The sequence below is a fragment of the Prinia subflava genome, chromosome Z, assembly GCF_021018805.1.
Source record: "Prinia subflava isolate CZ2003 ecotype Zambia chromosome Z, Cam_Psub_1.2, whole genome shotgun sequence".
Classification (NCBI taxonomy): domain Eukaryota; kingdom Metazoa; phylum Chordata; class Aves; order Passeriformes; family Cisticolidae; genus Prinia; species Prinia subflava.
The window spans coordinates 9,374,609-9,662,057 of record NC_086283.1 but is presented as its reverse complement, the minus strand read 5'-3'; the positions used below and the strand labels follow the sequence as shown (position 1 = coordinate 9,662,057).

The 287,449-nt window shown below is 39.1% G+C and overlaps 2 protein-coding genes and 1 long non-coding RNA gene across 8 annotated transcripts; 2 read left to right on the top strand and 1 right to left on the bottom strand.

Annotated features, from left to right (window-relative positions):
• Positions 1–68,550: 68,550 nt before the first annotated feature.
• Positions 68,551–212,644, top strand: BANK1 (B cell scaffold protein with ankyrin repeats 1). Of its 4 annotated transcripts, none has more exons than XR_010083531.1 (16): positions 68,551–68,899; positions 87,985–88,383; positions 96,020–96,085; positions 107,418–107,566; positions 108,668–108,806; positions 111,345–111,487; positions 119,054–119,174; positions 127,244–127,440; positions 187,786–187,882; positions 189,382–189,726; positions 192,544–192,831; positions 202,162–202,230; positions 203,346–203,530; positions 205,502–205,571; positions 210,097–210,146; positions 212,049–212,644. XR_010083531.1 is itself a non-coding variant. In XM_063423158.1 (15 exons), exons 1-14 carry the CDS (start codon positions 68,887–68,889, stop codon positions 205,559–205,561), a joined length of 2,274 nt encoding a protein of 757 aa, XP_063279228.1. In that variant the 5' UTR covers positions 68,551–68,886; the 3' UTR covers positions 205,562–205,571; positions 212,049–212,644. The 4 variants fall into 4 exon arrangements, 1 of the variants encoding a protein (XP_063279228.1); XR_010083529.1 differs by having other exon boundaries at positions 119,051–119,174; XR_010083530.1 differs by having other exon boundaries at positions 119,051–119,174; positions 210,097–210,156.
• Positions 212,645–243,301: 30,657 nt separating this feature from the next.
• On the bottom strand, positions 243,302–268,149 carry SLC39A8 (solute carrier family 39 member 8). Of its 2 annotated transcripts, none has more exons than XM_063423563.1 (8): positions 267,509–268,149; positions 260,685–260,853; positions 256,325–256,494; positions 255,741–255,863; positions 254,411–254,578; positions 247,844–248,051; positions 247,145–247,329; positions 243,302–244,409 (listed from the first exon to the last, which is right to left on the bottom strand). In XM_063423563.1, the coding sequence occupies exons 1-8, from the start codon at positions 267,743–267,745 to the stop codon at positions 244,263–244,265; spliced, it is 1,407 nt and encodes a 468-aa protein (XP_063279633.1). In that variant the 5' UTR covers positions 267,746–268,149; the 3' UTR covers positions 243,302–244,262. The 2 variants fall into 2 exon arrangements, with proteins under 2 accessions (XP_063279633.1, XP_063279635.1); XM_063423565.1 differs by having other exon boundaries at positions 267,618–267,899.
• Positions 268,150–268,277: 128 nt separating this feature from the next.
• LOC134564630 (uncharacterized) lies at positions 268,278–281,079 on the top strand. 2 transcript variants are annotated; one of them, XR_010083587.1, is made up of 4 exons: positions 268,278–269,496; positions 271,401–271,496; positions 272,767–272,863; positions 279,192–281,079. It is a non-coding gene; the product is annotated as an uncharacterized LOC134564630 (long non-coding RNA). The 2 variants fall into 2 exon arrangements; XR_010083588.1 differs by lacking the exon at positions 279,192–281,079 and adding an exon at positions 274,038–274,481.
• The last annotated feature ends 6,370 nt before the right edge of the window (positions 281,080–287,449 follow it).

Below are 287,449 nucleotides of genomic sequence, written 5' to 3'. Positions count from 1 at the left end.
AAGACTTAAACTCTTTTTTGGTTTTAATTTTTTTAGAACCAAGCTTCTAACATCAAAATTATGCTGTATTAAATATATTACTGATCATTGGGTTAAATGCTGCAAGTAGTTTTGCCAGATCTGAGCAAAGAGGTGACAGTGGGACATTCTCTGCAGGGTACAGGAGGGATTATGTTGATTACAGTCTGAGGAAGAACCAAATCAATCCCTCTGTCACTTCTGGTACTACTTACTTAGCACTGTTCTTCTAGTTACCGTAAGAAGTCATACAGACAAGTAATAATGCAGAATTCTCAGTCCAGCAGGGAAAGGTTCCCTCATAGGGAATCTGTGCACTGATGACAATGATTTACCATGATATAAGGGTTTTATAAATCTAAAATGTAATTGCCAATCTGGAGAAAATCACCAGATAAATGGCATGCCTTCCACATCAGAGCAGCACAGGGAACACTGGTAGTTTATTCTCGTTGCTACAGCATCACAGTACCTTGTTACATAGAGCGACTGAGAAATGCTCTGAAATTCTGGTGGACAAAAAGCCTTGTCAATGCTGTGCAATACAACCTTCAACTCTGAACACTCCTTGAAAAGTATGCTTACAACTGTGTTTGCAATCAAACCGAATAAAGAATTGTGCTGGGCTTAATCCCTTGCCTCTGGCCTGAATTAATCTATAGCGTATAGTTACCAATCACAGCATTGATTTTCTCCCATGGATTTCTAATATAATGTATCTTCAGACTCTCAGGCACAGTATCAGACAGAATTTCACTCTAGTCTGTTCATTGGCATGTTGTTGAAATCAGGAAATATAAGCCTAAGCTTGAAGAAATACTATGGTGCCAGAAGTGCAGTAAAAAGCTTTGTATACAAAAAAAAAAAAAAAACCAACCCTTACAAACAAGGCATATAAATTGGGCACTAAATGAGTTATAGTCACTTTAACCCATTTAATGATTAATGGCCATGAAAAACTGATGTAAGTACATATATTTATCATTTTCTGGGTTCATGTTAAATCTTGAAGCTGGGGGAATGTGTACTTAATAAAGTTATCCAGAGTTACTTCTGGAGTTTCAAGGAAGGTCAGCCATGCATTAAAATGTACAATTCTGAGGAATTAACGTCCGCATTTAAACATGTACACTTACTAAAAATTGACCTTCCAGGAAATAATTACTTAAATAGCTTCTGTACACCCTGCATGCAATATTTAGCTTGTAGCATACATTTTCATTCGGTGAACATTTAATTTTCTGTAACTAAATTAAGGAGCAGGAAGCAGAAGCCCCACAAATGAAAAAAATGTTTCCCTTCAGTTTTTCTGTCATTGCTCATTCTAAAGCCCACTACCTACTACTATCTACTGCCAAGTCATTGAATACCTACTTCAGTTTATTTTTAAAGAGTTCACTAAGCAGCAAATGGACTTCACCTTAGAAATGGGGAAAAATATACCATCCACTCTAGCCACATTGTTGCAGCACTAGAAAATATATCCATTCCTAGTGGTTCACCGTCACAGGAAGGAATTCTGAAGTCCTTCCTGGATCAGAAGTGATGACAAAACTACCCCAGTTTATAGCACAACTTTAATTATCATAGTGTCCACAGAAAATTTGGTATTTAGTCCCAATTTAGGGGGGAATTGGTAATCTGAGTTGGGGTTTCCTCACACAGGTCTCAATTTGAGAAGATTTCCTTTAGAACTGCAAGTATCTGGCTGTTAGTTAAGGAAAGAGTTACTTTGACAGGACAGTCTCTTCAGCTCATCACAAATGCCAGTGCATAGGCAAAATGAGAATTCAGGTGCTGGCATGAATGAGTCCCATCAGATGGTAAAAGCCAAGAAAATGCCATGGAAAATTAACAGTTTTTAACTGCTATGAGCAGCTTACATTATGGAAAACACAAAGTTCAAGAAAAAGGAACACAAAGGTTGCCCTGCTATTCACTCTTTGCCAGTGGCCATTAGCACTTATCTAAGGAAGAAACATGAGATGAACAGCAATTCTTTTAAACATTCGACCATCTTCCTAACCATATTCCTAAACTGAAACATAAACACCTTCCCAAGCTGAAAACTGCATCTGAAAAACCTTGTAGGAGCCACTGAATGACCTCTCCTCCACAGAAATTCAAATCTTTGCTTTGGCATTCTTAGTTCTTTGTCTTCATAATGCCATGGATTAACAGGCTGCAAGAGTCAACACTATGTTGCCTGCACAACTGCCTCCTTTTTGTTTATTTTGAAGTCACATCATAGTGTGAGTGTGGAAGAAGCCTTATACTGTAAGAAATAGTGAGTAATCCCTGCCTACATGCTTTCTCTGAACCATCTATCATTTAACAGGCCTATGTCATACCTCCCTTAGTCACCTCTTTTTCATAATAAAGGCAACCATGCCACAGCTGTTAATGAGGTTGGTTTTCCCCCTTTTTCCCATGTCACGTCAATATATTTCTAACTGAGAGAAAATGTCCAAGAGAATCGAGATAATGTTTGTAAACTCAAGCCGTGCTCCTTCCCTACCCTGCTTCTTGCAAAATAAAGTCATACCTCTATGCTATCTTCCAAATAAATCATAACTTGCATAACACTCCATAAATAACCTCATTAGTCCTTTAGATTTTGGAATTGTAGCAAAATGTCTTTTTATCAAGGCCTAGAGAAGTCAAAGAAGTTTGTGTGTGATTCAGGTGTGAGCCAGGTGTGCACAATCGCATTTCACAGCAGGGCAGTTATTACAGAAGAATCTGTGGTCAAGGAATTCTGGCAAAGCATCTGAGTGCATTGGTCTGTCTCATGGTCTGCAGGTAAAAAAGAGAAGTCAGTCATTGCATTTGGGAGAAGGGTGATTTTTTCTCCTAAATTTTAACACTAAATTTATGTAACTAAAGCAATAGTAGTTTATGTTTCTATACATATTTCAAGAAAGATTTTAAAATACTGCCACCAAGAGCTTCACACCCCAGAGTTGCTTAACTCCTACTAGAGCCAGCAAGATCTATGCAGCAAAACCATCATCACAGCAAGGAAAGTTGCACATGAACACTTTTTAAATCTTTGTTTTTAGGCCATTATAATCTCTCCATATTAGGAGATAATAATTGTCATCATTTCTTAATTACATTTTGGAACTTCAATCAGTCCCTGATTCTCTGCCTCCCTGTTCTTTCTTGATGCTACTTCGTCCCAAATATGTCAGCCTTTGTATAAATAGACTAAAATCTCCCTCTCTCTTGTTGGGACCAGAGTATTTCCTGGCTTCCAGGTGCACAAGGGCAAGGTGTGTGTGTTCAGACTCACACCCTCTTCCCAGCCCTTTGCACCTGACTCCCTGCAGAGCAAACCTACATGCAGTTGGCAGGCAGGAGCTGAAAGGAACTCGGTGACAGAGGCAGGACTGCAAGGTGTGTCGTGGAAGCTGCCCTGCTCCAACACAGCCAGAGATAGGCAGTGATAGCAGAACTGAAAGTATGTGGTCGAATCTTAAGAGATACTAAGGCGGATTTTGCCATCACCCTCTCCAAATTGTAAATAATTATTTTCCTTTTTTTCTTGGAAGATGCACAAGTACTATAAACAAGCACTGAATAGCAGTGTAACATAAGGCATCTTCTCGTTTTTTTGTTTTTTTCCTTGTCTTATAAAAAATGTTAAGTCCTTTGGGAAAATGTCTTGCAATGCTATAGACTCAGATTCCATGATCAGTTGAGGAAAAGGTTTGTAAAAATGATGTGATTCTATGCTTTATTAACAAGTAATTTCATAAGAAACAAAATTATTATTTATTTGTATATTCTTTTGAATTTAACACATTGCATAAACCTAAGAGCACTACTAATGGCGTTTTCATGCCTCACCAGTATTCCAGAGTACACTGGAATTCCTGTTCTACTTCCTAAAACCATTCCAATATCTTGATGTGGACATTTTGTTGAAAACAACAGTTAGTAAACCAAATGCTCACCTGACAGGAGTGTAACTTTGGTTCTGCAGATCAGACTTACAGGGATACATTTTCAGTCAGGCATTCTCAAAGTACGACTACTGGAAGTGTTTCACCTGGGTTTCTAATGTTTTATGTGTAAATGCTTGGTTATGGATAGGAAGAGCTCAGCAAAAAGCTCCAGGGAACAGAGGCCCACTTTTCACAACAGGTTTAGCACTCAAATGCTTAGAAGAGTGTGACACTTTGCCACAGAAAGCACACAAGTGAGTTGTTGAGAGTGATGAGAAGAAAAGACATTGAAATTTTTATCTCAAGGTTTAAACTAATTGCTTTATTTTGTCAATGTTTTCTGCCCAATCACTGCATTGTGTCATCAGGTTGGGCATCAGAATGGACTTGAATATAGTATTGATCCATATTTTTCTGGTGGTCTACATTGTTGTAATCCAGATGGGTAACTAGGGAAGTAATTTTTCAATCAAATATGTGCTGAATCTGGTTCTGTGCCACAAAACAAATCAGGCTAAATACTTAAATATCCAATTAGTTAATTATGAGGAAGAAATAATTGTGCCAGGGAAATCAAAATTAAAGCCTTTTGACATTTTGCACACAATTGTAACTCTTGGAATAAGGGTTGTGCCTGTGCATGGTCACTCACAGCCTCTTGTATTGATGGGGCAAGTACATTTCATTAGGTTTTTGAATTTCAGTAGCTTGTGAAGTACCTTACAGTTCCTAGGGATGCCCAAGACTGTAGTAAGAACTGGCAGCTTAATCAGCTGTCATGTTACAGGCCTTTGTTATGTCTATCATGAATACGTGCCCATTAAAACCCCGGATCATACTGTGTAGGAGATTTCTTACATACACCTTTATGCCTAATTTAAAATTACATTCCCATGTATTTTCATCGAAGGCAAAATGTTTCACTGTGTTTCATATGATAAGCCTGAAATCTGTAAGTGGATTTTTCTTGCACGCATATAAGAGGTGCATTAGGCCAGTTTTGTACTGAAAATGTGTGTTTCCTCTGAATGTTACCAAAAGATTAAACAGTGCTTAGTTTGAACAGTGAAGCAGAAAAACTGTGTAATTATTCTAGGGAAATTTCAACATAAATAGGCAATACCCAATAGCAGTGTAAGTGAGGTTATTTATAGATGGATATTGTGCTATGCAGATAGGCTGTGATGAGACAGTAATACAGCAAATTCTCAGTTCAATGTATTTGATAAAGTTGTTCATACTCTCTATTTTCAATGGAAAACTTTCCAGTCCCTCTTTGGAGCATTTCTTTATTGTATTTTCATTTGTATTAGTATGTACTGATCTACACCTTCAGTTGCTTTTTAATGTACAAAAATAAATGATTTTATTAGATTGGAAAGCTTTTTTTTTTTTTTTTCCTGCATAGAGTGCCTTCTGTTTCCAAATCTGTGGGTTTTGTTTTTGTTTTGTTTCATTTTGTTTTGTTATTCTGGAGGATGGAGGTTTCCAAACAGAAACTTATGAGGAGAGAAAGAAACCTTTCCAGGTATGATATAAAAAAGGAACCTTTTCCAGCACTGATAGAGCCCTGCATTCCATTTTTTTAAACACTTGTTCATGGAGTTGCTCCTCTAATAACCTTTAATTTTTCTGATTGCAGTACCTCTAAATATGAACATTGAAAACATGAGTAAAAGGTGCTCGAGATAGAAAGGTTGGCTTAAAAAACATAACAATTCTTGAACTTTGGAGGGGTTTTTCAATATTTGTATTGGACCAGTTAATTATACATCTACACAGATGCAAAACACTTGTAGGTGAAGTGCAGGTTTGGGAAGAGTGTGTGTGTTATGACGACTGGATCGTTTCTGAGAGCTGCAAAGCAGGGTAAGGGGAGAGGCAAGGAGGGGTGATGGGAGAAGAGGAAATAAGAAAGGGAAAATACATAACATGGCATTGAAGACTAATGAATAGAAATGTATACGATATATGTTTTAATATTCTGAGTTGTTGATATATTTCAATGATGACAGAATTATTGATGGCATCTCCAGGTTTTTGGCACTGAGAGTGTTTTCCTAAACTTTTATCTTATTTTGCTTGATATTATTCTTGTTACTCAAGTGAGCAAGTCCAGCCTTTTAAAAATGTAAGCTGGATAAAAGACTCATTTGGGGTTTTTTTGTGAATCTCTGTGAGAAGCAGCTGTACTTAGCTATGCAGGGGTATTTTCATACCATAGAGGCAAGATGGCACATTAGTTCTAGTAGTGTTAAATGATCCTTGCTAAAAAAAGTTCCATATGAGAAAAATGAAACCATGAACTTTTTTTAACAACATGACAAAATTCTTCAAGTTGTAGGAATAGGTCTGTTCTGTGGTTTTGGTGAGTTTTTTTGGTTTTTTTTATTTTTCCCTTACTGTTTGTTTAGTCCTAGATTATTTTTACACTAAGAAACCTCAGAAAGCTATGTAGAATCTGTTGCATTCATGGTGTCTGGTCTAAAAGCATTCATCTATAAATATCAGAGGATTATGGGTTACAGTAGGCAAGTTTCAGAGCTGCTTAAATAAACATGTTGCATTTGTTTACTAAAATAACATAACAAAGCAGACCATATCAACTTCCATGAACTTATAGCTGATTAAAACCAAACTTTATATATTTATGTAACAGTTTGGGTTATATCTCTAAGAGCATATATTTTGTACAGTGCTGGAGTAGGGTTGTATTTAACTCCATGTAATTTTTAGAGCTAAACGTAGAGGTTTCAGAAAAGGCTGGTTTGAAAGTACTGGAGAATGATGTTCGCCAGGTGGGCACAACCAGCTGCACAGACAACATCTGTAGAAGGACCATGGTTAGACTAAGACTGAAAGTTTGCCATCCAAAATCCCTCTTGCTGAGGCTGACAATAAGGCACCTACGTTAGCAGTGCAAATGGGTTTCATGCGTGCAGTTTTCTGCAGAAGTTCACTCATTTTCTAACATTTTCTAAAAAGCCAAAACCGATTAATACATGGAGCATGCTTCTGGCATTTTGTCTCCAGACTCCTTATCCTTACTCCCACTGTCATCATTTTTCTCAGACTTCTTTAAAAAAAAAGGCTGACTGCAGAGTCCTCAATGGTAAACCCAGCACGATTTCCACATGGCAAGAAAGTTAGAGGAACACTCCTCCACAGACGAGGAACGGGGTGAGCTTCCATGATGGATCGAATGCAATGCACATGAATCACCTCAAGACTGCTGTTGCTGCAGCAGTACCTGCTTTGGCTTTTCCATACACTGACATTTGCAGAGCCTTCTTCTGCTCTGTGCAGGCGGGAGTCACCTGATAAAACTTCTCCTAAAATTACACTCAGGTTTTCTTCACAATGTAGAAATTAAAAGCCTGTCTTTATTCACAACAAGAGCTCACATAGATTATGCACTAGTTCAGTAATGCTCATTCAGGCACATTCAGCTCACATATGCAAGAAGATAAATGTAAGCACTCTGGTTTTGCTGTGGATATGGAAAGGGAAAATGAGATTCGTTGTTAATACACATCTTTCTGAAAAGACATCGGGCATCAGAATGACAAAGTGGACATAGAAAAGGAGGGTGGTTTCTCCTCATGCTTCCTCTGTCTCCATGTGTTTCTTATCATATCATCATTTCTCTCATTTATTGACAAATGACAGCTACATTGGCTTTTTAAAATATTTCCTCAAAGACCATCTTTGCGAAAGTCAAGAGTAAACTCATTATTTAAATCTCTTGGATGTGGTGAGAATGTTATCATATGGAAACTAGAAACCAAAATGCTTATGGGGTGACCAATGGAAGGATGAAAGGACATTCTAAACTCCCTAAGTCCATTGGAAATACAATTTACTTTGGAGCTTTCAGGCTATTTACAATGATATTTTCCCAAATTTTTTGTCAGTTTCTGTGATAAAGGCTTTTATTGCAGAAGAACAGTTCTTGCATCTCTCTTCCTCTCCAAAGGGCTTCATTCTAGAAATTCTCTTACCAGTTTTGCCCATTGTCTCCCTCCTTAGTAGAAGGAGAAATAGAAACTTCTAAATTGATTATACAGCCATAAACCTCCTTAATTATGATCTATATCTCTTTCTCTTTTTATTTTCCACCTGGTCCATTTATTTGAATTAATTTGAACTCCTGAATATTATCCACTTAGGAAACTCAACCTGTCCTCTTGGTATTCATTTCAGCCTAATGCTCCATAGTTCGTGTCAGTCACTTTGCTGCAGGGATTAGATGACCTCTTATATCTCCATGATATTTTTGAATTCTTTCTCTTAGACTATCACCTCAGCCTAATTTAAGTGCAGTGGAGTACTGGACTTCCTATTTATACTGTAGATGCATCAGATTAATTTAGTGGCTACTTCCCAAATAACACAAGGTTAACATTTCCCAAATATTACCAAAGCTAGAATGCCTCTACAGAAAACAATAGAAGCAAAGTTAAAAGTAAGATTCTGGAACTTGTTTAAAACCACACACACAAACATGCGCTCATATATCCCTTGCTGACATATGTGTGTATGTGCTACAAAATGAGTAATTTCAGTGTTTTTCATTTATATGTCTTGTCTGATGTGACATGCCTCATAATTTTGCTGTGTTATACTTCACCATTTGTCTTACGTTTGTGGAGATGCCACATTGTAGGAGGTGTAAAAAAGTACCTAAGGCAAAAGGGCTCCAAAAAAAAAGGGTGAATCAACCAACAAATGAAAGTAAGCCAGCCAACTAAATCAAAAATCTACTTTATTCCATCCTTCTTTACTTTCCCACTGCCTTCTTTCAAACCACAGGCTGTGCTCCAGCTCTGAGAATGTTTCCAAAACTCTGAATTCTCAAAGCATCAGCACGATTCGAAACGGACTGGTACATGGGGATAATCACACAGCCTGTCTCCAAGGCTAATTACCAGAACACAGTGGTGCACAGTATGGGTTTGTTATTCTTGGCTCTAAATGTGCCAGATTCACCTGTTAACAGCTTTGCATTAGCATCACTGGCCTGCAAGCTTGTGCATACGAGATGCATGTGCAGGAGTGGGTGTGTGACCCAAAACCCTGAGAGACAGACACTCAGCTGGGACTGAAAGGCCACCCCACACAGCCACAGGATGCATCCAGCAGCATGATCCCCACACAGGAGGCACATGGAATGTTCACCTCCATGGCCAGCTCCCCCCTGCATGGTGGGATGAACACAGCTCCAGCATGTGTTCTTCACTCTCTGCTTTCAAGATCAACCTTTCACATTATTTCAGTCCATTGCTTGATGTTGAGACCATATCCTTGGGCACCTAATAGCTAATAATCAGGCTTTTTAATTGGTAAAGGAAAAGATTAATCATCAGACCTTAAAACAACTGTTTCTTTAAAACATGCCCAAAACGGGTTCTTCTGTGCTAGTGGCCGGCTTGCATTTGCAAAAGCCTGTGACTCCCTCCCTCATTTTATGAGCAAAGCAGACAGCACTGTGTAGCAATAGTTCAGGCTCATTGAGAGCTTTCAGGATAGATAAAAGATTTCTTACTTCCCTTTGTCAAAAAGCATCAATATGTGCAAAATAAAAGGTAGGTAATGAGGGGAACCTAGTAGGAGCAGAAAGCTTGTACAACCCCTTCATTCAGCACTCCTGCTGCGGTTACAGGCTGGCTATCTCCAGTTGTGTGTGATACTGACAAGTTAAGGAGGATAATGCAAATGATGCAAAAATATTTAGAGAAGAGCCATGAGAATTCTTAAAGGATTATAAAATGTCCTACATCAGTGAAGAACTAAAAGCTTGGTCTATTTAGCTGACAGTAGAAAAGGTTAAGAAGCAATTTAACCCCTCTCTGTGAGTAATAACATGAGAAGTAAAAGGCCATTTGGATTAGTTGACATGAGTTTAACAGGAGAAAAGGGGCAGATGGACTGGTCTAGATGTGGAATAAAGTTGTCTTTCTGCAGGTGATGATAACTAAGTACTGGAACAAATTGTGAAGGGCTGTAGTAATTCTCCACAGCTGGTAGTTTTTGAGGAAGGAGCTGAAGAGAAGTATTTTGGAAGGAAGACAAACTGGAATCTCTGTGACAGCTTATAATACTGTAATCTTCAGAATGCTATATTTACTCTAAAGAATCAACTAGACCTTTGTATAACTCTTTATTTAGATGCCTCCTGTGAGTCAGGTCCTGTTAACTCACAGGCTTCCTGACTTTAGATGGTGTTCCAACAGTCAAGAAAAAGGAATACTGCTGTAGAGTTGTCTGAAATTTTTTTCATCCTATTTATTTAGGTCAATAAAGGCAACATACCTGAGGTATTGATCATGGGTCCCATTTTTATTGAAGTGTTTCCCAGTGGCTGCATGTATGCACACAGCATTAGCATGTGTAAGTCTAGCTCATTAATTAAATAAAATCCTGAATTTTTTGAAGTGCTTCTGCAAGCATCAGTATTTCTGTATATACCTTACATATAAGACAAGATAATTAACAGTATCATGTCTAAACACAGACTAAAAAGACAATGCAAAAGGCTAGCACACCCCTGAAGTAGAGAAGCACCTCTGATTTTGTGTTTCAGTTTGCACTTTTCATAAGGAGGAAATTTAGTAATTTCTGCATGGTTATGTAGGATGCCTTTCTTAGCATTTCTGAGGTTTTTGCTATGTGATGCCTTCCTAGAACTGCTTAATGACTGATAAATTACTTTTTGTAGCTTTTGATTCCATTATTATTTTATCAAGCCTTTCGCCAATAAAAGGTTCTTAAACAGAATTTATAGTCCAATTTAGCATTACTGTATCTCATTATATCTTCTAATCAAAATGTACTGGCAGTATTTTGGTTAGTGCTATTTTCTAAAAAATAAAACCCATTTTCTAAGAACACTGGACATCTGAAGAGTCCAGAAGCATCTCTTGTGGTCAGAACATCTACAAGAAAAAGAAGTATCTCAGCATAAGATGTGTAACTGTGGGGGAGAAAGCTTTTTCACTCAACCCCTTCTTTCTCCAAAACTGTAAGGATACAGCAAAGGGAATGCAGTCCTCTGCAAATTATTTAATAGGCTCACAAGTAGAACAGTAAAAACATTAGCATTCAAATGAATAGCTTTTGAATGCACTTGCCATTGCTGTCCTTATTTTGACACCAAGATACCAAACATTTTAAGTCTCTTCCTCACTTAAAGCTATTTGAATTTTGTATGTGCACTGCCATAGTAGTCTTCTTAATAAAAAGAAAACTCTTGATAAAAGGCATTAAAGCTCTAAAGAAAGCAGCAGCAGTGAGCACTGCCTTCATTCTGTCACAGGAAACAGCTGGTAGCTGGCTTTTACTGAGAGCTGCTAAGGTTGATTGCCATGTCCAGCAGTAAGGATACAGCCGGCAGAGACCAGCAGGGCATGGGGATTTCCAACAGGATAGGACTGAAACTCAGCTGTATGGCAATGATCCAAACATACATAGCTGTCGCACATGTGCGTGCTCTCGGTGTCCAGGACGCACAGCGGCAAGGGGACGCGACACTTCCCCCCTGGGGGGTTTGTGGCTCTCCACTTGGGACTCCGATGCTCTCAGTGGTCGCTTTCTGGGGCGCAGAGATGAGGCAGAGAACGAGATGGATTCTTGGGGTGAACTCAGGACGTTATTGAAGGTATCGACAACTGAAAAGTGAAGCTCTAACAACTAAACTGCAAGCACTAAAAGCTCCAGGAACCACAAGCAGGGCTCTGGCAGTGGGTTTTATAAAAGGGGTGGCACAAAGCAAACAACCAATGAGGGTACACTCGGGGAACACTTCTAAGGCGGGGAATACAGAACTAAATCCAATGGGGATAATGAAGGGAGGGGAACAATACAGGACAGCAAATGATATATCAAGCAGGGGGAGATTGGCAGGGAAGGATCTAGAAACAGGGGCAGAAATACAGGGGATTGACAACTGGGAAAGGAGGGAATTACGGAAGGGATAAATGCTTGAGGGCCAATGGGGAGACTTCTAGGGAGTGGCCAGCTGATAGGCAAAGGAATTGAGACATAAAAGTATGCATATCAATTAAGGTACAGAACCTAAGAATAGAACAAAGTGATATAAGTGAAGGACTGTGCTTGTCTCTAGGAATGGGGGAGGGCAGGTTCAGAGGAGACAAACTTCATATCTAATACACAAATGAAATAAAAGGCTGGCCAAGAAACACAAACTAAAACACACACCACCACACATAGCAGCTCCAATTTGAGTGTTTCAGTTTGAGCTAAAAGGCAAATTAGAGCCCTGCTGGAGCCCAGTTTGAACTTCCAAAGGGTTGAAAGGCGTTTTCAGTTCATTTTCTTTTCAGAAAAAAATGTAGTTACTGATCTATTCCATTGCCTTACAAAATGTGTCTACTTCCACTCAAAAGGATATAGTGGAAGATCGTATTACCCCTTATGACTAGCTGATATAAAAGAATCTACTGGACACCTGCAGGAATTAGAAAGTTCTTTTTACTGGAAAGTTAGCTGTAAATTAGCTCTTTCATGCTAGCCAACAACAATTTAGTTTGTGGAGAGGTTGTTTAAACACTTTAAACCTTTTCTCCTCAGTACACACTGGAATGTTGATACTATATTCAGCTAATATGTGCTTTTCTGTATTGAGTGTTCCCTCATATTTCATAAAACAAAAAAGTTTTACACACTTGGATGTGCTGATTTGATCCACCTAAGCTTTTGAAAATCTACTCAAGCTTCCTCTGGCATTCAAGATTGATACATTTTATGACAGCAAGTCACATCCACCTCTTTCCTTAGCCAGACAGAAATCATTTCCAAGGAAATAGTGAGTGAGACATGGTCCTTCTGGTCCAGCTGCCACAATTCTTGGTACAGTAGATTCTTGACAATGAATCAGGTAACAGAGTTCTTGTAAAAGAATATTCTCAGAGGGAACATAAGGTAATTTTATACTACCTGAACCTATACTACCTGGACACAAAACAGAACCCTAGCAGAACTGAACAAGTCAAAATCCTTATAAAGGACAAATACCTCAGTACAATATTAGCTATTGCTCTTTACCTGCTCTCTTGTTGACCAATTTTCCACAGATGCTTCTGTCATCCGTACACACCTTTGAAAAAGGTTCGGCTCATGAATATGAGCATATGAACCATCTCAGAAACACATCACAGTCATGCAGGAAACACTGTACACTTACACTCCTTGGATTGTCTTGCAGTCTTCATGGAATTTTGTCCAAGGTGCAGACACATGTGAAAACCACATGCAGTTGTGTTACCATGTCAGTCCACACAAGCTCTTCTTTCTATGCAGAACTAATCCCACACACCATATATTCATACTCATTTGCACAGATCCCAACAACTATGCATAGTAAGTTGTATAGACACTCCTGTGCAGGAATTTCATAAATGTGCAGCATGTACTGCCATCTGTTAAGATTTACCCATGGTTTATACTGGCAATCAACCTTTACTTTCAGAAATATAACTTTCTAGGCAGAAATCAGTTTCTAAGGTCAGGACTGAGCAAACTTGAAGTCACTGAATATAAAATGCTTTGCTAAAGAAAAATGTACCTTAATCAGATACTGAAAAACAATGAAGAAAGGCTTTCAAAGCAACCATAGTGGGTTAGTTTGATTTAAAGAACAAATCATTCCATGTATATGAGGAGATAAATTTCAAGTTTTCATTTCTCTAGTAGTCTTGTCTCTGCATACAAATCAGTAGCAACTGATATTACTAAAACGTTCATATCCAAAATTCAACACTGTTTTCATCATTAAGCAGGACTTCTCAGACCTGGTCTAATTCCAGACAATAATAATAAAACAAGACTCTTGCTTAATATCATGAGGAATTTCAATTCTTGGAGAAAAAAACCCCAACAATCCCCACAAAAAACTTAACAGGCATATTATCATATATTAAGAAGAATATAAATAATTAAAGAAATATAAAGAAAATAAAGAATTAAACAAGGAAGATCATTCCCCTTCATTTTAATACATTCTATATAACATACACATATTGTCCACAGTCTGAGAATCAAGACAGAGTAAGCAACCAAAAATTTCCCAAGCAAGCCTTGTCAACAGAACATATTATGAAAAACTTTGGCTTCTCAAGAAGGATCTTGTTTTATATTATTATTTCAATAATAAGCTTTCTTCTGGCATTCATTTTCATGTCTCCTCTCTGAAGCTATCCTCTTTTTTTCTACTGAATTTAAAGCATTATCTTCTTTAGCAAAGGATTTGTGGTAAGAGGTAGGTGAAATATGTATTTACTCAAAAGAGGAAAAATAGATACTCTAGTATTTTATTAGAACCATAGAACCCGTAAAGTTATCTTTCGAGATAAACTTTTGACTTATTAAAAATCAAAAGTAGAATAGAATGAAGAGAAATCCTAATTTATATGTGGTGGGTTAATGGCAAATGCTACCAACAAACTTTTCCGATGAAGGTAAATTGAATCATTGCTTAAGACCCTCAGAGAGGTTGTATCTGCAACAAGAGATTTGCTACAGAGATGGATCTAACAAGGGAGACAAATTCCTCTAATCTAGTTATTGTGGGGTAAACCAGGAGAAAACACAGGCAAATATTTGATGATCTCTGCAGTAGTCATGTTTTGTCAAGGACTGAGGGGCATAATAAATTATGCTTCCTGTTAAAATTGTTTAGGACTCAGTGACTATGAGAATTTTTAGAAGATTCAAACCTAGGAACCTTGAATTCATTTCAGGGCAAATGAGAGACTTTCTGTTCATCACAGTACACTAAGAGTGTCTGGGACTTCATAGAGTACTTATAAAAGGTGAGGTTTAAACTCTATTTCAAGAAGGAAAGGCTGTAAGAACAGCCAAAAGCATCTGAAAAATAATTTTGCATAGTGTCATGCACAGAATTGTGTGATGTAATGGAGAGGGTATGTGGTGCAAAGAATCTTCAATGGATATCTCTCCTAGAGCTCTTCTTTAACCTGGAGGAAGCACAAATAAGATAAAGATAGGCTTCTCATACTGAGTCACAAAATATTTCTGGAAGCTGAATTGACTGGAGAAGGTTCTGCATGGAAAATCCCAGGTGTCAAGAGCAGTGGATCTGCTCATACATATTCTCATATAAATATCATACTGAAAACATAACTACAGACTATGATGTGGAGGAGGGGTTAATTATTCAGGCTTTAAATCCTTCTGTAGAGGCCAGGCTGAGAGGGATGATTATTCCAAAGGTAATCTGGTAGCTCTCCCAGGATGCATATGTACATTGAGACATTGGTTCAACATAATTATGAATTTCAAGTCTATTTTCGAAAGTTGACTGCCTTTCTTTTGCTGTTGAACTTTCTTGGTACTTTCCTGCTATTTGCATACTGTAAAAGATTTTTTCACAAAACCAAAGGGAGAACGAACAGTCAACTCATACGCTCCATCATCTGTCCTTGTTGTCCCTGTACTATTATGTTTTATTTGTCTACCCATTCCTACAAAGTTCCACTTAGGTCTCTTGAGTAAAACCAGATAGGAAAAAAGGTGCAAAGGGGATGATGGGAATGACACAGAGTTGTCTTTCTGTTTTGTTTTTTTTCTGGTGGCTAGAAAGCCAGGGTAAGAATTGCTGAAAGTTGTCCCAATTGTTTTATTGATGGGAATGCTTCTTGTCTCTGAAAGAATTTGCTCTTTCATCACAGAAGACATGAGGCTACGTAGGAGAGGATGTGGGCCATTAAACTGAATTCTAGTTCTAGATAACTGTAGCTAAATACAGAGTGTCTAAAAGAAAATATTATATATATATTTGTGTGTATATATGCACATATATGCTGACATGTTCTTCCTGCTATCTTTGCTTTAGCTCTACCTGAAATAACATGAAAAATATAAGTCACAAAGATCCTTTTCCCCTGGAATATGCAGGCAGAAGTATGCAAAAGGAAGCAGGAGCTCAGGGTCCCCACCAGCACACTGCCTGGAGTTTTATTGCTGCAAAAGGATGTGGCCCCTTCCACACCCCACAGCTTGACACAACCACCACTACAGAACACCAACACTCTTGTACCTTGCCCAGTATTCAACCTCCCCTAAGGGCTGCCCACACATTGCCCAAACATGGCTCAAGTCGTGCACAGCACACACAGGACTGGTTTGGAAGCTCATCTTCACAAATCAAACAAACAAACAAACAAAAGTTATAGAGATTCACAAGCACTGTAGCTGTATGGCATGCTAGCAATAAAAATTCTAACTGATTCACAAACCAATTTAATCAGTAAATAGCTGCTGGGAGTTCTTTCCACAGATAAGTATTGCTATCTTTTTCATGCACATACACAGTGCAATATTCCAGCCTATTATTTCTTATTTAAATCATTTACCTATTCCCAGCACATAGCAAATCTTTTTTTCTATTTTCTATCCATGAATTTCACAGCAGATTGGAGAATCAGGACAGCCAGATCTGATGCACAAATCTTTTATATCTTCCAAAATGGCTGATTAAACTTGGTCCATAAAAATTTCAAACAGCAGAAGGTATCATTAAACTGTACATTAGGTAGTTTATACGATGTACACACATTAACAATACCTGGAACTGTGTATTCTGAATTGTGAAATAGTCTCTGATGAACAAACACTAAATACAGATGTGATATATATTATACCTAAACCTACTTATAAGAAAAGTCTGGACATCTGTTTGAATACATCTCACTTTCCTCCTGACCTTTTTTTTTCTAGTGCTAGAGAAGTTAAGCTTGTTGGTTTTTAATTTGTCTCTGAAACATGAACTTACTTTATTAGAAACAGAAATAAATTTAGTGTTACAGAGATTATGTTTAGCTTTGCAATTCTTGCATTAATTCATTCTTAAAACTAATCACATGGTGACATAGTTTAATTTTCTGAAGAAGCTTGATCTCCTATTAGCATGTACAGTGACTTCATGCGTTGTTGCCTGAAGCTAAACTGCTGCCTTGGTAGCAAAAAATGAAGTACAGAAGCCCCCTAGGCCAGAAGAACTAAAGCACTTAGTGCTGCATCCTGTGTACTTCAGTTTTGCTGTTGCATATTAACGTGTACAGTCCAAATCAGATAATAACAAATGATGACCTCCACGCTCGGGCATTTGATTGTAACGCCTACACCTCAAGAAGATGCAAACTGCTAGCAGAAACCTTAACATGAAAACCAGACTATACAAAATAGACATAAAAGATGAGATCAAATACCAACATAATATAAAAGTGCAACTTACAACCTAATGTGATTTCTGAGTATTTGTAGCTCAAAGAAGATGAAAACACTGTTACAAACACACAGCTTCTGTACCTACAGCAAAAGATGATGTTTGTGGGTGACCTCTACTAAGAACACCAACTTGTACTGTGCCTGGATGGTGAGGTACAGGCCCACTCTTCGTGGTCTTGATTAATGTACATCAGAGACAGTAATACTGTCATGTTAAAGAATACGTCTCATGGATTTACACTAGCCCAGGATATTTCACTGTGCCATATCAGCAAAGAGGCCAACTCTGTGTAACAGTGGCATGATTTCCTAATGTATGCTCTGTAAAAGTGGCATTGAAGGTGTTACTGAACTGCAAAGAATAGAAGCACATAAACATAGATTATCACTGCCATCCTTGTTTATACTACTTGTGCTTCAGCTATTTTATTCCTTTTATTTTTATTCCATTCCATTTCAGTGAATTAAATAGTTGTCTTTTTGTATGGTTAGAGCAGTGTATTCGTTTATGTTCAGCTCACCTTTCCATCTTTGAACAAATACACAGTGACCCAAATACACACATTTACACAGGATTTTATGGAGAGCAGATACACAATCCTGGAAGCGTTCATTCAAAGCTCTTCATTTAATCTACTTTGGGGGCAGAGGGAGGGAGAGACAACATGTGCCTCTGCATACAGTGAATTGAATTGCTTTCATTGACTCAGGTTACTCTGGGCACTGCTCATTCTAATGCAGCCTTATTAAATGCAGGGAAGTCTGCTACAGTGAAGTCTGAGGGAAATGAAATACTGTTGAAATGCTACACTTCAGATATCTATCTCAGATGCTGTCTTTGAAGCATGACATGTAAGAGAAACAGTGTTTAACTTGCTCTGGGAGTGCATCTTAAAGAAGTCTTCTGCTGTCTAATTACAGTGAGTCAAGTCCATTTAAGCTAGAAAGTTCATTAATATTTAAAGCATGCACTACACCGTGAGTACAGCGTACTTCCTGACACTCCTATAAAACCTGGTGCTCTTGGGAAACTGATAGCTCACAGAGTTGTTAATGGGTGAGACCCTTCGCCTCTTGATCACTGGTCTGAATTCTGTTTAATCTGGAAGCAGCAAATAGCTGTCAGTGGCCGATAGTGTTTATTAATTAATTTGGTAAATAGTCTTAGTTTAGACGGAAGTAGGAAACCATCCCAATCTAAAAAGTCTTTGCCTAACTTCCTTGTCTCTTACTCATGAAATCATCTGTGATGTGTCTGGATCACCATGGCACAGAAAACTACAGTCCTCCAAGAGACTGGACAGGCAAAATATCAGTGGCCTTACAGCTTCATCACAGCTTGCCGAGGTGACAAAATGACTATGTCGCTCACTGGGTACACAAAAGGTGCAATACAGAGCTACATCTGACTACAGGTCAGATTACAAACTCTCCCTTCTTCCTGAAGACACTCCTGAGTGCTGGGAAGAAAAACTCTCCTTTAGGAATGAGTAACACCAAGTTACAGGACTTGCTTTAGGAGCTGTGTAGGGTGCTTCTGGAAAACATGAAGGCGTTTTTGCCTGACTACCCAATTTGCTAGCAATGAAGTTTTCCTCTAAAACATGGGTTTAGTAAAGCTGGTTATAAAATCCTATTTTTTTTTCCTCAGTTTGGCAGATACACAGTCCAGATATGGCTCCCAATCATCTCTTTCCTTAGCATATGGGATTTCCAAATGTATTAGGGAAGAAACATCCTGGAGGGGTAACAGAGGTGGGATTCCTCTTACCTGACAGGCCAATGCAAAGACTCTGTTTCTCCTTCTATTCCCCCTCTTTCCTTTTCATGATGGACCTGTGTTAATTTAACCAAAAAAAAAAAAAAAAGTATAAATTACATAAGAAGAATAAGCTGAATCAGACAAGTAAAATCAAATGATTCCCACTGTCTTTCTAATGCAGATCATTCTATTGTTCACCCTTCAGCTTGGTTAAAGCACTTTCCTACTGTGTTGAGTGAATACATTCTTGTGACATCCAAGACAATGATCATTATTTAATGAAAGAGCACTATCTCCAGGGGAAAAGACTGAACTTTGACTGGAAGTAAATCGACTTGTCCATCTGTTGGTGTCTACCTCTTCCATTCTGAAGACAGAGACTTCCTTGGGCTGCATCTGAAGTGATGTGTGGGTATGCCCCCTGATGTTCTCAGGTATCCTGTAATCATACACTCTAGAGACAAGCTTAGCACAGACCAGGATTTCTGTTCATTACCATACGCCAAGATTTCCACCTAGTAGAAATCAAGGCACCAAGGAGTGGAAAATTTTAAAGAATATTGAGTCTTCCCCATTATGAAGCTGGGATGTGGCTGATAGGAGTACACACATATATAATCTAGTCTCCAAAAATGAACAGCAAGTATTTTTTGTGTCTTTTTCTGTTAACCTGGTAGAGTTTTAAGTACTGGGGAGGAAATGCTGACTCCACTGGAGACTATGATGAACCTTGCATTGACTTAAGCAAGAAAAGCACATTAATTTGGTAACAGCATAGTTTAGCTTCTCACTCTTCTAGAAGTTTTTCCTGGTTTGTCTCTGATCTACAAGGAGGGCACAGTTAACACCACCCACAGCTCTGCAGTCCCCAAATCAAAATATTTTGCTTCTGTTTTCTGACATTATCTTACTGTAGTTAAGTCTAGCAGCTGTCTGCTCAGAGACACAGAATAAGTGTGATAGAATGTAAAACGTTGCTAAGACTTATATGACAACTTTGGTGATATATACTGGTTCTCACCTTTTCTTAATTACAGGATTAGTGGAAAGAATCATTCCTCACCTAATTTTACTGCCCCTTCATTTGCCATATGCAACTAGTTACAAAAATCTGCTCATTAACTGTGGCCCAGCATCAAGATGATTCCACAGGGATCTGAGACTGATGTTAATGACTATTTTTAATTATTTTGATATGAGATGGAAATTGTTGCAAACAAACTCAAGAACCTCCAAGCTGAGAAAGGATGGCAAATTATTTAAGTATAAGAATAAAGTGCATCACAGTGAATGAATAAGAGAGCCAGACACAATGACTGAGGCAAAACATGGGGAGTAGCTGACATATCAATAGGAGATGGAGTATTCCAGCCGGGTTGGTGGCTTCTATTCCTCAAGTATGGTTTGTAAAAAATCAGGAAAAATTCAGGTGTGTAAGGGAGGCTTCCTGATCATTATCTGCTGCCTAAAAATGGTTCTGAATTAGATATGTGCTATTGTTATGCCTGTACCTGTGGACCAAGTGTCTAAACAGAGAATGGATTTCAGCACATTACTGTTTATCTTATTGAATTGTTAGCAAGCTGTCTGGTTTGAATTTGGTCCACAGGAATTCGTGCTCCCCCAGACAATGACACAGAATGGCTCAGCACTAGGACAAGGTCCATTTTCCTTAAGTAGCAAGGACAAATTATACCAGGAGAAGACCTTAGTTGTATTGTTAAAAGTTCTACCAGAGCCCAGACTTTATGATGTTTACTAGCATAAAGAGATGCAGCCCACATGTTTGCATTGTGGCATGCCTTTGGAGATAAACTGCTTATGCAGCAAATCTATCCATATCTCCTCTTTGTAAAATAAAGTTGTTGTTGTGTCTTTGAAGGAGAAACAGGTATTTTACCAAAATACTGACAGAATAGTTCAGACCATACAGACAATAGCCTCATTACATATGTCATAAGAGCTGCAGAAACCAGCTCTGAAGAAGCATATTGGTGCCTGAAGCAGGGTGGATGTTTCCCCAGCCAGGAAACATTATCTGAGACATAGATGTCTTTTCGCATTTAATGATTCCTTCTGAACATATATTTGTAGCTTTAACAATAATGATAGAGCTGTTTCTGAAGTCTCAGCCAAAAAGACCATATTGCTAAGGTGTGTCATTCCCAGTCATGACAGGGCATATGTGAAGCACCACAGTGAAAAACGTGGGCAGTCCCTGGTTTAAATGTAAATGGCCAGAGTCTGGTGCCCATTGTGCTATCCCCAGGGGAGGAACAGGCCTCCCTCCTTCCTGCTTCATCTCCACAAAGCCAGAATATTTACCTTGCTGTCCAAGTTGCTGACCTTCAGGTTGCCGTTCTCTAAAAGATGAGAGACACAGTTCATGTTGAGTTAACAAGTTTCTGGTTGTGAGACATGCATTATTTTGATGACAGGTTCTTTTGTAATGCATAGGATGTCTAAACCATGCAATGGGCAATGGTTTTACATTTTTTTTATGCTAGTATGTTTAAAAGGTTTATTTTTCTTGTCAAATTTAGCTATCCTTTCAAAAGAGCAAACACTTCTTGATAGGACAGTAGACATACTTATAAGAAACTCCAAACCATTTCCTTCACCCACTCCCCTTTTTAGATCATCTTTCACATGGGAACAGCTTCCCTCCTCCTCATCCACCTCCTCCTCCAAAAAAATTTCTGACATCTGTTCCTTTACCTCTCTTGCAGCCACTATTCCCTCATCATTTTCCTTCTATTTTATGGGATTCACTTGTGCACTTCAACTCTATGCTCTTTGGGGTATAAGCTGTTATATGTGTTGCACTTCTAACCCTTTGAACAGCATTACAGACATTTACAGCACAATATAAATGATAATGCAGTTAGACTGGAAAGGCAATTCCCTAGTTAACACCTCCCACATGCAGTGATTAAGTACTAGGCTCAAAAGCGTGCAGCAAACCCAGTGCAGATACATTTCTAGAAAGAGACTGCAAATTCCTAACTCCAGATGGTCTGCAGTTGGTGAATAATTACATGGATTGTTTGGTGCTTCACTGATCAATCATGACAGCAACAAGGAGAAAAAGCATGTCTGGGTAAAGGAAAATGTCCTTTGGAAAAATCCTAAGTTATCATTTTGTGCATTTGATCTGCTCAACGCTGTCTTTTTTTCCCTTTTGTGCTATTATGCTGTTTTAATTTTTCAAGAATAAATCCAGAAAAAGCAGTTGTTGATGGTTTTTTCACCTATAAAATACACAAGAGAGTAGTCTGAACAGCATCAACATGACTGCTGCATTGTATTTAAAAGACTGAAAAATCATAAGTGGGAGAGGAAGGGGGCAGAGAATTAATATCCTGCATTACATTCTGGAGACCATAAAGCCTTCTCCAACTATTTCTGTAATATCTGCATGAAAGCTGTAATTTAGTATGTAGAAAACAAGGACCAAAAGGGAGAATTTCATCTGCAGATTTCTTTCTCACAGCATGAAAACAGTTTGATTAAAAAAAAAGTCATTATCTAAATCAAACCATAAGCAATGAACATCAGCCCTGAGATGGGCTCAGTTGGTTAGAGCAGAGTGCTAATAAATAGTGCCAAGGTGATGGGTGCTATCCCCATATGGGCCATTCACTCAAGAGCTGGATTTGATGATTCTTGTCAAACCCTTCCAACTATTCTGTGTAAAAATTCCATGATTCTGTGAACATGGGATCAGCTTCAACTGAAACACATAGAACAAACTCCAACACTGTCTTCACTACACACCACTCAGTTTAATTTGGTCTCTCTGTGCATCAAAAGAACAGAAAGAGCACAATTAAATGCATAAAAGAAATGGTGGATGAAGGTACTGCAGGACTCAGAAGTAGAATTGGTGGTTTGAGGGTTTTACTTTGAGGCGGAGGGTGTGCACAGAAAAAAGTAGTACAAAACCCAGTTTATCCTGACTAAGTCTGTGAGTTCAGATATCTTTGTGGTTTCTTGAATTTATGTATAGTATTTAAGTCTAGGAAATGCAATGCATGGCAGTAGACATAAAAAAATGTAATGAGCATGATAAACTGTGTGACTGTAGCTAAAAGCTTGGACATAAGAGCAGCAGAGCTCAGAGATGTGCTGTATTTCAATCTGTCTAGATTTTCCATCAAAGTAAAACTAGGGTTTATTTTTTCAGCTGGTTGTTTGGGTTGTTCGGGGGTTTTTTGTATTACTGGAGACATGGCTCAGAAAAATACAAGTGGGCAGTATAAAAAGGCTGTGAAAGCAGTGAGGTAAAAAGAACAGAATAACTGTATTTCAGAGATCTGAAAGTACATAAGATTTATCGATATTAAGGGTAACTACTGTATGCCTCCTAGTACTACTCCATTAGAGTCATGTAGCACATAACTAACCTGATCTTCTCAGGGAGGACAGTTGCCAAAAGGTGGATACTGCACCTGATGACATTAATACTTCCTTCCAGTACCAGCTTAAGTAATTTGGAATAAGATCTATACAAATTATGTGCAGACATTGCTTGTGGCAGTGCTTTTGCTGTTTTAGAAAATAGACCTGGAACACAGGCTAAGCTATCAAAGTATTGATCCATGTACAATGGGAAGAAAATTAGCTGAAGAATAAGCTTTTATCTGCTTTGCTTCTCTTCCTTCACTGTCTTGGAGCTAAAAATAAGCTTTTTTGGAAGAGAGCTTCAAGATCATTTGCCCAACCATCGGCCAGCACCCACATAATCACCCCTAACCCATATCCCCAAGTGCCACATCCACACATCTCTTAACACTTCCAAAGATGGTGACTCCACCACCTCTCTGGGAAATTTATTCCAATGCTTAACCACTCTTTCAGTGAAAAAAATTTCCTAGTATATAATCTGAACCTCCTCTGGCACAATAAGACAATTTTCTCTCATCCTTTCACTTGAGACACAGCAGAAGAGACTGACCCCACCTGGCCACAACCTCCTTTTGTGTTGTTGTACACAGCAATGAGATTCCCTGAGCCTCCTTTTCTCCAGGCTAAACAATCCCAGCTCTCTCAGCCATTCCTATTTTCACCAGTTGAATCTTGTACTTTAATAAATGTTCCTAAGATTTCTCATGCTTTTTTCTGTGAGAAGATACAGCTGAATTGGAATTCTGCCTGCACTTCCTTTTGAACACCTTTGTGGTTGGATGTATAAGTTTCCAAGTAACTGAACCTTATCTATTTCTTCTGCAGCTGATCACTAGGTAAGGTTTGCTTGCATCCTCTCTTTGGTCAGTATAGAGATAGTTCATTCCCTCCCACATTAACGTCCTTAATGTGGTTACCACTCGTGGGTTTCACTAACTCCAGCATTTGCTGCTGGTTATCTAGGACTGCAGCTTGCCTCGTTATCTCATTGGCACATCTGACTTGTTTCCTGGTGTGGGACAGGGAGGGGGTGGGGGGTGGCAGTGAAGGGGACATGGCATTTCTTTTTAGTCAGCGCTTCTCTCAAAGAAAATCCTCTATTCACTTTGAAAAAGTCTGGGCAGCATATGTTATTGTTCACATGCTGTCTTATGAAATGGTTGCTTGCTGCTGTTCACAGATGTTCAGAGCACAGTCCTGACTTACCAGGATGTGTTTACTGATAGCTTGTGCTTGGCAGTTTTGTTTCATAGCCCATTTGGGTTAACTGACTGCTCCTTCATGCCAATGCAACCAATCTCTTTTACACAGACATCACACAGATTTTTCTGTGTCTGGATAAGAAGCAATGGGCTGCTGAATATCCATATTTTGACATTCTAAAAGCCAAAAACTGATCTTCTGACTCAGGGTGTTCTTTGCTTGTTGCATATTCACCCTTCAGCATTGCTTGGCTCTTACTCATTGTGCCACAGCCATCTACACAAATATCTTGGACATTCAGCTTAGGTGTTAAATGAAAAAGGAATGAACATGAAGGCAAGAAAGTTCAACCAGATGCCCCTTTCAGTAAACAAAGATGAAAAGTCATTTCCCATTACTTGTTTAGGCGAGCGAAACATCTGACAGCCAAACTTCCACGGTTAGGTCCCCAGTTGCAAGGGTGATATCTTTGCTTCATTTTTAATTAATGTCTCTTCAAGCTGTTGATAGAATTCATCAACTGCATCTTTGTCATCTGCTATCGTAGGAGTGTTAATCTGTATGATCGACATATTGATTGGATTTGCTAGAAAAAGAACCATAATGATTTTATTGCTGATTGAATTACATCCAAGCATTTACTTTGATCTCCACTTAGATGTGACAAACACTGTGCAAGTTTCTTCTTATTTTCCTGAACTTAAGCAGCAGCCCAAGTAGCCGTTCATCATCCTAGAATGGCACCTACAATTCCACTGCAGCACTGATTCTGTATTCACCTACTTCATATTTTTCCAATTCTTTTGGCATAATAATGTGCTTTTTCTCCCTCCATGCATTTCGTGTCCTTACATTAACACTTAGTATGCAGAATAATCTTCAGGCATTAACTTCCTAGAGTTTTGGTAGAGCCAAAAATATTCTCTATGGCCAAATACTCTATTTGAACCTCTTCTGACCTGTAGTGTCTTGCATTCCAGCATGGGAGAAAGAGGACACATCTGCTGTCCATTGCTTAGCCATGTCTTTTGCTAAGCCATCAACCTCTCCACTTGTCATCTACCTAATCATGCATGTCTCCTGAAGTTTTTCAATTTACTTGTACCATGTTCAGCATTTGGAGTTTGCCTACTCTGCTCAGCCTGCAAGTAACGAACTCCTCATCTGGAGTCAGGTTCCTTGGTGAATATTTAATCCACAAAAAAGACCAATGAAAGACCAATGGAAGTACAAAATGGATAGAAATGTGTTTGGTAACTGATGGAGATGGTCACAGAAGTTGGAGGAAATGCAGAACATTTGAAAACCAGAGAGAGAGTTTCAGTATTGAACAGGTTGACTTTAAGGAATACACATGGCAAATGTTCCTTACCTGTAAGCTTCATCTTCAGGACTTTTCTCCTACTCAATTTTAAATTAATTTATTCTTCCTTCAGATACCTGTGTATATGACCTTACAGAAGAAACAGAGGGGTGTCAATACTTTCAGTCCAGTCTGTAACTTCTTCCATTAATCTCTCTTCATAAGAACAAGAAACAAATGAATAGCAGGGTCAAAGGCTGGCTTTTATTGATCATTCTGAGGTGTTGTTTGGAGACAGTGCCTGCTTTCTTGTCTGTTTATCTGAACCCATTAGAGTTTGTCTCTTAAGGATCTGTTGACTCTTAGCTGTGATGTTTTAGGACATTATATATACGACCAAAAAAAAAAATTCCTGTGACTGAGTCCACGCACTGATCTGACTGTTCGTCACGTATGTCAAGATCTGCAGCTGCCTAGAGGCTCTCCCTATGACCATAGAAACCTTTAAATGATGACAAAATAATTGCAAAATTAATTTGAACCTGTTGCTGGCATTTGAAGTAGTATTTGTTTCGTCTGTTCTTCTCCGATTATTAAAGTACTTCTCTTCAGATTAGCCCTGCAATTGATTTAAATATACTCTTTTTCTTGGAATGACTGCACATGAGATTTGAAAATAAAAAATTGCTTCATCTAACCTTTTCTCAGATGAATTTCATAGATTTAAGTAGCCACATGTTCAAACTGCTTATAATGATATCCTGGTACTCTGGAAATATGTTTTCAATATGTACAACATAAATCCTTAACCTTTACCTCATTTATGAAATGTAGACAAGAACTACTTTTTTTCCTTCTAATTTTTGCATTATAGACAGTAAATACAGTTTTTGTAGATAGATACCTGTAGTTACAACAAATCATTATAATTCTAATTAACAGAAATTAAAATATGACAGTGATGTATTTAATTTCAGATGCACTTCATTCTTTTCAGGGTCTACAGACTTCTAACAGCAGTATCAGAATAATCAATAGGAAATAAACAGAGATTAAAAAATTACTAATGAGGATCAGTGGAGAACTTGAAGAAACTCCTTGGCAGAAGGAGAGTTGACAACTTTCTCTTTGCCCATAACTATTGCAGCTTGTATCTTGTTTATGGAAAGTAAGGAAAGATCTTTGCCTCTGAGGTTCTACTTTGACTTGCTCTTAATGAAACCATGTTGGCTGTCACCAATCACCTCCTTATTTTTCATGTGTCTTAGCACACATTCCAGAAAGATTTGCTCCCGGATCTTTCTGGGCACCAGGTCAGACTGACTGGCCTGTAATTCCCCAGGTCTTTCCTTTCTCCCTTATGCAAAATGGGGGTTATGTTTCCCCTTTTCCAGTTGGTGGGAACTTCACCAGACTGATACAACTTTTCTAGTATGATTTCATCAGGTCCCATGGACTTGATGTACCCTTGGTTACATCAAGTTACATGAATAAATCCTCTGATTTATTCATCCTTATCTTTAGGAAAATTTTTAGGAAGACACTTTTTCTCCTGATGTCTAAACCCTGCTTACTACAATTTAAGCCTGTTACTTTTGTTTTATCCATCATGAATTCTGAAATATTGTCCTTCTTTTGCAGCAAGTCACTAAGCATTTGAAGAATGTCAGTGATTCTCTACTCTTTTCACCTCAAGCCTGAGCATTATTTCAACAGTTCAGGTGTGTAAACTTCGCAAAGTTTCAGAAATCTCTCATCTGGGTGACACACCACTTACATACCCTTGCGAAAGGGAGTGTTCAATCCTACAAAGCCATTGTTAATACCAGCCATTGTGCTTCTAGGAACAGGATTGTTGCAATTGCCAGCTTTCACCAGCAAACTTCTCAGTAGTCTTTTCATTAACAGCTTCAGCTAGAAAAGGATGTTTTTGTATTTAAAATCAGCCAGCTCAGCTGTTTACCACTGATATGCAACACGGACAAATGGCCAGGTGCCAAAACACTACATAAACGTGAGATTATATTTTTAACATTTACCTAAGCAAAAAACCCCAGAAAAAATATCCAGGTACTACTAAGTACCAGTTTCTGGAAGCTCTGCAGGAAATATACATATTGAGGTCTTTTAAAAAAACATAAGGGCTTGTGGGGATAGCAAGTTCAGAACAACGCTTCCCTGTGTTGAAGTGGGGTGGAGAATAAGAAAACTGAAACATGCTAACTGCTTCCTAAATACTGACAAAAGATTTTCACATGGATTTTCCATGTGAACAATCTTGAGGTTCAATTTACATTCGCTCTGTCTCTAAAAGTCAATGACACCTCCACAGAAGAAAAAAGAATTTTGGTGGACAATTTATGCTTTCACTCATGAAATGTACCTTGTTTCAGGAGAACACAAACTGTTGAGAGGAAAGTATGGTCCAATGTAAAACAGTAAATATAGGCACTGATAACAAGAGAACTGCCTGGTAGACCGGGAGGCTTCCTGATAGCTCAGCAGAGTTGTGTTCCTCTGTGCTTTGTGTGAGTGAGGATCCTTCCCGTCTCAACCTCCAGGGATAACTGATCTTTCAAGATGAGAATTCTGAATAATAAGCAGTGTGCTCAAATAGAAGGGAAGGAGGAGCACAAGAGGGAAATGATTCATTGAGGTTACTGAAGTAGAAGAATAACCTATTCATGTGCAAGGTCATCTGTTGTTCTGTGTCATTGTGCTAATGAATCACCGTTTGTTTATACACTGGGAGTAGCACCTTACCAGTACAGAGAGGAAACAGAGACTATTTGTAACAGGGATTATGCCAGTAATTTTAGTGAAAACTTCTAATTTCAAAACACCTGACAGAAGAAAGAGCTGTATTCATACCTAAACCTGCAGAGACTTCCCCACTTCTTTGGACTGTGTGCAATTTAAACATATTTCTCTTAGTGCCAGATCTGTGGCCAACTAATGTGAAGCAGAATTTGACAGTGCAGACACTGACAAATTATGAAATGCCAAAAGTACAAACTAGGGAGTACAATGTTTGTGCTTCTTCTACAGCTAGAGTATTCATTAGTGGTTTAGAGGAGAAATGGAAAGGTTGTGACAGGGAATAACTTTACTGGCAATATGACTAATTTATGCTTTAATTTCCCCTCTAAACATCTTAAGGAACGTAACCTCAACTATAAGCCATTTATTCCAATAACTCTTAATTTGTGTATTGGGGAATTTTATGTTCACATATTGCCAAAGAATCTGAACAGAGAGAATCTCTAAGCCTAAATTCCCAAGAAGTGATCTCTTGGTTTGACTAGACCAGTTACTGCTCTCTGAAATCTCTACTGTTTCTGAGTTGGTCTGTGGATATGAAAATGGATGAGGAATATGTGCCTGTATTTTTTACAATTGTTCTGAAACCTGGAAGGGGATCACTTGCATACTTCATGCAGCACAATCATGGGGTCTCCAACTCTATCTCGCTTCCTGATGTGCAGTAATGCAAGATTCAACAACACATTCCTTCATACCTCCACTGATTGTCAGAGAAAAAAAATCCAAATACCCAGGAAACAACCTCTGTACAAGTTATCACACCCCTGTGAAAACCAAACAAGACATAAACCTGATCCTGCAGCAGTGCTTCAGCTTTCAGTGCCAGATCTATGAGCAGTGGGGAATGAACTCCTGAAGAGGGCACAGAGGAGAGACAGGAATCAGACACTCTTCACTTACCACTCTGCAGAGCCACACACCTCTGGAAAGAGCCTGGCACCTTCCATCTGCCTGTACCTGACTGCGCCACAGGTCTTCAGGCCTGCTAGTTGTTACAAGGAATCAGGGTTATGCTACTGCATAGGTTTGCTTATGAACTGTAAGCCCTAGATTTGATTCATTATTTCTCCCTATGAATCCTTCAGAAACAAGAAGGGAGAGAACTCCCAAGATCCTGTGTGGCGGTGCGTGTTTTTTGGGTTATGAACTTGTTTAGATCTTTTATGAGTATTTGGTTGATGAAAGTGAGATGAGGACCTTCTGAGAGACTGAGCAAGTGAATTAAAAGGATTGTGCTAAGATGGCTGACGGACAGACGAGAGAGAAGACTCTGGAAGGACTGTTTGGAGCAGTAGCTGAGGGCGCTGACAGAAAGATTAAGGAAGAGAGAAACTGAGACAGGGAAAGTAGAGAAGGACTCTAGAGTGGTTTACTATTGTGGGTGGAAAATAGACACGTGGAAATGTTAAGTAGGAAAGTTTATTATATATATTGCGTTTGTACGGGTTTTAGTACTGTATATTTTCCCTTCTTTTTCCCCCCTCCTCCCTAATTGATATTCAGACTCCCTGCTGAGTTACATACAGCCAGTTCTATTTTGAGTACATCAGTTAGCTGTCAATCCCCCTTCCCACCTTTGGTTTTCCCCTCCCAGCATCTCCTGGTTGGTTATGAATCCCCAACTCCTCCCCTGTGCTCCCCGGAGATAGCATGTGATTTGTTCCTAGAAAAGGAGACGCCCCTTTCCCCTCCCCTATCCAAGTCCCTTAAAAGTTGATGCACAGGCATTGTTCGGGGTCCAGAGCGTTTGGTTCCTGTTGGTGTTAATAAACCTGTTCCTGCTTTCACTGAATCTGGATCCTCTCTTCTTCGCTTCTGCACATTTGGAAGGGCCTTGAAAAGAGACCAAAATCTCTCTCGTTGGGCAAAGAACCCAAAGGGATCAACCCTGCTCAGCCTGCTGCAGGTTGACCCTGCTTAGCACTGTCGAGGTGCACGAGCTGACACGGCGGAAAGCGACAGGCTTTCGAGGCACCGCAACAGTGAGTGGCGCCCAGACGTGGGCCATCGAAGAGAGATTTTTGGACTCTCCGGAGTTCATTAATCTCTTCCCCGTTGGACCTCGTTCGGACTGGAGGCATCCGCACCAGGCGCGGACGCCTTGAACTGGATCCGGGGCAGCCCCACCGCCACGAGTTGGAGCAGGCCCTCGGGCAGCGCTCCTCGTGGGATCCGGAGGCAGCCTCGTCAGACACACTCCTGGTGAGGTCTTCGGAGCGCAGAAGCTTTCCCCAAGGTTTACGGTAGGCACTCGCCATCGGGGGCACGGATTTGCCCTCTCCCCTGACCACAGGGAGAGGCTCATTTGGGTACCCGCGCGGGGGCTGAGGGACAGACGCTTTTGTCGGGGTCCTCAGTTACTTGGTCGTGCTCAGGTGGTTCTTTCGTTCTTTCTGTTAGTGTTTATTTTGTTTCGTAGTTCCCTGACAGGCAGGGAAAAGGCGTGTTTTGGGGGCGAAAGCCGCGCGCTGTCAGAATTGTGTGGTGCTAGAGAGTGCGTTGGGGGGCAGCGTTTAAGCCGCGGTTGTTTATATTTTGCTTTATATTCTGTTATTCAAGCCTTGGGAAGGTGTGGTGAAACACATCTGCGCAATGGGTGCCGCGCTTACCACCACACAGAAGGGAGTTTATTATTTTTGTGCCAAGTTATTAGTAGAAAATAAGGTTTCGTTCAAGAAAAGAGTTTTAAAACAATTGGTAAGATGGCTTTTTCTCACGTACAGCAACACTTCTGAAGATATGGTAAAAAACCCACGGTTTTGGGCTGCGGTAGAAAGGAAAGCACTGAATTCAGATTTAAAAGACCCCCAAAATTTTATGTTCTTAATTGTAAAATTTAAAAATATTGCAGAAGAATTCGAAGCCCAGAAAAAGCCATCTCGCCCTCCAACCCCGGTTTCCCGTCCCCCCAGTCCTAGCCCCTTTACCCTCAGGCAAGGGATCCTGAGGCGAGCCGCAGACTTCAAGCCTGCCAGCTCGGGCTCACCTCAGAATTCTCGAACCCCTAGCCTCAGCAGTCTTGTCCGGACTGCTGAGGATTCTGCGGGCTGCCCTGGACAAGCAGCTCGCAGACGTTGCCCTATTCCCTGTTCTCCTAGTTCGAAGCCCCGTGTTCGGTTCAGTTTGTGTGAGCCAGAGGTGTTACAAAATGGCACCGACAGCTCACAAAATGGCGACAGTTCGCGCCATTTACCTACCCCTCTTTCTTGTCCCCCTCCTCCTAAGCTCAACCCCTTCATTAATCCTGTCCCCTCCCACCAGCCCAACCCCTTTCACACTTGGGCCCCTCCCACGGGCAACCCCTTTGCCCCTCCTCCGGTGCCACCCATTGCTCCTCCCCAGATCCCTCCCACTTACCCCGGGTCTCCTCCCTCGGAATTTTCTTATGATCCTCCCCCTTCCCACGAAGTTGCTCCTCCCACTCCCTCCTGTCGGCCCGCCTCGGGGGCGGAGCCAAGCCCTTCTCCCCGCCCAGGAAGGAAGCCATCTTTTAGCGGATTTTCCCACGCTACCTCTTCCGGTTCCCACGCTCGAGAACCGGAAGACAACAGTGGGGAAAACGCAGAAATGTGCCCAACAGCTGCGCCAGTTACATACCGCAGGACTCGCGGAGGTGACGCCAAACCGAATTGGCAGCCATTTAACCAAAATTTGATTAGAGATTTATGCAAAGCGCACAATGAATTTGGCAGGGAGAGTCCCTATTTCCGCGGCCTCCTTCAGGCAGATTTGGCCAATGCGACAACTATTCCTGCAGACCTAAAACAAATATTCTCTTGTTTAATGACTAATGCAGAATTTGAATTATGGCTTGCAGCTTTTAAGCAAGCACTGCAGGAAGAGTTGCCTCATTTGCCACTCCCAGCAATAGATGAGGGAGGGAATCCCCTCTCCATCGAGTTGCTGGGGGGAGAGGGACCTTACCAGTCCCCAGAGATCCAGGCGGCCTTGATTCCGGGAGCAGTCCTCCCAAAAATAAAAGACCTTGCTTGCAGAGCCTTTTTTACCCTTCAGCCGCGCGCTCCTCTGCCTCCGTTTACCATCATTAGGCAAGGGGAAGAAGAGCCATTCATAGATTTTGTAGATAAGCTTTCGCGTGCTCTCGAAATCCAAGTTAAAGATGGGGAAGCCAGAAAACGAATCTTAGAAGAAATAGTATTTGTGAATTCAAATAATGTATGCCGTCAGGCAATTCTGAGTCTCCCCCCAGATCCACCCAGGACTCTCCAGACCATGCTACAAGTGTGCCAGCAAAAAGTTCCGTTCCTTCTTCAGCAAACACCCACTGTGACTAAACCACAGCAGAAGAAGGTGCACGTAGCAGAAAGTAGCACGCCGCCACGACCGTCTATCAGAAAGCCAATGACGCAGAGACCATCATTTCGAGAAACAGGGTGTCTCATTTGCGGTGACAAAAGACATTTTGTTAAGAACTGTCCGCACAATGCACTGGCGCAAGCAAGGAATCAACAAGGGGCCTCAGAGCAAAATCAAAAAAACTAGGGGGGGAGTGCGGGCCCGCCCGGCGCGATGACCCCAACAGGGCGGGTCAAGAACATCAAGCAGCAGTCGCTTTCAGGGGTCACTGGGACTTGGTAACACATACTAACTGGCTTGTACCTCACTCTGAGAAGAGTGAAAACATACCGGATGTGACAACAGTCTCCTTTTCTGATCCTTTCAGGCTCCGATTGGTCCACTCGATCCATTTCACAGACGGGTCCTGGCAATATACTGACGTTGAACTGACTGACTCTAGAGACTGGCCATTGGGATTACAAGGTAAGTTCATGGTAGTCGGAGACTGCAAGCTGACTCCGCATGAGATAGAGATATTCCCCGGGACCATTGAGACCGATCTCAGGGGAATACGGATTTGGCTGCGCTCGATTCACCCCCCGACATTCTTCCCATCAGGGCAGGTAGTGGCACTAGCCATTCAAATCACTGACCCTAGATTGCATGAAAATGACCGAAGCGAAAGGGACAGCGCCACCGTGTGCACTGTGCACAGAGTTACAACACAGAAACCTATCATCCAGTGCACAATGTCAATAGGGGATGAGTCAGTGAACAAAGGACTACTATTTGACACGGGTGCAGATGTGACGATCGTTCCCACTCGGGAGTGGCCGTCACATTGGGCTTTGGAAGACGCGCCCGCGAGCATTTCTGGAGTTGGGGGTTTTCAATCGGCGAAAAGGTCTAAGAGCATGGTCAAATTTACGGGGCCAAAAGGGCAATTAGCCTATGTACGCCCTTTTGTTTGCAAGTATGAGCGGCCCCTGCTTGGACGAGACCTCATGCAACAGTGGGGAGTCACAATTAGCATACCTGACCCTCCACAGGTTTTTTGCCTAGCGGTCACTGAGGAGCGCCCGATCCTCAAACTTAATTGGAAAACTGATTCTCCGGTCTGGATCGATCAGTGGCCGCTACCGAAGAATAAATTAAAGGCGCTCGAGGAGCTCGTGGCAGAGCAGCTCCAGAAGGGGAACTTGGCGGAAACCAACTCCCCCTGGAACTCGCCCGTTTTTGTCATTCAAAAGAGTGACAAAAAACGTTGGCGCCTCCTCCACGACCTTCGCAAAATTAACGAAGTCATTGAAGACATGGGGTCCCTCCAACCAGGGATGCCGTCCCCTTCCATGCTCCCCCGAAATTGGCAATTGGCTGTCATTGACATCAAAGATTGTTTTTTCCAAATTCCCCTCCATCCAGATGACGCGCCGCGTTTCGCCTTCTCTGTTCCCACAATCAACAGAGAAGCCCCGAGGAAGAGATATCACTGGAGGGTTCTTCCCCAAGGAATGAAGAACTCCCCAGTGATGTGCCAGTTGTATGTCTCTTCCTTGCTGCACCCAGTGCGCGCAGCCGCGGAGGAGGGTATCATCCATCATTACATGGATGATATCCTCATTTGCGCTCCGACAACCGATGAACTTGAACGATTGCTCACCCAAGTAACAGATTTGTTAGTCGTTGCAGGGTTCGAGCTTCAAGAAGAGAAGATTCAACGGATGCCCCCTTGGAAATACCTGGGCCTCGAGATCGGGAGAAGGACAATTGTCCCCCAAAAATTGGAAATCCGGACATCAGTCCGGACCCTTGCGGATGCCCATCGTCTCTGCGGGGAATTAAACTGGATAAGGCCCTGGCTGGGTCTTTCAACGGAAGACCTAGCACCCCTTTTCAATTTATTGAAGGGGGGAGAGGAGCTCTGTTCTCCTAGGGCGCTTACCACAGAGGCAAAGGAGGCGCTCGAGAAAGTCCAACAGGCGTTGACATCGCGCCAGGCACATCGTTATGACCCTAACTTACCTTTTCAGTTTATCATCTTGGGTAAGTTGCCACACCTGTACGGGGTCACTTTTCAGTGGGACTCACATGGCACACCACACACAAAGGGCCAGGGCAGAGGAGATCCACTTCTTATTATAGAATGGGTCTTTCTCAGCCATCAACGGCCCAAGAGATTGACAAAGCCGCAGGAGGTGATGGCTGAGTTAATTCGCAAGGCGCGGTCCCGCGTCTGCGAATTGGCCGGTTGTGACTTCGCGTTCATTCACATTCCTATAAAATTGACATCGGGCCAACTAACCAAACCAATGATAGAGAACCTGCTCCAAACAAATGAAGCATTACAGTTTGCCTTGGATTCTTTTACGGGCCAAATTTCGATTCATAGGCCGGCCCATAAATTATTCAATTCGGATATAGACTTTAAATTGGCTTTGAAGAATGTCCGGAGTTCAGTTCCTCTCAAAGCTCTGACTGTTTTCACGGACGCGTCCGGAGGGTCCCACAGGTCAGTAATGACCTGGGAGGACCCCGAAACTCAGCAGTGGGACGCTGATGTTGAGATCGTTGAGGGATCACCTCAAGTTGCTGAGTTGGCCGCTGTCGTCAGGGCATTCGAGAGGTTCCCCGGACCCGTAAACATCGTAACCGACTCCGCGTACGTTGCGGGGGTAGTCTCCAGGGCAGATCAGGCAATCCTCCAGCAGGTCTCTAACGAGAGGCTCTATGAGCAGCTCTCGAAACTGATCAAACTAGTGTCCCACCGAGAGCAACCTTATTATGTGATGCACACGAGGTCACATACCGATTTGCCAGGCTTCGTGGCTGAGGGCAACAGAAGAGCAGACGCTCTAGCTGCCCCGGCAACAGAAGCCCCGCTACCGGATGTATTTAATCAAGCGCAGCTCAGCCATGCCCTCTTTCACCAAAATGCACCAGGCCTAGTGCGGCAATTCCATATCACACGTCAACAAGCGAAAGCAATTGTGGCAGCATGTCCCTCCTGCCAGTCCCACTGTGTGCCGACACTGCACGCCGGGGTCAATCCTCGTGGCCTGGGGAGCTGCGAGATTTGGCAGACAGACGTTACACATGTAGCCCAATTTGGGAAACTCAGGTATGTGCACGTGTCAGTGGATACTTTCTCGGGTGTAACCTATGCCTCTGCCCACGCAGGGGAGAAGGCCTCTCATGTAATTCAACACCTTATTCAGGCCTTCTCTTTCATGGGCATCCCCAAGGAGGTTAAAACGGATAATGGGCCAGCGTATACCTCCAAGGAATTTGAAGCTTTCCTGCAGCGATGGGGAGCAAGTCATAAAACTGGCATCCCTTACTCCCCCACGGGTCAAGCGATTGTGGAGAGAACCCATCAGAATATAAAAAGGGTTTTCTCACAGCAGAGGCCAGTCCTGAAGGCGGAAAATCCGGCAGTCAGATTGGCAAGAGCTCTTTATGTCATAAATTTCTTAAATTGCTCATTTGAGCACCCCAATCCGCCTGTAGTCAGACACTTCAACAGCAGAAAGGACTGGACCATCGAGGAACGCACCCCTTGGGTAATGTATAAAACACCCGAAACTGGAAAGGTAGAAGGGCCACGGAGGCTTTTGACGTGGGGGCGCGGGTATGCCTGCGTCCTCACCGATGTCGGGCCAAAGTGGATTCCCTCAAAATGGGTAAAACCCTATATTGAAAAAAGGGTCAGAAAGGAGGACAACGAGAAGCCACAGGTCGCGTCAGCAGCCCTCCGCCGAAAGCGGCGGAGTCCCAGTGACCCAGACAAGAGAGCAAGCTCCCAGTGGGAAGAAATACCCTCTCAATTTGAGTTTTGCTTTGCTGATGATTTGTTTTTATAAAGCCTGTTTCAGGTTAATCTAACCGCCCCAGCTATGAGAGTCGTTTCCGGAACCATCACGCTCGCCAGTCTCTTCGTCCTGATCCAGGCTTGGATTGTCCCCCAGCCCCGGGAAAACGTGTGGGCCGTACTAGCTAAGTCACTTGGCCAAGACCACATTTGTTTAAGTCAAACAGGTGCTTCCAATCCCTTGGCGTCCTGCCTCGTGGGGATCCCATTTAAAGATCGTGAAATGCCCAAGATGCTCTTAGGTTATGCTCAAAGACTTAGGCAAGAAGCCGCGAAAATGGAGTATAACCTAAAGCACGACCGTTATATAATTGCGTGGTACAATTATTTTTTACGTCTCCCCAGATTAGAAAATGAGCCCCAAGAGCTTGAGCTTCTAGGCTCTGCTAAAGCTGCATCTTGTTTTCACATCCGCAATGATCGAATTCTGAGCCACCACCGTCATTTTACTTCCTCCAAAGCCCACTTCAATACGCATTGGTGCAATGCAGTATCTTATAGTTATCCTCCAGCTCCCTACCCAAAATCTGCGCAAGTCCTTGCCCATCCCCGTCTCCTTCCCAAGGGAACGTTTTTGATTTGTGGAGACCACGCATGGGCAGGTATCCCCTCTCATTTTTCCGGAGGCCCGTGCACCTTTGGGACCCTCGGATTGTTCTCACCCAACAAAACACAAATTTTAGATTGGGTTAAACAAAATTATACAAATGGTGCACACCCATTGACGCACTCCAGAAAGAAGAGAGAGGACTACTCTCTCAAAAAATTGGCAGAAGATTGCGACGACGAAATTATTCATTGGAGCCGATCTAAAGGAGTCGCAATCACGGTCTTTGCACCGTGGGTCGCAATTGCAAAAACCCTCGGAGAATTAGGTCATCTAGAATGTTGGGTAGCCAAACAATCCCGTTTTACTTCTAGGGCCCTATCAAACCTCCTGAAAGATGAAGAAATCACGAGGCAGGCAACTCTTCAAAATCGTGCAGCCATCGATTACCTCTTGCTCTTACATGGGCACTCCTGTGAGGAATTCGATGGCTTGTGCTGTTTTAATTTAACATCTAGAGCCAAAGGGACACGGGAAGCGATCAAGCACTTAGAAGACATGGTGGGGCAAATCCGCCAAGAGACAGGAGATTAGATCAGCAATTTATTCAAAGGCTGGGGCGTGTCAGGGTAGGCCACTTCGGTTATCAAAACTATTTTGTTAATCATGTTTGTTGTTCTAGTCGCAGTTGTGGGGTTCGGAATCATCAGGAGAATGTTGTCAAATTTAATTTCCACCTCCATGTCTCCCAAAAAACACGAAGTCCACCAAGTTGAAGTAGCAGAAGAATTTGAAGATGCTGAGGGATGCCGTGCTGATGAAGATGACTTGGCAGCTGAACTTGAAATTGCTATAGAAGAAGTTCAGAGCCTGCCCAGAGAAAGATGGCCTACTCAGCAGCCATGGTTTGCCGAGACTTATCCGAGGTCTGAGTACCGGGTAGATCCTCAGCAGTTCGGACACTGGAGATAAGATTGCTGCATCTTAATTAAAAGAAAAGGGGGAGATGTGGCGGTGCGTGTTTTTTGGGTTATGAACTTGTTTAGATCTTTTATGAGTATTTGGTTGATGAAAGTGAGATGAGGACCTTCTGAGAGACTGAGCAAGTGAATTAAAAGGATTGTGCTAAGATGGCTGACGGACAGACGAGAGAGAAGACTCTGGAAGGACTGTTTGGAGCAGTAGCTGAGGGCGCTGACAGAAAGATTAAGGAAGAGAGAAACTGAGACAGGGAAAGTAGAGAAGGACTCTAGAGTGGTTTACTATTGTGGGTGGAAAATAGACACGTGGAAATGTTAAGTAGGAAAGTTTATTATATATATTGCGTTTGTACGGGTTTTAGTACTGTATATTTTCCCTTCTTTTTCCCCCCTCCTCCCTAATTGATATTCAGACTCCCTGCTGAGTTACATACAGCCAGTTCTATTTTGAGTACATCAGTTAGCTGTCAATCCCCCTTCCCGCCTTTGGTTTTCCCCTCCCAGCATCTCCTGGTTGGTTATGAATCCCCAACTCCTCCCCTGTGCTCCCCGGAGATAGCATGTGATTTGTTCCTAGAAAAGGAGACGCCCCTTTCCCCTCCCCTATCCAAGTCCCTTAAAAGTTGATGCACAGGCATTGTTCGGGGTCCAGAGCGTTTGGTTCCTGTTGGTGTTAATAAACCTGTTCCTGCTTTCACTGAATCTGGATCCTCTCTTCTTCGCTTCTGCACATTTGGAAGGGCCTTGAAAAGAGACCAAAATCTCTCTCGTTGGGCAAAGAACCCGAAGGGATCAACCCTGCTCAGCCTGCTGCAGGTTGACCCTGCTTAGCACTGTCGAGGTGCACGAGCTGGCACGGCGGAAAGCGACAGGCTTTCGAGGCACCGCAACAATCCTGGTGATCATGTCAAACATCCAGTTTGAGAAGAGCCAATGAACAAGGAATAAAAATGCCACCCAGAATTGATACACAGGTAAATATATCTATACATCCATAAAACTACAGTTCTTTTTCTAAATTTGAAAAGAGAAAGAGTATGGTTTAGGGAACGGTAGAAATAAAGATAATGAGTGAGGTAAAAGACATGAAAAATATTTTAATTTTAAGTTCAGGGGAGAAACCAAGAAGAATTTTGAACAGTTCTACAGTAGAAAAATAGTTAAATTATTACAATTCAACCCTTTCCCTAGTTGTAAATTTGTTAGAAGAAAATCATGACATTTTCATAGATTTTTTCCCTTAAAATTTTATGGGATGTTATCTGGTATGCACTTTGTGAATAAATAGTAGACAAGCAATTGTGCTTATTGCTTAAGGTTTTGAGGCTTAAATATATTTACTACTTCATGATTTTATAAACTTACTTATAGAACTTTCACTTAAGTTTAAACACCTGCTTTACTCTGTTATAATTATGGGCTACTAACTGATAAATAGCTCAAAGAAACTTTGCCTTCCTTTTATTTTTGGTTTCCCTGTTAGACTGTCTATCCCGTAAGGTGACTGCAAAAATAAATTCAAATGTAAAGGAAGGAATCCACTATCATATCTTCATCTTCTTCAAGATGGGCAAGAAAATAGAAAAGATAGTATAACACAAGTAAACTTACCTGGATAAAAACTGAGTTATTGATAAAGATGTGGAACAACAGGGCAAAACTCTTAGGGCTTGATAAGTCAACTCTGCACAACACCATTAGAAAATTTAAGAGGAAGAATAGGTAAGGCTCAAAGAATATTCTACAAGGAGGAAGGAGTCTTCCCCTCTTTGCAGAAATTCCAAGGGACTATTCAAAATCTTGGCTATTTAGTCTCCTACTTCTTCTCAGTATCTACTTAATTGTAAATGTACTAGGTTTTACTATTAGCATGGCTTGGGCTAGTCACAAAAAATAAACCCTATTTTATCTTTTGAATACTAGAAGATGTTGCTAATTCTTGCAACTGCAGTTGAACCTTGACATTTCACATTAGACTGTATATGTTAAACACATTAAAGAACAGTTCATTAAGTAAGTCCATCAAATGAGGTAATGAAAAAACATAAAGAAAAATGAGAAAAATACAGGGATGGTCTTTCTCCTAGTCTCTGAACTCATAAGCTGGTAGAGAGGGCTGGACTTCTTTTGAGGCAGACATTTCCACAATCTTCCTGTCAGGTCAATGAGAACATGAAAAAATTAAGTCTGTACTAAAAACAATAGGAAGTGACAGAGGATGTTTTCAAGCCTGACTCCTTCTCATCTCTACAGAGGATTAACTAAAATTACCCCCAGCATAGGTTTTTCCTTTAGTAATTTGTGCTCTCCTAAGCTTTTTCAGGCATGTTGAAGGTGTTAACACAGCCCCAGAGACATTAACAGAAGCAATTTAGACAGAATGTCAAATATAGATATGGTCTATATTAGGCATACACAACAGTATGCACCTTAGAGCTCTTTGTAGACTACAGGAAGTAGCAGAAAGATTAGGGCATCATCACAAACAAAAAATGACTATTCCAACATACAGTGGGCCACAGACATTACCTATAGATGTGTTGATTTCTCTCAGTCATTCTTATAGAACACCATGGGCACACATAGTACCCCTTCAGGTAACAGTGTTTGACCTTTCCTTGATCTGTGTGATATAAGGCAGATATCAGGGTACTTATTAGGATGTGTATCCAAGTTTTATAAAGGACTGAGGGTTCACTGAACAAATTCTACCATTAAGTGTCCTAGAGTAATGCACATCTAAAAGTCACTGAACTGCAAGATAATCATGTTTAGTAGGCCAGTGAAGCATAAATACACACATTGTTAAAATTAGTCCTTTTAATGGGACAAGGAAATATGCAGCTCTTATAAGAACTCATCCACTGATTTGAATAAAAAGATCTGTTTAAATGTAACTCAATGAAAATGGTTATCTTGAATTTCAGTGTATTCCAGTGTAATTCTATTAAAGAGCTGAATTCTACATTTTCCCCCTACTAGGGATGTTAATCAGTTCCTTGATGTGATATTAGTTGCATTTAACCTGAAAGGAGATGGATTCAGTCATGCATATGTGACTAACCCTGTTAAAACATCAACAGCAGAACTGAAAATCTCCCATCTAGATATTAACTGCACTACACAAGTAACAAAAGCAATGGTTTGAGATTCAGAGCCCTAAAATGTCAATAATCACATTGAGTCTATGACAAAAAAAAAACAGCAAGGGCAAAGGGTCACACTTAACATGTATTAAGTGGAAAGGATGGGGAAGGAAAGAGAAAATCCAAAATACCCTTTCCTTAATACAGTTTAGCCTATACTGTAAAGGTTTTCAAGAAGTAGAGCTGTTTATTCATAAAAAGTGGCAATTAAGCAAAAAAACCCCAGAAATTAATAGGTGTTCATTTTACCAGGTATGGTACAGGCTTAGATTTTGGAATCAAGGCAGAGGACTTAGACCTCTGCCCTGTCAAAAGCCTTTGATTTGTTTTGACACAAGGGAGACTATGACAAGGGGTTAACCGTGCCTCTTTATTTTAAAGAGGATAACTTTGATTTCATTGACTGATGGAATACAGCTGATACCACTGGATACCGGTGAACTTAATACCACTATTTCTTTCTGCCCTAATGTCTTCTTGATTATGCAGAGCAGAAAATGTTTTCTAAAGAAAGCAGAGCAGAGTGCATTTCCCACAGAGATCCAGTATTTCCCAGGTGCTTTTGGTTTGTATGTACTAAAAGGAAAGAGGTTCTGTTTCTTCTATTTGGTTGATTTAGTCATGTTTCCCAAAGACTAGAGCAAGGTTTAAGGATCAATATAAAGATGCACATTAGATGTGACTGGATATCCATTCTTCCCTTCTAGCCTCTAGCTGTCCGTCAAGAAAGGTATAGAACCCTTGCCAGTTTTGTGATATAATGAGCATCCATCCAAATATACAAAATGGCACAAGATGCCTTGGTTTCATACCTACAGATAGATGAATTACATCAGCTTGAGGAATTTGAACTGGTTTTCTGTGATGGCAAACTGGATCTGTTAAATTCAGATCAAATGAGGTGGATCACATACATGAGTGCTCATTCCTTTTTCAGTGAAATTGTGGCTGAACTAGAATGTTTTCCAGAAGAACTCTTTTTCCTCTCTTTTCTTTAGAACCTGTTCTTACAACAACAAAAGGTTGTTACAGAGGCCAAATATTTGTCCTGAGGGCATTACAGAAGGCTGACCTATCTTTTTCTGAAAACACTCTGAAACACATGCTCTCACTTCACTCCATCAGTGAGTTTTTTCTCTCTTCATGTCATGGCAACTTGGGACACCCTGGGCAGGTTTTTAAGGTTTGGGGTGTTTGCTGCTGTTTTGGGGTTTGATGGTTGTTTTTTTTTTTAAAGATCAGTACTAAGATTTTAGTTTTCATTGTGTTTGAACACACTGGAAAACAGAAGGCCAAATCAACATCCCAGGGAATCTGCTTATTGATAAATAATCCATCTTCTGGATGTGGCGTGAGTTACTGAGGTTTTACAGTTTAATGCTGTGATAGTATAATCATATAATCAATGCCCCAGCCTAGGAATTAAAAGCACATTGATTGGTACTTTGTTTGAAAGAATTAGCTTAGAAGAGAGGAGATAGTATTATTCACTATTCCTAATAGCTCCCTACCAATCCTGTGTATCCAAAGTCATAAACTTTGAATACACAGCCTCTCACCTGAGAAGTGAAGCAGCACAAGAGACCTCCAATCTGTTTGCTATAGCCTGCCCTCAGACAATTTCTAATTAGAGAGTGTGTAGATTGTTTCATTCTAGTTTAATATTTTAATCCATAAACTCACTAAATCTTTAAAGTAAGAGAATTCTGCCTGAGCTATTTAATCAGTAGCTGAGATGAATAAAAACTAAGAGTGGGTAATAAATCTCTTATTTAAATAATTCCATATTATCTCTCTTTCTGGATGAATATTCAATATTCCAGTTTACCCAAATACATTACTTGGAATTCTTTAGGATTACTATCTCCCAGATTGTTTCACAGTGTTACTGTAAGACAGTTTTCTTTAATTACAACAAAATACTGACTTACACTGCTATGGGAAAATTAATGCGTTAGGCCTTGTATTTCCTTACCCTTAAACCCTGGCCATGGTTTTTGGTAGACAACACTGGTCTGTTTTGAGCACCAAGGGTTGTGTTGTTTGAGGTTTAAAGGAAATGGAAAATTGTACCTCCCAGATCACACTCTTTGGCTCAGATAATCAACTTGCATCAACCTGAGCTGAACCTCCAACAGGAACTTTGCTTTTGCCTCCAGAGCAACCATAGCTGCAAAAGCCAGCAGGATCCCCACTGGAGATCACTAGGCTCAGTATCTGTTTTCTACCAGATATATATATCATCTGATTATATACTGTAAAACATGTAAGAGAACAAGAAAAAACCTTCTTCTGGAGGCATAGTTGCTGAAGAAATCACCTTCTCTCTGTATTCAGTACCTCAATAACCCTTTAGGTCCAATAAAAAAAAATAAATGTCATTTTGCCTGGGAACATTCATAGCATTAATGATAGTTTTCATGTCTTGCACCTCCAAGAAAACTGCTTTTTCCTTACAGGTTGTACTGGTTGATAAGACTATTTTCTGTCTGCCATTTCATCCCCACACTCTTGAACACAGACATAAAGCAAACATACACAGGCTAGTGCCATGTGTTCACATATTCATACAAGTTTGCTTCATGAGGGCAAACTGAGGAGTTTGTTTTAGCTATTACACCAGAAAGGCTCTTACACCTGTAAGAGCCAGTGAGCTGAGTAAGAAAAGTAGAAGCAGCAGAAGTAATTTGACAGACAAAAATTGGAACCAATCTCCCTAAAAAACTTCTTGCAGCCTGATAGACCCTGTTTTAAACGTCTTCTTTTTACTGCTGGTCTCAGCAACTCTGGAATGTTATCATTTTAAAAACAGTAACCTTTCCTCTAGCCTCTGCAGTCTCAAGTGTTTTAAATTGCAGTGAACAAAATAGGTCAGGTTCAAGCTCACAAGAAGATATCATACCTCTGGAAACTTCCAAATGCTTGTATCTGCAGCACTCTTCAGCTTGAGTGAATCCACTGCAGGACTGCAGATCTGTTTTGCATCTCCTTCCTTCATGAGCCTAACTGTATCTTCCCATAAATTTAAATTTTATCTTTGTGTTATAATAGAATTCAGGTATATATTTTAACTTATTTCCTATTCTTTAACACTACATAAGCACTATTGTGTTTATTTCAAACAGCTGCTGTTACTAAGTTGTTGAAGCCCACAGATCTTCCTAAATCTTCCTAATATTGCAGATTTTAAGCAACTTCTGTCAGAAAATACTGCATCATCAGAATATGATGTATTTATAATCATGTAGCAATGAATGAAGACTTTAAAAACCATGCTTAAGGATTGTTGTCCTGATTTTTGCAGACTGCAATTATTTCTCAGGTTAAATTGCCATGAATTTCCCTGTTAGGTTTAACACCATTTCTTCTTTGTTATTATAAACAGTTGCATTATCATGTCATGCCCTGTCCCAAACATATATTTTGGAAATTATTCTGGAAAAAAGCACACCAAAATTTCATCCTGAACACAGAGATCAAGAACAAGATGAGTGCAAGCTGAAATAATTTGATTTACAGTAATAACAGACTGGAACTGCCCACTAGTTGTTTTCAATACAAATCATTATAGATAACAATCATCAGTTATGCAACTTCAGATGAAGCCCATTTTTCCTGATATATAATACAGACACAAATGACCAAAATGCATGATGAATTTGGTAATTAAAACAGTGACAAAATTCCAAAAGGACTACTTTCTGAAGTTTGTTATAATACCAGTTGGCAGGAGCTTAATAATTAACGTAAATTACAATATAATTTTATCACTTTGCAGAAAGGATATTTTTTAATTGTTCTCCTTTAATAAAAGAACACACACAAAAAAGAGTCCTCCCTTAGTTCAGTTTAGTCTTACTTAATAGTCTTACTCCTATTTGTGAAACATTAACCAAGATATTTAAAGTTATGTACAAGGAACGACTCCTTTCTGTTCCTTCCAAAATGAAATTGTGCACTGCATGCTGGCCCCTCTAACATTATCGAGGGTTTGTACGTAGGATGTCTGCAGTGCATGGAGAGAACACAGCAACAAGGCCTAATGGGCTGCCTGTTACCCAGCTGTCTCTTTACATTCTGTGTGTGCTGCAGTGAGGGCTCTGTGCCTTCAGCCATTCAGGAACTGCCCAGCTGTGGAAAAAACAAAGCACAAAAAAAAATTTGCCTCAGCAAATTAATCTTGCAAATTTCATTTTGCCAAACAGAGCAAGAAGACAAGGCAACCAAGACCTAGCTAGGCTGCAGTTTTAATTATCTTCACAAACCTGGAATTGTAACCACTAATTCTGACCAAGAATTACACTGAATGACTAACTGTAATGAATGTGATTATTCTGCTATAACCTGGACCTTTCACAATGTTTCTGCCTATCTCAAAGGCTGTACTTAATTTATGTGTTTGGGAAACTTGTAGGAATACCTTCATGACAGCCATGAGAGAGAGAATTCCATTCCACGTCTCCCTAGGCAGGGGTGGTCTTTTCCCATACTTCATCTAGCAGGAAAATGGCACCTCTTCCCAACCTCCCATACTATCCACATTCCAGTTTGCATCATCACCTCCTCAGCATAACTTGACACAGAATCCTTTGCCAGGGCTTGGATTCCTCAGCAAAAACCTCCAAAGCATTCTACAACTTCAGCCAATAAAACACCTCATTCCTTTCTCTAAAAAATTCCCAGCATGATCCCAAGGAGAAGAAGTAAGAAAAAGCTGCCACTGCAAGATAACACTTAGATACCCAGGCTCACAAACCCCCTCCTTGCACACAAGAGACCTCAGCATTACTAGCTGGCAGTATTTCCTCTTAGTGTTTGCAGATTCATGATGTGGTTGAGCGTACCCAGGAAGGCATCCTTTATTACAAAAAGGCTTTTTTTCCTTGCCAGCTCATGTTGCTGTTGCATAAGCTGTGAGCAGTCCTAAAGATTTATACATTAACACAAAATGTCAGATCTTTGGTTTTATTTCTTCATTAGAGAACTCATCTATACCACTTCATTATACCACTTCAGAAACTCTGTTTTGTCCTTACTTTTTCATTTGTTCTCTGGAGGAAACTATTTGCTCCCTGTGGGATAATTCTCTGTGCAATTTATTTGGCCTGCAAGATGAGCATGCTCCATAGACTACCCCTTGCAGGATAACACCCCTTTAGCATGCATCTTGCCTAAAAGCTACACAACTCTTCCAAGTTACCTTGCTTTTTCTTTTTTCTCTCCTGATCTAATGCTCTTCTAGGTGTCTTTTTAAAGTACTCTTGATAAATTACTTGCTAATTCAGTGATCCAATTGCTGACAGGGAAAGAGGTGCTTTTCTGGCTAGCTTACCAAATACTAATCTTGCACATACACTACAATTTTGAGCTGTGAGCCAAGATATCTGCTGACAGGTGGTAACTCCTCCAGAATCTGCTCTCCTGTGACCTGCTGAGTTGTTTTCTTGGCTTATTCACTTATTCCCTGAAGAAAGAAATGGGATCCCTCATAACTCTTGTTTGTTAGCCTGGCTCATGTGTTCTCTGACTTTGGCCAGGAATCATGTGGTTGGAGGATTTATATGAAGTGGAAAAGTTGTGATTCCAGCAATAATTCCACATGACCTATCAGCTGTGATTTATAGGTCCCTACAACGACTTAAAAATATGTTGAATGGTTATATTCTTTCAGTCAGTGCTTGGCATTTGGAAGCAATGCTTTTTCAGGTGATGCAAGAATGCCTTCAGACCTGTGCAGTGCAGAAAACTATTTTTGATGGTAATTATTCATTTCTGTAAGTTGTGCACTGTAAGACTACCACAACAAGTCCTGGAAAAGAGCTATCTGCATGATATTTCTGCTTAAATTTTTGTGTTTAATTAACATTACTCTAAGTACATAGCTTAAAATAATACATTCCTAGGGCACATCATTCATAAAATACTTTTTCAGCATTCCCTCCCACCTTGGTCTCACTGTGTGTTGGAAATTTGGAGGTGGTCTCCTACATTCCTGAGCACCTAGACAGCTTGTCAGATGCCTCCCTCTCCTAAGAATGAGCTGATCACTACACTCTTGATAGCTGACTGCTTTCTGCATGTCCTCTCACCTTCAAAATACAGCACGAGGAAGAGACTATGGAGCAAACTTAATCCTGCAGCACTCAAATGCCCCATTCTGCAGTTTTATGTTAAACCTTTATGAAACTATACAGAATTCTGAGTAGGACTAGAATGCACAGCTGCCTCTCCCTTCCCTTTAATAAACAGTGCTCTACCTGTTAGGTGTCACCTTTTCCTTCCTGTCATACAATGTTAATTCAGTGAAGAATACAGTAGAGGGCAAAGCAAACAAGCAGTAGAACACTCTGACAGCAATTATTTTTGGTAAATCATGTAAGTCTGGAGCTGCCACACAGCAAGTCTCAGAAATACCCTCAGCCTAATGCTTAACCAAGCATTCTCTTTCCCATGCCAGTCCAGAGGCCATGCAGGAGTCAGGAGTGCTTCTCCCTGCGCCAGTTACAGCAACCAACTGGTGCTGCTATGCTGCTGGGAAAATAGTATTGGAGCAGCACACCATAGCATTTATATCCCCTTCTCATGCCTGTTCTTCTGTCCTGTAAAAAACCATATTCCTAACCAATCACAACATTACAGTCAGGAAAATATTTTTTTCATAATGCAACATAAACCACAAAAATCCAATCTTCTAATAAAATTATAATTACTTTCACTTTCTCATGCTCTTCTGTTAATCCACACAAACATACAGAGAAGTGCTCATCTCTTTCAGCTCTACTACAGATGACAAATTCATGCAGTAGTGAGGGTGCTCTGTCTTCCAGATTTTCAGTGCCTAACATGGACTTTTCAAAAGATCAAAACAATTAAAAAAGAAGTGAGCATATGAAACAAGCTTCAAAAAAACAGCTCCTGCTGTTCCTGGCAGTTTTGATGTGATTTCTCCTGCTCTCTTTATACATCTGTGTTCACAGAATGAAGAACTACAGCCACACACAGGGTTTTCTTAAGAAAAGTTTCAACATAGTGTAGATAAGAGTTTTCTGTCTGTATAAATTACATACAGGGGTTTTTTTAATCTCCACTGAGAATTACTTTTATATTAGATTATCAAAGAAGATATGCCTGCTCTATGTGGACTCTGATTTGAATTTGATTTGTGTTGCAAGAGTAGTAAATTAAGTTACTGCATCTAGCAGAGCTGGAACTGATAGCATTCACTCTCATAAACTCTCATAAAATTATGAATTAGATATAGTCCTTCACAGAGATCTCTCTTCCTCTGCTAGCATGTGGAAGAGACTTCAAGATGTATTGGAAATGTTCCTTTTTGAATTGATTAAGCTCTGTAAACCATATTCAGATTCCTTGAGGTTGTGTCAAGCCAGCTCATTAATTTATGAAATGAAACTTTTGTGGACCTAGGAGTTACAAACAGAAGCTCAGGTGGACCCTGGCTAAGGTTTTTCTGGAGTTCACTCTCAGTTTTTTTAAACATTTTAAATATAGAGATAATTATATTTGCTTTTACTTAACCTAACAGCCTTTAAAATGCCAGGGGAATTCTATTATTGCAAAGTTTGGGATCTATCCAGAAGTTGCTGAAATTGGTGGAAATCATCTGAATTCTTTTGACATGCAGATCAGATTTCACGTGGGTATAGAAACATGTTGATGGATGTCACAGAAGATGATCTTTTGCCACACAGAGCTGTTGTCTCCTTTGTTTTAAGGGAAGGAGGAGATCAAATATTTTTTTTTATTTTAAATACACCTGGACACACTGGGCCATACTGGCTTCATAGATTCATTTTTCCAAAATAGTCCGAGAACCAACCAGAGATCTTTTAACATGCTGGGAAAAAAAAATTTCTCAGCTAACATACACTAAAAGCTCTGGCAATGTTCAGAACCCATCCTTAGTCATGCTTAAGTATTAATCAAGAATTTTAAAAACATTATAGAATTTTAAAAACACTATAGGTCTAGGTCTTCTTTTTTTATGATTCTTTGTGCTTCAAAATAGAGTTTAGGAGCAAAGCAAAATTCCCATAAAAACAAACATAGACACATTACAGAAACACTGCAGCATGTAGAGAGTCAAAATATCATATATTCTCTTTCAGTTTTGTTATGTTCCCCTCTAGAGTTTATTCTAAAGAATGATTTGTAAAACCCTTAGGACTCTTCAGTCTGGTTTATGGTCAATTCATACCTGATGGATTCACCGCAATCAGAATTTTGGCATCATTTCACCAGTGAACACTCTGAAGTTGTACCAGTGTACACCAAAGTAAAACCTGCTTTCGGATCACTTGTGATACAAAGTAACCAATTGACAGTGGACGCCCTATACTAGATAATTGTGAAAAGAGGCGATTGCTGCTTGCTTTGGTGAGGGGGTTTAGTGTTTGTCTGTTTGTTTGCTGTTGCTTTTCCAGAAGACAGTGACAGGAGGAAAAGATGGTTATAATGGCAAAGGTAGCCGAGTTGTCCTCATACTCACAAAACTGCAGTCACTCTGCAGTGCTGTGCCAACTTGCAGGCTCAGGGCTGCTGATCATGTGTGGCAGGCAACCACTGGGGTGAATTCCACTGAATATGGGCAAAAGTCATATATTTTGTGCTGCTCTGAAGGAGCTAAAGCCAGTGCAGTGCCTGAGTCCAGTTTGCAGTGTCTGAGTGCGGGTGTCTCCTGACAGTCCTGTCATCTCCCTCCACGGCAGGCTGAGCATCCTCTCCCAGAAGTGACTTGTTCCACTGGCTGTGCTGTCTACAGGAAAGGCAGCACCAGTCTATGCTTCAGAGGACACTGGACTAACATCATCATTTCTGGGGAAATTAAAAAATTAGCAATAAAAAACTCACTACACAATACCTTTCACTAGGTTAAATTTCTTTTCTTGGACAATGGACTCCTGAAATATTTTTGGTAAAATTACATACTCCTTGATCTTAGGACTGAATTTCCTTTCTGTTACAATTGCCAATACGACATTTATAGCTAATAACTAAATATTTGTTGATACAATCCAGTATGGTAGAAGGTTTGAAACATTACCCTACTACATACAAAGAGTGAAAGTAAATCACTGTAGGAAAAATAGTGGGATATTATGTAGTTCTGAAAACATGAAGGGAGGTGATGTTTTATCTTTTATGTTCTGAAAATGTTATATAAGAGCATGATTTACTTTTGATGAAGACCACTGATATTAATAGACACTGAATTACCCTAAAAACACAATAAAAGAAGTGGTTCATTATTTAGATTCAGACTTTGAACTCTGCTGTTAAAACTTACATAACACAAAATACAAAGAACAGAATGTTAGAAAAATGTGCTGTAGAAATGAAAGCATTCGAGATGTCTTGAGAGCTTTATTCTGGTCAGTATCACCATGCCTAGCTTTATAAATCATGTGCTGCAAACTGAACAAGTGAGGACTCTGCCTGGATCCCACTCGCAGTCTATCCCAAGCAGGAAAGAAGGAAAAGGGCTGTGTGTGGTCCACACAGCTGCCATTCAGAGGAAAGGACAAACACTCAAATGTGCTGATATGGAGTCTAAATGACAAAACTCACTAAACTTTCCAGCTCTGCAAAGCATAATAACAAATGTAAAAGAAATATGGGCAGCACCAGCAATGGAAATGTGGGTCAGTAGCAATATGGTTGTATTATTCTCAGCCCTCATGTAAGTGCCTGATGATAAAAACTGATAAAATTAACTTTATTGGTCTTGCAATCTTTGGAAGGACATAACCATGCTTGGTTTGCTGGATTACAGCTAAGACACCAAAATATTATTCAATAAAATAGGAGTCTTTACTTAGACACTCTTAGACTATCACAACAAATTTATATTTATTATATTTATGTTTCATTATATGTAATTTTTTTGTATTTGTATGTTTATATAAATTTAGATTGTTAACGACAGCCCCCACAAATAAAAAGCCAACTCTAGGAACTACCTACTTTTTAAAATTCTCGGTTCGACCTCCCTATTGCAGACGGTTTCTCGGCTGGCCAGAGGCCGTGGGCCACCAGAGGGAGCCTGCACAACTTCACAAACTGCACAGGCACAGGGACAGTGACAAAAAGAGAACCGGCTGAGTTGTTCCTGTAGATCCTGAAGAGGACAACTGAAGTCGTCCCAGGTTCCACTGGGCATTATTTTGCTGCTTCAGTGTGGAAAAGCTGTTCAAAGTGAATGAAGATAGTGAGAAAAGTTGCAGTAGTCATGTAGAAAAGGAGACAACAAACAAATAACTATTTCAACTTTATATAAAATTAGTAAAACAGGAAAAGAATAATTTATAATATTAATTCCATTCCATTCCTATTTCTGTTCTGTCAGTGTAGGGCCTAATCTGCCTACACTGGAAGAGACTTCAGAAAAGAAATTCTCTGACTTTTTATAGGCACAGTGTGGGTAGAATGAATAAAAACCAAAGCGATGGACTATGTACTTATAATTGACCAAATATTTGATATTGCTTCAAAGTTGTCTTTATGAAAGAAAAAATACTTTTAATTATTCTAAAAATAAGAAAACTGAACACCTTAATAATACATTTACAACTTTCATCATCCACTAATTAGTGGATGCTTTTTTGATGAAGATTTTTCCTTTGAATACCTTGCATTTACAGTCATAGCACTCTAAATGCATTCAGTAATTTCTTTTCAGGCAGCCCTGTGAAATACCAGGTTGATGTTTATGAAAGTGATAAGATTTATGGAGTGCTCTTTCAGAACAAATTAGAAATTTCCTGTGATGACTTTATTGGAAAAAGATCAAAGAAACATCTCTCTAATAGTATTGGTGGTTGTTATGATGGTAACTGTGTACTTTCCTGCAGAACATGAGAATGAAGAAACATGAAAAGGGAAGTGACGAAAGGGGGCAAGCGATGAAGGGTGAAGGGAAATGATGGCAGAAGGTCACTGAGCGGAAAATATGTGCAGTGTTAAAAGAGGAAACAGAAAGGACAATGTGTACGTGAGATGTCTGCCTCCTGAATTTAACCTATTACACAACATCCACCAGTGAAACTATTGGTGGCTGCTAACACCTGACAAGAGAGGCCTGTAGTCTTCTTGAATTGTGACTGGACAGCCAATGCAACCATTCTTTGGTCTGTAGCAGAACAGTATGAATCGATGGGCATGTATTCCCTCCCTGCATGCCAGACAGCAACTAAGCTCATTAGGGGTCTGCACCCAGGCTATGATTTCTTCTCAACCCAGTAACTGTTGGATGCATGGTAAAAGTCAAAAGATAAATGTCTCGAGTCTGACAATTAGTAGGAACAAAAGAGCTATCCTACGGTCAAGTGGCTTCACTCACCCTTGACTCCAGCTACTCCTAGACTGCCATAAAATGTGTTTGCTTACTCTATTTTATAAGTCCTCAAGACCTTTATGTATCTTTCCCAGTGTTACCCTATGCTATAAATGCCTCGGATAATTGGAAAAATAGCTGCAGGCTGTAAAAAGTTAAAAGGTTCCTCCACCTCGGAAGAAATAGTCATTATGATTGGGCCAGTTTTCAAACTAAAAGTTTCAGTCTGTTGGGAAACTATAATTTCAAGCATATTTCTTCCATTTCCCACTAGCTATAACATCAAATATTGGCAGAATGAGTACTAATAGGTTTCAATTTAAAAAAAGGTTCAATAATGTCTCATCTTGACCACAGAACATCCCTTGTGCCATGACTAGAACAGCCTCAGTTTAATTGTCTCTGCAACACTGCCAATTTGTTGCATTATTGGAAAATAGTCATAGTATTCAGTATTTTTTTCTTATGGGTCAAATACTGCAGTCCATAAAGTCCAGGAGAATCATAGTTTTCACTTCTCAAGAAACTGAAGCTTTTGCATGGTGCAGTTCTGACTTACCTCTAAGAGCATCCAGGATTGGAGAAGAAAGAAATTAGGAAGACTCAGACAGACATTGCATAGTTTTAAGTTTTGTGTGGTTCTTCTGGGCCAGGCACAAGTTGAGGGCTTCCTCTCTGCCTGTTTGATTTTCTGATGATTTCCATTCTTCGTTGTTGGAGGTGGTAGTGCTCTACTGACATATTTTACCCAAAGCAATCCAGGATTTGGAGCCTCTGAGGGGTGGCAAACACCACACAATTTATTATATTTTTTGCATCTCACTCTTCTGTTGGACATTTCAAGTGGCCATGTTACTAAAAAACCTTACAGAAAACAAAGAATGCTTTTCACTGAGCATTTGAGTTGCTGCATTGGAAGATCTTGCATTGCTCAGATCAAAAGATTTGACTCAGACAAATCAGTGGTATCTTTGATTCCTATTTTCCTAATCCAAGTAATAAAAGAACTTTGAAGGCATTAAAGAAGGTATTTTAAGGGCCCCAAGCCACACGAACTCAAGCCTGTCTATTTGAGATCTGACATCATGAGACATTTAGAGTGAGACACTTATATCTCTTCACACAGTTGATGCTTCTTTGCACATTTAGTGTATTTTACAGTGTCCTTCTATTCTCTCCCTTGTACTAAAACACTGATGTGTTGTTTCACTGTGTCCCATCTAACATACAACATAAATGGTGCTCTGTACCCACCTGCTGTGCTACAGCAATCAACCCATTTTAATAAAGAGCAGAAATTTACAAACAGGAAAAAGTTAATTTAGGTTAATTTAAAAACTTAACTGCTTGGAGACTAATTTTTTTGTTTTGTTTGTTTGTTTGGTTGGTTGGTTGTTGTTGTTGTTTTGTTTCCTGCGATGTTTAAATGGTCAGATTATCTCCTAAGACTTGCACTATTTCACATTACAAATTGTATTGGTGGCTCTGGACTCAGGTTGGAATTTGGAACTCTCTAAGTTTGAGAGAGTTTTCAAGTTTAAACCTTTCACACCACTTGTAACCTAAGTATTTCAGTGTACTGGTATGTTTTGATATCAAATTGTATATGCATGTATTTTTAATATTTATACAAGAATGTCTGACTGAGATGAAATGTTTTGTTGATATTTTGCTGCTGGGACCTATTACAACATATTAATAATGGGAAATGTCTGCTGTACTTAAAAAAGAAAGGCTTTTCCCTTACAGTTTAACTGAAATGGAAAGGAGACAGAATATGGTCCTCACTGAGTAAGGAGGCAACTCAGCAAAGGAGATGCAAGCGTGTGCTTCATAAAGGTATCACTTTTCTTTCCAAATATAAAGTAACAGCTTTGGATGTGGGAAGGAGTGCTGTGTCTATTCATTTAAAAATATGGCCAATATTTATAGCATTCATATTTTCTCATTTTTAGATCTCTACTTAAACATAATTGTCTACCATATGCATAATTCTAACTGCCTAACCCAAAATTATTTTCCTCTTCAATTTTTAGAGGATAAACAGAAGAGGCACACAAAATCATTATGTGTAACCAAACATCCTGTGTGCCTATATGTACAGTACATCTATGCAGTATCAACAGATCTACATAAATCTATGTATATGGTGTTGACACTTTATGAGAAACAAAATAAATACATAAAGCTACTTAGAAAGGGCTTGATTCAAACACCAAAACACCTCTGCTGTATTTCAGTTTTGAGCCCTGATTTTATTTAATCAAAGATACAAGGGTCTACCATACTTTACAGGTATTGTGCAAACATGAGTTGTTCAGATACAAAATAGCTAAGACGCGTGGTGTGACATAATTTTAGATGGCAAGAAATGCACCAAATTATTAGTGAGCAGCATAGAAATTAAAGCATAATAAATGGCTGCCACTAAAAGTATTATTCTACAACCATCATATATCCTACACAATTTTTTCAGAAATTTTTTAAAGTGTGTATAAATAAATGTATATGTATATGTATATGTATATGTATATGTATATGTATATGTATATGTATATGTATATGTGTACATGCATGTGGATAAGCATTTTTATACGTACATAAACATACATTTTTATATTCTGACATTTAAGTTTTCATCCTTTTGAATACATTTATGTCATGTTATGATGTCAGTGGACTTGATTAACTACAGAGATTTCAAAAGTAAAGAAAAGAGACAGTCGAGAAATAGAGTGATCAATAAAGCAAAATTCCAGAAAGAAAATCTGTCTGGAATACACGTATGCCATTGTTTTTAGGTTTACCATTACCTGGCTTTTTAAAGCTAAATCTTTCATTTCTAATTGCTTTAGTCAAACACCAGGAAAAACACATTGCACCATAGTTTCCACCTATAATGTCTACCTCAACAATAATTACTATTCTTCTCTTAAAATAGCACTGGCTACAACCACAGCCAAAATCTATATGACTAAATGGCTCCTCAATATGCACCATAATCCTAATTCTAGAGATAAAATCCTGGCTTTGAGGATTTCAAATACACAATATTGCATACAGTTGCTGAGCATTGTGTCTCATCTTCCACATTCTGCACAAGCATAACAGGTGAAAGGGCTCAGAGGAACAATTGTTATTTTTCTCCATCATAAATGTCAGCAACTGACTGTTTTCATTGTGTAGCTTTTATTGCATTACTTGCTTGGTGTGCAATAATCCCGACGAGCCATGATGCTGGAGTTTCACATCCATGAGCCACTTTCACGCAGCCCACACATCATTCAGCATCCTGTTGCCACAATAGTTATTTCCAAAAAACCCGTTTTGAAACAGTATATTTAAAAGGCAAAGCCTATAGAACTGCCCCATGCTAACAGAAAACCAGCAGAATTTATTCTGGAGCAAGGGAACATGACAGGAAAGTCAGCATTGCCTGAGTCCTTTGATTTTGTATCTGCATGTCCATCATAAAACTGCACATGCGACAGAAAACAGCATAAATTGCTTATAGGACGGGTGGGTGAGAAATACGGCTCCAGTAAAAGATTATACATACATGTATATACTCCTGCATGAAGGAACTGATAAAAAAAGGTATGATGTATTACTGATAAGGGAGCAAAAGGAATGTTTATTGTTCCCTGAAGCACAGAAAAGCAGGAAGGAAAGGTACTTTAAGTCTGTATTTGACTTCTGTACATCCAGTCCAGCACATTGTCCCTGACAGTAGTTAGCATCAGAATTTTGAAATAAAAGTGACTGATACCATCCATTGTCTAGATCTAAAGTTGTGTCCTAAGTTCAGTATCCCAGATTCTATGTAATTTTCAAAGTTTTTGTTTCTAAGTACTATAACTTCAGATGTGTTTCCATCAGTTTTCAGATCTGCATAATTTTTGACCTTGATGCCACTCTAGCTAGAAGCTGCATGAAAAGTATTTAATGAAAGTCATTTTGCTGACCTATGACTCAGAGGGGTAGCTCTGAATCACTGTGCCTCTGAGGGTTACTCACGGAGTATGACAAGGACAGCTTCTGGCAACACAGGCATCCCAGAATCTGGAAATAGAAAAAGCTCAGATGTTTCCTCTGCCGTACAGTGCCACATCCTTTTTCACTCTGACGTAGCCCCTGCCCTCATCCCTGAGCTGGTCATACACTCATGCCCTGGTGCACCACAGCTTGCTCTGACCCTGCACGCAGCAACTCCTTGCCATGCTTGGGCTAGGCCAACATTGGCAGCTACCACTTACCAGTTTCTCTAAAAGGCATCAGAAGGAGGCAGCAGTTACGAAAGAGTAAAAAAGGCAAAGGGGAGCAGAGTAGTGAGGGATGGAGGCAACTATTGTGCTTCATCTTTGGAAGCTTTGGAAATCCTACAGGCTTTGCCTGGTTGGGGTCCCCCTGCTGTCAGCCACTGCAAAGCAGCGAAATGTTCGTCCATTGTGGGTCAAAGTTAAAAGTCCATCCAAGCAGCATTACAGGGTGATCACATTGTTCTGATTGTGCTGACTGCAAGGGCAGCCCGCCATCACCATAAACAACAGACACTGCTGAATCAGCTCCTTCTCTGAGGAAAATGAAGCTAAGAAACCTATAAATCCCAGCAGCTACTCCACTACAGTCCAAGAGAATTGCAAAAACTTTCTCCCCCAGCTCCTTCCTTCCATTTTCATTTAGTCAGCAATGAAATGCAGGGAGCTTATCATCAGAAAATAACTCATTCAAATATTAACATGAGGGCTGTTTGGAAGCTGGGCTCTGATTCATAAACAAGGTGTCTGCATTTAAGGAAGGCATTCATAAGGCAGCTACTTCCAAGCACAGAAGTATTCAATGGGGGGGGAAATTGTTTGGGTCATGAGCAAACGGCACCTATTTTACCTTCTTATCACTAAAAGAAAATAAATGATTGTTACTCTTACTGCCTGAAATGAGTAATAATTAGACACCAATTCTAACTTATTATGTATGTACATTGGGAAGTTGAGTCTTGCTGTGATAATTCCCCTGGATCTTTGGAAATTTTGCTCAGTGACAAGATCTGGTCTGTGTGACAATAAACACCTCAGATCTGTACAGGTTCTTAAGGTGTCTGTTCCTCAGAGAATGATTTCTCCTCCCAGTGCATAAACGATAGGATGAACGAAGCTCTCATTCTAGTCTGGGTTTTGTGTCTTGTATTTATCTTCATTTGTATTGCCTGACTTTTGCATGATTTATAGCCCAGCTGTGCAACTGTCCCAGCATGAAGCATTTTGTCACTAAAAATGAAAAACTACATGAACATGTATTACAGTAGCAGTTACAACTGATCCATAGAATGTAAACACAAAACCATCTGTAGTTCTCCATGTCAAACTAGTTAAAAAATAAAGTACAGAATTGGGCAGACATACTCTGATTGCTGTTAAATTTGTGATTGTAAACATATGCCAGATATTAGCTTTTATTCAATTCTGCCTTACACAACAAAGGCTATTTGTTCAAATTCAAGGTTCTAGCACATCCTCAGATTACAAGAAACAAGCAATGGACATTCTCCATGTTCACTCTTTAGTGTGGGTCTCCATCACTAGCCAACATCTCAAGAGCCTATGATAGGCTGTTTCCACTTTAATTTAAAAGGAATTGATGCTAACTAGGGCTTGTTGTGATTATGTGTTTTGTTATGTATCTCTTTGGTTTTATTCTAGAAGCTTACCTATTAGGAATATCGGGCAATTTGGAGCATCTTCATCAGTTGCACCTCTAAACCTGTAATTCAGAAGTACTCTAACAGGCAACTATGACACCCATCAAAAACATTAAAATCTGTTGCAAAGAGAGGGAATGGGAAGACGGAGTGAAGGACAGAAAGACATATTTCCTAGTGCAAATTGCGTCATGTGGGAAATTACATAATTTAGGCTGAGCATGAGACAAATATTTCTTCATATTATTTTTGAGTGTTCAAAGGAACATAAAACATCACCGTCATTCTTGCTTATGCCTTCTCTTCATAAAGCAGAGCGCCTGCTATCCACTCTAACAGGAGAAGGTTCTGGCCTTTTTGTGTACCAAAATGCTACCCATAAACAAAATGGCAGCATTTTATTGCATTCTGCCTGGGTTATATAGTCCTCTACACTAAAATATGTTCTCCAGTGGCCTAGATATCAGGGTGTAGATGAAGATCTTCAGTTTTTAATTAATAATACATAGTGCAGAATCTGAAAGGCTATCTATAATTTATGTATCAGTGTCTCAAAAGCAGTCATTCATACATTATATATTCAGACAGAAAATTATCTTGCTTTTATTTTCCAATAAAAAATGTAAGATGTTACTATGTACCCTCCAAAATGGAACAGTGCTACCCAGAGCTTTATAACTCTCAAAAATGCCAGTTTCCACTGGGTTCTCTTTGCTACAAGAGGCTAAAGGTGCAAAAGCATTACTCACCAAGCATTTCTCCCTCTCTTCTATTGGGGCTTTTAAAAATGATCAGGCCACTTCTTGGATAAGTGCTAATTTACCCACAGAGTACATAGAAGGACAGATAATGTGAGAAAAATAAGTTTATCAAAATGGAAGGGTATTATTTAACAATAAGAGGTTTCCAAGCTGGACTTTAGAAAAACCGATTATGGTAATATACCACAAGAGTTCTATAAAATAGAGGGCCAAAAAAAAATTTTAGAAATACAAATATATGCAAAGCTATTGCATATAAAGCATGTTGAATATTAACAGTAATTCTCATCATGCTGTCCTATTTTCCAAGCATCCACCTACTTATGGGCACTTCAAAAAGGAAAAATAAAAAAATGCATACTATACATGCCAAATGTGCAACTCTTAAAATTTACTTTCAGTGCTCTATTTTTTCCCTATCTCTAGCAAGCTGCAAAGCTAAAAAAATTCTGTATTTTCTCCCTCTTTCTATCAAGCCACAAAGCCTAAAGTACTGATATCAGGGTACATGGTGCAAAGAAGGTCAGTCTCAGACACCTCAGTCTTTGCACTTTTGTGTGCAAAACAATGTAGACAAGATGCCAGCAGGATCCAACGAGCCCTCTCTCCCACCTCAGGTGCTGGAGAAGTCATTTCTGGGAGGCTGGAAGTTCTAGCAGTGTGACAGACCATCTGGACTCTTTCTTTCCAAGACAGAGGGAAATGACTCATATTTACAATTGCTTTGCTGCAGCTCCACCAGGATGGATGTAGCACCAACAAAAGTAGAAATACTTTTTTCAGACTCACCCCTTTTCCATGTCCTAGAGTTGTTAAAAACTGTTAGCTTTTTCCCCCTCCAAAGTACTGAAAACAATCCAGCCTCAACAGAGAATCAGAGTGACTGAAATAAGAAATATTTTCCAGTATCATAAAGGCAAGGAGATGATAAACCAATTAATATTTGTGATACATCTGGACATGGGATGATTTTTATGTAGTGAGATTGTGAGGTAGGAGATCAGAATTCAAAAGACAACTTTCAGCAAAGTGAGAAAAGGAGTATCAACCCACACAGAATGGAGGTATAAAATGACCTTTTTTAAAATGTGGATTGAAAGTTACAGTCAGAACTTTATTACCTTAGACTTATATTATTTTGGAGAAAACAAAACAAACAGTTCAGCATGACCTACAAGCAAACAATCTAGAAGAGAAACATAAATCCTTTGGGTTCATACACTTCACTTTCTTTATGAAGTCATAGAATGGTTTGGGATGAAAGAGCCCTGGAAGATCATATTATTCCATGCTGTGGGCATGGACACCTTCCTCTAGACCAGATTGTTTGAAACCCCATCCAACCTGGCCTGGGAAATCCTAACACCCAGACAGAACATTTTGAAGATTAGAAGGAAAAGATTACAATTGGGCAGGAAGAGTCCTACTGTGACCCAAAATGTCACCATCAGCAAGACAATGTGACCTTGAGAAGACATTGCTTTTTCTTATTTTGAAAACATGCTGGAAGGGACAGTCCATTTCCAGTGACTTGTGGCACATAAACTGCTAGAGCTATTGATGGATTTAAGGTGGGTACTATGGCCTCCATTGGTATGGGAACACACATTTTTTTCACTACTCCAGAGCTACAGGCAATGAAAGTAATTTTGGCAGCAGGAAGGTGTGAAAAAGTAAGTCTGAATGGTTGCAGAGCACCATTAAACATCCAGAATACACGATTTGGACTGAAGACAGTACAGCTCAATTTTTAAATGCCAGCTTAGCCTATTCAGCTGCATGTAGTTTGGCTGCTGAGTTGTCCAGGAACTTATTAGATGATTATTAATTACAAGCTAACAGTAATGGATTGAGCAAGGAGGCCCTGCTGGTTTGGTGTTGAAGAGTCTTGAGACCAGCTTGAACAAACTGTCTCAAATCACAAACATCACAATTCCAAGAAAGGTACTCCTGAGGCAAACAGCAGCAGGGATGTGCAGGCACTGAGATGGAAGTGAGAGTCAGAAGTGTCAAGCAGAAGAAACCAAAGACCTGGTAACAGCTCTTCCAGCAATAAAGCATCTTTTGCTGAGCAGGCATGACAATACATTGTCTAAAGATGTGTATGACTGAGAGTCAATCAATTTATACTGGAAAAGACCAGTTATACTTTTTCACAGTGGCGATTTCTTGCATTCCTCTCTAAGGTGATGACCTTTCCCTTGGGTTGGGACGCCCCTCAAGGCTAACTCTCGAGGCTGAGCAAAGAGATTTGTCCGCAGTCATTGGTATAGGTTGGTACCATCAATCTCTACTTGATAAGCTAGCTCTGATAATATTGATGAAGTAAAAAGTACACTATATTAGTTTTATTATGCAGTTAATAATTCTAATTCCAACCTTTTGTTCTTTTGACCTTCTGTCCTTTTGCTTTTTATTATTTTCCAATTTTAGCTTTATTCTCTTCATTTTTACCAAACAATTATCATTAACAATCTGAATAAAGCACTCAATTCATATTGAATACTTGGTTTGCCATCATTAATCCTGAAGGAGGACAAAACCATATAAAGCTTTAATTACACTTCTACAATCCTTTAGCCAAAAACTTTGCCTGAAGCTCCCATTCAGTTCCCTGACCTGACACTATTTAGCTGACTATTTGTGCAGGATGCACACGTGTGTACAGCAACAGTACAGACAGGAGTATGGAATCAACACTGCCAGGCAGATATGCCAGCACACCTGGCAAATCTGGGCCAGTGACCACATTTCAAGAGCAATCCTATGCAAAAGCTTCTAAACAGTCTCTATCCATATGATTCAGTGCCGTGACTCTAGGAAAGACATCGACAGCATCACCAGTGAAGTGCACTGCAGAGTCTGTACCAAATGATTTTTTGGGGATAGAAGACATCAGCTACGCCCCAATTTTTTCTTCACCAAGTTTTTCTGTTCTAATATTTTAAAGACCCATTCCATGTACCTTCATTAGCATCATTCCTGTTCTCAAATCCTTCCCCAGTTTTGGGTTTCCTTACAAGCAAGTCTGATCTTTTAAGTCTGGCTCGGTAATCTCAGTTTCCTCTTTGAGTTGTCTCATTTCTTTTTTCCAATTCTTTGTTTAAGAACTGACTTCAGTTTCTTCAGATTTGTAAAGTCAGGAGGAGGAAAAAAGAAGCAGAGAGAAGAAAAATCTTCTTTATCACGTTTACCAGCCATTCTAAAAAATATCTTATAAGAAGGCCTATGGAACTTCAAGCTCTCTGGCTCAGGCAACTATGAAAAAGAATTCCATTTCAGCAAGTAGTCAACTGCAGAAAAACAGCAATGCAATATATGCTGAAATTGCTTCTGCAATAGGAATTGTTGGATTTTGTAATTAATTGATAAGTGAAATATTGGCAAATTAGACTGTAATTTCAGCCAAGTTCTCTTAGGTCACATGGTCTATTTTGTCTGTTCTGCCAAGACTGAGCTGTTCATTTTGAAGTGTTTTCCACAACCTGTTTTTGAGTAAATCCAATTAAAAGAGTAAGATCATTTCAGTGAAATATTCTTTATCATTCATTTGCCACGTGACAAGTTGTCTTTGAAAACTACCGAAAAATACTTAAACTTTGTGCTATTAGAAAACATTCCTTAATAAACATGTTATTTTTTTTCGTATTGTTTCAGTTGTCTCTGAAAATTTCTTACTGGATTTCTTACTTGAAGAATAATGACTATAATCTGGACTAAATGAATTCTATAGTCAATGGTTAAGGTATGAGCATTACTGAACTAAGAGGCAGAGGCTGTAAATCAACATTGTTTTAACAAACCATTACATTACCATAATTACACTTTGAAAACTAACAAATAGTTCTCCACAAATAAAATGTCAGGACTACATAATATTGTATCGCTACTGGGAAGAAATAGATCACCTTAGTCTCTCAGGCACAGATGATCAAGAGCTGAGGGCTGACTATAAGTCAGGAACTATATATCACATTTGCTCTGGTTTCATTATTGGATATTTTTCTCTGCATTCCCAAACATCAAAGTCAATACCTTGTTGGTTTTAGATCTCCACATGCTGCTACCATCCCATTAAGTCATCTTACATTAGTCCTTTGCTGTTTGCCACTTGTTATTTTTCAAGAATGCAATTCAAGCATTGCCTTCCTCTATCTTCCAGACCATTTGTAATTGTTAACTTTAGAGATGAGACAGGCTTTAACTCTGGTGTGGCTCAAGCAGTCACTACTTTGCTGGAAATATTGACAAATATTTTACTAACTTGAAAAAAAATTACAATATGAGAAAATAAGGAGACAGAGTAATGCACAGGAAGGTATGTCCATGGACCTTGAGGAAAGTGAAGAGGGAATGAACCTGACTAGCACCAGCCAAGAGTACAGCCCAAAGACAGTGAATGATGTAGATGTAACAAATCCAGTACATATGCATCCGGTGATGCTTCCAGTGGAGTGGAGAAACACACTGCTATTGGGTGTCTGAACTGACCTCAAGAAATATGTATTGACTTCCTGGTCATTCCTTTGTTTGTGGGCTGCATGTGTCAAGACAAACCAGCAGTTCATTTACAACCAAACTCTACTTATAGTCCATAAATCACTCTGTTGTCAACTTAATCAATTAAATCTACATTTTTTTTCTAACATCCCGCTGAGTACTGCATCAAGTTATTTATGAGTGGTGTAGTTCTCCAACACACATTTTCAAATAGAGGTATAAAACAACCCTGATGGCAGACATTAAAAATTCATATTTACCAACATTTATTGTAAGACATACAAGACACATCAGGTATTACCTCTTCAAGTGTGTCAAAGCATCTTGCTATATGGCATTATATTGGAGAATTGACTTTCTTATGTTGTAAACAGCATTTGAACTGGTTTCTAACCATAACATGATTAATTCAGTTTATTACCACTGAAGGCTTAAGTGTGGCAAACCCAATATACGGATTTTTGTTACGCAGAATCTTGAGGATTAATGTGCCTTGTACATGCATGCCAAAGCTTAAATCATAGTAACAGTTAATTGGACATGAAATTATATTCCATAGATGGGGGGAGGGGGGAAAGGATGAATTTATTTCTGCTCGCTGTTGTACCTGTAAAAAACTTCAAAAAAAACCCCACACATGTATAATGTATCTAAAGTTTTTTCAAAACTACCTAACACTGTTGTGACCACCAAAGATGCTAGGGGAGGAAACAGCTTTTTTTATACATACAAGAATGAAATTAAAGAATGACACAAATCTTTTTCATGACATACTGGCAGTGCTTTTATATTCCAGGCCATCTATTTTATATTCTCTTATGCTTCATGTGCATCATTAACCAATTTAATCATAATGGTACTACAGAAATATTTGTCTCATTTGACCCATTTTTTTCTTAACTGAGAATGTTACTGTGTACAGTAACATTTTCTCTTAGAATCATTTTCTGTTCTAGATCTGCTTTATTTTAGTGCATGTAAACTTAAATAACAAAAAGAAGGTCTCAAATACAATTTTCTTGCTTTCTTGAAAACTATCATACAAGCTATTTATTCTTTTCTATATCTCCTTAAGTCTTAACCAATATTTAGAAATAATCATGTACTTAGTTTTTCCTTTTTTCCACTAGAAAAAGAAGAGTGGACACTCAGCTAACTTCATGTTAACTCTTGCAGTAACATCGAACATCAAAATGCAGTATCTGTGTGCATAGGCAGAAAAATTAAGATCAGCATGAATCTAAAATACATGTAAACTCCGCTAAAATACAAAACCTATCATCTGACATGCAGTATTTCCAACTGATTATGTTAGCGGTCATAGCAATATTATCAGAGCAATTTTATCTGTATTGTCGTATAACCTAGCAATATTGTCAGTGGATTTTACAACGAAACCTACAAGTAAAATTAAGTTAGTAATGAACAGTGAATAAAGCTTTCAAAACCCTTTCAAGCTCCTTAGCAGAAAAAAAGGCTTTTCAAACCTTAGCAGATCTGTGGAAAACAAATATGTAAGATGTGTAGGAAGTTATACTGGCAACGTATTCAAAGTTACTTATATCCAAAAGAAAAGCCAGTATTCCAACAATAGCAGAATGTTCACAAAGGGAAAAACAAAAGCAGTATTAGAAAAGAAATTAGTTTTGACAAGAGCAATGAGAATCCAAAGCTAAAAAGCATTACAGAAGTATGTAATTGTCCTCAAATTAGTGTCACGAATCTAGGATATTTGAAAGTAAGCTTATATTTCAAGTAAATTTATTAAAATTGAAACTTAAATTTCATTCTGAGGACAGCCAGACAACTTAAACACAACACTGATATCACTCCCAAGTTTTTCATTCCCCATGTTTTTCATGATTTAACATGGATTTTTTGTTTCTTTTCCCTCTAATACAGCACTGCTTCATGCCACTCGCTGAGGTTGCTTAATAATTTAAGTAGTTTTTCCTTGCCTAGAAACAGTGAGTGTTCTTACACCTCCAGCATGAATTATAAATTCTGTGGCTTTATGATACGTATAAAGTGCAATCATTAGGAGATTGAAGAACTGGGGAAACCTAGTTCTCCTGCTGGAATTGTAGAGAGGACCTCAACCTCTGACAGACCCCACAGGAAACTTAATTTGTAAGTAAGAGTCTGCTGACACTGGCAGTAATATCTAGTCATTTGCAGACATTGCACCAGAGAAAATCTTCTGGGCTGGGCTGGTAAAGCAGTATAAATTGATGGCAATAACCCTGCAGTTAGAGAATTGAGCTGTTTTGCTCTAAGAAATAATACTGCTGGTTGTAGGCCTCAGTATACCTAACACTGTCTTGAGCTGCAAATAGCTGGAGACCAGCAGGGTGCTCACCACTCCCATGGTTGTTCTCACCGTTGTCCTGGACAGGCCAGTATCACTGTCCCAAAAGCTGTGATGGCAGTACCACAGCTCAGGAAAAACCCGTGTTCAAGAGTAAACTAGTTGAGCTCAGTAGCAAAGGCTCTGTTGGGTCCAACTAAAAGCCCAGGCTCAGCAGACTCAGCCTCAACATCAGCAGGGAGAGGTGAAAGTGCACCCACCATGATGAGAGACCTGCATTACACCAAGTAATCCTTTAAGACCGCCACAATCCTCACCAAGTCTTATCCTCCCTTAAACTGGGATCTAACACAACTCTTGCCCTACTTCAATCTCCATCTTCTCAGCAACCTGTCCCAGATTGTCTCCTTCCAGCCTTACATGCATCATCCTACACGTAGCACCTTGCCCACCAGAGGAGAGCACAGGTTTTGCTGGCCACTGCAGGCCTCCGGGCATGCCATGCGCACTGATCAATGCCTCAGCAAGGCCTCCACGTAGAGCAGGGCCTCCCACTTTTGGATTCTGCTGAAGGCTTTTCTTTCGTTGACTAGTAGAAGACTCCCTGTTGTTTGGTTTAAAATCTGAGTACAGCAAGTCGTGTTCTTCCTTTTAGGACTCATTTCCACAGTGTTTTCAAAATGTAAACAATTAGGCTATCACAATCCATTTTGTTCCTCATCTGGATACCCAGGACAACCCTCTAATTTTGTTTTGTTTTTACTGGAATGAGAGTTCCAAGTTCCATTTTAGTTATTTTTACATTCAAATACATTTGTATTTTAATGATTGCTTTTCTTCTTATGAATTCCTGTTTCCACAGTGAAGATCCTCCCAGTTCAGAACGCTCAATCACACCAACCACATTATGTAACCCATCTTTTAGGAAGCAGCAATTATTATTGCCATGAAAAAATAGTCACATGCAGTGTTTCTAATGTTTTATCATTAACATATTTCATACTCCATCATAAGATATCTCATTCATGCTTATCCTGCTCACAGTTCAAGACTGCTGATACTGTAGTGCCACACCCCTTGCACCCAAAAATACAGTACTGGAATGAAATATTGTCCAGAAACCCATCATTTAAATTAATAAAGTCTGAAGGTAAAAAATGAACAGCAAGGAACAATGGAAGGCATTCCAGGCTCTCTTCCTGATGCCCATGTACCCTGACATGACTGGATTTAGTCCAGATTTTCACAGTGTCTGTGTAGCTAGATGTTTCCTCTGTGTGGTAGGCCAGACCAAGTCAGAAATTTACCAAAACCACCCACATGTTAGCAGAAGTGACTGAAAATAACCTCTGAAACATAAGAATAATAATAAAAAAGTATCTACCTATGTAATGATAGAATAAGGAACAGCTCAGAGGATTCAGTTTTTCAAGTAATTCAGCTGAACACAGTCCTGGCAGTGTGCAAGTCTTTACAGAAGTAGTTCCCTGAAGTCCCCAGTAGACTGAAGTCCAGCCTCCTGCAATTTCTGGTTTGTAGTTGATTGTCAACAGTGATGGTTTTGTCACACTAAGACACCTATAAACTATAGATAGACATCTATAGACTTCCTCTATGTGAATTTTCCTTCTTCTAATACTACTTGAATTCATTCTGCAGCCTTTCCTTCAGTTCAGGAAGAGCCTCTTTATTTTGGACACCTGCACTCTTGAAACTGATACTTAGCAAATTCACATTTGAGATCTTTAAAACCTTTGTCATGTTTCACTAAAATCAGCTCCAAAGCATTAAAGTTCTGGTAGAGAAGGTGAAACACAGGAGTTTGACTGGGCAAGAAACACATATCCACGCACAAAGTGGTTTGAAAAGGTTTGCTTCCTTTGGAAACTTCTTTGAGAAGGCTTTCAGTTTTTCTGTAATTCTTTTTGTGGGGAAACTCTGGCTTTTTGTGGTGGGTCTGGCCTTTATTTAGTACTTGGAAGAAGCCACCTTGACTGATGTTTCCTGACTAAATTTGGTCACCAGTGCATCAGTGAGCTGAAGCCTTTGCAATCTCTCTCATGGGCTGATAGTTTCGATTTTTGTTTTTAGTTTTTGTTTTACTCTTCACCACTCCAAAAAATAAATACATGGCATAATATCATGGAGGTGCTAATCTTACCACACCCGAACACTTGATCGCTGGGGGACACCTCCCTGGTTCCTTCTGTCCCTGAGGGGTTTTTCTCCACAGGATGAGTGTGAAAGAAAACCAAACCCCATCACTCTTGCACAGCTGGAAAAGCTCCACTCCCTCCCCGTTTTCTCCCCACACCCAGACCACCTCGACAGCAGAGGGCTCTTTCCGCGGGTGGAGGGGCCATGCCGTGTGTGTGTGTGTGTGTGGTGTGTGTGTCTGTGTGTGTATGTGTGCGTGTTCAGGGGAGGAGATGGCTGGGCCCAGGGGGCAGCCGAGCCCCGCCACAGCCGGGGAGGGCTCCGCGCTTCCGTCCCGGCGGCGGCGGCCCGGACAGAGCCCCGGGGAGGGGACAGCGCCCTGGGGCCGGGACAGAGCCCTGGGACGGGACAGCGCCCTGAGGCCGGGACAACGCCCTGAGGCCGGGACAACGCCCTGAGGCCGTGACAGCGCCGTGGGGCCGGGACAGCGCCCTGGGAGGGGACTGTGGTGGCCAGGACAGCGCAAGCAGCGGAGCCATGAGCCCGGCAGGTGGGTGCGGGGCGGGCTGCGAGGGCGGGAGGCTCCCGCACGGTGTTGTGTCCCGGTGCGGTGTGGGGGAGCGGAGACCCTGCCCTTGAAAGCAGCCCTCGAGTGATAGCGGCGTTTAATGCATCTCTTAGGGTCTCGCAGTACCAACGCTGTTTTGCTGAAGAGGAGAAGATGTGGCACAGAAAAGTTAGGAAATTAAAAGACTAGAAATTGTACAATGTTAATTCGGTCCTACATGTGTATCCACTTCGCGATAGTCTTAATTGGCTAATCACGTATTGTGTCATTGCAGGCGCTCAGCTCTCCGTATGGGATCCAGCCTGTAGCACTCAGCAAAACTGCACTAGATTTTACACAGGAATATTAACTCTTTGTTTATGTTTTTATTGGTTTTTATTGCATTATCTGGGTGCCTCAAAACTGCTACTGTGTTTTTTGTTACTTCCTTGGTAATGTTGGAACACATTATCCCATTGACTGGTGGAAAATTTTGATAAAAAGTTAAAATTACATACAAAGCCCTCATGTAAATCAGAGGCAGCCCTTAATCTGAACCAGCAACTTGTGAGTCCATGTCCCTGTGCACAGTCTTCCCAGTCGTGTTCCCTTATTCACAGAAATATTGTCTATTTACTGCTTCCATGTCTCTTTGCAAGGCTCAGCAACACTTAAATCAAGCCAGTGACTGCCAAGCTGAGCAGTCTCAATAAACTCAATAACAAGGAAATGAAAGACATGTAGCCAGACCAGAGGTTTGATTAACTTGCTTGTGGGGAGCTCAGCTTTATTTTTGTGATTCCGTTATTAGGTGGGACAATACTTTATCCTCATTTTCTGAATGAGGAGTCAAGAAAGAAAAGTCTGAGGCCTGAGTGCAAAGGTGACATTGTTTTTCTGTTCTGATTCATCATTTTCACCTACTGCTTTGGATGTCAAGACTGGGTTTTTAGCAAGTAGCTTATATTTTGTATCATTTTATAACATCCGAGTAACTACATTAGTCATTAGTTATCAAGTGTAGCTTTGTAGTGACGTTAGCCTTGCAAGCCATCTTTACCTACTACTCTCATTATACACATAAAAACACTAGGGAAGAAAGGCAAGGTGACTTTTCCAGCTGCTTAGCACTAAGTTAGTTGTAGATAAAATATCAAAAGTCAGTACTGCTTTGTCTTCTACCTAGGGCTAGTGGTGAAATGGGTATGATTATATTACTTTTCTATCTAGAACCAGCTTCCAGCATTGCAAGCTTCTTTAAAGAAGTCACATATATAAGCAAAACTAAATTTAATAGCATTTCCAAATGTGCATATGCTATCCCAATTATTAGGCAAACTGATATTTGTGGATGTGAACAGTTGGCAAGGCAGTATTCTGATAATCACAGAAGTATGCTCAGTTATCATTCCCTATCAATGAAAGGATACAACTGACCTGAGGGATATAGTTTAGAGTCTGGATCTTGGTTAATAAAGGCAATCAAATCCTGAGTATGCATGTGAAATAGCTGGAGTGATTGCTGAGTAAATATGTAAGAACACCAGAGAGGGATGGTTGCTTTCCCGGCTGCTCACAGCCGGTTCCACACACTGGCAGGGGAACAAGTAACAGTAGGCTCAGCCAGCATGCTCTGGTATCATTTGCCTCTGTCATTTTTTCATGTATTTCTCTGCCTAAACCTCATCCACCTGCGACCTCCACACACAAACCTCTCTCCTGCAGGTTTGCCACAGCATCAAACCTTCCTTTTATGGAAAGAGGTCTGTTGTGTACAGAGGTCAGTTCTCTTCTGATGGAACAGCATCTGTGAAGTACTGAAGTTGCTTCAGGTGGGTTGCCCAAGGCCTAGCCTAGCTCAAATATGAAGGCTGTTTGGGATGCTTTCAAATGCTTTGGGGTGGGAGAGACAGGCTTGTCACTTGTCAGGATTCTGTAGAAGACCCTAACCTAGACAAACTTTATGCAAATTCCATTAAAGCTGCTGATTTGGCTAGTAGAGATAGAATATCTGTAATGCATGATCTTTGATGATATCTTCTTTCATTTGAGACAAGACACACTGACAGGATAACTTCATTGCTATGCTGTGTTGGAGTCATCACTCCTCTCCACACTCAGGAATGTAATTATCTTCATTGAGATCTTTTGTTGTGTGTCCTTTATTTACACAGTGTACATTTCTGTGTCTTCAACTGTTTCTGGGTCAATGTTTGTGTAAGTGGTATTCTGGGAGGGAATCTAGACAGTGAACAGACACAAGTAATACTTGATTTTTGTTTTTTTCTCAAGAATTAGGGAGTGCTTGAATTTTTAGTAGTCAGTAATTTTTCAGCTCCTCAACTTCTAGGGAATAAAGAGTTCCCAGACAATGACTTGATTCAAAATTCAAGAGGTCTAGTGGAGGAGTTTTGAAGCAGATTCAGTAATAACATAATAATATTAATCTTAATATTCATATTCAATATTAATTATTAAGTATTATTAATACAATTAATAATATATTAGTAAATTGAGTATCAAAGAAGCCAAAACTGAAGTACCTCAAAGCTATCACTTGCCTTCAGAAGTTTTGGGAAGCTTATTCAGATTCAAAAGTTGATCCTAGCAAGCTTGTGTTCCTTATGCTGATCTTCTCCCATTTCTCTTCTGTTGCAAGCAGCAGTTACTGAAGTTTGCATAGAAGCAATTGACCACCCACATTTGAAAAACTGTGTCACTGTTATCACTGATGTTGTGATAAAGGTGAAAGAAAACAGCATTCTCAATTTCTTAAAAGAAGAACATTTGTGCCCAGGGACCCAAAACCTACAGTGTGACTCATTCCCTGTCTGTATATCTCTTGAAGCTGGTCTTTGAGGATTTGATTAGTTTATATGCTCCTTTATTTACTTGTAGGTAATAAAGAATGTTTTATCTCCTCTAACAAGCTTAAGCACCCAATGCAAACAGCAGCAATAGCTTGTGATGTAATTATATTGCCAAGGGAGGTACAGTGATTTCTGACTATTGTTAAAAAAATAAAATTGTCCTGACCTTTTTTATAAATCAAAATCAGACTACTGCAATGTGAACTGTGATAAAAAAACCTTATGTTTTATTAAATGTAAACAAAAGTAATGATTTCAGAATGGTATTGCAAATGGGTTTTTGCAGCTACTGTGAAGTAAGGAAAGGAGTCACAAAGACCAAGATTTCCTTTTAAACTGGAATCTATTTCATGTAATGATAGTGATGTTCATTTAGTGTTTATTGGCTCCCTGCATTGTAAAAAAGCAAGGGTTTGTATGAAGTCACAGTCTATAATTTATGCTATCACAGGCCTGACAGTTAAAGAAAATTGGTCATACCATCCCCATCATTACTTTGTTTTTCAACGCTGCTGGGAGCTTTTGTGTGCAGTAAGGTAAGAAGAGTCTTGCACATTTGAAATTGAGACAGCTCAAGCAGAGGTACAGTCAAGTTTGGAAAGTACCTGTTTGCATTCAGATCACATGCTTAACAGCTTGAAAGAACTTGAAATTTCACACAGGTGTTTATAAATAGTTGCAGTCTGTGGCTAATGTTTACTGCTGTTGCTTCTGTGAAAGAAACAGAGAATTCATGTTAGACCATGAAGCTGAAATGCAATGCCTTTGTCAAGTTTTATAATTTTTTCTCTGTACCTGCTGGTAAACTTACTTCAAGTGAGTTGCTTAATCTTGCAGGTTTTCATAGCTGAAAAAAAATAGGTCTTTCTGCTGGAGTGTAGCACAGCTTCTGTCCAGTGCTACAAACTTGGGTTGCCTTTCTGGGGAAACCAACATCAGAAGAGAGGCTTTCCAGATTGCCAGAGTTTTGCCCTGACACGAATTAAAGGTGCAACTGAATAGAGCAGCTGTATCTAAGAGCTAACACGTCATCCTAGATCCCCTACTCTAGACATGCATAGAAGAGTTTCTTACAGGAAATAATGTCAGATTAAAAGATAAATAACCCCCTGTCCCCAAACCTGACTGAGAGCCTGTCACATACAGTTCAAATGATGCCTAAATGTGCTATATCCTCCACATTTCTCAGCATTGGGGACATGAATATGTTGTGTCTCTCAAACAAGGTAAGGTATTTTCCAATCAAAATGTAATAAAGAAATTATATTTTCACTCATTATTTATTGTTATACTTGTTTCCAATTAAACAGAAAAAACAAAACCAAAACCCAAAAAGAAATATTAAATTTTTTTAGTTGTTTTCTCTACAGCGTGAGTTTTAATAAATAATTCAAGTTTGTTTACTGTAATCAGTAAAAAGTAGTGTTTGTCTGTTTGTTTTTAATATCAGATTAGATGTACAATTGAAATAGTTAGCATTATTTGTTTTCTAGTGGAAAATATTAAAAATTCTAGAGGCTTTGGGAAAATGGAACAATGACTAGAATGATATCTATGAATTAAACTTTTAAGAAATATGGTAATATATGGTAAACACATTTTCATACAGTGTACCCTTCTGGTTTTCATAATTTTCATTTATTAGTGAAACATTTATAGTTTAAATTGCTGAATGGAAAAAAATTATGCTATGCCTGGAATTAATTGAACATGGACAATTTTTTAGTCATTTGAAGACTGAAAATAAAAGCCTTCATGTTAAGCAGTGCGGTGTCCTCTGTAAAAATGAAAGGCTAAACACAGTACAGGCTTCAAAGCAGTTTAATGCTAGTATGATAGTGAGCACTAAGTGAAAACAGGCAGTACTTTAATCAGAAGCCGCAAGTGTGGTATTCCTCTGATTTATTAAAATCTGTGATTGAAAAGACAACTTGGGAAACTGCTTTTTGTTAAATTGTAATATGCATGGTGATAGAAATAAATTTCTTAAATTAACAAAATTGTATTAATGGCAGCAACCAGATATCTTCTGAGTTTGATTAGGTTCCCTTTAAAGATATGAAATACTGTGGAAAACTAGTAAATATGCACTATTCAGTATAAACCCCTTCAAGAAGAAGAGATTTTCTTAGGGAATTCTGTTACTAAGATTTTTTGGCAATGTTTGCAGTAGCAGTCCTGTAATTCAGTTGTGATTGAAGTGTGTAGTGGTGGCCAGGAGTGTGCACTTGGGCTGATGTACAAAAAACTCCTGAGAAGGCAGTCAGTGTATCTCATGTTGTACAAGCAGACTGTGTCTACCTCAAACAACTTGTTCTCATTGTAAACTCAGTTTGGAGGAGTTTTTTTCCTCAGTTTTTAAGAGGAAAAATACCCCATCCTCTGAAAAATGACTCCTTGATCATTGTTTTTCAATTGCTTTTTGTTTGAGGGAACTGAAATAAACAATCCATGTGAGTTATAGTCTTCATTCAAGTTTACTTCAAAGTGAGGGTGGTAAGAGCCCACACTCAGCGGGAGCAGGGGCTGGAGAAGTGGCAGAGTGGGCCTTTCCAGGAATTGGTTAGAAAGGCATCTCAGGTATATAAAAGATATGAAAGAGGGGATGAAGGAAAGGTAAAGGTACAGGCAAGGATAATGGCACATTTTTTACAGCCCTCGACGGGAAAAAGTGCAGAGACCAAAGGGAAGGCGGCAGCCATCAGAAAAGAGATTGGGAAGGAATCAATAAGCCCTTTGTAAAAAAGAACGTTAGAAATGGATTGTTAGGGGTGTCAGGATCTGCTGTTGTACTGGGGGTTCACCACACTGGAGCCGATGCTGAATTAAGAAGTGTGTTTCCTAGTGGACGTGGGAACTTATCTATCTAATTTGAACTTCATGCCAAAGGGGGAAAAAATTTTAAAATGTTCTTTTGATAAAGTGGGAAAGATGAGCAGGTGCATGTTATTCAACCATTATTGGTGAATATGTGTGTGTTTTATCTTCAGAGCTGCCTTTGCCTATTCCCTTCAAACACATTGTACAGGGTTGGGAGAGGCCAGGAAGGGTGAGACATGTTGCCCCACAAGTTTGCTTGTGTCCACTAAGTTGTTTTATACTTTCTCTCTGTGTAACAATATTCATTGCTTCGGGCGTTTTCTAACCCAGTTTAAGACTCTCTACTGACTGGGTGCAGCAAAATTGAAGGGCTGCCATGAGCCAGATGCATTCTCTGGCTTGCTCAGATCCTGATGCTGAGGAGCCAGCTCCATGAGAAGAATATGAGTGGAGGGACCAGGCTGGGAGGGAAGCTGTGGGAGAATCTTCACACATGGGTTCACGTGGCTTCACATCCCTGCCCCAGCCAGCCTGGTTGTGATGTGCTGCTGTGGGGTGCTGCAGGCTGCTCCCCCATGAGAACTGAGGGTGCAAAACATCAGAGGTTCTTGAGGTCACAGGCGTTACTTGAGGTCATTTGTGCTGACTTGAGGTCACTGGATTTACTGGTAGGGATCACTTGAGGTCATTTGGGCTGACTTGGACAGGAAGCCCCCTTAGCACAGACACTGCCTTTGGCCTCTGCTGTTCATAACCTCCAACCAGGATTACAGGGACAGCAGACAGGACAGCTGGACTCATCATACTCAAATCAAGGTCTTTAACTCCCTGGCAATTTGGACTTCTCAGGAAGAAGAAAAGGATGGGAGACCTCAGCTATCAGTGGCCACAGCAAGGAGCTCTAGTGATTCATTGAGTAATATGAACTATCACTGTCTACTTTATTCCCTCTATTTACTTGCCACTGCTGGTGCAGGGACCAGAGGTGGAAAAGTCGGGAGGGGCTGTTTCAAGTGTTCCTGGTTGTTAGAAAGGGTTAAGTTAATAATAACTGGGGTTTGTAAAGAAAAAATGAGAAATAAGAAAAGGAGGGATTGAGAGGAAAGCTCACATCTTTGCAAACAATTTGATGGGTGAAGGTATAGGTGTTAATGTCTTTGAAATGTTAACGTCTTAATGTCTCTCTCTTAATGCAACCAACTCTGGGCAACAGGTTGGTTGCAGAGCTCAGCCTGGCTCCTGAAATTGTGTAGGCAGTGATCTACACAAGCCTGAACTTCTGAGCTTTGGGGTAAGGTAGTAGATTCAAGAGGGCATATGTGGTAGGCGGTTTGGGAAAGGCTGTGCCTTCCTGGTATCTTAGCCAATGGGAAAAGGAAGAGGGCAACATGCGGCCAGAAGTTTAGGATAAAAGGAGCCTATGTACTGCGAAGCCTCCACAGGTGTGTGCCCCAGTGGAATGTCTCATTTTATTCATTTATTTGAATAAAGTTGACTCCTCTGTCTCCCTTTCAGATGTAAACCTCTGGCATTTGTGGATTTTCCTGACAAAAGCAAAGCCTTCAAGTAAGCCAGACAGAACCCAATATCTTTACAAGTGTCTAAATGATTCTGGCTTTGGCCAGAAAGTAAACTCTAGCAGCTTAATCTTGCATTTACTAGCTAAAGGTAATTTGCATTTCAAATTCATCTGAATCTTTAATATTTTTAAAGGTAGGCTGAGAGGTAGTTTTCTCTTTTTTAAAAGAAAACTTTATAAAGATTTAATCAAATAATAGAAGTGGTCTTGCTTGGAAAGGATGTTCTGTAGTATCTGGAAAATCTAATAAAAATGCACAAAACTCAATATACTTTTTTTCCTTCACCCCCTGAGATGTCTACTTTTAGATATTTCACTGAGTCTCCTGTTGCTGTAGACTTCCTACCTGTAAACGTAGAAAGCTAATAATTCCCCAGCCTGGTGTGTCTCAGAATAACTCTATTTAATCAACAAAGCCTTGTTGCTGTGCACTATTGAAGAAAATTTTGCCAGTGTTTTTAATCAAAACTTTAGGGTTCTTATGCATGCATTCTGGTTTCATAACACAGTAATCTTATCATTAAAACTTGCAAATGTGTTTCTCTCCCTTATCAATTCTGTTCCCTGTTCAAGACTAGCTATTTTAGAGGAGGCCAAATCTAATTTGGCCTAGAATAAAATAGTCTGTAATGCTGTAATGATTAAATTGAGGAAAATGTATTTTCAGTGAAAGTTTAGACCAGATTCTACATTTAGCAGTTTGGAAACAGAAGAATTTTCTGCTTAAAGGGTACATTCAGGACAGTTTCATTTTAATTTTCTGCTAGCGTTCTTGCCAAGCTATTGTCAGTTGGTTTTCCTAACAGAGTTTAAAAACAGCTGTGTTTCATTGGCAAACTTACAGCCTGTATTTCAACACTGATGCTTATAGAATTCATTAAAATGGCAATCCATGGTTCTATATCTTAGCTTCCAAATATATAATGTATACCATTTTTGTACTCCCACATTATTTTAAGTCCATGCTCATTTTGAATGACTTGTATAATAATGAATAACATTCATTTTGAACACAACCATGCCTTAAACAGCATACTTAAAAGGCAGAACTGTCCTTTCAAACTGTGACATCTCATCCATTCGATGTAACATTTTGGAGACTTCTGTGAAAAGTTAGTCCTTTTTATCAGAAATTAAGGGTTGAACATTAACTTAAAATACTTAAAATATAATAAAAGCCAATTACATTATTTTATTTCTCTCACCATACTTATGCCACAGGTGAGCATTGTAACATTTGAATTTCCAAACATACATGCTCTCCCCTAAACAGTCTGTTTTGCTTAATAAGTGAAAAAGTTTTCACTCTTTGTAACGAAAAGCAAATCCAGTACTGAATGAATCAGTTCTGAATCTAAATCTTTATTAAAGCAGTAGAAGTCTTTAGAAGAATGTTTCCAAACTTAAGTTCCTCTGTTTTTATGGGTTTTTATTTCTTACTGAAAGATCAGAATGATGAGAACTCTCTCAAGAGGTTCTCTGTCATTTTTTGAAATTGGCTCTTGAATCTGATGTTTTGTTTGTGGATATTTCCCTTCTTGGTCTATTACTAAAATCTGGATTCCTGAATTTTATGTCATCATAAGCATTTAATTTAAAAAATTTTTCATTTTTTTATGGTCCTGATTAGTCAGTCCAGGTACCTGTAAGAGCATTAAACACTGCAGGAGCATATGGCACTGCAGTGTGTACCAGCTATAGATCAGTAGAAGTGGCTATGTTCGAAAGTGCCTCTTGAGGCACCTGCTTTGGCATAAGCGTGCCTGAGAGAGTGGGAGCTCAGCTTCATGCTCATGTTAGTTTACTCTAGCACTGAGTGGATGTGGTCAGGGAGCGCTCAGAGCACTTTGTTTCCTAATGCTGCAAGGCTACTTCACCATTGGTAAGTCGTGTTCCCTACTAAACAGGATGTACAGAGCTCAGGGCTTAAGGGTCATGCAGGGTGCAGTGAGGAGAGTTTATTTTAGACTTGCTCTAGTCTGGTCCTGTGGCCTTCACAGGCAGTGCACATGAGCTATGATTCTAAATATTTGAGGTATTTGTGCAGTTACAATATTAATCTGCAGTCAATGGAAAATGGAGCATGGGCAGAATAAACTCCAGAAGAAGAAAATTAAAGCTGCACGTTGTGTTTCATACTTTTACCAAATATGCAAATAGTTATTGTTGAGCAGCTGGCACTTGGTAGCGTGTTAAACTGTGGGATTCTGAGGAGTCTTACATTAGACATTAATATAAAGTACAAGTACAATGATGATAGTGACAGACCTATGACAGCGTCAGCCTGTTTTATTTTAAGATTTTTTTTTTCTAAGTATTCAAGAGGAAAGAAAAAGTTTAGTTTTACAGATTTGGTCAAACAACAAGGGACTTCATGCTGTAAAAAATGGGATACTTCACAATTCTTTGGTCCTGGCCTTCTGCCTCAAGCTTCTGAGTTTTACTGTATTAGAACTACACAGGTTCTCTGACTGAAGTGAGATAAGGTTTAATTTGGTCTCAAAAACTATTCAGGAGAGATATGTTTTCACTTTCTTTTCTGTGTATTTCTGACTAGAAACGGATGATTGTGTGCTTGAAAAGGTGGAAGTACTGGTAAGATACTTTTCTTCCAGCATACATTATTCTGTAGACATACTTCTCCTGTCTCTATCCCACAGTGAGGCTACACTGCAACAATAGCAATGTACGGCAGGTATGTATGTATTGTATGGTGTTCTATTTGCAAGAACCTCAACATAAAGGTTTGTTTATTTCCAGGAAGCATCCTTGTGGTCTAAAACAGTAGTAGCAATACAAAATCTTTCTGTAAGGTCTCCCCACTAGAGAAAGACCCAAATTTTTTACCCAGGTACCTCTCCAACTTGTTATTTATTTAGGACCAGTAATAATTTTGGGAATTTATTTTGCAAGGGGGGAAGATAATTGCATGTGTTAAACTTATACTGAAGAGATATTCTTATTGGAAAAATAAATGTCTTTTGAATCTTGTGCAAGCTGTAGCAGTATTTGGGCATCACAGTCAATTTTTCAAGCCTGTGGTTGAGTTTGTGAAGGCAGGTGGGCATTCATGTAACTAAGCTGTTTTCTTTATATGATGGACAGAAATAAAAGTAGTTTGTCATATAGCTAGTCTGTAGAATCTTTGTCTTAAGGCAGTAGAGAGGGAGCAGAAGTGGGTTTAATATAGAGAAGCCAGCCTTCCACTGAAGTTCTTCCTGAGTGCTTTATTTAGCTTGGTTTCTAGCTCTGCCATTGTTCATTTCATGAAGCTGCACATTTATGTAATGGTTTTCTACTTCATTTACTTCCATCTGTGTACAACATTAGCATGAATGCAGTTAAAAAGGTCAAAACAAAAATAGTTGTCCAACAACTATATGTCCACAAACAAAAAGTGGTTGTCCAACACTGATGAGAGATTTGTCTTGGGTTGTTCTGTTATTATTTGGGTGTTTTTAGTGACTGTCATGTATCTGTCAGAAAGGGAGGAAAGAAATGAGCTGAAACTGGAGGACAATTTCTTCTACAGCCTCATAACTTCGATGTGTTATGCATCAAACAAAATCTGCTTCTCACATTTACTTAAATTTCTGGATGAATGCTCATGTAAATGAGATGCATTAAAAATGGATTTAAAATCAGACAGCAAAAGCAGAAGATCAAACCACCTAATTTGAGAGATCTCAGAAGGGCTCCCTTCTGAGGCCTCCAAATCAGTACTCTGCTGATTTGTGGCAAAGGAAGCAGTAGGTTTAGAAACCCAAGAAGTGTGGATGATACACTGGAACAGGTTCCCCAGAGAAGCTGTTGATGCCCCACAAAAGGAAACATTCAAGGCCAGGTTGGATGGGCTTCTGAACAACCTGGTCTCATGGAAGGTGCTCCTGCCCATGGCAAGAAATGGAATGGTCTTAAAGGGTCCTCTCCAACCCAAACCATTCTATGGCTGCTCTGAGAGAGTTCAACAGGTTTCTACAGATTTCTAGTGTCAATGGTAATCTGTAATTTAGGAATTGTTGGGATGTCATTGATAGTTTATTCAGTGTATTTGATCACATTACAAATGCAGGTAACACAGAAGTCTCTGAGCACAAATTGCAATAAATGATGCTAATTTATTGATAAACATTGCCTGATGATCAGTGTCTGTCAAGTCCCTGGTATACAAATTAGACTACTTAATGTGTAAGATAATTTTCTTGTTTTGTACATCAGTTGCTATGGTGTGACCTCCCCAGACCATAGCTGTTGGAATCACAAAAACTTATCCAAAATATAGTTTCTTGCGAAATCAGTAGTTTTTGTTTTGCAAGCACTATTCTCTGAGACGTATTCGCTTGTGATAGAGGTAAATGTACTGAATTTCATGAGAATGTTTTCCTGTGCTGGTTTGAAAGCAAAACCGGTGAGACTCCAAGTCAGAAATAAAATTTAATAGAGAGAGAACAAACAACAAGAAAGGTAAAAATAAAATAAGATAAATGCAGTAGTACAAAAGACCACTGACAGAGTCAGAATGCAAACCTGACACCCTTTTTGGTCAGGGTGTGGGAAGCAGCCTGAAGTAAGTCCTCCCAGAGTGACAGCTGTGGCTCCATTGAAGCAGAGATGACCCTCAAGAAAAGGGTCCAGTCATCCTCTGGGAATCCAGTGGAAACAGCCTCCCTTGGTGTTTGGGACTGCTGGTTTTATCCTGCTGGAAAGGCTTTGGCTCCTCCCACTGGGTGGAGCATCTCACAATGGAGTGAAGCAATGTTGTCAGTCATGTGAGAGGCCTTAAATGGCCCATTCACAGGTGATGTCCCTCGGAGGAGGATGGGTGGAGGAGGAGATAAGTAGGCACTGCCTTATCTGGTGTTATCAGGTGTCCCATTAACAGAGGGCATCTCCCTCCTTCCACCCCTAGAGTTACAAGAGATAAGGAACAATATCTCCCAACTGACTTCAACAGATGAAAATAGAATACACATTTTTGGTTACATTTGCCAACCCAGGACATTTCCCTAAATAATAATCTGCAGAACATGTATTCCATTCTTTGTTTGTTATTTTGAAGAAATTAAAATTAAGAATTTGTGAGCAATTGAAGTAACAAGGAATCAAAAGGGACAGAGAAAAAAGCAAGGGATGGCAAAAGAAGAGGAAAATATATTGAATTTAAGTGAGTAGAGTTTTAATGTAATCATAAACACAAAACTGCCTTCACTAAGTCAGGATGAGAACATGAAAAGGAATCATGACAAAAGAAACACTGGCAATTTAAAAAAAAAATAAAATAAAGAAGAGGACACTTTGGTCTGCCCTAACAGGACATTTTGAAATTAATTTGGTTTTAATACCTCATGCTTATAAAACCATGCTTGTAGTGATAGTGTAAAGGAGATATTCAGGTGGTGGTTGTTTTTGGTAGCAAAATCTTTTAATGATATTTTAATGCAAACTTGATACAGCTTGCTCAGGTTTTCCTGTTACTTTAAAGACTTATTCAGGTGTTCATGTGACCTTAAAGACTTGTTCCGTGGCAGTCATAAAATGTAGTATATTACTCCAGCTTTTCATAATGTCATTATGGTATATTTTTCTCTTCATCATTTGTTCCTGTCTAAATAATTTCTGAATTATCCGGTTGTTTTGCACTAAAATCTACTCAAGATGCGATTTGCTCTCAAGGAAGTTACTGTAATGACAAAAAATTTTGCCTCATTGCAATTGTGATAAAGGAGGAGATCTACCTTGAAATAGAGGTATGAGTTCTGACCTCTATGTCCCCATATCCCATGTTTATGTTTAGCCTTGTTCATTAGAAGAGAGAGCATGTGTCCATCAGTAGGTATTCAGCTGTAAGAATTAATGGACAGATCAGAGGGAAAGGCTTAAACCAGGAAATAATGTCATATTGCTTGATGAGAAATAGCTTTTTGGACATGATGTTAGCTTTATCATGTTTGATAAACAGGTATCTTTCTGGTCTACCTGTGACAGGTCAATGCTGTGGAAAGACACACCAGGAATTTATTTGGTTCCGTGTTCCCGTTGTTACTGTAGGGAAGATCCATGGAATTTCTTTACAGGGAAAACCAACTAGATCAAGCATAAACTCATTTGTACAAAAATTTTTCCTCTCTGTAGAACCTAATTTTGCCCATTCCAGACCTCACTGAGCTTAGTAAGAAGCAGGATAAAGACATCAGGCTTGATTTTATACACATAGAGCAAGTATTTGTTTTCACATACAATTTAGCAATTACCAACAGAAAGTACACAAACAATGAAAATGTTCTTATTACATGCCAGTTAAATAGGTATTTGAGAACAGACGTGCAGCCACTGCTGGCTGATACGGTGAGGGCAGGAATGCCGTGTGTTTTAGGATAATTGCTTGGAACAGGTGTAGCAGGTGTACCACAGCACGGCAGCAACTTCGCTGCTTTGTGATCTCACTCTAAAGTTTACAACTGGCTTTTATAATTTTAATTTCCTTTACTATAACACCTCAGAGAAGATACATGAAATGCCTTGAAAACATTTTCCATTATCTGCAAGTAGTTCTAAAGTGCTTTCTGCTGTCCTTCCCACAATGAATGCATTTTGGCTCGCTTCAGGGGATTTGCCTTGCAGAATTCCAGCAACCAAGAGCTGGAGTTGCATTTTGAGACACATTTACTGGACCTGTGTGAGGTGTGCTGACTGGAAAAATGAATGCCTTCTGGATGGGTGAGGGGCAGTTTGTTATGCTAAGGCCACTCATTAGTGCTGAATTAAATGTTCTCATTCTGTTTCCAGTTCTGTTAGATTGAAGGTGTTATTTGAAGTGCTAGTGAAACTTTTTGCAGTTCTTATCATATCACTGTTAGTGATCAGGGCAAGCCATGTGAAGAAATGAATGTCTGAATCTTTGTCAAAAGATTGCAAAGAGGCCAAGAGACTAAAAATCTTTAGATTCTAAAGTCTCATTTGAACTAGTATGCACGCTTGTCATTCTCATCCTACATACAGCCCAGATGAAAATGGATCTTCTTGAGATTAGAGGAAAAGTTTTGAAAATCTCTGAGCAAAGAGGAGAGTCTGGGTTATTTTATGCTTCCTTATATTTCTCATGCTCCTTTTTTTCCCATTGTTTCATGACCCTTAGCTATATCCACAGTTTCATCCTACAGGGTGAAAGTGAAGTAGGTGAGTGCATTCAACTTGTAAAGTCTTGAATAGCTCTCTATCCTGTCACTGCTTGCCTGGAAAAAAAAATACTGCTTCTTTTTGTGTAAGTTTTTAGCATGAAAAGGTACTCATGGTAATACTGGAGAGCATAGTCTACTATTCACAAAAGAATTTAAGATGCAATGGATGTCATTCCATATCACTTATGTTGCCCAGATTTATCGTCAATATATTATGAGAAAGTGAGCAAGATCTGGGGTGCCTTTCCACTTCTCCTTTGAGATATTTAACTACTGGACTTAGTTTAGCAAATTTTTGCTGATGGACAGTAGTTCATTTTGTCTTGACAGAATTCATACACTTCTTTCTCAAATGTCTTTCCTTTTAAGACTGATATTTTTAAAAAAAATCAAACAACCTTCCATTCCCCAAGTGAGCGCATCTGTGACAGGAAGAAATACAAGGGACAAATTTTATGCTTTGTCTAGCAGTTGATCCTGTTCTTTCTCAACATTGTGGTGGAGAACAGTTTTAGAGGGTGTTTTCTTCACACAGGTATCAAAGGCTGATGGGATGGAGGTGAGGACCATAAACAGACTTGCATTAAATTTTTTTAGGGCTCATTGTGGCAGGCTTGGTATGTGGTTATAGGAACTCATGGGTGGCTGTGTGAACAGCAGGGAATTCCGTTGTTAGGCTCCAGTATCCTAACTGGAAAAGACTCTGGACAGCCCTGAGAAATATGGTGATCCATCTTTCCATTAAAACTTGGGTAAAAGTTGATGTTCAAATGTGGGGTTTTTTCACCAAAACATCTTAAGGTGGTGGGACTGTAAAGCAAATTTTTAAACTCTATCCTAATTGTAATCAGCCTTATTTAAGTCAAACAAACTATGTTAGTGCTGAATTTTTTGAATCAACTGTGATTAAAAACAGGTCAAAGATATCTAGAAGTAAAACATTTCACCTACAAACCTTTACAGACTCCTATGAACCTAAAAAGCCTTTAAAACCATAGGGAACGAGTTGACAACTGTGTAGTGTTATTCTCAAAGATAATTGTTACCAAGTGCTTCTTGCTTCTTTCTGAGCACACAGAAATTATCTTTTGCAAGATTGCAATATCTGAGAGACCTGTTAAAGAGCAGCTATTAGACCCAAATTTTCGATTTGTTTTCTTTGCCTTCCTGGTGTGTTTGTCACATTGCAGAGTTCTTGAGGTTTCCTTTAACTCTCTAATACACTTGGGGTTTTTTGTTAACTCTTCCCCTACCATATCTTATAATTCTTGCCATAAATGACATGTTCTTTTGCCCTATATGCACAGGTTCTTAATTCTTGCTTGGTCCCAGTAGTCGCATAGGATCCAGCAGGTCTTTTCAAAGAGCCCTTTGGATGACATGAGATGTGCTTTCTTGGCAACCATACACCAGTAACTAGAGAGGAGTTTTGCTTGTCAGAAGAACCCCTTTCAGTATGAATGACTGCATTAATTCTCTTACTTTTCTTGTTGCTGAACTAATAATACATTTTATTTCAACCTTAGAGTCAGTTTCCAAGTAGGAGCAGATGAAGCACAGCTTAATTTTGTCAGGATAGGATAGTTTCTATTACATTAACTTTCAAGGGAACAAAATTAATCTCAACATCAATTATGTTTCAAGTGCAGTAAATTCAAAGAATTATTCAGTAGGAGATGAAAATAATGAAGGCGAAAAAACTCTGGGTGAAAAGTTGAGCATTGTTACTGTATATTCAGTACTGGGTGGTGTTGCATTAAAGCTAGACTTGATCTTTTTTTGTTGTTCCAGGTTAAAATACTACTTTTCTGAAGGCAGAATTTTGGTGGGCTTTAATTTTCAAGTAAGCTGCCTATATATGCATCTTAGTTGAATCTCTGATGGCAAAAACACTATATGACAGGAAGAAGCTACTAGTACATAGCATAGATTTTTGATAGAGGACATTGTAGCTATTTGTAGGGTAAACTTTGACTCCACATTTCAATTCAGGCAAGCATTTCAAAATAGTGATATTTTGCCTTTTAATACAATTTGGGGTGAGTAAGATGCAAGCCTTACATTCCTGCTTAATATTGAAGTTAACTCTCAATATAGAAGGCAGATCAATGTCAGAAAAAAATGTAAGCTTATAATTCAAAACATACCCACATTTGATTTCCCATAGGTAACTTGATAGCACTTGCTGCTTGCTTCAGTAAACATTGCACCAAACTGCAGTATGAAAGCCCTTGCTCAACAGCTTAGCTCTTCCCTCTGTACCTAGATAGAAAAGACAAATTAAATAGGGGAACCTTACTGCATTAGAGCTTTATGAGATGTGTGTTGCAGAGCCTTTATTCCATCAACTGTGGTGTTAGATATATTTCACTCTCCTTTCTTATACAAATAAAGCTTTCTTTCTCATAAAAAAAAATCAATATAGTTAAGAAGAAATGTGATTGAGCCTTCAATAAACATCATAAAATCCCTTTCTCATTCCTGCTTAGCTAAGATGAAAGCTGCAGACTGGTGCAGATATTCCATATGGAAGTGGAATTTGTGTCTTCTTTTATCTTTTCAATGCATGTTTCTCACTTTTATCTTTAGAATTTCTTGAGTGCTCAAGCCTTGTACTTTCCATTTGCATAGGGGTTAATGAATGTGAAATTCATTGTTTATCTGCCTTTGTGCATACCCAAGGTTATGTTTTTCTTCCCATACACTGTATGAAGGAACCCCTACCCTGTATGCAGTTCAGATTATCTCAGAAATTGTTTTGAAAAGGCAGCAGGGTTCACAAAAGTGCAGAAAAAAAATTAGGAAGACTTCTACAATGTCTCCATTGTAGTGAGAAAAGTATTAATCCCAGTTTACAAACTGTAAGGAAGGCAAGGCTAAGTAGATTTTTTTATCCCAACATCATAAACCAAACAAGTTTGCTCTGAGCTAAATGAGAAATACACCACTATATTTCTTACTATTAACCTTCAGCATTTCATCAGAAACAGGTATTTTTCAGATTGTTTCTACCATGGGAAATACAGTATTCACCTCTCCAAATACATTTTGACAAATACTACCCTGCTTTCATGTACTGGTAAGAGTTAGTTAACTTGAAATATCATCACCTGCTACCATGTTGAGCATGGCCCTTTATGATTTCCTGTGACAGAAAACTTTGTGAATGGGTGAGCATTCACAAATCTTGAAAAGATGGCAACTGTCCTCCAAGAAGTTTGTAGACATACTAAACAATAGTGTCCCTATTCTACAAGTTTCAATCAGCTTTTGCTGGGTAAACTTTGTTTCAGTATCTCCAGAGTAAAGAGTGGATGAACGAAGTGCAGAAATAATTTCTTCTAAAAGGAAAGGAAGAAAATAATTTAAGCATTAATCCTGGACTGGAGATGTAGGTTCAGTTTCTGCTTTTATACCTTGACTTATTTGGGATCCTTGAAAAGTTTTTTATTCTCCTTAGCTACATCTGTGCTGTGCTTCCAACAGTGCATCCCACTACCCACATCCTTTGTGTCCTCCAGAAACATTCTACCTCTGTGTGCACTGATCCTCACAGTGCAGCAGCTTGGGCGCTCAAAGGAGCTGTGGTGCTCTGCAGACAGGTGTCAGTCCGGCTGCCTGACCCTGACCAGCAGCAGGCAGACACCGTGAACCACAGTGGAGGTAAAGTGCAGAAGCTGTATCTATTCCTCACTCTCACATTGTTGCTCCACAGGGCTGTGATTGTGAACCACTCTGGCTTGATCTAGATTGTTATTGTGTTGCTCATCAAATCACAGTTTTTGATAACAACTACGAAATGACTGAGGTTGGATGGTACATCTGGGAGCTCTCTTGTACACCTAGAGCCAGGACCATGTCCAGGCACCTTTTGAGTAGCTCCAAGGAGACAGATTCCACACCCTCTCCAGGCAGGCTATGCCAGTGTTCACACTAAAAAAAAAGCCTTTTCTGATGCTCAGAGGCAGCCCCCTGTGTTTCAGCTGGTTGTCTCTGTTCTCGAACTGTCACCCTAGTAACACTGTGGAAGAGTATTAGTTGTCTTGCTAGCGTCGTGTCTTACACCTTAAAGGGAAAGAGAACTAAAATAATACACTTCTAGATTTATTTTTATCAAGTTTCAAGTAATTTTCTTGGAATAAGAACTGTAAAGAGAGATCATGTTTACTATCCTAGCACCACGCTGACAAAATATTTTAAACATACCAATTAATTTTCTAATTAAGTTAGATCGTGTTCATGTGTTCAAATATATATTCTTTACTTCTGTCATTAAAAGCTTAAGTGTTCCATTTTTAATACTGTCTCCTATGTGTCAAGACTCTAGGAGTAAGCAGAATGCATGAATGTGCTCTGCTTCCTACACTGCCATTTCAATATTTATTCTGAAATATTAGTTATTCTAAACAGAATATCCTGAGCTGTTTTTCCAGTATTTCTGTGAACAATCTTTCTGCTTTGGTCTTAGAAATAAGGAGATGGTTGTCATTTCAAGGTAATGAGCGGATTTCTCCTGAAGGTAATTTCTTCAGCATCTCAAGTTTTTATTAGGGGGGGGAGAAACAAACAATATGTCTTCTAATATTTATAATGGATTTAAAACACATTTAAAACTTTTTTTTAATGTTTTCTTCTCTCTAGAAAATACAAGGGACATCCTCGTGATATATGAACAAGAAGCAGAAGAATGGGCTCTGTATTTAAAATCTCTTTTTGGACTCATAGTGGACAAAGAGGGAATCTTACTCTACGATCTAGAGAATTCATCTTCCAAGCACCAGGATCTACTCTGTTTACTGTCTTATAAATGTAAACTCCTGATACTCTCATGTGGACTTCTTACCTGCCTGAATCAAAAGAGAAGTTGTTTTCTGGAACAAGTTCTAAAACCTCCAGATAATGTGGTAATTCTGCTTTGTGGAGTGGAGAATTCAGAGATTCTTTATGAGATACTGACCTTAGCTGGAGGCAGCAAAGAGATTTCTACTGATCAGAAACCTGAAGAATATCTTTCTGTTATTAAAGAAGTTATTCAACCAGGTAATATAATACTGCTTGTTTGTAATCATCGGGTCTCTTACCTCCTCTCAGCTCTTGCTATTTAGCCAAGATTTTATCTACCAAGAAGAATATTGTGCTTCTCTCTCTGTTATATGCAAGATACCATTTTATTGAAATAGGAGCTTTTACTTGAGAAAGACATGCTGCAGTTTAGTATTTTTACTCAGAGCTTAACCTAGTTTTGGATGCATGTGAACAACCAAGAATATTCTTTTGAACACTGGAGTAGAGAGACTCCAGCTGAATGAATGACCTAGCTGGTTGTCCCTGCTGCATGTGTTTAAACAGGTAAGCCTAAGTATTCTATAAGGCTTTAAAACCTGCCCAGAATACATCTGTACACAGTCTACCTAGATGACATCAGTGTTTTCAAAAGAACATTTTGGACTCCTCCTCCCCAGCGATCTCCTCTTCAGTACTGAATAACATTTTCCTCCGTACATGCCTCAGACTTGACAATTTGGGCTCATTACAGTGGTCTGTTTTGGTTTCAGAGGGTTTGCCATTTCTGTCTGTGTCCAATATGTAGCTTCACATGGAAGCTTCTTGGCAGTTTTTTAATGGGATGAAAACAGTGGGTCTGTACTCTTCGTATATATATAGGAAATAACTGCTTAGATACTATCAGTTGACACATGCACAGGAAATTGCAAACCTTTCTGCAACAAGAAACAGTTTTCTAGAAGGCACAGGAAAGTTCTTTGCTTCGGTCAATGGATTCACAAGAATACTTGTTACCTGTGCCCTTGGGACTTATGTGTAATGCCAGATGTTTAGTAGGTGTTTAAATGACCTTTGCTTTGACAGTGACCAATATCAGTATTTTTAGAGATTAGGAGAAGATGAATTAATGAATAGTTGTTGAAGGCCTCAGTCTCAGTGTGTACACCTTTATTGGGGATGCATAGACTGTGGCTGCGATCAGACAAGTTCAGTGGCCTGAGCTAGATCCAGCATTGGAAGTGGTGATGATGCCTGGTGCTTCAGGGCTAAGCCCTCTGCCCCACTCATAGCTTAGAACTTCTCTGGCCCTGTTTTTTGTGTACTGGTGTGCCCTGGCCATCAGCCAGGCCAGCTTAGATCAGTGCTTAATAGGAGACCTCTGCTGTGCTCTCTATTGCACAGTGAAAGTGTTCCAGCTAAGAGATTTGTTTTCACCTGAGTATTGATTTAAGCTCTGAGGAATGAAGATGTGCGTGGTTTGTCATTATTTACCTTTGCTTAAAGATAATGGTGTCTGTATGTATGATACTCTTTTGTAGAATCCTGTTAAACTCAGCCTTTGTGATACCTGTGACAGGAATTTTGACAGATTGCATATCTGGGAAAGGAGATTTTTTCCCTTGTATTTAAAATTATTTGCTAAGAGGTTGTTGAGTATATAAAAGGATTATTTTTTCCTTGGAGTGTATTTTTTTGTCTTTTGTCTACTCCAGACACACAAATTTCCCATTTCTCTTCATATGGAGGATTGTCTTTGATCCCTTTTGTTTTCAGTGCTCATTTCCTAGACAATTATATTCTTGACCCTTTTAGAGACAGTGGTGAAAACAATTTTGTGTATATTTTTTGTGGTTTTCAGTTCCTTTTTCCCCTGCTAAACTGTTCATTACTCTTAACTTATTCTTCTAAGCATTTGTAGCTTCTTGTCTCCTCAGTACTGACAAGAACTATCACATCACCAGTCTAAAAACTTAATAATGTGCTTTAATCACAATGGCACCACCACATGCCTTCCACTGCAACTAAATTGTTAATCCTTTAGGACAGTGGGCCATCTAGACCCTAGGACTAATGGATGCCAGGACTTAGGAGTGGCCTGCAGGCAGTTAGAACAGCTGAAGATGGATGCTAAATCAGGTTGTTATCGCACAGTTTAACATTCTCCTGTAGAATGTAAACAATGGCATAGCATAGGTGCTAGAAGTCACCATCCTTCCACTACAGACTTCCCCATACTCAGGAGAGCTCATAGGCAAGGTAAGTTCTTAGCAAGTAAGTCTCTTCTCTCCCAGGTGCTTTTCTCTTTACACCATCCCTACAACCTCTGATAGAAAAAGTGCAAAATAACTCTCATTTTATTTATGTCCCCACAATTATTTCACCTACCAGACAGTGCTGGTTTCATCTTCTTTGAGCAGACAGGGCTTTATCTGTTAAAACTTCCTTCCAGCTCTAAAGTAATATATATGGCAAACATTCTAGGCAAAACCCTAAACTAATTAAAATGCTGAGTAAATGTAAATAAAACAGAAGACCCAGGAGGTTTCGTACTCAGCAGAGAGCTTGTTTGTCTGTAATGTAGTTCAAAATCTGAATGGCTTGTCATGCCTGTTTGAACATGCTCTTGGAGGAGCAAAGGGAGAACTACGACATGGAGTGTGACCTTTCTAACATATATTTCCAGGATGTTGACAGATTTTATTATATTCACCTTCTGCATGAAGAGGAACACAAATATTTTTATTGTTGTCAAAAGATTCCTTTTGCAGGATTTGTTTGTAAAATATTTCACAGTTTGAAAATGCCACATTCAGATTCCAAGGTGGGTTTGAATTTCATAGATCTGTGCATATTGTCATGAAAAAGATAACTCCCAGAGAAAGAGGAGAACACTCAGAAGTTTTATTATTCTATGTTAACATCTAAGATGGCCAAGTGAGACTCTAAAATTCTAACTTTTCTTTACCAGCTCTTCCCAATATTATTGAAATTAGAAACAGGTTGATATTTTGGTTGCATCTGTCTTTTCCTTCGCCTGTGTCTTTTTACTATTTGTCCTTGGTCTGCTGAACTGTGTACCCATTTTTTGAGATTAAATTGACATATTTTCAATGTATTAACTCAGTATCCTGGGGTACTAAACATAGCTGGGATTTTTCTTTTTAATCCTGAAAGACTTCAAATTTAGGCAAGCATGTATTTACGTAAACGATTTGTAGATAGATATTTGCATCTGTAGGTAGTTAACTTAGATACTTAAATGTCCACAATTTCTCCTGTAGCTGTTCTCAGTATTGATGGTGCAAAAAGAGAACATGCCTTATCTAATACAAATCATTTTCTGTGACACTGCTTCTAAAGTGTGCTGACACTTTTATTAGACGTTTGGTGGGACTTCTTGGTACAGCTCAGCAGTCATAAGTATCCCTGAGTCTGCCTGCAGTTTTATTAGGTTTCATTTTTTAAAGCTCATCAAAAGCAGCTCTTGTCAAGCAACTTCTGCTTCCAACCTTTTGCCCAAGCAGTGATATCCCATTTTTTCTTTTAATACCAAGATATGAAGAGAATTTACTCTATAAAATTTGATAGTTGAGAACAGCTCATCAAACCTACATGTATGCATTCATTATCTGCTATTCTATTAAAAAATGAGAAGTACATAAAGTAAGATAACCTAACTAGAAAATGGTACCCGGTACCCTTTGACAGCCCAGGAAAGATTCTCAGAACAGATTCATAAATTTTACCTGAGACAGCAATATGCCATTAATTTTTGATTGTTAACCTGAAAGGTATTCCATGCATCTGCACACAATGTTAATGACCAAGAAAAGTAAAGTTAAGAAAACTACTTTTACAGCTAGTAGTAGGGTATAGATGTGGACAAATGAGATACTATCATAGGGTGTTTTTCTCTAATAAGTAGATGTGGGAAAAGTAGGCTGGGAGTTAAAGTAGGGCTTAACTCATGCAGATCTTCAGACCACTTTAAATACCAAGGAGCTAATTTCTATTGTGCAGACCACAGAAAAGCGAAAGAAATAATTATATTTTTACCATAACTTTTATGGTATGTGTTTTGTGTTTCATTTCTAGTACAGTGTTATCAATTTTTTTACCATTTATTTTACAATTATATTTTTTATTTTACAATTTATGTTTACAATTTATTGTAATTTGCTGTAACATTGAATACTGAAGTAATGTTTCACATTTGGACTCCATTGCTTTGCTTGTTCTCCTGTAAAATCCTCTTCACATTGGTACTCAAATACAAGAAATCCATGTCAATGGATTTCCTTAGCCTGTGAGCAAACTTGTGCTGATGAGCTAAACCCCTGATTTAAGTGGGAGCTTTATCATTGGCTTCAGTGGGCAAGTGCTTCACCTAAATTTTGACACTGACTTGGAGTCCATGAGAAAATTAAGCTAAAGTGCTAAAAAACCCCAAAGTTGAAGAAGAAAGAAAATGACTAGGATTTTTGGTCTTGTTTTTTTGTGAGTACTAAATACTCTGTGTGTGTGTGTGTGTGAAAGACTTAAGTCTTTGTTGTGAAAATTTCTCCCCTGAACATGCAAGACTGAGTAAATAGATGAAAGTAGGTGGGTGGTTCTGGCTTTGTTCACTGCCAGGAGAGGTTTCAACGAATGAGACCACATGGTCGTGCTTCTGTTTACTCTTTTCCCCATGTATTTACATTCAGACAGTGCATACCACTGTTGGTGTTTTAAGGTGGTGATGTCATCTTCTCACTCCAGAGCACCTCAAATGCCAATTAATTTTTTTTATTAAAATGAAAACAATCTGTGTGACTGTATCATAAGCACAAGAGCAGAAGGGACATTTTGTTAGTTGGTGTGTGCTGCAGTGTAGCTCTCATTTCCATTTTGCCCTGCCAATGAGTCTTTGAACTGCTCTGCAGGGACTGCTAAAATTACAAGAGTATTACATCTTCCTGAGATGCTGTGCTTCTCCATTCCACACAGAAGGGATGTCAGTGCAGTGAGGGGAATTGGTAATAACTGACAACAAAAAACTGGTTTGTGTCATTAACGTCTTTCATCTGACATGAGATCCTGGCTATTTCAAAGCAGAAGAGAAACTGAAGTGATTGTCTGGAGGTGGCAACCCCAGATAAGGTGTTGAGACTGTCATCCCCTGTCACTTAAACCGATCGATTTCTTTGCTATTTCTTCTCTTTTTTCTGCAAAATTCAGAGAAGGCTTTACTTGATAGGGTTTATTTGTGAGGTTTGTTAGATTTCTTAGCAGCTCATGTAGCTATTCATAGTAACCTGTACTCTTAGATTCTGAAGCATGTGTCATGTATGTGATGATTTTTCCTCTAATTTTTGATGGTAATTGAATGAAAAGTTATTGCACCCAGGAAAGTGAGTGCACTGACATCTTAAAGTTTTTAGCATGTTTTTTAGAATTTTTTTAGCATTTTTTACCAATTTTTATCAGCATTTAGGGCAAACTCAGTAAAAGTTTAGTTAATAATAAGTCAAATGACTAGAACATAAGCATAATTACAACAGCATGTGTTAACTTAACATACTGCAATTTTCTGTTTGTTTAGTTTATAATTTTTTTATTTTAAAAATTAATCAAATAGATTGATCATTTTTACTCTGCTCTTTCAAGATTTGAAATGGACATCATCCAAATCTATATATTGTTTATGGCCCAGTCATCAGTCAGTGTTTAATTGCAGTTGTGAGACTGTTTCTAAAGCTGACAAATAATTTAAGATTCCCAGCAAGTATTTTTGCAGGTAATGCTGTAAAATGACTGTGTGAATATGTAGTCTTATATGTTCTTCATGTAATGTATTATTGAGTCTGACTGAGGCTTGCACTGTGGTTACCAGTCACAATTACTGAAAAGTTATCATTGGAAGGCATTTAGAGAAGACCTCTGTAAATGTACCCTGTGTACATCTTTTTGCACACAACTGTTGTTATAGCAAAACTGCTATTTGTAATTTCACCATAATGTTACTTCTATTATATTAGTGCCATCTTCTTGGAAATGGGATAAAATAAGGCTTGTTTTGCAGTCCAGACTAAAGAAATTGTCATCCCTGAAAAAACAAAGTGTAACACCTATTTAAGTTCACAGTAAAAAAACAGAATCAGATTTTGCTCTTGGCAGGGTCTCTGTGTACTTACTTAAAAGGCTGTGAGTCCAGAACTTGGTCCTGAAAATGTTAATACAGTATCTAAGGGGGCACAGGCTGAGAGAATAGGGCCTTGAGAAGAGACAGCTGAGAAGGGACCTCATCAATGTCTATCAGTATCTGAAGGGGGAGTGTCAAGGCTCAGTGATGCCAAACAATAGGACAAAAGGCAACAAGCAGAAACTGATGTTCCAGCTAAATGTGAGGAAGAACTTCTTCACTACACGGGTGACTGAACACTGGAACAAATTGCCAGAAAGGTTGTGGAGTTTCCTTCACTGGAGATGTTCAAGAGCTGTCTAGATGCAATCCTATGCCTTATACTCTAGGATGACTCTGCCTGAGCAGGGGGGTTTGGACCAGATGAGCGGCAATGGTCCCTTCCAACCAGACCCATTCAGTGATTCTGTGTTGGATGCTGTTTAATATCTTTTTTGGTGGTGTTGAGTGCACCCTTAGCAAATTTGCTGCTGACACCAAGCTGTGTGGCGCAGTTGACGTGCTGGAGGGAAAGGATGCCATTTGGAGGGACCTTGACAGGCTCAAGTGGTAAGCCCACACAAATTTCATGAAGGTCAGCAATGCCAAATGCAAGGTCCTGCACATGTTGGGGTAATCCCAAGCACAAATACAGTCTGGGCAGAGAATGGATTGAATGCAGCTTTGAGAGCGTAGAGGAGTTGGTCGATGAGAAGATCAACATGTGTGCTTACAGCCCAGAAAGCCAGCCTCATCCTGGGCTGCATCCAGAGCAGTGTGGGCAGCAGGGCCAGGGAGGGGATTCTGCCCCTCTGTTCTGGTCTGCTCTGGTGAGAGCCCACCTGCAGTGCTGCCTCCAGCTCTGGAAGCTCCCAACATGTAAACAACATGGACCTGCATGAGCAAGTCCAGAGGAGGCCATGAATATACTCAGAGTACTGGAGCACCTCTCCTGCAGACAGGCTGGGAGAGCTGGGGCTGCTCAGCCCAGATCATAGAAAGTTCCAGGAATAGGACAATAAGGAATGGCTTTGAACTAGAGGAGAGTAGGTTTAATTTCGACGTAAGGAAGAAATTCCTTACAGTGAGGATGGTGGGGCTCTGGAATGGATTGCTCAGAGAAGCTCTGGCTGCACTATCCCTGGAAGTTTTTAAGGCCAGTTTGGATGGGGTTGAGCAATCTGCTGTAGTGGAAGATGTCTCTGCCCATGGCTAAGGGGTTGGAGCTAGATGTTCTTCAGGGCCCTTTCCAGCCCCAACCACTCTATGATTCTGTGACACTGTCTGTAACCAGATCTGTTGTGTTAATCAAATGGAGCACTGAACAGTTGTCTTATCCATGTCTGTATCCATTTCAGTTTCTCACTTTACTGCACATGATTCTTTTCTTCCTTACTTGCAACTCCTCTCCCATTGTTTGCTGTACTGACTTTCAGAGAAACTTCTTCTTCAAGTACACATATCTCACCAGCTCTGGTAAACTGAAAAAAAAATCGGTCAAAGGGATGCTTACTGAAAAGGGACAAATACAGTTGCATCTAAAGATCTCACTAGGCTTGTTCCTCTGTACTATCCCTTGGATTTGTTCTGTGATTTTTTTTTCTATCTGCAGAATAAAAGCTCTAAATAGCTTTGTCTTACGTTTAAAATACATAGAGATTTTCATCTAAAAATAAAAGTGGAAATCAGTGTGATGATATTATCTTCTTTCTTATTCTTATTTTTTCCTAGCTAAACCATGGGATGAAAGTCCTGGAGACTCTGTATCTTACATCTATGAAGCAGTTCTTCCGGATGGTAAGTTGAATTCCCCTTGCATTTCACAGAATAAATCCAGTACTTTTCAGAAAATTGGATTTGTTCTCTTATATCTTGTTAGACAGAAAAGGCAATAAACCATCCCTACCACAGCATACAGTTGTGTAGAGGAACATGCCTTGTTCTCAGACATCCACCCCCACATCAATACCCACACAATCTTGTGAGTGTGAAAAGGGGAGGAGATACAACAGGGGTGTTTTTTTGGTTTTTTTTACTGTGGTTTCAGTGCAGAGAAAAAGGAAGACATGGAGAGCTTTCCTTTCCTATTCACAGCATGTGGAATTTTGCTTGTAAAAAAGAGCTGATTTAAAATTTCATTTACATCAGTCCTACTCACATCACATTTGCAGCATCATTCACTGACAGCTGGTGGCTGGGAGATCTACATCACAGCTTTAGCCCCTGTTGACATTTGCTATTTTGGTTTATTTGTAGCTGTGAAGGTGTATAAAGACTTGTAGTAGGAATTACAGATTGGCAAAATCTTAACTTGCTTTTAGTAAAGGGCTACATAGCATGTTTCCCACCCTCAGTTCTTACTTAGAGAACTTTATTTCTGAGTTGACACTGTTGCAAAGTAGTTGGCTGAATGGCACCAGCATGCTTACTAATGGAAAAGGTTAAATAAATTATTCTAGAATTCCTGGCGTAGCTGTTCTGTGCTGCTGGACTCTGAGGTTAGTGGCTCTCTTTCCTATTCAACCCCTATCCATATTCTGATAAGGATCTCTTTGTGAGTCTCTTGAGCTCTTGGGTGTAATGGTGTGATCTCAAGCAGAAAGCTGCTATAAAGCTGCACTGGTTTATCCCTAGAGACTTATTGTCAAGGTTTCTGTGGATGTCTCTTTTGGTCCAATGTTGAATGTGCCATGGGCCAGTGCACTGAAGAAGTGTGTTGGTATAACTCTAACCTACTTCTGTTTTCTTATGGCTGCTGGAAGAACAGCTTTAAGTCCACGTTTACTGTCAACTGAATGGTAGATATTGAAACAAAGTGATTTGGGGCTTTTCCAGCAAAGAAAGTCTTGCATTAAAGCAAAAGTTTCACTTGAAATCTTTGCAGAAGTTTCCTGAACAGCCATTCTCAGTCAGCTTTTTGCAGTCATTCTGAAAGCACTGATTGTCTGTCTCCTTTTCTGGTTAATGATTTCAAGTTATTGCTAAGAGGACCATTAAGAAATTATCCATTGTTGTAATGAGTGAAAGAGCCAGTTAGGAATGAGGGAATCCCAGTAATGGTATCCTGTGTGTAAGGTTCAGCTGACTCCCAAACAAGTGTAACGGGAAATGCATGGTCAACATTCCTTCTGTAGTGATGCAACAGGGAACAGTTCCCTGATACCACTGCAGAGCTTTGAAGGGAAAAGTAACCCAGGAAGTGAAAGAATCGGAATTTCCATGATTCAGCGCCTCAGTCTTTACAAAGCCAAGAAATATAAGATGGTAGCTGCAAATTAGCAAGTATTGGTGCCCTCCAGGATGGAGGTGAATCTTCAGGTAAACAGACAGGTTTTGACTTGGGAAGAATTGTGAAAAAGTGTTTCCAGGGACTGTTATCTCTGCGTCTTCCTAATAAGAAGCAAGTGTATGCAGTGCTGAATTGTATGAAAGACACTGAACAGAAGTGTCATGAGAAATTATAAACCAAGAAAGGGGGTTTGCCAGAACGCTATAAATTCCCAAAAGAATGGCACTTTAGGTGAAGTCTGAAGTGGATAGTGGCTTGCTGAAAGCTGAAGTTTATTTTGAGTACACAAGCATTGTACAAAAGAAAGGATAAACTGAAGGACGATGGAATTTTATCTTAAACTGGAATGAAAATTGAACAGAACAGCAGTATAAATCTAAATGAGAAATCTAAAGCAACGAGGGTGGAAAGAACATGAGTGGATGACAGGACATTAAAAATAAGATCACTAAGAAAATACCCCAGTATTCATTAAAGCAAAGATAGATGGGGGATGAGCAGGCACTAACAATCAATAAGAAGTGATTGACTAAAGTGAATTGTTCAAGGCCTTGAGGGAAAAGGTCAGACAATACATTGGAAAATGGAAAAACAATATGATCACTGAAATCCTTCGGGGAAATATGAGCTACAAACAGATGTGAAAACGATTGATTTGCTGCTGAGTGAGGGGAAAGATCCAGTTGTGGAATGCTAATGACCATAATATGAATATATGAGGACTCAGTCCTGTAGGTGATAACAGAATAAATCAGCTCTTCAGCCACTCACAGATGTTCTTAGGTGTTTTCTTTATTTTCGGTTTCTGTATAAGGACTTGTTATAATTACTATAGAGTCATATTTTGAGAATAACCCATGTGGATCCTCAGGAGAATTTCCGTTCTCCAAAGAATCCTTATTTATAATTTGTACTAAGGTAGAAAAATGAAGCAATTGTACTAGAATCTGGATATACAGCCTTGTCACCACAATACGATAGGAATGCATGATTGTGGAACTGCAAAATGGAGCTAAACTCAGATTTAGGTACCCATTAGGTGATACTCAGCTTCTGAAAAGGCTCCTCCCCTTCTGTGAAATAGCTTTGGTGTTTTTTAACATTTGCCATTAAAGCTTGTATCCTAGCACTAGTTTACTGAAGCAATTAGGGGTGAGCAATGCAGCACAAAAGGTGATTTTAAAGTATGATAACTGTCTGCTTATTAAGTTTAACAGCAGACATGGTTTGGTCCTGCTCAGAGGTCTCATCAAGGTAATATATTTGTGCATACATGTATATCTGTATCCTTTACCAAACTACACTGGAGAAAGGCCAGCACTTTTTAACAAAATAAATGGCATCCCCTCTGCAGATGAAGAGCTCTAAAGGTACCTCTGCTATGCTATTCTTTTCCTATAATGCTGTCTGAAATCCCATTTTAATAAAATGCATCCGTTCTGTTGGATTAAAGGACATTGTCTTAAAAGATAAAGACCTCAGATTACCTTCCAATTCATAGCTCTAACAAAAGAGAAATGATCAGGAGTTAGAAAACAAGCATGGTTTTCAGATGTGTCTAAAAATGTCACTCTTGATTGTGTTCCCAAGAAAGCAGTGTACCTTTTAGCCCGCTTTAAGGATCAATAGATTTTAGCTATTTCAAACTAAAGGTGGGAATAAATTGCAGAGCAGCTGTCCCCAGTGAGTCAGTCCTGTTAACAACTCACTTTTTTTCCTTCTTTAATACTAAACATGTCTGGCGTGAGTCTTTCTGCTGACAGCAGCTGTGGCAGCATGGCACATGAAACATGTGGTCTCTTAGCCAGACAAATCCCATGTAATTTAGAGCTGTAAAGATCAAGAACAGCATCATAAATTTAGTCCAGACATTGATAAGAACCCTGTGTATTGAAGCTCTGCTGTCATCCTGAGACGAAGACACCCTCTTTGGTAAATGACCTGCTGCAGTCCAAGTTAGCTTCTGTTACCAGAGTGATTTAAGGTATGCTGTAACATGGAGTATATTGTCTTGTGTCAGTACACATTTTGATATTATTAGTGATATGTCTGAGCAGGGTGAAGGCTGAGAACGCCTGCTTCCAGTGTCTCTACCCCTTGCCTCTCCCAATGCAGTTGTTAAGGATTTCACTTACGTTAAACTTCATGACCTTCCATCCATGTCCTTTTTTGATGACTTTAAAGAACAGTCTTCAGAAAGTGAATAGCTTCAAACATGGCCTAAGAGGAGAGAGTTTGGCTACTCAGTCCTTGAGGAATTTCCTTATTCCATGAGGGTCATACCTGTAAGAACTTAAACCCTTTTTCAGCTTGAATGTTGTGCCTCCCTGAAGTATCTTTTGATTCTTGGACACGCCTCTCTATCTGTGTCCTTTTTTATGTGTGTATTTCTAAATGTAGTAGTGTGCCACTTCTGTGTCCAAGCACAGTGCGCAGTTTGAGCCAGGCCAGTTATGAGAGGTTTGACTCGGAGGTTAGAGATAAAGGAGCCTCTAGGGAGCTACAGCTGGCCCGTTTGCAACAATAAGGAATTTGCAGGACCATTTATCAGACTAACAAATTTTGGAGATTTTACAACCCTGGATGCCTCAGCTATCAGTCCTTTTGTCTTCAGTGGTACATTGAGTCAGTAGCAGGAGGATAGTCTCTCTCAGTTGCAGCAGCACATCTCATTTTGGGCAATGTTTAGTGCTGTATAATCCTTCACTGAAATCCTTCACTGAAACAGAGGTGAGAGGTGTCTGTGCTGATAGCACAGAGAAATGGAACAAAAACACCCAAGTGTTCTTACTGTGGTAGAACTCCAGTAACTCTGAAGTGGATGGAAGGACTCTTTAATAAAACATGAGGCTTCAATAACTGAGAACTTCTGGTATACACAGAGGGGCATACTTCAGTTTGCTTTTCCCTGGAGAAGCATGCAGAATCCAGAAATTGGAAGTAAGAGTCTAGGGCTCCATCAACAGCTCTGCTCAGCACCCAGACGACCTCAGGCAGTTGTTATTTCCAAACTAATCAGTATGCCTAATAGAAACTTTTTGGGACAGTCTTGCTGTGTGTCAAACTCATCAGAGTAGTCATGTTCCTAAGTGCTGCTGGTGAAGCTGAACATCATGGATTTCACTGCAGAAAAAAATAATAGCATGAACTGATATGCAATAAAAGATAAAATCAGTCCCAAAATGCATCTAAATATATATTCATCCCAGCTAAAGCACTAACAAAATCAAACATTTCTTTAAAATCACAGACCAGTTAGAACTAGTTCATTGTTATAACTTTGGATTGCCTTTGAATATAGAGTTACAATCACATAAAAGTATATATTAAAAGAAATGCCTATTCTTATACTAGTTATTTCTTAAAGATTTTTGGTAAACTCATGGTAAATAGCCTTTCCAGTTTGAAGGCAGGATCTTTTGGTTTTATTTTCAGATCTTTTGGTTTTATTATCAGATCCAAAAGGCTACATGTAATGAGACTTTCATATTCTTTTTAGATGCATTCCTGATGCCCCATTAGGCTACAGTTATATCAGAGTGATAAATTGTGTACAAAAACATACCTGATAACAAAAGAACAGGTGAACATGTACCTCCACAGAAAATCAATCTAGGCCTACATGTGTAGAGTAACTCAGAAAATAATAGATGTAAAGGGTTTCAGGATAGCTATTATGGGAGAGAAATGGATGTTAATGAAAATTACAGCACCACTGGTTGCGAAGATGACATAAACACCAACTTATGTATAACATTCAGAAAAGGAAAAACTGTTCTTCATAGCTTTTAAAGGAACTGTCAGTTTGATGCTTATTTGCAAGAAAAGTTGTACACCATAAATAAAGTAATACAAATATTTTGGAGATGTGGGCAAAATAGGCCAACTTACAGAAAGCTACTGTTTTTGACAGAAGAACTCAACCATGCAGGAGAAACTGGGGCTGAGAATGCTTTTGAGAAAAACAAAAATAACTGTCAGTGCATTTGTAAATGATAGTTAGTTCAACATGGTGAGAAGTGTTATTTACAACTTGTCCACTAATAAATAAGTTTATCTGGGTTTGGAATTTATTCATCATAGAAAACAAATGAAAGAAATTAAGACTGAAGTCATGTGTTTTTGTGTTTGAGTATGTTTTAATTATTTTCTGTGAGTTTTGGAAACCTTTTCTTTCCTAAGCCTTCTCTCACCATTGCGAAAGAAAAAGTACAGAAAAGGGAATTTGCTTTGAAATAATATCTTAGAGAGTGCTTATGGTAAAAATGAGTAAATCCCACAATCATGTAAGGAACACAGTTGCATTGAAGGAAACCCAGTGTGGTGGATGTTTTCTGCCTCTCTGTTTCTCACAGCCTTTCTCTGGTAATTTTTAGAGCAATTTGAGCAGTTAGAGGCTCCCTTTCAATCCCACTCTGCTGCACTCTCTACTGAGCTCATACAGCATTTGCAGATACCCACACTTTAACAGGATTGTCTTTCATAAAAGTCTGTGATAAACTAATGGTGGATTGCAAGAAGAACATGATGTTCTTATGTCTTTTTTCCTGATTTTTTTTCCACATCACAGGAGGTTACTTCATTTTTTACTGTATGGTTCTTCTTTATCCATATTTCTGCTGGGCACTCACAGAAATGTTTGGCTTCAGGCTTTTGAATTGCAAGGAAGTCACTTATACATGGGAACCTTTTCAGTCGTACTTCACAGAACCCAATGCCATCACCTCTGCCTTTACATCACATTATGCTGGAGAGTGGGCCTACCATATTACACAGGATGCCTCCTGAAATTAAAGGATCTGCTGTAATCCTCTTTATTTTAATCTTTGACACTGGGACACCCTGACTCTTCTTTCATGTGGCAATGTGGCCAGATGTGCTAAATTATCCTCCCATTCCATGTCATCTGCCTGACTTGATTTACCCATATTTCTCATCCTCTTGTATGATGTGTGATCTAGGGCTAATTGAGGACCTCTTTTGTACCAGTTTCAGTTCTGCAACAGGCATTGCTTTGCAAATCTTGAGGAAGACCTGAAATTTGTAAAGCTAGCAGGCATTTTGCTTTTGTAAAACCAGCCTAATTTTGACTGAGAGATTCATTTCATGGGTAGCCTTAGAAAACACATAAATCTTTCATAGGTTTGTTTTCTCCTATTTTTAATGCCCTGAATCTGTCACACACATGGTTGACTCAAAACATGTAGCAACTACCAAGTAATCAAAGACAGAGAACTTTTAATTCTCATGTAGGCTGCAGGAAGAAAAAGTAAAGAGTGCATTTGAAAGGTTAGAATTTGGGGTAAGGGGGAAGTTGGATATAGCACGAGAGTTGCTTAGAAGCTGTGGTGAAGTATTAGCTGTTGAACACACAGGAGACTTGAGACATGTTATGAAAATTTCTCAGTCTGTGTAAAGGAATGCAATTTCAAAGTCATGTCATGAATTTAGTTCAAAATGTTAAATTGAAAGCAATAATGTCTTAAAACCAAAGGGTCTTATGTAAAATATACCAAGCTGATGTATCAAAGTTGCGTGAATTAGGACGGAACACTGAAGTGAAATTGAAAACAGTGGTGTTGTCCCCAGCTAAGTTACAAGTAAATGTGTGTTACATTTTAATATTTAAAATTAATGTAACTTTAAGATCAGTCCTTTCAATGTGGCCATCTGCAGCAGATATTTGTCAAAAGTAAGTCCACAAAAGTAATCTGATGGAAATTAAGCATTATCTTTTATAATAGATGATAATTCCCAGCAGTACTGCTCTGATTACTCAAGGGGAGATTATCATAGATTTTTTCCTTTCTTTTTAGCTTCTGGCTCACAGTGTTGTCTATGCTTCATTGGATATAGTTAAATATTTCTTATACTTTCATCCTACAAGAAGGGGTCTGGTTTTATTCATCAATTATTTTAATTGTTACTGCTACAGTTTAAAAACCTCACTAATAGGTCACCATTATATAAAACATTAAAGGAACATGTTCACCAAGCAACAAATACCCTTTAATAAATCTTCGCTCTTACATAGTGCGGTATAATAATGATGTTCCTTTTATGTTTCTTTTAAGATAATCTTCACCCTCAGTTGTAAATTCTGAATTTTTCTGAAAGCCTCAGGCATTAGTGGAGCTCTTTAGCCATTGCTTTCAGTTAAAACCATGAGTGTAAAGATGGCAAATAATGAAGATGTGCAAAATTTAAATGTTCAAAAGACTTGAACATCTGGCAACACCTTCTGCCTACATAAAACAAATATTGTCTATCATTGCTCCATTTGTGTTACTACAGTCTCATTATTGTAGTATTAATACCTTTATGAGCTACTTTGTTTCAGTTAATGCCAACAAGCTGAGGCTTGCCTAATCTCTGGTTTGTTGCATGTTCAGCATTGACAAATAACATTTCATGGGTTGTTTCATGTTCCACATTTTAGGACAGATCATGTGCAACTCCTTGTAGGAATTTGAGTGCTGGAGATGGTGGCTCCAAACTTTGGTGACTGTCTTGTAGTGGTAATATAGATTCCTGTGGTTCCTGGACTGTTGTACATGATTCATTGATTGTTAGGTAGACCTTACATTTAATGAAGGAGGTCTTGCTTGATGGTTTTTGGCTAATAAATTGATAGCCACTTTCAAATCAGCAGGCGAATCCTAATTCTCTTAAATATCCAAGTCTCTGATGTAAGAGCCACATTTCATAACTGTCTATTATTGGGATAGCTGTGCTATCACAGTAGTGACTGGGTTGAAGTTCTGATACTGCATTTAGGTGTCACTAAGCATAATAAAAATATTAAAATGCAGTCACTAATGGGGAAGAAAATGTTATCTTAATTGAAACCAACTTGTTAGCAACAGGATTAATGTTCTCAAGAGATGAATTATTGACATTAAAAGGTGAAAGGGACTACTATCATCTTTGATAAGTAGAGTGCAGACTGTAAAATAGAGTTGTCATGAACTTTACATAGATTAGAATGCATCTACATGATCCTTGAAGAACAATCACTGACAGATTGTTGACATCTGAGAATCCAGTGCCTTCCAGATTTGTTATTCATTCCTGTCATTTTGTCAATCTGATAACGGAATGTTTCTTGTCTCTGTAAGACTCCTTTGCCTAAAGTGGCAGAAAAAAATTCAGAAGCAGCATGTACTTCATTTGAGTTATCTTCTGAAGTGAATTCTGTGTGCATAAGTCTAAGATTTATGAGTAACTTAAAATGTGAATCCGTTCCTAAAATATGTGCTGTGGGCATACATAATCACAGAATCATAGAAAGGTTTGGGCTGGACAGGAGCTTAAAGGCCATCTAGTCCCAATCCACTAGCCATAAGCATTGGCACCTTTCACCAGACCAGGTTTCTCAAAGCCCATCCAGCCTGGCCTTGAACACTGCCAGGTATGAGGCATCCACAGCTGCTCTGGGAAACGTGTGATGGTGTCTCACCACCCTCACTGTAAGGCATTTCTTCCTAATATATCCAGTCTAAACCCACCCTCCCTGAGTATGAAGCCATTGTCCCTTGTGTTATCCCTACATGCCCTTGTAAAAAGTCCATCTCCATATTTCTTGTAGGCCTTGTTTAGGTACTGTAAGGCTGCTGTATGGTAACTATTTTCCTCAGCAAGAGCCCAGGCCTTCATTTTTCTGAAGGCCAGTGCTCAATAAAGTCTAGTCTTCACAGTGATAATCAGAGAAATTATTGCTCTTATATTCTGAGCTGGATTAGTTAAACTACATTGAACTATGTGTGAGTTCTCATTCAGAAACAGAATAGACTTTGTTCAGTGTAACATATTTGCTTTTTAATGTAAATTAAAGCACATGTAATTAATACTACTTTAGTAAAGTAAATCTACATCTAGGTTAAGTGTAATTTCAGCAATCTATGCTAAATTCACAGCTTTAATTCAGAATTATTTTGCCTTAAAGGCATAAGGGTATAAGCAGGAGTAAGATGGGCAGACTTTACTACCTAGTGATGAACCTGCTTAACTTAGGTTAGATGTTCAAGGAAACTTCAACTTCTTCAAGGAACCATGGAATTTGATTTCCTTCCTTCCTTCCTTCCTTCCTTCCTTCCTTCCTTCCTTCCTTCCTTCCTTCCTTCCTTCCTTCCTTCCTTCCTTCCTTCCTTCCTTCCTTCCTTCCTTCCTTCCTTCCTTCCGCACCTTCCGCACCTTCCGCACCTTCCGCACCTTCCGCACCTTCCTTCCGCACCTTCCTTCCGCACCTTCCTTCCTTCCGCACCTTCCGCACCTTCCGCACCTTCCGCACCTTCCTTCCGCACCTTCCTTCCGCACCTTCCACACCTTCTGCACCTTCCGCATCTTCCTTCCCTCCTTATCTATCCCTGGATAAAAAAGATTCTACAATAGGATGCCGTGGCATAACTTCATTTAGCAGATACATTTATTATTGTGGAAATTTATTAAATCTATGCCTTAGGCAAGACAAGATTGGTAAGGCAAGGAAACATCCTGTATCAGATGAACTGGTGCATATGGGGGAAATAAAGGAAAGCAAGAAGTGAGAAAACTAATTGTAGATTGCCAGTATTGACACTGACTGGAAAGGTTTTTATGCCACTTAGGAGCACTCTATGGTTTGTGTACCTCAGTCACTTGGGCACCTTTTCAAAGAAACACAAAATGGCTGTGGTACGTCTTTCAGCAATGCCAAATGGCTACAGTTCTGTATTCTGCCCATCACTAATTTATTTTAATATTCTATATCCATTTAAGAGGAAAATATGTAGCTCAAAAGTTCTTGTATCCTTGAATGTAATTGACTGTGAGTCTTTCATAATTTGCAGTAATACAAGATAGTGTGGATGTCTCTAAGGATATTGTCTCACCAGCCAGTCAAGATTTTTTAACTCTGAACTGTGTGAAATGGTATCAATAATCTAACTAGGTGACTGCAGTATACTGACTAATCCTGCATGATGAAGAGCTGCTGCAGTCCTTTGAGATGGGTGGCGGCAGTGTTTCACACGGGGTAATGGAGTGTGTGGAAAGGAGGTGTAATGATACAGCTGAGACACAGCAGGTAAAGGATACCTTTGCTAAAACACAGGCTTAGTCAGAGCTCTGCATGATGCAGATGCAATTGTCAGTTCTTTTTCATGATTAAAATCTGTGATATGGTGAAGGATTCACTATATTTCCTAAAGGCTCTTGGGTCTTTTCTGGTACAGTGAAAGAGAAAAGAAACTGACTGCAAGCTACCTGTATAAATGACAGAGCATTTCCAAACACAGATCATCCCATTTTAAAAAATTATGGCTTCCATCCATCCTTTTGCCCATTAAGGCAGGCAAAGACCATGCCTCAAAGAAATCTGTGCCTACTGTAAATAGTACCACGTTACAGGTATCATGTAAACCCTTCCTATAGACAGGTGGGTTGATGCTATAAACATGACAGCATGTGCTTGTTTACATATAAAGGAGGGAAGAGTGATAAAAATCCTGTTTTATCCTAGTATATGAGATTTCTGAGATGACAGAACTGGCTGATCTCCCTGACTTTGCTGTTCACAACTATTTCAATCAAAAGGCTATGTCCCTTTTTGTTTTAGGAAGACAAAGCATATGTGCAGTGCCTGTTCATGTAAATCAGGGCTGAAGGATCAAAACTTCAGAGGCAAGCTCTTTATCAAAAGAGGACATCCCATCATATTTGCATTAAGGGAATTTTGCCAGGCTTTCATGTGCTGTCCTTAATGTGACTCCAAATGCCATATGAGTAATACATTGGAAACCACATCATTGCCATATTTTGATAGATTAACATTTTTAACAATATTCTCATTATTTATTTCAGATCACCAGCCTATCTCTGATATTAACTTGTCAGATGCCAGGGAAGCATCAGAAGAAACAGACCTCTCTTTTAAAACAGAGGTACTTTCTGAAAGATTAAAAAGTAACGAGCAGTCAATATTGGTGCTTCCAAAAAGAGTATTATGTGAGGTAAGACTTCTGAATGCTAAAATCTTTGGAATAGCAGTTATTGTTCTTCTCCTCTTCCTGCTGCAGTCTCATTCATAATATATCTGCTATTTGTTTTCAAAATTGCCAAGGGACCAAAATAAGAGTGCATCAAGACTGCAGTGGGATTTATTTTGCCTTTGGGTTGCATCCACACTGCAGTCAAAAGATTTGCAAATAAAGTAGTTTGGAGACAGCTCTATTAGAGTTATTTAGTAGCTTGAGTTGAAGTATTACTGTCATATGGGCCTTATACTTCAGAGAGAGCAAGTAATCAGGCACTTCTTTAGAGATGTGGAATTTGTCTTGACAAAAGTCCAGGATGGATGCATGTATACATGCATATGTGCCCACATCTTGAATTACACAGGACTTGTGTGATTGCAGACCTAGTTCTGAGTTCAAATTAAATCAGAAATATTTATATGTATGTATCTGCATGCATATGCAGTGGACATAAATGTTCATATGTTCTTTTAATCAGAGTTGCTAGAAGAAACGTGACAGCATAAATAGAGGAAGTACAAAATCCAGCCCTGCATTCCTTTATATAAATGAGTGGCCACAGTCAAGTATGTCATGGATTTTGTTTGCTGTCTGTCTTTTAAAAATGACTTATTACACATCATTTCATTGTTGAGACCAGTACAGTTCTAAGGGAGTGATTTTTCCTCTGGTTTAGGAGGTAGTACAGGGCTATTGTCTCACATCACCTGCTCTTCTGTCTACTGTCATCTTAGTGTAAGAGGTTGAGTGTAAAGTATTTTAGGTTATTCTTATTAGGATGGATGTCATTTTTCTAGACAATAAAATAGAGGGATCTTAGAAAATGTAACAATTCACCTACATATGCAGTTAATGTACCGTTTTAAAATGTTCCTGTGTAAGCTGAATTTAAAATTACTTGTGTCTGTCATTAAGTAAAATACTAAAGGAAGCAGTGAGATATCATCCTATTTTGATAGTACAAATTTTTTGCATGAAGTTGTTGGTAAAGGAAAGTCTCAACATACTTTCAATATCATGTTATGCTTCCAGTATAATTTTCTGAAGGACTAATGGGAACACATTTTAATTTTGTAGAACCCCGGTGAAATATTCATTCTGTTGAAAGAGGAAATAGATGAAGAAACTCTAGAAATTGAATTCATAACAGATAATCAACAAATTAGAACACAGACAGCCTCTTGGAACAAGAAGGTCAAATATGTGAAAGCCCCAGGTAAGAAAAATATTCTTTACCTTTAAGAAAAACTAAAAGGTTTCAACTTCCTTCACTTTTCCTGATAAGTAGTTTCCCTTTCTGCTATTTTGTGGGTGTTTCCTTTACATGAGTTTTGCACACATAACTTTTAATAATGCAGAGAAGCAAAGCTGTGTGATTTATGGGAACCTAGGTTCTGTGAGATTGGTTTTCTGTAGTTAGATGGCAGGTGGCAGCCTTAAAATGTCATTGATTAGTTATAGATTAACATTCTTCAAAATTACCACCATAAAATGCAAACCTAATATTATTTTCTTATCACTCTGTTACTAAATGTCTCATTTTATATTTAATGCAGTAAATCTGGTTATTCACCTCTCCATAATTCTTATTGATGCAGGAAATAGTTTCTTTTCTCTGATCATATTCATGCCATTTGTCTCTATCACTCATCTTTGCTAGTTCCTAATGATTTTTTCTATTGCTCCATTCATAACTAGTTGAAAACTGTTTCAACTATTTAACAGTTTTCTTTAGATCTCTGCAGATGTAAGGGGCACACCTATCCCTATTCTTGATGTGAGTGAAGAATAACATTTCTCACCTATGTATTCAGAGTATAGTTTGCCATTAGTGCATGCTGTGAATTCCCAGAGCAACTTACATTTTATAATGATTGCAATAATTTTATTATGATTGCAATATAACCTTGGATAGGAGGAAATACATACACATAGGCTACAATTTTCCACTGTGGCTTCTTGGAGCTCTGTTTTGGTAATTCTGTAACCTGATGATTTCTGAGACTCTGCACTGGTGAGACTGCACCAGTCAAGTGTGGTGTCCAGTTCTGGGCCCCATGCTTTAAGAAAGACAATGAAGTGCTGAATTGTGTCCAGAGAAGGACAATGAAGCTGGGGAAGGGTCTAGAGAATAACTCACGTGAGGAGTGGCTGAAGGAGCTGGCATTGTTGAGCCTGGAGAAAAGGCTGATCACTCTCTACAACCTACCTGAGTGGAGGCTCTGCCAGGTGAGATTTGATATCTTCTCCCAGGCAACCAGTGACAGGGTAAGAGGCCTCAAACTGTGCCAGAAGATGTTCAGGTTGGATGTCAGGAGGAATTTCTTCACAGAAACATTTGTTAAACATTTGAAACTGGTTGCCCAGGGAGGTGGAGGAGTCACATCCCTGGAGGTCTTTGGGAAATGACTGAATGTGGCACATGTGCCATGGTCTTGTTGACTGGTTGGTGGTTGGTCAGAAGTTAAACTCAATGATTTTGGAGATCTTTTCCAACCTAATTGATTCTGTGATTTTCATCCTGAACGCTGTCCTGAGATGATGGCCATGTATGGGTTGAGAGTTCTTTATCATTGTGATGGTGCAGAGAGTTTGTTTTTAGAAATCTGACTGGAAGGAACATAGCAAACAGAGAACTTCCAACTGTAACTGGATTTCAGAGGACAAAAGCTGCACTCTTCATGCATGCATCTTGAAAGATTCTTCCTTTTTTTTTTTTTTTTGTGAGAACACTGTTGTTCACAAAAAGGGTTTTTTAGTAGGTGAAGAAATAAAATGTGAAAAGTAAATGAAATATGAAAAAAATGGCAGAGAACTGTAGCCAAGTTTAATTATGTTTCTTATATCATTTGTTTGATGCTTATTCTGTTTTAAAATCTGGAAAAGTAGAAATTTGTAAGTATCCTGATTTAGGTCCATCTGATCTGATATTATAGGAGAAGTGCTATGCTTTGTTGTTGTTTTTTTTAAAAAAACACATCTGGGCAGTTTCCATTTAAGTGATTTAATGTCAGATACTATTAGACTAGTCTCTCTGGCCTTATTCCTCTTCTCTATCTTCAGAATTGCCCCTTTTTTCACTGTTTGTGGGCAGAGATCGTGTTTTAAGAAGACTGTGCTAGTACGGTCCAGCAGAATGCCTGGCAAAACAAATACTAATGGATTGGGAAATGTGCTCATAAAGCAGGCTTGTGCTGCACGCAAAGAGCAGGTCATACTTAAGTAACAGCCTACAAGTGCCTCTTTCCTTGGCTTTTATGAGGTAAACAACTGGAATGGATTAATTATACTGCAATTTCTGTGGCCTAGCTCAAATACAATTTTGAGAACTTTGACTGCAATTAAGAGAAATGTTTTATAAGATGAATAGCAATTGCACTATGTGTGATAAATGAGCTTTTCCTTAACACGTAGGCATAAGGGAACTGATTATAGGTCATCAGTCTATCAAAGGGCAGTTGGAAATGTTAAGCATTCTGTTTTCATCTCCTTTCTAATGTGAAGCAATACAATAGCTTTGCTTTATACAGATTTAAAGATATGTATTTTCTTTTGTCAGCTTTGTGATGTTAGACTGAAAGACCAGAATAAAAAAACTGACTATACTGAATTCATCTGTGAAATGCAAATCCAGTCAGTTCATCAACTCTATGTTGTTTCTGTGATATTATCTGTTCTTTTACTCATTCCCTGAGATGTCTGGTCTGGGACAGTAAAATATTTTCAGCTGGCATTCTGATTTGTGTTTTATAAGATTTTCCTGCTGGCCCTGTATATGTAAATGTCTGCTGTGGGAGACTCATTAAGATGACAGCACAGATTGAATACTATACTGCAGTAGAGGAAATTGAATCCATTTTAAAGAAAGTGGCTGACCCAATAGCTTTCGTTTGTCAGGTAAGTTGACTACTCAAATTTTAATTAAAGAAAAATAGAATATAAGTGCCTACATGAACTAAGAGATGTTATGCAATCTTTTGATTGCATAGTAATTTGTAATGGCTCCGTGGTAGGCTCGGGGTTAAGAGATCTGCCTCTGAGGTGTCTAGTTGTAAGCAAGTAATGGCAAAAGAAAACGAGTTTTCCATTTTCTTGTTTTGTTTGTGATGTAGACATGCTTTGTGTTTAGGCACAGCATGTGCAACATGCTGCACTCCAAAGGTAGAAAATAAGAACAAATATTAATGAAATCCCTCTCCATTTAAAGTGCTATTTTTTGTATATTGTGAAACCAATAGAAGCAAGTAATCTTAAACCACGTTGTATTTGGAGAGTTATTATTCGTTCACCATCAAACCAAATTTTTCTGGCATAGCTTGTATGGGAAGCTGTAGGTTGCTGTTCATGCAGAGTCCATTTACCACTGCTGAATTATCATTCATGCGATTTGCTGGTTGCCATGCAGATTTTTTGCGTATATTTAGAAAAAAAAACAGGTTTTGAGCTGTGTTTCAGGCCAACACAGCAGACTGCAGTGCTCTGCAGCCTGGTTTTCCCAGTGACACATAAGAAATAACAGGAAAAGAAAGCATATATTAAGAAAGGACAGAATCTCAAGTATCGTTTATTGAATGCTGGCTAGCCCAAGAAAACTTTGCATGATGTCTATGTTGTAGTTGCAAAGCCAGAACAAAAATAATAGATTGTTTTTCCAGTGCAGACAATCTCATTTTCCTGTGACAAATATACCTTATCCACCACCTAAGGCATTACACTCATAACAAAAGGATTAATAAAATATGATGTATTGCATTATTAGTGTTCTATTAAGGATGAGATTCCTTCCAAGTATAAGTTACTTCTGTTCTAGGAAAACAGGCTGTTGCACAAGAAAAATAACGCAACTCAAAGAACAAATATGTTCTTAGGTTCTTTGTGGTATCCATCATTTTTTAGCCTATATTTTGAAGTATATCTAAGCAAACTTCAACAGGTTTCATTTAAACCTCTATGCATAAGATGTGTGTGTGATAAACGCCAATCACTCACTTTTTGAAATTTATGAAAATTTAATAAAGAATAAAAGTTGGTTACAAAGAAATTAATACAATAATAAAAGTTCAAAAAGTTTTCAGAGACAAGACAAATAATGAGACAATAAAAGCAAAGAAGGTAGCCTGGGCCTACCGTCCCCTCTCCTCTCCAGACAAAGGCTTGCAAGGAGAAGGGCCCCGTTAGGGAGAAACCTCTCTATTTTTGAGGACAAACTTTAATGATTATGCATACTTTATCTAAGAAAAACCCGTTTGCCAAGAGCCTTCTGCTAAACCCTTGGCGTCATGGAGTCTGGCTTTGACCAGGTGGCTTCTGTGGATTCAAGGAAATATGCATGGTCTGGCTTGACTAGGGTGGCTTCTGTGGATTCAAGGAAATATGCATGGTCTGGCTTGACTAGGGTGGCTTCTGTGGATTCAAGGAGATATGCATGGTCTGGCTTGACTAGGGTGGTTTCTGTGGATTCAAGAAGATATGCATCTTTCCCTCTGAAAAATCCAAGAGGGGTTTTAGTCTGGCTTGTAATTGTTCTCTCTGTGCAGAAACCTCCGGGTTATCTTCTCTTTTCTCTTGAGCTAAGGAAAATACCTTACACACAATTTTTACTTAGATTCAATGTTAAAAACTACATTTACTATATTATTAAAATGTTAATACTACATAACTTTTCTACCTAGCATATTACATATAGTAAATATCTGCATAGAGCCACACACACAATATGCCTTTTTCACATGTGCAATAATGATTTTAAAATTTATCAATAATGTGGTAAACTAGATATCTACAACACACAAGATATTTCCACTGGAGAGTTATTTGTTATTCAGGAGTTTGACCCTTCATTTAACCATTTCTTAAAGCACATGCAATTCAAGTCATATTCAAATGCAAAAATAATTCTGTGTGGAGCAGTAGTGCACACCAGGAAGTACAGCAACATAACACAGTATTGTTATGACTATGAAGTATGTTTAACATTTCCTCACCTTTACTCCTCTGAATAATAAGCAAGGGTTTAAATGAGGAAAAAATGCTATATGCTATTATTTTTATTGTTTTGGTAACTGAAAAACTAATGTCGGGAAAACGTTTTTACTTGGGTAAGCTCTACAGTCCACACAATGTAATGGCTACTCTGTGGCAAAGTATATTAATGGTAATTCCTCTGTAAGTATATCTATGTGTTGGAAGTTTTGTCTAATCTAATGGTACCTGTGGGGCCTCAGAGTGAGGTACACTAACTACCTAGGCAGCTAAAATTTTTCTACAAACTTTTTAAATGAACTCCTGATTTAATGTCAACAAGCTACATCATAAAGATGCAATTTACAGAACATAATTTAACTTAATCTTTAAAATATGTTCACAAAAGGAAAAACAAACCAGATGATACTAATTAGAATTCCCATCAAACAGAAGCAGTAGTAGTAACTTCTATTTAACCACAATAATTAAAACCTTTGAGACTATCAACTTGTTTGCAAACATATCCTAGGGCAACAGTCATTTATCTATGAAAAGTAACAATCCAACACAATGGGAAACAAAACTGATATAAAATAGAAAAGCTTACAGCAATTATTGATCAAAGCAACATCACTGTGATTCAAGGGAAAGTTCTAGATTTTCACAAATACTTGCAATCTGAGAAGTATCTCCTTATTAAAATTCTGTGATGAAAGCAAATGGCTGCATTAGTTCATACCACAGACACAGTGCTTTGGTAAAATGTTTACATTATATTCTATATTTTCTTGCCAACCTTTTCAGCTCCTTTGAGATGCTCCACTTTGTCCCCCAATAAAGCCAAAGAGACAGACAAAACCCAACAAAGAGGATTACAGGTATACATTACTTTTAGTGATGGTCAGATGAATTCATGGATCTTAGTGGGAGACTATCAAATTATGATACAACAGTATTTATGAATCTGGTTTTTTGAGAGCAATTAAAGATTTGCATTAGCTAAGGTTTAGATTAAACATAATCTAAGATTTTATAAATCATGATTTTGGATAAAATTCTTTGCTACATCTGATAGATTGCAATTTTCTGTTCCAAATTTCTCTGAATTTAAATGGCATTTAGCTAGGTCAGAAAGACATTTTAAACAACCAAATAAATATTTAAAATGTAATTGAGTGAATAAATAAAATTAAATAAATTTCTTTGCATGAGTTTGAAAGAAAAAAACTGAAATGTCAAAGTAGGAAGAGTTGGGATCATGATAACTGGATCATAATTCTGAATGGATTTACAATGAGAATATAAGAGGGTGAAAGTTGGCTAAAGATCATGATTTTTGGTTCTCTCACCTTCACATAATTCTGCATTCAAGAAACACTCTTAGGGAGTTTATGTTCTTACAGTAACCTAATATATAGACTGATTTTAAGGTTTTTATAATTCATAATTAAAATTTTTTATATTTTATGTTTTACTTTACATCAGCTAATAATTTCAACATTCTGCTGGATTCATATGCTGTATTGATTTTTCTCTCAGAGTTTCTGCCAAATGGAAATATTGATTCAATTATTTAGTGTTGGGGTTTTCTGGCATAGATTCATTAGGTTTCAAAATTAAAAAAATAAATTAAGCTAAGGGCATATCCTTATTACTGAAGTTGGTAAGTTCATGTTACCTTGAGTGACTTAGAGTATCTAGAGAAATTGAGAAAGCCTTTATGACAAACTTTGGTTGAATAATACTCCTGTGATTCTAAGATACTTGGTATCTTAAATGATGTTTTTATCGTAGTCATTAAACAGGATTCCAGTTACAGTGATATTAGAAAAAAAGAATGAAAATAAACTGTAGCCTTCTCTATGAAAACTTGTATAATAGCTATATGATTTATGTGGTGGTATTTTGTGTGCATCTCTACCTGATCCCCAGAGATTCTTCATTTGAAACTGTGTTTAATATTTCAATCTTCTCAGCCACATCAACACCTGTTATTTTAAAATGCTTCTTCCTTTCCCTCTAGGCATGAAAACTGTCCATATTCTATCACTGGCTAAAATTGTCAGAAATGCCTGACTGATTTTAAACCTAGCCCCTCTTTGGCAGAAGCAATCCAGATATGGAAGTCCATATAAAGTAGTGTCTGATATGTAAGAACTGGTGCAGAAGTATGTATCATTTTAATGTAAATGTAACCTTTTTAGTGCTGCCAAATCCAGTGTGGAATATGTTAATGTACTGGCAGTGGATGGTGTGCTTCAGTGGGACACATTTTCATCGACAAAAGCAGCAAAATATGTGCTTAGTGGTCTCCTTTTGCAAAGATGTTTTTGGATGCCGAGATGTGATGGTCAGCACTTGGGGCTTTTCTGTTCACAGCTGTGTCCTATTGCTCTGGAAAGGGATGAGGGAACAGAGATAGTGCCTGCAGTTGGGGAGGTGGTATTGGGACAAACAGTAAGGCTTGTGGAAGGATTTCCAATACTGGAGTAGAGAATAGTTGGCTGTGTTTCAGAGAGTATGGGAAGAAATGTCTACAAATTCACTAGCTTAATTCTGAGGGGTTGCAACGACATCAGTGGAAAATAGCACTCTTGCCTGATTTCTCTGGTGTTGTAAATCTTTATTTGGATATAAGCTGGGCTTTCTCAAACTCCTGAGTGGCTCAGAGTTTCCTTACAGGAAGCTTAAATTTAAGTTCAACTTCAAATACTGTTCTGCTTTTGTTTGCTTTGGTGAAACTTCCACAGGATCTTCAGGTTTGTAATGTTAGTGAGATTTCTTGGCCTACAGAGACCTGTGTAGGGTACATTAAAATATATAAACACAGCAGACTTTGAGTCTGTGAGTGGTCTGGGGCAGGAATGGGCAGTAAAGTAAAAGTCTCTAAGCCAAATTTTTTCTTGGGGAGGTGCCCTTTATGATATGGAGCTGGATAGTGCAGAGTGGCCCTATTACTAGCTTTGCTGTTGTTTTAGCTGTTGTCTTCACATAAGTGCTGGAACAGGCTCTCCTGTATGTGAGATAAAAGACATAGCTGCGCTTTTTTTTTTTTTCTTTTTTTTTCTTTTTTTCTTTTTTTTCCTTTTCTTTTTAATCTAACTAATATTTTTTTCTTTTGTATCTTTGCTGTAGAGTAGCACAACAAAGCTCCCCCCTTTATGGTTTAGTTAACAGCATAGCTTGTTAAATCGTTGCTTAAACCTTCAGATTTTACATCCCAAGAGTAAGAGGAAAAACAAAAAGCTGAGGTGGAAAACTTGAAGCAAATTGCACTGATAACTCTGTATAAGAAGTGCATTGTTCTTGACTTGCAATTTATCAAAATGGATAGGCTGGTCATTGGAGAAAAGAGCAGTTGAAATATGAGAAATTTTGCTACAAATTCCTGACACTCTTCTGTGTTCAAGAACTTGTTCCATCTTAGGTTGTGAAACACTGTTGTATTCCATGTAAATTTGGTTGTCTGAGCATGAAGTAAGAGCTAGGCATTCTTAAGGTACCTCTTCCATAGGTTTCTGACTGAATAAAAGGGATGAGGAAGAGTTTTGGTCTCAGTTCACATTAAAAAGTAGAGGAGAATTGTAGGCAAGATGCCCCAGAATGCTTGCTGAAAAGAGACTATATAGTGCTTATTTATCTTGGATATACAGTACAGTCTGAAATGGATTCTGTGTGAAATTACTACTCTGGAATTTCAGAACAGAAGATAAGAGGCATGTATTGTTGGGGAGGATTTTGTTTGTTCATTTTCTTTTGAACAGAGGGGGTTAGGGGGCACAATGCGTAGAGGGTATCCCTGCCATTTTAAAAAGAGATGAAAAATATTACTTCAAGCTTAGTTTGTCTAGAAGCCCACTTAAATTCTTATTCTCTGCATTCTCTACACAGCTGCTTCAGTGAGTACCAATGGTTTTGAGCCTCTTTCTTCATGACACAGGATCTACCATATGCACTCATCTGAGCTAGTTCCTGTGTTGTTCCTTGGTTTTGTCCTACTCCAGTTTGAACTCTGTTAAGATAATGATAACCTATCTAAGAAGACCTGCTTGGAATGAGAGAGAATAGTATTGTTTCCTAACTGGATTTTTGTGTTGTTCCTCTTAATAACTTGTAAACGTAGTGCTGTTATTCATGTTAATCGTTAGGAGGGTTTATAGATATTTTGGGACGTTTTGCATATGCTTTCTGAATTCACACAGTAAGTCATGTACTCAGATTAGATTTTTATTCTAGAACCAGCCTCAAAGATCTTTTTCCCTAGGTGGAGTCTTTTCTTAATGCTTATTGCTTTGCTTATTGAAGAGTACTATATGTATTCATAATTATTGAATAAAAAATACTGAAAATGTAGTGTGACAGCATGGAAAGAGAGTGAAAAAAAATGCATTGGTTTTTACATATCTTAATATTGGAAGGGTCATGGTTAATTATGGGAAAAATGAACAATCATATTGTTAGCTTCCTACCTGCTAAATAAATATCTCTTCTAATTCTTGGTAGGAGTTGGATGAAAATTATATCCTGCCTCTGCATTCAACATTTTCTGATCACGTCTTACTTAATTTTCTTATACCTTTTTAACAGTCTTGGGAATTAAACTTCATGCTTCGTTAGTACACCCCCCTGTCATTTTCTCCTCAGCTTGTCAGTCATAGACTTTCTTTTTAAATTCATATGCTAAGCATGTCTGAAGATGTTCCATTTTAGTCATCCTAGAATCATCTTGACTAGCAACAGTCCAGCTGTGGGAAGAGAAACTTTAACACAGGGTTACTGACCCTGAGCAGAGTAAAGCAATTCTCCCTGACCTCTTCTCTCCTGTGTCTGAGCTCATTTTGGTGCCCAGTGCAGCACAGACTGGACTACAGCTGTAGTGGTTGGTGTAAAATATTACTCTTCAAATCTCTGTACTCGGGCTTCTCTTGTCAGGCCAGGCAAGGAAATATTTAATTATGGCTACCTTGAAGGTTGTTAGGCGTAGACCTTCGGTCCAGAAAGAGGCACTCAAAAATCTCCTGGAAGTCAGTGTGGATTTCCCTTGTCTAAAGACTGTGTGTTTAGTAGGAAGCTGATCTATCTGGTTGATAACAGTTTCTTGTTCTGTCTTGGCTGATGAAATTGAAGCTGTTTCCTACCTTGATAAGTCCAAAATCTTAATGTAAAAGTTTTGGGTAACAGAGAGCTACTTTGATCTTTAGACTCACCCTGAATTACTGCTGTAGTAAAACATAGATCTTCCTGTCCTTACACTTCATCCAGAAGTTTTCAAGTCATGGCTGAACTTCATATATTATAGTGCATGTTTATGTACATCATTCTTTTGTATTAAAATATCTCTTCTATAGTTTTCAAAAAATGTGCTGCTTTTATTGAAAGAGAGTTTGCCATAATACTGTTTTGAGTAATTTGATTCACCAGCACTCTGAAGATAAAGTTAAAAATACATATGCAACCAATCTACTAATATTTTTTCTGTTTTTTTCTTCTTTTAAGCAGGCATTGAAATTTTCTTCTGTAGAGAAGGTAGACAATGTTCTCACTTCATTATTGAAAAGCAAAATATCTACTTATGACTTCAGCCCATTCCAAAGTGATGAAGAGCACCATCACCAAGCTAGTGAGTCACTTGTTCTATGTACTGATTTTTATTACTGATGCTATGGTTACTACTTATAAATGTTTATAAGGCAATCCTTAAGTATTGAAAGCTTCTAGTGAAATGGAAGAATCCACAATAAAGGCAAAACAAGAAGAAAAAATGGGAGAAAGAATTCTGTAAATCATTACTTTGTGACTCAGTAATTTGTATTTATACTTCTGTGGATTTTTGGTCAGCTTTGGATTAACTGTAAATTGACAGCTTTACAGCTGAGCAGATTTATACTTACAGAGAAAATGGGCAATAAGAGTCGTGTGGAGACGCCTGTACATGATATGGGTTTTTTTATTAATTGCTCTTCTGCAATGCAGTTTAAACTTCACTTTTTCTAAGTATGGGGAAAATCTGAAAGTTTTCTTTATCTGAAGAGAATGGATGGCTCTTGATCTTAGAACAGCACTAAACTTCTCCAGTTGCTTTTAGTACCTATGCATTTAATGGTTTTCATTACTTCAGGTGAAAAGATTATTCTGTTATTTTTACTTTTTAAAAGAAGGCATCCCAATGAGTTAAGATAAAGTTTCTCTATAAAGTAGATACATTATATGCACGATTCGGTCATGTATCAACAGAAGCTGCTGTTAGTATCAAGTGGAGGACCCTAACTGAATTCATTAAGCATCTACTAGGGATTCAAACTGGTTTGCAACAAACCAAGGGTGCAGTTATTTAGCTTGTGTTTTGAAAGCATCATTATGATGTTATTTCAAACGTATTAAAACTCAGCTTTTAAAAGAAACTTTTTGGGAGAAACAATACTCAAGAAAATGTGTTTTCTTTCTGAAATGCTTGAGAAAGATGAGTTCAGAATGCTTCTTGACTTCTGTTTTGTGTAGCTGGACTACGGTTTTGAGAGAAATAAGCTCTCTACAATCATTAAACTCACCACTCCTCATAACCAAATACAAACAAGTTTTAAAGGTAGCACTGCTGGGAATGCCATCATGTTTCCCTTCCTTTTCTTTGTTGATGCAATTTGCTCCTCTGTATTAGATAAACATGATTCAATTTATAATGTAAAAATGAGCTGAAATGTCAAAGTTAGTGGAAGCAAATAAATTAGGTGCCTATCCTTGACATTTTCCTGTGCAAGGCTGCAGGATGGAGGTGGATAACAGATCCAAGAATCTTTCCCGTTGTGAAATGTTAGTTGATGAGCAGAAGATTTTTCACTTCTCTAATAACTATTAGATTTGGTGATGTTTTTTGAATATTGAGAATAATGCTAACCTGCTAGGGCCCCAAAATAGCCTATGTGTTTCTAGAGCAAGTTGACTGCTTGAGCCAATAGTGACCTTAAAATGAATTGGTTTGATGTGTGGCCCATAAAGAAGGTGCAAAGTTATATGCCCAGATTCCTCATGAAAGAATGATGTGTTTGCAGCACTGAAAGCACTCAGAATGCAGGAGGCTTAGACTCTTATCCCTCTTCTACCTAGAAGGTATGTAAACCTGTGCCTTTGACTCTCTTAAAAGCAACCCAAACAGCCACTAGACATGTCCAGTAGTGAATAAGAGGAGTGAAAGCTTTCAGCATGAGGCATAGGGATGAGAAACCTTTCTCTGTATTGTTCTGTATGGATGCCTTATTTAAACATTCTCATACATCAGGGTACAGCTGATAAATTGCTGCACTTGAAAGATCTCAATATGACCTCAAAATGAACCAAGAATGAAGAACTTATAATTAATTTATTGGATAACTAATGAATTACGTGGTTTGATTTCTCACAAAGAGTGCAGCTGTGTGATTAAAAACTTGGAAGTGTAAAAGTAAATACAAAAGGCATGTGATATAATGAAATTAAAATGCAGTATGATGGTTTCCTATACAGACAGTGATTTAGAGCAAAGCATCATGAGATGCATGTTTGCTTACATAATTTTTAAGGAGCCACTTCCATCCTCAAAATGGCTGTTCAACATTTTTTTGTATGATAAGGCAGTACTTGTGAGCAGTCAGTGTCTAGGCTGGTAAAGTCAGGACAGGTGGCAAAAATGCAAAAGGTTAACTCTGATACAGAAGAGCGAGCTAAATGCAGACTGAATAGAAACCACTGGAAAATACTGCGTTTAACACAATATTAATAGTTCTTATATATTTTTTAAAAATATATATCTCATACATATACATATACATATACATATACATATACATATACATATACATATACATAATAGCTAAACAGCGTTAACTGGAGACAAAACGAAGTCTTGTTTGGGATTTTTAGTAGTGGTATCATCCCTTGTGAAAGAATGTAACTAAAGGTGGAAATACTGTCTGAAATACTGTACATCCCATACTGAATTGATTTGAGGATATATTGTATGTAAATTACTCCTTAATGTTTGAGTAATAGAATCCAGTCAAAGCATACTAAAAAATCCAAACTCATATTTCAGAATATTTCTTGAGAAATGTTTCTTCTTGGAAAGCCCTGGTTCTTAGAATCCTCAGATTTGGGATTTTTTGTTGCATTGTTTCCTGTCCAAGAAATAACAATTTACTTAAGGAAAACTTGTTTCATTTTCCACTATTAATTAATTTTCTTTTTTTAGACCTTATCTATTACTATTTCTCTAATTAAACTCAACTACTGATGCTTTTGAAAAGCCCTGAACTTGCTTTGTAGGAAACAGTCCGCTTTTTTCACCTAAAACTGCTAGCAACATAGCAAATCCTATCCTGATTTCTGTAATTCTTTTTTTTTTTCCAAGTTGAAACATCTATTCCACAAGAAGAAATAAAGTCTGGGTTTTTACCTTCTAGCAGAATAATGGGGGGAGGGAGAAGGTACTGGTATTGGCACTGTAGAAATCATCTTAGGTGTTATTTAAAGTGCTAAGAAAAACAACCATGTCCTGTTTCAATAATTTGGGAAATAAAAGAAGGATGTCTTACAAGATGTGCAGAAATACCACTGTAGGCTGCTGTTTCCTTACTGCAATTGTATGAAAATTCCCACAGGCTAAGACAATGCCATGATACAGTAATATTAGATTTTGTGCTCTGTTTTATGGCTGAGGTTTTCCAGAATTCTCTGCAGAGAAGAGAAAGGATTATGGCAGGACAAAACATACAACCCCTCCCCCAGCAATTCCCTCTTAACCTTATGTATATCAAATAGAACTTTAATTAAAAGAAAGCACCTTCCTCAATGTAAGTTGGAAGTTGAAGAAGCCACCTAAAACACTTTAAAATATTCCTCTTGAGGACTTTCCCTTTAACCTTTCCTTCTAGCTAACCAGTTCTTAGTGTAGGTGGCAAACAACCACAGCTTTTCTCTGTTGACATTCTCCATTAAAGGACTGGTGAGGAGTAAAAGCTGTTCACTACTTTACCCTTATAACTACTACTTTTGCTCAGTGCTGTATAGTTAGCTCAAATGTAACAGTGGTTCCAGTTTCACAGCAGACAAAATTTCCAGCAATTTTCACCAATTCAGTGTGACAAACTTGCAAGTTTTGGAATGCTGTTTTCTGCCTGAAGCATGTGGGCTTTCAAATAATTACAGCCACTTCTACTGTGTATAATACAAAACTTTATTTAAAGTGGTTAGACATGGTATGATGGAATTTTCTTTACAGCAGGACATCTAGTTTGCTTTAAGAGTTCGGCTCAGTTTTGAGAATTGGCAATTAAAGAACAGTTACAATTTAAGAAACAAAAACAAATAGATCTTGTAGTGGGCTTTTCTTACCTGTTATTTTGACAGTGGTACCCATAGTCATCACTGATTTCTGCTGTAGAACCTGGTGGAAAGAGAGAAGTTCCTCATCTTTTCCTAGTGATATCGAAGGGATTCAAAAACTTAGTGGTATCTCTTTTCAGAATAAGGGCAAAAAACAAAGACCAGGAGGATTCAATCATCCCTTTTGAGGTTGTTAACCTTACTATATTTCATCATTATATATCAATTTGTGGGAGAAATTTCTGAGAGGCCAAGTCCAAGGACCTGTTCTTCCCTTCACTGCATGGGAGACAAAGCCATTAGCTTATGTTACAAGATAATTATTACTAGTTATTATTAGTAGAGAGTGACTACTGGTACCACAGCTGCATACAGAAATTGTCATTGAAATACTGCTGAGGCTGCTGAAACAACAGCAGCCATCTCCACTGTCAGGATAGCATTTACCAAGACAACAACACTACTGAGGTAGCCTCAAGTAGTTCAGTGCTTTGGGGGAGGGTTTATCAGCAAGAGTGGGAAAGTTTAGCCCTTGAGGGTTGCATCCTATTTTGTGTGAGTGCAGGGTGCTGCCAGTTGAGTGCCTGAAAATCAGAGTATTGAAAACTGTCTTGAGTCAGAGAAGCTTGTTAGAAGTTGTCTGTGGCTCCTCATAATGACTTTTTGCCTTGTGTCACAACTTGATGCCACCAGGCTTCAGGTTCATGAGCAAAAGAGATTAAAACTGTCCATTTGAACCATCCATTTCCTTTTTGAGTTTTATGTGGAAGATCTTTCTATACCACCAATGTTGCTTTTGAAGTTTCCCTGCCTGATAACAAGCTTTTTTTTTCCTGCTTACTACAAGGAGCAATATTAAAAATTGCTTTTTTTAGGAAATTGATTTAAAAATTTATTTCTTTTTACCATCCTTCACGGCTGGCTGAGGTATTTCATTTGTTAATGTAGTTTCCTGTAATGTTCAAAGTATGTAAGTGTAGGGGTCTTGCCTGTATATCAAACTCAGCTAGGGAGGAGTTGAGTGATGACCAGAAAAAACAGCTCAAGTGCAAGGACCTGAAGGATTTTGGAATACCTCTGTTTTATATTATTTTAAGAGTGAAGAAATGCATTCTAGGCATTCTATTTTTACCTGCCTAGAGCATGCTTATGAATACCATACCATTCATACTATATGAATACCATACCATTTCTACTCCTCTTTCTATTGGTAAAGAAATCACAGCATTCAGTCCATTTGGTAATACAGACTTGATTGACTTTCAGATTTGTAACCATTCTTTTGGAGTTTCATTAGTATGGCTGGAAATTCATTTGGAGCATGTTATTAATGCTGTGTTAAGGCTCTTTTTACTAACTATATTTGACCTTCTGGTGTCTCCTAACAGAGTGCAAACTATTGAATAAAGTTCATAAAATTTACTCTTTAAAATTACTTCTCAACACCTTTTGCATTGCTGGACATCTAAAAAAAGTTTACAATAAAAACTTTTTAAATTATTAGCTCATGTCTGAACAGTTTTTTTAAGATAATCCTATTATTTCCTACATTCAGAAAAATCTAGACAAAAGTAAGAAGTCAACTGTGTGTACTCTGGACTAAAAAATGATAGTTCTTCAAATTACAGAATCAAATCCAGTTTGTGGAACTTTAATTAAAATGCTGAGCAATATTGAGTAAAGAAGTTGTATAGCATCTATTTGGCTCACAAATCTTAGCTGCTATGCAATTTTAAGATTGCCTACTGTAGCCCAAAGGGTTTTAAAGCACACTGCAACTACAAGGGAATATAAACTACAATACATACTCTTGTTGATGGACGTTCATCTGCCAAGGCTTCTAAAACAAGAGGTTTGATTTACACAGGTGTTCTGTGTTTACAATCTCTTGATTAGTTTTTTTCTTTGCCTGGTGAAAATAAAAGTCAGGCAACACTAAATTTGTTTAAAAATCAGTTTAGGGTTGTTAATGGGACTTTTGATTAAATTTTAGCCCACTCAAATTCCTTCTGTCAAAATAATATTGGAGTGGGATAGTGCTGGAATATTCTTTGTCCAAAATGCAGTCCAAATTGTTCTAACATTTTTTCCTCAGTTAGTACTCAGCTATGCCTATTACAAGAACTGCTCTTATTCCTTATCTTTAATGGTGGGATGAGATTTTACTCTCTCCCATACCATGATTCTGCTGGAGCAAAACAAGTGAGCAGGGAGGTTCACAAATTCTCCACTGCTGAGCCAAATTTCAGTATGCAGAAGAATGTAAAAATTAGAAAGTTTGTTAAAGACTGGCAGCTAAGAGATTTCCAAAAGGTGTCGTAACCTTTTCAGCACACTCTGGGCTGAAAATGTGCTGGCTAACCTGTAGGACAACTGATGACAGGGATACAAAATAAAACTCAAGAAAGATAGAAGACACTGTGTCAATTCCTGAGCTGCAGTCCTGGATACAGATACAGATACAGATACATGTGAAAACGGACTGTCTGGAGTTGAAGGGACGATGAAGTTATTGCAAAAACAGGCAGGTTGAACACTAAGAAATTACCAGGACTAACTGGCATTCTTTAGGAACTCTGCGGAAATTTTAAAGTAGAATGTCTGAGTTTCTAAAAATACAATATTTCATTTCTTTAGTACTAGGAGGTGTGACCAAACCAGTTAGAGTTGATGGCAAAACCCAGTTTCTCAAGCAACCTTGTGACCTAGAAGGAGGTTAACATGTTATCTCTATGGGAAATCTAATAAAAGTGTTAATAAAATAAGTCTTTCATAGTGTGAAATCTGGCTTTATGAGTTTCTTGTAGGTTTTTTTAAGAGTCAGTAAACCTGGTTAAGTCAATAACTGACTGGGTATGGATGAATAACTGACCAAAATCAGAGGCAGGCTTTTTGGCTAGTGATACAAAGTGTTCGGGGTAATAAGGAAAAAAGCTAATGGGGTGCGGGGAATGAGACATTTAATAATTATGCTGTAAAATGTCAGATGATACTCATTACAGGAAAAATGAAAGTGGTGCAAGTGAAAAAAAGCAGTCCTATGGTATCCAAAATGAGAGGATTTGAGCAGGCTATTAGTGCTGAGGAATAAGACCTTGCAGTTCCCTGATAACATCGACTTGTTGCTAGGCAGCAGATCAAAAAGCTAATGAAATACTAGGAATTATTAGAAAAGGAATTGAGGACAAAACAGAACATAATTATGACAATGTATGAATTACATGGCTCACCCCAAAGTTGAGTATCATATGCAGCTCTTCTCCTGTCATCTCAAAATAGTTATAGTAAAGCTGGAGAAGACTGAGGAGAGAGCAGTGTGTGTGGTGGAGTTGGTTCTCTACAGGACCCAACTGACTAGACTGGAGCTCTTCAAGAAAGAAATTATGGGAAAGAGTAAATCACTGGAATTCCATAGAGGGCAGACAGTGATGGAGAATAAGATAAATTAGGGACTCTCACTTGAACCCTGAGAGCCAGACTCAAAGCAAACTAGAGGAACTTTCCTTCATGCACTCGGGTAGGAAAGACCCTCAGGGTGCAAAAAGTTGATGGTGCCTGGGGCAGGCTGGATGCATGCCTGGAGAAGAGATACACTGCATGCTGATTTATAGACCAGTTGGTACACAGCAAACCACAAGTAATCAGAAAGTGGAGTATGAATGCAGAGAGAAGTATTTTTTATGCTCAAACTCTTTTTCTTTGTTGTTGCTTGTTTGGTTGTTATTGTATGTAACTTGTAGTGTAACTAGAGTTAAAATACAGGAAGATGCCGAATGTCCCAGTTCTCCAGTGTAAAAATGGTTTTTGATAGAAATTGATATCATATTAATTTTAGATTAATCCTAAAAACTTTTGTCTAATACATTCATCTTTAAATTCTCTGTTTTTTCGTTACAGGGATAAGCAAATTTTTCCAAGTGCCTGGTAGTCCTGTGAATTTTCAGAAGTTATTTTTAATATCAAAACATAACATCATAAACCTGTAAAAATTTCCCACTCAAAAACATTCTATCTAAGCAAAACTGTGTCTTGGATGTAGAATTTTCTGCCCTTTGTAAGAAAGCTTATTTCTCAATGTAACTGAAGCACTTTAAAATCCCTCTGTCAGGATAAAAATGAGATTTCTCAGTTACACCAAAGGCTCCTTTATTTATATATATATAGAGAGGTGCTGTAAAACTGTTAATTGAAAAAATAATTCTTTGGATGTTAATTCAATATTGGGAGTTTGATAACTTTGACTCCACAACACTAATATTCAAAAGAGGTTTATAGAAGAAGGTGTTCTATAAAAGCAGAATTTTTGTTTCTTAAGCCTTTGTTTCCATTATACAGATAATCATTTGGAAGAATTTCCTACCCTACTTCACTGTGCAGCCAGATTTGGCTTGAAGAACCTTGCAACGTTTCTACTCAGTTGTTCTGAGGCCACACGGGCTTGCGAAATAACCAATAAATATGGAGACAATCCAGAAAGTATTGCGAAGAAGCACGGGCACAAGGAATTAAGAAAATTAATCAATGAATTGTCAGTAAGTCCATGTTCTTTCCATATGTCATCTACAACCAAGGGGCTGAGATGTTGTGCCACTGAGAACCCATAGTATCACTTCTTGTAAAGACTAATATGTTGTAGTTCCTCTGTCTGAAAATACTGTTGTACTCTTGTCTCAGAAAGAGGGGTCAAAATGGGCTACAGCCACTTTCTTTGTGCACTGACATTTAAAATCAGAGCTTTTGCACAGCTCAAATTTTAGGCATGTAATGGAAAGGAGAACAGTGAGCCAGAAGTACCTTATGTGGCCTGGTTAGATTGGTGCTTTCAGCACCCCAACAATGGTATATTGTAGGTAGTCTAGACCAGATGTCTAGAGTAGGAGATAAAGACTTCTTTAAAGGTCACTTTGGAAGGGACAATGAACTCTCTTATCACTGCCATTCTTCACCATTCAAAAAAGAGTTGTTTCCCTGCCTTCCTTGTTCATGCCACTGTGAAGGAAGGGTAAATTTTATCACCTTTAGATGGAGTAAATCTTTCTTCAGCTGGGTATGCAGGAGGGGTTTGGGACAATAGTTGGCTTTCCACGTGAAATGTAATAGTAAAATAAGGGTCTCTGTATAGTTATACCACGTAAATTATTGCAAATAAAACCTAACAGAATTGCAGTAAAAAGTAATGTACTATTTGAGAGCTTTAACCTATTTCAACTTTTTGTGCTTATTGTAATATGTACAGATATGATAATTCTACAGTTTTTGATACTGCAATTGAGATTAAATTTAACTCAAGGAAATATGTTCCCCTTTACCATACAGCATAAAGCTGTTCATAAAACCATGTTGCCTTCCTGGATCAGCATGTTAGCAATTCCACATTTAACAATTTCTGACTGCTCTGGTTGCCTCGCAGTCATCTTTGCACTGGTCAGAAACCTCCTGCCAGTAGCAGTCAGGCTACTGACTGTAAGGTCAGGCTTTTCAGTTCTTGGAGTTTAGCAGTTTGGCTTGAAAAGAATGGAACTCTATTCCCTAACCTCCCTAGCTGTGTATCTGACTAGGTGCTGTCTTTGTATGGTCAGATACTCCCAGTAAAATTGTGTGTAAAGGATTGGTAAGAACAGGCAGAATAATGTGATACCTAACTCTTGATGAAATACCTTGATTTCTTTTCTAAGATGGTCATATGAGCTGAAGGATTAAAACATGGATGAAAAACTGTTTTGGAAGCATGGTTTCCATTGATAAATTTTCATTTTGAATGAAAATTATTAATTCCATAGGACATTTATTTTTTACACTAGTGTAGAAACTCAATTTCTGATGTGTCTTTGTTGTACATTCCACATGGAACTGGAAGCTTCAGAAAATAAATGGGTAATTTTGGTTTTATCCTGATGCACTCATACTTTGATTTGGGGCTTCTTCAGGGGAAGACAAGAATGCATGGTAAAGGCAGACTAAGCTGATACATTGAGAGATTACATTGTGATTTTACAGTCTTTTCACATTTTAATAGACTTTGCCACTGATGGAAGGCAGTGCTTGTGAGGGTGATTTATTTCACTCTAAAAAGCATTTAAAGTGTGTGCATACCTCTGGTTAGCTTTTTTTTATTAATAAGATTATTAATTGTCCTAATAAAATATAAATTTGTCAGTCTAAAACATGTATTTAAAATGGCAGCTGAGCTCACCCATGCAATTTTTCATTAAAACGCTTCTCTCATGGTACATAGCTACTATTGTTTGCATGTAAACAGTTAACAATAATTGTTCTCTGCTTTCCCAAGCATGAATACTTATACCAGTATTGAAGTAAAAATTACTCTAAGGACACTGTAACTATGTGTAGTCCGGATAGGACATGCAGTTGTACCACCCGTTTTCAGTTGATTCAAATGGTGGGGCTTACTAATGCAACACAAGTAAAAATCTGAGTGTGCTTCAGGTCTGCCAAATGTAATATGATATTATACAAATGTTAGCTTCAACCACTAGAAGAAAAATGGCTTATTTGTGTCCCCTGTAATAGTGCACTTAAGCACAAAAACACTTACCGTATGTCTGTAATTGATGGGAATGTGGAAAAGAAATATTTGCATGGCTCTGAGCCAAGAAGAATTTAGTTTAACCATATTCTTGGAACTTCCCATTACAGCTGTAGTGTTGACATTACTTATTGTTACAATAGAAGTACTTTTGCATTTGGCATACCTCTCACTGTTTTAAAAGTGTTCCTTGTGTTTGGTTGTTCCTTTAAGGAATAGCCCCAAAATACACATAGTAAATCATTGCTTCTCTCTAAAAGAGCAGTAGGGTTCCAGAAAAATGAATGCATTAAAACATACATTTGATTTTTCCAAAATCCTGCAAAGTGTCTTTCATTTGCTGGAGAAAAACAAAAAAATCCCAAAATTGTCATTTTGAGCTGGAGAATTCTTAGGGGAGTAAGAATTCCCTGAGATGATTAGAGAGATAGAGCATCAAAAGATGAAGTAGCAACAACTCCGCAGAAGAAACAGTAGCTACTGTTTCTACCTTCAAGCCCAGAGGGCTGTGCAGGGCTGTACAGCCCTTTTTGGAGTCTGCTGAGCAGATCAATGCTCAGGGCTTTTAGCTGCTGCTGCTTTCTTGGTAAGGCCCTCCTGCTTTCCTGTACCGCAGGCTTAGTGGGAAGGTGCTCGGGGCTCTGTTGGCAAAGGTGAGCCATGGGAGCTCACTGGCTTTCACACGGGGTCTTCTGAATGGCACAAGTGCCCTGTCCTTGTTTAGAGGGAAAACCTCTTTCTGCAGCTGGACACTGACAGGGTCGATGTGGGGAGTGTTACAGCCACAGAAGAGAGATCTGGAGTGCCTGGTGGTACTGGGAAATATGCTGGGAGCTAATTTCGTGATGTGTCAAAGCAGAGCACAAGGGAAGGATCCCACATCAGGAGGCATCTCCTCAGCTGTATGAACACAGACAGAAATTTTTCTGCTTTTAGTACCAGTGTTAAGTGCAGTGCAGGGTCATTAAAGGCTAAAACCTCACACCCATTAGGGTCCTGTATATATCTGTGTTTCTGCCATGGTAGTGTTTGCCTTCTCTGTCAGAATTCCTGCATTTCAGACGCTCCTTGAAAATGTCTGCTCTGGTGAGGGAAGAGTGCAATACTTGAATGAGTTGTATTAAAGGTAATAAACTGATGAAACTGCCTGAAAGAGTCTTCAGTGGGCATTATAATGAAACTCAGTTTCAAATGTGCCAACAGTTTTTTAAGCAAATGGTATTTTTTGTGTTTTTACACAAAGCCACCTCAATGGGCATTCATTTCTAATTTCTGCAGGTTTCATTATAGTTCAGATAAGAGTAATTCCCTCTTCTGTACTATAGAAGAGGGACATCACTTAACATATGACAGTAACATCCTGAATTGTTAGTCTTTTGATTTTTATTCCTTTATACCTTCAAGCATTTGAATGTTTTCCACAATTGCTTATCAGCTGAATTGCTTGAATCAATTTAAAACTGGTAAGAGACATTTGGTAGGAATACTGGCAGGAGTCCTTGTATTTGAGCCCTTGGAGCTCAGTTGATCCAGCTGATGGCTCAAATGCCAGTAGGAAATGCTTTCCATTAGTCACAGGTCAAAACATATCTGCAGTCAGTTATTTCAGTACCTGTGACAGGGAATACCTTGCTAAGTGACAGTAGTTTTCTGGGATCAGGGCTGTATTTCAGATGTTTGCTTTCTGCGTATGCTCTGTCTCTGAAAGCTGCTTTGGCACGAGCTTGTTCTTCTTGCCACCAGCTGTGGCTTTCTAAATCTATGTAAAAATTCTACCTCCAGATTATAAAGAAATAACTAAAATTATGTTCTTATCCAACACACAAAGGAAGACTTTAAAAACAGTGTGTAGAAATCTTCTCTCATCTAGGTGAGTAAGGAGGGGAGTATGTCCAATATGTGACCTGACCATTTAAAATTGGAGGTCTGTCTTGGGTTGAAAAATGTAACCAAAAATGTGTATTCTATTTTCATCTGTTGAAACCTGTTGGGAGATATTGTTCTTCTCTCCTCCTGCACCCATCCTACTCCTCCACCCATCCTACTCCAAGGGATATCACCTGTGAATGGGCCATTTAAGGCCTCTAACATGACTGACAACATTGCTTCATTCCATTGTGAGATGTTTCACCCAGTGGGAGGAGCCAAAGCCTTTCCATGAGCATAAAACCTGCAATCCCAAACACTAATGCAGGTGGTTTTCCACTGAATCCTTGGAGGAAGATGGGATCCATCTTGCCAGCACTGGACCCTTTTTATTTTTCTACAGAATCATCACTACTTCACAGACCAACATCTGTTACTCCAGGAGGACTTATTTGGACTGCTTCCAACCCTGACAAAAGGGTGTCAGATTGTGTCTCTGACTCTGCCAGGGTTTGCTAGGATTTTTGTTTGTTTGCTTGTTTGTTTTTTGTACTATTGTATTTGTTTGTTGTTTTTTTTTATTCCTAGTAAACAAACATTATTCCTATTCCCATATTTTTGCCTGAAAGCTCCTAATTGCAAAATTGTAATAATTTTGAGGGAGGGGCATACATTTTCCATGCCAAGGGAAACTCCAGTTTTCCCTGACAGATATCTGTCTTTCCAAACCAAGACAAGGTCATGCTGGTAGCCAGTTTAGGCTTTTGTGCTTTGGCATGGGCATAATTCTTTGTTCCAGCTCTTTGAGTTTCTAATTTCTCCTCTCTTTTAATAAGAGCTGTGTAGCTGAATGTGTCATAGCCAGGAAGATTACTGTGTTCCACTGTAGTATACATGATAGGTTCAAAAAAAGCACAATTCAGAAAATGTTTTATTGGTAGGTTAATGTAAATACTTTCTGATTGCTGGCTTCAGCTTTTACAGCAGATTCCTAGGGGTGGCATGAACATTATTTAGGTATAAAAATTGAAACATCATTTCGTATTGTCACCACACATTTCAGACAGCACAAATTAAATTTCATTTTAAAAATACCTTCTGACATCTCTGAATTGGTTACCAGAAGGCTAAGGCAGAAAAGGCAGGTTAATTGAACTTTTTTTAACCTGCCCTGTCGCCAGGTCTGTCACAATCTGCAGCAGAACAGGAGACTGATAGAGGAATCTTCTTCCTCTGCCACTAGCAAACCTCTGTCTGGATTTCTTGTTTAACTTAATTTTTTGTCTGCCTTCTTGAGGCATCCTTTAGGCAGCTATTAAAAATATAACAGGTATTTAATTCTGTACTTCTTGGTGGAAGTTCCTTTAGAACAGCATAGATTGAGATTACCCTGCATGGCTGTTCAGAAGAAACTTGTTTTCTTTCCAGAGTTATAGCAATTCCAACTCTTCTGAGGTACATCCTGCAAAGTCCAGACCCTCAGTAACTGAGTTCCCTGCAGTTAGAAGTTCCCTCAGTAGCAGAGAGAAACACTATCTTACAACTGGTCACAGTTTTTTCTCAGAGCCTGCTTTATGGAAGATATATGTTTTAGATAGCAGGAGAGGGGGAAAAGAAATTTTTCCTCCTGAAATGCCAAGCTGTGTTTTTATAAATTATAGCAAACTTAAAGGATGGGCAGAAATGTAGCTTGAGAAGTAATTCATCATTGTACACCTCGCCCCTTTCATCTCTTACTTTGAAGTGCATGGTTGAACCAGAATACAGAATCTCTTGAAGTATCTCCAGCTTGATGAAATAAAAGACAGTCTACAAAAACAGGGTATTGTGGAAATTGAGGCTACTTTTTGTCTCAGTTATTTCATGTGAAAAGAATCTTACTTGGCTTTGTAGCTACTATTGCCAAATGACAGAAAATCCTTAGACTGCAGGAATCCCTTCAACAAGAATTCTCATAATTTTCTAGGGAGTTCTAGAAGCTCATCAGGAATCACTGTTTTCCAAACACAGTGGTATTATTGTGCTGTTTATTTTTAGCTTTATTTTCCTGTAAAAGGCTACATAATGTGGCAGAGCTCCTCGGCAAGAAACAGATTTTTACATCCATTTGCAACATCTTCCTGAGCTATTAATTTTCTGTTGAGGAAGGAGCACATGTAGAAAGATGAGCAATCTTAAATGAATCTGATTGCTGTCAATATTTTTTAATTACTTCAAATGCTATTGCAATATTGCACTGGCCCATAGCTTACTGCTTTCAAATATCTGGTAGAGGTAGACTATATGACAGAGAAGAGGATGTCTGGTTTCTGAAACTCCTAATCCAATCCAATTCTGAAACTCCTATCAGTGAGTCATTGGTGAAGCCTGCTGACATGATATTTTAGTGCTCAGAAATGCCAGTTATATACATTCTTTGGTACACTGGAAGTTACCTAGCTGAAATGAATAACTGTCTGGCTGTATTCTTTGATACTCTGTAGTGAGTGGATATTCACAAATCAAATTCTTCAAGAGAGGCTTCCTATTATCAGGTCTTGGTATTTTATGTTTAGGACTTGGTTTAGGGAATTTATTTTACTAAGTGACAAGATTTCTCTCTTTTCTTTTTCATGTGTTCTCAGGGGGATGTGCTCCCTGGAATAAAAACTTGCTAGCATATCTGCCTTTTGAGGTCAGGCAATTTATGCTTTAGTGAAGAGATACGGTACAGACTAAGCAATAGAAAATTTTGGCTTCAAGGAGGAAAGGCTAGATTTTTCATTTTGAAAAACCAGCCATTACACTACTACACACATTTTTTGAAGTTTCTATATTGACTTTTATTCAGGCCAGAACCTTGCATCTTAACTGTGATTACATCTTCTGTCAATAACTGTGCAATTGAGTGCAAGCTTCTTGCAAAAAGAATGGTAAGTGGAACTGCAGATTTGGAAACCTTACTTTTGTGTAAGATGCCTATTGAAATTTGTGTGTAATTTAGAATGAATGAGAATGGTTTTTTCCAAAGAATTGTCTGGTATTTTGTCTCATCCTTTGATATTCTGTAACTATGGCAGTGACACAGTAGAAGTCAGTTATTTGCAATTCCCTATTTGTAAAAGCTTTTACAATTTTTAATGGAAACTTGAATACTAATGGAATTTCACGCAAAATGCTTGTGACTTTGAAGCAGGGAAAATGCAAAAGGATTCTGTGATGATACCTCAGATCTTAAATGTAATTAGGATTGTAAAAGCTAAAATATGGATTTTCATAGGTTTTTCTGACTTTTTGTTAGTGTGACATTAGCAAATATACATGGTTAAGGGACCATTTGGGAAGGTGGGATGGGGAGTATCCCATTTCTCACAAGTACTCTGTAGGCTGAAAAGAACCATTCTTATCATTTACCTGCATTATTAAGCTCTGAATTTGTTTGAACATTTAAAAAACACTTGGCTAAGCTCTTTATGTTAATGAAAAAATGCGAGTGCAATTTTTTATAGGAGAGAAAAATAAGTCACCATGTTATGTTGTTGTAGAAACCAATGGCATGCCTGTGTCAAACTTCGCCTCTGCATCTACAAATACATGTGTATATGAATAAGTTGAAGTAGATAAAGACTCTGCACTAGCTTGAGGATGTGTTAGAAAATGAGCTGCTTCTGCCTGATCGCTGTAGTGGAAAGTGACCAAATTGGACATGAAATTCTGTTGTGTATAAGGTGTCATTTTTCTATTAATCTTGTTTAGAAACTGCTGAAGCTAGAAGCATAGGAAGCTTGTAAAGGGCTAGGGATTTTTATGGATGTTGAGAACTTTTAGTCACTATGTAGTGTGTTTTCATCATGAGGGCATGAGTCCTCTACCCAAGTTACAAACCAGTTGCATGAAGTTAAGCAAGAAATTTTCCTGAGAGAAAACCCCACAGTTTTCCATTTTAATAAATGTTCCTATCACCTTTCAATCAACCTTCCTGCACTGATGATATCACTAACTGTGATTATTAGGTGTGGAGGTTTTCTTCCTTAAATACAGACATTTCAGAAGCCCTTACAATGCAAAGAAAAAAGTGAAGTCTTATAAAATTTTCTGCTAGCCAGTTTACTGCAGAAGGAAGGATTGCTGGGGCATTTCAATAGAAAGTCTAGAAGCAAGTTTTAGGTCTTGCCTCTGTCAGTTGAAGAAATTTGAAGGTATATGTGTGGCTGTCAAGAAGCAGGTTTGCCTTTACATAGCATGTGCTGCCAGCCTGATTATCTGGGATATGCCCTTTGGCTGCCTCCCAGCGATCTGTGAGAAATCAAACATTGTTGTATCTTAAAAGTTGTTGAGCACAAAGAAAGATAGCCTATCAGCAGTGTCTTTCACCAGCCCCTCAGAAGGGAAAAACCAGATTTATTTTTTTTTAATACACATAAAGAAAGACCACCACAGAGAAAAAAGCCACTTTTAAAGCTCTTTCAGTTTTGTGGGGGAAAGTAAAGGAAGAGTAGGAGAGATAAGAAGCTGTTAAAATTATTTTGGTAATTATAATCTACAAGCCGAAACTACCTACATTTTGAGTGACATTGTAAGGTCTGAGAGAAGAGTTTTGATCTAGGAGTCCTAAGAAAAATTAGGTGGAGAAGCAAGAATTAATGAGTAAGGTTAGGTAAGAGGCTTGCTGAGTCCTTAGCAATCTGAAGTTTCAGTGATCTGCATAGATCTAATAGTGAGTTACCAGGCTTTGCTACAGCTGTAATTTATTGCTTAATTAGAAAAAATTGTCTTTAGGCTCCACATCAATAGGATGACCATTAGGAAGAGTCATTTGTCAAAGCTACCAAGCCCATTATATGGAAACTACTTAAGAAAATCCATTTCTGCCCTGCGTAGTGTTGGTTTCGTTTAACACAGCCCTCCAAGGTCTCAATTTATAATTCTGTCTGAGGACCCTGCACAGAAGGCACACTCTTTATTTTGCCTTCGATTCTTTCTGTCCCCATATGTTTTATAATAAATTATTTTGTATTTCATTGCCAGAACTATAGAGTGTCTAGTAATAATCATTTTCTTTTTGTCTCTTTGATGAGAGCTTAAAAATATTTCTGAGTTCCCACACTCTATCAAACTCAAAAGAACATGCAGCAATTGACATAAAGATGTCTGCTTTTTGGGCAGAACACCGATGTAATGCTAAGATTCGTTTATGATATATGTTAAATAATCATCACAATCACTGCAGTTGAAATTTATGCTGCGTATGTAGCAGACATGGGCAGACCTCCTCAAACCCACAAGCCACATGCCAGAATCTTCATCTTCACACGTCAGAGATTTGGGAGCTGTTCTTGGTCAGTTGTTGAAGGCTCCCCACACCCCTCACTGTGAATATGAGGCACATAACTGGATCTTAGTACTCTGTGATGATGCCAGCCTTCAGAACCATGTTGGTGTCATTTTACTTGCCCTTGAGACTTCAGACTATTTTGCTGCTCCTGTATAGCCTTGGGACATGATCTGGGGGCCATCCTTGAAATACTAGAGAACTGCTTAGGACCTGCAGTTGGCCACCTGTGGCCTTTTGAATTCCAAATAAGTTCATCTGCTGTTAATAAATACAACTTTCTAAGAAGCCGAAAAATAAAAGTAGGTGGAGATGACTCCCGCCATAGGGAAGACACTAGCAAGCCCCCCTTGGGCTACTGAGAAAAACAGAAAAGAGGATCTGTGCCACCATGGAAGTAATAGAGTAAGTTTGACTCCTAACTGGATCACTCAATCAAAATTTCAAAGATCCTTTTTGATTAGATGTATTTTTTAAAAATGCTGCCATTTGATAACCTGTACTGTCTTACATAAATAGGCCAAAGGACTGAACAGAAGTTTCCATGGAGAATTTATGTGACTGCAAGGTGCTTTCCAAATTATTCAAGGTCTTATGTTGCAAGGAAAAGAGGTTTAAAGGTGACAAAATCTAGTACAGATATATAGATCTGCGGTCAATTCTGGCCACTGTGTCCTAGGGACACCTGTCATTACTGACAACAAAATCAGTGAAGTTTTAACTGTAAAAGCTAGTGAATTTTATATAATTCTTTCTTCTTTTCATAACAGTTAAACAAGACAGACCCAGGTGCAAGGCTGAGTTATCATGCACATACAGAACAAGAAAAAAACCCTTCTTCTGGAAAATCCAGAACACATAATTTCAGAATTTTGAAATCTGTCATAATTGGTGAGAACTGTTCATATAATTTTGTCTAGATTATTAATTAAAGACTAGCCATTTCATTTTTAACTTCTTTTTCTTTTGTGCATATTAAATACATCCGTGTAATGCAGAGAGAAAGATTACATTTCCTAGTAGGTTTTTAGTAAATAAAACAACAAAGAAGCAAGTTTGCATGTACAGTACATTTGAACTGCATTGTGTTCATTACAATTCAGTTAACACTGAAATGTTAATTGAATACTTCTTATTTGTTTAGATAGTAACTGTAGATTAATCCACAGATTTCTCTGATTGGGGTAAGTTTTGTGTTAGATTGGTATACAGATTGCTGTAAGGGTCTTATCAGTATTGACTCTATTGGTACGACACCAAGCTCATAACATGACAGTATAGAGCATAGAAATGTGGTTTAGAATGGTCCCTGAGTGAGTTTGAGAGTAAATATTTCCATGGTTATTGATGTCTTCAATTTTTGATCTCAGCATTGAGAGGAAATATATATGAATATCCGTATATCTAAATCTGTGTCAATAGTGTGATTTAACAAAGTTATTCTAGTCTTCGGCTCATAACATTTGCAATTCTGTTTTTAGTAAAACTCTTAGTAATTCTAAAGATGTTCTTCATTCTATCCTTCCTTTGGGTATTCCTTTGGATATAATATTCACGTATCAGTGTAGCTTATATGTAAAAGTACATGCTGATCTTTTCTAGAGCTCAGATATATTAAACTTTATACATTAAAATGTGATGTTATACATTACAGCTAAAATTATGTCAAATTACAAAAATCTGCTAGTGTTTGTCATCCTGTGCATCAGAGATTAATTGCTGAACTGTATAATAAATTATTATCCTGTCTCTTTTAAGCATTGCACGCTCAGAATATGCTAATTTTTTTCAAGACTAAAGTTAGAAGTTTATTTGGTAAATATACAAATTAGACAGATTAGATGCCCTCTGTTCCTGTCACCTTTAATTGTCTGCAGAAATGACTGGAAATCTAAGTTCAGAAACCCCAGCAAAATTGTTGCCCCTCACCCATTAAGATCATATATTATGTCTGGGTAGAGAAGAAGGGTAGAAAAAATTATTTGAGTCACAAACTTAACATGTGTTATTCCACAATTATGCTGTCTGCAGCTACTGACAGAGTGAATGTCAAAGCAGTGCCTTCCTGTGTATTTGCAAGCCTCTGAGTCTGGATCTGCCTCTCTGTTATTCCCATCTCAGCTAATCTCTGAAACAGGGCAGAGCCATGAGGATCTAAGGTACCTGCCTCAATAAAAAGTCATATTCTCTTTGGGCTTTTAAATCTATTTCTCATTATAATCATATTTTTTGATATGCTGCAGATTTGGAGTGAGATGCAGTTTCATTGTATGTTTTCCCCATTAACACTAGGATAGTATTTATTTTAACATCATCCATAAGAACTTTATTCTACAAAAAACAAAACAAAACAACAACAACACTAAATAAAAGTGTTGTGCAACTTTCGAATAGCATTTGCAGGAACATAAAATTCTGTCTCTTTTGTGATGGTGGATCCTTTTTCCCCTTTTCAGTCTGTACGTGATGATTAGATGTTATGGCTGAGTGAGGTTGGTTAGTTTGAGATGGAAGAGACCTAAATATTGTCCAGGAAAAAAAGTCTTTATGCTCTGGGAGAAGCCTTTAATACATATAATTCTGTGTAGCATGATATTTCATTGAGAACCCAAATATGTGAAAAAGTTAAATTTTTCCTTGGAGGAACTCTTGAAGACACTTTTTTTTTTTTGTCAGTCCCCTTCTTCTGTCCTTTTACAATTACTTTAACTTCATGCACTGGAAGCTGATAAAAAGATTGTTGATGTGTCAGGCATCATTAAATCAGCCTCTGTTTCAGCCTAGTCTTGCACTGTGCTTTGCACTCTGGTAGACTTATTCACTCTTTGAGACTACTCAGCAGATGGAGTATTAGACCTCTAAACCATCACAGGTACAATGGATGCCACTCGAACATTGGAATGGAGGAGATCTCCTTCAAGAAAGTCCTTCAGAACTTCTTCAGAAAAAACTTATTTCCCTAACCCTTTTATATGAAAAGGGCTGGAGTAAGTAAAAAAAAAAAAAATGAAAACAAAGGAATGATTTGGTCAGAGTCCTAAGATTATTTGCAAAGGATAGGATAGTGCTGAGCAGAAGGCAAATGTACATGTGACACTAATCCGTGGGCTGTGCCAGGACCCACAGGAGAGGGGGGATTGCAGAAATCGAATCTCATTTCTATGCTATGAACCAATTCTATTTCACAGAAGTTATGTATGTAAAATTTAGATTGGTAATTCATAATTTTGTTTGTTTTGTCTTCCCCACACCAATATTTCTGATACTTTATCTGTTAATGGAATAGTGAGAGATTTGTGAGCATCTACCTGGTTCTTTATAATTTTGGCAAGTGACTGTTTGCCTGTGAGCTTATGTTCTTTGGGCTGAGCAAGTAGATTATTCTGTCCCAGGAGACTTGGTAGATAATCAAACCTGCAGCTGAATACAAAGTTATCAAAGTAACCGAGTAATTTTTTTGTTAGACCTGGTTTCTATTTTCATTGTAAACCATTGTCTTGACTATTTTAAATATCTATTCAGTTTATCAATTTATTTGCAACTACTGCATTTTGCTATGACTCTGTTCCATAGTTGCAAGCTCACAATAAGTTTGCGGTACTTCAGATGCTTTCACTGTCATTTCTTCTTTGTCACGTCTTGCCTCAGTCAAAATTATGTTAATTTTTCTCTTGATCAAGGTAGTGCAACACTTATTAAGAAATGAGTGATCACCTTTGGGGCTGTTAGATTTTATTTTCTACACAAAATTAATGAGAGGATGTTTTCTAGGATTTGAGAAAAATAAAGGGAGTAGAAATCTGGAACTTACGTATGCATAGATTTTTTATGTATATGAGTTTTTTGTTATTTCTACATAAATTATATACACTAATAAAATGATGGTGTTTGTATAATGATGGTGATTGTGCTGTTGTATTGATTATGTATGACATGGATATCTTAAGAAGGTGTAAAGCTATTTTCATCTACTGTTAGTTTTCTCTGACTTATAAAAGCTGACTGGTGGAACTGGAACATGACAGGGCTGTTGTTCAGCCTTACATGTTCTTATTCCACACAGAGAAATGTGTTGCACCTTCCCATCAGAAGAGTCTCATTTAGTTTGAGATATGGGTCCTGACTTCTCTCTTCCCCTTTGTAGCTCCACTTAATGTCTTCAGTGGGGTTCACAATACATCTAAATGATAATACCCTTGGAAAGTACCCCTGAAATAGCTTCTAGGTCTGGGAAAAAAAGCATCAAATCTGCCCTTTTGAAATGATGGGTTACCCTGTCTGATACTGCTTGTATTGCTTCTCAGGATACAAAAAGAAGAAAAGAAAAAATGGCTGGGGCAGAGGCTGGAGCATAGCTTCACCTGACATTTTCTGTGATAGCAAGCCACAGTGATCTGCTCCAAGAACAGCTATATTTCTGTCTGTTTGCCACACTTCAAGGAATATCAAGGCAGCTGGGGATTTGATGTTCAGGTCACAGAGACCTGATAGTTTTTTGAACACAGGGCACTTGAGCTAGGCAGTTACCTAATTGCATGGTAATGCAAGTTAGAACATTATTTCTGAAGAGAAGGAATCTGTTTGTATGACACATGCCATGTTTTTCTGGCTGTGGAGAGGAAAGCAGACAATGCTCTGGAAAAACAATGTAGCTAGCTTAGAAAAGGAGAGAGAGGAAAAAAAAGGAGGAGTTCTGCAGTTAATGATGGACAAAGAGGGATAAGAGCATTTTATTCTGGTGTTGTATGCTTGTGTGGGTGTTGTCAAAAATTTTTCAACTAAACACATTCTCCAAGTAAATCAATGTGTTTTTCCAGAAAATTGCTGGAAAGGTTAACTAGCTTCATAGCAAAGGAGATATGACTGTTAAACTCAGAATTGAAATTCAAGTCTTTCTTTCTTGTGAGTTCATGGGGAAAGTAGCCTTCTTAACAGAAATTCTTGTTTCTTGGTGCAGACACACTTTTTTGATCGTACTGATCTTGAGTGAAATATGTTATTCTCTAAACAGCAAGCAGCAGCTGTTCTACATATAGACCTTATGATTAAACTTCTGTTTCTTCATATCCTCACTTAGCTAAATAAACGTAATATCCTCAAGAAATTACCCCTGGCATGCTGTAGTTGGCAGTGCAAGGTGTTCCTGTGTGTCAATGTGTACCCTGCGCATGTCCTTTAAAAAACACTTGAGCACTTACATGACAGCACAGAAAATTAATTTTATGCACCATAGCTAAATTTGAAGTGTTAAAAGCTGGCAAACAAGAAGATATTATTTGGCAATAAGTATGTTTTAGCTGCTTCCAAATCTTAATCCTGCTGTAAATCTAGTAGTAGATTGGTGATGGACAGCTAGAGATGAATGTAGCTAAAATTACTTACGTAAGACTCTGTTTGCAGATTAAATATATTCAAAAAGGATACTTGTGCAGGCGGGCTTAAATAAATGAAAAGTTTGAAACTTCTAAGTGTGGAGAACTGAGGAAGCAACAACTGTGTTTGCAGAATTAAAATTTATTTTGAAACTTAAGAAGTCTAGATAGACTTTTGCGTTTGTTTTGGTGTGTTTTGTCTGGTGCAATTTCTCTTTGTCCTTTTCCTTGCCAGAGTCTGTGGACATGTAAGTGGTTTAAGGACCTATAGAATTCTCATTCTATGAATTCCACTCTGTATTACAATGATAATTTGAAAACATTTTTTAGATTAATTAAGTCACAAAATTTGCAACTTTATTATGGGAACTGAGTAACTTCAGTGACAACTGAGCTGTTATCTCTTCGCTTACAATTAGATGATTCATTATACACTCTGTAATTTGCTATGTCTCTATCTAAAAGCAAAGAATAGCTAGATCTAGGTGATGAAAAACAGTGGCAATCTATATAGAAAATATCAGAAGGAAGTACTTCTGAACAAAATTAGTCCTGGAAACTATTTTGCATCTGGTGGAAACAGCATGACAGGGCTCCTCCTTGGTCTTTGTACTGCCGTAACTGATAAAATGTAGTAAGTAAAGAAGGGTTTGCGCTTTTTTTGGCTTCTGAGTCACGTCCAAAACTGAATTGCACATGTTACCTTGTCTCTTGTTTTCATAAGAAATTGTAGGCTGTTCTTCACAGAACTGGAGAAGTGGCTAGTGTGTTGTCAAGTATGCAGCGAGAAGGCAGGGTTTTTGAGAGGTCAGACTGCATATGAGGAGCTTGAGGAGAGGTTATCACTTTCCAATCTCCATACTACAAACTAGTTGTCTATAAGGTAAAAAGTAAGGCAAAGGAAAGGAGTTGCTTTCCCTGCCACTTTTTTTATTTGCCCCACCTCTCTTCCTTCTTAGGATGATTTTGAACGATCCAGAGAGCAGTAGATTATGCAAGTCTATTTCTGTGTTTGCAGTTCCCAAATCTTGCAGCATTATCAAGATGTTCTGATTGGGGCTTTCTAAATGGTGTTTACTGTAGCCGATGATTCAGTCACAGCTGTTTCAGTAACTGTTACTGTATCAGTTATATATTTCATACCAAACAGACAAATTAAGTTTGGCAGGGATTCGTGTGCTAGGAGCTCAGGATTTGTAACTGGTGCAGGAGCCCCTCTCTCTCTGGTGAAACTGCAGGATAAAGATGGAGTTTTGACTTCAAGGAAGCTTATGATTTTAATTTCTGATATTGTGGATCTGCCATGTCTCCTACCAATGGAGCAATGGAGGGAGGAGTCTCCCTGTCATTTTCCTGCTTCATTGTGAGGGGAGGAATGGTTTGCTATACATTTGGGCACAGCTGTCCAGACCAGGTTCTCTTATGTTTATAGCATACGCTCAGAAGATCGTTCTTGTCCAGGATCACAAGAAAAGGCCAGCATTCAAACACTGACAGAAATTTAAGACAACCTGCACATAGGCCGGCAGAATTTTTACCACCCTCTTTTGATGCCGATAAATTACATAAACAGATTTGTGATTTTTATACTGCAGCACTTTGGAAACTTAGACTAAAACTCGTTTACTGAGGATTTCAGAGTGATATCATGGAATTTGTTAGTATCGGAACTGCTGGGGCTTGTGCAGAACGTTCCTTCTGGCTCCATTTTTGCATGCTAGTATGTGTGTTTTTAATCCAGTAAGACCAGTGCCTATCTGAATTTGTTAATCTGATGTTTGCTAATTCATATTTGGGGGTTGGAATTCCCCACTCTTTTCTGGGTTACTCATTTCACGAACAGAGATGAGTCATATTCTTCTTGTGAGACTATTAACACTCTTGGCACTAGAAATGGAACTAAATCACACAGGAGGTTCTGCAGAATCTTATGATAAGAAGAATGCATACTAGTTGTCACTGATTCAATTGCTCGGGGAAATAGCTACATCAGTTAATGGTTCAGAATTGAGGAGGCTGAAAGAAAGAGAAGCTAGACAGGTGTGAATTTAAATGTAAATTATTGGGTTTTAGCCTAATGGTAAGAATTACTGGGTTTTAGTTGTGAACCCACAATAATTTTAACTAATATAGCACCATATTATGTCCAATCATTGGTAATGTGCTCTGACATTAGCGATGGTGATAATGTATTATCCTTACTCTTCATTATTCATCAAATTAATCCCTTGGATATTACTTTTAATTTCATTTCCCTTACTCCTGAAGTTAGTCTGTCTTTAGCCTATTGTGTGCAGGAAGTCTACCATTAGCAAATTTCACCAATTTCTCAGTTACAAAGAATTAGGTTTTGCTTTTCCAGAAAGGCCTATGTATTCGTAGAGAACTTCCTCTTTATAAGATACTTTTTTAAGGGAGCTGAAATGTTAGACATACAAACCTGCTACAGATATATGTCTGAAAACAAAAAAAACAGTATTTAGGAAGAAAAAAAAATACTGTAAATTTTTATGAAGTGTTTTGTGTTTTTCTCCACTTTAAAATTTTCTTCTCTGTGAGTGTTGCAGAAAATGATGCTGAAACATCAGAAATAGGTACTACTAGAGGCAAGCAGAGGAAGGCTTTCAGAGAGTGAAATATCCCGTTATGGAATCACCAGCATTATTTGTTATGGCACTTTCATGGCAGATTTTAGTAGTGACTCTCATTTACACCCATATAAGAGATTACAACCAAGGCAAACAGGCTGGTAAGGAGTGTTTTCTCTATAATGCCCTGTTATCTCTCTCTGCTGAATAACAATATTTAACAAAATGCCTTTCTCTGGATTCTTTAATAATTGCTAGTTGAGCACCTTCACTCCCAGGAGTTGCATATTAGTTCATTGGGGTTTTTTCCTATTTATTTATTTGTCTTAAGCTGTGAGCAAAACACTGCAGGGCTTCAATGAAGCCAATGCAAAGATGATGGTGACCTTGTAAGGAATAGAAGAGTTCTCAGAGAACATGAGGGTGCTCTAATTTTTAATTTACTTGGCATTTTTAAAAATACTCTTACTGATTCGGGCCTAGTTCCTTATTTGAGATTCTCTGTGTGCTTATACATTCTTAAAATGCTGTATTAGCTGTGATTTTGAAGATAGCTTCAGCTAAACATATTTGATGCTCACTGTCAAAAAATTGCTGAGGAGGAATCTGATTTCACAGGACATGATGATGTTTTCTAAGCAGGTGTTTCCAGATTTTACAACACTGGTGATCTCAGTTCTAGCAGCACAGTCTGAACTGGTCCAAATATGTTCAGATGGCTTATGTGTGTGGGAAGCAGTTTTGTCAGACTGTCTCAAGCATGTTTGTTTGAGAGATGTGTATGACAGCAGCTCAGTATTCATAGCTGAAATACATTTTAGAGCATAGATTTAATCTGATTTGATAGGTGGCAGAAGACATCTGTCATCTGTTGGTTTTTCTTCCCCTATCCCTATATTTTTTAAATAATAGGAAATGAGGGGAAAATTAATATTAAAGTGTTGTCATTTTACCTTTTAGCCTTAGTGAAGATTTTACAGAGCTTTGTTCAAATAATTTGTAATTATTTTCATTCTTATTTTGTTATCACTTATTGAAAAGAATTGTCTATTTTTGTGACTCAAGCATTGATTAATTCGATTCTAATTGTGGAACTAATGCCAGTAATACAGTTCTTTTCATTCCATCAGGCTAAAAGATTGCCATTTTCTGCATCCTTCCTTTTCTTGTTTTAGTAAAGAAGAGCACATTTCTTCAATTTTCAGTAGTAAAAGGATTTTGCAGAATCTTTCAACATTAGCGGGAGTTATTTCTTATTTGGAGATGAGGAAGTTCCTGACCTGAGTCAGAAGTTATCTGAATAATGAAGTGGTTTCCTCTAACCTCTGCAGAAGTTGCAATATGAAAAGAAAACTTTCATAATACTAATGTATATATGACAGAGCATTAGGGTGCAGCTAGAATCTTATGCTCTTTATCTGTGTCTCATCTCATTAAACTGGATCTACTTATACAGATATATCTAGGGTTTTATCACAAATATTCTGTATATATGGCTGAGTGGGTGGGCTTGTGTCATGTTTGCTCTGTATTGGTTACAGTACTGTAAATAGCCATGCACAGAGCTGGAGAGACAAGTTGTACTCCACTTTACTTCCTCTTGCTACAAGGATACCAGAAGATAAGGCTAGAGTCTCTGAAAAGAGCTTGCATTGGTGGCATTAGGCTCAGGTTTATAGGGATGAGAAGTTAAATATTCTCCAGTGTTTGGAATCAGATACTCTGTCGTTCAAAGCCGTGCATCCACTAGGCTACAACATGGTTCTCCTGAATCTTGGTGGAAACACTAAGGCAGAGATTTGTATTTGTGTGCTCTTGCACACCAGACTTGTGGGCTACTCAGTTTGGATGATGCATTGAGGATCTTGAGAACTGTGTAGGCAATCTTCCAGTTTACAGATGATGTGATTTTCCAGGAAACATATGCAATGTACCCCGAATGTGAAGGCAGAGACCTCACCCCCTCACTCAGTGGATATAAATCCCAGGCAATGCTCATGTAAGGCAGTAAATTAAAGGTTATGTTGTGGAGAGAATTTTTTTGGTAAGTCTGTACAACCTGAGTTCATATTTGAAGTTCAGAAGAGACAGAGTTCATAAAATAAATACCCTGCATTGTTTATTCATCTTGTAGTAATGCTGCTGTGCAAACCTTTCAGCTCTGGAGCTGGTGTGACCCCAAGGATTAATGCAATGTACTTCCTCCAATCTCAGTTGTGACTGACAGAAATAACTGTGCTAGAACAATGCTTCTCATAAGGCCTGCAGGTAGAAGGATGTGTTGCATAGGAGTGATTTAAAATGCGGAAAGCATCACAGTATTAACAAAAGTGGTTTTAGTATGATGTTGTAGGAGTGCAGCTCAATAGCAAGGTTCACTTTCACTGCACAGCACAATCATTTGAATAATGATTCAAAACTACCAAGGCACAAATGAAAGTTACTACACTACAAGTTAACGTGTGATACTGGTCACTTACCATTAATCTTCCATAGGTCTCTGTCTCTAGGACCAAACTCAAGAAGTGTCCCAGTTCAAAAGGAGATCATCACCATGCAGCCATGGCTGCCCAGCAGGGAGAGCTCAAGGAAGGCTCATTTGGGATAAACCCATTGCCTTGCAGTCGGAGTACATGCAGTGGGAAAGGTGTGCATGAGATTCCTTGTAACCCACAACTTCCTGTGCTCCTCGATAAATGATTCTTCTTCTGAAAAGTCACCTGTTATTCCTGTGTTACATGCATGGTCAGTGTTCCAAGCTCCTGTGTATTGATGGTTACAGTGTCACTCTGCTCCTGTATATGTTTTCAGAGAACAGATAGAAACTATAGGAGTTCTTGGCCTGGCTGCAGCTCAGGCCTTTACCAAAAAGTTGCTGGCTTGGTTAAGCTTTCAAGTGCGTCTGTCACACAGGGTTTTATGAAATAGTTTATTTATTTCCTTTCTCACCTCCTGAGTCCCATAGAGGACTGAGTAACTCCCAGCTCTTCTGTGGCAGAAACAAAATCCCCTGAAGTTAGAAGATACAGAAGATACAAAAGGTGGGGCAGAAAGAAGCACCATAGCTGCTTTGGATATTTTCAGATTTCATTCTTCTGAAGTCTGAGAATAGATGCTGGCAGGGAGTTTCTTTCTTTCACTTTTGAGTTTGTAGGTGGAGAGGGAGAGATGATGGACAGCAGCAGCTCAAATCTCTGTTCTAGCTAAGCAGTACAGCACAGTGCTGGGCACTCATCATTGGTGTTGACATGAGCAGAGATGGGGGTGGACAAATGATACTAGAATAACATGTACAGCACCAGGAGGTTGTAGTCCAACAAATGTGGGAGCTGTTTCTGCTTCTTGAGATGCTAACCAACTCCTTTGGTTAAAAGCCATCCTTTTACACTACTGTAGGGGAGTAATTGTCTGCATTGCACAGTATTTAATTTCCTTGCCTAATTAAACTTGAAGGAAAAGGAGTGCTGCTGTACAAAGAGTAAATTCCTCTGTGGTTTACTTCATGTTAGGTAGATTTATATAGAAAATTTGTGCTTGTGGTATGAAGCTAAATGGTTTTCTACCTGCAGTGCCATCTGTCTAGATTAGCTATTCAGGTCAGCAGAGATCAGCAGAAAGGTGGCAGCTAGAATTTAATTTAGCTTTTGTACTTTGTATTACTTTTGCAGAATACTGTCACCAGTTCAGTTACTTGATGTCTTTGTCAAACATCTCAGTGGAAGGGCTAAAGCATGTTCTTTTTGGTGATAGACTTCTTATCTGTAGTTTATAGGCAGAACAGTGAGAAAAATCTGTACATTATCTCTCTCACAGCTAACCAAACGAATAAAATAGCCTCAACTGATTATTTACTGTCTCTATGAGACATGCACTGGCTATTTTTTAAATGTTAAAAGAATAAAACCTAAACTCTTTAATCAGATAACCATGAAAATACTTGAATAGATTACAAGCAATGCTATATTGGGATGCTGTAAATAATTTTTATTAATATAATTTTGTATATAGAGAGCAGCTTTACAGAACATTATTTGCATAGTAACTTGACTGAAAGAAAAAATGCAATCATATATAGCAGAATTGTAGGGAAAGACAGGAGGCAGCACTGAACTGAAGAAATCACCCTGTGTGGACTCATGGATTCAAGAGCAGAAAAATGTTTCTAGTCTGTGACGGCATGTAGGGCTCTAGAGTTCTTGTCCGTGAGGAGGGATTTGCAGTAATATGTGTTAATGTTATGGTTTATTTTCTACTCATTTCATTGAGATTCTAACTGTTCAGCCAAATATATAGTAGAAAAGGACTTTTCTCCTGTTTTGATTTTCTTGACAGTAAATCTCTGTACTTTTCTGAAATTTCTGTACTCTAAGAGGCTTTGGAGCCTTTTTTACTTAGAGATGGTCCACACTTGCACACTCCTGCTTATAAGTGATTGGGAAGACTATAAGAAAAGTAGGGATAAATACAAATACATGGAACTTAGCCTCTAATGGGCTTATGTTTACTAAACAAAATCAGAAAACAAAAATTTTTGGGTGGGAGAAAGCAACTGGGAAGGAGTTTTGATACATCCAGTACTTTAAGCAAATGCCAAAAGAGTGAGAGTGTGATGCATCCAAGCACAGCATTATTGCTAAATACACAGTAATGTAAAAGAAAAAAATCAGTGGTGTCAAAATATGGACAGGCTACCATGCTCAGAGGAGTGTGCTACTCCTCTAAGACCATACTCAGATGACGTAGGTACAGAGTTGTTTGGGCAGATGGTCCCCATAATTTTCCCTGTAATGACTTGGTAAAAAACTTCATTACAGGGTTTTTCAGTGAAGAACTCCAAGTGAAGCTCTGCACCTAAAAGGCACTTGTGTGCTTGTCTGTTCCCATTCATGTCTGGATGGAGGTGATTAAGGCACTGATGGAGTTGCTGTTCAGAGTTTACTTGGTGCGATAAAGCAATTGAATAAAGAGACTCAGATTGCCTTCACCTTGTACATTAAGAAAAAAACCCATTGAACTGCAGTCTGTCAAAGAGTAGTAAACTTAAGAGTTAAAGCATCAATTGATAAATTGGGTAAGAGAGCAACATTTTAAGCATGTTTAACAACATGTGCATTTGGCCAAGGGATGAAGCTTGCTAGAGTTACCTTTTCTTTTTCAGAATAACCCAAAACTACTTTCTGCTTCACCAAATGATGATATGATGATTGCAAATTTTTATTCCATCTGGCAAACCTTTTATCAGTTATACTAGTGTGCTTTAACATACTGAAAGTAATGTTCTTCAAATCAGAAGGGCATGAGTCAGATTTCAGGGTGGTACATTTCACTTAGATACCATTGGGAATTAAATATCTGGCTTGAGTTTCATTTTCTCTTCCATATATTTGGAATGCATGTGGGCGCTGATTTTTATGCATGAAAACAGAACAATAAGCTGACAACCAGAAAATGATAAAACCTCCAGTTCACGTTCAGTGACCACTGAGCTCTCAATATGTCATAGTTCCATGTACAGGTTAGGGTTTGGTTACATTAATTTAATTTTTTCAGTTTCCCATTCTGTCTTTAGTTGGTTGGTTTGTTTTTTTTTTTTTTGTTTTGGTTTGGTTTTTTTGTTTTTTGGGGTTTTTTTTAATCAGCTGAACTGGCAAACTGCTGACAGTAAAAATATGAAGTTGACTGTAAGCAACTCTAGCAAGCCCAGTGGATCCCAAATACTGGCACTCTACTGTTTTCTTAATGGTAATATATGAAAAGGAGAAAAAGTTAAAATAATAGATCACTGGTTTGTAGAAAAATGCATTCATAACAGCAGAGTCTTGTTTGCAGAGGAGTAGAGATTTTGCTTTTGATCTTGGACTTTTGCTCCCCTACATTCTGTTTCTGATCTTGGATGATAATTACTCATATACTAGGTAAGAGCAAGGGATGTGTTGTAAAAATATAGAAAAAAAAAGTATGAATATGCATAATATGAGTTCACCACTTGTCATTTGTCTGCTTTGTTCTTTTTTATATTTCTTCTATGAGCTTTGTTCCAAAATACGAAATGGAGAGCTTCTAGTCATAATTCAACAGATTAACTGTAACATTTAGAATGTAACCATTCAAAAGACTTTGGGTCTTTCCCCATAATCTGTGTCAAGGACTGATTAAAGAACATTGCAGAGACCACACATCCATTTGGCTGGATTTCCTAGTGTTTATAGATAATTCTTTTGGCCTGTATACATTAGGTAGTGAGTGATCTATGAATGCAAGGCAAACACTTCTTGCTAGTTTTATATTTTGAATATTGTGTTGTGATTGTTACTTGTCCTTGTAGTCTTTTAAAAGCTCTCAGTGTTGATGTGGCAGGTGAACATACTTGACAAGCTCTCTGTTCTACAGCTCTCTGATAGGACAAGTAGTGATAAATTTGGGATATTTCTCCATTGACAGATAAACTTCATTATCTAGGTTTTTACCTTTGCATGTTATCAAGGAGTGATAGATCTTCTAAGTTTAAATTTTGTAGAATTTTGTCAAAGGCTATGTGGAAAACAACCTGTTGTGAAACCCCTGTGTGTGTTATGAACACAATCCTGCATTTGCTCCGCTCAGTGTGCGCTGGTAGTATCTTTTCTAGTATTATTTTATTTGACTTGTTACAAGCACTTAGGCTACCAAAATATTTTAGGTGAGACTTATTGGAGAGGTATATAACCAAGATTTAGGTATTCAACATCCTTCTTCCATATAAGCACCAAATACTTGCTTAGTTTTCAGTGGAGCTAGTTTCCTCTGTCAGGTGCTTGCTGATTGGAGCTTTGTGGCTTACTTGGAATCTGAAAGACAGAGGAATAAAGTCTTGAGATGTTCAAACGATTGTCTTAATGACATGTTCTGAAGATGATATGTATTGTACAAAACAGCAAGTATTTATAAGTGGATTTTCTCAGAATTGTTTCTTGTTATTATTGTGTAGAATGGCAAATGCTTTGCTAGTGTAATATAATCTGAAAAAAAAATACCTTTTTAAAAAGTTGCACCTTACATGTTTTACTTGACAAGCAGTTCTATTATACAAAGAAGGAAAGCAAGTCCATTTTGGATTGAAACCAGAAAAACAGATTAAAAAATAAAAATCTTCTTTAGATTTTGTGCAAAGAAGGTATACATTAGAGAAACAGTGTTGACCTATCTAAAAACTGTAATTGCACCTACCTTTTTAATACACATGAAGTGTCAGTGTTGTGAATTATTTTGTTCAGGGCATGCAGAATGATGGTTTTCCACATCAAAGTAAATCCTAAGAGCCAGTCTGAAGAAGTTGTCAGTGTTTTGACAAGCCTCTTTGTGCCTGGCTGCTCAGAGATGTGCTGCAGCACACCTAACCAGCTGTGACAGAGGAAAGCTCATGTGGCATGACTTGTTTGACTGGATAGTGCGAGAAGTGTTTTCTCCTTTTATAAAAAATGCAGAACTGAAGAAGCAGGGAAAACGACCTACCACTGTTAGCACTTTTACATGCAAAGAACACTTACATCTCACATTGTTATTGTTTAATGTCACCACATTGAAGACATCAGTTTAGAAAAAGAAATTTGAAGAGCTGAGCTTTACAATAGCTCAGGTATATGCAAAGGTAGCATAGCAAGAACATAGTGTAAGAAATTGCTTTTAGTCATATTATTGTAACGTACTACCAATGAATATGTATTTCTGGAATATTATTGTGTTCAGCTGGAAATACATAATGGATGGTAGCCACTTTTATTGTTATATTATGTGTATTTCCAAAGTGTCTTCAGGATGCCAGTACAAAGGCTTTTTTCTGATTGTTTGCAATAGTTTATGCAGATGATTTGGTAATCCTGAAAAAATGCATGAACATAATCTTTTCCACGCAAGTTTCATCACAGCTATAAAAGCAAACCTGGCCTTAGGTTTAGCAGTCCATTTCCAACTGACTATGATGAAAGGTTTAGTATTTGGTGGAAAGGAATTTAACTACCATTACCTTGTAAAGGTGTTCGCTCTCTGCAGACTTTGTAAGAAAAAATTTCGAGTGTGGAGCAGAGACCTTTGGGATTGTGCTCCAGGGATGAATGCCCATGTGAGCTCATGCCCTGTTACTCAACACACAAGCTGATCCATGTGAATGAGGAAAAAGCTTTGCTTGGAGTTTGACTCTACTAGACAGTGGAAAGTTCACTCCTCATTCCAGCTGTCTCTGTTTCCTGTTATTTGAGGCCAGTTCTAGGGGAGGTTGTGTTGCAGACTTCGTATTGGTGTAGTTAATCTTATCTTTAGGAGCAGAGACCACAGCTAAATCCAATTCCATTTAGTATCAATCATGGGGTCATGTACAATAAACAGGTCACATTCCTTACCTGAGACCAAGATGCACACATACAAAAAAGGGCAATTCTTACTGCTTTCCTCACCCCCTGGCCAATATAATCTTATTAAAGAAAGGTAAAATCAAATTTATTTACTGTACAATGTAACAGACACAATAGAATATAGAACACATTTAAAGAAGATATACTGAAATATGACAGTTTTCTAAGGTGTCCTTTTTTTTTTTTTTTCTCGTTTGTGACCTATGGGGAAAAGTACATTCTAGTTTATGTTCATTGCTACTGTTATTTCCTTAGAAATAATAAGACACTTGTTTATTTGTATGTGGTTCCTTATCTAAGTTGATTTCAAATGGAGTCCCTTGATCTTTAGATATTTCATAAAATGGGAACTAGGTCTATTCAGTGTCTCCCCAGGATAACTCCAGCAGTATGAACCTTGAAAGTTTTCAATCAATCAAAATTTAGGCTCAAATGTTGACCCTCTTAAGTGATGATTCAAAATAGTATTTTGAGCTGTTTATTTGGTCTGAGTTGGTCAAAACCAAATGCAATAGAAGGATGGTGTGACTAGAGCAGATTTTGCACTTAGCATGTGTGTGTGAAATAAATAACTTAGGTGGGGATCAAGCTCTTCTGCTTCTTCAAGGTCTGAAAGGAGCAAGCAGCATTGCCTGTAAATGGCTGTTGAAAACATAGTATTTATAAACACAGAAAACACATACACAAAATAAGGGCAAAAATATGCACAGGTGCAGCTCATTTCTCCTTCTACTTATTTGCCCTCTGAATGTTAGGTCAGCTCAGGACTGCTTATTTCACACTTGTTTCCTACTTAGTGCCTTAGTCCATGTTTAAGCAACACTTATTTGGCCCAATTATTTTCACAAAAGTTTGTTTCACTGGGCCCTATGCTTTCAGCAAAGTGGCTCAAAATGGGTGCAGCTTCAAAATCTTAAGTTACTAATCAAATCAAAAAATCAAGTCTTATGTTACCATGATTAAAGGCTAAGTTGATGTCAGAATAACTTTGCAATTGTAATGCTTCTGAAGTGATCTCCCATGTGATCCATCTGACTAAAACAAAAACTAGAGAGGAGTCAAATATTGACATTTCCAGGCCAAAGATTAATTCAGGTGACCAGATCTGTCAGATGTTGTGATCATGGTGGTTGGGAATGTTGTCAGCCTGACATGATATTTCTATCCTTAGATTGTTAAGCCTCTCTGTTTCACAGAAAATTGTGAAACAGCTCGAAATTTTTGAATAATCTGCTCCCAATTCTTACACAGTTACTTTATAGATTTGCTGTCTTGGGAAATAATGCAGTGGGAAGGGTTAAGAGAGTATAACGTGTAATAATTTGGAATTAACATTCAGAATCATCACCACTTTCAAGCCATGCAATTAAAAGATACTTTCGTTGGTTACACCCTTTTTCTGAAAAACACTCCAGCCTAACTAATGGAAAGCCATACATTAATATTTCAGTTGCAAGGACAAAAGTAGTTGTCAGAGATTAATAGCAACATGTCTGTTTTGAATGGGGACTGGCTCTGAAAGCTGATTTACTCATTTCACTCCTCACAGTCCTTGTTCTTGCCTCTCTTATGGTGATTTCTGAGCTCACTGTATATCCCACTGCTTCACTTCATTGAAGCATGACAAAGACCCGGGCTTCTGATTTTCTTGATTCAAGGAGCTCCTAGCTGTAAAATCCATTTGGTGATTGTTCTGCTCTCCAGGGCCAAATGTATTCTCACTGGGTGTGATTTCACAACAAAATGCTAAACTAATGCAGTGCTCTATTCTAATGGAATGATATTTAGTACTGTTTTGTGTACTTCAGCAGAAAAATGAGCTGAGGACATAATAGTACCAAAACACAGCTGCGTTGCTCACCGTGTTTTTTAATAATGGAGCTCACTGGCATTGTCTCAGGGTCACAGCAGGTCTCAGTGTGGCAGGTATTTGCTGGGGCTGATATCACAAAGTCTGGACAGCACTATGAGAAAACGAAAACAGAGTTTCCAGCTTCCACTGTGCTAATTTGCAGCCTTTTGACTGGCAGGTGTGTTTTGATTTCTCACTCTCATAACCTGGATTTGATGAGGGAAGCAGTTGGGCATGTTAATGTTTCATAGCTTTCTATGTTATCTGGAACAAAAGAAATTGTGTCCCTTTAAATGAAGTTATGGTACCTTGCTTAATGGCAGCTCCAAAAGTGTTTGTTCCTGCAAAATGAGGAGACCTGATTCAGCAAAGGTCTCTGGCCCAGATTCATTGCAGTTCACTGATGAAATTGAAAGCAAAGCATGCAAAATCCATAGGCTCCTGTCTGGCTGGATGCAGTGGGTTTGCAAAAGCATCTATGCCTCTAAACATTATAAGTGTTTCTGATGGGACTTGAATATGTAAGCTCTTTGAATGAGAGTGATTTTTTAAAACTTTCCATGATTTCATCCCTATAGCTGAGCTGTAATCTTCGTATTAAATGATAGGCTGCCAAAAAAAGTGAAATCAGAATCAATTATATATTTTACCTTGAAAGGAACTCCTAACTTTTCGGAGTGGAGTTTATAGGAGAAGTCTATTGACCCTTACACACAATGATGGCAATTGTGATGGCAATATTCCTGGCTTATTTCATTCAAATTTGTGGGAAAAATCTGGTCTAGAAAATTGGCTGCACTTCTGTGTGTTTGAGGCTGAAGAAGCAGAAACTGATCCTGCATGACAGCTCAGTGATGTGAATCATTAGAGGACTGGTGTTGATTTCATACAATTCTTTGGCCTGCAGTGAAATTGCTACTCTGTAAATCAGCTGAGAGTTAGGCTGAAATAACATAGGTGAGTTCAAGACACAAGGTTTTCTTGACAACAAAAGTGAGTGCAGACTAACACAACGTTTGTAGAGAAACGTTGAAATTATGATTTGCCCTATCCACTACTACCATGGAAATACTAAGATATGGATTCCAAATATCATCTAAGAGAGCAAAGCAACTGAAATAATTCTGTGGTTTGTTTATATTGCCCCACATCACCCCATTTAAATAAAAAGTAGAGTTCTCTAAGGAATGTGTGCCATAACATGATAGATTTGCTGCTCTGTATGATGAGAAAGTTTTTAGTTAGGTGAATTTTATTGACAAAAGACTGTCATGCTGACAGAAATTATTCCATGTTTTTATGACTTAGAAAAAGTTGCTTTATAATCCAGGTCCCAGGAAAATAATTTATTACATCTCTTGAGCAGGAATTTTTAAAGTGGATAGAACTGAAGAATGTTGTTTGCATTTTTATATTTTATAATTCAGAAACAGCCAGAAGAATTTTTATTACTTTTTTTTGAAGTTCACATGAATAAAATACAGTTCTGTCAAGAGCTTGACAATACTGTCGAGAAGAGCTTTTAACATATAGTAGTATTGTTATGGATCTTTTTATTGCTTGGTACAATTTACGTAGGAAAGTCACATCTCTCAGGGCAGGATATTTGTGTCAGCTCAAGAGTTTATAGTTTATTTTGAAAAAGGAGATACTATTACATGAGCATTGAGCCAGATGTTTTAATTAATTTTTAATCACAGTAAAAACAACAAGTATAGGTAAAATTAGGATTTCTTTATCAGTCTTGGAGCAATACTAATGCAGTTTTGTCAGAATGCATGCTTTTGGAAGAACTTGCTTTATATAAGTAGTGTTTTTCAGCAATGTATCTGTAGGTGGGGGATAGAGACATGTTGAGGGGCAAGAAGTAGGCAGGTAAGCATCCCTCCATCAGCATCTCTCTGTTGCAGGAGCTAGGGACCACTGGGAGAAACTAGCAAGAGCTGAGTTAAAAACTTTGGTTTTTGCAGAGCAGGTATTGTACTTCTGAAAATTATTCCCACAGGGCATTGTGAATGCTCAGAGTTTAAAAGTGTATCCCTAAGTCAGTGGGAGTTTGAGATAGTACTTGGAAGAGAAAGTCATGTTGGGTTAATAAGTAGTGGGAAACAGGAAATCTCTTTTGCTAAAAAACAGCTGATACAGAGAGTATCAGAGGTGTTTATGTCCTGCTGGAACTGGTTGAACCAGTCTGCTCATTTTGATTTTCTAATGGAATTAATTGTTCTAAAACAGTTTGTTTGCCCTGGGATACTGGATGAGTTGGGGAGTAGAAATGGTGTAAAAGTGGGTAGTAAACCAAAGGTGGGGTCTAACAGGGCAACACACAGGGGCTACACCAGGCTGTCACAACAAGGACTCGCAACTGGAGCTTATATCCAACCTCTTCTGACACTGACCTTTGACTGATTTGCTGGGTGGAAAAGGAAAGTGGGTCCAGACTCCCTAATATTCTTTGTTTCTGATGCTTCAATAGCAGAATTTTCCTGTATGGTTTTATCTTCATAAATGTGATTACTTGATCCTCCAACTAAAAAAAAAAAAAAGGCAAAGACATTTAACAGCATTTCAATTCCAAAGAGCAGAGCAGAATTATGCCTGGTATGTGAGATATCAGTTCAGTATTTACAGCAATATTCTTTGACAGACATCCAGAAATGAGTGCTAGTGTAGATTTTCATAAAGTACTGTGTCTTTAACCATAGGTCTCCTGGTTGGGGTTTCTTCCTGCTTTATTCAGGTGACTGTAAATTCTCTAACTGGGCCAGTTTGCTGTGTAGTTTAAGATCTGAGGCTTTTCTGATTTCCATATGTATAAGAACAAGAAGTGAAAGATAACTTTATAGAGAGTAATTTTTTTGATCAATACATTTTGGTGCAAACTTCACATGCAACATAATCTTTTGAAATACATGGCTTATTATATATTACCATTGTTGTGATTTTAACTTTGTCGTTATTTCTTCTTGTCTGCTATTTTATGGACTTGTCAGATCTCCAGATTAGAAGAGCCTATTGGCTAGAATTCTCCTATTAATCATGTTTTGCTACTTGTTTTATTGTTTCTGTTGATTTATCGTGGAATTTATTGTTTTAGATCAGAAAACTTAATTGAACTCACATCTTGTAGTATATGTCTTTCTTGTTAAGACTGTATTAAAAATTATTCTCTTCTGAAGAAAATGTATCCACAAAATTATAAACAATATAAGCAATTAAAAGGCTTGCAAAAGTTGTCATTATCAGTAGATGACACAAGCTCTGAGGTGCAGCATTTCTTCTACAGGATTCCATTTTGAGTGTCATTGTGTCAAGGCAGAGATTTGCATTTTAATGGAGAAGGTATGAAATGAGGGTCCTCTACATGTTGGATTGTTATTTAACAAAGGGACTTTGTTCAGAGCCCAAAGTGTTTTGCTTTAAAGAGATGGTGGTGAAATAGTGTAGGACAGGTCTACATGATGTTGCTGCAAAGTAGGATGTGAGGGTGTATGTGTGCTTCACACATATATGCACCTCTTAAGCTTTACACTTTTCTTCAGCTGTTTGCTTTGGCAAAGCTGAATTGGATTGAGCTGTGTTCAGTAGAAATTGCTTCAACCCATGCAAGTGGAAAATGTGGCTTCCCTTGCACATCAAAGTAGGCACAGAGGTAGCCAGAATATTCTGCAGAAAGTCACCCTGGGAGCTACAATTTCATGTCAACCTCAAAATGGGAGAGTGGCTTTTAGTTCCCACTTCTTCCTTTAACAGTCCCCAAATTGTTCCCTGTAGGAGTCAGTGTTTCATGTCTATCTACCCCTGCCTGGATTTTACTGCTCTTTAGGTTTGGAGGGGGAGGGGGATTCACCACTCTGTAGTGTTTTTAGGAAAATGAGGCAGTTTCATTTTGGGCAATGGAGGCAAACCTCATGCTCTATTTGCAGGCTTTGGGAATGCTGTGTTAATGTCCCATGTCCAGTCACCAGCTGGACAGATGAGCACATTGGCTGTGGATTGGACTGTGCTGTATAAACCTTCAGTGAGCTGGTTTAGCTGTTTCTGTGCAGGAGTGACACATCATGCACATCTGTGGCTACTTCACATTGATTCTGAAGTTTTTAGTGGCCCTGATTGTAGACAGAGCAAGAGCTTAGTAGAGACTGCTTTACATCAGACAATATTTGCAGTTTCTTTGAATACTGAGAAAAAGAGAGACTAGATACTCTCTTGCTTTAACTAGGATGCCACTCTTCTTCCCAGTATGCTGAATTGATATTTTGGTAAGAGGGGAATCTGAGTGTGTGATATAGCTCAAAATGTTGGCTGAATGCAAAGGTAATCTGAGACCAGAAGAGAATGTGAACAGAGCTTCGAAGCAACTTCAGTTGATCAAAACCTGTGAAACTAAACACCAGGCATGTGTTTGACTGCAGCTCTGAGGCTAGTTGCCCCCAAGAAGATACACACACCAATCCTACATGGAGTCATTGCATTTGTTTCTCCTTGTTTTAGAACAAGGAGATATAGAGTAATTTGGGATAAAAGTGTATTTTTCACAGGGAACAAAAAATCTTACTGGCAATTTGAATGTCATTCCACTGTGTCAGAATTAGCAGTCTCTGTGTGTGTGTGAGGTAATGTAACCAGTCAAGAAAATAGAGTTGCATTGGGACAGTAGGTTATGCAATCACTTGTAAAAGTTGTGCTATGTATCTCAGTTTCAAAACAGTTAAAATAACTCTCTAAACAATACCAGTAGCCATGAATATAGTCCATTAAATTCCCTGAATAATAATTGGACTTCTAGTCAAGACATACAGAAGTATGTAAGTGCACTGGTATTCTCAGTTTAATAAGTGTCAGACTCTCATAAGGCAGCTCCTCAGATGACATAAATTGTTTTCATCACTCCAAATTGCTATCTGAGGATCTGCCCCACAGAATATAATACAGTCAAGGGCTATGTGCACAGTCACAAACATTCAACATCTTTAAGTTATAATTGTTGCTTAGAGAGAGCTTTCTATTTTAGGTTTGTATATTATCGCTCCTTACTGTGTTAACTTCCAGCTTTCAGCCTAAGAATTGATAGCAATAGTAGGTTCCCTTGTGGAACTTTTATCTCTTAGTGAAAACCCTCATGGCTTGTCTTTGGTTTTTTGTTGTTGTTTTTGTTGGGGCTTTTTGTTGTTGGTTGGTTGGGGTTTTTGTTGGGTTTCTTTATTCTTTCTTTTTAAATGCTTTATTGAAATTTCATTATTGTTTCTCAGTGCTAACTGAGGTAGGCTTTTGAGAGGTGGAAGCACAGGTAGAAGAGAGACGAAGCAATGTGTTGAATGCCACAATATAAATACTAAAAGACTTTGTTTTCAGGAGGAGAGCAAACTTTGCACTCAGTATAAGCTCATAAATCACACACACTGTGCTGTACCCTACTATCCTTTTTAATGTCATCACCTTGTTGGTAATCTTGAAGAATCCTAACACCAGTAATATGGAAAAAAATCCTGGCCTTGACCAAAATTCCCACCTGGCACAAAGTTCCTGCTGATGGCAGTGATGGTGTGCTTGGATACACACACAGTTCCTCATAGCTCTCTGCTTCTGGGTTTTCCAGCCATGGTTTTCCAACCAACTTCGTTCCCTTCTGTGACTGTGGAGACATTAGTGACAAATGTGTGGCTTCCAGAATAAGAGTCTCTTGTGAGACTCTGAGCATCTGAAAAATAAAGGCTGAATTCACATTACAGAGCAGATACCCTGCAGGGTGTCTCTCAGTCCGGATTCCCAGGCAGAATCTTTGGAAGTCCTCTTGGTGAGAAATGCAGATGTACATGTGGGAAGGGAGCAATTGTTATTGCTGGTCAGTCCCCACTGTGATCATTGAAAGTGGTCTAGACAGAAGACAAAAACTGCTTTCCAGGCAAAAAATGGCCTCTGGAACAACAACTTGAAACAATGCAAGTTCATTTTGTGGCCTTCCACAATTTTTAGCTATTTTAGGTTGCTTTTGTGTATCTCTATCAGCTAGATTATTTTCAACACTGTAAACACTCTTAATGCTGTTGAGACCAGAGTTTTCATGCCTTTATTCACTGTCAATAGTCTTTTATCTTGCAAACACTTGTAAAATACAAGAATATAATACTATCTGTTGAAAATGAGGCTGTTGGAAATAGATTCTATCTATTAAAGATATTAATTTTTGAACCTTGCACTTAATATCATGGCTCAGCTTACTGCTAAATTAATTTTCTATTCCTTTTGTCATTTTTTAAAGCCCTGATAATATCTTCTCCTAAATTGTCTACTAAGTTCATTTCCTGATGCTGTAGGAGTAACATCAAATTCCTGCTGAAGCAGTTGAAAAAGTTTTAACTTATTTGGTAGACAGGGCAGAAGCAAGATTTTCACTACACATCTTTAACAAGCAGCCTTCTGTCTTTGTTTAATAAGTCTGTTGGGGGTTAGATTTGGTTTTGTTTTGTTTTTTTTTTTTCCTCTTCTCACAGAATTTTTTCCCATAAGTTTCCAAGAAGCCTTAATGACTACTTAGTCAGGACAAAAAGAGTGCTTGAGGGATATAGCAGCACGAAGCTACACCTATTGTTTTTGAGTCCTGGGAGTGTCCCTCAGAGGGGAGAGATGATGAGCTTTGGGAAAGGCAAAAAGACAGATCTGGGGGAGGGGGAGGCACTCTTGCTCTCAGCGCCGAGGAGGACGGTCAGGCTGCCCTCTGCCTCTGCCTCATCCTGGGAAAATCTATCGTCATCTGCTCCTGTACCCGGGAATCCTGAGCTCGCTTTCTCCAGCCTCTCCCCCCACCGCCGCTGCTTCTTCGGACCTTTGAGGCTCTCCTGCTACTCTGTAGCCCTGCACTGCCCAGCCCTGCCGGGACACCCCTGCTGCTCCAGCTGCCAGCGCAGAGCTCCTCATCTCATCCACCAGCCCGGGACTTTTCCTTCCTTCCAGTTCGGCCTCTCGGAGTCCTGCAGGGGCACCCAGATCAAACTGCTCTGGGCTTTTGTAAAAGAAAGCCCTCAAGGTTCTTGGTTCTGTTTATTATTGATGCTGTAGTTGTTGTTTGTTTGTCGTTTTGTCATATATACTAGTAAAGAACTGTTATTCCTACCCCCATACCTCTGCCTGAAAGCTCCTTTAATTTTCCTTTTAATTGGAATAATTTGGAGGGAGGGGATTTGAATTCTCCATCTCTAGAGAGGTCCTGCCCCTTCCTAGCAGATATCTGTCTTTAAACCAAGACAGATTATTGGCGCCCACTGTGGGGCTTGAGGGCATTGAGAGGAAAAGGAATAACAGTTCTTAAGTGACCTTGTGCACTGGGTATAGAAACCTCCCTAAATAGCATCATGTGGTCTAGCTTACCTTGGTTTGGGTGGCATGTGGTTATGGCTGTGTTTCTCCCATTTGCAGGCCCTTATTTAAACATGGGCCCTATAACTAAGGCTACTGTGGCTGTTATCCAGTTTGCACTATGGGTTAATAAGGTGAGGAATTCATGGATTTTTAACTTCCTCTGGAAGGCAGGCACATGGATACATGGCTATCACACTCTAAGTGTTTGTTTGTGGGGTTACCTTAAAAATGGTACCTATTGTGAGGAAATGACACCAGGGGAAATTTTTTCCCAACCCTTTACTCAGCTCTTTGGGTCTATTCCACCAGTTTTTGAAGGGTTTAAATCCTCTCTGAATGCTAATGATATCATACAATGGCTAGTATTGCTCACAGGCCTATTCTATTTAATATTCCGAGATAAGGGGAGATTGGCCTGGATAACCACCCTGATACCTACCCCAGAGAATAAAGATACTACCCTAGAGACTGAGAGTGCTGCCATGGAGCCTGACACTGCCCTAGAGACTGGGGATGCTGCCCCACCACCTGACCCTGACATAAAGCCCACCTCAGGAATGAACCACCCAGATTGGGTGGGAGTTCTGGTGAAGGAGATGGGCCAGATGCTGAAGGAGCACACTTCCCTAGTGGTGGCCTCATTAGCCCCAGCTGCTGGCAAACCCTCCCCCTGCCCTGAAAAGGAAGAGTCTGAAGGTGCAGCAGTGGAACCCACAGACGTTACAACTGTCCAGGTTCCAGCTGAACCACAGGGGCAGTCACAGCCAGCAGCAGTTGCCCCTGTGGAAAGGAAGAAATATAAGGTGAAATCAGAGCACCCAAGTGATAAGGATAAAAAAGGAAGGCCCTCACAACCCACAGGGGAGCCAGAAGTTGAGATCATCATCGAGTCCCTGTCATATGAAAATCTCCGTACTCTGCAAAAAGATGTTGCACGACGGGGACGTGAGCCTTATACAGCCTGGTTACTTAGGGTCTGGGACCTTATGGGTAGAGGTGTGCAACTGGATGGTGGTGAGGCAAGGAATATGGGACCCTTGACCCAAGACTCAGGTGTGAATCAGGTATTTGTAAAAGAGCAAGGACCCCTTCACCTTTGGGACCGGCTTTTAATGAGTGTAAGGGAGAGGTTTGTCCACAGAGACAGAATGCAGGAGCACCACCTTAGCATGCGCTGGAAGACTGTTGAGGAAGGGATCCAACAGCTGAGAGAAGTGGCAATACTGGAGGTGGTTTTTGGGAGGGATGGACAGCATAACAATGACCCCGACAACGTCAGGTGCACAGGGCAAATGTTGTGGAATCTAGCAACTAAAGGGCCATCTGAATATAAAACATTCATGTCAATGATTAATGCTGATACCAGCCGAGTGACTGTAGGTTCTGTAGCCAGCAAGCTTAGAAATTTTGACAGTATGATCAGTGGCCCAATACAGACTCAGGTCTCTGCCGTGGTTAAAGAACTCCAAGAGGAGATAAGGGAGGTGAGGGAGGAGATGAGGAGGAACAGTTCCCATGTGGCACCGGTGCGAGCCACAGGCCCCAGAGTCAGAACCCAACGTCCTTCAGCTAGAGAGAGAGAGTACATCCCAAGAGCTGACCTGTGGTCCTTCCTGCGTGACCATGGGGAAGACATGGGAAGGTGGGATGGGAAACCCACTTCTGCCCTAGCAGCACGGGTGCGTGAGCTCAAAGAGAGAAACACTAACCAGGGGGGTTCCACTAGAATGAAGGTAGCCTCAGCCTCCCATGACCAGGCTGTCAGGTATTACAGAAATGAGGATGCTCTGTCAGACCCCCTTGAAGGAACCTCTACTATGTATACACAGGAAGAGAGTAGTAACCGGTGCTAGAGGGGCCCTGCCTCTAGCCAAGAAGAGGCACGGGAAAACCGAGTCTTTTGGACTGTGTGGGTTCTATGGCCTGGCACATCAGAGCCACAGAAATATAAATCTTTGGTTGACACCGGTTCTCAGTGTAACCTAATGCCGTCAGAACATGAGGGAGAAGAACCTATTTCCATTGCCGGGGTGACAGGGGGATCACAAGAATTGACTCAGTTAGAAGCCGAGGTGAGCCTGACCGGGAAGGAGTGGCAGAAACATCCGGTTGTGACTGGCCCAGAGGCTCCGTGTATTCTGGGCATAGACTATCTCAGGAATGGCTATTACAAAGACCCTAAGGGGTTCAGATGGGCTTTTGGAATAGCTGCTGTGGAGGCAGAGGGCATTAAGAAATTGAACACCTTGCCTGGATTATCAGAGAACCCATCTGCAGTAGGACTCCTGAAGGTAGAAGAGCAACGAGTACCTGTTGCCACCTCGACAGTGCATCGCCGGCAGTATCGGACGAATCGAGATGCTGTGATCCCCATTCACAAGATGATCCGAGAGCTGGAGAGCCAAGGGGTGGTCAGTAAAACCCACTCACCCTTCAACAGCCCCATTTGGCCTGTGCGCGTCTGACGGGGAATGGAGACTGACTGTGGACTATCGTGGCTTGAATGAAGTGACTCCACCGCTGAGCGCCGCTGTGCCGGACATGCTGGAACTTCAGTACGAGCTGGAGTCCAAAGCAGCGAAGTGGTACACCACAATCGACATTGCTAATGCGTTTTTCTCCATTCCTCTGGCTGCAGAATGTAGGCCTCAGTTTGCTTTCACCTGGAGGGGCGTGCAGTACACCTGGAACCGACTGCCCCAGGGGTGGAAGCACAGTCCCACCATCTGCCATGGACTGATCCAGGCTGCACTGGAAAAGGGTGAAGCTCCAGAACACCTACAGTACATTGATGACATCATTGTGTGGGGGAACACGGCAAGGGAAGTGTTTGAGAAAGAAGAGAAGATCATCCAGATTCTCCTGGAAGCTGGTTTTGCCATCAAAAAGAGCAAAGTCAAGGGACCTGCCAAGGAGATCCAGTTCCTGGGAGTAAAGTGGGAAGATGGGCGGCGTCAGATTCCCATTGAGGTCATCAATAAGATCACTGCGATGTCTCCACCGACCAGCAAGAAGGAAACGCAAGCTTTCCTAGGCGCCATAGGCTTTTGGAGAATGCACATTCCCGAGTACAGCCAGATTGTGAGCCCTCTCTACCGGGTAACCCGCAAGAAGAACGATTTCCATTGGGGCCCTGAACAGCAACAAGCCTTTGCCCAGATCAAGCAGGAGATCGCTCATGCAGTGGCCCTTGGCCCAGTCAGGACAGGACCAGAAGTGAAGAACGTGCTCTACTCTGCAGCCGGGAACCATGGCCTGTCCTGGAGCCTTTGGCAGAAGGTGCCTGGTGAGACTCGGGGTCGACCACTGGGATTCTGGAGTCGGAGCTACAGAGGGTCTGAAGCCAACTACACCCCAACAGAGAAAGAAATCTTGGCTGCCTATGAAGGAGTCCAGGCTGCCTCAGAAGTGATTGGCACAGAAGCCCAACTCCTCCTGGCACCCCGACTACCTGTGCTGGGGTGGATGTTCAAAGGAAAGGTTCCCTCTACCCACCATGCCACCGATGCCACATGGAGCAAATGGACTGCCCTCATCACTCAGCGCGCCCGTATCGGAAACCCAAATCGCCCTGGGATTTTGGAGATAATCACAAACTGGCCAGAAAGTGAAAACTTTGATCTCACAGATGGAGAGGAACAAGAGCAAGTGGCACGTGCCGAAGAAGCTCCACCGTATAATCAGCTGCCAGCAGAAGAAACGTGCTACGCTCTTTTCACTGACAGTTCCTGTCGCATCGTAGGGATGAACCGCAAGTGGAAAGCAGCCGTATGGAGCCCCACACGACAAGTTGCACAAGCCACTGAAGGAGAAAGTGGATCAAGTCAACTTGCAGAACTCAAGGCTGTTCAGTTGGCCCTGGACATTGCTGAAAGAGAGAAGTGGCCAAAGCTCTACCTCTACACTGATTCATGGATGGTAGCCAATGCTCTGTGGGGTTGGCTGGAAAGGTGGAAAAAGGCCAACTGGCAGCGTGGGGGAAAACCAATCTGGGCTGCTGATGAGTGGAAAGACATTGCTGCTCGGGTAGTCAAGCTACCTGTAAAAGTCCGCCATGTAGACGCCCATGTCCCCAAGAGTCGGGCTAATGAGGAGCACCGAAACAACGAGCAAGTAGATCAAGCCGCCAAGATAGAAGTGTCAAAGATAGACCTAGATTGGCAACACAAGGGAGAGTTGTTCCTAGCTCGATGGGCCCACAACGCCTCAGGTCATCAGGGCAGAGATGCCACCTATAAGTGGGCACGAGACCGAGGAGTGGATCTAACCATGGACAGCATTTCTCAGGTTATCCATGACTGTGAGACATGTGCTGCAATCAAGCAGGCTAAGCGAGTGAAGCCCCTCTGGTATGGCAGGCGGTGGTCCAAATACAGGTATGGGGAAGCCTGGCAGATTGACTACATCACCCTTCCCCAAACCCGCCAAGGCAAGCGCTACGTGCTGACCATGGTGGAAGCCACCACTGGATGGCTGGAAACCTACCCTGTGCCTCACGCTACTGCCAGGAACACCATCCTGGGCCTGGAAAAGCAAGTCCTGTGGAGACATGGCACCCCTGAGAGAATCGAGTCAGACAATGGGACCCATTTCAAGAACAGCCTTATAGCAGCCTGGGCTAGGGAACATGGCGTTGAGTGGGTGTACCATATTCCTTATCACGCACCAGCAGCCGGGAAAGTTGAACGGTGCAATGGCCTGCTTAAAACCACCTTGAAGGCATTGGGTGGGGGGACTTTCAAAAACTGGGAGATTAATTTAGCAAAGGCCACATGGTTAGTGAACACTCGAGGTTCCACCAACCGAGCAGGCCCTGCCCAATCTGAGCCCCTGAGAACAACAGATGGAGATAAGGTTCCAGTAGTACACATGAGAGGTATGCTGGGAAAAACTGTTTAGATTAATTCTGCCTCCAGCAAAGACAATCCCACCCGTGGGGTTGTCTTCGCTCAGGGACCAGGATGCACCTGGTGGGTGATGCAAAGGGATGGAGAGACCCGATGCATACCTCAAGGAGACCTTGTTTTAGGATGAACTACCCACATCATGTGTCTGTACCCATATCTGTATGTATAGATGTATATAATTTAGGACATGCATGTGTATATATATATATATATTTTGAAGGTTTAAATTCAATGTAATAGGTTGGTATGGAAAAAAATTCGGGGTGGATGATGTTGGGGGTTAGATTTGGTTTTGTTTTTTTTTTTTTTTCCTCTTCTCACAGAATTTTTTCCCATAAGTTTCCAAGAAGCCTTAATGACTACTTAGTCAGGACAAAAAGAGTGCTTGAGGGATATAGCAGCACGAAGCTACACCTATTGTTTTTGAGTCCCTGGGAGTGTCCCTCAGACGGGAGAGATGATGAGCTTTGGGGAAAGGCAAAAAGACAGATCTGGGGGAGGGGGAAGCACTCTTGCTCTCAGCGCCGAGGAGGACGGTCAGGCTGCCCTCTGCCTCTGCCTCATCCTGGGAAAATCTATCGTCATCTGCTGTGTACCCGGGAATCCTGAACTCGCTTTCTCCAGCCTCTCCCCCCACCGCCGCTGCTTCTTCGGACCTTTGAGACCCTCCTGCTACTCTGTAGCCCTGCACTGCCCAGCCCTGCCGGGACACCCCTGCTGCTCCAGCTGCCAGCGCAGAGCTCCTCATCTCATCCACCAGCCCGGGACTTTTCCTTCCTTCCAGTTCGGCCTCTCGGAGTCCTGCAGGGGCACCCAGATCAAACTGCTCTGGGCTTTTGTAAAAGAAAGCCCTCAAGGTTCTTGGTTCTGTTTATTATTGATGCTGTAGTTGTTGTTTGTTTGTCGTTTTGTCATATATACTAGTAAAGAACTGTTATTCCTACCCCCATACCTCTGCCTGAAAGCTCCTTTAATTTTCCTTTTAATTGGAATAATTTGGAGGGAGGGGATTTGAATTCTCCATCTCTAGGGAGGTCCTGCCCCTTCCTAGCAGATATCTGTCTTTCAAACCAAGACAAAGTCATTCCATGTGTTTATTTAGGAAAAAAAAAGGTAGCAATTTTCATGTAAGTTGGAGAAAATAATGCAATAGCTTTGTGAGAAATGTGTGTTGGGGAGTGTATCTACAAGGTAAACTGGCAGCCAGTGTTCTTGCCACCCCAAGCAAGAAAAAAAGGAAGGAATCCAAAACAAAAGCAGCACAGCATTTTGTATTGCAGTTGTAAAATTCACGTCTGGACATAGGGAGGAGTTTGAAAAACATTTTCTCACAGTCTGGAAACACTAAGAGCCTCTCTAAGAACAAAGACTGAAACATGAGTATAGTGTCCATCAAATCTCCTGTTGTAGACAGTTTTTGCCTGCAGGAATCAAGGAAGAGGGGAAAAAAGTCTTAATTTTCTCTTAATTTCTGAATTCTCCACTCATGGATGCTCAGGGACTGTAGAATAGCCCAGGGGAGATCGGAGACTTAGTGGGGCTTACAGTTAGTAACTGGGAGATAAGATCAGGCTGTAACTGCAGATTTCAGGGAAAAAAATATGTAAGATCTGGGAACTTTAAACGACGCTGTGTAAGAGGGTCAAATTGTAAAGGATTTGAGTTCTGATGGAAACAGCAGAACAAGTCCATATATTATATATTATATACTATATACTATATATTATATACTAAATACTATATTTTATATTTTATATATTTCTTTTATATATTTCTTATATAATCTTCTATCTCATACCATATAATCTTCTATCTTCTCTCTATCTCATACCATCTTCTATCTTCTATCTTCTCTCTATCTCATACCATCTTCTATCTATCTTATATGTCCATATATATGAACAAGTCCATCCATTTGCTGCAGAAGAATACAGCTGGCACAACTAGCTTCATGTAAACCAAAAGCACCTGCTCTGAGCACGTTCTCCACATTTGTCTCATGCTATTAGAATGGGAGGGAGAGGGTGGGCTCTGGGCTCAGTTGTTGTGCATCATGGGACTTTTTTTCTATGCTGGGAACAGAGTCTACAACAAGTCTGGGAACCATGGAGCATGGTTTCTTTCTTGGCAGTCTTTTGTTCTTGTATTATTATAAAATCTACCAGGGAGAAGAGGGAGAGTATCTGCAGTGACAGAGAGCAAAAATAACAGGTCATTTTAACTACAGTGAATGTGTATTTAGAGTGATATTTTACAAAAAGTTGGCTGTTGCCCCAGACAGATCATTTTTTGAGTCTGAAACACAGAGGAGTAGTAACTTAGCAACAGATCAGCTGGTGGAACTTGGCTGACCTAAGGAGGCTGATGGAAGAGTCCCCAGGTGAAGAGAAGGGGGTTATAAAACAAAAATGGTTGAAGTAGCAAGGTTTGGAGAGAAGAAAAGGGAACAGATCCTTAAAAAGGGGAAACTGGTGTGCTTTTCTCTAGAAAAGCTGTATGTTGAACCTCTGACCTAGCTCCAAGGAATGCTGAAATATGGCAAGGAATTTGGAGTGCAGTAGGGCATGCAAGAGTCTGTTGTTTAACAGATAGTTGTATTTTTTTATGTAACTTCATTAAGTAAGGAGTCTAGACACCTTGAAAAATTTAGAGATTGTATGAACTTTAAATTGTCCCCTTATGCACATGTTGGAGGTTGTGACAAATTAATGCCTAAGGAATGACAGGCTCTCAGGAGCCAGCCCTGCTCCTACAGCCCTCACACTGCAATCCTGTGAAAGGTGTAATAACCAATCTCTACCAAGCAAGAGCACCAGAGAAAGAAACTGGAGGTTTTGTAGGAATCTAAGAGATTAAACCAAGCAGCCTAAACACTGAGGGACACCAAAGCAAAGATGTGGCTATCTGGCATAGGATATAATTGACAGCATATATCACCTTGTATAAACAGCTAAGAATACTAGTTTTCAGAAAAGGAGTAGGATTTGATTCTTCTTCTGTTTATTAAGTTGTGGGGCTTTTCAATACCACACATTTCAGCTTCAGCTTTTTTTTTCTTTTTATCATCTTAAAATATGATAGGAGAAGAAAAAAACCAATTTTCTCTCTGTATTTACCAGAACTGTTTTTTATATCTCTGCAAGGATAAAAATGCAGGGAAATGGTGTCTCTATTGTGAGTCTGAGTAGAAGACAGCATGTATTTCTTCACCATTGAAGCAATTTTCCAGTGCTAATTCTTGGGTTTGGAAGAGGAAGTTTAAGAGGTGGTGTTTGTGGTTGACAGAAGATAAAAATGGCATCAGTTCTCTGTGCAAAACTTGTTTGCTTCAGTGGGTGTTGGGGCATGGCTTGTGTACTTCTCTCTATTTGTAGGAAGTTCCCTCCCTGTGTTTACACCACTGGTCTTTTTGTTGCTCAAGGGAAGGTCTGCTGCTACCTTTTATTTTGTGTGCACAGGATTGTTCTTCTGCATCAAATTCAGTCAGTACAACAGGACGGCTCCTCTACTGCCCACTAGAGCTCCCACAGGATTTTCTCATTTCTGGTATTTCCACGTCTTTCCCAAGGGCCACAACAGCTATCTCCATATACTCTCAATGTCTTTATCCTTTTTGAACCCCACAAAAGAAAGAAAAAGCTTATCTTCAGCTTGATCTGCAAAATATAAAGGACTGGAGATGGCTGTGCTGCTCCACTGATGTTTAAGGAATTACTACATTTTTGAAGTACTGCTTGTAACACAGGAACTGTTTATCTTCAGCCACAGATGCTACAAGTGGTGTCATAAATATCCCGTATGTGTACAACGAATGCCCTCTTTTCATACGAAGAACATGAACTATCTAACTTGCCAGATTTAAGGTTATCTTCTCTTAAGACTGCCTGAAGAGAAGGCATAATATCCTGACTATTATGTTGAAAAGCAACATAGTTAGGTTTGAATGTTAATTTCTCTTACTTTATAAATTGCTTTCTCTTTTTAATGGTTCCCCTTTTTGTCTCTCTGTTTAATTTTCTGTGGTTTTGGTGGCTATTTATATTTTTCTGGTAAATCTTTCACTGATTTGAGAATTATTAATTTTTTCTCATTTTCTTTTTTCCTATTTTTTCATTTTCTGTTTTTTCCTTTTCTTTCCTTGTTTTCTTTTTTGAAAATTCCTGTTTCCTATTGACTCCTGTGCTTAAAACATTGCAACAGTTGATAACAGTGACAGCTTTACTGCTGAATATAAAAGAAAATTAGATTTATTGAAATATTTTTACTTTGTAATTCAGTGAAAGCCTGTTCATATACACCCCACAGAGAGTTTTCTGTGACTTGGGTATTCCACAAGATGTGATGATGCAGATGAGCTTCTGTAATTACAGTGTCTTGATACATTCTGTGTGTCATTTTGGAGTGTGCACAGTATATCAGATTGTGATATCTATATTCACATGGATTGATTTGACAGAAAACTACAATGAAAAACACAATGTCTTTGAGAGACTTGCTAGATATTTTGTGAAATGAAACATTTACACAAAGAATTTCTCTGGCCACATTTTCTGTTCTGGCTACTTATAGGGCATTACCTTAAAATCTACTGGGCTGGTAAAGGATATTCTAGTGCATTGATTATATAAGAGACCTTCAAGGCATTCAACATGATACATTCCCTAAAATTTTTTTCTGTTGGTCTTAATAGGTTTCTCCTAGTTATCTGCCTCCATTTAAACCCAATGGGTGCATAGCTTGTATGTGAGTTCTGGGATGCACAGTCCTGCACTGAGAACTGTGAGGACAAATTATTTGTTTAAGCTTCTCAAGCTATTTGGAGGCAAAAGAGCCTCTCCCCAAGCCCTTTTTGTGCCAATATTTGGAGTTCTGCAGAGCTCTAGTTTACTCTTCTTTTTTCTTAAGTTATCAAAAGCAATTTGGATGTTGCATTTTTTTTCTAAACAGTACATTTGCATCTTGAATATTGACAGTGTTTTATTATACAAGGCAATCAAAAAGTTAAACTGGTGAAGAAGGAAAAGCTGAATGTCCTCACTAGTTCAACAGCTGAACATGTAGAGCAAAATGAAGTGAAGTATAAAAATGTAAATAAAAGCTGTCCCTAAAGCTTCTAAATCGTGTATTTTACAGAATCAGGTTGAAGAGTCATAGTTGCTATTTCAGTGTAAACACGTAGGTTATGATGAAGAACACCATCACATTTCCTTAAATAATCTCTTCAGGTAATATTTCTTTTCCGTCTCAGATGAGTCTTTTGTGTTAACTTTGGCAATTTCCTTGGTATACTACAATGTAAAAGTAATATTAAGTACTAAAACTTCCTATCCCTAGAAACATCAATGCCTTGTCAACAAGGTTGTCATTCATCTCTTAAGATTTTGAGTCAGTAAACAATCATCCTGAGTTTCTACAATGGAGGACTGCTTAAGTATAAAAACCTCAGTTTCTTATGTTGAATCGTTTGTTGGTAGACTCTGAGTTTGTTAGCCTGTGTTCATCTGTTCTCTCATCCTCCTCTTAAGCATTTTATTGCCTCTTCTGTTCACTCACATCACAGACAAACCTAGGTCACAGAGGACTCCATTGTTTCCAAAACTGTGCAGGAGAGAGGTATTATTTTATTACTTTTTTCCAACTTTGCCTTCTCTAATGGGAAGGGAAAATGATGTGACGTGTGTGTCCCTTGGGCTGTATAGTCTCGCTCTGTGATTTGCTTTTTGCAGTGTGCTGGCAGGTTATGAGTCATGTACAGATCTTGGGAAGAACTTCCCAAGTAAGAGATTCTGCTTGTATGTCCGTGCTTTTTTTCTTTCTTCCAGATGTGCCAAATCACTGTCAATCGTTAGTGAAATGGCTTTTAGTGAAATGTCAAAATTTAACTTATTCTTTTGGTATTTCCATTGCATCAGTCATACAAAGCACTTGTATGACTGCAGAACCTGCTGTGCTGAAAGGAAGACGTCCCATTTGAATTGATAGTGAAGAAATGACTAAATCATCTGGGGTGTGCTCAGTACTTGTGAGCTTGTTTTCCTTCCTTAACCTAAACTCTCCTAAAGTACAAGAAACACAAGTGCAATAGTCTCAACCACCCCAGAGTAAGGAGAGTGAACAAAGTGCCCATGGAACACTGAACTACAGGCATGACCAAGGGTCAAATCTTCTGCATTGATATTCTCTCTTCCTCGGTGGGGTTTGCTGCTTACTAGTTCAGCATGAGTTAGCCAGGGCCTGGTGCTCCACAGTGCAGCAAGTCAATGAATTCATGATTCAGGCCCCAAGGTCCTTGTTTATTTCTCAATCTGTAGCTCTCTCTTCTGTCAGTCTATCCTGACTATCTTGCTGCTGAGGTAGAGATGGCCTGGAAATCACAAATTTCATATTAATGTCTGATGTGAGTTCCTATTTTTTAGGAATGCTTAGGTATTTTTAAGCAGTTTGTTAAAGCAAGACATTTGGTATTTTGTATCTATCTTGCCTCTTAGGTCTCAAAACAAAGCAAAAAAGATTACTATTTTTTTAATTCTTGGGTTTCTCAGCATTCATCAATGCAACAATTCAAGCAGCACTCAAAGAATACAAACCTTTCAAGAATTTTAGGCAGGAATGGAAATCCCAATATGAAATACACTTGGGTCTTGCTGGTTTTCATATTCTTTAAACTGTAATTCCTCTGCAGTAGCATTGTCTCTTCTTTATGGTTTCACAAAAGCTTTTGAATTTCAAAACATATTGAATTTTAAAGTTGCCTATTCACACTGCTCACTCATTCCTCCTTAAGCAGCAAAATTCTCTTAATGTTCCACAATTGCCTACTGTGGCAATAACCTCTTCAGCATTAGAGATTATTTTAAATAAATCCACAATAAATCCAATTTCTAAACATCCTCAGCATCACACATTGCTGCATGAAGTTACACATACTGTGAGTTTGTTCAGTGAAACATGAATATCCAAGATTTACCCATCACAGGAATTGCATGGCAGAGTTTAGATGCCTTATTAAATTTCCACAAAAGGGAATTTACACTCTAACAGAGAAACAAAAAGATAAGGCAGGACACTAAGCAGTCAATTGAAAAACAATACTGGAGTGCTATGGGCAACAGGTAATAAATATGGTGCCATCTCTATCTTTTTTTAATTTATTTTTATTCCTGCTTGCCAGAGTAACCACATTTAATAGGAGGTCAGTTGTGACAGGTGACCTTCAAGTGATAGCTGATAGCAGTAGTCCATTTGCAATTTTTTTCCTCCACAGACCCATAGTTATTGGTGCATTGTATAGATATTTAGATTCAGACATTCTTCCTACACTGTTAAATATATTTAGGAAGAAAGAAGTAGGTGGTAGAGATTCCTGTAAAATGTCACAGTCCCTCTGAGGCTGAGACACGTTTTACTACATATGAAGATCTGCCCCAAGAGTGTTGCCCAGCATGCACATGCAGCAGAGTGTGCACAACATGACTGGCAGAGGTCTCAGGGGAAGGAATAGAATGGGACTCCTTTGTAACTGGCTGCTACTCTTCTTCCATCTGCTGCTTGGGTCCTTTCAGCACCCGAGTTCTTGTAAAGTTACCCAGACTTAACACTTAATAGCTACTTTCTCTGTGGTGCTGGGAGCAGAGAAGATGAAGGGGAATGTGTTAATTTAAACTTTTTGTATGTCCTATTAGGAAAAAACAGAAAATATCTTCAAAAATGAAAGTGAAATTGTAGAATCCAATGGCTTAATAGTAACTCCAATACCTCAGCTTGCTTAAATTGCTTTTTTGTTATATAGTGTGATATTGTCTGAAAGAGAGATGGGAGCAGGAAAAACCCGCAATCCACTAATGCGTTACATCCCAGGTTCATTAGCATCTCGTTTTACAGCACGTGTGTCTGCATAATACAAAGCTTGGCCCACTGCTGTAAATGATAAACCTCAGTAACTGCACTTCTGGATCCTGACTGTGGATTAGAACACGTAATGGACTGGGCAGGTAATTGCAGTAGACTAACATTGCTGGTATTAAATAAGAACGTGATGCTGTGGGAAACCCCACACTGAGTGTCAGATTGTAGGTTGTTTTGCCATTTGTCTCTCATGCTTTAGTGTTTTCCTTGGCTCTTTTTGTCATTTGCTCCTTCTTTCTTGTTTTGAGAACTGCAAGTGCTCACTGAAAAGGTAATATCTGAGATCTGTATTCATGTCAAGTTATAATCTTGTAGCAGGTGCCATTAAAATGGCTGTAAAACAAAGTTTTAATGAGCTGTGCTTGCTAAGCATTTCCCAATACTGGTGTCACTAGCATAGAAACAGGCTGGTTACTCCAGTTTGATTGGCTCCCCCACCCTAAACTGAGAAGAAAAACTGTTACTCACTTTTTTGAACAGAAATTACATAGATCAGAAATTACATAGTTATATGTCTTTATGTCTCTTTTTAAGCAGAAGTAGGTGTCAATGCATGTCATACCATCAAAAGTGATTTTTATGGCTTTTAGCAAGTACTCATTTACCTTCTGCAAGCAGCCACTAATTGTGCTTGATTCATCAGTCATGGAATATATTTGTTTCGGATTTATGGAAAACACTCATATTTGTTTAGCCCTTCCTCAGGTGAGACAGATTTTATGATACATAGCACACAATTCAGTGCATTGTGTTGTTCAACCCATATTTATTAATGTAAAATTCTGAGAGGATACAGTGCTGAATATATTCAGGTCTGCTTTGGGAGATTACATGGAAAGCAGTTACAGTTGAAATCAGGCTATGGTGAAGATGGAAGGAAGGCAACAACATAGGTCAATAGGATGGTCCTGTCTGGGGGCAGAGACCCCATATCACAGCAGGTTTCACTAGTGTGTGTGATCCCAGGTACAAATCCCATAGATCTACTCAGAAAGACTGAAAGAACAGATGACTGCTCACTGTTAGTTTGTTACTGTTCAGTAAGAAAACAAAACTAAGAGAATGAGGTATTTTTCTTAAAATATGGGAGCATTTCAGAGAGAAATACCATAAAAAAATTAAAACAAATAGTCTATTTATTTCAGTAGCATCTTCAGTTAACTCATATTTCATGTTGTATATTTTTTTTTTCAAACATCAGGAGTTTCTCTTCATAGCCAACAAGATGGCTAGAGAAATGGAGCACCTCTCTTATGAGGAAAAACTTGAGAATTGGGATTGTTCAGCCTAGAAAAGAGAAGGCTTTGGGGTGACCAAATTGTGGCCTTCTAGTGCCTGAAGGGGGGCCTACAAGAAAGACAGAGAGCCTTTTTACAAGAGCATGTAGGGACAGGACAAGGGGGAATGCCTTCAACCTGAAATAGGATAGGATTAGATTAGATATTAAGAGCAAATTCACGACTGAATTTGGTGGTGAGGGCGGTGAGACGCTGGAACAGGCTGCCCAGAGAAGTTATGGATGCGCCATCCTTGGAAGTGTTCAAGCAGCTTGGATGGGGCTCTGAGCAACCTGATCTAGCAGAAGGGGTCTCTAGCCACAGCAAGGGGGATGATCTTTAAGGTCTCTTTCAACACTGTCTATTCAGTGACTCAACAATGCAAATATTCAGATGAAACACAAGGCAACTTTGTATTACATAACAGATTATCGAAAAGAATTTATTTTGCTGAGTTGCAAGTACTTTTGTTGGACCTTTTAAAAGAGGCTTGGCATTCTTTTTCTCTGCTGCTATCTTCTTTCCTCTGTTTCAGGGTCTGGATTGTCAGAGGGCTTATAGAAGCCAGGGATGAACTTCATATTGCTTATCTGCTGTATGCTAAATGCATCCAAATTAGATTGGATTTCTGTCTTTTTTAGCTGTTTTCTGTAAATGCAGGGTGTATTTCTGAGACAATGGATATGGTTTGAAAGTAGTAAATACACAGTCATCAAATAAAGCCAGCTGTAACTGAAATATGTGAAATCAGCAAAGCACCTTAAAATGAAATTATTTTTGTGAACACAGTAGTGTAGAGGTTACTGACTAAATGCATAGATAGTCTTTTTGGGAGAGAGAGAAGAGCTTTCACTTAAATTGATTGTCCAGACTTCTCAAAGTTTGCTGGCTGTTGCCAAGTCCTGAAACTTGCTTACAGAATGAAAAAAATATCATCTCTATTTTAGGAAAAAAAGAGATAAACTCGTGGGCAGAACCTGTCGTCTCATTTGCTTTCTTTTACTTTAACTATAGCATCACCATCCTTCAGTTCATAAATTGCAAGATGAACCCGAACGGAAAGAATAGTGCACAATAGCCAGAGTAGTATTGGCGAGTTTGTAATAGTTCAATCTGAAAGTAAATGCATGCGCCATATTTAGATCTATTTAGAGTCAAACAAAAGTAAGAGAAGGATTTACTTGGATTTGAAGACTAAATTCTGCAGAGGCTAATTTATCTGATTGACTAGGGGTATAATTTACATGATGCCTGTTTCAGAGGGAAAAAATGTTTACTTTTTTTTATGTTTCTTACATTTGCCTTTTACATTTTCCTGCCTTTTTTATTATAAAGTGCCTGATATAAACACATGCTGTAGCAGTGTTTTCCCACAGAAGTGCTTCACTAGATAATTTTTGCTGTTTTTGTCTATGGTCCATGTTTTTAGTAGACATAGTTGAATGCAGTACAGATAATAACTGCTATTTCAACTGCTTTTTTAATTCTGTAGCTTAGCTATTGTTTAAGAATGCAAAGATCTTAAGAACCTAAATATAAAAACCTGTATCTTAAAACTCTGACTATTGTTAGCACATATATGTGGAACATATTTTAGAAATACCATGCTAGTTCACAGATTTAGACACTTTATCCTATTCTCTTTTCATTCAATATGTTTTTTAAAGTTGCCTAGACAGAGCAAAAGTCCTGCTAGTTTTTGTAAAAGAAGAAAAATTTCGGAGCATTTTGCAATGCTCAGAAGTGCTCTTCAGGGCAGAAGAGCAGAACCTCAGAAGCAACCAGAAAACTTAGAAATTTCTGTTACTTGAGTTCAAATGGCAATGGTGTGACTCAGCATCTAAAATGTGGTTTTCATGCAAAATATAGCAGCTGCTTATATCTTAGGGTAACACTCTGCAGTGCATACATAGAAAACAGACTAGAAAATGAGGAATGAAGAGGTGTTGATGCTGGAGACCCAGAGACCAGTGATAAATCATAAATGTTCTGCCAGGAGCATCTATTCAACTATCTTAGAGTCTGGCCTATGACATCCTTGTTAGTAATCTGGAGCACAGGGCTTTGAAACAAGCAGTACTGAATATTCTTTTCCTCAGCCAGACCGTGCTTTCCTCATTACATGAAAAGGAGGTGAAAGTTGCCTGGGCTGTGACCACATTCCATGCATTTACTCAATGCATCCTCTTCCTTTTCTTCCAGATAGTCACTGATTTTTTCAGGAGCCCAAAACCTTTGGTAAATGCAATGTTTTTTACTCTTCTTATTTAACTGATTAAGATTACTTAATCAGCTGATTAAGATTACTTAATCTTAAACCTTCCACAAGTGTTGCTCTTCCACTTGCTCATTACACTTTCAGGTGTCTTTTTGTCTAGCTGCTACTTACTCTGCAGTATTTGAAACATTTCACACTCCTGGATGATATTGTGATCACCCCAAACATAATTATGCTCTACAAAGGCAAAATTCCTATCTACTTATATAATTTGCTAAGAGAATTGAAGAGATTTTCAGAGCTAATGACTTTTTCTTGCCTTGGATTTCAAAAAAAAAATTAAAAATAATTTTAAAAAAGCTTTTGTATGTGCCATCTAGGAGAAACAAAAGTGGAAATAAACAGGTATGAGATGTAAAATTCTGTTCTATTTCCTGTCAGTCAGTCATTTAATTAATCTTCAACCTCCTCTTCCACTTCCAGTGACCTGAGCATCTATGAACTCTCCTGCAGCTGAGAGTGTATCAGTACTACCACTGGTTCCACAGGCAGTGCTCACCAGCAGAAAATTGTCACTTGAAATCAGCAGTTTAATGAATTGATCTCAACAAATGTAAAGCAAAATCTCCCAGGCATTAAAGAAATAAGTAGAGGGAAAATTAACAACTGTGAAGTTCAGCAGATGGATGGTCAGCATGTCAGCAGGTGCTGGCTTGGCAAAGGAGTAGAGCTGGTTCAGGTTTTAGTCCTGCAAGCTGCCACAGCTCTTAGGGGCAGGGCCTAGTGGGACTTGGCAGTGTTAGGTTTGTGGCTGGACTTGATTATCTTGGAGGTCTTGTCCAACCTAAATGATTCTGTGATTCCCTCTCTGCTACTGCTCAATCTGCTAAGGGAGTGATAATTTAGTAACTACACTGAGAGTTCAAACAGTGTAATCACAGTCATCAAATGACAGAGGAGCTCTCTGGAGAATGGTTATTGCTTTGCCCAGGAAAAAAAAAATCAGAGAAGCAAGAAAGAAATTCTTACCCTGCTAGACTGAAAAATTAACCTGTGTGAGAGATGGAAGTGCTTTTTGTGGAGTTTGCAGTGATTACAGAGCCTGTCAAACAGCAGTGGATATTTTGTTCAGCAGAATCAGTACTTTACACAATTTGAAAGTTTTTCAAAAATTGTGTGGGTGTGTGAAAAGTGAAGTAACAAGAATTGTCCTTAAAGGAGAAATGAGCTAAAATGAGGCTGAGGAGAAATTTTATTTTTCAATGTTTGGAAGAAAAATCCCTTGCTACTCAGTAGCTAGATTAGAGAACAGCATAAATGCACAGAAGAGGGAAGTGAGCCCAAATTCTTCAAATGGAGCCCGCAGCAATTTGATTTTAACAAACATATTTTTTGTATATACCAGTAAATTTAGTTGTGTGCTTGGAAGTCTCCTTTTGTTTCTCTTGCAGTAAATGTTTCTCTCCCACAGCCGTAGTCATGAAGGCTGTATAATAAGTGAACAGCTATCAACACACCAAGCCTTTACTTACTCTAGGTCTTTTTTGTGTATTTCTTTCCCAGTGTGTGTGAATTTTTACAGAGAGGGCACTTTTTTCCCCCCAGAAACTCAGTGAAAGGTATGAGTTTAAAAAGTTACAAGTTTGCTATCATTTCATAGACAAGTGAGTGTGAAATTGCACAAAATAATGTTGCAAGTAGGGATAAGTTCAGGGATGCTGGCTGATATGCAGTGCAGTATATCTGCTTGTAATTAAATTAAAGCAGACATGCAAATGAAATGGTTTAATAAGAGAACCCAGAAGAAAATTATTTAATATCTCAATAGATTATTTCAAATTAAATAATTACTTTTTTGCTGTTATTAAAATCTCTGAGCCCAAAGTTGGGTATTCATTGAATACCCAACTTTTAATTTGTTTAGTTTCTTAATATAGTACAAATCATTTGTTTCAGTCATACATTTGCTCCAGACTGATTGCAAAATCATCATTTTTTGGAAGTGGAGCATTTTATTTATAATTTATTCTGTGTAATATATCTTTGGTAGATATGTACATTTTATGTACCTTTAGCATAATGGAATGAGAGCTCTACCATTTTGTTATCTTTTGGTATTGCAGAAAACATGGTAGCAGTTGAGACTTCTGACAAATTTCATGCAGAAGGAATTTTACAAATTACTGTGAATGTCACAGTATTATTTTTACTGTTATTCTGTGTCTTTTCTTGGTTTTGTACCTTATTTAGTATGGGGGGTTTATGTTCTAATTTTTTAGGTTTAGTGTAATCAGCACATGTTTGTCTGCCAGATCATGTGATACTCCTGATTTGAATTAACATGAAATAAGTAGAAAGTGTTGGGTTAAACTGAAGCCCATACAGATAAATGAAGCAATTATGCACAGACCTATGACCCCCCAAAAAAGTCTGGGAATGATAACGCTGCAGTTTTACACAACAGGAACATGCCTTTGAAGGATTCAAAAATCTTGTGTCCTGTTCAGGTAGAATCAGAAGAGAATTTTAAAGATCTTCTAGTCCAACTCACCTGCCATGGGCAGGAACATTTTCCATAGACTATGTTGCTTAAAGCCCACTCCATCCTGACCTTGAACAATTAAAACTGTTGGGCGTTAAAGGCCTAATGGATGTGTGTCAAAGGCAAAAAGAGATAGGGGGTCATACATATTTAGGGTTCAACAACACTACCGTGTTTATGATGTCCAGACATCTAAAAAAAAGCCACATGGTGTAAGCAGCTGTGAGGAAGACATGAGAGGTTTGCAATTAATTAGGATTGCCTGTTACTCTGAGAAGTCATTCTGAGTAACAGATCAGTCATTGCCTTTTGTTCCTAGAATGAGCAGCTTTATTCAAAAACAATTACTGGTATTAAATACCTGTTCTTTTTGTGGTCTAACTTGTGTAGCACAGAGAGTTTTAAGTCAGTTGCCTATTGCCCAGCTGGCTAATGGATGTTAGTGACGCTGTGAGTTCTGACATCTGGTATTGATACTGTGAGGCCTCAATAAGGCGCAGTAAACTGAAGACAAATCCGTGGGAAACATAACATTGAAAGGCATCAGTGAGAAAAGTCCCAGGGACTTCTAATGCCACCACACTTTTCTTGTAAACAAGTGGAGCAGGGAAGGGCCTTCTAATTCATTTCTGAGTGCTGGGTGCACTGACCTCTCTGGCTCAGCAATGCTGCTGCATGTGCATCTCCTGGCACAGCATGAGACGTGCACAAGTGCTAGGCGTGGTGTGGGGCTGAGGCTCTGCCTTCTCACCTGTGGTGAAGCAGAGAGCAAAGCTGGCACCCAGCTGGGCAGCAGGGCGGAGTACACAGGGCTTGCTCAGCCGTGCTTCCTGAGAGGGCAGACTGCCTTGCACATCAGCTTGCTCTGATGCATGGGTAGCAAGCCGACTTGACTGGAAGGATAATATATCCTGTTCTTGGCTTTTTCTAAGACAAGTCTTATATCAGGGGGGCAAGTTCAAGTGTTTCAAGGGCTGGATTCAGCCCCTGGGCTGTGCAGCCCACGCTGCTTTAAACCACTCTCTGTTTCTGTATTGCATGGCAGAACATGTGCAGGAAAGCTTCTTTGCACCACTGTTCTTCCCATCTGCCTACCTTCACAACCAGGTTGGTTTTTGTCTTGGACTATAACACTGTATTGAATATTTCATTGCCTTTATGCTTTAGGGTTTTCTCATGGTTTTTTGCAAGACTGAGTTATCAAGCAAGCTAATAGGGTAATAAAGATGTTTGACATTAATAAAGCTAATGAACAACAATGTTGGAGCTGTCCCCATGTATGCAATCAATTTTATGAAGCTCACTTTTTCAGTCATTTCTCCAGGTACTCATACAGGACCCTGAAAAAAATGAGTCATAAATACTTAAACACTTTCAGTACTTTGATGAATATTTTACATTGTAGAATATGTGAATATAGTAATTAATGCAGACTTGAGAGTTAGAAAAATTTTTATAACCAGAATAGCTGGTCACTAGGCTCAGGGATGCAGTTAGAACTGAATGAAAGAAAAGTGTTTGCCAAATTGCCTGCTTGCATTTCATGAAGAACTGAGAGTAAAAATGGAAAATATTTCCTACAGTATACTAGTTCTCACCTCTGCATTCCAGAAAGCCCTGGCAGGGCAGTGATAATGGGCATAGTGTAGGCTACACCACAGTGGGGGTGAGAGAAAAGGAGCAAAAACTGTGAAGATAGATGCCAAATTGAAATATATTCCTTTTGCTCTAAGTTGCTGCACTGAGAGTGTAAGCAGTTAGTGCTGGCAGGTCTGAGGAGTGGTACAAGCAAATCACCTGGGGCTGGGGGAAAAAAAAAACAGCTGCTATGTTTCAGTCCATTTTCTCGGAAAGCAAAAACATTAGAAAGCAAATCTAGTAAGCCTAGTATGACAAAGAAATGGAGGAAACATCCAGTCAAGGAAAACAATTGCTTCTGTCTTGAGGTCCTGGAATGCCTTACCCTATTTACATCCCCTTTTCTTCTGTGCTTAAATTCACTCCTAGTGGGAGGACATTTTCTGTGTTTGTGTACCAGCACATAGGCTTTTGCTGATGTCCAGGCAGCATCTGCTTGGAAAGGAATACAGCAGGAGACATTATCCAACAAGCTTTTAATGCATCGATAAGGTTTTGATATTTTGAGTGAAGGAAATAGCTAGAGGGCTCTGTTCTGTGTAAACAAAGAAGAGCAAATCATTGAAGTTGTCCAGGCAGGGTAACCTTGGTGAGAGCGATCAAAGATATGCTATTGTATCTAGTTTCTGTGACAGGAATGAAAAATAACAACATAATAACAGCATTTTTTTAAAAAAAGAGCATATCCAAGTGCATGCTTACCTCATTTTGTGAAGGCAAGGTTGAAAGAGTAGCAAAAGAACAACTCCAAGTAGGAGAATGAAGTAGAAGCTGTATCAGGTTACTAAGGTCAAGACAGAATTGTACCATAGACACTTAAGAATACTGTGAGAAAGACCAAGGCACAAAATGAAATGGAGCTAACAAGAAAATAGAAGTATTAAGAAATCTTTTTATAAGGGTATTTTTCAACAATTCATTGTGAAAATGGAAAGGCTTATTAATTAGTGTCATCCTAGTTCTTGTACTATTCGGTACCTTATTAGCAATGTATATAATAGAAAGATTTTTCAAATTCCTTCAATTCCATGAGCCAGTGCTGTGATTTATGAGTGGGCATACTCTTGAAACAGTTAACATGAATTTTTGAAGTGTTTGCAGTCCACACCAACTTCATGGTTTTCAAAGCAGATACTTTTACTTTTCAGAAAGGACTGCTTGCCTCATGGAGATGTGCACTGAAGAGAAAAAAAAAGACAAAAGATGCTGAAAGAAAAGGTGCAAATGAGACCATTTCCTCTTGGTTTTCTTCTCTAATGATATTTAGAGAAAATACTTACTTTCTTCAGGATGCCCTAACTCCAAAGACATAGACATCCACATACCCACTCGGTATCAGATACTTTTAAAAGCACTGCTGTACTTGGATCTGGGCTCTACATGCTCTTGCAGCCTTTCTAGCAAGCCCATATAGACTGTGGTAGACTTAACCAGCATTTGACAATTTGTTTCTCAAAATCCCTGGAGGATTAGAGCTGCAGATCAGCAGAGGGAGAGGGCAGCTGCTGGAATCTTTCAGACTGGTGCGTCTCAAGGCAGTCGCGTGGTAGAAACTGGTGTTTCCTGGTTCAACACATGTTCAACTCCAGGTGACTGGCAGCAACTGCAAATGTTACCTTGTTGCTTAATAGTCAGAAGAGGATGCCTGAAACTGTGCCTGCAAGACAGCTATGCCAGAGTTGTCCTCTGCTCTGAAATGCTGAGCTGCAGAGTAGTGAGAGACAGACAAATGACCAATGCATCTCTTGGCAGGACTGCAGACTTTGAATGTTGGAGTGGGATAAGGAGGAGTGTTGTGGTGACATGTTATAAAAAAATCAGGCAACCAGATTTGTCTCAGCTTTGCCAGAATAGGTCTTAGTGTGACTGGAGTGTATTTTTGGGATGTCTACTTGCAAGCCTGAATTCTGTCCAACAGGCAGCTGGAAATGCCCTAGAATCCAGAAGATCAAACCCATTGCCCCACACAAATCAGAAGTTCTTACTTTGTTTCTAGAAATATAAGGTATGGATATATTTTAGATATGTCCACTTATACATAAAGGCTAATATGAGCTGTGATTGACATATTTACCTGTGAGTAACTGTTTATAAATGAAGTGCTGATGTTCAGATGCTTCTCGCTCTTGCCATAACTTGATATAACATCACTGTTGGGTGAATTTTCCTCTGAATTTTTTAATGTTTCACTCCTCACTATACAATAAGATAAATGTACTAATTTCAATGATGTCAGCCTTTGCCAGTGTGGATGACTCTGTCTCAGTTTAACAAGGAGAATTTCTTTCAAAAATTTGAAAAGATGCTCTTCAGAAAAGCATTGTAAAAATGCTGACAAGATGGTTATAATAATTTTCCTAATGAATTCCTGAGTAAGGTACTGAGATAAATAGTTCAGGCTTTGTATAAGAGGAACAGTTTTGAAGCTATTAAAAAACTTTACCTTTTTGAAAATCAGTTCATCAAGACAGTTAAAATACATAAGTGAAAGAAAATTAGGTATCCACATTTTGATGTTGAGAGGTGGTATTTAATCTTGGGACTTGAAAGAATTTCAGTCTCTCAGAGGACTTTCAGTGCATGCCAGCATTCCTGTTGCATCCTGAGGTAAGGAAATTATTTTGCTAACTCATAAATTAGTTTCAAACATTCAGAGCCCTTTTCTGTAGTCTGTTGTGAGCAGGTTTGTGCTCAGAGCAACAACTTTTTTTTACCTGTTGTTTTGTTGTGGGGGTTTTTTATTTGTTTTGTTGGTTTGGGGGTTTTTTGGGTTTTGGTGGGTTTTTTTTAATAATGCTGCTTTCCAATTAAGTTAGTTCTTCCTTTGGAAGGTGGCTTGACATCCATAAGAAATCTCTAGAATAAATCAAAGATCCTTTTTCAGCCAGAGGCTCAAATGACTTCGAAGTTCAGCTGTGTTACTACATTCAAGTTACGTGACCCAGCCCATATAAAAGACACTTCAAACTTAAAAAGCAATGGGCATTCATTCAGGGCATCATGGCGAGGTTTGCAAGCTGAGCCATGGCATTATTTCAATTTAGTTATGTTGCTTTGCGTTCTTAAATAAGGACACTTTCCACTGCCTTTGGAGACACTGCACAATTTTCAGCTGCACAGTGTCAGCATGCTCAGTGTCAGAGGAGACTTCTGTCAATAATTTATTCATTATACAGATTTTTTTTCTAATGTAAACATATTTAGTTAAAGACTTTCCATCTGTTCAGGTTTTATGTGTCTCACAGGTCCAGGAGACTTTTAGAAAATGTAGTCAGGGGCTAAACTTCTGAATTGCATCCTGAATTCCCTATGACTCAGTGGAGCAGCTATAAACTAGCAGGACAGCTGACCTTCAGTCTTGTGGAACATTCAAATTTCACCTTGAAAGAATTTTCTGGGTGTCGTACTCCAGTATCACGGCAGGAGAACTTAATATATCTAGATCTCTCTTTGCATGATTTCTTCTACACACATCTTCTCTTCACAGGAAATATATCGAAGTCCTTTTTTACTCCCACAATGTACACTTGCATTTAGCACATGCAGGCCTAAACATTTTGAAAATAAATATTCTGAAAAGCCCTAACTTTGGGGCTTTTGAGAGGTATCCGGTTCTTGTGAAGCATAAAGGAACTACATAAATAATAGGGAAGTTCAAGAAAAATGAGATTCCCTCTCTGATGCATACATTATATGGGCTCAGGAGGCAGAGATGAATGCTCTGTTACTGAAGAAGGTGAGTATAGCTGTGTAAAGATCCAGGTGTGTTTGTGAAGCAGCAAAGCAGCCAGGGAGGCGCCTGTTGCACAGTCTGGTGGCTGCAGTGTCTTCAGACTGGAGTGTCTTCAGGAGATGGCTGTGTGAAACAGCAGCAGGCAAGAAGGTATTCTCAGGTCCCCAGAAAAACCTGGTATTTCTCAAAATATTTTCCTCTTTCATGCAGTGAGAACTCTGTCCCTGGGCAGGGGCTGTGGGTGCCGGGAGGCAGCATGATACTTGGAACAAATTTCTTGAGAGTCTGTCATGAGCTCCTGAGAATCATTTTCTGTGCCATGCAGAAGGGTGTAACTGCTTAGCAGTTCTTCCTCCTGACTTCAATGTCCACTGTTCTACTTGTAATTAATCTTGCAGTCTGGATGATATATGGACCCTGCTGTTTCATTACCTGCTTTGGAGTTGGCGTATTCAAACCCCTGGACTTAACATTTTGTGATTCAAAACTCCTGATTAATTACTGGGGGCTCCATTGTGTCTATAGTTTAGAGGATAGTATATAATATATAGAGGATAGTTTCCTATCACACTTAAATGAGAATCAAGGTACTGCTGGGTTTCTTTAAAAAAACTAACACTTTTTGAAATTCCAGTTGTTTCAGTGATTAACAAATGTGTGTTCTGTGTTCTAGACAGCAGAACTGTCTGTAGTTGTGTATTACAGGCTTGCTTTTCACTGGTGAGCAGAAGTTTCTACCTCTTCAGATTGAGGAAATACACTGATAACGTTTTAGAGAACAGACTGTTCTGACCCTCCTTGGGCTAATTTTGCATAGAGCTGTGTGAACGTAACAACTTTCTAGAGGAAAAAAACACCACTCTGCCACATCTGGTCACTGAGGTGGAACTCCAGACATGCTTTGCAGTCCCATTTCTGGTTTTTCAGAGCACATGTGGCCTTTGGTACAAAATGCTGCTTGTAATGAGCTCCCCAGAGATTTCTTGCACCCTTGAGCTCTTCAGTCATTCCCTATCAACTTTGGTTTTTTCTGTTGCTGATCTTTCTCTTAATCTTTGAGTGTTTTAGAGTTGAGAGAAGAGTTAGGAACTGCCTGGACAGCCCAGCAAAGTGCTGTGGAAGGAGAAAGGTCAATGAGCTTAAATTCTTGCTGTGCAAACTTGGTGTTTCGTGTCAGAACAGTGCCCTTTCACTGTATCCAGAGATACACAGTCCTTTTGCCTGCAGTGTGTATACCACTACATAGCTGCAAATGCATGACATTTCTGTCTTCACTTTCCTCCTAGCAGAATGTTGTACATTATATCAACAGCAAAATGTGAAGGCAGGAGATGATGCTACTAAAACAAATATTCTCCTTTGTTTTTCTTTCTAGAGTTATGCAGCAAGTGATTCCATTAATTGCAAGGAGGAAGCGGAAGACAGCAACACTTATGACCTTATATTAGGCTCAGAAACTCCACCAGCCATGGGTAAGTCATGTTGTTAGACAGCTTCATTGGTACCGGTCAGATGAATGTATTGTGTTGTGTCAAATGAATCAGTTAATGGGGAGAGAGGGCGAGTTACTCTAGCACTTTCAACTTCCATGTTACTGCAACTTCCAGGGAGGGCAGATGTCCTAAAAGGAGAAGGAAGTTGAGGGATTCAGTTGGGATAATAAAGTTCTTGCTCAGTAAGAGAGACCTCTGTGCAACCACCCCTTCTTTTAAACTCTGGAAACTTCTGATCTGCACTCTGAACCTAGAAAACTGCTGCATCCGCCAAGCTTGCAGAGAAGAACCTTCAAAAAGGGGAGGCACCGCTGGTCACAGGTGCAGTCAAGTCCTGTGTGGAGGCAAAGATTTTGACAACAAAAAGTTGGCATTTTGCAGCTTGATGTTCCTACTTCCAAGCATAGATTAGTGACGAGCCTGTTGATGATCTGTGTGGTCGTATGCATTCCCCATGAAAACTGCAAAGTTGCTTGTTTGCATTTACCGATGACATATATTTTGCATATATCTTACAGTATCATGGATCTATGAGACTAAATTTAATCCTCTTTTTATCTTGTTGACAATTTTACTTTTTCAACTGTCTCATACATACGAAAAGGATGTTTCTTACTCACTAAGTTCAAACCGGTAGGTTTAGCACATAGAGGTAGATGATAGACCTGTGCAAAACCAGGTTTGGTCTGATAAAATCTTCACTGTCTCTGTGACATTGTATATGGGAAGACCTCAGGTGATCACTTGGAAAAAGAGGACGATTTGTACCATGTTTGCCAGGTAAATGCCCTAACCTCCCATTTGAATCAGTGGTGAAAGGCAGGCACCACCGAAGGAAAACTCAGAATGGAAACCTACCTCAAGGGCTTGGTAAAGTCTGCTGACAGATTGTGTAGTTTACTCTCTTATGTTGCTGAGATTGACTACTAATATTTTGATGCTGTACGTAGTGATTAAAATGTACACTTTCATGTCCCTCCACTTTGTTCTTGGTCTGTGGGTCACTAGAGACAGAAGAGCTCTGTTTCCACAAGTCTGTAGTCATGTCTCCCATGGACAATGTCTATTTCATTTTAGAGAGATTCAAATTAGCACCCAAATCCCATTGTACAAAAACCAGCAACGCAGGTGTGTGAGCTACAACTTTAATTTGCAAAGTGTTGCTGATTTGAAAATCAGGTAATAGAAATTCTGGGGGCAGGGAAAATGTGTGTGATTTCATTCTGACAGCTGCTCTAGAAAAGTTTAACATACACGAAGACAGCGTGTATCAGAGCAGCCAGATACAATGAAAACTTCCACTGTTGATTTAGTAAATATTTAAAAAGCTCTTCACTGATGGTATGAATTTGACAGCTTTCCTGCTGTTATCAGTTCATAAAAGTTTTATCAGCCATTGTGTTGCTTCTGTAGAAATCCTTGAAATGCTTCCAGATGGCAGCTTTCAAATGAAATAATGCTTTCTTTAATATTAAAAGCCAAACAGAACTCAAGAGATCAATATGCAATTAGATCAAGATGTCAACAAGAAGTCGAGGTGGATGCGGAAAAGAAGGATGACCCAAAAGACAGCAGAGAGGAGACAGAATATAAAGATGAAGATGAAGATGAAGATGAAGATGAAGATGAAGATGAAGATGAAGATGAAGATGAGAAGGATTCATACAGCCTTCACAACAGTCCTGGAAGTTTGTATGTCAATGTAGAGGATGAGCTCAAAGAGAGCAAGAGAGATTGCTTTTTCTGCACGAGGCCACCCCCTCCTCCCCCTCGAAATCTGCCTGGCATCCAAAGACAGGACAATCTGCATGGCTCATCACAAGGTACGATCTTGGGAGGAAAATAACCCTGGATAACAAACATGTGCAAGGGCAGACAAGGTACGCTGTAGAGATCGCTCTGATCACTTGTATCAGTAGCTGGGCAGTACGGACCTAATGCTACAAAGCAAGCTTGTGCATATGAGGCCCTAATTCTGCAAAATATGCATCTGCACGTGACCTTTGCTGCACCAAAATACTCATGATCAGGTTTGTCAGGTAATACCATGGTATGGGCTGCTGGGTTCAGCTTTTCCTCACTCCACCTAGCTCAGAAAGCTGCCAAATAGTGCATGGTGCACTGGATTTACAAGAGAGGCTTGAAACAAAGATGAAGCCTGTATTTTTGTGAGTTGACCTCATTATTTACCATTTTAAAATAGTAAATGCTATCATGGTTTAATATACAAATATTTAATAATATTTAATATACAGCTTGAAGTTTCACAGGTAGAATTAATAGAAAGTGGCCATGCAGAGAGAAGTAACAATATCTTACTACATTTTAGCCAATATTGTACTTACTTAGAAGTGAAAAGTAGTATTGCCGGCTGAAAAGAAAGGCAGAAATTCTGGCAAATGATTCGCCTTTTTTTTCCTTATTCTAATGCATCTGCCCCAATGTAAGAATCTAAAATTTTGTGTCGTGGTTTGATTGAAGTGATGAGATCTCAAAGTAGTATTGCATCTGTGTCAGGAGGGATGATCATTGATTTTTCTCATTGGAAAAAACAAGTATGCAAAATAATTCAGGCTTAAATACCAGTTTTAAATAGTTGCATGGGGGAAAAAACCCACTTTTTATTTGTCATAGACACTGCTGATAAGTGAACACAAAAATTGGTTTTCAGTTTCTCCACAGTTTATTTCTGTTAACTCTGTTTTCAAACATGGTGTAACCTTTTAGAGTCTTAAATTATCATCACCAAGCACTCTGACGTTCACATAATTAGGCAGAAATTGCTTGTTGTAGGTAGGGTTTTATCCTGTGTTCTGCTGTGCAGGAAAGAAATGGCTACAGGTAGAAAGTTGCAAGTCTAAGAGAAAAGGGGTCAGAATAAAATTAACATTAAAGGTGTGTTTTGCTTCCCACAAAACACTCAACTGCATGTTGAGCATAAATAAGGGATATGTGTATAATGGGGGATCAGTTTTGGCACACAGGATTTGTTGGTGTTGGTTTGTTATAAATGCCTGTCTTGGAAGAGTTCTTATATGGCTACATCACCACAGTCATGTGACCCTGTGTCAGACACTCTCTGTCTGCATGTGGGTATCAGCAGAGAAACTTTCCTGGTGTCCTGTGCCAACTCCTGTGCTGGTAAAGCAGAGTTCATCTAAAAATGCTCCTCTAGGAATAGTTCATTTAAAATGTGCTCTGAATTACTCTGTAGCCGTGGTTTCATCACTGGGGAATGGGGTATCAGAATTCCTCTAGATGCGCATGATGCTTCCTTCCAGAGGAGCTGTAATGAGTTACTGCTACGTATTTTCAGCCAGCTGCTTGCTTTTGGGAGTAGCTGTGGAGTACCTCGAAGGCAAGTCCCCTCTTCTTCAAGTTTGTGTTTTGGGAGTGGCCTGAGAGTGCCCCCTGTGGGACTTGAAAAAAAGAATGTCCTACAGAGGAAGAAACAGAACATATATAGTGACGTGGAAACAAAATATCATTGCAGGAGTATTGACACCACTTGTGGTTTTAAAACCAATATCTTAGCCAGAATGCATGTTGATGGTGCATACTATAAATAATACATCTCATTAACCAATATATCCCACTTACAAAGGTTGTTTGGCTCCTCTGAACCCATAAAGAGGTAATTCTCTAAATGGCATCCAAAGGATTGAAAACAGCAGTAGTGACCACAGCTGACTTTAGCAGCTACACATATGTACAGGCACTAAATTACAGCACAAGGGAAACAAGAGTCCATAAAAGAATTCCAGGCAGGTCCACTGTTTTTGCAGGAAAGATGGGTAATCATGCCAAGGAAGTTATAAATATTTATGGGAACACCAGCCTCAGTGACAGCTTCTAACTCTTAGCAGTTTGTGGATGTTTTAAGGCAAATCAAAACAAACCCAAGTATCAGGGATACCATTTAATGATGTAAAATGCAGAAACTGCAGAAAAGCAATTTCTGAGTAGTTGTACCATGAAATATATGAAGTGTAGAGAATATAGAGCGACATGGAAGTTTTTGGAGGGGGGAGGGTTGGATTGTCTTAGCATAGACTGTAAGAGGTCATACATTTTATTTACATTGTAAAGGAGTTTTCAATTTCTTTTTCACCTTGGCCTACAGTACATCTGTAAAGCCCTCAAAACCCAGTGGGATATTGAAGAGGTAGGAAAATCAGAATTCAACATTTCCTCAATTAAGTTTCAATTCTTAAGTCATTTTTGCAACAGGTAACAAACAGCTTGACTTTCCAGAATGCCAAGGGCCACAGGTACCACTTACTTGGCTTAACCATGAGTTACATGTTAGTTGCAGTTAGCTATATATTGGTGTAACTCTCGTGAGAGTAACTGGGGCACCCGGTATTTCTGCAAAATTAATCCATTTATTTTCTGGCTAATAACTAAGCATCTTCATTTGATAATTTGATGTGAAATCATGAGGAGGCCCTGAAGTTGGAATTATTCTTTTGGAGCATGCTCTCTACTGAGTTACATGATCAGAAGCCCGTGAAAATGAGAGTGCTTTAGTTTAGCAGTGAAATGATGTCTCTGAGCTACTTTAGGAAACTCTAAAGCTTTAAGACAAGTCATAATCTCTCTTTGCCTAGTATATGCAACACAATTCCTTCCTTTTTCAGAGAGGAATTTTGTGATGGACTGGAGTAAAAGAGAACAGGATGATGGACTTGCAACCGCATGCTGCGGAGAAGACAAAGGTACCTGCGAGGAGGACAGCGAGGAGGAGCACCCCTACACCTGTGTGGCACTGGATGAATGTGTGTACGACCTCATCCTGGGGCAGGAGGAGCAGGAGGAGGAGAAAAGGAAGCACTGCAGGTCCTTTATCATGAACAGGCCGCCAGCCCCTGCGCCCCGGCCTGTGTGTTCGCCCCTCAGAGAGGAGAACACTCCCTACATAGCACAAGGTTGGTGCTGCTGCCATGTCAATATTTTCTGGGAGAATGTAGACTCTTCTCTTGGTCTCTTGGAGCAATAACACTTTCTGAAAGACTAAGATCCCTGTTCAGCTGCCTTCAAACCAATACACTGTTTCAGTCAATCTACTCTCACCCTTCAAGTGAGCTGACAACATCTCTGAATAATTTTCAGTTTGCATCAGAGATAGTATCACAGTTTTTATTTAGCTTTAAAAAAATTAAAACAATATGATAGAAAATGAAGAATCACTGGGCTAGCTGTGAGTGTATCTGTTAGAGCAATGCAATGTAGAATGTGCTATTTGAAAGGCCTTTCTTTCCAATTTCATTATCAAAATGGTTTTACTTAAGGCTGAAATCTCTCTTAGAATTTTTTTTCTGATGAGAAGAATTCACTTTTCTGGGAGAAATGTCTGTGTGAGGATTCCTCTTTCAAATATCTTTTCTCCAATTTGAAATGCTAGAAATGGGCATCTCTAGGTAGAGTCACTGTACTTCTTGAAGGAAAAATTATGTCCTTTTACCACTTCAGTGAAAACTGGGTAATTTTTTTGACGTATTTCATGGAAATACAAGACCAGAAGGATTTTAGACATCTTTGTAATCCAATTCAGACTGAAACCAAATTTGAAAGTAACAAAATGAATTCAGTGAATATACTGCAGAGATCTCTTTGTAAGCCCTCAAATCCATCTTGTCTGCATCTCCAGCCTCTTCTACAAAAGCCTGCCAATGCATAAAAATAGGTGGTAAGAAAATAGGCTGTCAAAGGACACCATTAGATTGCTTACTTCATGCTGTGCATGTTTTACACTAAAACACAATTAATACTACCCAAAACATCTTACCAAATACAGAGTAGCACCTCCTCTCTCATGCCTATCTCAGTCAGTGGTATCTTTTATTCTTCCTAGGTAGCTCTCTTCCTCCAGGCTATGTAACTCCAGGTTAGGGCCAGAATGCATGGGCTAATGCATTCATCTTTTAGTTGCTCTTTCTTCAGCATATTCAGGAGGTACAAATCATTACAGTGTAATCCAAGAATGGATGTGTATAGGGGGCCTGTTAGAGCTACAGAAGTGATGAAAGGGCTGCTTTTACTGAGGTTGCTAGAGCAGTGTCTCAAATCTTGGTCCACCATCATCATAGATAGGCCAATGACTTGGAAACCCTTAGTGGAGATGCTTTATTTGGGAGATTGCTTTTACTGTCTTTTGTTGCACTGAAGTGTTTCTGCTGTGTTTATTGGCTAAGGCAGATACTATCAGAGGAACTGCTCTGATGGGGCTGTGGTTCACCATGTGTACATGTTCATATGTAGACACACAAGGGTTTTTTTTACCTTTGCTTTCATAAGCATGTAGTGGTAGACAAATTACTTTCCAGTAGTTCTGTGAAATCAGCCTCCAGCTCATGTCCCTTTGCTTATACAATACAGGAAGAAAAATGGAAACACTTCAAGAAAGATTCAGCTGACCACTCAGATCTCTGTTTTCCTACCTGTCCAGCTGTTTCCAGACCTAGAATATCAGATTTTTGTCCAGGGATTCCTGAGATAGCTAGTGAAATTTTAAACAGAAGGGATATATCTTCAGCTGAAGGATTTTTTTCTTGCTATTTGGATTGGCAATTTTTTTCCTCCACATTGGTTAAAAAAAATCCCCCTCCAAAAAATCAGTCCAGCAACATACTGATTTCCAATTTATTACTTTTTAACTGCTTATATTTGATTAAAAAAAAAAAAAGATTGTTTTATCTGTATGAACCAGGAAACTTCATTCCAGTCCATCATTAAAATCTGCATGTGTCTGCAGCCCTTCCTTTGTAATTTAAGCAGTGTAAAATACTCTAGTTATGCATATACATATTTTTCATACAGTAAATAAATTGATGATGATTTGGGGGTTTGTTTTCATGTATTACATTAAAAAGAGCATCACAGATATTGCAAAGTCAAATAATCAAAAAGTTAGAAATCAGGGAGTTTTTATTCTCCCTGTCAGGAATATTTACAATACAGTAATAAGTAGGTAGCCATATGCAACTTTATCTCAGATATTTTCTTTCATTTCATCTAGTGTTTAAAGTGAGTGAGCATAAAAAAATTCAGTGTTTTTCATTCTCATTTTGTTTAAAATATAATTAATGCCTGCTCCTAGGCCCCATGGGTTGTTTCAGGCCCTCCTGTTATAAACCCTTTGATTCTGCATCCATTGAGTTTTGGGAGGCCCAGTATAAAGTAACTAAGATTCTTTAGGTGAACAGCATTACATAACACTGGTCATTCAAAGCAGAGACCCCACTGATTTCAGTGGCCACTATGAGCTCTCAAAACTTCAAATTAAATCCTTACTGTGTCTAGTCAGTACTCTGATGCCAGGCATTACAAATTAGACTGCTTGTCTGACCTTTGGCCAGGGCTTTGTTGGAAAGAGAAGTCCTGTCCTGAAGAGCAACTTTTAGTTACTTAACTGAGCCAATCTTCCCTCCTCTGTATTCACTTTCTATTTGCTAAATACCTTTTAATTTATAAAACAAATTATTTAGTATCCCTGTGACAAACAGATTGTCTTCACTGTACAGTTCTGGTTGATGTTCAGAACAGTTCCCTTCTGGCATTCAGTAAGACAGGTCCTGTGGAAAAACAGAATGTAGTATGATGCACAGAGGGGAGCTGTGTTAAGGCTACACACCTACTCACAAATGTATTCCCCATGTACTTTGTGAGTTTATGGAAAGCTTCATGCCCCAAGGATTGCAGAGGCTGGTGTGATAGTGCCATGCAGAGATGCAAGAAGAGGACTTTTTTTCTTCCAATTTATGTACCCATAGATGGGCTCATTTATTTTGGGGAGGGAAGTAAACATTGCATAGCAGAAATGCCTTTTGCCTTCTGGGTTGCATGCAGGTGACTCTTTTAAATTAATTTTTATATCCAGCTGGAGAAATCAAATGGCTGAATTTCCATGAGTACTTTCACCACACATTGAATGAAGGCCATGACATCACAACACAGTATCTTCTCCTTTAAGAAAAGTGGTGGCGCTTCTGTGAGAATAGTAACAAAGAAGAAAGCAAACAAATAGCTTTCTTTGTAATAAGCAGCTTTCAAATACATGGAATATCAAGTTTACACTGGACAGAAAGCATGCTCCCTGTAAATTACTCCACTTGGTGTTCTGCAGAACAGGATAGGGAAATTGTTGATCGATAGAAAGCAAACATGGGACTTGACAAGTGTCACTTTCAGAACAAGAGCTACACTTCCAAACTTAGGCAGTAAACACTCAGTGATAAAAGTTGTCATAACTGAACTACCACAATTTACAGTTTGAGCATCTGCCTTGAATTTGCTGACACATAAATTCTGGAAACATGGGGGAGTTGAAAGATTTAAAATGTAACTGTTCTAATAGCTTTTACTCAGTTTCATTTGCTGTACTTTCAAATTTTAATGAACATTCAAACTGCTTTATTGAACACTGGTAAACAGACTGCATTATTAACAGAGAGTATGTTTGTTATTCAATTTAGACCACTCCAAGAATTTTATCTTGTGTATGAAAGGCTCATGAACCAGTGGAGCAGCAAATTGGTGCCAAGTAGCTCGTTGTCCAGATGGTGTGCACTCTTACTGTGCTCCCTTACCATTCCTTAGGTGCTTAGTGTTCCTCTGAAGGTTATTTCAGTGTTTTGTTCAATTGTCTGCTGCCAAAAGAATTGTTAAATAAACATCTGAAGGTGTTGTGTTTTCAGTTTAGAGTGCAATTTTAATGTTCCCTATTGATACCAAGTTTGATTAAGCTGGAAACCAAAGTCCTCAGTGTAGTTGCAGGACAGATACATGAGTTTTTGCTATGCCCCTGCCATTCCTGAAGCCTGACCTACTAGGACTCCCTCAGGGTTAAGGATTGCATTACTGCCCTGGTTTAATCATTTACCTCTCATCACAAACCACTAGTATGAAAGGGTTTCTCTACAGCAAGAATACCTGCCCTATAACAGCATAAATTTCCTATGCTATAGCCTTTATTTCTTTGCAAAGCCCTCAGAAATCCTTGAAGGAATCTATTTCCCTTCTGTGCACTGAAAACATTTTGCTATTTAAAGATAGCTGTTTGTGGAACCTCACCCTAGGGTTAAAAATTAGAATTGTAAAAATATATTTTTCAGTTACTGTTCCAGTGGAGAATAACATTTGCATTGCTCATCAAAATCACAGGGTATGCAGAAGAAGTAGCATCCAGTGGATATTTTTAGGGAAGCAGAATATCTCATATACAGAATAGACAGCATAAACCCACTGAAGTGCATAAATAAAATCCAGAAAAGAACAGTTAGTGTCTTGGAAACTTATCAGGCTGATTACTAGGAAATACAGTGATCGCATCCTGAGTCAGTAATTCTTACTATGCCAATTGTTTAGATGCTCTAAAGCAGGGGTTTCCAAAGTGAAGCCACAGAGGCCATGCAAATTGTAAAACATTTATGTCTCACAGAGGGATTTTGTAGTACTCTCCTACAGGGAGTATAAAGTACTGCACTGAAGAAGAATTTCATTCTGTATTCCTAACTTAAGTGTGTTTTTCCATGAATGAAAATCAAACTGTTCCAAATAGCGTATTTGTAGTAAAAACATATATAGAGTCCTTCCCTTTTTGCTTTTCTCTACTCAAGAAAAATGGGAATAAAGAACTACATTCAGGTTTTGCAAATCCTCTTGAGTATGTCACTAGAGTCCTTCCAGCTCCCACAATCCACAAAGTTAAAATTCTGACAAGAGCAGAAGTGTGAGTGTTTTCATTGTGTGTGGTACTGTGGTACACAGTACAGTGACACCACCCTCTGAGCAGCACTCTAAACTAACCACTGATGCCTCTTCTTCTCACTCACTCTTTACGCCTTCTGTAAGAAGGGGGTTCTGGTATTATTTTTATTATCTTGCTTCAGTGCAGGGGAGTCATCTCCTGAGGTCCCTCTGTGACCAAAGTTGCTGGGATTCTAACAGATTTGAGCTCATATTTGTCAGACTCAGAATCTCACTGCAAATCATGAAGGGAATTGCTGGTGAGCATAAGTTTATTTTTGGATTAATATTTTCACATTGTCATTACGCCATAATTACTTTTCATTTTGTTTTTGGTATGATAAAATGGATTGGTTCATTCTCAGCCAACTAAACTGCTGTGGAAGAAAGAGGGTGGCAATAGCCTGTGTAAGTTGGGGTGAGTGGATAAGATGCTATCACTGAAAAGTCCTGGCAATGTAAGGAAGCAACATGGCAGGTTGGTATTTCTGTGGGTGCACTTGGCATCACTTAGTCTTTATTCTGATTAAATGATTGTTGTGTGTTCTCAAAAACATCCTGAGTGTCACGCTGTCCATTTAGACCTGATCAGAATTTTTGTATCAGTGTAAATGTGGTCACTTACAACTTCTCTGTCCTTTTCCCTTTGCCTTGTCATGGTGCAGGTGTACCCAGACACCGATGCTGCCCTCACAGGACAGCTTCTGGGACTTGAGCCTTTGTGACCTTGCAGCATACAGCCATCCCTTCTCCACAATGCCTGGATCTGCCTAGATCAAATTCACGAGCCATGATGATACGCTTTTAATCCATGCTCATCTGCCTTGCCTTGTGAAAAGAAAAATGTCTGTTTACAAGGTCCCATTTCCTTAGCTGATTTCATGTTACGAGCCACTGGAATTTTTTGTTTTAATTTTGAATATGTGAAATATTTTGTGTAAATTTTGGGTCATTAATCATCCCTTACAAAACTTACTGGTTAGCATTGCATTGATGACCTCTCCGGACTCCTCATGCTGAGTGATGTTCAGTATGTTAGCAAACAAAAAAAAAAAAAAAGGAAAATGAGATCTAAAAAGATAGGAACAAAAATCTGCAGAGTTCTCCTCTCCTGAATAATAAGCATCATTCCACTATATCCCTTCCTTAGTATTCTCAGTGTATTTGTCATCTCTTGCTGTGCTACCTTTAATTTACAATACAATCCCTACAAAAAAAAAGAACTTGGAGGATTTATTTGCCTAGGTACTATGCATGCACAATTTAAATGTTAAAATGATTAAATAATGTGGAAAAAGTTGAATGGACAAAGACAGGAGTCTCTCCCTGCAATATATCCTAACCAGCAATTCACCCTTCCATCTCTATTCTTCCATTAATCATTAATTAATTACATGACGATTCTAAAATGAAGGAAGCAAAAACCTACTAAGAACAAGGAGGCAGCTTGCAAACCCACTGTAATTTGCAACTGAGTTGTGTTACTAAGTGCAACCCTAGTGTACTAATTAATTTGAATTATCACTTAGCCATGTGTTCATATAAAGATTTTGTTTTCCTGTATTTTAATTTGGAATGTTTCCTAAGGAAAACAGTAGAAAATAGATAATTTTGTTTGGAACATCAGCTCAATGAAGCTGATGAATAAATGCATTTTGAATTTCCTAAGAAAGCTGAATTCAAAATAGGGTATTTATTGATGGATTTTTTAAATCACTATGTCTTTTCTCCTTTGTGTTTGTGCTATTGAAAGTGTCAAGTAAGTATGTATTAGGTATGATTAGCTCATATATTCTTTCAGACAGTAGGTTCATCAGTCTAGCTTTGTTTGAATCACTAGTGCATAGTAGAAACTCATTTCATTTTTAGAGGTAATGTTGCCAATTCAACAAATCAGGCAACATCCCTCACAGTTTAGATGAGTAAAGTAAGATATAAATTAGAAACCATATCTTAGTTGATTATTGCTTCTTAGCTTCTTAGCTGATATGAATTCTTCTCTCCCAGGATCTAACTCTTCCCATGTTTTGATTTCCTATGTTTCTTAATTATGTTGCAAAATTTTTGAAATGTCATAGTGTATCTGTGACTCCTTAACATTACAGCTGTCTTAGAACTTCAATTAATTCTGAAAATCAAATTCCAGTTCCTTTTGTCAACCTGCAGCTATTGTAAAAATTCATTCTCTTTTTCTAGGCCCTTTATACTCACCACAGTTTTTTGCAATTTTAGTACTGTAAAATGGTCTTCCTAGGTCAGAATCATACACAAAAGACTTAGATTTCAAATATTTCTAACCCTCTGGTGGTGCTAACCATGAAAATATTAACCAAATTTCAAGCCTCATGGCATTATTTACCTGCATGTGCAGACAGCCTAAAACACTTTTAGTTTGTCTCAGATAAAACAGGCAATTCAGAGTTCCTTGGATTCCACTCACTTTCCAAGACTTATGTTAGAGATTTTCCCAGAGCTCTGCATATTTGCCACAAAATTTGTGATTTGTCACACTTTTTAAATGTTGTTTTCTGATTTCATGGCCTATTAGAAAATTTTGCCATAGTTTCATTCTCTTTGAGTTTGCTTTGCTGGAAGAATATTTAGGTTACATTACATTCTTAAAGAGAAATCTTACTACGTACGAAATGAAAATGTATTTAGAATGTATTTGCAAAGAACTTCATCTGTATCGTGTAGCAGCTGAAGAGAGGAGAGGGAATGAAGTGGAATTACTTATTAGTTCTCTCAGCCTCCTTTAATTCCAAGAAACTGCAAAAAGAGTTTGTTATAGACAAAAACTAAATGACATATATAGGGTCAGGACATTTAATGTGTGGATTATGACCTACGAGCATCTGTGGGTACTTTAGCCAGTCACAACATTAAAAATCCAAAAAGATTCTCTTTCTGATCCTACAGATGTTTTTGAAGGGTGCAAAAATATGTATGAAGTACTGGAACATTTTAATCAGATTATCTGTGCCAGAGAGGCCCAGAAAAATAAAAAAATGTATATTCTTACTTGAAGGATTGTGACATTCTGACACTTAAAAACATTTTAATATTAATACTGCTTTACTGAAGGAATATTTACTTTATCTTCCATAAAAATATAATGGAATGTATCCCTATGCAAGATTACCTGTTTCTTTTATTTCACTGCTGTGTTCATTTAGTTCATAAGTAATTGGAATGTGGGAATGAAACGGTGAATTGCCAGAGTTTTCCCTAAACCTATGGCAGTCGTATGGTGGAGTGTTCTTGCCTTTCCAGGCATTCCAGAAACAGGTATTTGCTTTCACTGACCTCACCCACCCTGAATACTTGCTGCCAACTAAAATCATTTCAGCAAGATGCGGCACATAAAGTGGTTGTAACAATTTTACTTTTCACTGGAAGAGTAATTCCATTTCTGATTACTCCAACACTGCAAAACTCAGCAGAAATTTCAAAGCCTATCAATTAAAGTGCTTTCTAATCAGGCATATTGTTGAGAATGTCCCTTTTCCTCCTTATGCAGTAAAATTCAGGCTGCCTGCATTACCTCTGTGCTCTCATTACTATAATTTCATCTTTAAAAGGAGAATATTATTTCAAGTAAAGAGGAAAACACTGCAACCATACTTGATAGAATACTTTGATAATTACAAAGAAAAGTATTTAAAAAGTTAAAATCTATCAGTGTTTGGCTGAGCTAGGGACACAACAGAGAACGTGCCTGCTCTGCTGCTTGAGCAGAGCTCCCTTGACCTGGGCCTTGGTCCCCAGGAAAATATTTGCTCCACTGAACTGGCACATTTGCTGCACTGCAGTGATGACAGAGGATTACTTAATTGGTAGGAATTATTCTAGGTTCTAGATTGTCAGTTTGTTTAGCAAAAATCAGAACTGAGACTTGAGAGAAAGCTACTGCCACACAGACTAAGTCAGAAACTGAGCAATTCCCACCTTCTGGGTGTTACATATGCTGCCAGCAAAAGTTCGAGTGTAGCATTTCAGGGTGTATCCATGCTGGCTGTACTCTGGGCACTTCACAGGAGTGGGAATGATGGGCTGCTCTAACAGAGGGGTTCTGCTTTGCTGTTTCTAGTGCTTGAATAAAGTAGACACAAATATGCACACAGATTTTCTTCAGCAGTGGCAATATTGGGGTGTTTTCTGCCTTAGCTTTCCCCATAAAATGAAGAACAAGCTACAGTGCCTGTATCATGTGAAGAACTCCAAGATCCTGCTGTTTCTTCTAAACAAGTAATATGCAAGTGTGATAAATCCTTTTAATTTTCTTCAAAGCTTCATGTAATGGTTTCTCTAACATCGATTATCCTGCCGTTCTGTGCAACAATTTTTCAAGTAATTAACATTAGGCTGACAAGTGGGTTGAAAAATACTCCTAGACTAGAACAAAAAATGTATTCCAGCCTGCTTTTATGAGTGTCCTTCCTTTGTTTTATAATGTGTGATGGTTTTTATGGCCATTTTTCAACTTCCTTATGTTCTTAATTTTGTTGCAGTGTTTCAGCAAAAGGCCTGTCGAGTGACCAGTGACCACAGCAGGACATACTGCGAGGCCAGGAATCCTGGTACAGAATTTAATTTAGCTCTTTAACTGCCTTGATATTTTTCAGTAGAATTAGTAGAGTTTTGCTGTAACTTGATTTTGGGTGATTTAGCATCTGTTTTGCCACCTACGATTTATATCCTTAATGGCATTGCAGCATTAAGAGATTAGATTAAAGAAAAAAGAATAAAAGTTATAGTCTTGTAGGAAAGATTTGTAGAGTCAGAGTTACTTTACATTTTTCTGTTTCCCTTCGTGACTGTGATTAAAGCAAGATAAGGAATGACAGGAGGGCTCACCTGTGCAGTAATTAGAGCCATGGAGAGACAGAAGTGGAGGGAGCAATAGTTCTCTCCTGGGTGCCCTAAGATGCATGTAAAATTAGTTACTTGTGGCAGTCCAGTTGTTATTTGAGTTGTAGCACATTACAATGTTGCTACTATAAATTCCATTAATGGTACCCCTTTGAACAATCTTTCCTTGCTTGAAATTAAGATGTGGTCCCTGATGTAACAGAAAAACTGACCCAAATCATGTAAATGGTTTAAACTTTTGTCCTAGCCACACTCCCCATGCAGTGAAATGTGTAACAGCCTCACAGGGGGCTCAGAAGCCCTGTTCCATGTCTACACATGTTTTCTGGATCAGCCATTCCAGTATCAGTATCCTGGGAAGAAGCAGTGGTACACCTCCCTGGGCCAGGCTGTGAATCTGATAACAAACATCTCCCTTCAGATGTGCACTGTATCATAATCTCCAGGAACACTGGGCTGCAGTGTTTCCTTGTTGCTGCAATGTATTTAATAACATATTTCCTTCCTTGGAAGAAGGCAGTCTTGTGAAATTTCCGGACCAAATTTCATCCACTACTTTTGAGATATGTAATGTATGGCGCTGAAGAAGAAAGGAAAAAAAAGCACTGTGGGTATTTTATAAAGCAACCATTTCCTTTAAAATGTCAGTGCTGTAACTGTAGTGCTAGAAAGAATTTCTTTTATGAACCAACACTAATGGAGAATCCATGGACCAGGGCAGTAGCAATGAAGGAAATGTTTGGGATTCTGCTCTGCTGCCCAAGAGTAATGGCAATATCCTCATTGATTTGTTGCATTTCTCACTTTGTACATTTTGTTGTAGAAGCACACAGAGGCCACACTGAGACAGTAAATTGCAGCACTGTGGTACACAAGATCCCTCCTGAACAGGAAGAACTCATCCACTTGCAGGAACAGGTGAAAAAGGGGGCAATTTCTGTGGATGAAGCCCTTGACAGATTTAAACAGTGGCAGAATAAAAAGCAGAGACTACCATCCACTCAACAGGTATGAGTTTGAAATTTGTTCCTTGATAGGAATCTTGATCGGATGTTCTAAAATCAAGTTCATGTGTTTTGGCTCCTGCATATGAGGTCAAAAGTAATAATCATGATTTATATGAAAATCAGCTCCCTAGGAGCTTGCTGGTTATGGTTCTGAATCTTCTAGATACCTGTTTCAACTAGATACCTGTTTTCTGAGTTTGGTTAAAATCCAGAGTTAAATATGTGGTCTCCTAAGACTTGTGTTTTAAACTCCTGGGTGACATGCATCTTTCATGAAACCATAAACCTTATGTCACCAAACAAACCAAATGTGTTAGTGTCAGCTAACAGAAACATGACTGTATCAAACATACATTTATTCTAGCAATTAAAATGTATTAACTTACATCAGGCTTTATGCCTCTCTGAAAGGGTTGGATATACTTAGTGAAATCCACAATTGTTGGCAATGCTCTACAGCTCCTTTGTATTCAGTGTATGGAGTAAACTGATATTGTAATAAGTTAGCTGAGACTCCATTTTCTTCATGCACGAAAAGCCAATTCTTTATTCACATCACTTATTTTATGCAGTTTCCACAGACATATTGGCTGATAGTTTTCTTACTATGTTTTGGTCAAAAGGTGATTTGTGTGTACAGGCTAAGATTCAGGTTGTTTACATTTTTTCCTTTATGGGTTCTTATGGAACAGATCTTATTGTTTACGCGGATGCATTCATTTTTCATTTTAAAAATAGGTTGTTGTGTTAACGAACCTTTCATACCAAGATGGTTTTGGCATGGGAACTTGCAAATTGCTTAACTGCACTTGGAAGAGATGACAGGCTAGCTATTAAATGAATAGAGCAGGCCTGATTTTATGAGGCCTTTCTTTTATAATTCTTCTACCTGTCACAACAAATTGAGGTGCACAAAAACAGGATTTACAAAAGCCCACATACTGAGTTACAGAAGGAACTGCATGAAAGCTGCAAGTCATGGAGAGGAAGTTTGTTAATTAGTTCTAAAAAGACACATGAAGGAAGAGGTTATGCCCTCATTTTATATGAGGTCACACATTAACAAAAATAATTTCTTGTTGTCATTTAGTAGAAAGAGGAAAAGCAAAGCTAGTCTGCTGCTTTGCAGAATGAAGAGCTATCAGATACTGCCAGCAAGGAGAGTGCTCTTTGTGTTTGCCTCTACTTGAAAGTCTGAGCTTTGTCACCACGGTGGAACACTTAGAAGCAAAAGTGCAAGGGCCTGGAACAGTTTGGGAGCCATTTCCCAAGCTGAGCATAAGCAGCACAGAACCAGGATGCTACCTTCCAAATCCATCTGCAGCCAAGCATGTGGATGAATTGCTGGTATTGCTCTCAGTCAGGGCATTTCTTGTGGAGGGAGATTTTATCTGATCTATGCCATGATAGCAGCACCAAGTTACAAGTTCTGGAGTTTTTTCTGGTGAACTATAAGATGCCCATATTTCAAGGAAGATTTACTTAGCCTGTTTTCCGTGCTTCAGGGAAAAAGCTGCTTTGTAGTGGTGGTTTTTAGCCTGCATTGCATGTGTGACTTTTCTTTGGTTTTGTTCCATAGAAAAGTCTTTTCTTCTTACTCCTTTATAAACATGATGAACTGACTTCATGCTGTCACTGCAGTTTTTTATCCTTCACTTGGATTTTTGAGGAAAAATCACTTTTCCAATGCAAACAAACCAACCCCAAACAAACAGAAAAGAACACCCAAACCTCTGTAATCTAATACCAGAACCATTTTACCTCACTGCTGGCAGGGACAACTCCACAAGAGTCTTAGGTAAAAATGCTAAAATTAGCATCATAAACATTTTTCAGTCTTTTAAATTATTTTCCAGGGGAGAGATACTTGGTGTTAAGAAATCTAAAGAATGGAGCTTTTATAGTGTCTTACTATTTCTACAGTAAACTTCCATTACTGATTTCTGCTGTTGGTTTATGTTTGTTTTTTTAGTTGAAGGAAAAAGTGCAGCACCTTAGAGACACCGCTATCAGAAACAGACAAGAAAATTAAAACCTGAATGGTAAGTTGCTCTTTTTCTGCCTTTAAGGACTCTGCAGCCTTGAACTATAAGTGTACTGCAGAGGTCTGATCCAATCCCTTTTGGATTGGGCATTGAATTTGTAATGAATATTTTCTGTATCTGACCACATTTATTTTAGAATAATCAGGCCTTCAGCAGTGTCAAGATTTCATCCCAAAGATGAACTCACTGCGAGTTAATGGGGCATAAAATTTACCAAGTCTCTGTGGATCAGCTTCTCTGTAGCTTATTTCCCACTGCATCATCAGAATTTGGGTAGATGGCTTCTTTAGAACAATTTGCTTGATTACTTCAATATTTTATTTGTATATCAGCCATCAATTTGCAAATTCTTGATGATATTTCTACTGCTACAGCAGTTTTTGTGAGTATTGTGGTCATTATTTAAAACTGTATCATTGGTGATTTAAGACACTTTTTTCCGTTTTGGGGGAAGAAGGGGATTTTTGGAGTTGTCCCGTGCAGGACCAGGAGCTGGACTCTATGACGATTTCAGGTGCCTTCCAACTCAGAATATTCTATGATTCTTCCTGATTGAATGTCATCTATAATAGTATAAAGCATCTGCTTTTCCTGCAAAGATTTTCTCTTGTTGTTACAAAAAGAACCTATTAGCTAGTGTTGGGTTTAGACCTTTGATTTCTGTAAGCTTCAGTACATATACTGAAAGGAAAATCAGTGTTTTTTTCACACTGGACTCAGTACTATTTGTATATCTCTATTTAAAATTATCTCCTAAATGTGTTATTTCCTTACTGCAAGAGAGAAAAATAATGCACAGTACTGCTTCCATTATTCTCTTTGACAGTGTTGTACTTATGTCAATTTGTGAGGTACTGTAATTAATTAAGGAAAATTCCTGCTGGCCCAGTAGCAGCTCTGCAGTCCAGATATTTCAGCTTTAATATCCTCTGTGGCTGGTAGGAGGGCAACATCCTGGGCAAAAGCCTTCACAAGGTGCTCAGAGCCTGAGGGCTTGGGACCACTGCAACTCATGAGAGCATGAGGGTGACTCTTGGACATGACTCTTGGAAAGTATTTGTAGGGCTTCATTTTAAGACCACAGCAGCAGTCCTGCCTCTGTAGCTGTCCTCCTTCTCCAGAGTTCATTATTGAGTCATACCAGCAGAAATATAGTATCAACAGCAGAATTGTTAATTTTGTGAAATTATCCAGTAATTCAGATAATGATTGCTATATTCCCTTCTGATGCTAACCTCACTGCCCTCTGTTACACTGTCATAAATCCTGTGATGCATATAAATCAGCAGCTTTGCACTGCAGAAATACAGGGGGAGGAATCATTATGGTCTGCATGTAACAAGAGAAATCAAATATTTCAATGCTTGAAAAAAAAGGACTCTAGAACTGAAAGCGTATCAATGGCGAGAGTGAACAAGGATCTCAGAAGGAGGACCTCTATGTCCAGATATAAACTGCCTGAAAACAAAATGACAATCACTTTCTCTTCTCCTTTGAAATTCCTAAAGAAAGCAGACAAGAGAGCATTCATCTGAGAAACATTTTGTTTCACATGCCATTTAGTAAAGTGGTATGTGTGAATGTCAGCAATCCTCAGATTTATTCAAAGAATGCTAGTTTTCACATGTCTATACAGACTCTCCCTGCTGTACCTTTAAAAACATGGGCCTCCCTCTCTAGACTCCATGTTTGAAATCAGGATTTGCACAGTCTTGTTCGTCGTCAGTTTTTGAAGTCTTGATTGAGGATTTAAAGAGATCACATCTAAAGTTTGCTAGAAAAGATTTTATTTCAAAGAGAAAGGAAAATATCTCCTAGAAATTAGTAAGGGACATAATTTTTAGTTTCTTGGTAAGTTTGATCTTGCTTCCACTGTAATGAAGTTATTAATGAAAGTGGCACTCATTTCAGTCTTCCATTATAACATTTGATGCTATCTCAAATATCATGTCTCATTTTGTAACGGTTTAGTATAGGACTGAATAATACCCTAAAAAAATCAACTGCAAAGCAGAAGGTTCTGCCACTCTTGGAGTGAAATATCTACAAAACCCTGTTTTAAGAACCACTAAATAAGGCCTAGGCATGAAGAATGTTCATTTGTGGAAAATACAGGCAGGGACAATGCTTTAGCTCAATACTGGTCTGACACACTTCTGATCTGACATGTAGCCATTGATAGTAATTTTTTTCCAAGATGTTAGCCAACAGACCAAAACCAACAAAAACAAATACCTTAAATAAAATTTCAGGGAAATACATAGAAGATTTGTGGGCAAAAGCTGCACTTTTAAGTCTGAATAGCCCAGATTTTTCAGGGTGCACCACCAAAGTACTGAACTAGAAGTAGCCTATTCCCCATGGGAAACTTTATCTTTGAGCAAGACTCCTTAAGTTTAGGTAAGGCTGGAGAGTCTTGGATTTGTGCATGTCCACTAACAGAACAAATGGCAGCAGCTGAGACAATATTTAGACAAGGATTACTAGACAAGTTTTCTTCAAAGTCCTAAAAAACAACACAGCTTTCATATGCATCCCACGTTCTTACTTCTTAGCACATAGGAAGATTTAAAAACCTGTGTGATGCCTATCTACATCACTGGGCATTTGAATTCCCTATGTGAATCTCATTTAGCCATTTCTGAACATGGAATTTCAAATTCTGCCTACTATTGCAGTTACATTATGGCACCTTGTGTGTCACATCCCACAGGTTTAGTCATCCAGCCCCTAAAAATATGCACAAGCTTGTAGAAACTACATAAGATGGTTTGAGTTGCTTGTAGTTAGCTATCCCCTCATAGCTAATCTCTGTAGAACCTTGAACTTGTTTGCTAGGGAGGGAAGTGCCAGGTCCCTCATCAAAACTGGGCATGATTGATGCTCTGTTCTCCAGGCTTGGCATAGCAGCAAGAACTGAGTATTAGTTGTTCCTGCTTCATTGCTAGGTAATGAGGAAGACAGAGGCCACAGAGGCCCATCTATAACTCAGCTGGACTTCAGGAGACAAATACTGCATTAAGTAAATGTTATGCTTGATTTATTATTATTGGTAGTGGTGTTACTACAACTGTTATTTCAATGCCAGCAACTTCTATAACAGCTGAAGGTAGGTATTGGAAAAAATGTTAGATGTTTCAGTAGTCCTCCAATGACAAATATACCCATGGGACAAATGAGCAGTTCAGTCTTTGCATCTGTTCAGTATTGGCATCCCTGGCAAGACTGGCAAGGTAAGTGGCCTGCTGTGGAAAGGTCAAAGCTTTTTCCACAGTCTACTCAACTGCAAGCATTTATCTCTTAGCTGTTAAAATTAGTAGGTATTGACACTGAAAATGGCCTTCCTATCAAGAAGGATAACTTTACTAGCTGTTGCTGTTGACATTTTAATACTGACCTGCTCCTGTAAGGTCTTGTAAGTAGCCAGGTAATCCACTACAGTAAAGATGTCCTCCACAGAATTTCTTCTTCCACATTTTGATTTCCAAATCTGTAGATGCCCAGCTTGCTGCCAAAAACCAAGTCTCCTTCCCATCTTGATCCAAAAAACACCCAGAAGAGCATTATGCACATTCTACAAACTGGCAGGTTATTGATTACATTTGCTATCCAAAATGTCTGGCTTCATTCCCCAGCCCTCATCAGTGCCTTGTTTTCAGTCCAAGTTGCCAACAGATTGCTTATTCATCATTTGATGCCTCTCCAGCTTGCAGGTTGTGGCTAAGTAGAGTTCCCTGAAAACTGAAAAAACACCTCTTATTTTTGAGCACAATCACTGATTTCTGATGTCTCTGCTAGGCCAACGGGAAGATGAAAAAAGACCCTAATTTTGGCATTTGGATTTACAGGCACTACAACTTTAGTCAACTTAGCAAAGTTGAAATAACATGGGATCCTGAAGCCCATACAAGCTTTTGTATGTTTGGACAGTGAGGAAGTTGTAAAAAGCTGTGTTTTTTCCTTTGTGGCTTCAATAGTATTTCAGTCAAGATTTCTAGTCTTGAAAAGACTTTCTTGCTGGTAATTTACAATAGTGTCCATTGGACTTGTGAAGAACATCTTTAGCCTGGCTTATTTCCAATTTCTTGAGCTTCACATGATGCTCAAAGTTTAAATCTAGAAAATAACAAAAATCAGTTTCCTACTTATTTGTCACCAAGTCAGGTCTTTGTGATGCAAGCTCACAGTCCCACTGCTGACAGGAGTTCACCAAGACAATGAATATCCATGTATCTCTCACCTCTCCTAATTGCCACCAAGAGAGAACAGCCTTGATGTTGGGAATAAGATTTGTACAAAATCCAGCTCATGTCATTCTGCCATACAACAACAGATTATTTCTGTGAGTGTCTCTTGCTCCCCTGCTCCCAGGAACATGTGTTGTCTTCATATGTTAAGTAAAGCACACAGAAATGACTCATTGTAGAAATGTGTTTTCTGAATTATTCATCTTCAAAAGATATTTTATACAAGCCTAACTTATTGATTTAAATGATTATTGATTGCATCTTTTTCTTTTTAGTCAACAGCTAGGAACCCAACAGACAAGGAGCAGATCCTTAATTACGAGGGGTAAGAGCAGGTATACAGATGCATGCACACACACACAAATGTTTTTTGTCATGGAAACAAACACTTGTGGAGGTACTTTCCATCGGAGTGCATTTGTGTAACAGGAGGATGGAAGTGCATCTCAGACAGAGGCTCTGATTTCACAAGATAAACCATTATCATCACACAGTCTGGTTGGTACTAGAGCTTTTTTGTCAGTATCAACCTATTTTTGTTTAGTGCAAGGCAGATTAGCATGCAGTGAGGCACTGAGCTCACATGTGGGTGCAGCTGAAGAGAGTTCCTGCCATTTATTGCTACTAAGGCAGGGTATGCACCTAAAGGCTGTATCAGAGTCCAGTCCTACGTCCTGATTTCACAAGCAGTATCAAACACATTGAATGAAGTTGAAAGCCACAGATACAATAAAGTGTCCAGACCAAACACAAGACCAATGGTCTTTTCAGTGCTGGGAAGCTTAGAGGTGATGATAGTGTCTCCATAAACAGCAGAATTTTCAAATGGTTATCTTGGGTTCGGGGCCTCTAATGACCTCTGTAATAGTTAAGGGTTTAATTATTGCTATCTCCTACCTGTGTGCTTCCATTTATATCTCATTATATTGCTATTAGATTAAGATATTGTTGTAGTATTAATATTTTGTTATTGTTATGTAGTATTATTAAGTAATATTTGTTCACGGTAGCAAATTGATGCAATTTATTCCTGAAGACAACTGTAATTTTAAAGGCTTTGTTAGCTAAGTTACTGTGATTCAATTTGCCTCTCCAGCTTTTCCAACTGAGGGGAGTGCAGTGTGGTACTGTTGCTATTTTTTTGGACCAGAAAATGGGTTATCTTGAGTGGAGTCTCTTCTACCACCCTACTCTCTTGTAAAGGAGAGGGAAGTTGTTTCTTACAAGAACTGTGTGTCCATGTGTGATTTCTGGAGCCAACTGCTCACCTGCTCTGGAGTGCAGTATCCAGACCATAAAACAATAGATGTTGCTGTCTCTGCTTAAAATCTCCTGCTGCTTATCCTCTGAATCACTTGTTCACATTTCCCCTCTTCAAAAGTTCTCATAAGAACAACAAAAAAAAGAGTCTTATGACCTGAGCTGAAAACGAAGAACTATTGGTCCTCCTTCAAAAGGCAGCTTAACTCCTACATGGGCACTCCTATGGAGCTGTTTCCTTGAGTGGAGATGAAGTCACCTACACTTAATGAGTAAAAAAGCTTTGAACTTTAAAAGCTCTGAGGCTGGAGAAAGCTATTACAAAAAACTGGGTAACATCAGAGATGCTTATAAATTCCAGATTGCTAAAGTGAGATGAATCATGCAAGGGGAGAGGGGGAATTACCTCTGGGATCAGAATAGGTGATTTCTGTCACTTTAAGAAAATAATTATGTGGGAGAGAGGTGAATTAGATGTGGGAGAACTTGCAAATACAATTTCTCCAGAACATTCAATAAATTCTGTTTGTGAATTATTCACATCAAACTCCTCCTCTGCAAATTATGGCCTCCCCATAATTTTCTTGCTGTTTTCTGTCTTCAGATTGGTTCAAAGAAACCACTTCTTTTTTAAAGATTAATTTCAGGAAGATTTTTGAGTGTTTGACTGTTACAAAAAATTGCAGATAAACATTCAAGACCTACCTTTCTATTGCTCATGTTTTGACTCTCCAGACAGTTGAATTTTCAACTCCAGTGCAAAGTTCTTAGCTAACTTAGTTAAGAATCACATTTTCCTTCCACGAGGTAGGAGGAGGACAAGGGAATTGATATCCAGCTGGGGGACGTGAAGGAACAGAATAGTTTTGATTCTTTCATACTCATTTCAACAAATACAGTTTGATCTTATTCTAAACAAACCTGACCAATCCATTGAATAACAGGCATTTTTCATCATTACCTGCAGGTTGACTCTCCAGCCAGCTGCACATCCTCTGCTTGGCATCCCACACGTGTTCCAGCTGTGCCCTGACAGCCTCAGGCTCCAGCCCATCCTGCACTGACACTGCCGTGGGATCATTGCTGCACTTCCGTGCCTTGGGTTCTCTCACCAGGGCCAGCTCTGGAAGAAGACCAGGATCACTGAAGCAAATTAATAGGGTTTCTTGTAAAGTCATCACCGAATTTTACACCTTTTCTTTGCTTTTCCTTTTTTCAAGATGACAGCTCACAAGTTATATAAAGATGTATTGCGTGCTTTGGCTAATAATTTTTGAAGTCATTTCAGTTTTTCCATTGTGCTTGATAAGTTGTTTGAAAGTAGATTTTATGCACAAAAGAGAAAGATTGTAGAAGGTTATAAAGACTATGAAGGCAAGTAAATAAAATTTAGCTTTTACTTTTTGTTGAAACATTTTTATATTAACTCTGTAAAAAATTTGTCTTTCCTAGGCATAATTGTATTTCATCACCAGTTTAAATAATTGTACTCACATTAAAGCTAATTTCTTAAGCCAAACTATGTAAACCAGTACTAATTATCTACTAACACATTAAAGTGATTCCAGGAATTTGGTTTACAAGGAAATTGTGTTTTGTTTAGTAAGGTGACTAGTGCAAATTATATCCAGAACAAAACCACTTTCTACTTTCTACTGCATTAACACAGAAACAGTAAAGGAATAAATATGGATAATGGGTATAATGGTCTGCATTCCCATAGTATTACTCTACAAAATTTAAGTGAGCTTGTGATGATACAAGGGTATGCAAAACGACTAGCCCTATTTCGTGCACAAAAAAAAGAAAAAACCCACCTCCTTAATCTAAATACATTTTTCTCCTTAACTACATGTTAAAGTGGCACCAAAATTTGGAAGAGGGGAGTGGATTTGAATTTCAAGCCCTCAAGGCTTATACTACTTTTCCAATCCAAATAAATTATAATGCCAAGTGAACTATTAGGAATAAAAATAAGTCCAAAAGGCAATGTTGGGATTTTAAAATAATGACAGAATCTTGAAAGCACATAGATAATGTCTAATTAAAAATCTATTTTCTATTTTAAATGTGTTGATTAAACATTTTCAGTAAATTATTTGTTCTCTGGGGAAAACCTGCATTTCTGTTAGAAACACTCCCAACAAATACTGCAGATGTATTGCTGTGAAGTCATAAATATTCAGTGACTGCTGTATTAGTGTGGCAACATAGCCTTGTGTACCATACAAAGCTATTTGAACCACAGCAAAAGTCCTGAAATGTGTAATGCATTCCAGAGCTGGAAATACAGTCAGTGTCTGTGAGTTGAGGGCCACAACATGGTCAGGCTTTATAGGGGAGAAGCTGGGATGTTTTAAGACTTACCTGGCTACAGGGAGATGGGAGTGGGGAGAATTATTTGAAAATTGAAATGAATATAAGCTGTTATTTCACCCTTAGGAGGGCCTTCTTTCTCCCCTCAATAATATTTATATTCTTACAAACCTAGCTACTCAGTGTATCCCCTGGCAAGCACTCCTGAGGAGTTGATGTGTAGGTGGAAAAGAGAGTACGAAAAAAATGAAAAGGTTCCTCATGTTGGTACCTGCTGTCTTCTGCCATTTGTTGCTTGTTTCTGTGGCTGAGGAAACGAAGGGACCTTTCCTGGGAGGGGTCAGTTCCTGGATACTCTCTGTGCTGCCAAGGGAGAGGCTGTGGCCCAGTGGCTCCTGTTCTCCAGTGAGAGGGAACCTGGGCAATCCAGAGAGCTGTGGTCAATGGTAACAAACCACAAAACGGGACATTTGCAGAAATAAGGCACAGACGGTTACATCAAGGAAACAATACGGTTTTCCTAGGGAAAAATAGAGTGTAGCAATACAGCAACACTGCCAAATGTACAGAGCAGAAGCCTGGGGGAAACTCCCCTCAGGAAATAGAAGTACATTCTATGTGTATGCATGTATTTGCATCTCTAACGTGACACTCCACAGTTTCCAGCCCAGGAGAGTTTAGGATTACCCAGAACAAAGCAACTCCTGTTCTATTCTGCTGCTTCATCCAAGCTCTGCTCTAGGCATCTCAGGTAGGGCAGCACCAGTGTTACAGATTTGGGCAGCCCTGTTTTACAAAAAGCAAGAGTATTTTCAGCTGTACTACAGAGTGCAGAGCAGATTCAAAAGGATGCAAGATAGCAACAGGGAAGACATGCAGTGTAACTTTAATGAAGAAATACTTCTGCTACACCCCAGATTTGCTTGGTTCGTCACTCTAGTCTCCTCTGGCTCTTGATATATTAACGTAGAACATCAAAAACCAAAACCAAACACAACACACCCCACCAAAACCCAGATCAACTCTTGCCTGTCTACAAAATCTTCCTGAAAAACTGTGTGTAATCCATAACAATGCAATTTTTATGGTATTAAATTCCACAATGGCTAAGAAACAAATTGAAAACAGGGCTTTTGTTCATTTGGGTTTTGTTTACATACACAGAATTCCCACCCACCCACACTTTGAGCCAGCCAGCCAAGGCCCCACAGGAGAAATGAAGGGATGGATGCCTTTTATTTCCTTCTCCAAAGGGATTTTCTTAATCTCAGCATAATTATGTTCAAGCTACAAGTAAAATCTTTATACTTCTGAAAAAAAAAAAAATATAGCATCTGTTCCCCACCCCTCTCATATTCAGTATTCTGTCTGTTTTCTGCTGCAAGAATTCCACACATTACCTCAAGGTGTGCCAGTGAAATTCAGACACATTTCTAAAAACACAGTCCAACACAAAGGAAGTCCTGAAGTTTTCTAACCAACGTGCTTCACTAACAGGGAACATCAGCAAGTCCCTATTAGGCAGTGAATAATTATTAAGTAAATCACAGGAACCTGAGAGCCTAACTGAGGCAAGATCCCTGTTGTAGGTGCTCTAAAATATTAGCTAAAATATTAGTTTCACTGTAAGCTATGGGATTCAGTAGCCAACCTATCAGAAATAACACCCCTCCAGACTTCCAGCTGGCAATATATATTCTATTAAACTTGAACCAATAACTCATTGAAAAATAAATACTTTTAACACAGTGACATCCAAGAGAAAGAAAAAAACAATGCAGAGAGATCCACAGTGACTGCAGGTATCAGCAAGTTTGATCTGCCAGGAGTCTCATTACAGGAGAGGTTTCAGTGAGTCAGCAATGCTCAAAGATGGTCCACTTTTGTTGGAGTGATGGTCCACTCACCATCTGGATGTAGCCTGTCATCCATGAGGGGGTGGCATGGCCTTGCTGGACATTCACCCTATGAAAAATGCTCACAGCATTTCAACACCAATGTAACATGCAGCAGACTGAGAATAAATATCAACCCTACCTTCATTTTAGTAAAGAAGCTATAATCTGTGCAGGAGTGTAAATGGTGCTGAAGATAGATTTCTGTCTTCACGGGAAACATCTACTGTGCTAAGAGCAGGAGCAAAATGACAAGAGCAGTCCTGACGTTCAAGGGGTGTGAATAACAAAAGGAGGCAGAACCATGTAGACTGACTGTTCATCCCCTTCATTTACTGCAAGCAACTTTCTTCCTGACAAACTTCAGTCTTAATTCAGTAATGCTGGAGTTATTCCAGACACAGGCCCCAAGACAAGCCATCAACAAGCAAGGGAGGGACATACTCAGCCACTAGACACACTGGGATGCAGTAGCTGAAACTAAGAACTGCATCAAGAGAGCAGGGAAAAGCTTAATGGAGGCAGAAGGTGGTCCCAGGGAAGCAGCAGCCAGTTTATGCCAGACTCCTAGTACAAGAAACCAGAGCACCTATACCAACACCACTGTCGATTCTCAACAATAATTTCAAAGGCTTGAATCAGGCTCTTCTTACAGAAAAAAAACAACCCAGGAACAAAGTACCCAGGTCTCAGCTCACTTCTGCAAGGACCCTTCATACACACAGTAGGAGTTCCACAGGGGTGAAGAATCCACTGAGGCTGCTTGATACTGTAAACAACACACACAGAAGCTGCAATTGTTTGCAGATGTAAGTGACATACAATACTAAAATGCTCACCAGAAAAAGTTTATTGTTACTACCTATGCAGAGAATGCTCCTAGTCTGGTTAAAAAATAAAAAAACAAAAAGCAGCATTTTTAATCAGTCAGCATTAAAGTTCATCAACTGTAATGCTAAAATACCTCATTATGAATCTGTGGTTTCAGTCCTGGCAGAAGACAGGCCAAAATATTTCACCTCAGGGCACTAACCTACAAGGCTTGGTTGGGTTACAGCAGCTCTTCAGACAGTAACACTGGCTCCAGTGCATTTTAAGGCAAGACACACAGGTCTAAACAATTATCTGAAGGACTTTTTCCTAGCATGGATTTGGGTAATTCAGTCACCTTCTCTGGTGCTTGCAGTACCTTCCTTTAGATTAGGTACTATTATTAGGATTCTTTCCATACAAAGATATTTACAGATGAAGAACAAACCCTAAACTTAAATGCAAAGCCACTTGTTAAACTTTGCTGTAGTTTTTGAGGTTATCATAAGCAGTTCTACCTGCAAGGCATGGGCTGGCACACACCATTGCTGTTTGTTACACCACAGGAACCCCCACGTGGCCTCAGTCTGGAGATGAGGATCCCACAGACATAATATAAATTACATACAGCTTAGATTTCAATCACACTCAGAAAACAAGAGTCAGGGACCACAAGGAAAATAACTGAACATACAGCTTATGGCAGGTGACCTCAAGCCTCTCAATTTACCGTGTCAGTAGGTTTATCTGTCCTTTTCCACCCAAATCTGATATCTGACTAGGCATCCAAATCTAGGCAAAAACCTAGACATAGAATCTTAGACAAGAAAATGCCAGCAGCTGCAGGCCACCACACAGAGCCCACATCAGCTGCCATTCTCCCAAGTCACAGTTCTGGCCCACAGCACACAGGAAGTATGGAAAGACACAAAGGAGATGGAGAGTGGGAAAGGATTAGGCAAGGGGTGAATTGCACCATTACCACAAGAGGGAAGCCTTCATTCAAGTTAAAAATTCCATCACAGATAATACAGTCAAGAAATTACATTAGTTTTCTATTTTAGGGTGGGTTCAGTGACTCTATAACCACAGGAAGCAACAAATGAACTTTCTGGTACGTTGGCTCTACTGATCAATTACCTCTGGAGCCAAACAAGCTTCTAAACTCAAAAAAAAAAAAAAAAAAAAAAAAAAAAAAAAAGAGAGAGAGACAGAGAGAAATTAATCCCCCCAAAATTACCCCTTTTCCAGCCCTAACACACTAAAAACTTCAGAATTGATATTATTACACAAATGGCACACCAGTACCACAAACTGCAGTGCATATTTTATCTTGCACAATTTCCATTGCCTTCCTGTTCAAGAGTTTCAATTTCATTTAATGCATCAGGCCCAACAGCTGTTGATCCACAAGTGCTCTGGTAAGGAAGAGGGACCAAAAAGTGATGAGACCAAAACAAGTGAGAAAATGCTACTCAGCTCTACAGTGAATTCTTCTCTTCTTAATCTGTCAAATAAGTTTTAAGCTGCCTTTATACCATACCTGACTAGCCTTAGTTTATTAAGAGGAGGCTAAAATCGCCCTAACTCCTGGGGGGAAAGACTGAATTATTTTCATCTCTCAGTATCAGACATCTGTGGTAATTCCATAAACAAGAGGAAGAAGTGGCAGCATTCCTGTGCTCTGATAATTTCATTGCCTTTTGAGCATTGTCACATGATTTCTTATTTTCTCCTGCCCACCTAAAATAGAACTTTACAAGATGTGAGCACACTGTAAAAGGAATCTCAGGGAAAGATACATTATACCACTTCTCAGGCAGGATTATTTATTTCTGGATACTTTTTGTTAATATTTCCTGTTATGTGAGCTTGAACACTGAAGTCAATTGCCATCACACAGTATGTGTTTCCTCAATTTCTATGGGTTTGTTTGTTTGTTTTGCTCAAGTGTCATTAACCACATCTTGCATTCTATTTCTGATTGGTGATCTGAACACAGTTCTTATTTCTTTTACCAGTTTTACATATTAGATGTCAGATCTGTGCCTAATTGTATGCCTTGCAAGATAAACAAAACTGCACAGTGGAGGTATTTCAGAGTAAAACCACAAATTACTTGCAAAATTTAGCTGAGAACAAGATACTAACAATATCAGCTCTCCAGAGCATGGGTCAGCTTCTCAAAAAAGTCTGAGAAAGCTACACTTCTGCTTGAAACAGAAATACTTCCTACAGCTCAGTGCTGTGAAACATGATTTTGCCTTGTAAAACTCATAATTGAGAGTTTTTATGACACTGCTGAATAAAAGCAGAAATAACCTGCACAACGTCTCTGATCACTCTCCAACTGAAGTCAAAGCAAAGTTCTAACAAATTCTATATTATTACAGCAAGCTCCATTTCTCCAAGCTCGTGTAAACAGCACCTTTCTGTTTCAGCAAAATAATGGAAAAATTGTAGTGGTGTTCCTGAAGGACTGACTCCAAATGCGGGTGTAAGAATGTGGCTATTCTGGGCCACCAGCAACAGGGTGAAAAGAAACTTTTACCACTGGGAGGAGACTGCTTTAATTCACTTAGAGAGTTATTAACTCTAAGGTTACAGAGTTACAGAGTAACCCCCAATGAAGAGATCAATATACCCATTTTAACAGGCCGCTGGCAGAAGGCCATTTTCCACAGAACACCAAATTAACATAAAATCAAAGTAAATGAGACTAGACAGGGCTGTAACAACCTATGCACTACAGGAAAGTACCTAAGTCCCCTAGCTCAAATGCAGTCCCCCAGTAATGTTTGTTTCTCTCCTGCTCAACCTCACTCAAGCACTCATTGCTTCTGTGGGAACAGCTGTGCCTAGCAAAGCTACAGTCCTCCCTCCATTCCCTCCCATCTCAGCTTGCTATATGCCTTGAGGAAGAAAGGCAGGTAGATATCCACCCACACACCTCTTATGTCTCCCTTCTACTTGGTCTCCTTCCCAGAAGGCCAAAAAGGACTTGGTTTTTCCCTGTGGCATGCCAGCCAACACTTTTGCATCCACACAGATATTTCCTTTCTTATCCTTCCTTAAACTTCTGCGAGCCAGCTACAGCTAAACCACAACACAGCTCAGAGAGAAAACACTTCAGTGGTGGGAAACACTATTTTTATTTTTTTCTCCCCGTGAATAAGCCACAGATAGCATCAAACTGAACCAACTAATGAAACACCAGCACGTCTGTTTTGCTTCACTGACCTAATCTATTTGCTAAAGACTTTGGGTTTTAGGATATCAGAAAATCTCATAGTCAGCTGCTTGCTCAGTCTCACACAGCCAAGCTCTCCTTATCTAGCAGCTTTCCATGGAGCATTTAGTTAAGCAAGGCTCCCTGCACTCACCACAGAAGCTGCAGTTTATTTATTCAGGAAATTTAAGTACATGTTTAAGAACACTGGCAACCAGGGCATTTTTCCCATTCCTAAAGGGAGTACCAATAATATGTCCAAGACAAAACCACTTTGTATTCCAACAGCTGGGGGAGTAAAGACCCCTTCCTCCTCTTCTTGCTTGTATACCCCATTGTAAAGAACCTTGTGAACATTGTAAAGAACTTAATTGGGGGGTGAGCTGATTCCAAGCCTTCTCTTTCCACCCATAGCTTTTGTTGCATTTGCTTCTGTCCAATCGTTCACTCATGCCCCCTCAGCCACTCGCCCACATGTACTCCTTGCTGACAGCCCAGCTGCACACACACATACCCAACTGCAGGAACAGCTTCTGTGCTCTGGTGCTGACAGAACAAGAGAAGCAGTGGGGAGAGAAGGCTCTGAAAGGCCTCAAGACAGACTGTCCCAGGTTTGCAGCACACACAAGTAATGTGCCTGTGTTCCAGCCTGCTCTTGCAAAACCGCTGAAGCAGCACCCAGGGGACTATCTGCAAGATCAAATTGTTGCTGATTTTAGATCCAGAGACAGCACTGGTAACCATCAAACATGGAAAGTGGTGTTTTCAAAGGAACTGAAGGCAGCTGAAATGGAAGAGCCTGAACCTGAAGAGCTCAGCCTTAATAGCCACGGAAAAGGCAACTCCCTGTTACAGTCCCACAGTTGGAGGTAACCCAGCTCATCTTGTCACTGGACACTACTGAAAACATTCTTTCCCCACCCTCTTGACACCCTCTTGAGATACTTGTGTGCATTGATAACATTCCCTCCATCTTCTCTTCTCCAGGCTGAACAAGCCCCGGTCCCTCAGCCTTGCTTCATAAGAGATGCACCAAATTCTAATTAAACATGTGATGTCTCACATCCTAATAAAGAGTCATTACTGAAGAAATCCAAAATTTAGGAGAGAAAGCTTACATCTTCTACAGACACCATTGGGACTGTGACACCCAGGCATATCAGGCCCACTCTTTTATGTCTCAGGTTTTTCTAAGAGCATTTTCTCCCTTTTCTCTCAGGGTTCAAGGCAAGCCTTGAGGCACAGTTGTGCCTCACACAGCAAAGAATCCAGCCCACCCAGCAGTGAGCTACAAAAACAGTCCTACAAGGAGTATTTCAAGTTCTCAGAGGTCCTCCTGATGAACCTGAGCATTACCAGCAGAACATGATGTATGCAATAACAAAGGAAAGGCATGGTGGGGCACAGACAAGGAGCATGATAGCAGGAATGGCATAATTCCCATACTTTATCTTCATTATTCGACAGTTCAAAATCTTTTCAGGACGAAACCCACAATCTGATCAGCTGATGTGCTCAGCTGATTGCAGTGACACACACTACATTAAATTCTCCAGCAACCAGAGTGTAATAGCCCTCATTGCTGCAACAGATTGAAAGTGCCATTTTAAATCTACTTGATTTTCTCAGTAGATATGGGTTTCTGATGAATCATTATGTCTCAGTGTAGCAGAGGGGATGGGTTACAACCCAGCTAGATAACCGCAGTGAACAAAAGATTGCTATACATGTTGCTATACAAAAGATTGTATAGCAACATGATATGCAAAGCATGGAAGAATAATGATAAAATGAAGGCTTTCAACTGTGAATGAATGAAACTAAGTTTCTAAATTATGCCGAGCTTTAAATAAGTATGCCAATTTTAAATGTGGCGACTAGCTGCTAGGACTGTATTGCAACATTTACTCTCACTTTCAAAGAAATGAGGAGGGAAGAGAAGGATGATGCTGCTGCTGTTCAAGCCCCAGCTGAGATCTGGGCAGCAGGGTGTGTTATCTGAGCACAGCAGCTACTGCATGCAGCTGAAGCCTAATCTGGGATTGCAAGATGCCACCTGGGCTTTTTTCAGGGGGACCACAGCCAGTGTGGCTGCCACCACACTGCCACAGGTGCATGCGCAGAACACCTTGGAAGATTTTGTCCCTGGGAGTAGTGCTCTCACAAGGACTGAGAATGCTAAGCTCAGAGACTCACCCCAAATCCAAGCACTGCACTTGAAGCCCAGCGGACACGTCTGCCCTCTAACTCGAGTCCTTTGGCACCACAGCAGCAATTCAGGCCTCCCAAGGCCTTGAACTCTGGCCTAAGTCTGGCCTTTCATCTGGGAGGACTAAACACCCGCTTGTAAGGAATTAGGGATGCAACACCTACAAGTTCCAGTCTGAGAAGCTGACCATCACCAGGACTACAGTCATCTAGAAATCTGGCCCTCTCAGGTCTCTTTCATAGTCAGCTATTTTAAACTTCTAAAAGGCATAAAGCTGCTCAAATAGAAAGCCTGTAACTGCAAGGCTAAAACTTAAGAGCATTACAGTATATGGTAGATGTCTTGCCAAGGACAGAGAATACCAGAAAGCTTGAAACAACAGTTAAAATCTTTGGCTTATGATTATTCTACCTTTAATTGTTTACTAGTTGCTTAAATGTGTGACACCTTATCAGCTCAACATCTGGCTGTGTTGCAAAGAACACGGAATAGGCAAAGTTGGAAGGGACCCACAAGGATCATCAAGTCCAGCTCCTGACCCACCCCCAAGATGTCACCATCCCCAAGAGTCACACCACGGGCCTGAGAGCACTGTCCAAGTGCTTCATATTACCCACAGCCACTGCAAACCTCCTGCAGTTGAATTTTTCACTGTGGAAGGCTTCTAGCAAATATAAGGTGTTTCTGAGAAGCAGCAGGGGAAGTAATGCGGAGAGCACTCTTCAGATGGTTTAGGATACTTAAATAAATGAGGCCTAAAAGCCATTCATTTTGAAACTACCCTTGCCAGTGATAAACACTGTAACACCAGCTGTAACAACTCAGCCTGGTGTTGATCTCTATGGGCAAAGAAACATTAGCCTAGACTATTTGTTCATAATTTTTAAACTGAAATTTCATAAGATACTTTGGGCTGTCTCTAGAGGACCCTGTAAATTAATTTCTTTTCAAATATCCACAACCTAAGGAGAGAGGGCTTTAAATTAGTATCTTGCATTAGATGAAACAGCTTCTCATTGTGTTCACTGCAAAATGTGAATTAACAGAGAAATATCAGCAGCTGTGCTTGCAAATTGTTGCACAAAAATTCATTTTGTCAGAGGCACCCTTTGCTTTCTCTCCCCTACATTCACACAACTGCATTTTAGTAAAACCAGCAGAGCCTTGCCGCCTCAGAGGAGCCTGTGCTTTTGAAGGCCTTGCTGTACCAGGATTATTCAGACACATGCAAGGTTCAGGCAGGAGCCTGGGAGGAAAGGAGGGAGTTTGAAAATTTGGGGGTTTTAAAGCACTAACATATGAGGAAGTAGAGTGCTTCAGCAGTGGGAGCAAACAATGGACAACACAAGAAGCTCTCCCAGTCTTAAGGGCAGTAAATTAAAGCCCCCAAAATACTTAAATTATAAAGAAATGGAGATGGCTTAACTCAGCAGATATAATTGTACTTGTCAGTCCCAACACTAGAAGTGAAAGCATAATTTGTGATTAATATTTTAGCTGATACATTCTTTGTTAGTCTCAGTATTCATCCAGGTAATATATCTGCTCAACACCCTTTTGTAATTTTGGCAAATTGGTTTTGATCAATGGCATTCTTGCTAACAGCCCACTTCTTAATTGGCACTGCAGCCTAGCTTCAGCTTCTTCAGGCTTGGGATGGAGAGCCCCTCAGTTACAGCTCTCATACAAAATGCTCACAATGCCTGCCTCGAACGCCACATGAAGAGTCGCCTGCTTGTCCAGGCCCCATCTGCAGAGAGTGTGGCCAGCACACATTTAACTCATCACCCCATAAACACAGGCAGAGCTACCCAGGCTATGTGGGGCAGCCCAGGAGCGCTGATCCCAGGGACCCAACAAGCTCATCTAACTTCTGGCCAGCACGGAGCTGTGGTGTGTTGATAAACCAAGGCACACAGTAAGCCTAGAAGAACGATCTGACAAGCTCCAGTGAAGTGACAAGGCAACAAAATGCCAGGCTGATTTCACGTTCTGAAATTGGGTGCATTTTTGTTTCCAGTATGAGTAAACCATACATTCTCCAGGAGCTTGGATGAGTAACTTGGAAGAAATACTTGGCAATCATTTTAAGTATATCAATGAGAGAGTCTGCTGAATCTGCAATTCTTGCTAAACCATCAACAAAAATCTTACACTGAAGTAAGAAAATTATGGAGGATAAAGCTGAAAACACATTGTTATTTACAAAAAAAAAAAAAAAAAAAAAAGTTGTTTACTCTTTGGACAACAACAACAGCTCCATATACAGAGTCTTAAAAATCTGTTGCTCTTTTCAATGTCTTTCCATGTGCAAATGACTTGCATGCTGGGCAGTTGTGAAAGACTGGGAAGGGTTTGCTGTTCCTAAAATCAGAAAGTCTTAAGAAAGAATGACACCAGAATTAATCTGAAGATACATAAAGTATTCACTTGACATGCCTATCACCTATAATTTCAAAATACAGAAGAGTGAACCCAAAAGGCAAGTTTGATGGAAAAATTAGTGTATAAATTAGTCACTGCAAGTGTTGCTAAAAATACAGCTGATTCCAGGAATTCATCAATTTGAAAGCATATTTGTCATGCATACATAGTAGAAATAACACATTCATAAACATACCTCAGGACATGCCTCAGCCACTGGACTTGGTGGGGGGAAAAAAACCATCCTTAATGAATGTTTATACCTATTTGCATCACAGTTCTTAGGTTCCAGTCTATTCTTTAGAGCAACCATGGGATCAGCCTATGGTTATTCACCTCACTTCACAGAATGCTAATCCCCAGCTATCAGTAGGAAAAAGCCACTTATCTCAGTAACAGGGGCTGCTGTACTCTGCTGTCATTTCAGCCTGGAACCAGATGTATACAAGAAAACAACTATAAGGAAGGAATTCCAAATCTTGTTTGAATTCAACCACAGGATTATTTATGATGTACATGATGTTTCACCCTGGTTTCCCAAAGATAGGGGAAATGGCATTTATAGATTAAAGTAAAATTGGAAAGAACAGAAGAAAGAATGAAGGAATAAATGAATATTATAAACCCTGCCACCAAATATAAACACTCAAGATGCTGTTTTGAAATCGACTGGAAGGTCAGGAGTAGCAAGTGGCTTTGTTACCCACCAGGTATTCGGGCTGGGAGAGGCATCTTGAAAAGAGCAGGAGCTTAAGCACTCCTCCTGCCCCTGCTGAGTCAGCAGGAGGAAACCAGCACTGCGGGGGCAGTGATTCCCAGAGGGCTCCAGGATGCCCTGCTCCACCCTGTGGAAAGAATGGATCAGCTGCCCATCTCCCAACAATAACCAAAGCAACTCAAGGGAAGCCAAAGAAAAGGCTCAGCAGAGCAGCACAAGCAGATCCCATTCGAATTAAGTGCCGACTTGCAAGGCTACCTGCCCATTACACTGGATGCTTTATTGGTCAGAATATGCCTGCATTGAGATTTCTTTGCCATATAATTTATGGGTCATGCCCCAGAAGAAAACAGAATCAGAAAATTACTGCAGTGAAGTAAATTAATTAATTACAAGTTACAAGGAGCACCGGTTAAGCATTAAGGCTTTTATTTCTTCTGTCTTTACACATTTGTTGAGCAATGCACTCACAACTCAGCCCTTCCCACCTGGTCTCCAGCATTATAGGACCTCATGAGGCTGTATTCATGCCACATCTCCCTTAGAGCCAACTCAGGACAACAAGCTTGGAAAAGGAATATTTACAGTAGGGTAAAAAACCCTATAGTTGTGGTTGACAGATGTTCTTTCTGTTTTGACATGCTTCATCTAGATCCCTCTTCCTCCACTAAAACAAAAAGAAACATGGTATTGTTTGCACTTCAAGAATAAAAGACAGCTCCAAATATCTGTTCTTTATGAAAAAAACCTTTTTCTCCTTTTCAACTGCTATTAGAGCTTTACTATGACTTGGGGTATTTAATGATAATGCTAAAAGATACATACACAGGAAGTTGACTGATCTAAATAATCCATTACACATAGGATAGCACCTGGTTTGTGTAATTTACTGAAATAGGGAGGGATTGAAGAAATTCAGTGTTTTACTCTACATCTCCAAATCATGCCTGCTTTGCCAAGAGACCAAAAATATCCTCAATAGGAAGTTAGGACAGATTAGTAAAACTTACCCTCTTTCTAATAGAGAATCTGGCTACTTGTGCACAAAAATGCTCCACTGCTTGTGTAAAAGTGCTTTCAGTAAAAGCTGATGTGACTCATACCCATATTAGCACCCTCTGACAAGAGGGGTTTTTTTAAATTATGCAATATATATACAAAAGTGCAGCTCTGCTTGTATCGGTTTTTTTAATGTAAAAATATTTAACTATCCTATCCCCAAACTCTTCATTTTTTGTTTCTTTCATTGAGCTTTTCCAACTAGATTAGTCTTGGTATACCTGCAAGCTCTTCTTTTTCATTTCAAACCTGATGTTACATTTGTTATTCCTATGTTACAGCTACGGAATATTGCAAACATGCTTTTCTTTTAAAACAGTCAGTCAAGCACCTGCCAGTGCACGCATGGAAGTGTTTAACAGAAGCCTTGATGCCAATTGTCCCCATCTCACACTTGGAATACTCATTTGTAGTTGTGCAGACTGGTGTAAAAACATGGCTGTTTAATTTTGCTGTTGTATATGAACAGGAAGGTATTGTTCCTTTTTATTTTTTTAAATGAAGATGACAAGTTGGAGGCATCTGCCTAATTACACTGGTAATTATCTATTTCAGCATAGAGACAAACTTCGTAAGGACATGGTCCTACCTGTTTTTATCTGGTTTAGAGTTTGCTTTTTTACCTCAGCAAGTGACGAAAGTGTCAGCCTCATCCTGCAAGTGACGTAAGTGCTTGATCAAAGCCAGTCATTTATACCAGCAAGGGTTGCTGCAGGGACCAGGCTCCACCAAACAGAGCTGTACTTCCAGATCATGACTGCCAGTGCTTAAAGCAGTTTACAAGGGAGAAGGGAAGTGTTATCTCTGTATTCACACAGCTGCCTTCAGGGAAAGGTAACATGAGAACACAGCATTTATTTACATTAACCAGAACACAGACTGTGTCTGCAAATGTAGGTGCAAACTTTCACAATATATTAGTTAGAGGCATAAGTCCATTTTCAATGCTTATTTAATTTTGCCACTAGTCATCTTATTTTCTTTCACCTCACAGTAAGAAGTAAGGTTTAAAATCAAGCATGCCTCATGTCGCATTAGGAGAAATGTCAAACTCCCTGCATTAGAAGAATAACTGATAGCAAGTTTTATTCAATATAAAAATCCCTGTCTGGAAAACAGAAAAATGCCTGTCCTGTATGAATATGCCTGAATACTGTTTGAAATTACAGCCTGCAGACAGGAGTGCAAGCTCTCTCTCTTTTGGATTCACAGCCCCTCAGCCAAGGCCATGGCACTCGATCTGTGCCAGCTCTCACCCAGCAGCAGCTGAGGAACAAGCGATCTTTCATTTGTCAAGAAGTTAAACCCACGCAGAATAATTGCTGAGCAACAGCCAACATGCTGTAAATCAAAAGTTGTTGCAGAGCCACCCTCTCAGTGGCAGGAAATTTTCTTGTGGTATTTCAGAGATCTAGACTAGTCTGAATTTGAAGGAGATCACATGATGGTACAAGCACAGGTCTAAAAGAATGTGCCTTCTCCCTGCTTGCTAGGCACTCTGGGTGAATAGGAAGTTGGAATGAATGGTCTTAAATTATATTAAATTCTAATGTTCTTAGTAGCTCCCAGGCATTTAAGAACAACGTTGAGTTCTTGAGCAAACAAATTTTCCCTTCTCCCCTTATAGTTTTCCAAGCCTATCTGCACTAGTGACAGCAGAAGCCACTGGAAAAGAGCAGGAAACAGCCAGGAGAAATAATAGTAGCCACAGTAGGAAGAGGATGCCACAGGACAAAGCAGTTCCCAGGCAAGTCCTCTTTTCCAGGATCTCCACTTCCATGTGGGCTTATTGCACTAAGGCCACTGAAAAGAGAAGTACCCCACCAGACTGCAGACTAGGATCCTGCTATCCACACAACTCTGCTGCAAGATTGTTACATAATAAGCCTTATTCCACAATCTACTCTAAGCAACACCAGCCACAGCACTTTAGTATCTTTTCAAGGAGTATGGCCATCCAGTAGAAGACAGTGCTTTGGAAAAGTAGCTAAACTCACATGGATGGCCCCAGCACTGTAAGAAAATAGCCAGTTCCTCAGTGGCGTGTCACTTTGGGTAGGTTCTGCAGGTTTGCTCATTGCTGTCCACATCCAACCCAGGGAAGAGCGTGGGCTTGTCTGGGGTGACACTCCTCCCCACCCTCCCCACACAGCCAAGTACAAGTTGTGGGATGCAGCAAGTTACACCTGGCTTTTGACAGGGACTTGCTGACACAGTCCCCATGCCAAACTTTCTTATCAAGAAAAATGCTCTACTTGATAAATTGTTGTGTTCAGAACACTCAGAAATTAGAGAGGTTGATTGAGAGGTACTTCACAGTCATGATTTAAAGAGATTCTATCACCAGAGGGTCTAAGTCATGCCAGGAAGGCATAGCAAGGTGGCCACTGAATTCATTCCCGTAGTGGTCAAAATGTCTGACTGTCTCTGATATAAATCACGCAGAGGCCACTGTTGCCATAAAAAGTCATATTAGTTTGTTCAACAGCCTTCGTGTAAAGATGGAAGACAATTGCCTGCCAGAAGTTGTCCGTCACCTCTTCACTCTGATCTGTACAACAGAACTTCTCCATCTTAAAAGCTGTAAAGGAAGTAAATCCATAACTGATATTCAACTAAAGTCTTTAACAACTCCACTCCATATTTTTCCAGAGAATGGCTTCCTTTTGGTGTTTAAAAACTACCTGTGACTGAAAACACCATTGTTTTCAGATAAACCAGTATTGTATTTCAGAGATGAATTAACCTTCAGCCTAATGAAACTGAATTCACTGACACTGCTCTTCAGTGAGCCAAATTATTCCAAAATTCGGAATGCTTGTCTGTAACAAGCACTGAGTAATGCCCTCTTAGAACAAAACACAAGCTAACTTTCAACAGATGTTACTTTAAAATCTCTTCTAATTGTGGCTCACTCAAGAACATTCAGATCAACGCACAGCATGTGTAGGCTCAGAGTGCTGATATGCTCAGCCATTTTTACAGATCCAGGTAGTGCACATAGTAATGCACATAGTGTACATTCATCCTGGAGTTTTTATCCATTAGAATCATAAAGAGCATTTCTCCTTGCACTTATTATATAATTGGCCAAATTTCTACAAGCATATGGAAAAATTTATAGACCACGCCAGATTTAAATGCAATTAATCAAGATGGTTTGGGGTCACTTAATCAGGACATAAAACTATTTGCACAGTAAGTATTGTTTTTAAGAACAATTGTTCCATATTTCTCTTAAGAGTAATAAATTACAAGGTTCTTTCCTTGCTTTTGCAATCCAATTTCTTATTTTATCTCTTGACTTTTATTCTCTCTCCCACATGTTCCTCCCTTAATTACAACTTCAAACATTAGCAAAAAAACTGTCACAATGAATCAGATGGTTAGTCCATGAGGTGTGATATTCTACTTAATACTGATCTCTGACTGGCAGATCACTTGGAAACAACACTGCACTGCAAGTCAGCTGAAGAGAAATTCTCATAAGCTTTTTCAATAGTCAGTTCCTTTAGCTGATTCCATACTGGATTTAACCAATGCAAACCACAGGAAAGCCAAAGAGACAGTCTGCAGTAGTTGCAACACTTGGGTTTCAAATAGGTGTCATTTCCTATAGAAAAGGCACAGAAAGTGGGTCTGCAGAACATATTTATACTCAAAATTCAGCTTTCTATGAAGGCAAGGTACTTCCCCTATGGCATACTATTCTGTATGATCAGGAAAAAACTAGAAAAATAACTAAATTTGTGCATCTGTCCTACCAGAAAGTGTTAATCCCTTGAAAATCATATTTACGCTATCTTTTTAATTATCTGCTTTGCAAGCAACAATGTCTCCTAACATTTTCAGGGTGTGAGAAGCTAAGCAACAGAGTTAAGGTAACCTACAGGTCAGCAAGTTCTGCCTGAAGTCACAAACAGTGCCTGGTTTGATTTAATCTTAGGCTGAAAAAGCTTCTAATTCCAAGTTTGCAAGCTTTGAGTTAGAGTAACTCTGGCCAGAAACTTCAGTTTAAATCTATTTCAATGTTATCTAGTTTCAGTAGCTCCCCCAAAAGATTCATGGAGTTAGAGTTTTCAGATTTGTCCCTGGTGTGTTCCGCGAAGGAGTAAGAGTAATGGCAAGAGTAGAACTACAACCTGTATCATTGGCTCTACAGTAACTCTCCCTTCAGTTTCTGACATCATGCAAACTGCGTATTCCACATTGTTCTTGGAAAGGTAAATGCATGTGTGAGGAAGCCTCAAGTGAATAAGAGGACAGAGATAAGAATTCCCACAGAGAAGCAGTCAAGACAAATATTGAGTCTCACAGTTCATAATTGGGCAACCTCTTCTAAATATCCTGTTGGATATTCAGTGTGATCTCTCGAGAAGATTTTAGATAAATAGGCCTTAGTGCAGCATCAGGGAAAGCACCTGCAACCAGCAAGATTTTTTCACTCACCACCATGACAGCAAAATGAATTTTGAATAATCCTTCTTGTTTATCATAGAGATACACACTGTTTACTTATTTAAAAGACTGTTCTCTCCTTCCTGCCTCGGCAGGTACTCAGCAATTGCTGTGCTCCTTTAATACAGTTGGAATATTTGAAGCATGAATCAGAAGGTAATACTGCACATAGTGTTTTGTTAGGTATTTTATGATAGATTACACTCATTAAAGCTGTGATTACTCTTTATATTTATTGTGTTCCAAGGAAGGATTACAAAACCAGTCCTACAGATCTGCTAGAGGGCTTAATTGCACTGTTGATGTATTTGCACCAGAAATTAAAAAGCATAAAATTACATTCTTTAGGCAAAATGAAAGTTTGCCCACACATACTTAATTTCTTTTTTCTACTTGCTGGATTTCCCCATACTTTTGTAGAGTCCTGACATATAGAAGGCTTTGTTTCTGTACTCTACATGATGCTTCAGGAATTAGAAAAGGAGAAAGAAATTGCACAAAGTTGCACAAAAGCTTAAAATTATTCACAGCAGTAATAGTCACTGGCAGTGGTACATTTACTTATTTGAGCTGTCTTTATTTATTGAAAGACTTGAGCTCCAAGTCAAATTGGGTATTTCTCCTAAATTTTCAAAATGCTGCATGGAATTGTTTGGCTCCAGTTAAACAAAACAAAACAAAAAGGTAAAACTGCTTGTTATCATATGAAAAACTTAAAGGTCATGGCAGGATGGGGGTTGGAGAAAAGGATGAGAGCAGAAATACATTATAAAAAAACCCACCAAACCAAACCTTTTCTCCGGTAGCTAACAATGTGTCTTTTACATGTCAAGAAGGCTCAGGCATTGTCAGATTCCATCCTTTTGAAGGTTGGTGCTATTTATTCAGTACTTCAAAGGGATTTGACTTTGTTCCAGACTCAACTGCGACCTCTCTGCGACATAACTGGAAGAAAACCACTTCACATTTGCAACAGATGTTAAGCTTTTCTCCCTAGCAGAGATCTTTGTCATATGACAAGCATGGAAATGACCACACAAGATAGCTATGAACCTATAAGACCCCACTGAAGGGAGCTCTTTAGCAAAAACACTTGTAACACCATCATTTTTCCCCTCATCAACTAATACAGTCCTAAAGGCATGCTCCAAGGAAATGACACAGAGGCGTTTCTAGGGAACATGCATGAGCAACACCAAACCAAGCCTTCCTGACAAACTGTGCAGTATGTATGCACTTAACATCTGCAGTCCACCAAATGCAAAAGTATTTTCCCTGACATATCTACCCATTGTTTTAATTGCTGGAAATGCCCCTGTCGAAATTCTGTAAGGTGGTGCAGATAATGACAACGAATCCACTTCCAGTTATTTCCAAAGGGTACTTTTCAATGATGTGGTTACAGGAACTCATAACACATATGAAGATAATTAATGTCTTTTTCTGTGTATGGCTTCACTAAGAACTGAGGTGATGCAATTGAGAGTTACTCTTCTCAAATACAGGCAGTATTTATAGAAGGGATCCTGCACAAAACCTCAGAGCTGCTTTGAGCTCAAGGTGGATTTAAGCCAGGTGAGGGGCTCTCTCTCCCCTCAGCCCATAATTATGCAGTTTCATAATCAATGTGGCTTTTCTGTAAGAAAAATCACCTCACACAGAATCTGAAATGAGTAAATGTTACAGATGTGAACCAGGTATTTCAGTGGCAATTCTCCCATGAAATCATCAGCTGAGTTGCCAGCAGCACTAAAGGCAAGGAAAGCACTGCAGCTATTACAAAAGTAGCAGCTGATCTGTAACACAGACAAGCATTATTCTTTGTTTGCAACAAAGATGAGAAAATTGCAAAGAAGATGGAGTTTGAGGCTAGGAAACTAGTTTCTCCAGCTGTTGTATCAGTCAGCAAGTTCAGAAAGGCTTCACTCACAGTTGATAATAGCTCTTTTCCTCCTGGAAATGACAACTAAATGGCCTACTGTGGGAGGAAAAATAAATTCCCTATATTGTTCATTATTTCCTATATTGTTGAGCTGGAGTATATCTCATGAGCAAGGAATTTTTACCTTTATAGAACCCATCCAAGTTTTTCAAAACTCCACTGAAAGTTCTATTTCTAAGTCTGCCATCATGACCAGAATTTACATTCCCTTTCTTTCCTTCTTATTACTAGGTCAAAGGGAACATTAAGTCAGGACTCGCTTTAAAAAACACCCCTTGATTTTTGTGAAGAGTGTCTGTGTGATCCTGTCCTTTAGGAAAGACTCCTCAAATAGAAGAAATCTTTGAGATGCTCCACTAGTTTCTCTTTCCATACTACAAACAAGAACTTTGACAGCTTCAGATGGCACAAAGAACTCACAGCACATGCAGTACTATTTCCTGACACAAATATTCCCATGGTGGATAAAGTTTTTATGTCTTCATTTCAGGCAAAAGTATGCCATTCAATTTTAAGGGTAAACAGGGTAAGAATAGCACTCTTGACTTAACCAAAACTTTTTGCACCAACACTGAGATCAGACAGTTCCCACAAAGGGAACAGACTAATAAATAGTCAAAACTCCCTAGTTTGTTTTACCAAAGGAGCAAGTGCCATTAGACACTCAGGGATATCCGAATGTAAAGTTACAGTACATATGTCTTCCACAAGAGACTCGCCATTCCAATTTCCTTTGCTCCTATTTATTTTGCCAATGTCCAGTACAGCTCTGGAAGATTTTTTTAGTAGGAAAAAGAAAGGGAAGTTGCAGTATTTATTTTCTCAGGTTTAAATACAATAATAGCACTGAGCTTGAACATATCCTCAGCCTCTTTGTAGGAAAGCACAGTTGCACCCTGTTGCTAAGGCAGGACAGAAGAGTTGTTATTTCTTACCCAGAAAACAGCCTAAGCAAGCATCAACAAACTGGATTCAAATCTAGTTCTGCTTTAAGCTTTCAGACTCCCAACCCTTTCTCCAGCTTGCTGTCCCTGAAATCACCTGCTGTAGGCTCTAAACAGCTTTGAGGTCTCATCTGGGAGCAGTATGGTCTAATGCCATCTGCTTTATTTCAGTCCAGGCTGCCTGTTCAGGTCCTTTATCACAAATATCCCAGTGAACACATCTTTGCTGGGATCTGAGCTTTCTGGTTTATTCCATAGCTCAGTGTTCCTGCCTGTCCACTGCTGTGTGAATCAGCAGTCATTTCCCCCACACCTGCAGTCCCTCTCTAGCATTGGTACCTTGGCTCAGCACTTAGGAGCTGCTCTGACCTGCAGCCCACACAGGCAGGTTGTGCTGCCAAGGGCCTGGCTGGTCCCATTATCCCAGGCTGCAGGCACCAACAGCCACGCTTGGAGCGGCTTCCAACTTTCTTTAACTAGAAAGGGCATGAACAAGGTCTCATCTACTCTATGGAAAGGAAGTGTTCAAGGAAGCAAACAGAACGTGCCATAAAGGATACACCCTGTGTAATCTTAAAAGCCTTACAGGAACTACATTGATACCAGCCTTCAAGTTAAGTCTGTGTATTTTTGATGAAAGGAGATTTTTACTTGGCTGGATTCAGCTGTGAAATGCATGGTCTTGCCAGAAAGAACATTATCTCATTTACCTTGTCATGAACCAAATCATCAATCTAGATTTGGATGTAGATAGACAGGACATCCCTCCAATTTTGCAAAGCCAGTTAGGACTCCTTCATTTGTCTATCCAGGTTAAGAGAAGTTCTATGTTCTTTATCTCTTCTTTGAAAGAACAAGAAGAGTTTAATAATTCAGCCTACACTAAGCAGTTTACTTTCGTGACTAGATAGACGTCACCTTGGCATCTTGGATCTCAGTGTCTGGAACACAGAAGACCCTTCAGTTAGTCTGCCAGACAAATAAATGTTAATAGTAGCAGTCAGCCATGTTAAATCCTACTCCTAGGGGAAAGACCCAGGATCTGGCTGCAACTACTCACCACAGTAACCAAGACCAAGTTCTGGTTTTCAGAACTGTGCCATATCTGTGGAGGGGAATTTCCTGTCCGAGGGAGGGTTGTAAGAAGTCAGGTTTATGAGTTTCAACAGACAGGGTTTTGATACCAACTAGTAGAAACACAGAAGGGCAGAACTATGAGAGTACTCAATACCCTTTACAGTACCTTTTCTTACTATCACTCACCCTCTTCTTCCTGTTGCCCTCCAGCATATCACCCATTGTTTTGCCATTCTCAAGTCACATAGAGGGCTCAAAATTCTATTTCTTTTTCAATAACCTGAGAAACTTCCCTGAAACTTGCCTGCTGAGAAGACAGAGGCAAAGCTGTGTTTTGCCTCCAAAGTTTGAAGCGCTTTGGCTTGATTTGTGTATTTTTTGAAGAACAGGCAGCAAGTAGGTCTGCTGCCACTCTTATGAGCCTCCAATTACCACCCCAGGAACTGGCCTCAGTGTTGTCAGGCCTAGGGTCAAAAGCAGATCTGAGACAAGTTGACACTGACATGCTTTTATTTCTGTGACAGTAGCAGAGTGGCAACTTTATCTCACCCAAGAGGGCTATCAATTTTCTAAGTGTTTTACAAACATTAACAGTTTGCAGTGCTCTAAACTGATACAGAAGATGGACCATTATTCCACCATTCCCATTTCAGGGGACAACAGACTTAAATGTTCTACACAAAAGTACAGCAGTGCCTGAACTCAGACTCAACTTGTAAACCTTTGTCTGAAAGTCAGCAAACGTGCAAGTGGGATCTCATGCCATCACAAGGACTCACAGCGTGATTTGGGGACTACTGCAGCCAAGTTTTTATTGACTTACACCCAATTTAACCAGATACTGGTTGCATTACCACATGAATACAGTCAGCCCTGTTACAGGCACATGCTGCTGCAGGCCCAGGAAATTTGGGCATCTCTGTACTATGTTCCCCAGGCTTTCACTAAAGAATCACTACAAACCAAGCTGAATATTTCTTTATCTGCAGTCCCAGCAAGTCACAAGGTCTTACTCATCTTGGATGTCTTATTTTCCAGAGGTGAAAACAGAAAACATTTGAAATCATTAAATTTAACATTAGATATGATTTTCTGCATGATGGCCTCTACAACGTATTTAGGAATTTTGCTTATACCACTCCTGAAGTGGTAGGAAATTTTCAGCTTACAGATCAAAAACAGAAACGCTATTAACAGTCCTTGCTTCTCCATCTTAAATACAGTATCTTCCTTATTAGTATTTTTTAATTTAGTTTTCAGCAATTTGAGGCTCTCTGACCGCCCCCTCCCCCAGCAAACAGCAAACAGAAAGGAAGTGATAAAAGTTTTTTCCTAAACCTACCTCCAGGAAATTATGTTCCTACCCATTAAAGTTAAGCAAATACACTAACACTTAAAAGGGATTCAACTTTTTAAGCTGGCAGGCACCCTTGAATGTCCTAGACTCCAGTGGTTTCTTTCCCCGAAGTAAATACTCAGCAACTCAAAGGTTATCACCCTCATAAAAGAATCACTGAAACATCTGGGTGGAAAAGACCTCCAAGATCAAGTCCAACTCTTGACCAATCACCACTGTGCCAATCTAGATCACAGCAGTAAGTGCCACATGCAGCCATTTCTTCAGCATCTCCAGGGATGGTGACTCCATCATCTTCCTGGGCAGTCCATTCCAACGTTTAACAACCCTTCCTGTGAAGGAATTCCTTCTGATGTCCAGCTTGAGCCTCCTCTAGCACAGTTTGAGACTATGTCCTTTCATCCTGTCACTGGCAGCCAATCAATCCAGCCTGTCTAGATCCCTCTGCAGCACTGAAACAAATTTAAAAAACAAAACAAAACAAAACAAATGAAAAGCAAACCAGTCCTAGTCTGGATACCTAAAGGGACAAAACCACATAAAAGAAAAATTATGACATCTTCATAAAACTTCGTTATGCTCAAATTAAAGCAACCAAAAACTCATTAACCATTCTCAGAAATCACAGTTCACACACTCTTAAAATTAACAAGTCCGAAAACAGAACAAAAATTACCAGCTATAAAAAAATTGCTTTTAATTAGCCCAGCAAGAGGAGCATACCAACCCCACTATTTCACTTTCCCCATTCCTGATACAGCTCCAGTGGTAGGCATGTTGTGTTACACCCTGCCTACTCTGCTGAGCAAACCTCTGGCATCAGCACAGCCGTGGCAAGCAGGGCAAAACGCTTGGATTCAGGGACTCAGCCTCATCTTGGACTCAGCTGTACACTGATACACAGCTGAACATGTGGACCTGGAGCAATGCAAGTGACCTGCAGCTACTTCCCCGCCATAATTTTTATGGTGTTCACAAATCATACCCCACAGCAATCATGTAACTTTTTGCAACAATTCAGAGCAGTGCTGCATAAAGGCTTTGTTTCAGGTTTCCTTAGCACCACTACATGCAGCAGCCACTACTCTAATATACTTGCTCCTGGAGAAATCTGCCACTAGTCCCTTTGCCTCATGCTTCCCTGGGGTTTTCCACCTGCTGGGCTGGAGCACAGGTCTCTAGCTGGCATCCTCAGCCTTTCAGAAAAGGAGCAGCACCCAGTGCAGGTTCAAAAACACAAACAAGCACAACACAGCTCCACGCCAACCACAGTGGCAGAGGCTCTCCAGGTTCCCTACCTCACGATTTCCAGCAACACCATGGTCTTATCTCCTCCTCAGTTCAAACCTACAAAGTTCTACAAAACAGTTCAACCCCCTCTCCAAGGTCTTCTATTGTGATGCAGATTCCAGTCACTTTCTTTTCAAAGCCAGGTGCTCTGTTTTCTCAAAAGGCTTCAGGTGGCAAAGTCTCTCTTTGTCTCACAATTAATCCCAAAAGAAGAATGAGTAGCAGTAAGATGCCCGTAAAGACCAGGAGGAACCATCTCTTCTATTATTAACATCCTTAAGAGTGTTTCTTCAATCAGTTTATGGTGCATCTTCATCAAATCTTCAAAGTTTTACAGCAGGTTGTTTCCTGGCCTTGCAAGAAGCTTCACTCAACCCTACTGGAGAAGCTGTGAAGTCGATTACCACAGATCATGGCTTCATGAACACCACCTGGGCTGGGGCATGGCCTGGCATACTCTGCCCCCCACAGCACTGGGAGCCTCTTCTGTCAGGGTGTTGGTCCCACTGCAGCCCACACTAGAGCACAGGTACAAGCACTTACCCCACCTTGCTGATATGTCCCCACATGGTAAGTCCTTCATGTGCCCAAGTCTTCCCCACACAATGGGGGATCTTTTATGCTACCATCTTGCAATTCTTTATAGCATGTGCTTCAAATTCATGTGGGGCTACCAGAAACCAGAGGGTAGGCATGACAAGCTACAATCACCTACCTACTGTGCTTGCTCTTTTCCAGTCCATATAAAGCATCAGCAGTTTTCCTGTTTTTCTTTTCCCAAGACATCATCCATTCCCTGCATTACCCAGCCCTGCCTTCTCAGTATTCCTGCCCCCAAATCCTCCAGCTGATTCTTCTTAAGGACTACTTCCCTCCTCTCAGAAGCACACTGCCAGGCCCAAGCTTTCCCTTCTCTTCATTATTTAGTTTCTCGAGAGCTGGCAGTCTCCAGTTTTCAGCCATAGGATCATTTAGGACGGAAAAGACCTCTAACATTGTCAAGTCCAATCATCCACCTGACACTGCCAGGTTCACCACTAAACCATGTCCCTAAGCACCTCCTCCTCAATTCCCCTCACAATAGCAATAGTATTCCACCATTCCATTCCCATATTGGCATTTCATCTTCTCCCATCCTTGTACCCACCGCTGGGAACTTCACCTTTCAGACTCTGGCCTGAGCCTGTTATTGCCAGGAGCCACATGATGACTCCTGTTTATACAGAGATGAGTTAGTCCTCAGATGATCAGCTGAGCAGACCTCTCCTTCCCTTGCCCTTAGTGAAGACTGAACAGTGCACAGAGGAGCTAATGCCTTCCATCTGCTCCCATCCTTGACTGAGTTTTTAAAAAAAATGATTATTCTTGTTTAAAGTATAAAACTACAACATTTTGTAACTTTAAAAAGGATGTCACTGTTCCCCACACAAGGGGAGAGCTCTCTTTGAACCATCTTTGACATCACAAGCCACAAATCACAATGTGTCCATGACACTAATTGCAGCATCTAGTGTAGAATTCAATTAATATAAATAAAAGTAATTACAATAATTATTGCTAGTGTGGTGCAATTATGTTAATAATTCTGCCCTCTCAAATTATGATCACCCTGACTAGCATTTCTGGTATCAGCTAAGTCTTTATATGCTCCCTGCCCCACCTTCCCCTTCAAAGGAAGAAAGACTAAGAAATTTCCTCCCTCACACACAGCATTCCATCACCTACCAGCAACTTAACCAAGCTATCCTCTTCTGACCTGCTAGTACAGACAGACAAACCTCAGTTAGGTTTAGTTGATCAGGAGACAAATAGAGTTGATATAGCTGGGGACAAAGCAGAAATTGTGGCTCACAGAATGCCTTCTACCATGTAGTTATGGATCAAATTTTTTGTACCAATACCAGTATTTTCAAGTTTCTTGTAAGCCACAAGCTGGGATGCAGTTTTGAAAATACAGAAGAATAATGTTTCCTGAACCCTCCAGGCTGGGAACTCTGCAGGTATTTCACACCCACACAGGACAAGTAATTACTAGTCAAATATGGTTACAGCTCCAATTATTGCCCTATAACTATGTTTGTACCTTTGTTTGTGTCTAAATCACAAGGCAAATATGCTCTGGAGAGGAATCACAGTCGCTGGTACACCAGTTGCCTGAAGCAAACAGTTACAGATCTACCCTTGCTAGGAAGCCACTTTCCTTCCACAGGAAATAAGAGTGGACACTTAAGATGAGAGGGTGGACAAAGGGCGTTATGTGGGTGACACCTCAACACAGCATCAAGACGTATCTGGACACCCACTGAGCTGACACTCTGAAGATGCACTTCTGGGATCTGCCTTATAAACAGACTGATACCTCTGTTGTGTTTTACACCTACTTTATGAGCTTTCTCCCCAGCATGTCTAAGTAGACTAGGAACAGGGTGTTAGTCAAGAAGTGAAGCTGCAACCCAGCAGTAAGTGATCAAAAAGTCTTCAAGAACCGATGACATATAAAGTCACATTGAACCGGTATTACATTATGGCGTTCTAAGTGCCAAGGATTATCACTTTTCAGACAAAATGTAAAATGCAGGTTCTGCTTGTTGTGACCATTGTTAGCTTTCCGGAAGTCAGAAGCTTTACTTTCAGTGACAGAGTAAAAGTTCCTTATGTCATCCCTTTTTTACTGTTTTGTGGAATTTTTTCATACTACCTTGTAGCTGCATTCTATACATTCTATAATTAAAAAAAGAAAAAGAAAAAAAGAAGCCGAAAAGATGAACGTGCAAAACTAAAGAGTAAGGATGTTGGTCTGTGGCAGTTTTTATCCCAAAGGTATTCGAATACAGTCATGACAGAACAAGTTTGTAGTTGTAAATATACATTCAAAACAGAAAATCCTATGCCTAGAATTCACCATGCAAATATATGCCACTACCGCTTCATGGAAGTACACCATGACTGTGTCACAAACAATTACTGTAATTTTGTGATTGAGTAGAGTTTTCTTATTAGGACTGACTGCCTTATCAGCATGGCTGTCCTTCTTCCTGCTCACACGATGGATGAACACACACTGCTGGGTTTATCCAAGCCCGTACAGATCTCTCCAAACACAATCCTTCACTGTGTGGCATGGACAACCCATTCCACCCCTCAAGGAAGAAGTTAGACTCACTGCAAGCCCAACTGTGCCATGCAGGTTCCTAAGCTCACAAAACAATCTTGGCAGAAGGCAGTTCAAATATGAAATATTGTGTGTATGGCCATATTTAGAAATCAGCTCCATGCTGCCTCCATACCCAAAAGTCTTTCCGAAGCATAGAAGAAATCTGTTACAAATACTTCAGTGAACAAAGCCCTTTGTTGTTATCAAATGAAGTCATTCATTTAAGTTTCTACATGGTATTTCTTTATGGTAAGACAAGCAATCATAGATTTTGTTATGAATCAAAGAGCAACAAAAATAATAATTAGAAAAAGAGTAATTTTTATGGGCTTATTTTTGAAAAAATAAAAAAGGGTCAGGGAACCTAGTCTAATTCCTTGCCAATTTATAAAAGCTGTGTCTTTGATTTCTCTAATAAACCAATGAAATGAAAAGTTAATAAAACTCTACTGGAAGAGGACAATTCCTCTGTTGCCACAGAGAAATATGTTCTTTAATACATAGTTATTCATCATGACTGAAGAGGTTTTCTGCACTTGAGTCTGCTGTTTGTAAAAGGAGCTCTAAAATCACATCATAACTACTTCTAATGAACACTTTACTATTTGAAATCACTACTAAGACTTTTTCAAGCAAAAGGGAATCTGTATTATCTTACTAACAGCTTATTAAAATGGTTAAGAGCTTCTTGTAGAATAGCATATAAGTGAGGAAAAGAGACACTGCAATAAACCTTACTAGAGCTAACTAATTTCAGTATATGAAACCTGAGAAATAATTTCAAAATCTTCTTAGCATCACACACAAACAGGATTCTCTCAAAGCGAAATGTTCTAACATAAGTTTTCATTTGCAAGTCATTGCAAGAACAAAAAAAATTACAAATCAGTGACATAGCAATAATTTTCTTTGTCTTTCAGAAACAAATAGGAAATTATTTACCTTCCTCCAGTCATTGTTGTATTTACTACCAGACAAGCACTTCATTAGCTTTCACCCATGAACTGGAAAAGTGCATTTTAGTGCAGTTTCTGTATCCTTTAGGCCAATGCCATCAAGGCCATTTTGTATTGTCTAGCTAACTAAATTTTCTTGACTCATATAATCTCATTTCATCTTTCTTCTAATTAGATTGTTTTTTTCACTCTTCACCACTAGAGGAATGCCTGCTGCACACATCTTCTCAAGGGCCAATCCAGACAGAGACAAATGCTGCTGCTTCTCCAACTGATAAAGGCTAGCTGGATATAAATAAATTTTCTTCTTGTCTTTGATTGTCTATACCACTGCTGTTCTACATAAGAAAATACCTGGTATAACAGCTTTTATTGAACAGGATTACTAGTTATTATTATTTTCATTTTAAAAACTCAGGCATTGCCAAGACCAACTCCACAAAACACCATGAGGCTAATTTTGGCAGCTTTATGGGTCCAACTGTGATTTAAGGGACTGAAGAAAGCCAGAAAGCAGTAGGAAACTAACTATCCACGGAGGTAGTCAAGGGAGAAAATTTAAGTTTTTTGTCCTTGGAGTCAGGAACTATTACTTCCCCAAAGGAAATCAAATTTGGGTCCCATGAATCCTTCACAGATGCTTTCACTCATAGCAGCAGCTAATAGCTGTATTATGGAGAATTACATTATTGCCTAGATTCATAAATTCAAGCTATATATTTCTTGCAGTTCACTTCTATGACATTCTGTATCTCCTATTTGTACCTCAAACCTTACTGTAGCACTGATCTTTTAAATGGAAGAAGATGCAGAAACTGTGGAGGGTATTAAAAATTAGAACAAAGCATTATGATCATAGTATCAACCATAACACATGTAATTACATTCTCTTCTTCAAAAACACCGTAATAAGGAAAAAAAGAGACAATATATTGGGTACAAAAGAAGTGTAGTATGGATTAAACCCCCAGAATAGAACATAGCCTTGCCTTTGACTGGTGCATTACATCTACTGCCAGCAGATTTATGGCTTTCTCTAGTCTCCATTCCAACAACCTTTGTCAGCTTGACAAACCTGTACATTTTGAATTAAACTGCAAAACAAGGAGATGAGTTTCTTCTCAGATTGTAGAGACATAACTTGTGCATCAAGTGTAAGAGCTGTTAAGGCATCTACAGCATTCCTGGAAAGCATGGGATATTATAGTGAAATAAGAATCAATAACTACAATAGGCATTTGGTGTGTATGCATATATGAAATTATTTGCTGGCACCTAGCAATCCATAAAGTAACAGCTTGGAGAAGGAAATCAAGTCAGTCAATCAAATCAAATCATACCTCTACAAATCTTGGAAATCACTGAAAATCCTAGAATTGGAATAGATGTATTTTATATGTACTGGACAAGGATAATAGCAAAGATATACAGACAAGTCTGCTCATACAGAAATCAAAAAGCTTTCTTATGTACTAAATATCCCACTAACAGAAAAGACAACTTGATTTGTGACTCAAACTCAAACTTTGTTCCATCTCTAGTCTGCTCTGTGATCTAAAAGTAGGTTATTCCCATGACTTTCTTGTCTCAGTTTTTCCTCCTTAGGGAATTAACAAAAATCAATTATCCTTTGAAAATGTTTTGATTTAAAGGTGAAAACTATGATTCAAGCATATTATTAAAAGAACCTCATGAACTATGAACGGTCACTTTGGTTTAGGAAGTCTATGAACATTCATAGTTACTATAACACATTATTGTCATACACAAGAGTATGACAATACTGACAGCTTATATCCAAGAAATCAGCAAAGAAAAGAATTGAAGGAAAGGCATGGTAGACTCTTCTTCACAGAAAGTTAGAGGGCACAAAATTACTAATGAATGCTTTTTTCATACAGTGAGTGTCATTGGCGACTATATTTACATTTTAACATTTATAACATATTTTAAAGTATTGTTTACAACTCCTGTGCAGTTTGCTTCCAAGCTTTTATTAAACAGACACTTAGAGAAATCATTTTTTTCTAAGGTAATTACGGATGTGATTCAAATAAAGTATTAAAATAGATACTTTAGCTGGTAGAAAAAATATTATAATAAAGAATAAAAAATAAAATAGTTGTACATACCTACAGCAAGGAAATACATCAAAAACAGTATATCATTTGAAGCTGTAAAACTTTCTTAAAAACCAATGAAAAAAGTAACTTACTGGAGAATAGCATCACTTCCTTCAAAGTGAAGTGGTGATTAAAATGGAATGTATTTTATTATGAATTTCCTTGTGCTCATCTTACAACAGATTAGTAATGAGTAGATGAATTGTTTATTTCAGAAGAATTCATACATTGTGATTTTAGAAAGTTCACACGCAACAGATTGTGGTAAGAATTTGTATATTTAATTATCATTTCATTCCACCCAACTGCACACAAAGAAATCATTCAAATTATGAAGAAAGCATACAGAAATGTTGATTTTAGCAGGTTTTTTCTAAATTCACCTTTGTAAGACTAAAAACCTGATTTTTAATGGGGATATATGTGAAACTTCAGTATAAAACTTTATTATTTTCATAGAATAAACAATACTTGAACATTTTTAAAGTACTCAATCTTTCTAAAATACTATGAAGTTGATAAACATTCATAAATTTAACACAGGTTCCCTCTAATTTAAAAAAGTGGTTCTCAAAATAAATCAACAATTTCCTAGTGCACTTCTAAAGAGAAAAGATCAAAAGCAGGAACTGGTGTCTTTCCTTCCAGTGTTAATTAGCAATTAAAAATCTTAGCTTCATTAGTACCTACTCTGAAATGGTTTAAATTTTTTTTTTCTTTTTTTTTTTGGTGGGGAATGAAGATGTTACACAGACAAATCCTGCAACAAAAGTTGTAAAGATTAATCAGTTTTGAAACTGCTCGCCTTCATCACAGTTAAAGAAAAAGATATGAAACTGCATTATTTTCTTTTAAATACACATCTTCCTTAGAGACCTCAGCTTTCAGTTGGTCTGGAGTTGCATGTAGTTGCATGTATTGCATAATTCTACTGGCCAAGTAACACCCTTCCTCTGTGACAGTTCAGATCTGTCTGAAAATTTTAAGTAGAAATAAAAATATAACCTTTTTTTTTTTTTTCATGATACAGCAGCTGACAGCTCCTACTATTTGGTTCAACTGCAAGTCCTAAAGAAGAATTTCCTGTATTTGGGGCAAGAGGGGTGGGATGGGCCTTGCCACCATTTCCAGACCGAGTACATTAAATTAATGTCCCTGTATGGTTTTCAAGTGTCTTCCATTTGCAGTTTTACTTGATGTCTCCAATCCTGATTCCGCTTTCACAGCTCGATATTTTCTGCATACAAGGTAATCATCAGGATAGCAGTAAACCCCGTTAGTAAACCAGCATTCTGAATAAGAAAGAATGTAAGATCCGTCTTTCTTCCTGTCACTTTCTCCCGCAGCATATCATTCATCTCTGGGAACTGAAAAAAGGGATATTTTTAGGTAAGTATTGCCATCTCGTGGTAGCATGCTTAATTTAAGGCATTATGAACCATAGTGCTACTCTGGACTGAATATCAGATCTAACAGAGGGTCAAGGCAGTTACAGAAAAATACCGCCCTAATTACCCTGAAAAACCACTCCACCAAGGATGGTAAGATGAAATGGTGTTTTTTTCCTCTTCACTGTGGCTTCACCTGGTTGTGCCTCATGCAAATTTTCCCTGTTTGATTCCAGCAGCCTCCTAGGTTCCAATTGTTGGTCCATGTGTTGCTAGAAGCAGCTGCCCTTGTATTGCTAAATGTTTTGTTTCTTCCTTCACTGCTATAAAGAGAAATCCTTGTGTGGGAAACAGATGATTAGGATTCTTCCTCTTTATGTAACGGAAAATGAAGTGAAGATGAAAACATGGACAACCCCTCAGAAATTATAAACCTTTTACATGTCTGGTGGGCTCATCAGGTCAAGCCAGGAAGAGGAGGAAGATGACTGGTGTGAAACTGGTGGTAACAGATGCAATATGAGTGCCATGAAGGGATTCTTCCTTCCATAATATACATCTTAATGGTTAACACAAGAGCAAAGGGTGACTGATCTGCTGCTAACTGCAGAAACAAAGATTGTACCTCAGGAGCCAGTAGAGGTGATGGCAGAAGAGCACAGGCATGAACTTCCCTGCATGGGATGATTAAGACGTGTTTGCTGCAGGTAAAGTCAACTTCAGAGGCTTTTGAGAAATAAGCCTTAAAGTATTCTGTTCTGCTGAGAATAGTATAACCAGAATACAATGAAAACTGTTTATTTCAGCCCTAGTTAGGAAGCCTTCTGGCTGGGTGACTCAGAAACTGTATCTCTCTTTGATCTCACAACACAACAGCCATCAAAGGTAACAATTCTTGAAGAACAGGCTAAGATTAGCCGGAAGAGCCCAAAGCTTCCCAGAAGTCGGCTCAAGAGTTCTGTCACACTCTTGCACAACAGTGCAAAACCAGATTAACTTCATGCCATACGGCAAGGCTCATTTGTACACACACCTCAGCGTACATTCCCACCTGCCCACAGCCTCCCCACTCAGTGATCTGATCCTGGTGGCAGAGGTTGGACTATGCCGACACTGGAAGAAAAAAGACAGCAAAAAGGAAAGGAGGAAGGCATGACATTCCAGTTAATCCTACCTGCTTCTGGACAAGCAAACCAGAAGTGTGTGAAAATCGTAAGAAAGTGGAAAGCCAGATCTCTGTACAGAGCACTTCAATACCCTATTTCAGACTTTTCAGGGGGAAGAAAAATTCAGATAGGTAACTGATACAATCCAAAAACCTATAAAGACAGGAGGGTACAGGGAGAGAGACAGATAGAGAGGAACAGAGAGAACAGAACAACAGATACAAAGAAAAGAATGTTACCTACTTTGATGGATTTAACAACAAACTTGAGTCACTATAAATTTATGCCATGAATTTTACACATCAAAATTCAGTACATTACTATTCATTATATGAGTGAAGCTAAATGAAAAGCATTAGCAATTAAGGTGCTGCAAGCTTATAAAATAAACTATTTATATTGTTTATAACTCTAACAACTTATGAAATTCTATACTATTACCTAAACTATAACAGATTATAGTTTAGGTAATAGTATAGAATTTCATAAGTATTTAATGAAATAGTCACTATAAATATATAACAGTTCCTAAATGCACATGGAATCAAACTGGGGTCTCAAACCTTTTCAGATTCAAGCCTCACTCTTCCAGTTCTGCACTCAAATAGATTCTTATGTGGCAGATGTAAGCACCTTTGCCCCTGTTGCATCTGTTCTTAAAACACTGAATTAAACATAATAAACTTAAAACTCTCGAAAGATGTCTATCATTTTGAGGCAAAGCATCATCTTAAGAGGAAATTATGGAATATTGCTAAGTTCCTGTGAATCCTCATTTTTTTCCCAATGTCTAAATACAATCTGGATTTTAGCGCAATTTCTTTTCCTTGTATCTTCTCGCACACTTTGAAAAACAAATGGTAGACAGCGTATTTTGAATAGAACTCAGCAAAATTTTTATTTTGAACCACAAAAAGGAGACTAGCACTCTTTAATTTAAACCAGGATAGAATTTAAATCAAGTTTTTCATTATCACTGTGGTTACACAATACCTTTCATTCAACTAAAAATTAATATTTAACTCCATTCTGTTTACCTTTCTTTTTTTTTGTTTTTCTTTCACAACATGGTTTAAATAGACAAATGAACCTTTTAAAATAATAAGGTGGAATATTAGGACACTTCAAAATGCTGAAACAAAGTGTTTACACACTTTTTACTCTTTGATTAAACCAGGCCAAATTCATGAAAGGCTTGTCTCTGTCTAAAACCCCTTTTCAATAACAATATGATGAGGTGAAAGGCTTTTGTGTTTCATGAATAAACATAACTTGTTACTGATAGGTAAGGCTTTATAAAGCCTTACCTATCGGTAACAATAACTATCTGTGCATCTCCATTAAGGGTTTAAGTGATTTTTTATTTTTATTTTTATTTTTTATTATTATTATTATTATCATTATTACTACTACTACTACCGCTACTACTACTACTGTTATTAGTCATGGCATGAGAAGGAGAAAATATAAATTCTACTGGAGAGGTTTAGTGGAGTATATGTTTCTTTTGCAGAGAAATAAATAACTGAAAATTAAATTATGTCTCACCATATCTGCCAGAGAGATGTACAGGAACATTCCACCAGCTATAGCAAAGATGAAGTTAGGAGCAAAGTTGTTGCCTACTAATATTCCAAAGGCCAGCCCAATGTAACAGGAACATGCAGACAGGAAATTGAAAAACAGAGCCTGCCGAGTACTCATTCCTGCATTAAGCAAGATGACAAAATCCCCTAAAAGAGTAAAAAAGGAGAAAACCATCTTCAGAAGATTATACTGTGGTTATTTTCTGATTTCAAATGAAGTCTGAAGAAAAGACATTTTTTCTGTACACATTATAACCCCGCGTTGTTTTTCTTTGTTCAAATACATGATGAGGATTTCCCTTCAATACTAAGGAAACTGAAATATTCTAAACAAATAGTGATGCAAGATTGAGCTAAGGGCATAGGAACACACGACTACCTATGATGGTTTTTGGTTTTAAAATTAATTAATACCACACAGTATGCAGCGTATATAAACACAATAATTAGTACCTGTCCAATATATGGTCCCAGCTTCCACCCACCTGCACTTGGGAACTTCCTGTGCCAGATGTGTGTTTAGGTGCTCAGTAATTTTTTGATGAATATTTTTTCTATTAATTTGTCTAACTTTCTTTCAACCTCTTCCAACTTTATGCCAACACTACCACCTACAACAGTGATTTCCACAGCAAACAACATGTGCAATAAAGTTCCTTACCCAGTTCATGAGGAAACTCTTCACACAAGATGGCTATGGAGGTACTAAGCCCTTGAAGCAGAGACAAAGTGAAGGAAGCCCCAATAGCCAAGCCATCTATGAAATTATGTACAGCATCACTTATTGTCACCATCCAAGCAATGGTCCCAATCTTTGACAGCGGACGCCCCTTAAGACACTTGCATAAGCTGCTTTGGGTGGCTTCCTCCTGAAAAAAAAAAAAAAAAATTAGAATAAAACAGTTACACAAAACACCAAATAAAGCAGCCAATGGATCTTTCATAATAAATAAATTAATAATAAATAAATAAATAAATTTAAAGATGTTTCTGTCTTTAAATGAATGCCAAATATAAACTCAGGCACTCCTGCATATGGAGACCAAATTGCTTTGCCCAAGAGGAAAATGGCACAGCAGTAGCACCAAATGTTTTCTGTTTCAACAAGGTAACAACCAGCAGGACCCAATCACCCTTTCTGACTGCGAAATGTCACCTGGTAGCCCTTCAGCTGAGACAGGAGGCAATTCAGGCCACAGTGGTCTGAATGTCTCCCTGAAGTCTCTGTCAGATAAAGACAGTCCCAACCCTCCTCTGCCACCTCTGTATAAGCCTGTACAGTCAGAAAGATCTGATCTCAGTGGCTGGCAGCATCTCTATTTAAAACACCTGGCACTACGTCATGGTCTCAGAGACACACTCAGCTACCACAGTAACACAATTCTATCTACATGGCATATATGATGTGTCTATACTGTAGAATCTGTCTACAGCATAACACATTCCAATATTCCATAAAGTCTATTTCTAATTTGGGGTAATTATAGTCAAGTCCAACTATTCAAATTAGTTGCTACAAAGCGAATGCTTAATAAAAACAGTGGTGGCTAATTTTGACTGCACAATCAAAGGCTCAGAGCACGAAATCAACAAGCTAATATAAAACTGCAATGCACACGCACTCCAGGGATCTCACTAATTCTTCCCAGAAGAGAAGTAATTTATACATGCGGTGCCATGAAATAATGAAAAACCTGAACACACATAAAAGGAACTGCCATTTTAACCAGGAGCACCAAATAAGCTCCCCTGAAAGTTCCTGGTGATCCATTTGATGAATTTCTGTACACACATACTGTATTTACAGAATATTTGCAACCATTATAGTATTTCCCCCATTTTAAAAGATTTCTTATAAAGCATTAATTAGTGCTTACTTACTGGAATATATAAGCAGTAATATATACATCTGTGTGCCTACAGACATACATAGCACAGAATCACAGATTAGTTAAGGTTGGAAGAGACCACAGTTGCTCATCTGGGCCAACATCCCACCTCAAGCACATGGCACAGGATTGCATCCAGGCAGTTCTTGGATGTCTCTAACAGCCTCTCTGGGGTGATCTGTTCCATTACCAGCACAGAAAAGCAGTTTTTCCTCATGTTCAGGTGGAATTTCCTGTGCACCAGTTTCTGCCCGTTGCGTCGTGTTCTATTGCTTTGCATCACTGAGCAGAGCCTGGTTCTGTCCTCTTCACACCCTCCCTTCAGATACTCACATATTTTGATGAAGTTCATTTCTCTGTCATCTCTTCTCAAGGCTGAACAGGCCCAGCTCCCTCAGCCTTTCCTTGTAAGAGATGCTGCAACCCCCTCATGGCCCTTGTGGCCTCTGCTGGACCCACTCCAGGAGCTCCCTGTCCCTCTTGTGTTGAGGAGCCCAGAGCTGGACACAGCACTCCAGATGTGCCTCACCCGGGCTCAGCAGAGGGCAGGATCACCTCCCTCAGCCTGTGGCAGTGCTCTTCCTAATGCACCCCAGGATGCCAGTGGCCTTCTTGGCCACAAGGACACACTGCTGGCTCATGGACAGCTTGTTCTCCAACAGGACACCCAGGTCTTTCTCTGCAGAGCTGCTTTCCAGCATGTGCTGGTGCCTGGAGTTATTCCTTCCCAGGTGCAGGATGGTGCAGCTGCCTTTGTTGGATTTTAGGAGGTTCTGCTCTCCAACCTGTCGAGGCCCTTCTGAAGTGCTGCACAGCACTGTGGGGTATTGGCCACTGCTCACGGGTTTGTGTCATCAGTGAACTTGCTTGGGAGGCATCTGCCCCTTCGCCAAGTCCTTGATGAATAGATTAAACAACACAGGGCCCAGTACTGAACCCTGGGGGATACCACCACTGACAGGCCTCCAATTACACCCTGACCCACTGAGAGTCAGCCAGTTCTCAATACACCTGTTCACTCATCCATTCACACCTCCTGAGCTTGCCTGTGAGGATATTGTGAGAGATAGTGTCAAAAACAATGCCATTAAGGCAGGCAGTATGCACTGCTCTCCCCTCATCCACACACATTTCCACTTCTTGACATAGATGGATATAGAGGAACAGCTCCCCCTCAGGAGAAGGTGAAAGAGTACTCCAAGAAATTTTCCTTAATTATTAAAAAGAACGTTGCAAGTTGTTTTAGTTTTGCTATATGCAAATGCTATCAGGCAAACTGTATTTTGAACATCAAGGAAATAAAATTATTAATAAATTCTCACAAATCTTTAAGGACAGAGCTATAAGGTCTGTTGCACGATTTGCTCACAGGATTCTTATCTGATTACATTCCTCTATGTAAAAGCTGCCTTGGGACAGGACAAAAGTTCAGGTCAGGAATTTCTGAGTCAAGTGCCTATTGCACAGCCTGGAACTCACAGATAATAAAGCCTTGGATGAGTAGTGCCAAAACTGCCACAAAATAGCTCCTATTCAGCCCACAGGAAATTCTGAAATTATACTTTTTCTGATGTGAAAACAAGCAATGGTATCAAAAAGTCAGGAGTTTCCCTGTTGACTCATACACATAGATTTTGGATTTGTACAACCTGCTTGCCTTAGTTTTTGAAAGCTTTCCTCTCAACACTTCCCCTTACATGAGCAATGTCAATCATTTTTTTGAGATTATTAGTTTGTACCTGTACTATTTGTTTGAGATAAGATCACTTACAAGTAATAGATCTCTCTTTTAATGCATGAAGACAAGCTGAACGTTACTTTAAGAAAGAGGTATTTCAAAGCAAGCCATACACAATACATGAGTATAAGGAAGTCCAAATACAATTAGCAAAGCTTTTGCACCAATTCATCTAGCTTCCTGAGCTAAAGATCTGTTCTCTATTTTTTTTTTCTTGTTCTCTGGTGACCATCCTTCAATCTTACTACAAACTGGTGGAAGCATTGTTTTGTAGGTCATCCTGATTTCTGCCTGAATCACATCATCTTTCTTGCACATGTTTCTAGCTACACTGAGGAAACAGAGTTTGATCTAATGCACAAATTTTCATTTTAAATAATCCACCCGTTTTTTCCACCAAAAAGAACATTTTAGGAAATTGCAATTGATTTAGGGTACCAGTATTGATTTACTTCTAAAAATTATTTTCTTGATCCAAACTTTCAAAAATGCAGAAACAACTGTAGGTTATAAACTAGGGATTAGTCTGAGACACTTCTGTTTTAGATATATATATTTCGCTATCTGCCATTTACTGTGTAGATCTGAAGTATCAAAATTCTTATACATAATCCATTTTAAATAATGTCTTGACAACTTCTCTAAATTATATAAAGTACAATGAAATTGCTTTTCTGGATTTATGTTCTAAATTTTACTACATCATGTATCCAGCAGAAGTAGATGAATGAGTAATACATATTCTTCATGTTTAAGATAAGGCAGACTACTGACAATATACCCTACAAACACATATATTCCAAGGCAAAAAATTAACAATATCTGCCTTCTCTGGACTATTTTCACTTTGTCACAGTAGTTTAGAACACATCAAAAGAAATGCCAGCTCAGGAGTTCTGTAATTCCCAGCTGGACTACCAGGTTTAACTTTTATTAAGTATTAGTGCAGTTCTACATCATTTGTATCTCCACAATTTATGGTAAACCAAAGACAACCTTGGTATTTATGCTCTTCTAAACACAGCGGGCTTTTTAAAAAGTAATGGCCTCTCCTTCATTCCCAAACTAAAGAAATTATACGGAGACTCTCTTATTTTATCCTGCAATATCTCAGATTGCTATTGCTATTTCCAATGCATGTCTGATTCCCTCAGACATGAACCAGACATGTCCTCTGGAAGAGCTCACAGGACCAAGAAGGAATCCTGACACTGCCTCCAGGCAATAAATGAAGGCACTGTAAAGTTTTGTTATACAACTCTAACAATGTGCACTCAAGAACACAGACATTTCACCAATTTGTCTCTGAAATAACTTTCCTTCAAAGTTCTGTTGTCAAGCCATATTTCAGTGCATAGTAGATACAAACTCTAGGTAGAGCACAAAGGTTTCTAAGGCTGCACTTACTGATGCAACTGAAAACAGAAAGTAGGCAACTAATTAAACATTTACTCTGGCATTCAATCTCTTCTGGTATTAAAGGAGGGAATATAGCTGGATGCCCATGGGTGAAAACAGTTACCACACCTTGGACAATCAAGCTTCAAAATTCCTATTTAAAGCCCTCATTTTGATTTCTGACTACTCTGTATTTGCTCTCTTGAAGAAGCTGTCACTTATGAGGACACATTAAAATTCTCTTGGCCACACATTAGCTTATGCTAAATGGTTCTGTCTTAAATACTACATTCTTGTAAAGTTGAATGCATACCTACCCTTCTGTCATTACCCTGACTGTCCCAAAGCACCTCAGCCACATCAGCCCTCCCTGACCCAGCCCCTTTGAACCTCACTGGAGGAGGACAAGAGCAATGATGGCTTTTGTGTTGCTACACAGTATCATAAAATCATTAGGTTGGACCTCTAAGATCATTGAGTCCAACCATTAACCTAAGGCTCCCAAGTCCACAACTAATCCATAACCCCTCTGCACCTTTTAAACACTTCCAGAGATGGTGATTCCACCAACTTCCTTGGGCAATCTGTTCCAAAGCTTGACAACCCTCTCTGTGAAGAACTTTCTCCTAACAGCCAATCTAAACCTTCCCTGGCACAACTTAAGGCTGTTTCCTCTTGTCCTGTCACTTAATATTGGAAAGGAGATACTGACCCCCACCTGGCTACAACCTCCTGTAGGACAGTTGCAGAGAGTGATAATTGCAGAGGGTAATAATTGCAGAGAGTAATAATTGCAGAGAGTAATAACTGAAGAGAATGATAAGGTCCCCCCAAGCCTCTTTACTCCAGGCTAAACAATCCCAGCTCCCTCAGCTGCTCCTCATAGGGCTCATGCTCCAACTCTTTCACCAGCTGTGCTGCCCTACTTTGGACACACTCCAGCACCTCCAGTCTTTCTTGTAGTGAGCAACCCAATACTGAACACAGGATTCGAGGTGCAGCCTTAGCAGTGCCACAGGGGAATGACCACTTCCCTAGTCCTCCTGGCCACACTGTTTCTGTCTCCACAGAGAGCAGATGCTTCTTTACTTACAAAATAAATCTTATGGACACTCGTAATACTAATTTCCTCCTGGTGCTCATGTAATTTTAATAATTAAGTATGTTTCTTCTAGTTTTTAAGATGTTCAGCATCCACCACATTTCACAACATTTCTACGGTGAGGACAAGTACAATTTTTAAACTGTGTGCAGCAGATGCCCTGTGAGCCTGCAGGGTCAATGCAGAAATCCCAGACTTTCTCCTCTTTTTTAGGAACTGCCTCTGGCTTGCTGTCCTGCTTGCTCCTCTCTGCTCCCCACTACTGGCTAACAAAAATGGATGGCAAGCCAAAAATCTCTACTATGAAAAAAGTCTGCCCTAAGATATCTGAAATTTTTTTCTATGTGTTTTTAGTTTTTTTTAATAAGGGACAGTACTGCTCCTCCCTGCACAGTATTGCTCCTCCCTACACATGGAAAAAGACTAAAGAAGCTCAAAACTTTCTCTTCCTAATTCCATTTTCTCCTCAGACAGAGGGAAGTTTTATTTGCAGTATGAAAACAAACACACAGAAATACAGAGAACAAATCTGAAAGACAATAATACTTAAACCAGGAGGAGTGGCTTCTGTCTCAACATATGACCTCCATGATTCCCAAAGAAACCAAATACACTGCTTTATCACAAGCAATGCTCACAATATATACTGCCTGAAAGTTACTGGACTAGTTTTTCTCTTCAATCATTGATTCAGAAGAATCAAGTTCTCACAGTTAAAGGCTTTGTGTATTCAGGAACAAAATACAGATGATTTGTATGATCAACATTATCACAACAGTGAAACACACTGTTACCCTTCAAGCAAAATAGTAACAACAACAAAACCAAAATTAAGCAAATTAAATACAAATTCAAATCTGATTAGATACATCTCTCTGTCCAACCCATTCCAACACTGATATAACCCTTTTTGTTGGCTAGAAATTGAGTGCATCACTCAGCTCTTTTCAAGCTGTATTTTTTCAGAGGGTTCAACCAAATTATAAGCTGTAAGTCTACAAAATCTTGAGAAAAGTAATAAAAACTCATACTATCTCTCCCCTCAGATATGGTTATATAATTGACAGGGATAAAATAAATAAATAGACACAATTTTCATACCTGTGCTGAGACCACACTGATGCTGTCAAAACCAAGATTTCCATTGCTCTCTATGACAGCTGAATTTGCGTAACATGCGCCCCCATTGCTGGATGATGGTGGTTTGGGTAAGTTAGTCTTACCCTGAGAATGATTGTCCTCTCCATTTTCAAAGTAATTATGGCCAGTCTAGGTGACAAATAAACAATTAGGTAGCTAATTTAAACAAAAGCAAAATAGCAATTTCAGAAAATAAAGACAAAAAGGAAAAGGTGGGGGGAGATCATATTCATGCTACCTTACTTTCAACTCCAAGTGATTGCTGACATGAACAGCAGTGAACACTTAATTTTTTTAATGAACTTCAAACATATCTTAATTTATCTCTTACTTTTAGTTAATCTGAAAACATGGGGGAACTTTTCATTTTTGTACCTTTATGTAGAACCTCCCAAGCCAACCTGACAAAAGTGATCAACATTTGCTGGTTATTCACAGTTGCTTGTCAAATAGAGCTTAACAATCTTTGTTAGTATAAATAAAGAAAAGTTATTTTTTTCTATTTCTAGCTATTGCAAACGAGGGACAGTTGATCATCATAACTTCAATATCAGCAACACTTTGGGAGGAGAAAACAGAAGAAGGGTTAGAGTGGGAAGAGAGGGCAGTTTCTTTTCACCAGCAGTGGGCAGGCAGAACCAAAAATGTTGAGGCACCCTTCTCTGAGACAAATTCAGCCTTGCTCAAGTGAACACACATAAGACAAGTACTCTGACACAGGGGTAGAAAGCAGAGCCCTGGGCAAGAGGAGACAACTTCAGTGTTTACTGAAGCAGGTTTGTGTACCAGAGCCTGGGGAAACACAGAGCTGAAGTGCTGAAGGCCAAAATCAGGCCCTATCAGCACAGCTGCCCTCTGCAGATGACCAAGGTGTATTTGTCATACTGATTTCTGCTGCCCAAAGGGGAGTTCCAGAGGCAGACTTCATTCTCTCCACCTCTTACATATTTCCACGTTTTTCTGATATGTTTAGCTACCACAGCAACAACTTAGCTGTTGAGAGCAACTGGAGCATATACCAAAGAGAGCAGACCATGCTCACATCTGAATTCCATTCCCAGAGCTGCTTGTAACTCCCTCAAAAAAGTGAGATTTCTTCCCCTATTTATATGGGCTTTAAACAGCTATATCATAATACACATTAAGGCTGAATTCCTCAGATAAAATAGAAACATTCACACACACTTCCCCCCCTCCCCCCCTCCCCATTATATTCATCCAGCAAGTACTTCAAAAAATGTGACAGGTACTTTAAGGCAAGGCTCATTCAGTCAGTGATGGGTTTCATTACCTTGTTGTAGAGCTTTAGTATCACTTTAAGCATCCTTTCCACAAAGAAGAGAATATAGAATCCCCCAAATACAGCAACAGCTTTCTCAACATAGTTATCTACTTTTGGGTCAAACCCAAATGCCTAATGGTGAAGAAAAAAGCAATGCAAATTAGTCTGTAGTCTTAGTACATTTCCAGAAACACAAACAAACGTCACACTACAGAGATACCCTTCTATTACAAAAATTGTCTCTATACCAACCTTCAGTTTCCATAAGCAGAAATTGTAAAAGAGTCTGATATAATTACATGTTTTAAACTTGGACAAAATGGTAACAGTGTAGCCTATTAAAGTTCACTACAACTTTATCCACTTTTTGTTTAGAGACAGAATAGCCCTTGGTCCATCCCAATGAACAACAATGCATAGATCTTGATGGTTCTGACACATTCCAGAGAGGGATCATAACTAATGGCACTGAAGCCCACACAAAACTCTTTGGAGATTGCCACCCACACACAGAACCCCACTGCATCATGCTTTTAAAATCAATACACTTTAGAAACCAGTATGCAAACCAAATAATGATTCCCTTTGCTTACCTCTGGAATGAGCTGGAAAATTGCATTTGAAAAGAGAGTACCAATGGCCAAGCCCACAAAGTAAGTTAAAACCTTGGGGAAATATGACTTCTTTAAGAGAGGAGTTAAAATCAATCCCAGAAGTGATGCCAAGTTAATGACAGACACAGCCAGGAACCCAAATCCCCAAACTGTGGATAAACAAAGAGAAATACAAAATATATTAGTGTAACACCCACTTCAGCCTGCTTGTGATTTCTCTAATTGCTAAAATTGGCATGGAACTGGTAAAAGAGACGTTACCTGGTTGAAATTAAAACTCACAAATATATAATTCCTAAAATGCACAGGCAGTTAAGATGTATACCTGCAGAAAGGAAATATCTGAAAACGTTTCCTGGGACAACCATATTAAGAATGGAAACCATGCTCGTTTATATAGAATATGCATAAAATATATGGGCTGCTGCTATCTGCTGCTAATATAAATGACATCTCTCTACAGTCAGTGAAGAGTAAAAATTAAAGCTTATGCCAATAGTTGAAGCAGCTATAGCATAGAGAAAAAACAAAACTTCTTACTAGTCCCAGAGTCAGAATCAATTGACATTTACTTCTAAGAAACTCCATGACAAGACTGTTGTCTTGGCTGTACTAGATATAAAAATCCTTCCTGATAAAGAATGACTCCTTCAAACCACCCTGAGGTGTTATCTCAGTTCCTAACCCTCCACTCTGCTCCCCTCAGTCAAAGAAATTCTCCTGGCTGAAAATGCTGCCCATCACTTTATCAACAGGTGAGGTGATAGCTGATAGTTGAGATAATTATAAGAGAGAAACGAAAGTGTATAAAAAAGAGATTCTAGGTTCAAAAAGAGGGATAAGTGATTTAGGTATGCAAAGGGAAAAATCTTTCCTAAGAATCAGTAAATATACCAGGGCTCAGCATAATTTTGTTCCCTTCACCATAAGCATAATCTCAGATATTTAGTGTTCAGGCACCAGGACTTGAACAAATCCATACCACAATTATTCTGGAGGCTGAACTATAGGTTGGAGAGGTGTAGTGTGGTTATTGTTACTTGTAAGCGTTTACAAAGTTGTGCCTCTATGGAGAACCCCTTTTTTCCCAGTGACATCTCTAACCCCTGTGAATAGAGAAAAACTTTTGAAGTTGTGCAAAGAGGTCTGCAAGGGTGCCTCAAGTGATGACACAAAACTACGAAGTAATCCACACAGACAGAGGGTTGGTCTCTAAAAATTACCCTCAAATAATAATCAATGCCAACATGACGTTGCCTAGATGAAAACAGCTTCATATATTCCAGAAAGTTGCATCATTATAAGCTTGCCTGTATGTAGGGAAGTTACCATAAATTCCTCTCTGCACAGCAGAAACAAACAGATCAGATTATGGTCTGATATTATTTTCTGGAACACAACCAGTAAACACACTAAGCTAGATTCCTCAAATGCAACTGGGATGGTTCTAGTCCATGAAGTGTCACAATGTTTTTATGAAATGAATTTTGTATTATGTCAAGAACAGAAAGCATTAGAAACATTCAAAGCATTTGCAGATGTATCAATGCCAATTACAACATTCATTTGCCAATTTTGAGAGAGCTACACAGAAAGAGGGAAAAACACACAACTGGATGGGGTAGAATCACTAAGCTACATAGATTAATTTTTATTAAACTAAATGACAATTAAGATTTTAACTATATTTTTGAAATCAAATTTATAATGAACAGGTTTCCAGTGTCATTGTGAGTCAGAAAACACTAAATTTGGGATTACTACAGAAGTACAAGAATCTTCTAGTTTTGTGCAAGGACATCTACCCATATTCTGTGAAAAATGTACATTTTAAACTGGAAAAAAATTCCAGGACAACCAACGTTGCCAAAATTCCTGCATTAAAGACTGCATTTAACAATATCATGTATGCATTGCCTTAAAATGGTTTCATTCATTAGGATTCCATCCACACCAGCCTTTTCATGAGTCCACACATCCCAGAAAGCTGGGTAGTCTGATTTTATCTACCAGAGCAGGGCACTCAGATGCAGTGCTAATTCGTCCCCTGAGACTGATGCCTCAGTTAATTTTTGCTAACTACTATTATTCTTTCTATTATTATTAGTCTCTAAACTGTAGCCCCAATAAAGAGACAGCCAAGATATCCAAAGGCACAAGACAGCCAAAAAATAAAACTGCTGGAGCGCAAATAAGATGCCCTCCTTAGAACACCGCTGCTCCGCACTGTTCCTTATAAGAACAGGCAGGCTCAGGCTCTTCCTTAAACTTGTCCTAGGATGGAGAGGAAGTAACTGCATAAATGCCTTTCTGAAGAAGTCAAGCAGAGAACACAGAAAGTGCTTGTCTTGGACATGAGGAATGCCACTGGGCAGTTTCAGCTGTTTGAAGTATCTCTATACACCTCCCTATTATCTTTCAGAGAAACAAACCGGGGAGGACTTGAGTGTGCCCCGAGATCAGTTAGGTTAGATGGGAATTTTACAAATCTCAGGAAAAAAGACGTAATATCTGTTGTCTTCCAAATTCTACTCTGCTTTGGCATCACTTATTTTTTATTCTGAGCAGCTGTTCCCAAAGCTCATTGAACTGGCTTCTTCTGCACACATTGTCCATTAGTATTTCGGAAGACAATATATTGTTAAAAGAGTGGGGGTCCCTGGGGAGAAAATTCACAGGTACAGCTGGAAACAGGCATGGAGGATTTTGCTCCATGGGCAGCAATTGAAATCATCTGGTCTCAATGCTACTGATACATATTCACTTTGTGATGGGGTGGGGGTGTATAAATCAACAGCTGTGTTGGACACTAGGCTTTTCTAGGAATCTCTGTTCAAACAGGTACCACTATGTGTCACAGTGGTTTAAAATGCCCCAACCATGGGCCTTGCAGATTTCCTAGGCTGCAGCCAAGGGAGGGGCAGGGAGAATGCTGCCTTGCTTATCTGGCTACTGGACATTGCTTCTGAGATGGCCAGATAAAAGAAAAACAAGAGGGATGGTCTAAGTAGCTTAGGAGGTTAACTAGACATCAAGGAGTCCATGTTCAATCTGCTTAACTAGCACGCCACCCTCCACAAAAAACAAAACAAAACAAAACAAAACAAAACAAACAACAACAAAAAAACCCCCACAAAAAACCACAAAAAAACCAAAAAAAAAAAACCACCAAGAGATTTTACTCTCCATTGCAGATCTTATGGTCTTCTTGGTAATATGTCTCTCCATACGACACAAGCAATCTAGAGCATTCATGCTAAATTGGTGCCATGGTTTCAGTGATTACTCAATAGAATTCCAATCTTTCACTGACACAGCAAATCACAGCTATGTTTTAGGAATGATCTCCAATTCTTATTAAAGATGATCACCTATATTTTTTACTAATACTAGTATTTCAAATACTAGTATTTCAAAATACTAATACTAGTATTTCAAAATACTAATACTAGTATTTCAAAAGTTACAAAAAGCACTTCTGAATCTTTTCTTATGAACATCAACATTAGGCACTACTAATCCAACATCCTTTAATTCAGCTGACTCCCTTGGAACATTTGGAGTACTAACTCAAATAAGTCATTATATATTTGATCTTTATTAGTGCAAAAAGTGATTTCTTTAAACAGACAAATATTCCCTGACGAATGCTTTTTACAGTACTGTGCACAATAAATACAGAAATAATAGTGGAAAAAGGAAAAAGAAGAAAAAGAGGAAGAAAGAAGATTAGGGCTACTTAACCATGCAACAATCTTCCTCATGGAGGGGTCATCACAGAAGATGACATGAAAGCAGGAGTCAGGATTTGGAAAGAATATGAGTATTTTTCCTCAGTAAACCAGTCACTGGCTTATCTGACAGTCCCCCTGCAAATAACTCCACTCAAATACAGCCCAAGCAATTTCAGCTTAATGTACCTCCACACACACAGATTGCACCAAGTCTCATTTCCCACTGCAAATCAGCCGCACAAACTTCCCTTCTGTACACTCATCTTTTCTTCTATTAATCAGCTGTAAGCACGAGTCCTTACATTTCAAGGCACAAACCATTATCCAAACAAAACAAGTCAGAAGGGCTCTTCCTTAAGTGGGCAAAATATTCCATAACTTTCCAGTCAGTTCTTTCATCTTTCTTACAGCATTTTAAATAGATCGCTGTTAAGAGATATCACTTTTGTTTAGATAGTCTGCGGACCTAGCAGCAGTTTATGTTTCCACTTTGGAACCATATCTTCCCAAACAAAACCCTCCTGTTATTTATAGATAAACGCTTACCATTCCTCTAAGAAAACCCCTCTCTGGTCACAGCATTAATGCAAGTAATAGTAACTAACCTTGCAAAGAATGTGGTTTAGATGTGTCCACAAAGCTTTCCTGATGATCACATGGGTGAAAAATTAGCTGTTGCAAAACTGCAGGACATATTGTAGAGAAGCTGGAATTTGATATGTGACTGTTGTTCGGTATCCCATGCAAAGAAAAGATTTCTTCACTAGTCAAGCACTGAAACCAAAGGGGATTTTGACAACACATTAATGCAAACCAAAAAGTAAGACGTACAGTGAGAAATCCAAGAATCACAACATGGAAATACTGTAATGCATTTTCAAGGAAGCCTACAAAATGTACGTTGTGTATGAAAATACTATGATTGCTTGATGTGAAACAGAAATGATTCAAAGTACTTTAATTCAGATAAAGCACAAATCAATAAACCACATTTTTAAGAGGTGTTTGCAGATCGTTAGCCCTGAGAACTCGGACAGTTAAACCTCACAACATATTTGGAAAAATAGCTTCAAGGTACTTAAAACCTAATGTAATTACAAAATAATTAAATTAAAGAGCAGATTAGATACAGTTAAAATCTCAGTAACAGAATACGTCAGAAAATGATTGATAATTCACTGACAGCTTATTCATGTAAGTGACCACTTCTACTTTACAACAATTTATTTACAACTTCTTATTTATCTCCCCAAATTAACTCCTTAAAAATGGTCTAAAGCTAAACATTTTTCATTCATCTTACAGCAGGAACTCTTAAAGGCAAACATTGTCTTGTAAAACCATGAGATAAACTCCTGCTTGGGATCTTCACTTTAGCTCAGGACATAACAGTGTCTGATGGGTCAACAATAAATGTACTTGGCAGAGCTACACCAGGCCAGGGGCAAGGCAAGGCTGGTTCCTCTATTTTGTCATTTTCAACCAAAAAGATAAAAAACAAACAAAAAAGTATCATAAAAGGTATATCTACAGAAAAATGGAGTGGTTTTATGTGAAAAGTTTCAAACTGCTGAAATCTTTCACCTAACACTTTGTGTTCATTTGCATTCTTTATTTCCTACAATGATAAGGGAAGGTGTTCTTTTTCTGGGTGTAAAAAATAGTTTCGTGCAGTTATTGCTGCACAACAAACACATACCAGGGTTGAGTCTTAAGACCAAAAAAATCAAATGTTTTCCTCTGTTTGAGACATCAATTACAGCACAACTCTCCCTGTAGCAAATCTCAGTGTGGTTGCAAGCAGAGAGCACTGGAAGCCTTAGCAAAATAAACACAAATAGTCACTCCCTGCTCTTCTCAGTTTTGCCAGCCTTCAGATTCCACAGCATGTCTCCAATAATTCAACATTATTATTTATAAGGCAATTAACTGCTAGAGATAAGCCAAAGTGATTGCAAGTCATTTATTTCATCAGAGCTGTTTCTGCTCCTGTTAATCAATATTTTTGTTACTGTCCAAAAGGTGAAAGGCATGCACTCATCGCCTGAATGTGACTCTCTTTAATTTGCTTGGAAGAAGAGAACATGCAGGCCAATTCAAATGACTTTAGCTAAATTATATCCAGAATGTTTCTGTCCTTCCTCTTTGACAAGCCAGTCTAGCAGAGTACTCAGGCATATGCTTGAATTTAAACCTAAGTGCAAATTTTGTTCAGGCCATGAGACCCTGAAGACTCAAACATACAGATGCAAGGTGCATATAATTTAATCTTTCGATGTCAATACTAATGTCAAAGATGTATCATGTACAAAATAAACAGAGCTTATAATAGAAGATGGTTTTTTGCTTTAGAACATGTTGCTTCATTTAACCAAATGAAAGTAGTGAATAAAGAAATCATCACTGAAGATACAGTCTTTAACAGGCCAATACACAAACCATTGGAGCTTTCTAAACTGGTTATGTGTCTAATCATTTTACTCTTAACTCTGAATTTTGGAATAATACAAGTAATGCATGGATTCATGACTAATATGCCCACAGCAAAATAAATAGTTGTGGATAGTTGTGGTCTACAAGAATAGTCCCTGTATGGTGGTTATTACCAGCTCGTGGATGTTTCTGGATATCAGTGGTTAGAAAAATGAGCCAGTAAGAGCTGAGAATTTACACCATAACAATCTCTGAAAGAAATCACCTTTAACTATTTCATTCCTGAAATACAGAATAGAGCATTAGCATTTTTAAATACCAATACATTAGTATTAACATTAATTCACAAAAATCCAAACAATGTTGTAGGTAGGAAAACAGATAGTGGAGAGAAACTAAATCAGACACAGCATAAATTAATAAACCTGACACTTGTAACTTTGCCTACACACAAACATGGAAGTGAGACATATCGTCATAGAAGAGCTCTTCCATAAGAAATTGAGAAACAGTGATGCATTTAATTACTATTATTATTTTGATCAGGGACAAACCCAGAGGATAATGATTCTTATAAATGATTCATTGTTATAAGTCACCTCATACTCTCAGTAAACGCCTACATACATCCAAGAGCTAAAAAGCAAGCTTGCATGAGTTCACCAGCACAATTAAAGGATTAATTAAAACACTGAATCTATTAGAAGCCTTGGACTGGAGCAAGGCATGTTTGCACACTGCAAAACTCTGCATTTATCTTTGCAGGATAAATAAATACATGAACACAGCCACACCACTGTAAAAACATCAGATATTTACTTTATAAGACTGATGGACCATCTCATCAGAGAGAAAATTCAGCCTCCTGGAAGAGGGGACTGAAAATGATGTCCTGACTCACCACGTCTGCAGTCGTGTCTGCCCCTGCTGTGCAGCAAGACCTTATCACTGTGATAAGGTGAGAGGATTTCCTCTAATGTGATTGTCACCGAGTGTTCAGCAAACAATTGCAAAAAAAATGTAACATAAGCGATCTTCCCTGAACTGTTAGAAAATAATTTTAAAATTGTTTTTATCAAAACTTGGGAGGACTTGAATCATAGATTTTACACAGTTACAGCATACTGAAACTTAGAAAAAAATAAACTATCAACTAGGTTATTCAATAAGATATTTACTTTTACCCTGGTAAGCCTCTCCCAAAAATCATCAAACAATATGGGATTCTTCTTACTGGAGAAATTAACAAAAATGCTACTTTTAAATGCACCAGTCCCTTCTCTGGTCTTCTGCTGTGTTCTTATCATTGCAATACCTGTTTTATCTGGAGCGTTCCACATGTGAAGCACTAAAATACTCAACAGCATCCTGCACTGCAATTCTTAGATGCTGCCAGATTAAATACCAGCCCAGCCACCCCAGGGCTGAGCAGTGGGTCCCACAGTAACAACAGCTAACAATAAATGCAGTGCATACCTATTTAACAAGGCTTTTTCCTTATTTTTTCTTTTCTTTTTTTTTTTTCCTGTACTTAATCTGAGCATGGATAAGGTAAATTAGAGACATACAGCTGTGCCTTCCTCAACTTACTTGTAAGAAATGACGGCATCTAATGCTGATGGTGGTAACACCCTTGTGTCAGTTAGGACAGGTGAAAACTGGATGATACAGATGATCATTCCTTCAACAAGCAGCACTCCATGAGAAAGAGTCAGATGAAGCTGCTCAAATGGACTTGTGTGCTTTAGGGATTTCACACACCCACGACATGTGCAAGGCAGCTGTCCATGCTGGCAGCTAAGAACTGTCCACAAATACTGAAATTTGCTGAAAATATTGTAGAAATAAGACACTTAGAAGGTAAAACACCTAAGCCTATTTATCATCTCACTGGCCAGGTAACATCAGATCATGATGTCAGATCAAGCCACACCCTGTCACTCTTGCTTCCATTCTTTCAAAAGGACAAGATGTAACTAGTAAAAAACTACCGAAAAATCCTCAAATCAAAGAATCTACTAGCCTGGTTCTAGTCTGTCTACTAAATTTACTGGATTTTGACTCATCCTGAGATGAAAGGTAATTATATCTGATTACAAATATTAATTTAAAAATTAATTTTATTTTGTAAAATTGTTTTGTTTAAAAATCAAATGCATTACATTAAAACACAGTATTCAGGTATAACATCTAGGCTGGCATAAATATAGATTTAGGAAAGCCAAAGAAGGAAACAGCAGCATGATTTTAGTACCTACCAATTACATCAAAGCATAAAAAAAAGGTGACATTACCAAGCCTTCTTTCCATTGCCCATTTACATTCCAGGTATTTTTTGACAAAAAATTTTGAGCACATCATTTAGCCCTTTGACACATAGGTGTATGGCTGCCATACTACAATGAATTCAGTGACAAAAGATCACGTATGGTTTGATGGTTTTTACATCTTGCTAATAATGTAAAATATGGAGCGAGTAACAAGCCATCGTCTCTATTAGACTGCAATTACTAATTTTATCCCTACTAGTAGGACTGAAATGTGTGACAATTCCATAGTAAAAGGTGAAAAAACAGCACTGATCACTATTTGTGCTTGCTCGATTATCACTTATTTCTCTGACAAGTAGTCTTAGTTTACATGTTAAGAAAAGGAGATAACAGAAAAATGGAAGCGCAAAGGAAATAGAAACACAAAATAAACATAATTATAAAAGTGCATGATGAAAGCAAAAAGAGACCAAAAGTACAAGAAATTGGTGACAGTTCAATCCAAATTTCAAAAGGATGCTCAAAAAAATCCAGTTTTTTTTTTCTTCTACATTAAGAAATGACCACTTTTACAGACATCATAGGACATGAGTTCCCACAAAAACCGACACCCAAACACTATCTTAAACCATTTTTTATTCTCCCTTTTCTGTTAAAGTCAACCTGGTATCAAAAAACAGAAATCTATGCATCTTCTTTTGGCTTACACACTCAGACTTTCAATCTTTAGGAAAATGGGTGAGCTTCTTGTGGATCTTCTCATGAGATTAACAGGCTTATCAAAATTCTTGTGAATGAGACATTAAAACTGAACACTCATACTGGGATAAAATTACAGAGACTGCTCCTTCCTGCCAGGTGCTGTATCACCTGTCCCTTACAGACCAACTCTCCACTAAAAATTCCTTCAGGCTGGGGATGAGGGACTCTCTGAAGAGCAGGGGTATGTTACCTTGATTTGAAGAAAGGCCTGCAAGTCATCCCACTAGCTCTGGACACAGAAGTTAAGAACTGAAAGTCTAAGATAAACTTTGTGCCCTCCTACAGTCAATTTTGCAGCCTGAATGGATTCAGCTGCCTTGAGGAAGACTTGAATCATTGCCCAGAGGTATTCACTTTCCTCTGTCAAGAATCAGTAGAGCTTAGGCCTCTCATGCCTTCCAACACCCAAACTTGTAATAGGCCAGCTCATCTCCTCTGTCATAACCAGCAGACGCTGAATTATCAATTTGTAAGCACAAAGACTCACAGTGTTTAAAAACAGTCACAGAGGATTTAAGTGGTGCGATTATGTATTTGCATGCACCCCATGCTCAAAGTCATGAGGTATCAAAATGCACTTGCTTTCATGGTTCAAGCTGATGGAGCAGCCATAAGGCCAATTTTAAGAAAGAATACAAGTAACTCAGCAGAAAAGTAGACACATTTCAGTTTGATAACTGAGATACTATTCAACATGAACGCAATTAGAACAGGCCTGTAAAAAAATTGTTCCAGTTAAACTTCAAGTTACTTATCAGGAACGTGCATTTGTAGTAATAACAAAGAGCATTACATTTTTCCCCTTCTGTAGCCTGTGCCAAAGACTGTGTATGAGAGCTACGTGCTTTTGCAGATGGAAAACCTGAAGGACTGAAGAATCTACTCATTTCCATGCCCTTTTAAAGAAAGCTGCTTTTCATAGCCATACTCAACTCTACAAACTTGTATTTAGCATGTGTGGCTGGGAATGTTTATATTTGTAACACACTGAGTTGGAACAGTGCTCAACTTGTGAGATTTGAAAGCATCAACTCCTGCAAACATTGCTATGCTTGTACTGAATACTACATTGATCTCAGGGGAGTCAAGTCCCAATTAAACCTTTCTAAAACAGAGAGAGCTTATTCAAGGTTTGTCTCCTTCACAGAAAAAGCAGAAGAGCTAGTCCTCCATGTTAAAAGCAATTCTCAATATCCCTGGAACCATCCCTCTTCAGTTTCTTGAGGAGTGGAATTAAACCAGAGAAAACAGTTCTTCCAGCTTTCCTTTCATTTTTCGTAACTAACTTTGTGTCTCTGATTTCTGAGCATCTGGAAATCGTCACCAATCTCAAAATTTTGCTTCAAGGAAACAAATTCAGTCCAGGACGGTCCAGGTAAGTGAAATTACAGAGACTTTAAAAGTGGCAATGAGATCTGAGTTTCTTATGGAGACATTATACAGGGTACAAACGTCTTAAAGAGAAGTAATATCCCTATGATATCCAGTCAGTAAACTAAACGTCAGTTTAAAAGGCTTTTGGTAGATTAATCGATGGGTGTACACTTTGCACTCAACTTAGACAAAAGACATGACAATTTGTGAAAAAGTTTCTTTACACAAGGAGACCTGTTTGTATAACCGAGTTTTGCTGTCTCATGACAACTGTATTTTAACAAGTCCAGAAGATCTGCTTATTCAGCTCTTGGAGGGAAACACTAGCTGTTTCTTATACACGCCTCGCTGCTGGACAGATGCTATTTAACCGGGAATCGTGAGTTTAGGAGCCGAGCGGCGAGGACGGAGCGCCAGTCCCGGGCAGCCCTCGCCGCAGCAGCTCGCTGGGGCACGGCACTTCTCCCGCGCCGCAAGCTGCTCTCAGCGCCGCACCGGTACCTGCGCCCGCAGCCTGAGCCCGGAGCCCCAGCAGACATCTGCTCCCTTCCCCTCTCCCTCCCTGCTTCCCGGCTTCACCGTGAGCGCACACAAGGGCGGCGAGACTCAGGACACCACGGAGCTGCCCAGCCGGCCCGGCGCTGGCTCCGCGCCGCGCCCAGCCCGGCGGTGGCGGCGGAGCCCCCGCGGTGCCGGTACCTGGTTGTGGTGCAGGTGGGCGAGCGGCAGCGCCGAGCCCAGGGCGGGCGCGGCTCCCAGGCGCTGCAGCAGCGCCGAGAGCTGCCCCGCCGACAGGCTGTGGTTGGCCCCGAAGACGCGCAGCACATCGTCGGCGAAGCTCTTTGCGTCGGCGGCGCCCGGGAGCTGCCCGTCCATCCCGGCGGGATGCGGCGACTGCGGCGGATGGCGCAGCCCCGCCGCGCCGCCCTCACCCCTGCCCACGGGCCCCGCGGGGCGGGAGCGGGGCCCGCCCGCCGGCCCCTCCCCGGGGGCCGTGGTGGGGACGCGGGGCGGGCGGTGCCGCTGGCCGAGCGCCGGGCAGCCCCGCCGCCCGGGGGCTCCCGCCGCCCCGTGCCACCACAGGAGGAGGCGCGGGGCCGTCCGGGATCGCCCCGTGCGCGGGCAAAGGGGGAGCACGTCAAAGTCCCGCGTGCCGCCAGGCCCGGTCCGGGGCCAAGGGTCACACAACCATCAGGGTCATTGCCCCGCTGCCCCGCGCAGCTTGCCCGCCTGCCCCACCTGCCATGCAGCGCCTCGCCCCGCACCCAGCTGCCCTGACCCACGGGATGGCAGAAGGGATAACGGAGGCCAAGGTCCAGGTCCAGCCAAGCACACAGGTACGGCCCCGCAGTACACACCTCACCAACGCTATCTCCAGAGCCGAGGCTCCTGGACCTTGGAATGAGTCCTTCGGTTGGCAGCCAGTTAGGCAACCGGCCTCTCTCAGGCCCCTTCTCTCCCACGGGCTGAGACACGGATTTGTGTCTAGTCTACCTTTTTCGGCAGGATTAATGCACAACAAACCATGTGATTTCATGTACGCTTTTTAACAGAGAAAACTGTGACTGGTCACAGGTGTCTTCCCGGGGGCTATTGCTCAAATGGGTTAGATAAAAATGCTCTTGGTGCACGACAGCAGCCCCAGCTCAGCAAAGATCTGTGCTGTTAAGTTATCCTGTTACTGGGTTTTACAGAATTTCTTACATGACCATGTAGCAGAGACAGTGTGTTTTCAAAGAGTTTCGGGCATATTTTAAAGATTCTTATTTAGATCGCTGTGAAACTATGCTGAATAACGTGAGCTGAGGCACAGTTCCAGATTCCAAATTTTCTGAAACCAGAATTTTGAACTGTCTGTGCCAAGTAGTCCAGGTAACAGCACTATGACGGAGGCATCCTTAAAGAGGTACTCCATGAGCAGCAGAACTAATTTAGATAAATCTTTCATGAAAAACTTCCATGCCACAGTGTACAAAGCATCTAGAAGAAGAAGAAGAAGAAGAAGAAGAAGGAAAAAAAGAAAAAAAAAGAAAAAAAAAAAGCCAAAATCATAACCTAATTACTACTGGGCAGAGGGGAAGAAAATCAAGAGAGCTACAATAATATATACAATAACTTTAATACTGAAAAACCTGTCACTGTTCCTCAATTAAAGCCTAAATCACTGATATACTTGTACACTTCCATCTTACTCGGTTGGTGGCAGCTAAAACAGCCTGGGCACAGCTCAGCTACAAGTTGTTCCAAATGTCCCCATCTGTACTGGTTCTACCACCAGCCCAGGCAGAACATCCTCCACCCTAGCCACTTCTTTATTTGCATGTGCGTTTTGGCTCTCCTCCAGTGAAATCAACACAACATTCTCTTGCTGCTAAGAGAGTTGCAACACTGGTTGGGCAGCAGCTGTGTTAGTAGCAAAACTGCCACCTCCTATAGTTTCTTCTGTGTGTTTGTTTCCAAACAGAGCTATAGTAACAGCTGATTATTGCAGTCATTCTGAAATTTCAGAAGTCTAGATTTGAAAAGTGCCTTATGACCAGCAGCTAAACTGGAAGTAACTGCAACCTGGCTGTAACAGGTAAGTCAAAACAGGTTGCATCAAGATCTGTCAGTGCTCTGTTCTGTGAAGCCAAAGAGTTCATCTCAAAATTTATTATTTTAAGACTTCCTTTTTTAGCATAAATATAAGATGTCATTTATATTAGTATAATTAACTACATTTGCATTCATTCTTAGGCCCATATTTGCATAATGCTCAGAAGTTCAAGGAATTCCTGGATAATTCCATTAAGACTTATTTTCTGTTGGGAATCCTTGGCAGATTGAAAATCCTGCTTTATTTCTGAGACACAGCCAAATTTTTTTCCTCAAGGAATGACGCATTCATACTGCTGTAATTTAAAAGAAATACAAAGTTTCTAAACTGTCTGTCAAAAGCTAGAAGGGCACAGTAAGACAAGAGGTCATGTACCTTTCAAACTGTACACGCAGCACTTGAAGAATATCTCCAGCTTTTGTGTATATTTTTGTGATGTACAGACCTAATCAGAAAGTCTGATCTTTGTTATGTCAAGTCTGATAAATCTTAAGCAAACACTGACAGAGCCCAATTCTCCCTCTAAAACTGAAAGAACAATTTGTTTGTACACTGCAAACCAGGTATTGCCCAACAGTACTTCACGGTCCTGATTCACTATTGTTTCGTTCCTGCTTTTCTTACACCCGTTTCAGGTGTTGCTATTACATTTGAGCTAGCACTAAGGGCCAGGGCACCAGATGGTGACTGGCAGTGGGCAAGATGACAAATTAATCAGCTTCCCCAACATTACATGGGGCCAAAAGCTCTCTGAGGTGGATTTCTTGTAAGAAACCTGCTGAAGCTGTAGCTAATTACATCAAAGCTAACATGATTTGTAATCATACTTGTTATTTACTTACCACAAAGTCAGAAGAATCCTGTTTATTTTCATTCAAACTTCCGAAAAAAGATCTACTTGAAAATAGAAATCATATTATAATGTTGTAATTTGGCGGGTAAAAGAGACACACCCAGCCTTTGTACTAACATTTTCACCTTTTTCCTCTCAACTCTTATTTGAATTAACTATTTAAATAGGATAAAAAACTTATATCCTGTAACTAAACACCTTTAATGAAATGGTATATAGCAATTGATATTTTAGGGGAAGTACCCAAGTAAGTGAGACTGAAACACTTCTTCAAATATTTTCTCTAAATAATTCTCTTTACTGGGGTGAGTGAATTCCCTGCAGTTCCATTTTTTCCTTTTTAACTTGACCAGAGAGACTCAAATTCTCACAGCCACTGTACTTTAACTTCCAGAGACTCACAGCCATGAATTACAGATGAACAGTATGCTAAGGTAGATACTCCAATATTGCCAGCTCAGGAATCTTGCAGTTCTCCTCAGTTATATGCTCTTCCAAATACTGACAGGGAATTCTGAGATCAGAGCTCTAGAAACACAGTCCAATGTACTGTGAATACCAAAAAAAAAAAAAAAAAAAAAAAAAAAAAAAAAAAAAAAAAAAAAAAAAAAAAAAAAAAACCACAACCACACCAAAACACAAAGCCAAACAAAAAACACTGTTTGGCTTAAAATTCTTAACATATAAAAGCCTGACTCTGTATACATTCATACTGCAGACCTTGGCTCATTTTTGAAAGCTTGAGTACACAGACTGGCACTGGAAAGGTGTTCTTATAGATCTTATAGAAAAGTTTCTGAAGCTAGAGAATTAGAAAGGATCTTTACTTTGAGGTACAAAATACCTCTAACTTGCACTGTACAACTTTCAACAGAAAAAGTGGGATCCCAATTTCCACAAAATAGTTTGACTCTGTAATTCAAATCATTTAATAGTGAATTTGAAGTGGGTGGGGCACGATATGGACCTCGAAGTATGAGAGGTATAATGGCACTGCTATGGTAAATCAATCATAACCTGCTTCTTTTCTTAGGCTGCACTATCAGTACCATTTTTGTGCTGTTCACTACCATGAGAAGCTTGGCTCCTACAAGAGGTTAACATTAAGCAAGATTTCAACCAGCAAGAGGTATTACTTGTTCTACAACCCACACTAGCCAGTTCACTTACAGTCTCTCTGTGAAACTGTAAAACACACTGTTTCTCATAAGAAATGTGATACATTTGCTCCTGAGGACTAATTATTGTTTAAAAAAAATCTTAAAAACAAAACTTCTGTAATAAAATAACTCTCTTAAATCCTTCGCTGTTTACACTTTTAGCTATAGAGATATTTAAGGATCTTCAACCACAAAGATAAGAATTGTCTTTAATGAAGGTATGCAGATGAAATTATCTTCAGTTCATAGCTACTCATTAGAAAATTAAGCTTGTAAAATTCCACTGACACTTCAGAATTACTATCTGTACTTACCTTGTTAGCATAGGGTCAAGATTATTTCGACCCTATTGCTACTGTCAAAGCTTAAACGTGTTTGGAGTCGGAAGATTTAGCCTAGGACCATCTCTAATTTTCAGTTAGTAAGCAGGCCTCTGACTCCCAAAGCCAGAAGCTGTTGGGCTACAGCTTTGGATGGTAGGAAGTGCCTGGAGAGCTGAGCCAGCCTATAGCAGCTGTGGGTCATGACTCAAAGCATCTTAGATAGGTGCACTGAGAGATAGGAAGTAATAAGATGTCTTAAAAATAGAGCAGTATTTGCCATGAAGATGAACACTGCTCACTTTGCTCAAACAATCTTTACCAAAGAGTTATCTTCTGGAAAAAAATACAGGTCTTCTGCAATTTTGGGGGGAAAAAAGCAAAATAGACACTACACATTCTTATCAGTTAAATTCATCTTGTAAGAAAAGGGAACTTCAACAGTTTGGAATTCTTTTTCAAACCTTATTTTAAACTGTACCATTACAGGAAAGAATTTTTACATTTACAAATTCAAAGTGAATTTTAACAGGATTTCAGCCTAGTCTCCCCAAGTCTTGCAAACACACTTCCAAATTTAAATCTTCTATTGTTCTAAAATTAGCTTTAACAACTTGAAAGCTTCAATAACACTGATGAAACAATACATGTTTTGTGGGAACATGTCTAGTAGTGACCTTTTAACCTGCTGATGACCTCTAAATCCACCAGAGGACCCCAGGGGATGGTCGGTTCATGACAGAAAGCTACAAGCTCAGATTCTATTGACATATCTGCACTGAATTGTATGTATCTACAGAACAAGGGTTCACCCAGAAAAAAGGAGAAGCAGCCATTTGTCAATATTAGTTCGATTAGATAAGCGCAGTGGTGTCAGCAGGACGTCTGAGACACAATATGCTGGCGTTGTCTTTCACAGGCTGGATTCTGCAGGGATCAAGATGACCCCTGTGAGGCAGCAAATCAGCTGCAGGACTCCTCTAGGCTTTTCCTTCACAATCCAGTACAATGAAAGAGTAAGTAGAATTTCTGGGGAGGGACCGAAGCAGCCTTTCCAGCTCCCATCACAGATCCAGAAAACAATTGTTTGAGACACTTTTCTAGATAAGTGGCCTTCAATACATCAGTCTCTCCCTTTGTTTCTTGGAGATACAGCTGCTAAACATGCTTGAAATAGCAATTTCTTACTGAAAATATGAACACAGAGCTCTGAGTTCATGTCAGTATTCTTAGCACATCTACAAAATAGGTGTTCTACCAGTTCCTGGGACTGGCAGCTCTGCATTGAACTTAAGTTTTCAACAAACACTAAAATTAGAGGGAAGAAAAGGAGCTACAAGGTACAAGATATTTTACTTCAGAGGAAAACCACAATTGCAGTTCAAACCTTCCTATTGTGGGATGCAGTGGTTAGCATAGAGCATCAGGTCTTTCAGTCACTTCTCTTCTACACAATTAACAGTGACCTTTTAAAAGTTCTAATCAGCAGACACTACTCCAAGCCTGCATGAGTTCTGCAGTGCTGTCACCATGCCAAGTTTCAAGTCAGGATATACCTAAACTGTGGTGTTTTAATCTATACAAACAATAGTGCACAAAAGACAAAGTACTTAAATTTGAGACATGGTTTTTAATCAAGTATTAGTTCAGTCATTTTTGGAGCTATTGAAACCAGAGAACATCTCAGTTTCAACTCCATCCTGAGTGTACTTGTTTTACCTAACTGCAGGTATCTGCAAATAATCAAAGTTAACTTGACTTTAAAGATATTTAGTACCATTCTGCTGCAAGACCAGCAACATCATCACAATGGCGTGCTATTTCACAAAACATGATTGTGCATAAATACACATAAATAAGAGAGGTGTTTAGCATATTCTAACACAAAGCAGGTAAAGATTTTATAGGAAAATCTTTATCGTATGCAGACAGAGGTACAAGGACACTTGGCACTTGAATCCCAGGTTCTGAAGAGTCTAGTAAATAAAGAAGAGAAAAAGATAATATTCAGTGTTATCATAATTGGAATCTGCAAATTTTCCAGAAGTTATCTTAGGAATCTGAAAGCTACTAATAACTTACATAGGTCCAGGATTTTCAGAATGCTTGTCCCTTAAAGTAAAATATACGCAATTCAGTAAAACAGAGAGCTATTATTATTGTTTTGATGGTCTCTACCCTTTCACAAAGGTCATGGATACATCCGACTTCAGGGAGTTAACTGAGATGATGCTTATGTGCTAAAAATAATGGAGTGAAACAAACCCTGCCAGGATGGTAATCATGACAATAAATCTTCCTTCAGCAATTAGAACTGAAGCACCAGACAAATACTTATTTTGGTTACGTGTGTAAATCAATAAATAAATTCAACTTATATAACAGCATGTTCTAGAGCTCAGTAGAATTTATGGGGAGAAGAGCTCCTCTGTGAAGCTTCCTCACCTGAAGAGGGAAGCAATACTTCTAGAAAGCAGCTGCTCATCAGTGTTCATTCACTAGTTTTTCCTTTCTGTCCCAAATAGGTTTCCTAATGAGTAGAATATTTCAGCTATTTCATCTACCCACAGTGCCCTGTTTTCCAAGATACGTCACACTGTTAAGCAGAGTATGAGAGGATATGCAAACCTCATATATTCCCTTGGCATTCTCACTTAGCAGTAAAGGAAAGTTGTGTATATGCACAGTGGCATTTCAGTATTATTCAATTGATTTGTCTACAATAGCAAGAGCAAAATGAAGCACAAAAGTCTGAACTTTCTCTCTGTTGTACACAAAGTTACAAAATGTTAAGGGAATAGTTATACCTGACAAGCAGGTGTTACATGTGTATCTAGCTAAACAGTTTTCAGATTTGAACACTTGCTACTTACGTAGAGAATTTCTAACGCCATTTGTAATTGGCACTGCACACACTTTTTAAGAGTTTTATTTAGTGGTGGAGTTGGATGTTACTCTGTGTGCACATGTGTGTATGTGTGTGTGCTTTCAGGTGTTCTTGGCAGTGGGAGCTGTTGAGGAAAACCATTTGTACGTGACAGCAGATTACCATATTCAACTGTTTTGTCTTTAAAACCTTGCACTCTCTTCTAGGCCTAACATGATTAAAACCTGCTGAGGCAGGAGTACAGCCAGCTCTGCTGAGTAGTCTATACACAATGTGTACAGAGGGCCAAGGCTGGCTGGAGTCGTGAATGTAGCAGAGCACTGATATTACAGGAGTTGTGAGTTTACAGAAACAAAAATGTTCTATGAATAATAAAAAAAAACCACTAAAAAAAAAGGTTTTGGAAGATGTACATTAACATATCATCAGGTCAGAGCACTAAAAAAAAAACCCTCTAAAGAACCACCACCTTTGTTTACCACAACTCAAACATGGAAGTGTTTGACTGAAACCTGAAAAAGTAATTTAAAAAGTGAGGAAGAAACTCCAAATAAACAAAAAACACCACAACCTTTCAACGTGTATTTGCTACCAGTTGTGGAAAACTGTGGAAAGTGTTAAATTGCCTAAAGGATAACACAGTACAAACACTTGACAAAGAATACCCCCTGAATAAGTTATAGATTAAAAAGGTTACAGATTCACAACTGTAGGTCCCATGAAAAAGATCCTCCCCCACCCCCCAAAAAAAAAACCAGAAAACTAGTTCAATACCATTAACTTAAGGAAGGTGGCTGTAGAAGTGTTCAATTACTTTACAGCTCAGTTCCCACACTGGATTCTAAACATCCTAACCCTTAAATGCTGTAGAAGATTTACACAATTAACATTTTGAAAGGTTTTCAAAGAGTAAATACACTACAATCAGTCCTATGTGTCCATTTGTGTTCTTTGAGTATGAATCAGAATGGAATCTCTCTGGCAAAGGACAAGAGAGGATGGAGTATTTATGAGAATGGAGAACAGAGGATAAACAATTTATGTCAAAAATTAAGAGTCTCAGTCTCTATTTGCTTGGCCAACAAAAGGAGTTTCCTCAAGCAAGCCTAAAAAGGAAGAGAAACATAAAAGCTCAGGTCAGCCCATTCCCTTTTTTGTGAGCTTGTCAAACTAGTCTGTGGACACAATTGTCTAAACTCGAGGCTGCAGAAACAGATAATAAGTTCCTACAGATGAAGAAGTGACCTCTCTATACCCATTTGTATAGCTGTCAGAGTATACCAACATGAACAAATTATAAACTTATTCAAAAGTAATTCTTATTTTTAGCAGACAAGCTTTGTAAGCAAATGCTTACAACTGTAAGAGAACCAGTGGGAAAAATGGCCTTAAGCAACTGCCCTAGAAATGGTTCATTTTGGGGGTGACTGCCTTCACCACAGGGCAGAAGAGCACACCACAACCAGTAAGAAAGCTTCATAAGTAAGCAATTATCAGTCTAGTGCCCAACACCACGAGTTGTTGAGATTCCTAACATAGTTGCTGGTGGTTAGTTATGATCCCTTAGGAAAGAAAGATTCACCACCTAATTCCTGCAAATAATCACAGGCCAGTCCTCACTGAAGACCAAGAAAGCAATAGTTTAATAGCACTAAGCATTTCAAGTGTAACATCCATCTGAGAATCTCAAGAACATTGAATTTGATGAGCTCATCTTCCCAAAACCTGTGAGTGAAGGAAAAACTGCATTAGTTTGTCCTGACTGGCAAACTTACAATAGTGTAGCTCAATGACTTAAATGCAAACAAGTGCATGGAATCCACTTTTTAAATTCTTAATACATATCATCCCCTGATGCTCTACAGAGCAGGTCTTCTGCAAGCACTTCAACAAGGGCAAGGCTGTACATAGGATTAAATGCCTAAACAAGAGAAGCAGAAGGTGTTAGCTCCGAATTTGAGAGGCATGTTAAGCATTTTACCAACATTTTTTTATTTTTTTAAGTATATACACCTCAGAACAGAAAATAACAGTATTTAAGGAAATGCTGTAATTGTATTGTTTGGGAGCGAAGAAGCAAAGTTAAACATTGGTTCAAAATAACATGGGAGAAGCACTTCTATTTCCAGCAACACATTATTTAACTGCAGAAAGAGATGATCCTCCCTAAATGATCCAAACTTTTAGCTGATCTCTTTAGTAAGAAAAGCATTAATCACTAACACCTGTGAGATAAAAGGATAGGCAAATGATTTTATGTGTGGCAAAGATGCCATGTCACTGAAATATCTGTCAACAGTGAAATATCTGTCATCAGGTCAAGTGGCAACTGCCAGGAGGGTCAGACAAATTTTCTCCCAAAGACCAGCCGAGGTAGAGCATTTAAACACGATTTTTTGTTGTACGGCCCAGAAGGAATAGGATGGGGAGTATTTGGAAAGCATCAAGTAACTATTGGGGGAGGGAGGGGCCAGGAAGGGAGTGATGAATTTGTAACTACACTGACAAAGAATCCAACATTAAATAAAGGGTAGCAAACGTGCTCCTGCCCTTTAATCTTTTCATGCATTTCTCATTGCCAATATACATATGACACTAAGAAACATAAAGATCCCAAGTCCTGACTTAACCACCTACACAGTGTTTGAGAAATCTGAAGCCATCTCACACAGACTGATAACATCAGAACCTGTCAGAAACCGAAGAGTTTAAGGGAGCAGAACCAGCCAATTTGTTCCTGCAGTGCTCAGTGCAGGTGATTACGGCTCAGGCCTAGTAAGCTCAGCATCAGGTACTACCTTACTCTGCTCTGATGCCTAGAGAACACTAGAACAAATTCATTTCTGTGTATTGGTATATCTTCCAGCACAGTGTTGCTGGAATTGAACAGTATTGCTAAAGTATCCCATATCACAGCACTCAAGACCCAACAACACACACAGGTTTTGCACATACTTAAGGAAATGTGACATTTTAGGGATTTCCAAGGCCTAAACCTTTTAAGTGCCATGCAACATCACATGTGCCACATCCTGTGGATGTTTTATGGCATTCTAGGGGTTGTTTTTACTGAAATGTCTAAAACTTCTGTTGTGATGAATAATGATGCTTGCTTTATCTTTTAGTTATTAAACACACAGCATAAATTCAAAATGGATTTTCTTAGAGCCATTTGGTTGACTGAAAACAACATCAGTAAAATAAGCAATTCAGTGATGGGTATACATACCTTTGTTTATGGAGAAGAGGTTCTGTCACAGTGTCAGCCAATACATATTTTGACTATGTACTCAAACACTTCTCAATGCTTCCATCTTCTCAGACACAGTATTTTCTTACTGTTTATAAAGCAAACCTCTCCCCTCTGTGTCCTTCACTTGACTTGGTAATATGAGAGTGTTTGAAATTCGAACAAAACCTCCTTGTCTTGGGAGTACAAGGGGCGGAGGAAGACGCAGTTGGAGCAATAGGTGGTTCTTAGAGCCATCCCTTTGATAAAAGTCAAAGGACAGGACACTGAAGAGGCCATTCCAGGGCAACTGTTCCTGGGCCACTTGTCTCCAGCTCCTTCTCCATACTTTGTTACAGAGTTTTCTGACCAGTGAACTCTACACTGAAAGTTGCCTCACTGTTTTTACTTTATCAAAATATTGGAAAATGCAATGACACCTGCCCTAACATTACCCACATTAAATAGTGACTTAATGTTGCTTGACAAAGGTTGTACATATACACAAGTTCCCTTTTGGTCTTTTTATTGAAGCAATAGGATTTGATTTATGAAACACCTGGCAAGGATAAGGTCCTATGACACAAACTGGAAGCAGGTAGGGGGTGATCATAATGCCTTACTGAAGGAGAAATATCTTCATCTCCTGCTGCAAGATTCCAGGGATAAATATATAAATGTTTCCTGTGAAGTCATTCCCATACTCCAGTATGTGAAAACAACTGTCAACATTCAAGAAAGGCTGTGTTAAACAGCTGAAACACTCTCAAATGATTTATCCAAAATAAACTTCCACCAGAAACCTACCACAAATACTTATTCCTCTTAACTCTTAAAAATGAACAGTTGCTCTGGTTTTAAAGCTGTTTCACATTCTTGAATTGAAACTTCAGAACTTACATTATTTTAATTCAACTAAGTACTGCTGTGTTTAACACTGAACAGAACTAAGGCTTTGCATTACTAAAACCAAACCAAACCAAACCAAACCAAACAAAAAAAAAAAAAAAAAAAAAAAAAAAAAAAAAAAAAAAAAAAAAAAAAAGGAACCCTCTTCCTATCTTATGAAGAGCCAGGATTTTGTTGCTTATCTCAGAGGGAAAGGACTGGACAAGGATAGGGTACTCACTCTCTCCTCTGAGGTTTGTAAGGAGAAATAAAATTGTTTGGATAACAAAGCAACAGAACTGCTGTGTAAGGCCTAAATCAGTTCCATCATTTCTCACAGATGCACAGACACAGCAAACCAGCATGGATCTGGACAACAGGGGACTCACAGGGGGTTGTTAGAAGACAAAAGGAAGGAGAGAAACTTCAGAGACAAATCTCAACAGGAGATGGGATTATCAAGTGGGCTGCTGAACTGAAGTTATCCTGAGAAAGTCAGTGTGTTGTTATCTTAAAAAAATACTTGCTTCCTGTAAAGTTGCACAAAATCAAATTCCTTTCATGCAGTAAAGACTCAAGGCTATATTGCGTTTTTATTTTCATCTATATGATTAAAGCACTGACTTGCTTCTTTAGGGTATTTACCTTTTAGTCCTGTTACAGCAAACCCACAGTATCAGAGAATACATGGCTCAGCTCCTGCCAAGAGGAGGAGATTCACAGCTGCCCTCTTGGCATGCCCCCGCCCCTGAATCCCAGCACCCTGTGGATCAACAGCAGGGGTCGTGTCCCTGCAGTGTGTCCTGCTCTGACAGGTGCTGGCATTTGGCAGCAGTCTCAGCAAGCAGGCAGTTATCAGACAGGAAGGCTTGGCTGCAAGTCAGAAAGCCAAGCTCATGGAAACCATGGAAAGACACAGAGGATACAAAGGTGTTAAATCCCTTCTGTCCTTGAACAGGCAACGACTGCTCTAAACTATGCTGACTGCCAGCAGTTGCAGGTGATTTTTCAGAAACTAGAACACCAACAAGCAAAAATAATCTGAATTTAAGCACAGACAAATATTTACCAGAAAATTTAGAGGATGTCTCTTAGCTCTTCATCATCTTCTGGCTCATGACACACTAAATTATTCGAGGTGCTCAGATCATGCTGTCTGGTTTAGCTGCATCTTCAGATCTGGTTTGAAGCAGTATACCTACTGTTTTTCCTCCAAATGAAGCCTAGCCTCTCCATCCTTCAACATCAGATACCATCCCTCCACTTTCTTCAGGAATTGCAAGGACTGTTCTGCTTCCACTGTTTTATAACTGTGACCCTACAGTTTTAGTGCTAAACCAACAGGTAGGACTCCCTTAAATCTGCTAAAGACACTCCACTTGCACAGAGCTTGTTTTCAATTCATTGTGTTTAAATGCCAAGAATTCCTCTGAAAGCAGCACACAGGGCAGAAGGGCAAGTTATTTTCCCTTTTCCCTGCCTCTCCCTGATCACACATTTCCAAAACATCAGCACAAGAGCAGTCTTCAATTGGTAAGTCTCAGCTAAACTTTAGAAAGAAAGGATTGTTGTCAATTAAAATTGCTTTGTATCTCAGCTTACTAAACTAATGTTCTTAATTACACATTAGCAGCCATGCTCAAAGCATGGTTACCCTAATCAGGGAAAGAGATCAGGAGAAATTACTTCATGTCTTCTCAGCCAACTTCATCTACTTTTAGCACACCACCTTCCCCTGGACTGATGCTATTCCTGCTCATTTACCTTACACTAAACAGTGACATTCCCAGGAGACCTATGCATGTAACCTACCAAACCAGAGACTGATTTTCCATAAAAGTCTATTCAAAAATCTGCTTTAAAAAATATCATGATGCTGTCATCCTACCTCAAGCTGCAGTTTCATCTTTTGGGGTGGGGTTTTACCATAGAGAATGGGCATTGTAATGACATGGCACACTTGTCGGGAAAAGCCCTTTATACTTTTTAGGTTGCAACCACACTAGATTATTTGCAGCTACTTGTAAGTTCTAAGGTTCATCAAAGCAGAACGATTTTGTCCTTCTAATTCACATAGATCAACATAGATACTTCTCTTCCAAAATTGTACATGTACTTTGCACAGATGTTAAAACTACACGAGGTTTAAGACAGTAGAAACATGAGATTTGTTGACCTGCACAACCTGAGTATGTTACTCTTCAGTTACTTTAAAGACACAGAACTGCATACAGGACAAAACTGTAAAAGAAATCAGGCTAAACACAGACAAACTGCCAAGATTTAAAATATTTGTCTTTAGCTATGCAAAATAAAGTCACAACTTATAACAATCATGGAGGCCTTTCATCAATGTATATTTGATGTACTTTCAAGACAGAGTTTGTCAAACACTGATGGACCCATTTATAAAACTTAAAATTTGTTATGGAAGTTAATGAAGTCTACCCTTACAATGAAAAAACTAAGTACATTCTGGAAAAGTTGCTCTTTTTTCACAGTATCGTTACCAAATAGATATAGATAGATTGTTTTGTTTTTAAATAGACTGAAAACAGTTACTCAGCATTTGCTGGGCAAAGAGCTAATACCTCTCATTTACTTTGGGGTTAGACATAGCACACTTTCTAACCCACAGAAGCTATCCTTAATTAGAGAGTAACCGTAGTACGAAGTTACATTAGAATCCAGGATCTGAAAGCCTTCAAATGTAAGTGGAACATTAGTTTATTTTTAGTGCAGTCTACTCCATTTTAAGAAGTTCATCCCAACCCAGACTCTAAAAGCATATGTACACCATGCAAAGAACTACTCCTGCCAGTGTGTTACTGAAAAAATATGTACTTCTAAAACCCCCTGGGGAAGGACCGGCAGGGTAGCAAAGCCTTTGCATTGCCGTTTCATCCCATATCAGACACAGTTAGGAAGGCACATGAGTATTAGCATTGATGTAGAGGCACAAAGGCAAACATATTTGCTAAGATACCAAGAACCTAATGAAAGAATTCAGCTACAAACCCAGATCTGAGTTTCTGCCACACCAACAATATCTCTTTCAGTCACTTACAGGGAACACCCAGTACATCAGCTTTTCACCAAGTACTTATTAAGGAGCCATTAATTACCATGTCTCCAAGTGCTAGAGTATTTTGGTACCCTCTGCTCCAAAACAAGAACTGCTGTTCATGGTAAACCAGAACGGTAACTGATCGTCCGGCTTTATGCCTGACTGTATATTTGTTTTAGTGATACAATCTGACTGTGTTGGATGTTTTACAAGAAACATGCTGTTAAAAGGACAATTTGAAACTTTTTTATTTATTTGCACAACTGAAAACTTGGCTGTCCCTGTTGTGGCCTTCTCTGCACAAACAGCAACTCTGGGGGAGAAGAAAATTATTTCCACATTATAAATCAGGTTTTTCAGTTTTGTTGTGAGGATTTACTTGAGAAATTAGGCAGTGTGATGTGGTTCTTCGAGTCTAGTTCCCAGCACCCTTTTTTTCAGCCCATCTCCTTCTCCTGGCACCTCTTCTGCATCCTTTTCCAACTTAAACGGGGTTTCTAACTCATCCCATTACCAGCTCCTCTCTTCTGCTGCTGTTTCAGCCCTCCAGCTCTTACTGAGGGCACTGACCAAACTGACAATCCAAGCTGATTTAGTCTGCAATTTCTCAGGTGTCCATAAGCTATGCTCCTCATTCCAGAAGCCAGTAAAGATATGCCAGGACTTATGCATGCCAGCTCCAAGTCACAGCTGCCTCACCAATGACACAATTATGTCTCAATCACTTGGAGATACTTTAAAGGTTGCATAAATATAAAAGCTTTCAGACACTTTTTATTAATGCCTAAGTTTGGAAAGATTTCCCTCTAGGTTAAAGTAAATGAACCCAAGACTTGGCTTCTGGATTTTCAAGTAGAGATACCTACTGTGGTATATAGCACTGCAGGCTTATATAAGAATGTAGCAGTTCATTCTTACTCTGTCTGTTAGAAATGAGACACCTGACACAGCCAATATATCAAGCAGCAATTCAATTTAATAATTAATTAATTAGCATGATAAAGTGTGAGCAAAGACAGCGCACTGGGTACAGTGGAAGGATTTTCCCTTCTGACTGCACACCAATTGCTGGACTTGCTGGGATTTTATTGACTATATTCATACATATTCATAAGGTTTTCTCAGCAGTTTCTATTTCCAATTTTTAACATCATTATTCAATACCTATTGTAGTCTATTTTTAATTTCAATATTCCAGGATGTGCATCCAGGATATGTATTCCAGGTGGTGGGGTCCAGCTTCCAGATGTGGGGTCCAGCTTCTATTTTCCAGGTCTATCAGTCTTTGACAGTGATGTTCAGTTTTCCTTTTTCAGGAACCATAAATCAGCAAGCTGAAATCTTTCTTCCATATCCAGGATGGGTTTTTTTACCAGTCTGTGAGAAAGCCTTTTGACATTCTAAAACTACAGTTTAAAATTCTTTAATACAAAACACGCTTCTAAAGTTATAATTCAAAGACATTTATTACAGAATAGCTTGAGATTTATAATAGGTAATTGCAAGCAAAGTTTGTTCAAAACCCTTCTTCCATATTTTCCTCGGTTGTTTATTAGAACTCATCTTTATAACTGTCCCATGGCCATGTTCTACAATTACAATTACACAGATTCTTTTTATTTCCCTGACACGAAACACAACTTTGTATTTCACGTGTCATCAGCCATTCTGTCACTACAGAACTGCACTCAAATTAAGCCTTGGTGAAAATTTAGTTGCAGAGTAGTACCATTCCCAGGGTGGGGGTGTTTTCAGGCTTTTTTGTAAGTGATTATGACAATTAGCTAGAATGATATATTATATACACATATAGAACAGTACTTTTCTGTATGCTGTTGACAAAGTTGGCAACTAACTACAAAACACATAGGAAAGTAGACAGCAGGGGCCAAATCACCAAGCTGGATTTCAGATCTTCTCTATATTTACAGCAAGAGAGAGAAATCCATGCATTTCATACCTCAGCACAATCTTCCTACCCTGAAGGGTCAGGCTGTGCTCCTGAGTTTATATCATAGGATCACAATGGACTTGTCTGCAAACACAACAAAACTTTATTGTTTTCCCTCTTCCCAATATCTAGATATTGCAAGCAAAACTGCCCTTAACTACAGAATGGCTACTTAAAAGTAAATATTATCAGATCAACTGCTAAGTACCAGTAAAGACTCAAGAGGACAGACAGAATGAACCGGTTCTTTTGTGCAGTCAACAAAACAGCTGCAATTACTGGTGAGAGGCTTTCCAAACAATTTCACTGGTTCACTGAAGAGGGTCACCATTACCAGACAGCTTAGAGGCCTGGCTTCTTTATTACCTATCTCTCCCTGTTCAAGGACTGATCCTTACATCATCCTGCTAAAGCCATTGCCCTAGATTTAGAATACTGGATCCCAGTGTCTGGTTTTCCTCTAGTCTTGCCATAAAGGACCAGAAAGCTTTCCAGTCTTTAACCTGGGGAAGGAAAGAGATGCATGCACTTAAACCTAGAAAGCAGCATCAGTGAACTATCAGCAGAAGTTAGACAGGTCTTGATCTGTACCTCTTTTCTTTCTACCACCAATGCTCTCTCTCAAGTCTTTTACTTCTTCAAGTTTCAGATGCATCTAACCTGACCTAGTTTTGGAAATGAACAGGAAATTCAGTAACAAAGCCATCTAATGTACAGTGAGGAACACAGCTGGCTCCTTTAACAGTTGAAACAGTAAAGTTTTTTCTCAGACAACTGGACTATTATGTTGTGTCTTCCCAGCTGGGAAATACAATCAAATAGCTATCAGATAGTTCAGAAGTTTAGACTGAGAGCCCACTAAGTATTGCTGATTGACATGCAAACATAAATAATGTTTTTAGTACAAGACCCTCAAGAACAGTGAACCCTCACAATCCAATCAATTAGCAGAGATAAGAGCACATGAGGCATGGGGAAAGATTTTGGGCTACTATATTATATTATTTTTACCTAGACGTGTATTTGAATGACTAGTGTCTCTTCATTCCCATTTTGTTTTTGAATGCTATGAAAGGTACAAGCAGTACTAATTTATGCCTGCTTGTGAAACTAATGGTTTGTCTAGGAAGATGTCATCAAAACAGCTTCCTCCACTAGAACTCTTCAACCTGTTCAAATATGAATCTGTTCAATGACTGAGGTAGTTGTCATGTCCAACAGTGGCTCTCAACAGGACATGTAATCAAAGGTTTTCTGAAATGTGAACTGGGAAGACACTTCCTGACAAGAAGGTCTCTTGCTCACCTTGAACTTAAAAGAAAGACCGAGTAAGAGAGTGCACAATACTCTGCAAATACCTCTGCTATGAGCAATACTATTTCTGTTACTGTTTATTCAATACACCTCTTTCACCCCTCTGGGAATTTCTGCCTTTTTTTTTTTTTGCATACCAGCAGTGTTACTTCCTACTTCCTACAAAGCACAGTACAATTGAATCGAATCAGCCATAGATATCTAATTTCTTCTTCTTTCTGTAAGTGAAATAGTTTAGTTTCTGTTCACAAGTTTTTAGTTTTCAGGAAACTACTTCATCTAAAAACATGGAAGGTCTTCACTTCATCTAAGACAGTTTCTACATCAGCAAATATAAAAAATTTTTCTAGCTTCCTACTTTATAAACAAATTAAGCAAAGACATCTGCAGAACTCATGCTCTATCTAGATACATACTCAAGTTTTAAAATTCAGTCGTTACCAAAAACACCCCACTAACCTTTGATGGTCATTACTGTGGTTCAGTTTATTGCTTGGGATTCCTGAATAGATACTGCAGAGAAAGTATCATTTAAGTAACTAACTTACACTGAGAAGTCAGTACCAAAAATCTTGATTGTCCTTAAAGTTAGATGTAATGCTTTAAAAACAATGTAGAAGACTAATGTTTTAATTATGGTAACATCATGTGTTCCAAGATGTGTTAGGTGTTGAAGAGACCACTCAAAAGCATGTTTACAACTCCCTTAGAGTAACCCTAGCAATAGCCTTAAGTGCTTTTACCACACTGGGCATTTTAGCAAATTTCAGGTGAAACATATTTCTTTATAGTTGCTGGAAATAAAGGAAATACTTAGGAGACAGGAAGTACTTTGGATAATTATAATTTCTGATGAGGGTGTTCTTAGGCTATTTTTGTTTTACCATTGTTTTACTGACTGAAAGTGCTTTACCTCCCACATCTAATTCATGGCAGCATGCCTACATTTTTTTCTTTTTACCAACTATAAGAAATTCATCATAGAAGCACGGAATGGTTTGAGTTGGGAGGGTCCTTAAAGCTTATCTCATTCCAACCCCTCTGCCATGGGTGGGGGACACCTTCAACTGGACCAGGTTGCTCAAATCTATCCTCTGATAGCGGAATGTAAACCCCTGCCATTGTGCTAAAAGCTGGACAGAGCAAGGCCAACTCCTACCCCCAAAATCGCATTTGAGTCACAGCTGCACTTGCAATGTAAAAATACCCCCTAACATCAGCACACTCTTGCCTGAGTCATGCCATACAGACTCCAGATTCTGGTCTCAGTGTTTAGAGCCACTGGCAGAAATCGTGAGCAGGCACAGAGGGCTCTGGCTGATAAGGAGGCACGATGAGATAGCAGCAGCAGTCCCCAGCCCCAGCTCTTTATCTTGCCCCCAAACACCCTACCCTTATGCAGAGTGCTGAGCTCCTCACAGAAAAGCAAAGTGAGCTACTGCAGTTTACAGACAGCTTGTGAAAATAAATAAAATTTTTTGGTTTACTTTATTTGTGTCCATCTCTAACTTCCAACAAGCCCTGTATCACTCCACAGCACCAGAGGAACACTTACAATACGTCTTTTTTTATCCATTAGACACACAATCCCAAGAAATATGATCACTTGCAGCCATTCAGTTAAGGGGCATTCAGATGACTGGAGTTCAGATAGGACTCCTGTGTGCAAGCACTGCACTAATATTCCTTTGTAAAGAGAGAACTCCACTAACAACTTAGTACCACTACTTGTTCACTTCACAGTATTCACTTGGAACTGTGACATTACTGAAGTGTTTGCGGGTAGCGACTACTGTGAAATTTTGCAGAGGGTGAGTGAATGCCTCAAGTGTTTGGCTTTCACCCACACAGGAAATGAAATAAATAGGATATCAGCTGAAGTCCTGCTGTGAAATTCTACTTTTGTCATATGTTTGACCTTTCTTTTTAAAGTCACCCTCTTGAGATGGAAAGATTTGGTTTATGTGTCACATGTTTTCTGAACATACAAGAAAATTTCTCAGAAAAAAAAAGCCTGTGGACTACCATATCATTCTCCTACATGAATGCAAGGTCCCTTCTGGAGGATTCCTATTTATGGTAAAATTTAGTCCAACATTTATGGAGTTTCTTAAAAAAGAACAAAGCTCCTGTTGTATCAAACCTATAGTAATTATATTCTGTTATTTATCTCCTAGAAATGAACATGAAGAAAATCCAGGAACCCCTCAATATAAGCCCACAGCCCTGCTCCAATTTAAGTACTCCAACCAATGAGTGCATGAAA

Excerpts from the sequence above, each read along its gene's own strand:
- BANK1 (XM_063423158.1), top strand. Across the intron at positions 127,441-187,785 it reads AATTAATCAATGAATTGTCA|AGTTATGCAGCAAGTGATTC; the intron begins GTAAGTCCATGT and ends TTTTCTTTCTAG. Across the intron at positions 203,531-205,501 it reads GACTACCATCCACTCAACAG|TTGAAGGAAAAAGTGCAGCA; the intron begins GTATGAGTTTGA and ends TTGTTTTTTTAG.
- SLC39A8 (XM_063423563.1), bottom strand. The coding sequence starts at position 267,745 with ATGTGCTGCGCGTCTTCGGGGCCAACCACAGCCTGTCGGCGGGGCAGC. Across the intron at positions 256,495-260,684 it reads TAAACCACATTCTTTGCAAG|TTTGGGGATTTGGGTTCCTG; the intron begins GTTAGTTACTAT and ends GTTTATCCACAG. Across the intron at positions 254,579-255,740 it reads TACTAAAGCTCTACAACAAG|ACTGGCCATAATTACTTTGA; the intron begins GTAATGAAACCC and ends TTTGTCACCTAG.